Source organism: Gavia stellata, chromosome 3 (genome assembly GCF_030936135.1).
Source record: "Gavia stellata isolate bGavSte3 chromosome 3, bGavSte3.hap2, whole genome shotgun sequence".
Taxonomy (NCBI): Eukaryota; Metazoa; Chordata; class Aves; order Gaviiformes; family Gaviidae; genus Gavia; species Gavia stellata.
The window spans coordinates 35,643,368-35,931,725 of record NC_082596.1 but is presented as its reverse complement, the minus strand read 5'-3'; the positions used below and the strand labels follow the sequence as shown (position 1 = coordinate 35,931,725).

The 288,358-nt window shown below is 39.8% G+C and overlaps 3 protein-coding genes across 5 annotated transcripts; 1 reads left to right on the top strand and 2 right to left on the bottom strand.

The window, feature by feature from the left end:
- Positions 1–25,172: 25,172 nt before the first annotated feature.
- RPL7 (ribosomal protein L7) lies at positions 25,173–32,305 on the bottom strand. 2 transcript variants are annotated; one of them, XM_059836210.1, is made up of 7 exons: positions 32,253–32,305; positions 31,210–31,312; positions 30,538–30,704; positions 29,743–29,880; positions 29,249–29,358; positions 27,892–28,107; positions 25,173–25,240 (listed from the first exon to the last, which is right to left on the bottom strand). In XM_059836210.1, exons 1-6 carry the CDS (start codon positions 32,264–32,266, stop codon positions 27,899–27,901), a joined length of 741 nt encoding a protein of 246 aa, XP_059692193.1. In that variant the 5' UTR covers positions 32,267–32,305; the 3' UTR covers positions 25,173–25,240; positions 27,892–27,898. The 2 variants fall into 2 exon arrangements, with proteins under 2 accessions (XP_059692193.1, XP_059692192.1); XM_059836209.1 differs by having other exon boundaries at positions 27,897–28,107.
- A 2,800-nt stretch (positions 32,306–35,105) lies between these two features.
- On the top strand, positions 35,106–61,880 carry RDH10 (retinol dehydrogenase 10). Its single transcript, XM_059836238.1, has 6 exons — positions 35,106–35,418; positions 35,945–36,183; positions 56,423–56,521; positions 57,916–58,061; positions 58,420–58,551; positions 60,477–61,880. The coding sequence occupies exons 1-6, from the start codon at positions 35,130–35,132 to the stop codon at positions 60,598–60,600; spliced, it is 1,029 nt and encodes a 342-aa protein (XP_059692221.1). The 5' UTR covers positions 35,106–35,129; the 3' UTR covers positions 60,601–61,880.
- Positions 61,881–101,882: 40,002 nt separating this feature from the next.
- On the bottom strand, positions 101,883–273,890 carry STAU2 (staufen double-stranded RNA binding protein 2). Of its 2 annotated transcripts, XM_059815184.1 has the most exons (15): positions 273,850–273,890; positions 254,812–255,019; positions 253,585–253,715; positions 249,003–249,162; positions 246,583–246,718; positions 220,141–220,300; positions 214,928–215,035; positions 208,865–209,077; positions 205,170–205,307; positions 201,767–201,898; positions 197,674–197,734; positions 183,383–183,690; positions 164,436–164,549; positions 103,838–103,926; positions 101,883–102,988 (listed from the first exon to the last, which is right to left on the bottom strand). In XM_059815184.1, the coding sequence occupies exons 2-15, from the start codon at positions 255,008–255,010 to the stop codon at positions 102,895–102,897; spliced, it is 2,043 nt and encodes a 680-aa protein (XP_059671167.1). In that variant the 5' UTR covers positions 255,011–255,019; positions 273,850–273,890; the 3' UTR covers positions 101,883–102,894. The 2 variants fall into 2 exon arrangements, with proteins under 2 accessions (XP_059671167.1, XP_059671168.1); XM_059815185.1 differs by lacking the exon at positions 164,436–164,549.
- Positions 273,891–288,358: the final 14,468 nt, after the last annotated feature.

Below are 288,358 nucleotides of genomic sequence, written 5' to 3'. Positions count from 1 at the left end.
ATCCATTAAAGGAACAAAATAAAGTTCCAGGTCATACTGATGAGAAATAATTATTTTGCAAAGTACTTGATTTTGTATGATGTAATAAATAGTTCCTAGTTTGGAGCTTTCCCTTTTAGATAACCACGATTACACAGATCCTTTAAAAGAAACCTCACCTGAATAGCTGTGAAGGCTTTCTGGAACGGCTTCATTAGAATGTGGAACTGTGTGTGAGGAAAGAAACAAAACGATTACAAAAGAAAAAGAAGAGAGAAATGTGTGCAAGCTGGCAGAAAGGAAACAAGTTCTTCAGAATGTTACTTCAGGAACTAAGAGTTTCTTGCAATTGAAATCCAAAAATTACCTTCCTATGCAGTATGATACTCAATATTTTTTCCTTAAAACTCTACCAATGCAAGTAATTAATAAATATAATAATTTGGTATTACATATATTTATATTTATGTAGATTTTGTACTTTTATATATGTTATATTTTTATACCAATATTTTGTGTTTGTATGAGTATTTTATATCTATGTAAACTGTTCTTTTTAGCAAACCATATTGGATATGTCTGGTGGCCCTGGATGTGCCTGTGTCCCACTGGGTCTGGACTTGCTTTAAACCTCTACCTTGATTCTGTGTTGTGTAATGAACCAGACTCACTTAGTACTCTCTCTCTCTACCCACCAGTAATTTCCTTGGAAGAGAAACCCCAAGCTAATAGATGCCGCACCATATTCCAGCAGGTCTGCTCATGGCAGACTGAACTTCAAACAAAGTTCCGGTTAGATGTCTTTAGGAAATCTTAATTAACATGAAGATTTTTTTGTCTGGTGTCAATGAAAATCAGCTGTGAGTATCATAGTAGTTTCCTCATATAATTTTTTTATCTTTTGCTGGTAAATTGTTCATGAGTTTCATTTCTGAATTTGAAATATCAGGGAAATCTTTTCCCCCCGCTTCTCCTCCAGCGCTTTTTCTTCTTTAATTTTAAACTTCCACTGGGTGGCACAGTTTCTTCTATATAAAATCCAGTACATGTGATTCTGCAGTAAATTTGGAGCTTTGAGCTTCCCTACCTCTTGCACAGCTATGGTTATCGCACTGATGGCATAGATGGTAAGAGAATGCTCCCTCTGTAGTAGTTCCTTCTGTCTATTTATGGCAGTCTGCAGATGGTCTGTGCCTTGAGTTTTTCAAGACTGTGCAGAGAAGAAGAATTGCTAGGTAGGTTTCTTTTGTTTTCTCCTTTTATATCCCAGATATCTGGGGAAGCCAGAACAACTCCACATAACTTTATCTGTGTAAGACAGATTATATTTATGAGGCTTTCTCTGGAGATGACAGTATTAGTGAAAATGGAAACAAAGAAATCTTGGGGGAAAAAATGTAAGAATTGTATTGTACAAGAACCAGACAACAGACATTTGACTCTCTAATAGAATCGCAGATCACAGCTGGTTGCAGAATGCAATAAAAAAACCTTGCAGCCATGCTGGAAGAATTCTTAGAATCTCAAATGGGAAGTCAAGTCTTTAATCATCACAAAAAAAGAATATTCACAAAAAATAATTTCAATTGAACTAAGGGGGTAGCAAGGGTCTTCTGCCTTGAATTGTCTGTTGAACTTGAAACTAAATTCTGCAAATGTGTCTGTCTCTTCATCAATTAGAGCCTAAATCTAGCTTTTGTGAATACTCTTAAAAATGATTATGCCTATATGCCTAACTTTCTACAAAGTAACTAGGCAATCTTTTTGACATGAAGTTCCTACTTAGGCACAAAAATGTTGGTGAGAGGGAACTGAAGTTTTTAAGTCCCCTGTTAGCATCTGCCAGTGCAGTGTGCTGTCTGTCATGGGACATGTACTGTCCTAGCCTTCTTCAAACGCCACCAAATGTCTAAAAGTTGTTTGAGTGTCAAATGTTCCTCTGAATTCATCAGTGAAAACTAGTGAAGTGATACTTGACATTGTGCACAACTAGGTATCTGATATTTCCTGGTTTGCTTCCAGGTCTTTGGATGTCTCAATTGCCAAAGTCTTTTAACACATAAAAACCCCAATTCCTGGCATGTAGTTTTTGAGTGGCATCCATCATCTAATTTCTTATTATTAATTATTCTGATTAATTAATTCTCCATACTTTCTGGTTAGTAGTGGCATGCTCTGCTCCTGCTCCCACTCTTCCCCCTGGTGTTTCCAGTGTTTTACCCAAATCTATTGTAAGTGCAACAGTCTAATTCTCCAAACCAAGAGATGTAAATATTCAGACAATGTAAAAAAAAACCAAAACCCAAACCTCTTGTGAATTTTCTTTATTATGTATAGCACGATTCAGCCTGAAAATCAGGAGGAACTGAGTTTTAATGTGATATATACTTCCCTATTGATACACCCTTTAGATTGTAGCTGTTTATGGTTCAAGATGGTATTTCAGATGAGATGGGTAGAAAAACAATGAACTAATACCTTTGTTAAATATTCACTATCTGTGGATAGCTGCTTGGAAACTAAATTAGTCCTTAAGAGTTGCACACTGATGATGTCAAATAACCATTTTATTGCCAAATAATTGGATTGTATCTTTGATTTGAAAACTTCTTAAGAAACTTTCTGTTTAGTGAATAACTTCTTTATCTATCTCCTACAATTAAGCAGAAGATGCTGCAGGATTTGCAGAAAAATGCCACAATATGCAAACCAATTCTGAAACTTGACAAAATGTGATAGTTGCCTTGAAAACCATTCAGACCTTTTAAGAACTGTCAAAGATTTCACCCTAAATTTAGTTGGTTTAGGAAGATAATGCTTTCATCTCCTTTAACATGCAGTGCCAAATTGTGGGGAAACAAATATGCCAAGTTTCACTGTGTGGATGTCGGTCTTTGGAGGAAAAAAAAATGAAGCTTGCATCTGATTTCTGAAGAAGTCTGTAGGAGCTGCAGGTGCTTGGCATTTTTAAAATTCGGACAAGTCTACGTAACAAATCAGTGGATGATAAACATGTTTGCTAAGCCTTTTTATTAATATAAATGAATTATTTAAAAATGTGGTGGTATTTCTGAGGACAGTAAAACATTATTATATTATAGAACCCAGGAAGGAGCATCAATGTGATACATAAAGAATATGAAAAACATTGTAAATTAGTCTAATTTTCATTCATGTATAGTATTACAGTGATAAAATGTTAGAAGACGACATCACACCACAAAATACCTAGATTATTTTAACACAGTACAAAATTAAATACTTAATTTGTGGAATGGAGATCTGAAAGGACATCCTTAATTTAGGCACAGGCTGAATTTTTAAAGTGACTGGATGATGTGCTGCCTAAAAAGGCCTGTAGCTAGGTAATTTAATGTTGAGGAGATAAATTTTTCCTTCTCCCTGAAGTACTAGATGTCAACTATTATCAAAAGAAGGTCTTGCCCAGCACGGAAGTTACATTTTGCTTGCTAAATAGTTGCTCTATTGTAAAATCAGAAAGTATATGTTTATTCCATTTCAGGTCATCACCTATGGGTCATGGAAGTGAATGGAACTGGTAAAACTATGTAAATTAAGCTGATCATACATAAATGATGCTGTGATACCTTGCCAACTGTTATATAAATGTCCATACGATCTGTTCTTTGCATCTCATTATTACAATGAAACATATTCAGGAATCAGGCTATGAACTTTCTATCCTTCTCTGGGAGAGTATCTTCATGATTCAGCTATTAAAGTTGTGGGGTTTTTTTCTTTTTATGTATTTTTCTTGCAATATAGCTAAATGGGATACTTATGGATGACTTTCAAAATTAGCCTTAGGAAAGTTCTGCCAATGAAGGGAATTGACTGGCTAACCAGGCCTGGGTTTTATAATTTGAAAAACCTGTATTGTATTGTTTTAATTTTTTATCAACTGCCTCATGTATCTCAAGGTTTTAATGTACTTTCAGCTGGTTTTGTTTCAAAGAGGGTGCATCTTCCAAGTGGATATGGTCATTCTCTAACATGTTGAATTTTACTCGTATCAGTCTTTGACAAGATTTTTTTCCTACTTGCCTAGATTGCTGTAAGTTTTCATGACATTTTAGTTTTGATGTCTTGCCAATGTTTTGTGTACATAATGAACTCTATTCTGTTTTCTCAGAGTTATTTCCTCAACAACTAATTGTTCTGTCTAGTTAAGTTAAAATGAGAAAACCACTTGTTTTGTGACAGTTCATCACAACTTTATCTGATCAGGACTCTGTTTTCAGAGGCCTTACCAAAAATTTTTTTAGCTTGTACACTTGTAGTTGAAGAACATGTCTGTCTGAATCCAGGGACTTGAATAGAGTTGCTGAACTGGTGCTCAAAGGATCTTAAAATTGAAAGACATATTCTTCTCTCTTTCTTGTTTTCATAAGGAATGCTTTCTTGCATTTAACTGAGTTTAACTAGCTCTCTCTGTCAGCTAAAATCCAAAACACCAATTGAAATATAGATAGTTGCATTAGGCTATGCTCCAGTCCAAGTCAAATATATTCTGTTTAATGTTTTCTACTAATGTTTCTTTGGGATTTGAATGCACAACTTTGCAGATCTTCACAGAATGAACCTTCGCAGGTTCAGAAAATTCTTGAATATGTAACCAATCTTTGAACATATGGCCCATGATATCATATTGCTGCAGCAATAAAAGGATGCTCCTTCTCATATGTTTCATTCAGAGAGGTAGAACTCTTCTTTCCTGTAGTTGAATTATTTATGATTTCACCCTGGCTTTTCCAAATTTTAGGTATTTATCTAGTCATACTCACCCTCATCATGCTGTTCAACTGCAATATCCTGCAGTCTTCTCAGGAATTTGAACCACAGTCGGGTCATCTTATGGATACTGAGGACAGTCTCCTTCCTGAAAAACTTTCTTGCCATTTGACGTGGCCAACTTTATCAAACAGAGGTGCAGAAATCATTTATCCTTAATGCTATTCCTGATCTCCAGTGCATTAAGTCTAAATCTGAAGTAAGACAACCAGGCAGGATGTCAGTGCTCCCCCGCTTCTGCACTCTCTTCAGCCTGTTAGACTGTTTGCTGCACTTGCGTGTCTTCACTTTGTTTTACAATATCAGTCCAGCAGTTCTGACATCTGTGGCAGAGCTCCCTGAAGCAGGGAATGCAGCTGGACGCTTCAGCTGTTTCCCTATGAGAAAGAAGAACTTTTTTCTAGGAATTCTTCCTAGGATTTCTAGGTTATAAATATCCAGGTACTATTGTATAACTATCCCTAAACTATCTTTAAAATCCTGAATACCCAGGAACATATTTATCTCTTTAGCGTGTTAGCTGAGATAAGCTGGAAAGCTCTTGTTGGTTCCATCGCTAAAAGCTCCAAAGCCTTTACCAAGTCCTGAACACCTGGAACTTTTTCTTGGTTATTTAAGCAGAACCAATTTAGTGTTATTATTGTAAAAGTCTTTTCTGTAATTAATTGTATTAGTCTTTGTAGAGTTTGGTTTTGACTTATAGATTGCATTTGATTCATAAAATGGTGTTTTTAATGCTACCAGTTGGGTGGTTTGGAATAATTAAAATCTGCTGGCTTTTTAATTTAAGTAGTTGCTATTCTGTAATCATTATAGACAATATGGGGAAAAAAAAAAAAAAGATAATTTTGGTCCTACCTTTCTTACTGGAGTCCGGAAAATTGTGGAGTAGAATTCTGAACAGCTGGTTCTGAATGTGCCAAGTTTTGATTGATTGATTACCACTAAATAATATTGAAATAAATGGCTTATCTCAAAGAAACTAAGCAATCTGATGCCTTATTTGGTAAACAGTCTTGAGTCTCTGAAAGCAAGAATTAGATTCAGCCTTAAAATAAATATTTAAGACTCGAGCAACATTTTTAATGATTTTAGTTTTAGAATATGCTCAGAGCTCTCATGCTGATTCTTTTGTTTAGAGTACTAGCTCTAGCTTCATGCATAAGTGCTGTGGCACGTCTCCTCTGTTTTTTGCTAAACAAGGACAATCTAGAATTGATAGACAATACATTAATATCCAAAAATAACTTTTCTTTGTTATTACATGAGCTTTTGTATTGACCTATATTAGGCAAAAATTTTTTTATGTTTTAAGAAGCTTAATACATTTTAACTGATAAAAATCTGATCACGTTCAGCCTATAAGTTTTCCTGAATCTGTGCCAGCTGCATGAGCTGAATCATTCTGTTTTGAGTTATTCCCAAATAAATAACTGGCAACAGCATTTAGATTTAGCTGGGTAAGACAGACAGTGAAAGTGCTTTAGAAAGGCACCAATACATAGCTCTTCAAAGCTCCTTTTAAGACTTCTGTTTTATCTCACTAAAGAAAGAGCAGCGTGTGAAAGGAGGAAAGGTAGGAAAAGATACCAAAAAAGATACTTGGAATTTTTCACTCCTAAGTTTAGAATGTGAGGGAGGGAATACCCGAGATGGAGGATCTTTGGGGGAAATATATTTAGATTACTATCTATCTCGTGACAAACCACCCTGAACTGCTTTGGTTTGGTCTTCATGGGTGTGGGGAAGGACATCAGTTTGTTGACCCTAATAAGGGTTTTCTGTTAAAGATTACAGCAGTTCAATTGGCTTTAAATGAAAATTATTTCATTTGTAAAAAAGGCTTTAACTTTTTTTTTTTTAAAGAACTGTTGGCCTTCCATTTGAATCAAACATTACTTGAAATATTTTTGAATCCTATAGGGAAAAGGCCTTAAAAAATGTGAAGTTTCTTTCTCATTGCTTCACAGTTTCTTCCCTCCCACCCTTTAAAAAAAAATAAGAAAAATAACATACGTCTACCTGGTTATCCTTTGCTGCCTGTCTTTTACTTTCTTCCATCATAACTGTTTTCTGTCAGGATCATTTTTTCCCTCTCCATCTACTGATACGTATTTTTCACATAAAATAGCTAGGTAAAGTCTGTCTTTATAAGCTCTTCTTAAAAGATGCTTCTTGCAAAGAATAGTATGTGGCAATAGCAGGATATTTTCTGTGGGTCTTTGGAGCTCCAGGGATTAACCTGTTGAAAACCTGACCTAGCAGCAGTGAACCATGCTAGTACAGTTCTGTCCTTAGTTAATAAATCCTGATAGTTTCAGACAGTCTGGCACTTGTTTATGGTATAGTTAATCTACAACCCAGAGAGACTACTCAAAAATAATTAAGAGGTGACTTGACATATATATTCATTCTTGCCACATCTGTATAAAGCTGACCTCACTGCGTCTTGCTTTTGCATATGACACTTGCTGATCTCTCCTAGAACATGCAAGTCTTGAGTTCTTTTGGCTTTGTAGCTTTTACATGCATGAACTTCAGTGAAACATCAGTAATATTTTAAAGCTCATGAAAATATGCAATACTCATCACTGAATTCAGCCTTCAGTTGCCGAGGTTATTTGTGGTACAGATTTTAACCATGTCCCAAATGCGGAGGTGGTGTCATTAAGAGCCAGCCTGTTTCCGGCTGTGCTTACTGCTGCAGCACTCACATGAACCAATACAGTTGTTTGGCTTTCAGCACCAACATGGTCACAGATTTAGCCTAGCTGTCCCTTGAGCTGGTTCCATACACAGACAGAGAAGGATACTGCAGAGGTAGGCTTCATCAGTGCAGAAGGGTTCTGCATGAGTCCAGTTTGGTTGCATTGGGCTCTACCACGTCAGTCTCAGTATCAACTCTGCGGGACTTTCAGGTGAAAGTCATTCTGCAAGAGACCTCTGTGCCCATCTCCCTTGGTCTTTAGGTCCCCAGAAGGCTTATTTACTCGTGACCTCCATTGTGTGAATTTCTAAGCCAGCCCTGGTCTGGGACTCTGCATAAGCTAATAAATATTCCCTGGAGTACTGGGGAGCACAAGGAAGAGCCAGCAGGGCTTCTGTACAACATCTACTTCCAAGTAGCAATGTTAAGCCAGAGCTAACACTAAAAAGATCAGCTAAGCTTGAACCACCTCCATGCAGAGCTACTCAGAGGCATCTGTGTGGTGCTATCCATAACCTTTCTCTTGGATACCATGTTTTCAAAGTTTTTCTCTTCATAATTTGAAGTAATGGAGCCCTTATTACTCTAGATAGTCAGATATCATTGTATGTCTCAGTACAAAAATGTCAAATTTGCCATTTTTTAGGAGTCTTTTGTAAATATTGAAGATTTCCTGTGTAAAGTAATGCAGTTTTTAAAAGAAAACACTGAACAAGCAAAAGGACTTAACCTGATTCCACTCAGGGAGAATCCGCCTGTGAGAAATCTCTACAGCAGGCTGAAACCTAGCTGCTGTTAGTTTATTTGCTGGAAGAAAACCAGACCATCATTTTGCCCACTTCCCAGAAGAGACTGTCTGTGGGTGTTCTCTTTTCTTTCTCACCAGTAACAGATGAAATCTTGCAATAAGACCTGACTGCTAGAAAGACTACCTCAAGCAAACTATTGTCATGGAAAACACTGACATCAGCCCAAGATCTCTGTTGTTACTCTTGCACCCTTCCTGCGGTGCAACATCAGTAAAGAATCAGTTGCTTATTTCTTGGAACAAGAAATACAGCAAGAATTACTTAAGCTAGTTCTAATGCTTTGCTGGATTGTTTTGCTTGTTTACAGCCTTCTTTATCCTAACCTCTAATTACATTTCTCCTATGTAAATATGGATAGGAGGAAAAAATGTTTACAAATACTGAGTTCTCCAGGAACATGTGGTGTGAAGATGATGGGAAGTGGCTTCTCCTACTTGTACTTGTGTGTCCTAAAATAAAGTATTCCTCTGTTTTGGAAAGGGACATTTGCAATGTATATTATTCCTTTATCTCATCGGACAGGGAGCCAGCAGAGACCCCACAGCACTGTGATCTCCAGTGCTAAAGGAAATCTAAATTCATGAGTCTTTGTAACACTCATTATAGCAGCTGGATACCTGACATTAGCAGGTAAATGCATTCAGTTCCTGTCTGTGGACTGTTATGCATCCATTAGGAAAAAGCACACAATCTAAACTGGGTTTCTATTCCCTCCATAGTTTATTCTGCTTCCTACCAGTAGAAAAGGCAGACTTCAAAGGTTCATTGCTATAAACCCTTAGGAAGTTCTCCACTGTCAGCTCTAGTGGTATGGCCCTTAGTTGGTTATCACTGCCCACCATCTGGAGGTTACTACCTCTACAGGTTCCTGCAAAAGTATGTGTAAGAGTGCTCCTTACTCTGCTGGCAGAGTCAAGCAGGTTAGCTGAATGCACCTTCACTGATGGGTTAAACTGAACTTGTCCAATGTGCCTGAAGTGATAAAGGATTACTTACTTCCTTGTATCAGCAGACTTAGGAGGCTGGTAACAAAAATTAGTGTAATGCTATTTTCATCTACCCCAACGTCACAAAGCAGTTATCCTTCTGGGTACTTTGATACAACCTTACCCCTCCATCTGTGAAGGCTGTGCTCCTAAAAAGTGCCGTGATTAGCAAGTCAGCAGACAGCAAAGCCATTTTTCCCGTAAGATTGAATGTAATACAAGGGAGATGCATACAGGAACTTAAGTACAATTTAAATACACGAGGACAGCATATATGATGTGGAAGGTGAAGAGTCAGAAGCAGGATCATCAGCTGGAGTAGATCTGGCTCTCTGGCAGCTGAGATGTTTCGGTATGATCTGTCATAAATTGCTAACTGTCATCATTACCTCCTTTTTGCATCCTTCATCCTTGATAGACAGCTCAAATTCACTCAAGTTAAAGAAAGATGATGACAATAATGAAAATGTAACCATTCAGAAATAGGCAGCAGGAAGGCAGAAAAGATTAAGGTCAGGCTTTCAGCCTCATAAAAGTGACCCATTTTGACAGACACAAAGCCACAAATGCTAGCCCCCAGAAAGCCAACACCTCCTTCAGCTGACAAACCTGATGATCTTACTGCCTCCTTTTGAATAGTTATGCTTTCATCACTGTCATTATCTTCCTCAGATGAATTAAGGTCATTAAAGCATGAAAGATGGAAAAACAAATGGGGAAATGGTGGTGAGGAGGGAAAGCTGTTAAACAATTAGTGATGTAATTCTGAAATGACAGCTAAAAAAGTGACAGTAGAGGGAGTTGCTGTGCTCTATTTTGAGGAAGTGGTATGAGACATTCTGGGGTTGGTCTGCATTCAGCAAAAAGGCAAAAACATTCCTGTTTATAACTGTGGTGGGAAGTTTATGTCTAGCTTAAGCTTTTCATAATATACTAATACTAGAGTTTATATCATGGAAAATATGTTCTTCCTTCACAGACCCTTAGAATAAGCTGTAGCGTCATTATACAGTCACAGGCTTTTTATTCAGCAGCACTCCCGCCTCCTTTGGTGCATCAGATGAACGATGCTTACTTAATGAACAACAATTCAGTACTGTTTTCCCTTTGTTACTCAGTGTGTGGCCCTCAAACTGATTTATTACATATTGTTCTGAAGACAGAGCTATGAATTCTCTTAGGAGTTTTCCTTACTACGGTGCATGTGTCTCACACAGCACATTATTTTACTGTTGTTGTAGATTAGGGGCTGCTCCACACAGAGAGTATATTTCAAAACACCTGCTGATTTTGGTTTCCTAATTTGAGGCATTCTGGATCTGTTTTGTTCAAAGTACTTGCAATCGATAGCCCTTCATATGCAAAAATGCAGATCCCATTGTCCTTACGGTAAGTTCTCAAGGCTTTTGCAAGTAATAGCCTGAGATGTCTGGCCCAGCACATAGAAAATTAGGAAACACACAGTTACAACCATTTAAATGCAGTGGGATTCAATTCTTGACGATAGTATGAACTGAGACCTCTTTTCTATCCCAGCATCCCCATATCTCACTCACGGTCATTAAACCTGCAGTAAAACACACAGTGATTCTGAAAACAAAAGTGTCCTTGACTACACGAACTTGGTTCATTCCTGGAGGCAAGGGCTAAGAACAGACTAGAGGGATGAGAAGAGAAGACACAGGGAAAAGGGGCAGGAAATCTGAGGTCCCTTTGACACACGATGGCAAGCCACTGCATGTTGTCATGTAATGAAGACCAACACAATTCAAAAGGGGTTGCAATCAAGCTGTGTTTGTGAGGTGTATTTGTGAGGTCTACAGTCATGTGCATAACATGTGACCTGTCTCCCTAGCATAGGAAGTTGAAGCTACAAGATGCATTTGTGAGACAGCCACCTCAGGACAGAACTTGGGAGGAGGATGCAGCCATACAAGTCCCAGGCTGCAAAGAGTGTAGGTGCTCCTCCATGAGAACACAGTTGGGGCTACAGCAATGTCACCTGCTGTAAGTGGGCCCTGGTCAAGTCACCAGGTGAGCAACCAGTTGAAGAAACAACAGAGGAGCTGAGTGTACAGTAGCATCAGAGAGGATGAACAGAAGATAGGACTTTTGCAAAGAGAGACAAGAGCCCAAGTTCCACATTGTGCAGAAGGAGGAATAGTAAGACCAGTTGTTCTCCGGGTTCCCCCTGAGCTGGAAGACAGGGACAGGGAGCAGAATGAAGCTCCCATAATCCAAGGGGAAATGGTTAGCGACCTGCCACACCACTTAGACACGCACAAGTTTATGGGGCCAGATGGGATCCACCCAATGGTACTGAGGGAGCTGGCAGAAGTGCTCACCAGCCACTTCCCATCATCTACCAGCAGTCCTGGCTAACCGGGGAGGTCCCAGGGGACTGGAGGTTAGCAAATGTGACACCCATCTACAAGAAGGGCTGTAAGGAGAATCTGGGGAACTACAGGCCTGTCAGTCTGGTCTTGGTGCCAGGGCAGGTTATGGAGCAGATCATCTTGAGTGCCATCACATGGCACGTACAGGACAACCAGGTGATCAGGCCCAGCCAGCATGGGTTTATGAAAGGCAGGTCGTGCCTGACTAACCTGATTTCCTTCTATGACAAGGTAACCTGCTTAGTGGATGAGGGGAAGGCTGTGGATGTTGTCTACCTAGACTTTAGTCCAGCATTCTCCTGGAGAAACTGACTGCTCATGGCTTGGACGGGCGCACTCTTTGCTGGGTAAAAAACTGTCTGGATGGCCAAGCCCAAAGGGTTGTGGTGAATGGAGTTAAATCCAGCTGGTGGCCGGTCACAAGTGGTGTTCCCCAGGGCTCAGTATGGGGGCCAGTTTTGTTTAATATCTTTATCAGTGATCTGAATGAGGGGATCGAGTGCACCCTCACTAAGTTTGCAGACCACACCAAGTTGGGTTGGAATGTTGATCTGCTTGAGGGCAGAAAGGCTCTTCAGAGGGATTTGGACAGGCAGGATCAATGGGCCGAGGCCAAATGTTTGCAGTTCAACAAGACTAAGTGCCAGCTTCTGCACTTGGGTCACAACAACCCCATGCAATGCTCTAGACTTGGGGATGAGTGGCTGGAAAGCTGCCTGGAGGAAAAGGACCTGGGGGTGTTGGTCAACAGCCAGCTGAATATGAGCCAGCAGTGTGCCCAGGTGGCCAAGAAGGCCAATGGCATCCTGGCCTGTATCAGAAATAGTGGGGCCAGCGGCAGTAGGGAGGTGATTGTGCCCCTGTACTCAGCACTGGTGAGGTTGCACCTCGAATACTGTGTACCATTTTGGGCCCCTCACTACAAGAAGGACATTGAGGTGCTGGAGTGTGTCCAGAGAAGGGCAATAAAGCTGGTGAGGGGTCTGGAGCACAAGTCTTATGGGGAGTGGCTGAGGGAATTGGGATTGTTTAGCCTGGAGAAGAGGAGACTCAAGGGAGACCTTATTGCTCTCTACAACTACCTGAAAGGAGGCTGTGGCAAGGTGGGTGTTGGTCTCTTCTCCCAGGTAACAAGCAATAGGACAAGAGGAAATGGCCTCAAGTTGTGCCAGGGGAGGTTTAGATTGCATATCAGGAAAAATTTCTTTACCAAAAGGGTTGTCAAGCACTGGAACAGGCTGTCCAGGGAGGTGGCTGAGTCCCCATCCCTGGAGGTATTTAAAAGATGTGTGGATGTGGCGCTTAAGGACATGGTTTAGTGGTGGACTTGGCAGTGTTAGGTTAACAGTTGGACTTGATGATCCTATGATCATCAAGTTTCTATGATTTTATGATAAGCCATGCTTCTGGTAGAAGATGGGATAGATACTGGTGACTGGATAGAGCTCTTTTTCCAACTGTAGCTGTTCAGCTGGAAAGCAATGACAGGGCACTGACAAGAGAAGGAGCAAGCTCTGACAGAATAGGCGTCTGGGCCAGCCATGCCTGACTGACAGATGGGAACAAGGGCTAAAAAGGGAAGCAATGGATGATTAGAGGTTGCCTTCTGTAGGAGGCAGAAGCACCCATCTGTTGCATGGAGCTGCTGTCTCAAGAGGCCTGCTGCTTGCCCAGGGCCTGGACTTGGGACACTGTGGATAAATTGCTGAGTAATTTGGTTTTTGGAATATTACGCTTTGCTGCTTTTCCACATGGGCACTAATGGTACTATGCTACTAGTGCGGACCTTGAGGAGACTGCAGCAGTCCTCTGGGGACAAGTGTGAAGGGTATGGAGCTCCAGATGGCATTCCTCTCAACCCTGCTCATCAAGGGGAACAGTCCAGGAATGAGTGGAAATGCAATTCAGTATCTGTCTGTTTGGTCGGTGTCATCAGAAGGGTTTTGGCCTCTGATCATGGGAGTCTGAAGAATGAGAAATGCCAAGGAAAGACAGGATCCATCTGAAAAAGTGAGGCAAGGGCATATTTGCCAACAGACCTGCTAACCTAGTGAGGAGGGCCTTAAACTAGATTTAAGAAGCATTTCTTCAGAAAAAGATGTGAGAGTCCTGGTGGACATGAGTTCACCAATGTGTCCTTGATGAAGGCTAACTGCATACTGACCTATGTTAGCTAGAGCATGGCAAGTAGACAGAAGAAAGGGATTATTTCCCCCTACCTAGCAGTGGTGAAGCTACATCTGGAGTACTGTGTCCAGTTTTGGGCCTCCCAAGAGATATGTCAACAAAATGGAAAATCTAGAGGGCTGCTACAATATGCAGGGGGATGGCACATACATGATGAGAGACTGAAGGAACCAGGTTTGTTTAGCCCAGATAAAAGAAGGCTAAGGGAGAAGAGAGAGGGGACTCTAATTGCAGTGTTGAAGTACCTAAATGGAGGTTACAGAGAATGGAACCAGACTGCATCATCATGGAGGCGCACAGCAAAAGGAACAAGAGGCACCTACATAAGCTGCAAGAAGGAAAATGACTTACATGAGAGTAACTGGGTATCATGGAGAAAGACTGTAGCATCTCCATCCCTGGAGAATTTCAAAACTCAAGAGACAAGGCTCTGAGCAACCTGACCTAACTTTGAAGTTACTGTACTTTGAGCAGGTGATTGACTTCAAGAGCTTCCTTCCAACCTATTTTTTTCATGATTCATCTCTATTAGTTATCCAAGTTCTCATTTACTTTAAACTTAGCTCCTTGTCACTACAGAGCACACTTTTCTGTTCACATAAATCACATTTCATTGTTGCTCTGAGGCTAGAGATAAAGTTCTACTATTTGACGTTTCACTATGAATGTTTATCTGGCTCTTGGTGCTTTGCCAGGGATCACAGAGGAATACCATGGTAGAACTAGAGCTGCCATATCACCTAGTGCAGTTATCTACATTCAACAGCAGATAATGGCAAAGACAGTCTGTGCATACATTAACCAGATCTACCTCATTCTCTATTTGCAGGTCACTACGATAGGAATAAATCGCTGAAACAGAGTGTGGTTTTATTACCTTTACAAAGTTCCCATAATTGCTTTCATATATTGTGTCTAATGGACACCTTTCATCAGCAACAGACTGTCCTGCCCTGCAACTGAGTATGCAGAGAGACGGACATACTTGCAGCTCTTCCGTCAGTCACATTTTATGAGTAAGGATCATCTGCTAATTGGGGTAAAAAGTTTCTGGGTCACTCAGCATGTGAGTGTTGCTGTCTGAAAAGAGGAGTTATCTCATGCAATGAAGTCAGAAATAAAATGAGATGGTGTGGGACTTTGACTGAGCAACTAAGGGTTACTTGTAGTCTCTGCAAGAGCCCTTGCCAAAGATCCGTTGCAACATCACAGGAGCAGTTACCATGAATTAGTGCCAGCTGGGTTCCATGCAAGGCAATGCTCATGGTTCTCAACTTGCTTCACTGGGTGTTCTGCAGTATCTGTGAGCACAGTCACAGCTGGGATCTTATCTTTTTGCCAACGTAGAAAGCAATTGCGAAGCTGGGAGCATCCACCGAAGATCATGCGGTCTAAGCAGTTGTTCAGGGACGGTGTAGAAAGCTGCATTTTTGAGAGCTGTAGTTTTCTTTTAGTCTTAACACAATATGGCACAAACTCACTGTGTTTTGTTGCAGGATTGGCTGGAAAGGTGCTGTCCCATACTGCAGCTACCTTCAGGTCCAGTGAGACAGCAGGATAGAGGAGGTTCTGTGCCAAAAAGGACCTTGATAGCTTGTAAAGTTGGTTTTAATTTGGTCAGTTTTAACATAGATGCTTTCCTACTCTTCCAAATACAGCAGTTACCATTGTGAGTCTGTGAAACCATGTGTTTCTATAAAGTTGTATGAGGGAAAAATGAAAGCAAAAGCAACTTCAAACAGTCTCTTTATTATGATATGGTCTACATTATGGAAATAATTAAGAATAACATATAAAATTGATCAAGGGTTATTTTTCCTCAGTGTTATATTTGCACTCTGCAATTTCTTTTCTCAAGGAAAAGAAGGGTTTCAAGCATTGGTCTGTCCTAAACTATCATTAGGCACTTCAGGCAACAACAGTGTTGGGATTCTTAAGCCTGTACATATAACATAGCTGGTAAATGCTTTTCTAAAACCATGGGCAAGTAAATGACTGGCAAACCAGACATCACACCATAAACACAGCACCAAAAGGGAACATACAATGACTGGCACTTATCAATGCTAACAATTCAGAAAATTATTAACATGCAGGCAGATATTGGAGGATGCACCATGAGATTGTCATACTGGTTTTGCATAGGTAGTGGATGCACAGGTGCAGATTTACTGTGAGATAAGGAATTCTAGCATTACTTTAGCCAGTAATGTGTAGTAAAATGCCCTGATGTGTAATTGTTTAGACTATGAACACTGCTATTCTTTAGGCTTTAAACCCTAAAAAAATCAGTAAGGAACCTCAGTAGTTTTCAGGTGGATATAAAGATCTGTTAGGGAATTAGATCTCTCATAGCTGTAGGCCTTCAGTAGAAAATCTTAAGGTCATTTCTTTGTCTGCAAAACTCATACATTAGATCTGTTTTGGCTCCATCTAGAGACTCATTTACAAATTGTCTGTGGTATAGTCACCTGCCATGTCCCTACAGGCTTTGTGTAAGAGACCAAAAGGTATGCGGAGTTGAGTACCTACAGCTATTTTTAAAGCTTAGACTACTATTGGTTCTAAACCACATGCCCTGTCTTTCCCAGCCATTCCTAGAATGTAGACCCCATGAAACATGCATGCTTAAAAGGGTCTCTTTTTGTCTAAGTGAACTTTCAGAAAGTGACCAAAACTTTCTGCAGAGGTTATAGCTCGACATGTGCTCTGATACACCCTACTTCATAGCTATTCAGCAGCATCCAAAACCACAAATTGACTCACTTGTGAAGGCTCCAGCTGGATAATGGGCAGCTTTTGGACTGGGGGCTTTTTTCTCTTCCCAACCAAAGCCTGCCCTGGATGCAATTTTAATGAAATTTCTTGTAACTAACAGTAGTAATGTTGGATCTCAGTCTAAGCACAATTGCTTGAAATAAAATAGTTTCAACACACTAGAGCAATTGCCTCTTTGTAGCCTTCAGTGACGTGTATCTTTGTACAGGGAATGTTACCAGGAGAAGCATTTCCATGGCATGTTACTGCAGAAGGAGCCTTTCTGTCTGATAGAGCTGTCAGCACCATTAACTCTGGCATCTTGATAGGATCCTGAAGGTCTTAAAGACGCAGGAGCTACTCATGGTACTTTTGTACTACGAATACAAAGGTTTAAGTTCAGCACTTCAAGAGGAGACGTTGCAGATAGTTAAGTAACAGGAGTCCTTGGGAAAAATAATCTGTGGAAGGAGAACTTCATCACCCTGATTCCCAGCTGGAGAAAAGTCCTGCTTTTCTTCAGGGATACCCAGACTTTTCCTACAGATCTCCTTCCATTTCCCATGTAGCACAACTGCTACCCACACACATATATCTATGCTGTTAAAACACGTCATATAAAAAATAAGAAGAAAAATTTAATATCTTTAGTATTTTCAGAAGTGACAGTTTATCATTGAAAAAGAATTTATATTCACTTCAAAAGCTCAGCTTCTGAGCAAAAGTTAAGAGAAGTTTATTCCCATTGCAAAATCTTGGTTCAGGAACACTCAGATTGAAAACATGGTAAGAAACTAAATACTGGAATCAAGATTTGCATTCTGAAAAGCATAATTCAGGCAGAAATAAGCCATTTTGCTCAAGCACGCATGTTTTGTGAAAGAAGAAAAGAAAGCGACAAGGGAACGAACAAAACCAATAATAGTCTAGGCATTTAACAAAAAGTGCATTAAAATCTAACCACATATCAATGTTTTTAATGTAGCACAATTCAGTAAGATTATACTTTAAAGATCACATGTATGTGCCATCACTTGATTTACAAGGTCCATTCATTTTAGTTTGTAGTTTCCTCAGTACAACAACAGTCTTCCAGAAAGTGCTAGTACAGCATCCAGATCAAAAAATCTGCAAATTTATCTCAGGTCTTGGCTTGCTACTCCAACCCAACTGATTGCTAATCTAGATTTCTTGTATAGTGGAGAATCAAAGGGCTTGGTGAAAAGAAGCATGTTAAGGTAAAGGATAGAATTTAAAGTGTTATTGCATTCCTATTCCCTGTTTTTTCACGGTTCAAGTCTCCACAGAACCCAGGGGTAAAACCAGCAAGGAAAAAAGCTGATTTAAATACAAAGAAGCAAGTAGTGAGTGACTTTCAAAAGAGGGCCTTGTTCATTTGATTATATGAAAAAGAGCAGGCCTAAGAGGGAGTAGTCCAAGGATATCACCCCTCTGCTAGTCCAGCACAACACTCACTCCAGCTGAAAACTCTGCTGGCTCAGAGCTGGCTCTGGACCCAGATCCCTTTGCAGATAGGTACTTAAACTGGTATTTAAAGCGCACCTACAAGCTTAGTCCTGCAAGACTACAGGAGCCGAAATTGTGTCCTAAAATTCTCCTACTGTTCCTGTCCGGAGTAATGAACATTTTGGCAGGGCAAAGAATCTCTGTATTTATATCAAGTCTAAATCTATTTAACATCCACGATAGATGTCTATAGACCAAAAGATACTTGAGCCAGGAGGATAACTCAGACCATATGTAATGCCGAGTTCAAAAGAAAGCGTAGCCATTACTCAGAAAAACTCAGTTTCTAAGAAGTGTAGGTCATTTTTGCTGCAGACTGATATATGTGAATTTGAACACATCTCAGTCACAGAAAATTACTGAGTACACACAGACAACCTCTTCCCAGGTAGGTGTGCTAGACTAATCTGCTAAAAAGAGCACAGACTATTACCACCTTTCCAGGTACCTCTGAAAACCTGAGTCAGGGATTCATGTTCAAGAAGACTAAATCCAGGACAGGATTTTGGATGGTGAGTCCCAACCCTGCCTGCAAGGATAGCTCAGCTGGGGAGTTGTGGGGGAGGGACACAGCAATCACAGTTTTATAATGGTAGTTTCTCAGGTGCATCTCCCCCCATTTGTCATCAGAGTGACTTGGCTTCAGGGCCCTCCCTGATCACAGTACACCGGCCGGCACAAAACCCATTCCCAGCCACAGCCACTGGCTCCCGGCCACTGCTCAGAGGCTTCCTGCCAGGCTGTAGATTCCCCTCCCATTCCTGTCGGCTGAGTCTTGGCTCGGCTACCAGTCTGCCAGGTAAACCTTGGCAAGTCCTGTTGTCTGCCTAGGTCTGTTCTCCCAGCAGAAAGAAAAGTGTAGCACTGATGTCAGTGGTGAAGTACTTCAAGGTCTGCTAAGAGTGCTGTCACACAAAGGCTTTAGAAATGGAAGCTGTAGAACAGTAGTTAGAATCATTTACCCTTCATTTGGAAAAGCCAGGGATTGCAATCCAACAGAGTAGAAATGAACACTGTGACAGCAGAACGCCAGATGTTAGGGCAGAGAGGCTAGAAGGCCATTAACTCAGCCCTTCTTCCTAAGGTATTGGAAACAAGCTAGCCTGGAAGTACTGTTCAAAATACATATTCTCCAGAGTCTGTCACTTCATTCTACATTGAGCCAGCTAATTTTTAGTTTTACACAGTAAGTGAAAAGCAAATAAAAGGATTAAAGGAGTGTTGTGGGGGTTTTTCCGGACTTTTGTCTACCAAGTTTCATGTCCTTAAAACATTTACTTGAAAGCCATAGTTGCAGAGCTGGTCATGAGAAGTAAAACAGCAAAGAACATGCAGAAGATTCAAAGAACCACCAGGCTCTAAACTGACAAAGCAATCATTAAACCTAAACCATAATAATAATAAAAGTAACATCATCTACCAGTTAACACTGTAGTCAAGCCAGAGCTAAACCCCCCTCACCTTCAACACTTGGGGTTATAAATAAATGCAACATTCACATCCTGACTCCTTTAGTCTTCTAGAGTAAAGAATGTTACTAGACACTACTACATAATTAGTTTAATTTCTTCTTAACACATGATTAACACTTCCTATGCCTAGCAAAAACCAACTGAACTGTCACCCACTATTTATGCTGCTTTCAATCCTGATGGCTTCTCCCACAAAGGAGGTGTGTATGTATATTAGTAGACCACTTGCATAAAGAAAACCTCACCCAGTTTTTCTTTCTCCTTTCACAAAAATGTATTTCAGTAGTAGGAGGGAAGAGAAAAAAAAAATCAGGTTAAAAAAATGTAGTTAAAATTATAAAATTAGATTTGGCACAAAAAAGTGACAGTATTACAATCTACTAGTTAAACTTGTTCTCTTACAGTTCAATTGTGTTAAATAATACCTGGCGAAAGAAGTTAAAGGAAAAAAAAAAGAAGTCTACCTGTTTTTCAAACTAAAACTAGAGATACTTAGAGCCTTTCTTGAATCCCATTTTCCTACTTGTCTTGGCTCACTATATCTTATTTCTTTCTGTCTTGGAGGCCTTGTTATAATGATGTGTGATATACAGTATTAGTATCAAAAATCTAAACATGCATTGTGTTGAAATTATTAGGTATTACTGTGGTATTCTATACATGAGATATTCAGAGTGATCAGGACTCGAAAATTTCAATTGGGTTTTATTGTGCAATAAAAAAAGAGCATAACATTGTGGATAACAGATGCCATCAGATATGGCAGAGTGCGGTAATCCTTGCATAGCTCCTAACAAAGTGCAGTAGGAGTGGAAACGTGCCACGGGCAGAGCTTCACAACACCGCTGCAGGGCCTGGGCAGCACGCGTTCACCACGGACGGCCAGTGCTCCGCGCCGGGCAGACTCCAAAGGCTGGTTAAGCTGTACAAAATGCCCCTGGCTGCCAGAGAAACTCAGGAAGGGAAGCATGTAAAGCATGTGGCATGCTGGCTAGTTAAACTGGATTTACAGCCTCTCTGCACTGCCAAAAGAGTGCTAAGCAAGCAAAGAGTAATACTGCTGCTTACACCTCCCTCTGCTCCCTTTTCCTCCTCTACCCCAGATTTTACTTTGCATGTGGCTTCTGCCCCATATACACCCCATGGCCCTATGACTGTACACTCCCTTATTTCTCATTGTTTTCCCCCAACCAAGTACCTACTTATTTCATAATGAAAGATATTTGGTGCAATGAGTAGTTTATATGAAGTAATACTTAGCAGATAAAAAACTGCTTTTGTGGAGTTTTTTATCTTTAGAAAAATAATTCAGGGAAAATTGCTTACAGCTCTGAACCTTGAAAATTTGTTCTTATTTGCAATATGACCATGGCCACAAGTACTTTTTGTTTTCATGGATCAGGCTAGAAATGGCTGATGTGATCCCCTACAGACAGACTGAAAAATGGTGGAAGCTTTGTGTAGAAAATTGTTTCTGAACATCCTTGTTCTTTCTTAGCACTTGCAATTCATGAGCTCAGTACTTGATTTTTCAGGCTTTTCAGTCATGAAAAACTGCACCATGTAAGAGCCTATTTACATCTAGACGTGTATTTAGGCAGGGCAAAGATATTTTTGGGATCCTAGATGCCTGGAGTAGTCTGGTATGGTACAAAAGCCTTTAGAAAAAACAAGTATGTCAAGAATGGGAACTTCACAAAAGAGAACTGGCACAATCACATTAAAGATCCCTGAAGACAAAGAAATTCCCACTACAACTTACATCTAATGAAACTGGTTGAGCAGAACATTTCACCTGGGATTTGGTAGACTAAAATTTTGTTCCCTTCTAAGCGCAACTGCTTTCAGATTCGTATCTCTGTCTGCTCTGCAGTTTCATAATCTAAGCTAAAATCGAGATCATCTCCCCGCCTTAGACTTTGGCGCAGCTTCAATAAGGAGCAACGTGCATAGATTTTCTCACCTACAGTTCTGTGGAAGGGGCAGTCTTCTAGAAACTAGGAGACGGAAGGAATGGTATGAACAAAACCCATGCAACTAGTTTTCTAAGTGTGAGCAAACCTGTTGTTTATGAAGCAGGGACACCGCTTTGCTTGCTGGGGACTCAGAACTGACAGTAAGCCCTGCTTAATTCTCGAAAAACCACATGGGTCCCAGTCCTCAGGGAAGAGCTGCGGGATCGGGATTCCAAATGGGCAGAAGCAGCAAAGCCCACAAAAGGTATGTGAACTCCTACCATCCCTCTCCTGAGCACTGTTTATGGTAAGGTTTAGGTGACTTGCCACTCTGTGTGCTGCATTAGTCCAAGTTCCCTTGTGAAGCATGTAACACCCACCACAGCCATTCTGAATTTCACTCTGGGTGGCCAGACATCTTAAAACAAGGCTCTAACTTGTATCCCTTGAGTACCTCAAGAGCCTACATTTAGTAACTTCTGCTGAGTAACAGAGGCTCTGGGACTGCCCTCAAGAAATCTCTTAGAAGTATAGCATATGCTTTAAAGCAAGAAAAAACCCCAAACTGCAATTTAGAAATGACCACTGACAAAGAACCTGGCACACCACTGGTTAAGTGTTCCAGTGTCTAATTATGTTCCATTAAAATTGTTTGCTTAAAGCCAAAATTTATCTGGCTTCAATTTCAAGACATTTCATCCTATTATAACTTTGTTAGATCAAAGAATTCTCTATTATCAGACTACTTTTCTCCATGGAGGTCATTATAGGTAGATACTCATTTTGTAACCATGCCTGCCTTTAAAGTAAGCTCTGCGAGTATTATAAGGCATGTGCTTGATTTTTGGCACAGGACCTGGATACTGCATTTGGCACTAGTGTAAGCACTACTGGAACAAAAGTAGTATTACCTCCCCCATACCATTTGATATTCCCTTTTTAATGCATCCAAGAATTGCATTTGGCCAAGTGGGAGCTTACGTTCAGCTGACTATCCATCACATCTCCCAACTTTCTCTCAAACACTGATTCTTGGGATGGGCTCCCATTCTGTTTCCAGATGGATGACTTTACATTTGGTGATAGTGAAACAGGCTGCATGAGCTGGACACCAGCAAAGAAAGGAATACCAATTAACTGTAAAACCTATAAACCTTAGCATGCCTGAAAAATTGGTGAGTTGTTAGTGTTTCAGTCAGTCTCCTGTTGCTTCTCCAATAGCTATTAGGTAAAGCTTCTGGCTTCAGTTCTGAGGGAAAAAAGGAAGATGTTGGTCATTCTGAAAGAGGGTAAGAGTTCATAGAAATTTTATTCCAGAATGTGTCAGCAGCTGGCAGTTATGGACAGTGAGAAAACCACAGCATGTTTGCAAGATCATAGATGTTGACAAAGGATCTGCATTATTTATTGTTTAGGGACCAAGTGATTGTCTTCATCAGCTACATTTTTAACTCAAATTACTTCATAAATCCTTCAAAATATACTATTCATACATTGAGTAAGTGGATCATGCCTCAGTTCCAGTGCAAATTCTGACCTTAACTATCAGATCATGAGCTGTTTCTGTAATTGCCTATTATGGGACATGCCTGAAGAGCAGTACTAAAAATCCTGAAAGCTATGCTAGTATAAAAGGTGACCAACTATGCAGGATTACCAGCTTGAACACAGCTACGCTTATTAATATTAGTTCCCACGCTTTTTATTAGCATTTTGCAGCTGTTATCTGAAAGTGCATTTCAGAGACAGGTTAAAAAAAATTAGTTGCTCGAGTACCATGAAAACCAAATTAACTTTCTCCTCACTAACCCTTTAGTGCATGTATTCCTTTAAATTAAATTTGGGACCTACAGGGCAGTCTCATCACACAAATAAGGTCCTACAGCACTGATTAACTTTATCAGTTAATCTTTTATTCTCTCTACCTATCACACAAAGTTTCCTATCCATTTGCACAGCTTCACGATATCCATGAAATGCTTTTCTATTAATATACTAGAAAATGTGTATGAGTCAAAGGGTAACCTTGTTAGCAACGTAATGGCAGAACTACCCATTGAAATAAACAAGGATACTGAAGTCAACAGTCCGGGGTACATCCCCCCCACCTGAATTTCATTGCCCATTGGTACCATTTTAAGCTGAGTCAGATTGTTCTACAAGATCAAGACGAGAATTGACATTTTCCTATTATTCGTGCAAAGTGATTATTGTAATTTTCACCGTAAGATTTTTTTCCCCTTTATCCAGCAACTTTATTAGCTCATCACTTTACAAAGATGACTAACAAATGAAGTACTTTTATGGTTTTCACCTCATTCACTCATTAAACCCTTTTCAAATGTGTCAGTAGTCTACTTACATGCACTGAACAGCTGCAAGGAACAGCTAAGTTCTTCTGATTTAGTGTAGTTATTAGCTTAAATGGACAAAGGTGTTGGTACTTTCATATATAGACATAAGAAGCTGTGTTACTAGATTTTGGAGCTCGACTCACAACAGGGGAATTGTCACTTTAGGCTTTAGAACTCAGTTGTTCAAGTATCTGGAAACACTGACCCATTGGACAGTCAGCTCTTCTATCATGCCCTAACACAGTAACAAACAAAAGCACACAACTGTTTCCAGTTAAGCCACTATCATAATCTCTTGAGTTATTTAAAAACAAAACTAGCTTTTAACAAGCTTTAATAAACTAGCATTGCTGTTAAAAAAGTTTTATTTAAAGTGCAGAAATAAGCTTTTGCACAAATTGGAGGAAAAAAAAAAAAAGAATCAATGCCAGTGACTTTTAAATGGACATCCTTCATTGGTGAAGTATGTAAATACAGCTTGCCTGCAACAGAGAAAAGTATTTCAGTCAGAGCAGACGCGACTCGATTGGTTGTACCAAATGTCTTGCCAGGCTCCTTCTGTGAAGTGCTCCCAAGATGAGAAGTCAGTCTGAATGCAAGCCCAGTTACACATTTTGCCAGTCCCTGAGTTTCTAATCTGTACTCTGCTAGACCTACACATCGTCAACAACTGTTCATAACCTCATGAATCCTGTCTCCACTTCTATAGTATCTGAAATAAAACACTGCTAACAAATTATGTAAAGCTGAGTAATTATCTAGAATGTGGAAAATAATTTGCTATTTTCTAGGTATTTCATGCTTCCTTTGGTAAAAAATACCTGAATATGTTCAGAGCTGGAAGTAATTATGATGATCTTAAAATCAGCATCTTAACATATTTAAGAACCGATTTACCCTTGCCTCTTCTTTACATTCAAAAATCTTCTCATGCAGCTTTCTGATGCACTACAACTAAGTGGGAATCCTGTCCGCTCAACAGCATACAGCTCAGTTTGTCATTTACTGTACTTTTAATCAGAACAAAAATTAATTGTTGCCACTCAAAAACTAATCTGTTACCTGCATGAATCCTTCCAAATTTTCTTCCTCCAACTGAAGGTGAAACAGTGTTATCTATATAGTGCTAATTCAAATTATACATCGCTCTGAAACAGGTTACTCCAAAGTTAACTTAGCAACCACCACCACTAGAGAAGAGGATTACAAAAAGAGACCGATTGAGATGACACACTGTTTTGTGCAAGATAGTTTTATTAACAGACCAGAGTTTGAAAGATTGCAGCTGGGCATCTGAACCTGGAAGGGAAAAAAAATTATCATTAGACATGTGTAGATCTGAAACTACTCTGGCCACCTGAAGAATTAATGCATTTCTACAGTTTAGAATTTGGGCTGAAAATACTAATTTTATTTCATTGGATTTAAGACTTCAGTAGTCTTGCACACAATAACTAACTTCAATATTAACATCCCTGCACTCAACACACAAATTTCAAGTGCCAGAACAGGATAAACATTTCTAACTTGGAACTATTGGTACCTACTTTTCTATTTGTCTAAAAGCATAGCAGGAGGGACCCTGATATTTAAAGAAATTAAGACAAATAGCAGGAAACCATCAACATATAGGGAAGAGGAATAAATACTCATCTTCAGACACATGCCCCTTCAGAATGACAGTACTTAAAGAGTACTGCCAATATCTCATCTGAACCTACTGCTCTAGCTGTCCATTACCTCAGTAGAAATGGTAACATTCTTCTGTTTTCTACATGTAGGTTACTTTATTTTAAACATGCACTCTATTCAGAACAGTAAGAAAACAGCGGGAATAGGAAATGCAGGAGACGAGAACAGTTATCCTAGCTTTACACCAGAGGTATGTTTGTTTGCAGTCCAAGCAGAGCAACTGATTGCTTGTAAGCCAGAAATAAGAAATGACAAGGTCACTTCTTAAATTGCAAGATGGAGTAAAGCCTTGATGTCTGCTACTTACATGGGATGCTGAGCTAGAAGTCCAATGAAAAACACTAGCAACCAGCTGAATATCGCCAGTTTCTCTGCCAATATACTACTCCTCACAGGCATTTATAGCCACTGCAATAGTGAACTAGAAGCTTCCCTCCTGTAGGAAGGCTCCTGAGAACTCAAGACCACCAGTATACTTCCGATGTTTGTCAGTGAAGATGGAGGAGAAACAATCTACACTGACAGAAAAGCTGCAGGGTTTCAATTAAAAATAGCAGTTTCCATCTTATGCTCAGAAATCAGACAGGAGCATAAAGTGAAAGTAGTTTTGCTCAAGCTTGGTTATGAAGCCTCACACACTAGCTTTAGGGAAACATCTCCCAGTACTGAAACTGTAACAGTTTGGGCCAGCAGCAAAATTTCTACAAGAATGCTAGTGTACGTAATGTAACATTACCCCAGGCACCAAACATTACAGCAATATAGCTTTACAAGAACACCGTTCCCAGTAAGTAACTATTTTCCTAAAGTGCAAGTTTCCATGTGCCATGTAACCAGTGCTTTAAAACTCTGCTGCTTCACAGATGGAGACAACAAAGCAACACACAAAAAGCTTGGGGGAGTGGAAACTGAGGAAGAACAGCCTGCAAAAAAGCTTCAAGAAAAAAAAGCTGACAGTCAAATGGAAAGATATTTCATAGGTCTCATTTAGCTCCTTGAACAGCTCCTCAATGAGCTCAACTTGCTATGCCTTGTTGGCTATAAAAACATTTTTTAGAAGGCTTAAAACAAACAAAAAAACCAACTTCCCTCCCTTAAGAAAATTAGTTTCCGAGAACTCATCCAAACAGCAACTACACCTGTTTTAAGCAGTAAAGTCACATCACTACCCACTATTTATTAACCAACCCTCTGGAAGTTAGGAATTCCTAAGCCCATCTGATTTCTAAAAAAAGCCAAACCAAACAAAACCCAAAACAAAAACAAACAAAACAACGAAAAAACCTTCTTGCCTTTGGAGGAATCAGTTTAGGAAAAATTGGGTCTTTGCCTGTTATTCTTTCCAAGCATCCTAACACAACTAAATATTCTTAAATCCCAGCATATCTGTCATACCAAAAAGGCATTTATCCTTGACTGAAAGTAAGATACGGGCAACACCAAACCTAGTTTAGTGTGTAAAAACAGTGGAAAAAGCAAGGGGAAGTACGAGAACTCTGAAAAAAGTTTTGGCTTTGAATGGCAGAGACATCTCATCAAAGCAGGAACAGTGGAGTGACAATAGATAAGACAGATTGTTTGAACTAGATACTAACTTCAGCACTCAGCTGCCACTGTCAAACTGCTTTAAGTGTTAACAAACCTTCCCATTTCTAAATGATAGACTATTCAAATGGGCAAATTAGTCTTTCAAAATTACCATCTTGGTCATGTTAACATGTTAACATGAAAGCTTAAATTGAATTGTTTTGAAGCTTGAACAAGCTGAGAATTTAGACCATTAAAATGCTGTAAATTGGTAATTTAATTGATAATTTAAATTTCTCCTAGTCCTAAACAGGCTTTTATAGCAGAAATCAGACAATCTGAAAAAACACTGTACTTGCAATCACAAGACTTTGATCATATTAAGAATTCATTAATGAGGGCTGAAAATTTCAGCCAAGATCTCAAGGCTTCCCATCATAAAACCCAAATAAGGTTTTAAACCAAGTTTTTGGTAAATGAAAAACAAGGTATTGGTAATGTTTATAATTCCTAAACATATCAGCTATAATGAACATTTCGTTTCTTCACAAATGTTTAAGCTTTAGCAAGACTTTAAAAATAAAATCAGAACACTGTATTGTCCAAGTAGCTTTGTACTGTAGATACCACCCAAGCATAAGTAAATACATATTAAACCTGAATGCTCAACCAATAATGGCAGCAGCCTACATAGAAATGGAACAGTGGATAGTATTAACCATTGGTAATACCTCACCATTAGTTCATTCTCCTTATGAGTCTGTTGATCTGATCTTCTCTATTACCAGCATCCCCACCTTCCACGAAGTGGATAGTTTTCTTCTTCATTCCACCCCGAGGAGAGGATAACTTGAAGGGCCAAAGGAAGTTGTTCACAACTTTGAAGTTCTTGCCAACAGTGTAAATTTCATGGATCACATCTTCCATGCAAATGATGCCAAGCTTTCCTAAAATTCAGAAACGTTTTTCTCAGAAGCTAAAAGTTATCAAGTTATTATTGTCATAACTACTTATTTTAATAAATTTCAGGAAGTCAGAAAGCACCCACTCTGTCACGACGCCCAATGACTGACTTTTCCAATTAAAATGGAATGCATTTGAGTTGGCTGCAGCCAACTCTATGTTAACTTAGTTGTTACATTTGGCAAGAGGCATCAGTTTCAACTGTTGAGTATTTCTAGCCAGGAATGAGGAACAACAAAAAACAAACCCCACTTAGTGAATCTTAGGAAAACAGACTGTGTTCTTTGAACAAAAGCTAGATTAAGTACGCTTAAACCTTAGTTAAGTGTAGCTCAGGGAAATTCACTGAACTACTTATGCTGTTGAATAATGCAACAGCATGTTTCCTTAATGCCTTTCCAGAGTCTTCAGTGACATGTTACTAGTTAACTGCTCATAAAACGCGCTGATAAAAAAGAAAGTGATTACAGCATAATACTTGTACCTTTAGAATCTGATTATCTATTGCACTGGAAAAGGAACAACCATGACACAATTTAATTTGAAGTGATACACAAATCAAGTGCCAAAAATGGGACAGACATCAGTGTTTGCTTTCATTCCTGGCATGACTGGAAAAGCAGCAGCCTCCTAGAGCAGTCTATTTCCTGAAAACTGACCACCACGCTTTGTTTTTACTGAATACACTAATCACTTTTACTACCTAGTTCTTCTGATAGGAAGTTTAAAAAGTCTGTTTACCAGATCATGAAGGTCTAAGACACAAACAACATCTAGTATTAAGTTTGAAACTTCAAAGCTATGTATGATAAGCTTCTTTCCTGCTGCAGCACCTTTTCATTACTGCGGGATCTACTGGCTTATTAAAGGTCAAGGAGTTTACATTTAAAATTACAAATTTAAAATGCTATAATTTGATTCTTTACACTGGTTTTCAACACTTTATAAGTGTTGAAAAAAGCTACTTCCAGCTTGCTTTGCATTAAGCTATTAAGACAGAAGTAGAGATTATTAACCAATCACTACTATTCTCCAGAGACAAATAAGGAAAGGTGTCCAGCTTCGCATCAATCATCCAAATGCAACAAGTTGGTTTCTTGTTTTGTTAAGTGAAGCAGTATTTACCAAGGCGTTTCTGAATCAGGGAATTATCAGTAAGAGCAATGCGCTGCTTGTTGATCTTGCCATAACCACGCTTGTAGATCAATTCATGCACAGACTTCAGATTGGGATAACTGAAACAGTCAAGAAAAAAAAAAAGAGAGAATTTTAAGTCTTTGCAAGCCACATTCCAAGTTAACATCCCCAAATTAAACTCCCATAACAAACAATTTAACATCATTTCAGCATGCCCCAAACGTAAACACAAAAGCAACAGAGAAGCAAATCTTACTCACACCAAGTTCCCAAGACCACCAGTATGACAGTGTAATCATATCTAGAAAGCATTACCTTTTAAAGCACTACTGTAATCGTGTTTTCAATTCAAAGCAGGGAAAGCGCACAGAAGCTGTAAGAAGATTTTGAACACAAGGGAAACCTGCAAGTCTACTGTAGCAAAATGCAAAAGATGCTCAACATTTACACCCTGATTTGATAAGACTAGCCATTTCACTCACCCCCATGCAATATAGGGTTCAACAATCCGCAACATGTTGATAGAAGCTTTGTTGAGTTTTACAAATGTGCCATTAAAAATCTGACGCAGGCGAAGAAGCTGCAACACCTTGCGGACCTTAGGGCTGACACCATTGGTACTAGAGAACACAGGAAAAAAGCCTCAATTATCTGCATCCCAGAAAACACTATCAGGATAAAAACCCCACAATAGTATTGTTCCCATATGAAGTGCATCACTATTTTACTAATTACAGAAAACAAGCTTACTAAATTATTTACTGTCAATATATATTTCAGCATTAAGTTAAAACAAATCTATTCCCATGAAAATAATTTAAATAAGCACTATACTGAAATGGTTTATAACTGTCCTTGTGCTCTCCTCAACATAATTCTTCCAATCACATCTTTCATTAGTTTTCTATAACACTTTACCAAAGGAGAGTTAAACAAACACTTCAAATAAAGCTTAGCAGAATGTTAGGGAATACTGGCATGTAATTTCATCACGATTAAGGTGAAACAGAACAACTGTCTGGATGCATTTGTAGCCTTGCTGCCTTCTTAAAAATCAGGGATTCCTAAAGACAGAAGACACAGCCAGCATAATGATTGTTCACTTAATTAAATAAGCCTCTGGTGCATGTACAACATACTGCCAACAACTTTCCAAGCCACCAATGGAAGGCTTGATTTTTATTTACGTATTTAAGCCCTCAAAACAGACAGATAATAGGAAAGCCAATTTCAGTGCTTCTGAACATAAAATTTTTGACATCTATATTCAATCTCACCCCCTTATCCTGATCACAAATGCCAGTTTCGGTTCCGCTGGAACGTAGTAATTGCCAGCTTTTCGGGCCATCCTGGCCATACGGATCTCCTGCCTATACATGTGCCTGTACTCCTTGTGGTAAGCTTGGGCTCTTGCATAGATGAGTTTTCTTTGTGTCTTACGGAGCTGAAATAAATTGAAAATTACTTAAGATTAAATAATGCCTTTAAACACACGAAAATCACCTTCAAATACTGTAGCATATTCCAAAACCTCCCACAAATAACACAGATTAAAAGAACATCTGCCCATATCATGGAGTTCAGAATCACCCTCGGTAGAAAAACTGGAAAACTGTTACACAGCAGTGCTGCTTTACCTTGAACAATGTTATCATGCATCAAACTTATCCTGACAAAGGCTATAACCTCTTGCCTTGCAGAAGACTAGCTTTAATCTTATAGACAACTGTATGCTTTGCCCTTAGTCTGCCCAGAACTGGTTTGTTACTGACAAAAAAAAAAAAAATTAATACAAATAAAGCATATTTTAGTCCAAAATATTAAGAAAATATCAACATGCTAGACCCAACTACTGTAAACTGTAAACTTCTGTACTGTGTTATATCAGCAGTAGTAGCTGATATTCCAACAGAAAAGCAATTCAAGTTACGGAGTAGTGAAATATTCACCTTTTTTATAGCCAACATCCTCTTCTGACGTTTGGCTTTTAGAGCTGCATAAGCCTGCCGCTTTTTCAGCAGGCTTTCCGGTACAGATGGCACCTTCTTTGCTCTAAATGAAAAGAGAAAAAACCCTACTTTTAGCTGATATGAAAAACTGGGCTTTAAATTACACATGACAAACAATGTAAACTCTTAACACAATGTGTATGCAGGCCTCACTGCCTCGAGCCAGTTCGCTGTGGCATCTTCCTTGTTCCACTGCTACCAGGCCTCGATGCAGCTAAAACACGCCACCTTTTATACTAGGCAAGGCAAACTAACAGACTAGCTGTTGAGCAGCACACAACCTATATACACAACTGTAAAAACTAAGACCACTTGAGTGACAAGAAGTTTTTATCCTACTTTGCTACAATCCAATTTGTAACAGAACAAAGTCTGTTTCAAGCACATCTCTTTCAGATTAATAAACATTTCAAGGGGTGCTTTAAGAGAAAAACTAGTTTAGCAGTATTCTGAAATTTAATTGACAGGACTTTACTCAGATTCTAAACTCTTAGATGTGACAAAACTCGCAAGACCAGTGTATGCAGAACCGTAATTACCTGAGCGAGCTCCTAGCCTAAACGTACCCTATGATTCCCTACTCAGGCCGCACACCGTTCCGCGCACCCCAGTGTAGCACTGACCGCCCGCCCGCCCGCCAAGCCAGGAGAAACTCTGCCGCCCCGGGTCCCTCACCCACGAGCGGCGCATGGGGGCCAGTTCTCCCTCCCCACCTCACCGAGGGCCGGCGGGGTAGCAACCGCCGTCTGCGTAACAGACAGGGCCGGCGGCGGCTGCATCCCTGCCGCGCTGGGCCCTATCCTCCCGCCGCGCCTATCCTGTCGCCACTCCCGGCACCAGACCACTAGTGCCCCCTCCCGGGTCGCCGGCGGAGGCCTGGCGACCAGGGGCGGTGGGCTGCGTCCCGGTGGTGGGGGCAGGGAGCAGGCACCGCCACAGCTGCCGATGGCGGCGGATTATCCCGAGGCGGGACGGCCACTTACTCCTTCTCCGCCATGATCAGCGCCGGAAGAGAGAGGGCGAGCGCATGCGCAAGGCCGACTTAACCCGTCTGCCTGCGCAGGCAGGGCCCTGGGCTCCGCAGGACCCCGGATTTGTGCGTCCGCGCCGGTGCCTGACCGCGGCGCGGGCGCCGGGGTGGCCGGCGAGTGCCTGAGGTAAGAGGGACCGGGAGCCGCCCTCCGCCCGGCGGGGCAGGGACCGGCTGTATTCCGGGCCGGGCGGGAGCCGCTGCGCCGTCAAACCCAGTCTTCACCGCAGGAGGCTGAAAACGTGCAGTGCGGTGGTGGGGCTGCCAGGCATCTCGTGTAACGCAGGATTTCCCCTGTTGCAGCCTTAAAACCTGTACCGACAGCCTTCGGGACGCCACCTCCCGCCCCGCGCTTTCAGCACCGAGGCGGGGATGGAGGCCGAGATCGGGGAAGTGCCGCCCCGCCGCCCCCCTGCTCAGCTGCATTCGCAGCGACAGCCTGGCAGCCCGGAGGGTGAGGGAAGCGGGAGGAAGACCGAAGCAAGGCCGAGCCCCGCGAGCGGTTCGTAGCCGTGCTCCTCGGGCTCAGCCCCGCGGGCCGAAGCGCTTCCAGCAGGAGAGCCCGGGCTCCCGCGCTGTCTTTCCCCCTCTGCAGCTGGACGGAGCCCCGCGTGAGGAGCCCGGCTCTCAGCGGACTTTGAGGGCTGCCGCCCCGCTCACCTCCGCCCAGGCCCGGGTCATCCCGTCCGTCGTGCCGGCGGGATCGTTCACCAGGACGCATGGGGAGATGGAAACTGCGGGCTGTGTTTCTGTCGGGCTACGTTTCTATGAGGTTGGGTTTCTTTTCAGCTCAGCATACAAAAATAATAATTGCGTAGATGGAGAAGGGAGGACAGGCGTGCCCGTCACGGCACAGCGGCTTTTTATTTGGAAGGCTGCTTAAGGCTACTGGCTGTGGCTCTTAGGCCCGATCCCGTGAACGCCTGCCAGTGCTCTGAAAATCACCCACGGGGGCACCAGCCCTGGCACCTCATTACCTATGCAGAGGAAGAAGGGAAATCAGTGGAACTTGGAGCAGCAAAGAATTATCCAGTGTAAAATAAGTGTAGGCAGCTGGGCTGGGGATAACGAACGCCAAGCTCTGCGTTTGCTGGTTTTATTTGTTGCCTGTTGACAGCACGCAGAGGTGCTAGCTGGCACTGAAGAACGGCACTGAGGATGCTTTGGGTTTGAGTTGCAGCTGTATCAACGTTGATTTTTGTAAAATAGCATTACTTCATCCTAATACAGAAGGTTGTATCGCTTGATCTCATTAAAACTGGTGTAAAAGGGGGTATTTAAAATCAGCACGCAAATGTGCAATAAGACACCTACAATATCTGCCGAAGGACAAGGCTGTCTGCACTTTCTCCCAAAACTTTTAAACTCGGATTTCTGCTAAATCCGAGAGGCAGCGTTCACAAATACCACGTTCCGACAACTTTTCTAAAAACTGGTGGCTGCACAGGGAAGAAAGCGCAGCGTGGTGCTCTTTGGCACGTGGCTGCAGAGGGGCATCGGCAGAGGCAGCGGGATGAGCCCTGCCCGCCCGCACGTGGGAAATGGCAAGGGCACGCTCTGCCCCTCGCCCTCTGGAGCGGGCAGGTGCCCGGGAGCGGGATGGTCCCAGCACTGGGTGTGAGGTGGCCGCGGGGTGCCCATCTACAGGAAGCGGCACTTGTTACCTCACAAAGAAAATACTTTCCACGTGCTGGTACTTCTGAGTTCCCACTCAGTCGGCGGTCGGTTGGATATTAATGGCCTCTGTATTTGCTTGACAGACCCAAAAAAACATCGGGGTGTTGTTCAGCAGCTTCTCACAGCCCAGCAGAGGAACCCCAGGCACGCAGGCCTTGGGGAACCCGTGGGGACCCCGGCAGCTCCTGGCAGCTCGCCCCTTCCGTGCGTCTCTAGCCGTGAGCGCGAACCGCTAACGCTCGTTCGTGCTCTTTTAACCCACGGTCCGGCATCGTCAGGGCGGCCGCAGGCCTGCCCTGACACGCCGCTCCTCTCCGGCCAGCAAAGCCCGCCTGCACCGCCCCGCAGCCGCCCGCGCCCGGCCTCTGCCGAGCCGCCCCGCGCCGCGGCCGCTGCCTCAAGATGGCGCTCTGGCGAGAGGCGCTGCGCACCCTGGGACATGTAGTCCGTACGCCCCCCGCCGGCAGGCGGGTTTCTGCCGAGCCCCGGCCGCGGGGAGCCGCCGTGGCGCCCGCCCCTGAGCAGCGCGGAGCACCGGCCGCCCCCCGCCCCACCTCGTCGGGCGAGGCCTGGCGCGGCCGTGGGACCCTCCCCCGGCGGCGGGGCGGAGCGGGGCGGCCCCGGCGAGCCGGGCGAGGAGGGGCCGCGGCGGGGGCGGGGGATCCCGGGAATGCGGGGCGGGCTGGGCCGGCCCGGGGAGGGGCCCGGCCGCCCGGCCCGCCCTATATAGGGGGCCGAGCGAGCAAGATGCTCACTGCCAGTAGTGGGGCCGCGGGCGTGCGGGAACGGGGCGGTGGTGGCGGCGGCGGCGGGCGGGCAGCCAGCGCCGTGTCCGGGCTCTTTCCTTGGCGTGTGTGACTGAGGCAGGGCGCGGGGCCGTGGCGGCGCCCGCCTCCGAGCGCAAGCGGCGCGGAGAGGGGGAGCCCGGCCCCGGGCGGCGCAGCGGGACCCTCAGCAGAGGGAGCGGAGTCTCCCTGCCTGCCTGCAGCGGGAGGTCCCGGGCAGGGGCGGCCCCAGGTGGGGGAGCCAGGCGGCGAGGAGGAGCCGCCTCCGCCGCGGGGAGGTCCTGCGCCGCCGGCGTCCGTCCCCTCCGGCTCCGCGGGCGGCCGTGCCTGGACGCGCGCGTCCCCCTGCGCGGTCGGGGTCCGGCAGCATGAACATCCTGCTGGAGCTCTTCGTGGTGACTTTCAGAGTGCTGTGGGCTTTCGTGCTGGCCGCGGCCAAGTGGCTGGTGCGGCCCAAGGAGAAGAGCGTGGCGGGGCAGGTGTGCCTGATCACCGGGGCGGGCAGCGGCCTGGGCCGCCTCTTCGCTCTGGAGTTTGCCCGGCGCCGGGCGCTGCTGGTGCTGTGGGACATCAACACGCAGAGCAACGAGGAGACGGCGGGCATGGTGCGCCACATCTACCGGGAGATGGCCGAGGCGGCCGCCGCCGCCCCCAGAGGTAAGCGGCGGCCTGCCGGGGCGGGCTCCCCGGGCTCTCCCCGCCGCCCGGCCCGGGCCCGGGCGCTGCCCCTCGCCTCTCACTTGCCCCGGCCCGGGGAAGAGTTAGCCGGGGCTGCGTTCCCGGCGGTCTCCAGCCCGGAGCCGCTCTCACCTGCGGCGGGCAGGTGAGCGCGGCTCCGGGCTGGAGACCGCCGGGCGCGGGGACGTCAAACGCCCGGTCGGTGCCTCTGCCCGCCGGGGCCGGCCCTGTGCCCGGGCTCCGCGGTGGGGAGCGGAGACCTGCTTCGAGTAGCCTTGGGCTCCAACAGCGCCTTTAAAACCTGCAGCTTTTTTAAAGCGCTCTGGCAGCAATAGTAAATAGGCGAGTCCTCGTGTACTGTGGTGACACCAAAGTAAATAGAAGTTTTACTGTAATGGAAATACATCTGCTGTTACCGCTCGACTGCTTGATTGAATGTCAAAATACAAGTAAGAACTTTATTCCCCCCCCCCCCCCCCCCCGTTCTCTTGTCTGTATTCCTTAGTACCTGGAGATGGAGAAAAAGATGTGCTGCTCCATTGCAACTTGCAGGTTTACACATACACCTGTGATGTGGGCAAAAGAGAAAATGTCTACTTGACAGCTGAGAGGGTCCGCAAAGAGGTTGGCGAGGTGTCTGTCCTGGTTAACAATGCTGGTGTGGTCTCTGGGCACCATCTTCTGGAGTGTCCTGATGAGCTTATTGAGAGGACCATGATGGTCAACTGTCACGCACACTTCTGGGTAACTATAAACTCCTTTCTGCTGCCTTTTTTGTCGGTTAATTTGGGGAAATTAACTGCCGTTGCTTAATTCCTGTCTCCTTGAGTTTTGCACTTGTTCCCTTTCATTTGCAAGCTCACCACTTTGTGGGTTTCTTATTTTTAACTTACTGTTCTGTTTAACAGGAATGGTGGGTATTAAAATTATTAACAAGTAGTTTTAAATCAACTATATCCTCCTAGAATCCAGAGTTCTAAGTCTTGTGCCCTTTTCTGTAGCCCTGGATATAAAATTCTTTGCAAGTGTAACCTCTGAATTTGCTTAAAGGCTGTTACTGTTAATGAATGACCCCTCACCCTTCATCCCATAGTCTTCTGCCAGCAACTTAGCAGCTTTAAGATGCTGTTTTAATGATGGTTACAAAAGCAAACTTGCACATTTCTGGAAAAAATACTTAAAACCCCTGCTGGAAACGTTGTTTGAATTGCCTTAGAGGCAAATTGTTCCTTTTGAAGGCTGGGAGGAAAGGCGAAAAAGATTTCTCAAGAAATCAAGCCAAGAACACTTTTTCAGGAATCCTGCGTGTTTGTCCTCTTAGCTTTCTCTGGAGGCTGCCAGTAGAAGTAACAAAATCTTTAATATGGTTTCTGGGGTGGTATTGTCTCCATAACTAGCAGATACTAATCAAGGAGAACAAGCTATGTGATCTTACTCTTTTTGTCTATTAAACCTTGTTTTCCTATGTGGTTTATTTTTAAACCCATGGTAGTGTGGAGTTACATAAATTGGAGTGTCAAAGGAGGGTATGATGCACACATGGGTTAACATTAGCTGTCAGACTGAGCCCATTGTTAGTATTAAAACTGTTCTTTGGTCCTTCAAATAAGGTTATGAAATACACTTGCATAACAATCAAAGGATTAAGCAATCTGAAATATACTTCAACTTAAGCCTTCTTTGGCTGTTCTTACCTTTTCATAATAAAATTCTGTAAAATGCCTCATCTTCAAAACTTAGAAGGCCCTCCCAAACCTAACTTTTTTAACATGGAAGTGAAATGCTGTTTCATAACCCTAAAGGAGCCCCTTCAAATCTGCGCTGTGAAACACTTAGTGGCAGAGCAGTCTTTTTCCAATGTATTGTAAAGCTTGCAGAGAGAGTGCTTAAACTTCATTGCACATGAGATAGTGTATTTAGAAATTCTTTTAAACTCTGAAAGTATGTTTTAAAGCAATTTGAAAAGTTCTGAGAAAGCTTATGTGGCTTCTTACAACTAAGCCCTTTGCATGTTTGCCTTCATAAAAGTTAAATTGATGCTTAAGCAAACAGAGATGTGCACTAGATTTAATGACTGTTATTGATGTGGTTTAAACGCCGAATTGACAAAGCTTCCAAGAACTCTAAATTATGACATCACCATGAATTAAAATATGGGAGGATCCTAAATTCTCCAGCTGTTCTTCCTTCAGGCCTAAGTCATATGCTTATAACATTGTTTCAGAAACTTTTTTTAAAGCACCCTCTGTGTGTTCAGAGTCTCTTACAGTAATAGAAAACTAAACTTAGAGTCTAGTATTGCTATGATTGGGTTTCCATAAGTTTCATTCATCTCTAGATGTTAGTGTGAAGTGACTTTACCTTCTTGGAGTTTTTTTTTTAATTTTCTAGTTAGATCTGAACTGTGGAACTTGAGAACTTGGCTTAAGCTTCTAAGGAGCAGTCAACACCCTTTATATTTAATTGAGGATCTGTTCATATGTACACTTCCTGTAGATCCTGTGTCCTGCATTGCTTTTCCTTTTATTTTTTGCCGTTGGCAAAGCTTTTTTCTTGTCTTCCCCTTCATGTCCCAGAAAAGGTTGGCTTGACCAACAGTGGGTGGACTTCTATTAAAAGTAATATACTTAATTCATAAGATACCATCTGAATCAGCTGATTTGAAGCCAACTTTTTTGATGCAAGTCAATGCTGACTTAAATAGAACAATGTGTCTAGATGTGTGAAGTCTTATACAGCTAGTCTTTTCCATGTCAGCTAAACTGGTGGTCCAAAAGCAAAGCTAATACTCTGGAGCATTATGTAGGCTTTTAACTATTCTTGGAGGGTGTTTCATCCAAAAAGCTGTAAATGGATTTTATGAAGACATGGATCTTCCATGTAATATTGCTTCAGTAGTTAAGTGTCTGTACTTTCTGGGTTTTCGTTGGGGTTTTGTTTTTTCAGTGTGTGACAGGGGAAATTCTTCTTCTTCCCTTGATCATTAGTGAAGCCTCAGTGTGCTTCTCTATAAAAACCTAAAATGGGGCTCTGGTACTGTCCCCTTGAAACATCTGAAATAAGATTGGTTGCCTGCTTTCTGTGCAGAATGCAGGTGATCTGAGCTTGCTTTACATTAGCAGCTATGGTCTGAAGGCTGTCCAACTTCTGCAGTAGGCAGTGACATGGAAGTCTGTCACTGGTTTGCTGTTGTGACTCCAACCGGGCTGTGTACCATAGCACAAACTGTCAGTCAAGAGAGCCTTAGCAGCATGCCACAGCCTAAACAGATGCTTTCCATTTTGCTGACATTCATGATTTATATAATCTTTCCTATGAGTGTTCTATATAAACATGTCACCACTGCATCATGTAGCAATTTCCACAGCATAAAATCCCCTGCAGTATTAAAAACCTGTTATTTCATGCTGTGATAACTTGAATGCTTCTGATATTGAAAACACAGGGTCAAAATCCATTCCCGGTTTGAAACAAGCCGGCTCTGGTTTACTATAATCTGCAGATGCATAAAACTGTAGCAGGAGTGTAACACTATCTTTCTTGCCAGTCTGTTGCAAGAATAATAACTTACTTGGCTGCACTTGTCAGTTAATGGAACTGAACTTCTGCAGACTAAAATTTAGTTCCTGTGATATGTCAGGATTCAGATTTGAAAAATGTTAAATCACAGTATAAGAAAGCTATTTCTTAATCAGTTTTAAGCAAATATAGGAATAACAGTTTCTCTATCTTGTGGTTTTACAATAAAGCTTAAGTTGAAGTATCAAAATACTGTGTTTTAGATCGTGGAACTATTTAATAAAATACTGTACAAACTCTTATTTCAGGACAATTTGAGATTCTTGTACCTACTCTAACATTTTTTTCTGGAAGAATGTTATTGCTGGATAAGTGGGTATTAGTATTGTACATCAGCACAGTAACTGGGAAATCCTTCTAGATTTGGTTGTTGAATGGGACTCATGGAGGGGCAGGGGCAAGGTGATGATCAGGGTCTGTGAAGTTCTGTGACAGAAGGTTCTTCTGTACAGCAGATCTTCAGTGTTCAGCTCTTGAGAGAACAGTGATCTGCGTTTCCCTGTCATGTGGATCCTCCGAAATGTTCAGCTTCAAGCTCTCCTTCGAGAGGAGTTCTCTTCAACTTACCAAAAGGGGGAAGCAAAAGCATTCAGCTTCAGCTCTGTCACATTTATAAAAAAAAAATCCACATAGTGATAGTCTAGGGCCCAGAGTTTGAAGACTTGTGTACTGCTGTCTTAATCAGAGTAGTTATGTTCATTCACTTACAAACGACTTGATTTTTGAAGTTATGCAGGTATATTTGTCTCTGTAGGAATTGAACAAATCTTTTAGGTGGCCTGACATTGATAGAGGAAGAGATAAATACTGAGTGAAGTGGGAAATACTACTCAAGTAATTAGGGCATTCATAAAGAGTCTAAAACTTGAATGTATGTTGGAAAGAAAGTTAATGCAGTTACTAAATCATATACCTATTTATGGAGCTGCTGTAGTTGTCAGTCTAATTAGACTGACAGGATCGCTAAGCCTTGGAAAACAACAGTAGTTTAGTTACCTACAATATATCAATACTTACATATTGATATTCTAGTATCTCCAAGCTCCCTGGTATTAAATAAAGCTCACTTATTGCCTATAGTTTGTTTAGTTTAAATATGGAAGTATTGCACTTAGTGTGCACCCTGAATCTTCTACAGAAGGAAAGACAGCTTAAGTTATGTTAAGTGAAACTATACCATGCTGAGTCTTGTGGCCTGTTGGCATAGCAGTTTAATTTTTGTCTTCATCTTTAGGATTCTAGTATCTATGATCAAATATAGACACAATATTCCACTGACAGGCCAGCTAGCTATATTTAGCATTTTGGATTAGTAGAATTAACTGCTTTTATTTCTTATTTCATGATAACGTATCCCAAGATGCATAAGCTTACTTACAAAGTTTAATGTCCAAGTTCTTGACTTTTTTATTTGAAAAATGAGTTGGATCAAGTTCAAGCAAAACATGTGCATGTGATCCAAAAAGTGTCATCAAAACTAACTCTTCCCTTGCAAAATGATTCCAACTACATGCCACCAGTAAATTACCCTGGACAGCACATGTGTTTCATATACTGTGGTAGCATGCTGGGTAGTGAATATGAAGGAAAAAGCAGTCATACTCTTAGCTACAGAAATAGTCATATTAGTTGTACTTAAAACTTATAAATGCTTTGGTATGGTTCTGCAGTTCATATGTTCTTGGGTTCATTTCTCAAGAAAATAGAGGGAATCTATCAAATGAGAAAATACTATCTTCCAGATGCATGCTCTAGAAAACTGCACTTTCCCATTTTATAAAGGAATATACTTAACACAAGTTTTAGAAAATAAATGGGTAGATATATATTTCTAGAGCTTGAGTGGGCACAAGACTACTGGCTCAGAGCTTTCCTCACAGATTTATTTTATGGTCTACCAAGAGCTTGCCTAGCATTGTGTCAAGCACAGTTGTCACCAGCATGCAATCTTTACATCATTGAAAGTTTTTCAGTTTTCTGATCCTTTTTGAGGGGGACACCAACCCAAACCATTTAGTTAGGTACCTGGATGACTAGGCTTTGTCTGTAGAAGTGATCTTGTATCAGTTTCAGAGTAGACATGCATGAGGATAAAAATGATTCTTCAGACAATGTACTCATCTGAAGAGTCAGCCAGCATAACTAAGCACGTTGGGATGGGTCTTGGTTTTATGCAAAATGGCCCTTCATTTGCCTTGTGTAGGAATCATATGAATTCAAGCACCTATAACTGGGATTCCAGAGTGCTACCCACTGCACTGTAGTTGTTCCACAAGTTACTCAACTCTAGTCTCTGAGGTCTATTGAGGCTGTTCAGTCATGGTTCTCCATTGTCTACTGTATCTTGGTGATAAATGAGTAGTTACATATCAAGCAGTCTGAACAAAACAGCTTATAGCACACTTGTTTAATTAGCAACACTTCCATCAGGGCAGTGGGAAAATCATATCAAAGATCCTTCGAATGTGTGACAACACCAACCTTCCTATATATACTTTCTGTGCTACAGCATCTTCCTTGTGTGGTGGAGAATGCTGACTTCTTTTGTTCAAACAGCAGCTGAATTCATTCATTTTCCTTCCTTCTCTTTTATGACGTAAAGTATTTGATTTTCATCCTAGTTGGTTAACAAGTCTGAAATGACTATTCAGAATGTTTTCCTTAAACTGCTTCAGTTACGCTTGAGCTTTTGTGACAGCTTCTCTCAGGAATACTTTGGAAATTAATTTGCTGCGCCATTTGAAAGGTGTATGGATCTTAAACTCTCCAACAACAGAAAATAGATGTTCTCAGATTGTGACCTGTGGATTGTTTGTTGCCTGTAGATCAGTGTCCAAGATGGCAGTATAATGTGTGATCAGCCAGTTACTTCCATGCACTAAACTATATGAAGCTTGATGAGTTTAGGTGAAAACAGCAATATATTTCACAGAAAAACAATGTGAAAGTTCCGTTAAGGAAAGGGAAAGTTGTTCTGAAGAGACCATGCCAAGACTTCTCAAAACTATTTGAAACATATTTGAAGTATTAATCAGTTATTAGTGGTTTGCAATTCTACAGCCATCTAAAATAAAGCTGGAGTTGCAGTATAGCTTGCAGAGGTAAGGCACTTGGGATAATCACAGAATAATTAAGGCTGGAAAAGACCTGTAAGATCATCAAGTCCAACCATCAACCCAACACCACCATGCCCACTAAACCATGTCCCGCAATGCCACGTCCACATGTTCCTTGAACACCTCCAGTGAGGGTGACACCACCATCTCCCTGGGCAGCCTGTTCCAATGCTTCACCACTCTCTCCGTAAAGAAATTTTTCCTAATATCCAGCCTGAACCTCCCCTGGCGCAACTTGAGGCCATTTCCTCTTGTCCCATCATTTGTCACTTGGGAGAAGAGACCAACACCCACCTGTCTGCAACCTCCTTTCAGGTAATTGTAGAGAGCGATGAGGTCTCCCCTGAGTCTTCCTCTTCTGCAGACTGAACAACCCCAGTTCCCTCAGCCGCTCCTCATAAGACTTGTGCTCCAGACCCCTCACCAGCTTCGTTGCCCTTCTCTGGACATGCTCCAGCAACTCTTCAGTCTCCTGTGATTTTCTCTGAGGGTTGGAGACTTGTCAGCAAACCATATGAATGCTTTCAAGATTGCTAATCTACTCTGAAGAAATGGTCCTGGATGAGCAATCAGTGCGATGATTAAATTCCTGCTTCTTGTGGAATGAGGTAGGTTGGCTGAATAAGCAAAAACTTCTGCACTGACTTTGGTCTGATATTGTGCTGTTACTTGTGAAGGATTTGGGGAGATAGGAAAACCTTGAATGGAATGATAGCCTTTGCCAGTGTGGTGCGTAACGTCACTAGAAGTGGAGAGAGTGGCTCTTCATTGTTTCACTGAAATACTTGGTCTAAAAGATTGTGTGTGTGCCTTTCTTGTCCTGTGGAGGTTAGGACAGCAATGGAGTTTAAAGTTCAGAATTCTTCTATCTGCAAGTAACATCCAATTTTATTTTATGAAAAGCAGTTAAGTTAACGAGTTCTCATTACGTTATTAACTTTCTGTAATAACCAAGTGACTATAGCAGACTTCTAGAAGACAGGTGTGTTCATGTGCTCAACTGTGAAGAAAAGCAATCCTAATTATGATGTGGCTAAGTGTCCTGCTAAGCCAGCATTTGCATCGCTGCCTAAGCCTGCCTTAACTGATCTGAGTGGGTCAGTAATCCTTTCCTGTAGCTCTCAGTGTCATCAATTACTCTGACTAGACAGGTTGAGGAAAGATGAATGTTATGTTTTCTAGCACCATCCCTGCCATTTTAGCACTGCATTTTTAAAATCTTTTCTACTTTTATCTTTATCAGCTGTGAAGTAGTATTCTTTCCCAATCCTTCTCATGCTTTGATTTCACTTCTGGGTTTTTTCTGGGAGGAGGGAAGGTTTTTGTTATGTATCTCTAGCACTAAACCTTTCCACAGTCCTCTGTATGTAGAAGCCAGAGCATCACTCTCTTGATAAACCTTGCTCCCTTGACCTTTAAGGTTTTCTGGCTATTTGCACTGATGGTAAAACTGAGTTACTGATACCTGTCTGTCTGTTGTAAAAAATGGTAGAGGTTTTTGCAAAGGCAAACTGAAGCTGATTTATGTGTGATGCTATATGCTTTTACCTGGGGTCTTAGGCTTCTTAGTCTGTTAGAAAAAGTCTTTTAAAATTCAGTTACAATGTAGGTGAGTAGGCATAGACTTTGAGATTGGTAGAATCTCAGTTTCTGAGGGTTTAATTTGAAAGAAGATATGTCACAAATGGGGGAGAGATTTGCATCTGTGCTTACACTTCTGAATGAATGCTTTGTTCTTGTAAATAATTATATTAGTATAATGATTTATATGTCAGTCAAATTAACACTTGACACGAGTGAGTTATCACAACTGGGACGGGAGGGCATGGTAGGCTGAGGAATGCCGGAAGAGCTGCGGAGCCGAGGTGGCTGATTTGGTGTGAGCCTTTTGAAATTCAAGTTTGTTTGGCTGTTGAATTCTGCACCTAAATGTGCCCTGGTGCTGGTCACTTCTGCCATCTGTTTGAACTTGTGTGACAACTTCTTGAGTACTCCAATTTCAGCATTGGTTTGGAAAAGCACTTGAGCGTATGCTTAAAAGTAACTTGTCCTAAACTTCTGTTGACTTGGGATGAAACTATGAGGCAGCTTAGTGTTGGCAAGCTGTCACGTGGGACCACCCTTTGAATCTGCATCTTACCTTGCACTAGTTTTGGTATTCATCTGATCCTTGGGTGAGCCTCTTCAGCTCACTAACTTGTCCGGAGGGCAGGGAGGAAATCTGTTAATTTTCTTGGCCAAGTTGGTTAATTTCTCTATTTAGAGACTAGAATCACCTCATCAACGTTTCAGACTTACATTAGCCAGTGTGTGGGGTGTGTGTGTTGGGGAAAGAGCAAGGAGGAATAGGATAAAACCACGTAGCTGTGAACAGGACTCTGCGGCTGTCTCATGAAACCTCATTCTTGGAGAGATTTTCTGGAATAGGATTTACAGGCTCTAAATAGATAGTCATAAATGGTTCCAAGCTATAGCAAATCCTCCACTGGCATAACAGTCTAGCATCTAACAACTCGACTTCTAAAGAGATTGAAGTATTTTAATTCCGCACTATTAAAGAGCCTTAGATAAAAGTAAGTTAGTTTCCTGAACACATCAAATAATGTTGTGTTAACAACTCTAGCTTATTTGGCTTGCATCGATACTATGATTGCTGTTGTGTACCGTCGAGAGCAATGACCTCTGTGCCTACTGCACTGTTTGACTTCTCTGGAAATCAGTTGTACTAACACTGTTTGAATGTGGAAAAAACAGGCCAGAGCTGTGTTTCAGCTTGTGGGAAATGAGCATAGTTTCCACAGGCAGGCAAAGGAAGGAAGTATCTCTGTCTTTGAAAACTCATCCCCAAGAAAGTGAGTAGTTTAGTGTTTGGTTAAAACGCCTGTGCAAGTAGAATCTTTGAAAATTGTATTAGCCACTGTTTTTTGGTCACTGTATTGGCTGGAGCTTTTTGTCATTTTAGCCTTTGTTGGCTTATGAAGTGAAAGTTTACCTGCTAAGACTATTTTCTGCAGACACTTTTTTTTGGAGGGTAGAAGTATGAAACAAGAACATGTTCTGTTTTTTAAAATCCTCTAATTGTGCATGCATCTTAAAAATGTTACTTCTCATTCAGTGAGTTACTTTGTAGTAAGTTGGAGCTTTCTAGGGTTTTACTGTTTCCTCAACAAGCTTTGAAGCTAAATTTCCATTAAACTATAATATTTTCTTTATTTTTCTTTTTCCACTAAGTAAGACTGTTAAGTGAAAAGGGAAGCTTTCCTTCTAATCTTGTTCCTCCTGTGAGATACTCAGTTATGGCGTAATCACTTTCCTTTTTATAAAGAAATTGATTCAAAACAATGACTTAGTGACTGAGTTGGAGAGGATGAGTAAAGTGACTCAGCTTTCATCGGCATGCTTGTGCTATAGCAATTGCAGTTCTTCGGAGGTACTGGCCTTAAGGTATCTGTAAAATGTGAGACAGTCTTTTTCTGTTTAGCCACTTCTTGAAAAGTCTGTTACATAAATTGTAAAATATGAATGATGACTTCATATTTTCTGTAAGTAGTTCTGACAGTGCTGTTCTCTAGTAATTTTTTGGAAACATGCAGACTAAAATACCAAGTTTTACTAAATATTCCAGAGGATGACTAAGCTTATGGCAAGCTGGAGAAAAATGTGTATTTAAAAGCTGGATTCTGTTCTTGTTCACTGAACAGAATATTCTGAGCTCTTATCTAATAGTTGTTGTAAAATGAATTTGTTATGTACATTTTTCACTGACTCATAGGGGCATGTTTTCATTTTTGTCAAGTTTATCAAATAGCTGGCAATAAATAACTGCTCTCCAAATGGTTGGACATTTGCTGCAAACTTGTGCTAATGAAGGTGCGGGACTAATGTGTTTGTTACACTAATGTCAACATAGCTCTGAAACACTACAAATCCTTTGACGCAGCCATTTGTCAGTATATAAACAAAGTAGAATTTCTAGTCGCTTGACTTCAACAGAGCTTGAACCAGCTTTTATGGAAAGGAGTAGCCAAGTGTTAACTTCTTGTATCACTTGACCAGCAAACACTAAAGTAACTTCAAATTTGACATTTGAAAAAATGCAAGTTAGGTCATCTTTACTGACAGATCTGCCTGCGGAGGAATATGAGGTTGGTGGTGCTACCTATTGGGTTTGTAACTTAAGTTCCTGAATTTACAGGAGCATAACTGGGCTGTCACAGCCATGTTGGAGCTCTCTGTTAGTCTTGGGTATATGGAAAGCTCAAATGCTGACATGGTAGATCCGAGCAGAAGGATTCACTTTCTTTAAACTGCATGTTACTTTCCAGTGGCTGCTGCCAACTGTGTAATACTTGTTTTAAAATTGAATAGTAATTGTGGTTTGGTAGCTAGGATAGTCTGAGAGTATAATGAGATTAGTATTTGTGGAGAGTAAATATCAACTTGTCTAAGATGCCTTTGGGCGGGAGGGAAGAGGTCAGCTTTTGAGCATGAGTACTTTGAAAGCTTCAGTTCTCATGCTTGGTTATGCCTTAAATTTGTGCTGGCTGGAGAAGTCTGAATGTATACATTTGTTCCCAAGTTCCACCTCAGTCTAGACTTGTATCTTGCTTGTTTTGCAGTGTAAGGCAGACTAAACACATAGCTGGGCCTCCAACAGCCCTCTTACCATGCCATCTTACCTACTACTAATCCTTCTCAGCTTTTAGATTAGTTTCGCATTTGAAATCCACAACAAATGTCATTGACAATTTATGTTCTGCACTTTTACACTCCTTAAGCAGAGATACGGTCTTTTCTCCCTGTTCATTGCTAGCTGTCGAGAATCCAATATGATTGCTCTGTCCAAGCTTTAAAAGCCATTAAAATTCAAAGCAGGCAGAATTGTCTGTGAGGGCTCAGAGTACCCTTAAGAAGCTGGGAAGGGAGTGTAGTTACTGGAGGGCATCTAATAGCCAGGGGGACATCATTAGTTTTTGAAAACAGTATGGTATGTGTATGTTCTGGATTCAGCTGAAAATATGTTAATTCCACAAGAAATTCATCTAGGTGCTCTGCACTGCTTCATTGGACCCTCTCTCCAGCTGAAAGGACACGAGACCAAAGGAGAAATGGAAGTAGAACAGACACTGTTTCAGACAGAGCAGGATCATTTATTACAGGCAAGAGCTCCTGTAGGAGAGAGATGGCAGAGGAATCAGCATCCTTTCCCGTTGGTTAAGATCCTGTGTTGATAAATTTGCAGTTAACATGGGGACAAAGAGTGCAAGGTCTCAGCTGGCTTATGAACTTCTTTCTCTGTGAAAGGAAGAGGAATGGGCTGTTGAGCAGGGAGTTGGTATACTTGACTTAAGTGGAGAATCACAGCATGGTTGAGGTGGAAAGGGACCTCTGGAGATCATGAGGTCTAACCCACCTGCTCAAGCAGGGCCACCTAGAGCCGGTGGCCCAGGACCATGTCCAAATGGCTTTTGAATATCTCTAAGGATGGAGATTTTCACAGCCTCTTTAGGCAACTTGTGAGAATGTGCTTCATTTTTCATAGCTATATGAAATCAAAGATTTGCAAAAATTGGAGGGAAGAGGTATAAATATACAATTAGTGATTTAAACAATGGTATATACTGCTGCATATATATGAAGCAGTTATATGTCAACAAAGCGATATCTGCAAGTACAGATGAAAGTAGGCAGTTGGTGTGCATGTATGGTAGTATATATATGAGCATGTCCATTAAAGGCAGCTGGATGCTTCCACAGAAATGATTGGTGGCATAGAGTCATTAGAAAGATCAGACACTTTACAGGACAGGCCTGACATCTGAGGGTGGAAATAGTTTAAAAAACATGTAAATCTAAAATCTGTTTCCTCTTAGGAAGAAAGAATATAAAAGTTCTCAGGAGCAGGAAGATGGAGACTGAATACCAATAACATAAAGGCTCTAACTTCCACTTGGTGGTATAGAAATAACAAGGGTAGTTCAGCTTGAATACCTGACCTTCTGAATGCCCAGAAAGCATATAAAGTAGTGGCCTTTCTAAACAGAAGGGAATTGTTCTTAAGGAGAAATCAGGGCCACCTTTGGCTGTGTTATAGGTACCTAAACCCCTGCCCTGGGTAAAGGTGCACTCAAAATCTGGAGTGATGCAGAAAAGCTTTATGTAAGAGAGCTGGGAGTTCGATTAGCAGCAGACCACTGTAAACCTTAAGTAATGATACCTTTTCCACCTTGACTCTCAAGAAGAAAGTTTCTGAAGTAGGAATTATATTAGTTAGGTAGGGTTTTGAGTACTTAACCTACACTTCAGACAACAGGGAGAACAAAGGTGTTTTCTACTCCAGTCTTAGTTACCCAATCTGGGGTAAGATCGCAGGAAATGAAGCCCTTAAAAGAAAGAGGAGGGGGAGACAATGTAGTGACATGATAAGGCAACAGTAACAAAAGTTTCTGTTGCAATGTGGTTCCCTAAGTACTTTTCATATCCCACCCTCTGTAGACACAACCCTTTTTCATCTAAGCCTTGTTAACAAACTATACAAAAGACAATTTAGCCAGGCAATGTTCAGTCGCCCTAGGCATGGCATAATTAGTTCTAGTAGTAAAGAGTGGAAATCAATGATTAATGTTTAAGAGATAACTAGTGGTATTAGTTTCCTGTGGTTTTTTTTTTTTTTTTGAATAGTATTTCTTATCTTATCTTTACTGTCTACCCATTGTAAACAGCTTTGTGGCACTAAGTTCTGATTAAGGAAACTACTTAATTCAGTTTCAGCTTTCTTCTGATATACTCAACATGAGTTAACTCCATGTAAGAGGAACCACTACAATAACTGAACCATTCACAGGAAACAGTGGTAGCTATTGGCTTTGAAAGTTGAAGAAATTTTGTAACTGGACCCTAAATACTACAAATGCTACACAAGGTAGTAACGTGAATATGGACTATAGCATACTTGTTCTTTAGCAAATGGCATGACAGATGTTTGATACTACTAACAAACCCACTTACAAGCTTCAGTAAATAAAATTTAACCTAGTTTTGTACATCTTTGATGCCTTCTCAGCTGATTAAATATGTCTGTTGAGAAGCAGGGGATTTTACATGTATGGATCAGTCATAAGGGTGAAGAAAACAGGAATGTTAATTTACTAACATGAATAAATAATAAATTAAAAATAAGTGATACAGGTAATAGCTTATGTTTTTACTAAGCTAAGAGTTCATGTACTTCAAAGCAGTATTTCATGCAGAATTGGAGAGAGGAAAAAAGATGCTTATTTCTCTGTAAATCAAATACAGTTTTATATTAACTGATGTTGCTTTTCTTTGTGACTTAATTCTTCAGGGTATTTACTTTATTCTGTTACCTTCAGCTCTTAACTTGGCTAGATCTTATCTGTAGTTTCACTCTGTCTGCAAATGTTGGATATCCACAATATTGGGGTGTGTGCCTGTGTGGCTTTGCTTCCTTGTTACTCGTCATCATTATAGACTCCTGTTTAAGTCTATCTCACTCTTTCATGAGCTTCTGGTTGCAAGGCAACTGTAACATTATTACTGTGCATGTATGTTAAGCATTAACTGCTGTTGCAGTTCAATATTAAAGGAATCCCTGTGGCCCCAAAACAGTGGGTTTTTATGTGAAGGACAAATAAAGCTTTAGTGAGAAATTGGAGGTTGTGCTGCCTGCCAGGAGCTAAATAACTAAGGGACTCCTTTTGAAACGAAATATTGGAAAATCTAGCTTTTTTGTTTTGAACACAGTGCGTGTTCAAGGCACACATGAGGGCAATCCTTGAATAGTTTCCTTTCATGCTTTTAATACAGCTGTCTATGGAAGCTTGGCTTGAGGACGTCTTGTGTATCTCCTGATCCTTTTTGCTCCAAAAGGATCTGGGTAGACCCATCAGCAATCCAGAGAAATCTATGACTTTCTTTTTGAAATCATTACTTCAGGAAGACTGGGTAATTTTGGCGTATTTTTCATTATTGTTTCTTGAGAATAGAAACTGAAGATCAAAAATAGCATTAATTTCCACAGCTATTCAAATATTTACTTAGACAGTGGCTAATTATCCAGAAGGGGCCCAGCACTTCTTGAAAACAGTCAGCAGAGACATCTGAGCTTCTTTAAAGCACAGCTTTTGTCCCTTATGTTAGCAAGGTCAACAGTAGTTGTAGACTTCTGTCTACCTTCTGTATTCAGCCTGTTACTGGCGGAGCCATGTCCTTTGTGCTGTGCCGTCTTTCTAGTGTTCAACTCGGGACTTGGTATTTTCATGTAGTCTTAGCACAGTTACTAACCTCACCTTAACCTAATATTTCAGAGATTTTTGTATAATGAGAAATAAAAATAAGAAGGATGTGGAGATAATATGGGAAAGATAACTGAGATGATAGTGCAAATGACAAGTAATTACTCTCAGTTCTCATTGGAACCAAATAAAAAAGCTGTAAGGAAAACAAATGGTTAAATCCAGGCTTGTAACTGTGTGCTTTGGTGCGTGAGAAGGCGTTTTGGATATTACAGCCTCTAACTTGAATAAATTCTCCTTTGAGGATTACACAGTTCTAGGTTATACTTTCAAGGCCTCTTCTAAAACTATTTGGCGATGGCTTTCACTGTAATCCTGTAAGTGAAGTTTTACCCTGTGTTTATAAAATGTATTTAAAGTGGCGATCTTCTGAAATAAGCTGGACTATATGGCTGTAGCTGAAAATAACTTCAGTATATTTGCTGATAAGCTTGCCGTGGGGTTTTTCTGCCTTTCAGGCACCTTTCTTTCTCTTTTAGCATACAGTAGTGCATTAGTGCTACACTACCTGGTTTGGATAAACCTACTTTAAGGCAAGGCTGCCACAGCCTGTCTGCAGGAGAGTTAGAGGTGCTATTTTGTCAGACTTCCATGCATTCTTTCTCAGTTACTGGAATGGAAAGAGAAACTGGGGCACGTGGAAATCTCTGGATTTCGTTCTGTGGTGGAGTGAGTGGCCATGTGCTGTCCTGCATGGGAGTAGGAGAACCTGCAGTGTGTCCTGCTGTGGTCCATGAAGAAGAATGGGAAGAAAAGAAAGCTGAATGTCAGTGCTGAGGGGGAGAGAGGATGTCATGTGTATTTTAGATGAAAACTTGGAACAACATTTTCTTGTCACCGGCTCTGTTGCTTCATGATAGTGGTTATAGGATTAGCTAACATGCATGGCAGTAGTCTTTTATGATCTCTGGTACCTTAGTTCCCAGAGTTGTCTGGATCAGTCCTTGACTAATCACACCAATTTTGCTTCTTGAGTATGGCCAAATAGTGTTTAACATGAAGATGAAACAATGTTTACCCAAATGTTGCACTTACTTGCACTGTTATGCAGCTGTCCTGGCAGTCAGAAATAGCTGTGGCTAGGGAGGAAACATCTTATCTGTTGTACCAGCACACCACTGTTGTGGATAACAATAGCGGTGTAAAAACTCACCTGTTTTGATCAGCCCCAGAAAAATAACCATGCTTCATCCTCCTTACCTGGAGGGACTTTATGGAAAATGAGCTATTCCTTTGGCATAAAGGAATTTCTGCCTTACAGTAAAGCAGCTTGTTTATGCCATCAAAATAGTTTAAAAGGGCTGTTGAACATTGACAGAAGGCAGGAAGTATGAAAAAAATTACTGTATTGAAAAATAGAAACTTAAAGGACCTTACATGTTGGTACCTGCTTTATTTCTTTCTTTGATATAACGACAACTCTCTAAATACGAGGTAGCACATACTTTTCTACTTTGGTCTGCTTTCTGCATTCAGTATCCATTGTCTTGAGCTGCATACAGCTCACATTGTTTTCTGTCGATACTTGCTTTCTGCTTTAAGAATAATTAATCCAAAATTTAATTAAAAAAATCACTTTCCCAAACACAGTATTTCTTCATATTCTCATTTGCTGTATTTAGACTAATTTGTCTTGACATTGCAGCTGTGGTGTTCTTTGTGTTGCACAATCTTTTGAGTTTTGTTTCATTAAGAATGGAACTAAAGAATTTGGGGAAGGGGAGGGAAGAAGTGCTAGACTGTTAGAAGTTAATTTGCCGTAAACCAAAATGTTGAGAACAGATTACGAAAGCTATGAAGTGACATGTAAATGCTTGTTTAGTTTCACACTTGTGAGAAGTAAGTCATTAAAGCTGTGTGCACATGAAATAGATGTTTGGTTACAACTACTGGGAATAGTTTGTTCTTACTGGTATTTTCAGAAGCATAGAGGAAAGTGCTTAGAAGATGAGGAATTGATCTCTAGGCTCCAAAAAACTTAAAGATTAAACTAGCTCAAAAAACTAGCTCTACTCTCTGTTCAGAACAGCTTCATATGTTCTATCTATCCTATCTAGCTGCTGTATCTAAACTATACTGCAGGTTAGAAAATGCATGTTAGCACTATGATTTTGGGGTTTTTAATTTTTTCTGAAAAAAAAAAAAAAACCCAAACTAATTCTGAGTGAAGAGGATGCTTAACTTAAATTTCTTCATGTCGAACACTGTGTAACTTCCCTGTTTCCTCACCCTGATGCATCACAACACAATTCCTTTCATCTACTATATTCTACTTACTGGTTTCTCCTCAGTGTTGAAAAGTGTTTTATGTTTGTCATTCATAAAAGACCCAGCTCTGACTTTAAGTACTTAAATGTTTTGGTTAAATGTCTTCCTCTGCAGCTGTGAGAGGTAAAACTGAAACCTAAAGGATCAAACCAGAAGGCAGATAGTTTGATTAAATCACTTGAGTTGATTTGAATTATTTTGGGGGTCTGGTTCATGACCTCTAATGTCATGGACAATACCACATGTCTTTCTTGGTATCTTCTAATACTATTTTTAATGTAGGATTAGCATGTCCATGCATCACCTCAGAAGAGTAATGTGGGCTGTGCTACCTGTTCAGACAAACTCCAGATGGGAAGGCCACCCAGGAGGCATCTTGCCTCTGAACCGGTCAAACTCTTAACTAGTTTCTCAGCAGCACAAGGACACAGAAGACTTCAGGTCTGGTAGGCAGATGTAGCTGAAGCTGAAAGAAACTAGAAACAAGAAATGGGGTTGATCTGGTTTATGTAACAAGCAGAAAAACTGGGGACCAGTATGGAGGAAGCTGCTTTGATCAAGGAAGTGGGCTGTGCCAGAAGCTCAGTAAGAACACTGATTTATTTGGGGTTGCTTATACCACGAAAGAGAATAACTTCACTTTGGGATTGTTTTTCTCAGCAAGAGGAGGCTGGGAGGAGCAGTGGGCAAGCCTTTACTCTGAGACTGGAAATGTGTCCCCTTATAGGGTGTGTCTGCCTCTGACAGTGCTTGTTTTCAAGTACTGACTCCCAGCTGTGGCAGATGGCTGGAGGATGGCAGCAACTGAGATGACTTTCTCTTCATCCGTTTAGCTGAGACTTTGATAGTCGACTGCTAAGTTTTGTACATATGATAGTTGTGCTATCTTTATAGACTGCCTCAGCTTCAGGTTTTAAATGGGTTTGTGGGATAATGTCCCATGACAAAAGTACAGGAGCCTGCTATGAACAGGCTGTTTCAGAACACTGAGGTCTCATGCAAAGATTTACAAAAATTGCTGATTTCCAAAGTTGCTAATTGTCTTCAGAGCAGAGTAGCTGTGTTTTTTCCTATGTGGCCGTAAATGGCCTTTTAAGAGATGGCTTATGTGAAGTGACTGTAGTTCTGCTGCTGGGAGTTGTTCGGTCTGCACTTGAATTGCTGAAGACGTCACCCAAAAGTGTGCTAAACAGGGTTTATTCGTCATGTGCCAATTTCCTCTTCAGTGAAAAAGGGTTACTTTAGCAACAAGCTCTGAAAACTCAGTCTTTGTAATCTTTATGCTTTGAAGGAGTGTAGCATGGTTAAGACTGGGCTTTCTAAAATTTACTGCTCTGCAGTTGCTCTGGTTGTTTCCCGTGTCTATATATATGCTTGTGAAAATTCTCTTTTCTTCAGCCATAGATAAATATAGACATTTATGGATACCTACTTATAGTTCATCATACTCAAAACAAAACAGTGTTATGGTGAAGCCAATATAAAAGCCAGTCCAGCTAAGCTTGGTGCACTTGCCTGTTGTTTAGCTCTTGGAAGAAAACATCGATTCATGCCTTGAAAGTCTTAGGAAAAAAATCTATTACGACTTCTTTCCTTTCTTTCTCTCCCCCAAGACAAACTCTAAGGTGACGGCCCCTTCATTTCTGTAGTTGCTGTGGTTTTCAGCTAGAGCTTCAGTCTGCATTATCAAGCTTTCTGGCAATGCGAGGTGGCAATCAGTCATTCCGATGTGATGTGGACAGATAACTGAGGCGTAAGTGGAAACTGCTGATGGAGCTGACTAATGCTCTGGAGAGGAGTAAATTGTTAGCAGGAGTGAGTTGGGAGCATGGATATCTTACAGGGATGGCGTGGAGGATCAGGGCTAATGTACACACCGTCTGTGTTGGGGTGTGTAAGGCAGGCTGCAGATAAATAACACACTGTAAAACTTCAGTGCTGTCCAAGTGAAGCCTCTTACCTTTTCAGACAGCGCTGCCCTGTGATGACTGGGCTTTGTTGCCATGCAACATGGGAAGAGAGGCTGAAACTTTGTGTGCCTGGCACAGATTAGTTTAACAGAGAACTAAATTCTTGTCCAAGGCTCTATATAAGAGGTTTAGTGATCCCTGCCATGAGGAAAGAAACACATGCAAGGCAGCTTGCTCTCAGATTATTTTTTATAATTAGCTTTGTTATGCAGTTATGACAGAATCTAGGAGTTGTATGAATCAACAGTAGAAAAGGCAAGGAGTCAGGAGGTCTGTTAATCTTCTATCATCTGCCAGCTGTCCAGTGAAAACACTCTTTTGTGTGGTGTTAGGAGGTCTGGATTAGTCATTTAACACCTGCAGGCAAAAATGTTGTACAAGAACATGTGAAAATCATTAGAGCAAAACTGTCCTGACGTCTGTGATTGGAAAATGCAGACAGCATAAGAATGGAATTAGATGGATTCAGCTGTAGCTTGCATGCCTTTTTAAGAATGCAGGGACTCAGACCAACAATTAAGCAAGTAGTGAATACTTAAGGGGCATTTGCATGTTCTGTGTTAGTATCCAAATTACATGGGGAGACCAGGTTTCTGGGAGGATTAGGCATTCATGGTACTGAGTGAATTAGGATAGAATAATAGCTCTGTCATAAATAGATTTATATATTAACTAGGCATGTTTGTGATTAAAAAGCATTGTCTGAAGTTCTTTGGCAATTTAAGAGTGATCTCATATAGTACACTGACAACCTAGAAGCTGAAGTAAATCATAACTACACATACCATTTTACTACTTCATTGATTTTTTTTTTTAGCATATATAGTGCTCTGCTTAATACTTAATTAAAAAAGGAAAGTGTTGAGTCAGTTTCAAAAAACAGATATAACAAAGGTAGGTATTCTAGCAGAGGTGATCTTCTAGCAAATGCCTTCAATTTATTGCTTAAAACTTAATTTTTTTAAATGTGTTAACTCTGACTTGCATTTTTAAACAGAAATAAACTTTGTTGTAATCAAAGCATAAAAATTGGAGGTTAAAATCAAAGCTTCATCTTGAGACTTGCTTTGTTTTATTTATTTTGTTTTATTTTAAAACACTTAAAATGAGGAATTGATAATAGAAATGTATATAATTTTTAGAGCATTACTTATGAATACTAATAAAGATGGAAAGTAATTTAGACTAGTAGATGCTTACTGTATTTTATATGTAAAAAGTAACATCAGCAAAAACTGTCTCCAATATTTCTTTTAATGTAAAACGCCCAAGATAAGTTAATTGGATAAAACTAACCATATCTAACTTCCAAAACATGCTGTCAATAATTAGAACTGATAATCGGCACTGGTCTTAACACAGATGTGCTGGGTGGCGTAATTAAACACTTTGCATTCCTTTTTCTGTCTTAAAAAAAAATGTGACTTCCATTTTAGGGTCAAATTATCTCCTTCTGATAACTAGTCTCTTGCAGAAAAATAAACATGTCTGAGCTCAATTGATCCTTTAACCTTAGGATTTCTGGAGATGTAATCCTTGCTGTCTGAATTCACAAACAAGCTGTAGATTTTCTGTTGGCATGTTTGACGAACTCAGAAGTTCAAAACCTGTACAGTGATCTTACTTCTACATTCTTGATAATAAACTGAGATAGAGGTTTTGAACACTTATCACTAATGTAGTATGTTCATGCTGTGGGGTTTTTTTGTTTTTGTTTTTTTTTTCTCCTTTGTAGACCACTAAAGCATTCCTTCCCAAGATGCTGGAAGTGAATCATGGACACATTGTGACAGTTGCAAGTTCCTTGGGATTGTTCAGTACTGCTGGAGTGGAGGTTTGTTAGACTATAATTAACAACAAATTTAGCACTTCTTGCTTAGGATAACCTTTTTTGTATTATCAGCCAGAGAAAACAAAGTCAAATCTTCAAAGATACTTGGAAGGTATGGTGCCGAGTACCATATCAACACATGGCTCCCTGTAAGTGGGATCTGCAGGACTTGGGCAGCCACCGTATTCACCTACTTTGCAGGTGGACTTTTCACTCAAAGTGAAAGCCTAGGATGGCTCAGGATTTCAGAATGCTAAATGATCTTTGAATTATCTGATAAATTAGGAACCTGAAAGGTGCCCACCTACCTACTCCTGTCAAGATCTTCAGTGCTAAGCTTGAAGCCAAAGGCAAGGATTTTCAAAAGTAATGTTTTCTGTTTCCTGTTTCTGTGAGGAAATGGCTGCCAGCCTTCCCTCCAGAATATACGTCTCACCTGGTTTACTAAGCTCCCAGTTATAAACATTAGGTTGTCTAGTTGCTAGCAGCTGTTTGAGAACACGTTTGTGAGACTTGTTTGGTACATAAAACTAGGTTAGGATTAGAGCCTATTAATTTACTTTTTGGGTCATTAGCACAAACGCAAGTGTGAACAAAAAGCATTCAGTTAGTGAAAATGAATTAATGTATCTTAATGGAATAATGGTCATATTACCCCATAAGCACAGGCTTCTTTGCATATAGGTAAGGCTCAATTCAGGACCTTAAACTGCAGTGTTTTGTAACAGAAATTAATGAAGCTGGTGTAGCTTAAGGCTTTTTAGAGTATTTGTTGTCTTGAGAAAACTACAAAGAAATTCCTGTACTGTGGGTGTGACCACCAGCAGAGGTGGGCACATCCAACAGAAAAGTTGAATGCTACTGCTGTCTATGCAATTATTTTTTAATGTTGCTGAACTTAGTATTTTTATGAGATATACAAGCTATATCCCCTTCTGAAATTTAAATAGCACACTCAAATCTCCATTATACCTTCTGTTGAAACTAACCTTAAAAATAAAGCATTTAAGATTTTTACATCTATGCCCTGCCAACTCTGCAAGCTTTTTCAAATCTGACCCAAGGTAGTATTAGTTATCTCAGTCCTTTGTTGTAACATTTAATGTTAAGCAAACTGGTAATTGGAGTAACTTGCCATGTTAGCCTGCCTGATTCAAAGACTTGAATCCAAGGTAACATCTTCCTACATTCAGATTTCCCGCTTTCATGATTCTGTGCTAATTGCCTCAAAAGTAAAGTGATAAATGAGTTGATGTGATGCTCTATTCAGTGGGTGTCTTTTGTTGTTACTTTGAAAATCTGTGCAGTATCACCTCAGATATACCTTGGCCTTGAACATGATTCATATCTGTCCTTTTTAAATTGCCTTTTTTTTGCCTTGTGTGTTGCCAACACAGGATTATTGTGCCAGCAAATTTGGAGCTGTAGGTTTCCATGAGTCTTTGAGCCATGAACTGAAGGCTGCTGAAAAGGACGGAATCAAAACAACTTTAGTCTGCCCTTATCTTGTAGATACAGGAATGTTCAGAGGGTGCAGGATCAGGTGAGTAAAATTCTTTTACTGCCCTGTGTTTGTGGCATCATAAAAGTACTTGAATGTAGGTAAACTGCCACCATAAAAATATTAAAATAAATATTATCTCTGCTTTAATATATGTTGGCGTAATCTGTAATCCTGACTCAAAAAAGGGACTTTCTGAATTCAGTGAGTATCTTCTGTCCATCTGTACTTAGGCAACGCAAGTTTTGAGCTATAGTCTTTGTAACTGAACAGTGACTATACAAAAATTTAAGTCTTAGTCCCTCCTGAGACATTCTAAAGAAAGTGAGTTAATGAACTCTTCACTGAGGTCTGCAGTCCTTTGTGTATCTTATTAACCTGTCTTAATCAAATATTTCAGAAAAGAAATTGAGCCTTTCCTTCCACCCTTGAAACCAGAATACTGTGTGAAGCAGGCTATGAGAGCTATCCTTACAGACCAGCCAATGATCTGCACACCTCGCCTCATGTATATGGTCACCTTCATGAAAAGGTAAGAGCTGAAATGCCAGTTCACTGGCAGTAAAATCTACAGAATAATAGTAAAATACATGAGCATGTCCGCTTTCTGGATATAAACACTCTCCCACCCACACAGGCCGTAGATGCTGTTTTGTTAGAATTCATAAGTATCCATTGGCTTGCAAGAGTGTGGGTTGTTTGCTTGGGAAGCTCCATAAAACTGAGGTCCTGTGTAGTATGCATCCTTGTTTTACCCTTCTGGTATCTTCCATTCTCCTTAGATTCCTATTTTCTTTTCAACAGACTTTTCTTTCTGTAGTTTGAGTTCCTCTTTAGGCATAGGGCATGAGGCAGCTTCCAGCAAAGGAACCTCTAGCTGTTTGTCTCTAGGACCAGTGTGTAGAAGGCCCTGCCTGCAGATTCTCTAGGACTTGCACAAATATGGTAGATAAACTGAAAATCTGCACATTCAGAACCTATTTTCAGAGTCTGAGTTTGGAGGAAGGGCTATTTAAAGGAATTACCTCCTTTGTTCTGTCTAACGCATTACAGGTTTTGGATGGGAACTCCGTTTAATCTGTAACCAAGCTGATATTTCAATGATGCAGGGTAATACAACAGTTGGCTCAATTCCACTGATGCAACATCACTTGCATTCTAGTTTATAAAGAACAACTCCACAGCTGTCTGTGGTTTTTTTTTTTTTTTGTCTGTAGTGTGTAGGAGGAACCTTTATAATATAGCATTGTCTTATTTCCTTCTGCAAGGGGTGGTTGAAGCTGAGAACGTTGGTGATTTTTATTCCACTTACAAGGCAGTGGTTCTCCTCTGTCTCAAGTCTCTCATGGTGGACAGGATCACCAAAGACTAGAGGAGCCTTCAACGCTTGCCTCTTCCCTGGAAGAGAGTATGTACTTGTCTGTTCTGCCAACAAATCAAGGCCACTGTCAGCATCTTTAAGAACTAGCTTCTTCAACCAGAAGCTCAGAGGGTGCTTCAGTGCTTTCTGCACAAGCAGTGCCTTATGCAGCAACAGTCACATCAAAGGCTCTTTGGGTTGTCTTGCGTTCAACACTTTAGCTCCCAACAGGGAGATCAAAGCTTCTGCATAATCCATGCCCCAGGCAGCAGCACTTAGATCAAAGGCCCTCCAGTAGCTACTGCACAAGCAGTACTACTGGCAGCAAGGACACCTGTACCAATGACATCTACTTCTCAGTGCTTCAGTGGCCGTTACTCCTAATGGCTAGATTCTGTGCATTGCTTTCCACTGAATAAGTGTCTGCCACTATTTCCAGGGGCTGAGGAAATCCCATCTTAGTCCTTCACTATAGCCCCTGAACTTGAAATAAAAGTAATATTTTGTGGATGTGGGAAGCAGGGCAGGGTCTGTAGCCAGGTATCCATCACATAGTCACCTCTTGGAATTTTATCTGGAGGGGGGAAAAGGAAAATGCTCTCTTTATGTCGCACCTCTCTTTTTGAGGATGGATGATTGAGTTTAGAATGTAAGTCAAGGTTGTTAGACATCTGGTGATCAAAGAATGGCATTAACTAACACTAATCCCACATTAAAGAATACCTTAAATGTCTGATGACCTCTGCTGGCTTTGAGCAGATGCTTTGCTTTTAGTAGGCCTTCTGTGATGCCCTTGCCCCCCCTGCCCCCTTTAAAGCAAGCTATCGCACTGCCTGTGAAGAAGCAGCCGGAAATATGGTCTAAGCTGGAGGCATGTGAATAAGTAGCTTCTTCCTCCTTTCTGCTTGCCTGTGTGGTTAGGACTCTAGAATTTCAATTTTCTCTGTAAGTATCCCTGTGAAATAAAAATCCTTTAAATCTGTTAGGAAGCCTCTCCAATAGCTATTATGTTGCTTTTAAGGAGACCAAGTACATAGTGTAAGCAGAGGTTTTGTTTTATGCTGTCTTCTAACAGTTTTATAACCTCTTTTTCACAGTATTCTGCCCTTTGAAGCAGTTGTATGCATGTACCGGTTTTTAGGAGCAGACAAGTGTATGTACCCTTTCATTGCTCAAAGGAAACAGGCTACAAACAACAATGAAGCAAAAAATGGAATTTAACACTGTTTTGGATGGACTAACATTTAGAGGTGAATATGATAAAGTTACATGACTGAATTGCAAAGTGCACTTGCATCTAACAGATGCAAACGTCAACATCTTACTGTGGCATTCTCTTGGGTCCTAAACCTGTGTATTGAACTCTAAAAATCAGTGGTTTTTATATACTGTAAATAAAACTGACTAGAGTACTTGGAAAATGTGATAGGTAAGGAAAGTGAATTTGCAATGTAGCTGCCACCATTGTCCTTTAGAAGATCACTGTATGTACAGTAAACTAGTCATACTACTTCTTGTAGGGATGCACTGTGTGATATCTCTTCCTCAGCCTGCCAAGGTTTATAAGAGCTGTCTCCAACTAGAAGATGCAATGTTTCAGAAATTGTTTGCCTTTCCCTATCTTATTTGGGAAGGGGGAGGGAGGGAAATCTTGAGATTTAAGCTACTGCTCATGACCTTTTAGCAAATTCAAGGACAGTTTCTGAATGCATCTCTTCACTTGTTCACCCAAGCTCTCTAAAGGACACATGGCCAAATTGTGGTGTAATTCTCTTTTGTAGCGATTGTGTGTGTTCTATTTAAACAAAGATAAAAAGAAATTTGTAAATCTCTGCTGATTCAAAGGCAAGTGAATGTCTCAAATACTCTCAGAGCAAACTTGTAATGGGCATCTGGTTTTCTAGGAATGCAGTCAGTGATTTAAACTGACTTTTTTCAAGTCACTTGATTTGAAATATGCTCTGTTCTGTTTCCTTCTATATGTCAGAGTCCAATCTAATATTATGGACTATATGTTTCGTTTCTTCCTCCTCATTCTTACTTCCGACAGAGTTCTCCCACCCCCCGAAGAAGCTGTTGTATTAAATTTCTGTAACTGGACTTGTGCCTAAAAGACAAAGCAACTCAGCTGAGATACAAACTGTTTATGTAAGTGCTGGTCATGTGGCAATTATTAGCAAAGGAAAAACAGAATAACGCCTGATGCCACTCTACATGCGGAATACGGAAGGGTGTAAAGATTTTTTTAATTGTACTCACATTGTAGAACAGCAAATGACATTTTTACAGTATTTTTTGTAAAGCGAACAATTTTGTGCCTTGAATAATTTCGTAATCTGTATTAGTGAAGCATTGTAAAAGTGAACTTCTACCTCTGTATCTTAATGTATACCATCCACTTGTAAACTACTATCGGACAAATTGTGATTACTTTTTTAGAATGTCGTGTTAAATAGTGACCAATGCCTGTGGTTATTAAAGTGAGCCACCTTTTCCTTAAAACAGTGATTGCAATGCTTTCTTGAAAGACTAAATGCAAACTACTTGTGCCTGTTCTGTAGCTCTTTAGTATCAACACAGTTCAAATATTTATTGCTCGGTTCCTGTATCCACTTTGTCAGCTGCACGGTTTACAATGTAATCTCTTAAGTCTATCAGTAAGTACCGTGTAATTAGGCTTTAGGAGCTGACAGTTTTCTCTAGTTTCTAAACTGATCGTTGAAGTAACTGGTTAAAGAGCTTTTGAAGAATATTAATTTTGGTTTTCCATGGAGCCTCATTTATAGCTACATAAAAATGACCCAGTGTGGATGCAGTTGTAATGAATTAAAAATTAAATGTAGTTTCACTACAGCTGCAGATATTACTACATATGTATATATCATACATACAAAAAAATTGGTATCTGTGTGGAGAATCGTGTTGTTAACTAAGCCTGTTTAGAAATTAAAGTAGAAGAAACTTATTTACATTAACCCTTACTCCAAATTCAGTGCTCTTTTGAAAAAGCCTCTTAATGACTTCCCCAGGGCCAAATTAACTCCCATGTTCTTACAGCAAAGTCACTAAGAGCAGGTACAGCAAATTTCATTCTATTACAGAGCATCATTTTAATGCACATTAGTTTTTTTAAGATGTCTCAATCTATATTGCTGTCTTGGACTAAGAAGCCACTTCTAAAGTTTGATATATTGATACTCAAGACACTTATTAGCCTGACAGAAAAGGAAGAATAAGCAGCTGATCAGTAATATCAAGTTGCTATAAAGCATCATGCCAATTCACAATGGTTATAGACTTATTTAAAAAACAAGTTTCAGGGCTTGTAGAGTTCTGCTTTAATTATCAGATACAGTGTCATCCTTGTTTCTCCGAATTTACTACCAATCCAGAAATACCATGGTCCATCTCAGTTCTTGAACTGTGACTGAGGGGGGTGGCTTGTGACTGGTGTGCTCTGTGAGCATGTTTCAGACTCTTGTTCAGACCCTTAACTTTTAATCTCCTATTCAAAAGTCAATTTAGATACGTTTAGAGAAAGGGGATACCAGATACCTTGTAGATCTGGTGAGAATTCCTTAAGTGCTTGTGGGGGGGATCTTTGAGGCTAATTTTATGTTATTCTAGTTTGTCTAGTAATATCAAAGTTATTGCACACAACATCCCTGGAGACAAGCCATGGCTCCAAACTTAACGAAATGGATAGTGCTTGTCTTGCAGAATATGAGACTGAGCTTAAATTCAGTTCAAGCCTCCAGAGAAACAAATTCAAAGTGTTAGTTTTTCCTGATACAGACAAGCTGTTTTAGAAACAATCCTGAAACTTCTGTCACCTCTAGTCACACCTTAAAAGAACAGCACATAAAGAAGCTGGTCACCTGTCCAAGAGGGTTTTTTGTTGACTTGATGGCTTCCCAGTTGCATGGGTGACTACTACAAAGCAGGAAGAGAAGACTTGTGACTGAGGATGGAGTGGGAACTGGGGTTTCCCCTGTGTAGATTCCCCTGAACTGCTGCAAATACCATGTGATGCTGAGAGTTTTCTTTAACGCTATGATCAGAAACTACAAGAATTACTGTGTCTCTTCAGGGTTGTGGCTACACACCAATTAACTGATAGACTGCATTATTTCAGCACAAAGCCAGTGCAGCTTAAGTAGCTCAGGTAAAAGTTTTAAATTAATTCTTTAAACTAGTAACTTGGTGGAGGAATGTTTTCCTTCGTTCTGTAGGACAATGCCACAAAAGTTCAGTGTTACACCCAGATGAGCCAATATGGGTGCACCTCTTGGTATCTTCCTGTCTTCGTCTTGCTGTAACAACCAGCTGATGGAAGTTTTCTCAGAAAGCTGCTATCTTAATGGTGCGAAGTTTATAGTGGTGTAAACAAGGTGTTTGAAGATCATTCTATAGCACTGTACTTTCCAGTAAGCAGGACAAATCACACCCTTATCTTGGCACATCCACAGTGGTGCTCTAGGGTTAACAGTCAGGGGAGGGAACAGAGGGTTGTCCAAGAGAGGGATTTGGGGGTTTTTGGCTTGTTTTAGTTGTGTTCCTATCTGATGATTAGATACTTTCACAAGAGAGTTGGCTGAGAGTTTTCACAAGAGCTGGCTGCTTTCTCACTACAGAAGATGTCTGGATGACTAGTTCAGACATTATTATTTGTGCTTGGTCAGAGGAATGGTACCTTAAGGGTTTGTGTGTGTTCTGTTTAAACCAAAGCTCAGAAGGTGTGAGAGAACTTCTCCCTCTCTGAGAAATAAACTTCCTCACATTTGCCCAGTGGTAAGTATATGTGCATAGACAGTTGCTGCAATATAACTGGTATGTCAGAAGTGTGTTCACGACCAGGCTTACCTTGTGGTAGCTTACTCCTGGGCTTACATTTTGAGAATTTCTGTGTAGCTCCCACGTAAATGTCTACACAAATAGTTCTTTAGCACCATGCTCTTTCCAGTGGTGCCCAGAGAACAGGGCAAGAGGCAGTGGGCACAAACTGAAACACAGGAGGTTCCTTCTGAACATTGGGAAACACTTTTTCAATGTGAGGGTGATCAAGCACTGGCACAGGTTGCCCAGAGAGGTTGTGGAGTCTCCATGCAGATATTCAAAAGTCACCTGGACATGGTCCTGGGCAACCAGTTCTGCGTGGCCCTGCTTGAGCAGCGGGGTTGGACCAGGTGACCTCTGGAGGTCCCTTCCCACCTCAGCCATTCTGTGATTCTTCTAGAAAAACAGGGAGCCTCGTTTCTCGTTAGTAGGCATGCTATGAATGTGAATTAGCATTTCTTATGAGCCTGACCATGTAGGAAGGAAATACAGAGTCATCTGAATTCACATCTCCTATACCCACCTCCTATATGGAATGTCCCAATGGGCAGTAGAGCCGGGATTAATCTCGTTAACTTTATATAGCCAAATAGGAGCCTGTAAACCTAGACTTTATCTGTATGACAAAGGTGTCTTGGGGAGCAAACTTATCCCTGTAAAATCTGAGCTGTTCTCAAAGTGAGTCTTCCTTCTCTTCCATTCCCTAGTCTTTAAAAGGAATCTGGGGCCACCAGGTTTCTAAACTGGGTGTACCCATTAAGTAATTGGAGTGAGATAAGACAAGTTTGGCCTTCAAGTATCTTTGCTTTTGGTGTTAGTAGTTTCTCATACCATGTATTTATTGGTTATTTTATGTATTAATTTAGTTGCAGCTTGGAGCATGTAAGCTAGATGCCCAATATAGTAAATTGTTCTTTCCCCCACACCCAATTAGGCCTGTTCGGGTGGTCTGTGTAGAGTTGTTAACGCACGCTGAGTGCGTATTTTAACTTACATCATACTGACTTGTGCAGAAGACCACTAAGTGAGGTAAGCTAATCAGGAACAATATCCTTTTACTTCATAATGAATAAATTATTCAGGAGCAATCATTATTCTTTACATTCAAACACCATCATCGTCTGTCATAACTTTTGTGTGTAGACAAAATCTGACAAGCCTTGTCTTCGGGAGCAGCTTGGGAAAATTCAGAGGAATCAAAGCTGTGTAGTGAATGCACATAAAGGATTAAGTTACGGACCACTGTGGTTCTAAAAGTGTGCATCTGCACAAGAGTTTAACACGTATAAAAGCATTAATTTAACCTCTGAATTTGATTCCTAATTTTTCTCCGTGTCTCTGAGTAGACAAGTCCTAAGCATCTGTTCAACAAAACCAGATGATCATAACACAAATGGTAATCCGGTAAGTATTTAGCCTCAGAGTCTGTTTCTGTCCATTAATGCTTTACAACCCAAGTTTTCCAAGTACAGGAACTTTGGAGCTCTGCTCAGTTTTCCATTGCTGCCAAGTTCATACCCACGAACAGGAAATAAAACTGTCTATCACAGAGATAAGGTCTTCTAACAGCCCCCGAAACAGAGGGTTAGGCAGAACTGGTTGATGAGGGCACCTAATTTAAGGCTGACTTTGTCATGAAGCTCCTAACCCTAAATTCCAGGTGTTTAGTCACACAGCTGCTCCCCTCCCTTGCAAAAAAAGCTGGGAAGTCTAGGGACAGTCCCCAACAAAGTGTATGTTTTATGTAGTTAAATAAAACCCAAAAACCTGGTATCATAATTAGTCTGTTATGTTTCAGCCTCGCCATTAAATGCTGATATATGTAATGATAGAAAGTAGGGCTTTATGGTGCCATCAAAGAAATGAAGAAATTCATACTATCTTTATTTAAACATAATTTAAGTGGACAACCCAAATATTTAAAATAACTTTAGAAGTAACATTCCAGCTAACATACTTATCTATCTGCTTAACGCTGACAATACACAAAAAAATCATTTCTTCCACAAAAAAAAGCTTTTGAGCTAAATGATGAATGTGCAGAACTCAGGATCAAGTGTTTGTGTGTATGTGTTTGTGCGTAAGTTAAATTGGCAGGACATTTGTTTCCTTTTTCCTAAACAGGGCAATTGTAGCACTTAGCCAAGGAGCCACAATGTATTTTGAAAAAATGAAACCTTTAAACGCATCCCTGTCCCTACAGGCTGACCAAACTGCCATGAAGATATTAGCCTGTTCTGATTGAAAACATTTCGGCAAACAATGTGCCTGGGCCAGTGTCTATGGCACTGGGATAACTGGAGCCGTTCTTTCCTAATCCAATTACTGACAAAAGCTGCTGTGGCAGTGAGACATAGGGAATAGCTAGAGCTGAGTCACTAGGAAAGCTAGTAGCTGTATCCAGGGACAGGTTTATAGCAGGAGAGGAAGAATGGGGTGCTAAGATGGCTCTAGGGATCTCCCCTCCATTCCCTGTGCTAACAGCTTCTGTTGCAGAGTGTGTGCATGCACAGCGTCCCGCTCGTGTGCTGACATCCAGGCCTCTTTTTTCATCACAGCTGCAGGCAGCCATAGTCCTGAGCTCATCTACCAGTCCTCATCTACACACATCCCTGCTCCGAAGTTATTCTGGAATAACTATGCTTAAATGTGTGCTTGTGTGTGTACCGTTATGTTCTGCAATAAGCATAAACTGTTCCAGCCTAACTTCTTAAACAAGAACAATGCTCTGGAGTAAGAAGTTCTGTGCTCTGGGACTTATTCAGGACTAGCCAGTGTGTTGTGAATCCCTGTTGTACTCTCATCGACATCAACTGTCATGTCTAAACAAGCCCTTAGAAGATAATTGCAAACTTTCATTGGGACGTATCCACTTAAGCTACGGATAAGCAAAGTTAGCTTAAACTTGTTCTATTTTCTTAGCAGGCAAGAACATTTTGATCCACTGTTTAGAACAAACTTTACTTGACAGAGGTTAGGTCTTTCTGTATGTCAGTAGTTAATGGGCAGGCGGAAGCATGCCAGGGTGGTTAGGATGTTAGGAAGGCTGAGAGCCAGGAATATTGACCTTTCCAGCTGTTTTAGAAAGGAGCTCCTGGCTAGTTAAACCTCTGGCATGTAAGGTGAGGAGTTTCATGTCAACAGCAGGATCAGAGGAGAGGGTGGAATTGAGGTCTCCCAAGTATCCCAAAATCAAGCTAGTGTTAGTGCTCATAATGTTATGGGTGTCTGCACAGAGGTTTCATCACCAGTTCTTGTCTAGTTACTCCTACTAGTTCAACCTCGCTTTTGGTAGCAACAGTGGGAGCCCTAATGCAGATACAGCTCCACGAGACCAGTGTTTCCTCAAGGCCTCCGCTTTCCCAGGGCTTGCCTATGAACTGCAATGCTTGAAATGCTGAGGATTGCCAGCTTCTTGTCCAGCAAGTGCTCACAGTGGTGGGAAATAAGCATGAGGCGGATGAGACCAAGGCTTCCAGTGGAGGGATCATAAACTAGAACAGTCCAGCAAAAATATTGATACATGGATTTTCTCATTTCTTGCTTGCATCCACAATCCAAACAACCTGATAAGAAACACCAGCTTTTCTCTGCTTGCAGTGAATCAAAATAAAAATCATTTAAACAATTGCTCTCTGTATTTTAATTCTGAACTTACAGAAGTGACCACTTCTCTGGTTGTTTAACTAACAATTTTGACATTTAAAAATAACGTGTAGCTCACATAATAAATCATCTGTTAGCACGTGCAAAATAAGGCATTTTGTTAGTTCCAGGGCTAAACTGGAAATTTCTGAGGAATACTAGGGGGCTTCTGAAAAGGCAGGTTGTTGAAGCAATAGTTCAGTCTTGTCCAGCATTCTTTCACTTCTTTATTTTGTGTAGCAAACTAGAACAAAGGGAGCAATTAGAAGATGTGTAAGTGTCCTTACTAGACAGGGGAACAAACTAAGCTATCTGCAGTAATGTTAGGTCCATGAAGAGGTTATAAGCTTTGGGAGTAAGTTTTTAAAAATAATTTGAACTATATTTTAATATGGAAACCTTATTTATAGGCAGACCACTTCTGAGCCACAGCTGTTGGTGAGATGGTGTTTTCTCAGGGGAATAACTCATTTCTCCTTTACTGAAAGAGGACAGTAGTAACTTTCACCAAGCCACTGTCCGACTCAGGTTGGGGCTCGGACTGGGACAGGGACTGGAGGAAAAGTTGTGCCCAAGTTCTCCATTCCTGGAAAAGACGCAAGATTTTAGCTGAAATTAACAAGTACGATAGACTTGGAGGTAACTGTTCCCAGAGTCTCCAACAAGCAGCTTTTAACTTTCTCTGGCTTTTTGGTATAATAAATATTTGCAGTCCCCTGTGAAGGTTCTCCTCTGAAGACCTAGTGCATCTAATAAGAATGCTCAGGTTAGCCAAGGCAGCGGCTTTTTATTGAAGGGGCAAAATTGCACATGAAATTCCATGACCTTTGAGCTTGTGGGACCCAAGTCTCTTGTTTTCTCAAAAAAATGCATATTATCATTTTTGCCTTCCTCCTGATGCTTGAATGATCAGATGTGGAGATGCTGTCAGTGTTCCTGGGATTCACCTTGGGAAGCTGAGCCTTTGTTACTAAATATTTGGAATCGGACCTAAAATTATTCTCTCACTGGGGACTCATAACACAATCTGCTGTCTTGAAATTTCTTACACGAAACAGCTTGTGGGACCGGGATGGCTGGGAAGTGGAGAAACTAATACGGCACTCTGGGCCAGAGGGAGCAAGGCAGAGCAAAAGCTAAAGCCCCACTGGGAAATTCATTAACCGCAGCTCCTACAGCTGCTGTAACTTCCTGTTCTGTCACTGTCTGGAGTTTTTCCTCGAGTCCCACTCCCTGAAGACAATTCCAGTGTCATGGTCAGGACTCTGAGGTTTCTCACCTGCCGAGGTGCTGTGTCCTCGCCTCCTCTCCCTGCTGGGGGTGACGGGTCCGACCCCAGGGGGGCCAGGAACCAAACTGCATGGACAATGCGAGAGCTCCCCATCTGTCGTGCCGTTCTCACGAGGGGAAAAGGGAAGTTATTTCCCATCATCTTCAGGCTTTTGCATCTCTCCCAGCCTACACTGGGAAGTTTCAAGTGCCCACAATGAAACGGGAGAGATGATAGTTACCACTTGCAGGCTGGCCCACGCATGGAGGTGATTTTTCTAGCCCAATCTTCTGGGCTGGAGAAGTTGCCCCTTGAGCCGTTGTGCTGCATTGTCTGCCTACAGCGCTATGAAAGCATCTCTAGCCCCGGAAAAATAAAACACAAGGCCATAGGCAGAGAGCACATATCCTAACACCCATTTCACCAGACAGAAAAAAAAGAGTGTGAGAATATATGTGCGTGAACAGGAGTGTACATAGATGGTTAGGAACCTCTGACCCCTCGGGCAGAGCGGTGTCTGCAGGTAGCTCCAGTGCCCCCATAGGCAGTCATTTTCTGTCAGACACCTTTGACTTCTCCCCAGCTTTTTCAAACAGAAAGGCACCACACATGGGGGAACCTCACCCCCTAGAAAGGACAAAGCAATGCATCAGTTGCTGAAACATGGAGACAAGCCCTTCCTGGCCTCACCAGTACCCTGGTCTCTGAACAGCACATCATGCCCACCGGTGCTATCAGCCACGTGCATCAGTACCCTTGAGGAATGGCTCCAGATCAAGTTAAGCCATTCCACATGGCACCCATGGTTCAACTGCTTACTTTTCAAGGGTCAAGTTTGTTAGGCCAGATCTAGATGGCCTGGCAACACTCTAGACTAGACAAATTATTGACTTTCCACCTGCTGTCCAGTGAAAGGGTCCTACTGCCATTCTGTTGTATGGCTTTGCCTGTCCTGTGCCAGGGCTGAAGTCCCTGGCTCACGGCAACCCAGCTGTGAGCTCAGGCTGCAGCTCTCCAGCCGAGCAGAAGAGCTGGAGAAGGACAACTGACATGCAAAGGGGAGGAAGGCATAAAGGCTTGCAGGAGACCCTTCTCAAACAGCACTGTGTAGCGGTACTGTGTCTCCAGTCATTAAATCACTGCCCGCTGTGCCCCTGAGCATTCCACTGGATTGTTCAGGCTACAAATTACTGGTAAAAATTGTTATTTGGATCTCACACATTACTAAAAAAAATGGTTTGCATGTCATCTTCACTACTGGATCGTCTCACTTCTTTGCAAATCCTTGCTGCACGAGTACCTCTGCCTTCTTCCCTAGATAGTCATGCTGTGTTAGATCAAACCACAGATTTTCATCCTGGTCCAAGTCTTTGAGTTTGCAGTTTACCTCAGTTGGACACTTCATTTAACTACTAAATCTGCTTCACATGTCAGATCTGCAGACGTCTAAGCAGTGAGTTCGCTTGCAAAGAGCAGTTGTTATTAGCAAGCGCACAAGCAAGGCAGAGTGGCATTTGAAAACAAAGCTCAAACACAGAGAAACAGAATTTTATAGCTGTCTACCACGCATGAAAAGCAGATCCAGCACATGAAAATAGCCCCCTAGTTCTTAAATCTGTATTTTGAACTGACTTTCAACCAGGTGTTTCCACTTTAATTTGATCCCAGGCATTCCTAGAGGTGATGTAAGATCCAGATCCACAAGGTAATAATGAAGTCAAGAGTTGAAAAATTATCAAGGCCTAATCTGGCAATTTAGTCCCTTGTAAATCATTGCGGTTAGTTATTGCAGGGCCATTCTTACCAACCAAGTTCTCTTGAGACTTAGCATTAACTTCGCCACCTGTTTGACTGTCAAAGAGATAAATTTCCTTGAAGGGAATCTTCCATTCCTGACTTTATTTATGACTGGGGGCAGGAGGATGGATTGACTGGGAAACTTCAACGGCAAGGGTCTGCATATGCTGAATCAGAGAGTGATGCAATTAATTTAATCTGTTTGATATTACACATAAGGTCCCAAAATGAAACATATAGGATTAAGAAATTCTTCTGGCCTGTTTGCTGGACAGAAAGCTCTAATGAAATGTAGTCAATTGCTGCTTTTTCTTCTTTTTTTTTTTTTTTAAACAATCAGACCCAAAAGTCAAAAGATCACATCAGAGCTATTCTGTAACGTAATACTGCACGTTTTTCAGAGCACCTGTGCGCTCAGCATCCCAGTGGCTAATACCCAAAAAGTGTATTGATGAGTTTGAAAAAGCTCTTCTACTGGGACATAAACAAAACCCCCCGATAATAAAAATAGTTCAGTGGGATGGATCCTTCAGCTAACTGCCTGGGTTACAGGAGCAAACCATGTGAGAACTTGTAGGCGCTGAGCTGTGTTAGTGAATTGAGCAGCTTGTGTCTTGAATCAAAGATAAATCAAAATACTTTCACAAGCTCGAGCTTGAGACTTCTACACAAAGCATAAGCTCAAATTGCTGCTCAGGCTCTTTTTCTTTTCTTTTCCTTTTTTTTTTTCAGGAAAGTCCTTTGAAACAACTGAAATTTGAGTGGACTAGAAGTAAAGAATAAAAAAGAGGTTTTAGGGTTTAAATCTGTTATTTCCTGCACACACCAGTTGCTTCTGACAATATTTTCTTGAGTTTCTTCAGTTTGAAATGATACAGCTTATAATGTGAGGTTTGTCGAGAGAGGTACTGGGTATGGACACACACTTGCACACCACAAAACTCTCAGCCTCGCCTCCTCTCATTCAGTACCCTGAATCTGCATTCAAACCACTTGGTTTATTCTGTGTATCATCTGTCCGTGTGGCAAGCAATTTTCTACTGCTTGCAGCAGTTTTGCATATATTTGTCATAAGTGGTACTATATCAAACCCAGCCAATTGATGCTGCCTCTGCCGAAAGGCAAGAAAATGGCTTCCACGGCTTCTTCACCCCATCAGTGTTCCTGACCACACAAAGCAACTAGTGTAAAGAAACCTTTTACCTGAATTTACACAGAGTGTCTCATTTCCTAGGCTTTGTAGAAGTACTTGTTTTGTTGTTCTGTACTCTTGGAGACGGCTGGCAGTGGTGGAGGGGAGGCTGTGCCTCCATTGGCACGAGGGCAGAAAGATCTTTGTTCCTCCAGGCTGATTTACCTGCCAACGCAGTGGAATAACCAACAAGCTGCTCTTTATCATCAGGGTTTTTTTCAAAGATTTATGAGAAGGTGTGGGGTTGGGGGGGGAGGGGACATCCTTTCAGCCAAGGAGAGTATCTGTATTGAGAGATGTAAACTAAGGAACAGATTGATGGAGAGGAACGCACAGAGCTCTGGAAGATGCTGTGAGCAAAGCTGGGAATAAAAATGCATCTTAAGGAACTGGACAAAGTAAGATGATATAAAGTTAAGGGAATACTCAGGATACGATTCAGAGATGTTTCTTTTCAGGGTGTGAATCCTGCATGCTCTTTATATTCAGCTGTACAGTAGGCAATGCCAGGACCGTGGTCTTCAGCACTGGTCCCAAGCTTCCTGGTGGGAAACAGGGAACCAGAGCCGAAGCCATCAAGCACTTTTAAAGGCACTAGAAATATCTCCTAGTGGGTGGGAGCCTTTCCAGGCTCCCTGGGAGCACAGGGTCAATCAAGCTGTCGGTGCGGATATAGTCAATATCCTTTCTAATGCCCGCTGGCATTTCTGGAAAAGACTGACAAGTTTCAGGTCCAGAATCCCAGCAGTCCACAGCCCAAAAGACCTTGGGCTGTTTAGAAACCATTCACTCAGTTAAATTCATTACATTACTTTTGATTATATTAATGTTACCCTTTTTTTGACCCAAACTTTAGAGAAATTTGTGAAGCTGCAGGTGTTGCTCAGGAAACTGAAGATGGAGTCAGCTGTCTCTCTGAGGCAATCCTGTTTACTTACAAAAAAATTCGGAAACTATGCTTTCCCTGGAGGTCTCAAGCTGCAGGTGACAGTCCTTTTGCTCCCTGTTTCACGTCGCTGTCAGCCAGCGCTCTGCGCGGAATACTGCCTCTCCCCAGACTTTTCTCAGAATCACATTACACAAATTCAGCAATGCGGAATGGCCCAGGCAGCATAGGAAGCGGCATGACACCGCAGCCTGTTTTTGGGGAGCCTTGGTAATGCGTTTTTTGAAACTGGCTGGTCAGTGAGTTAAAAAAGAAAATACAGAAGAAGAGACCAGAATTCAGTTGCTTTCCAGACGAGTCCCACAACGTTCAGCTGTGGAGCCATGGTCCTGTCCGTGCTGCCTTGCTGTCCTGAACGCCTTGCTGGCTTCTGGCCCAGCTTCGGCCAAGGAAGGCTCTGGGAAGCTGCGTGGTGGAAAAGGTTCTTTCTCATGCAGGGATGGCATAGCTTTGACTACTGCTTCCTTCTTCAGTCAAAATGTTTCAGGTTTGTTTCCTAGAAGAAAGACCCGATGATCTTACAGGTCTTTTCCAACCTTAGGGATTCTGTGACCCACCCTTTGTCAGGGACCCAGTTTTCTTCTTTCTTTTCTTGGCCTATGGCCCAAATGAACATTCAAAGCAAGCTGGGAGGGGACAAGTACATCCTGATGACCCACTAATGAAGTGACAGGGGAGAGCAGCTTGCAGATTTGATTTCTTGCCTTTTGTCTAAGTCAGGCCAGCCAGACCTGTAAGCCTCTTCCTCCGTGCGACCAGAGATCTTCCAATTTCCAAATTCAAGCAGCTCAGGCAACCAGATGTCCACAGCTCCCTGACAAATGGTTTCTGCAGCACATCAGCCCCACTCACTGCACATGAGCAGTCAGGTCTGTGTGTGCATAGGGTGTCCTATGTGTCCAGGCTGCTCAGCTCAAGCAAATGTCTTATACAGGTTGGCTTTAAACTCTCTCTCATCTTTTGCCTTTAGTGCCTATGGCCTTCCTTTGCCATCTGCAAACTGGGGCTATTTGTATGCTCTACTGAACTGGGCAGACTGCAGGCAAAGCATAAGGGAGACTTGCTGATAGAAGGCATATATGTGTACGTGCAAGATACTTGCATGACCTACAGCCAATTTCCCTCCACCGTGATAATGCCAGAGTCTTCAGTGAGAACCACACTTTGATAGGAGAGCTGGGAGATGGCTCTGGCTTTTGTGGACCAGGAGCTTAGGAGCAGGGTGGAAAAACAGGGTAAGGGAGGTAAGAGGCTGTGATCTGATGAGCGCTTTGGAGGACTGGGCTTGGCTGGCCAAGGTGACAGGGACCCGGGAAGACAGGGAGGGCAGAGTGAGCTGATAAGGGCAAGAACCAGAGTGAACAGGGATTGACCCAAAGTGGAAGCCATCTCCCTGTATGCAAGTGTAAGAGAAGCGAATGGGCTTGTGCAAGCAATTTATTCTGGCATTTCTGATTGTTGAGTCCTTGGATCACTTAATTACAGTATTTTTCACTGTGTTCATGAGAACATATAAAACACACACATGCTTAAGATATATTAAAAAGAAAAAAATACCCCAATGCTTCCAAAATAACATTGGTCCTCTAGAAAACTAATTAATCCTTTCTCAATCCCTCTTTCTAAGTGTTGTCTTTTGAAAAATGAGCAAGAAAGGCTATAAAAGATAAAGCTGAAAAAGGAAGAGCCAATATAATCAGGGCTGTGCAGAAATTTGGGGTTAAGTCCCACCGGCTATTTTTAAAATATCGCCGTATAGAGAGAAGAGTTTGTGTGTTCAAAGGTATGAATTAAGGCTATGTGAGTCCGAACTCTGAACTTCCTGGCTTGTGTCAGTCTAAGCCATTATAAAAATGTGTGTATAGGCATGTGGGTACTTATAATTCATGCTTTTCAGCTATCTGGGATACACTTTGTGTTGTTTGTGTATGAAATTTAACAAAGAGCTTGGAAGAACAAAGCCTGAAGAAGGAAATCTTCGATTATAATTTGAATACACACTCTTAATTATAAAAAACCTGCTAAATTGGTCATTAATTTTCCAAACATGTGAGTTGAAGATGATTTACTGGCAACTGGGTGTGTACACGTGTATACACACAAACACACAGTTCCTTGCCTCCAGCTTTACAAGAAATCTCGGAAAATATCCCAGTCTGCTTTACAGAATTACAGTAAGAAGAATGTGACACCCTTTGCCATTATGTTTGCTGCCAATGATTCAGACGGGGGTGGCGGGGGAAGGGGGAAGCTTTTGGCAGAACAGCTCAAGGTCCCCCTACACTTTGACTTTGAATAAGCAGTGACTGTATCTTCAGGAGAACTGTGGGTGTTAGAGCAGGACAGTGAGATAGAGTGAGAGTAAAAATATCTCAGCAGGGGTTTTCCTTCTGCGTTATGGAAAATGATGCAAAACCATTTATGAGTTCCTTGCAATGGGAGTGAAAAGGGACACAGGATTTATTTCTTTTTGATTAAGGCAGATGGCGGTTTTGCGAGGTCATAGTTCTTAGTCACAGCTATCTCACGGCAGCTGAGCAGCTTTTCTGTCTTCACCTGGCTGCATTGCTCACCCAGCGCCCTGGAAGGCTCTTCCCGACCAGGTTTGAGAGCACTGTTTGAATGAGAGGAGCTTTTAAAAACAAAGTGTACTTCCTTGTGACTAATCCCTTTCTGATTTCTTTTCGGTGATGCAGAGCTAGCTCCGGTCAAAACTGTGGCTGATACTGCATCTACCGACCACTCCAGGGACTTGCCCATTTGTCTTTGTCCTGGAGGAACAGCTCAAGAAATGTCTGAGAGGGTTGGAGCCTTTCCCATCGCCCTCACATGTGCGGGACTACTGGAAAGTGAAGGTTAAAGAGCAGCATGACCCTGGCGTAATTCCAGGATCCCAGCCCTTGCAATGTCAGCGGGGCTGGGAGACGTGAGCCCAGCCCTCCTGGGGTTTTGCTGAGGGCAGAGCCCCCTGCTCAGTCTGCCCGTCCACACAGTTGGGGGGCTTCACAGCATCTGGGGCCCTTAGTGGTGTTTCCCCCTAGCCAAGCCCTTGGGAGGGGGTAGTGAGCAGCTGAACACCATCACCATCCCTCGTGGGTACCGTGCTTGCCTCTACCCGTCTCTAGGGCACATGGGTGGGAGTCCAGAAGACCCCGTTATTGCAGTCCCCCAGGTGTCTGAAATGAAGGATGAGGAACCCCAGTGCAAAAGAAGAAACATTCACATCTCAAAAATCAGAGAGAAAGCTGCTTTGCAGTCAACAGCCTGTGAGAAAGGCACGTTGCCCAGTGAAAAACCATAAATGAATTTACCTGCGTGCACACAGATACCCCCTATTTAGTCAACCAGCACCCGCTGGGCTCTCCCGCTTCCTGCCTGAACTTAACTAAAAACATAAACTTATTTTCCACATAGATTTTTGTAAAGATGTAGGCACTTCAAGCATATCTATCTCAGGTATTATGATGAAAACCCATGTTAGACCAAGCCATACAAGCAGCTTAAGTCTTTCCTCTCGCTTCAGTGGTCATTGGATCAGACCTGCAACTAGCATCTAAGAGCTTCCGGACTGCTTATAATTAAACTGTATCCCTAAAAATATCACTAAATCCTATCAAATTCTTCTCATATTTCCTTGCAAAGCAACTTTACCCTTATGAGTTGAGAATTACGTACTATGCCTCATGGCAGGTTTTTAAATAACATACCAGAACTGTGTTTGCCACTTGCTAGCCCTAGTAAATTTGATATTTACATTGTCATCAGCTAAAGTGTGTTGGGCTCCTGTTGTGTGACTTTGGGGATTTGCTGGGGTTTCTATAAAACACAGGCCAGCTGCAACAGTGAAGGCAGTTCGGTTTAATAAGCTAATAAATACATTTAATGACCCTCATTATGTCTCACAGTGATATCTGGTATTAAAGTGTAAGTGTTAGCCCGAGTAGAATGTAAAATAAAGTCCCCTGCTGAAATGGTGCAGTCTGCGTGTGCGTGTGTACGTACATAAACACTCACACATATGCATATAAACGCATTGGAAGGTTCCTACAGAAGAATGCTATGGCATTTATTTTTCATTAATTCTTGAGAGATTTCAGCTGCCTTTGCAGCTCAAAGGAAGAAATAATTTTAAGTTGCAAGAGAGCAGGGTAGATAGGAGTCCTGGGATAGATGGGCCCCAATATGAAGGTAAATGGCCACTCGCTGGCTAGCAGACACGCTGTACCCAGGCTGTGCCAGTGGTGGGTAGCCAAAATAATCCTGCATGGAGCTCCTTGTGTTTTCTAACGGATTGGGGGGGGGAGGTCTGAAACCCCCACAACTTTGAGCTGCAGTGGTAAAACTGGTCACAAAGCCCGCATTGAGTGTGCGCTCAATTGTGGGAGGCTCCCCTTGGGGCTGACAGACGGGAAAACAAATCCGTTACCTTCATTAACACAGCTCGGAGATAATGCAGGCAGTGGAGTCACCGAGTCCCTGTACCCCTGCGGAGCTGTGGGCTTTCTGGGCGCTCTCCTAAGATGACACCATAGGTAATCCCCCGGGCCGAGGTCCTGGGGCAACCCTCCAGCTGCCCGTGAAACTCTTCTGCTTCGACGTGAGGGACGGGGCCACGCTAAGGAGGTTCATGTATCAGCCTGCTTAGCCAAACGTGTATTTGCAGCAGAAAAAGCCAAGCAGGGGCCATGATCGTGAGGAAAGGCAAAAGCTTGCATGTGCCTGCACGTCGTACGGTGAACACCATGCAAGTCAGAGCACACCAGGAGGTACCCAAGCCAACCAAGACACCGTTATCCCCGAGGGATGTCTCCACTGCTTAGACTGCTCTGGACTCTGTCTGGGCTCAGGCACAGCACCAGGACTGCTGTCGGGAGGGCACAGAGGTTTGACATTTCAGACTAAGTGGAGACTATAGGATGTTTTTAAAAATCTTCTCCCTGATCACGTTCATGAGTTTGGATGGGCAAAATGAAAGGGAAATGCTGTATGGGGAAAAAAAATGTGAAGTAATTAAGTCAAAAAAGACAAATTTGTATTTAAAAATAAATCTTCTGGTAAACTATTCAGCATGTAGTTGCTGAATCAAAACATGCCAATCACTAGATCATCTGGGCGCAAATGTCAGCATGTGCTCTAGGCATAGACATATCTTTTTTATGCACAACATAGATAAACTCATGAATTAACTGGCTAGTACAAATTTGAGTGCTACAGAAAGCAGAGGAGAGAGGCGTGAGTGGTTTCTATTGTCACCAGGAAAACGAGATTATCCTAGAATTCCAAATATGTCCAATCTTTATTTTCAGTTAATATGTTAATCCGCTTAACAAAATCTCCCTCTCTTGCAATGCCCCTCTGATTTCCTGCTTGCGGGATAGAAAATGATCTTGATTATAAAAGAATCCTCTCAGGACTTGCTTTTGGTCATTTTACCATAAACAGAGAAACTTTTCTTTGCCGGTCAAGCAATGCACTAGCACTGTGACTTCCAGGCAATGTTTCTGCCGTCTGCGCACTGTAAGGGGACCGGCGGGAGCACCGTGTGTGTGCCCACGTGATCTCTCTGCTCTGGGCTCTTCTCAGAGGCTTCAGAAGTGCTGGGGTCAGCTCTGCGTTCATTCACTCTCCATGCAAGGTCAGTCTTTTGCCCCCATAAAGACCCCAACTAACCTGCTAGTCCCAGCCAAGCCCTTTTTTTGGAGACTGTGCAGCTAATCACGATTCCAGTTAGCTCAGCTGCCATGAAGATGGGTGCTCACATCAGATACACAGTGGGGTTCTCTGATTCTGACAAGTACAACAAGCCACATTTTTGCTTTGATGAATTACTCTGATCAGGAACAAACTGGTGAATGATATCTTTTGGAGAGAGATCTTGTAGCAGGTCAGGGAGATGTGGGACAGGCTGTAGAGCACTGGATCACAGGGTGTCAGAGACAAGGAGAGCATTCGGACAACAGGCTGCAAGCGGGAGAGCCAGAGACGAGGCTGGGACCTGTAAAACAAGATTGTCTGCCTCCGAGTTCAGTAACACTGTTAGTCACCATGAAAATATTGGAAAATGTAAACTATGGGTGAACTTCTCATGGACTAGAAAGCTAAACTGACTTCCAGAGCATCCCCTCTGAACTGGAAATGGGAACAGCATGCAACTGCAGGCTCTGAAGTCAGCGACCCACGTTCAGTGACATGGCCTGAGCTCCTGTGTCCCCAAGCAGAGGTGGAGGGTTGGAGTTAACTGTCTCTAATCAGTGTTGCTGTGTTTTCCTTCGTCTCACCACAGAAGTCAGTGTGGCCGCATGCTGGGACTCATCCTGGGAGATCCAGTACCATTTTTCCTAGAAGCTCTTGGGGCAGAGAGAAGCTGTGAGAAGCACAAGCCTTGGAGGATCACAACCTCAGAAGGCAACAGAGGAAGAGACCATTATAACAGTTTGAATCTCAGGGGTTTTTTTGAAGTGTGATTTTGTGAGCCTCACAAAGGCAGTAGGCTCGCCAACCCTGTTGCTTGTTTCCATGGTGGACCTTCCTGTAGATGGACATGGATAACTTACAAACAGCTTATTTTCTCATTTCCAAATGCCATGTGTATGCCCCCACAGTACAATGATGGCATTTGGGGGGCTGTTGCTGAGGCAGTCTGGCCACTCTTTGGCAGAGCGTTGGGTGACTGGTTACATGTTAATAGACAAACCTTGAAAGCAAGGGCAGCCAGGGAGCAACAACCCCGCCTTAGATTTTTCCTTTCACCTAATACCAGGTAATAGTCGAAAATCTTGCAGACTGCACGACGGCACTGACAATTCATCACCGCTTCAGAGAGTTCTGTGCTGAGCTGTGTATAAACTTGTCCCCAGTGTTACGATACCCGCAATACCGCTGTGATTCATGCGATAGCTGTTGTGTTCCTTAAACACCCTGGCTGCTGCAGCACATGACTCTGTTACTCTTGCTATTTGGTTTTGTTGCCTTTTTTTTTTTTAAGGGCGAATTTCCCTTCCTAATGGACCATTGCAAGATAAGGAGGGGTGTGGAAGAGCGCTGAAATGTGACCTGGTGATGTTAGCATCAGCAGACCTGCCAGCTCACTGCCTTCTATAGTGGGTGTTTCAGATTGTTTAAGGACTTCCCAGACCACCATAGCCACACCGCTAATGACAGGAGAGCCTAGTACAGCCCCAGGGGCCACAGGCTGGCAAAAAGGTAAAAACTCACTGTCTTTGTTGGACAGATAGGATCAACGCAGAGACTTTCCTTCATGCACCACAAGGGGTTCACTTGCATTTTCCCCGAACAGAAATGTGCTCCCAGTGAGTCCTGGGGGCACGCGACATACCTCCAAAGGAGAGACCTGCATTTAAAGAGATCTGGAAGGTGCTGCAACCTGCAAGAGCACAGCAAAGCCACTGTGCCCCTTATAGCCTGAGGAGAAAGCAGATGCGCGTCGGTGAACTCACCCGGGCTGGTGTGGCCTGCCAGTGCCCTTTAGTAGGAAAATCACAAACCAACCTCGTATTCCACAGAAACTTTGAGGTCTTTCTACTCTTCTGTGAGTTTGTGGAAAAGTATAATACCTTTTTTTTTAATAAATCTTCTTGTTCCAGATTGTGACGATGACAGTCCAAAAGTCTGAACCGCTGTCTGGCTTCTGTAGTCCCCACTAGCTTTACTTTGGCGATAGGTGCTCATTTGCTTTGACAAAACCAGACGACTCTTGCTGTGGCACTTCCAAATGTTTTGAAACCGAAATGTGCTTTTCCAAGCACTTTGTACGACAGAAGTCCTGCACCTGCCAAGGGAGGTAGAAAGGAGCTGAGTAGGCAGCTGGCTGGGCGGGCAGGCAGAAATGGAGGCAGAACTGGTACATTTTCATTTAGCATTTCAATTTTTTCAGCAGAAATCAGTTTCAGTATATTCTTATTTTCATCAGAAAGAAAAAAACCACTTACCTAGCAAACCCTTAACTAGCTGTGGTGGCAGGGATGGTGCCACTCACTGGGCCATAGGAACCAGAGAAAATATTTCCCTTTTCCTCAATCAATCAACTCTGAAAGAAGCTCTTGTATATCATGAGGAGGAGGACATGCAATTCCTTATACAGTCACTAAATTGCCCCTTCCAGACTCACTACGCATTGCACCATTGGCAGTGGTTTGGCCTGAATGATCTAGTCTTTAAAATGAGGTGTCTGGTGTTTCTGGTGACTAAGAACTGAAGAAGAAAAGAGCTTTTCATTACCACTGCTCACAATGCCTTCCCCAATTTTTATTCATCTTGACAACCTCAGCCATTCTCTGCTCCCGGGTGAAAAAGAGTTGGGCGAGTCTGGTCAAAACCGCACTCTTCCGCCTGGACAAAGAGCTGCACCACACCATTACAGTGATGAGAATATTCAGGCTGGGGATATGTCAAGGGCCAAGAGCCCATTCTTTCATGTGAAATGGAAGAGAGGTATTTCATTTCTTTGTATTCCTTTGAAAATGCCCACTGAGATGACACAGACACAAAACAGGCTCAGCCTACACAACCCTGACTGACAAGTCCCGGTGTGGGATAGGTAGTGAAACCTTCCCGCTTAGTGAAACCCAGATTATTTGAGAAGCATCTCCGGAAAGAAAACTGGATGCTGTGCCAGGCAGGAAAATCAAGGTGTATGATTTATTGGTGTCTGGCCTGCCTCTCCAGTGCTCTTACCCCACCTTAATTCTTCCTTGTATGCTTTCTGTCTTAGGCTTGTAAGCCCAAGGTGTTGAGGGAGAAGAAGGCTGACTGAACGTTCATTTCCTGCAAGGGTTTCCTGTATGATGTAAGAGCGAGAGTGGGAGCAGCAAACAGCTCCTCAAACATTAACTGTGTTGGGATGTTTGAGATTGTGTGAAGCAAATGGTACTCAGAGGCTTGAAGGAAAGTTTTTTTCATTGGTAAGTTTAATCATTAGGGGACTTTTTTTTTTAAGTTTTCCTTCTCCCCAGCTCTCATAGGAATTTGAAGGTTAAGAAGGGGCCCAACAAGCTGAAAGGAAGTGTCCCCTCTCTTCAAGTTTATTATTGAAAGTGGCCAGATGTCATTTGTTTGTGACTGGAAAAGGGAAGTTATATTACAGAATGTGACACTTCAAACCCCATGGTAAAAACAAAAGCGAAAATGGAAAAGCATTCAGCTGCACTCATTTACATTTGTGATGCACAGCCTGGGGCCCTTTGACATGGAGATAAGAACTGAATTTTATCACATTTAGGTACATTGTGAGCGTTGCATGTCCCATACATTCAATCAGGTGTTGATGAGATGAATCCGAAGCCAGCTGGGATGGTGGGTGGTGGAGAGCTAGTGGAGGAAATGCTCTACGTGAACTGGTTTGAAGTAATCTAATGTTAATGCTTTTTTCTTTCCCAGACCCAGCTGGAATGCCCTCTTGTACTTCCAGTCGGAGCTGCGAATCAGTGCCTTGTATGGGATATGAGATTTGCTAAGAAAAGCAACATGAAGTTCTTCAGCAATTATTTTAGCGCTAGATCCTGAGAAATAATCGGAGTGGGGGAGATGATAGAAACACCATAGCTTGTAGATATACTATGAACTTTAATAAAGAAAAGGCACCAGGCAAAACCTCTGCTGCCATTCATGGATTTGTATTAGCATTGAGGACCTTCTGCCATTGCCAAAGAATGAGATAGCTTATACTACCCTGTAGTGCTTACACCGGCAAGGCTTCAACATGCCCACTTGAAATCAATTAAGCTGTTTTTCTTTTTCAAGGCACATGAAAGAGATAAATCCACTAGTAAACTCATAGGTTACAGCAGAAATTATATAGGCAGTATGACATCAGATTCAGGCTGCCTAGACTAAACCTGTTGCTATGAACTTCTCTGGTGAAAGAACATCCTGGAATAAAAGACACATTCACACTACAAGTATGATTCACCCTACCTTCTCCATGAGTCTGCCAACAGCCAGTCACAATTTCTATGCTGTGAATAGCCAAAGAGTATGAAAAAGAGGCAAGACCAGCATTTCCTGTCCCATAGACTTCCAAACATGAGCAGAATGTCATGACTTCCAGCCATATCACCAAGTGCTGGATGTGCCCTGGAAAACAAAAATCCCTGTGCTGTCACTCAAATTATCTGCAAATTCTTTCTCACATTTGGTCACTTTCTGTGCCTCTGCATGAGACCAGGTGTTACTAACACAAATCACAGAATCACAGAATCACTAAGGTTGGAAAAGACCTGTAAGATCATCAAGTCCCACCTAAAAAAAAAAATACCCACAGAAGTGCTGTCCAGAAGTATTTACATCTTGAATCAAGGAGTTCTTAGACTGGGAAGGGGGTAAAAAGTGCTCAAGTTTCTTTGAGTAATATAATGGAAAGAATAAAATGAGATCTATTCTGGACATGCGGGCTATTCCTCTGTTAGTAAATTAAATGCACCAAAGAACGTCCCCAGGCAGCAAAACGTGTTTATGTTGTTAAATTGTATGCCACGTGGCACTCTCCAAAAATCTTCCCAGGCTTTGTCAGGAGATGGCACAGGCCATGGGCTAGATCCATTAGGTAGAGCGAATGTGCCTATCCCATGCTTTGGTGGGCAACAAAGTTCAGGAGTATGGATGCACCTAGAACATGTCTCTAGGTCTCAGGGTTGGCAGAGTTTGAGGTACTGGTACAGACATAGCTACTGGTGACAGAAAAAGTGACATTATTTTTGCTAATTCCACTCCCACTTCATTAGTCATACAACCAGCATGTTTTGGAAGACTACAGGAGACACACCAGAAAACTACTGGAGACAAACTCCATACTTTCTGGGGAAAAAAACAAGGAATGGGGACAAAAAGCATGCTCAAGCACTCAACAGAGAAAGTAGCCTGCCTGGGATGGATGAAGATTGCTCTGAGCCTGAGGGTCCCTAGGTGTGCTTTCTCAGGTGCCACCACGGAGCAACTGCTAGCTGTGTGCCAGGCCACGCGGAGGCAGAAGCATTCAGCTGTTCAGGCTGTATTTGTGTACCACTTTGACTACTGCTAGTGACACCCGTGACACAGGATAGGGCTCCTCCCACTCCAAGGTAATGCTCCATAAAGAGGAGCTACCTGAGAGAAGAAGAGACGAGGACTCAGAAGGTCACCTAATGGGTACATTTCTGGTTATACTGTCATCAAGAAATGGGATTTTATCAGGATTTCGGTAAAGCATCTTGGGTAGCAAGAAGAGAAAGGCTTGATAAACCATCGGCAAAGGGATATACATCAGCATTCACAAACTGATTAATGGGATGCCCTTTGAGAAAGAAGCAATTGTTCATTCTCAAAGAGATCTGCAAAGTAACAGTGAAGGAGCTGGGTGCTCCCCTCAGTATCAGAGTGAACAACACTGCCTGGGCTAAAGGAACAAGGCACACTCCTTACGGTACCCACGCGTGATTGTCCAGGCACTGCAACTGGCTTGAAGAGTCACTCAAAGAGCCACACAAACTGATCACCTGTGTAATCAGCACCTACCTACTCACAGCAATCAGAGGTCTACAGACAGTCAATGTGGATGCAAACTAAACTGTTTTTCATCAGAGTAAAACTAGGGTGGGATCATTCAAAGCCTCCGGAACAACACGACACCTGTTAGTTATGCTGAGTGCTGTTACTGCCTCTATGAGATACAACTATTGGCTCTGCCTCGTGTGTGTCAGCATTATCCATCCCAGCTGGTTGAAATAGTCTGGATTGCTTCACAGATCTGGTACAGATAGGCTGTCTCTGAGTCAGTGAACTGCCAGGTCACAGTGAAAACATGTTTTTCCTCCGTGCTGTCTTTCTTCACTAGTAATAGCCTAATTGCCTTGGAATTTGACATATACAGGTTATGAGTGATTTTGTACATTTTAATCTGATCAATTGCTCACAGTAATTCATCATTTTCCAAAAGTGAAGAAATAAAGGTATTTCAAAATGGAATTCCGATTCTTAAGTCTTCTGTTTAGGCTGCACAATGTAGGAACTAAAGCCTTGCCTTAAATGTGCAATCACAGAACAAATGTGAGTGCTGGACCTGACACAAATCAAAGCAGACTTGATCTAGTTTGAGCATTGAAAGATTTTTTTTATCATTTGCCATGCAGCCTAAGGTCAGATTGCCCCAGCTGCAGATAACACAAAACCCTACTATATATGAGGGGTTAAACTTTGATAGGTTCATTTGGCTTATTTTGCTAAAATAACAATATCAAACAAATGGCTGACACAGGACTCAGAGGGCATCATCCAGCAGGCAATCTCTAGGACCAGCTCCAACTGAGGTGCAGAGTTCAACTCCTCTCCCCTCCCAAGCATGATTTATGCCTAGATGGAGCAAATCTTTGATATGCTGTGTGGAGCAGTCATCAGTCTTAGCTGGCCAGGACAAAGCCAAAAGGTAAACGAAGTAAGTGAGAAGAAGCCATTTCAGTTGAAAAGAGGATGTCAGAGATTTGTGTTCCTGGCATATTCCTATATTCAGTGGGGCTTTCCAGCACAAATTAGCAATGGCCCAATTTATATGTGCTCAGTGGATTTGGGCTCACTGACTGAGATCAGCCAGAAGATTCCAAGAACATTCCTAGAGGAGCAGTATTTGCCCTGGAACTGGACGCTGTCCATCCAGAAATATACCAGATGAAGAAGCAGCTGCTAGAAGGGAGGCAGAAAGCTGGCTGCCATGAACCCTGTACATACTGCTCTGTGTCTAATATCCATGAGGAAAGGGGGATTCTGTTCTGGCTCATGGATTTACTAAACAGCAAGGACAGAGGATGAGTTTATGCTGCAAAATAAGGGCCAACAGCATCCTGGCCTGTATCAGAAACAGTGGGGCCAGCAGCAGTAGGGAGGTGATCATGCCCCTGTACTCGGCACTGGTGAGGCCGCACCTCGAATACTGTGTTCAGTTTTGGGCCCCTCACTACAAGAAGGACATTGAGGTGCTGGAGCGTGTCCAGAGAAGGGCGACGAAGCTGGTGAGGGGTCTGGAGCACAAGTCTTCTGAGGAGTGGCTGAGGGAACTGGGGTTGTTCAGCCTGGAGAAGAGGAGGCTGAGGGGAGACCTCATCGCTCTCTACAATTACCTGAAAGGGGGTTGCAGAGAGGTGGATGTTGGTCTCTTCTCCCAAGTGACAAATGATGGGACAAGAGGAAATGGCCTCAAGTTGTGCCAGGGGAGGTTCAGGCTGGATATTAGGAAAAATGTCTTTACTGAGAGAGTGGTGAAACACTGGAACAGGCTGCTCAGGGAAGTGGTGGAGTCACGATCCCTGGAGGTGTTCAAGGAACATGTGGACGAGGCATTGTGGGACATGGTTTAGTGGGCATGGTGGTGTTGGGTGATGGTTGGATTTGGTGATCTTACAGGTCTTTTCCAACCTTAGTGATTCTGTGATTCTGTGATAATACGGGTGAAATGTCAACCATGTGGTAAAAAATCAGTGATACAAAGGACTGCTATGAATACAAGGTTGAACATCGCAGAAGGAGCATCATCAGTTCAGTGTCTTCTAGCACAGGACATGAAAGGAAGGTGTAAAGACTGGAAATGAGGATCAAGTCTATGAGTGAACAGCACTTGAGATTGAATGACAGAAGACAGGAAAGGCACATGGCTATACTGATCCAGGTCAAACATAAGAAATGTTAAGATTATGGAACAGAGTCCAAATCTGGAGCAGCCTGTAGCTCATCTAACAGAGGGAGTGATGAGGGGGTATGGGTTCATTTGCGCAGCATTTTTGAAAATGGGATGAAGTGGGCATCTGAGTTAGTGCAGTCAGTGTGTGGCTATTTGTGTAACAGGGCTGTGGGAGATGGAGCAGCAGAAGGTGGGTTCAGAAGGAGTCCTGAAGAGACACTTCAGTGGGTGCACAGAGCCAGCCCAGCTCCCATCCCAGTACAATGGTGTCAGCTGGGATGGGACCCTCTTGAGCCTCTGTGTAGGGGTCTCCATGCTGTCATCTCCTTCAGTCTGGGGACATGATGCAGTGCCACCTGGCCTAGGCCTGAAGGCAGCCAGCTCAGGCTCAGCAGGGCGTGTCTGTTCAGGCTCCATACTACACAAAAACAGCTAACCCATTTTCAGTCCCAGGCTGACTGACACCACAGTGGCCTCCTGATTTCACTAATCTACAATCATCCATAGATGATGGAGAAGACCTGAGTGAAGTGGGTCTTATTACAGCTGGATAACTATGGGTAATGGCAGCTGAATGTATGTTTATGCCCCAAAAAATTGATTCCACAAGACTTAAGCTGATTATTACCTGGAGACCTCTACATGCCAGTTGTAAAGCCAGTTGAGATTTAAAGCAGGTCTCACTCACGGTTCATTTCCTAAACAGCACAAAGCTATTAGGGTCACGATAGTGAGGCATCAGTGATGAATATGCATATAACTGAGAAAGTTGTGATGTACCTGCAACAAGGATATATTCTGATGAACTTGAACATGTGTCATGTAGCCACTAATCACAGCTGTGTCAGAGAGGTGCTGACTGCTGGAAGTGAAGGTTCAGGCTTGTCGTGTTCCCTTTTCTGAAGCATAATACAAGCTGCCTGGCTGGGTGGTGGATTAGTCTTGAAGACTTCCGTTAGCTCTAAGCTGGGGTGTAGAGCTCCACAAGTCCTTATTCTCCTTAGCACATCTATTAAGTTAAACATTTGGGACGATCATCTTTGTGAATTCATAGGAAACTGCTGCTAGTATACGAGCTTGTCATCATAGCTTGTCATCATCTAAGTGTTAAACCACTTAGAGACAGCGATGGCCAGGAAGAAAGTTTTCTTTCACAGTGGGCAGAATTGTCTAAGCCTGAAAAGGTGCGAGAAAGGTTTGCTTAGATGGTTTCTAAACAAACACTCACATAAGACAAGGCTAGGAAAATATAAGCCATGATGGTGAATTTTTCAGAATTACATGCACAGGTTATAATGGAAAATGTGTTGCTCCTTTGGCTCAGAAACTGGGTGCAATTTAGAGAAACGCCAGAGTTTGGTTTGCTTCCTGCTGAATGAGGTGGGGGTCCCACTTCCCTGAAGTGTTTTGAAATCCCTACCTCCTCTGTTCATGATCTGTAATGCAGCGTGTCTGTGTGGACTTGAAACACTTTCTAACAATGCCTTTCTTGCATGTAGCCTCACTGAAGAGATCTGACCGTTCTGCTGAGCATGCGCTACCCAGGTTGGTTCAATAAGGCAAGACACTGTTAAATTCTGACACTGTCAAACAACATGTTGAATTTTCTTCAGTGGTCTTGAATCTCTGCGATTACATCTTTAACACATCAATAACTTAGCCTCTGGTTAGCAAGGATCGCTGAAGCATGACTAATCAGCAGATGAAAGTGTCTTTGTGGGGATTAGCTTTAATGAAAAGAAAAGGGATAGTTATTTTGGTAGTTTGAAATCTTCCATAAATCAAAGCAAATACTGACAAAGCAGGTTCATACGGTAAGAATGAAGCTATTGTGAATAAAATTAAGGGAACAGCTACTTTTATATAAATCACAGGCCAGGACAGCATTTGTAAGAGAGTTCATGGGAACAAGATCATTTAACTTCTTCAGGTGTAAATAAGTGATATTCAGCTAATGTTAAAGCATCCCTAAAGAAAAACAGATGGATGAGGGTCCTTCGTAGGGAGTTTCTTTTTTTGGGGGTTTCATTTTCTTTTCTTTTTTTTGCGTGCAAAGAATACCCAGCTAGTTTATCTTGGCCACTTTGTTCTTTGCAGGGACAAACAGCCAACATATAACTTGCTTTTTACCACTGCCAGAGAGGAGGTCACAGCCAGAGAAACTTCAGTCTGGATCACTGATAGCAGCTGTTTCTGGCTGATGTAAATTAGAAAGTTTCTTGGTCTTCTATAATGTGGCTTGGAGAAGCTCACAGGGGCCATGGGGATAGTGGCAAATAGAAAGAAATGCAAACTCCACACCTTCTGGGGAGTATTCATGTTCAGCTCCTGAACTTTAGACCTCCTGTATATTCCGGTGTGGTTAATGTGCTGTATAAATAATCACCCCTTGAGCTCCTCTGGGCAGTGACTCAGAGCACCCATGCTGAAAGCTTAACCCTCTCTGGTGACTGTATGGGAAGCTTGAAGTTAGATTGTACGTGTTGATGTACCTAACAGCTCTCTTCCCTTTATGCTCTCCTGTTGGTTTATGCTGTGCCTTCTCCATTGCTTTGTTGCAACTTTTAAATTTATTCCTTGTGGATGTGAGAATGAACCCCAAACTCATAATTATAATATTGGAGTGGGTCTCTCTGCCTCTGACTTAACTGAACATCCTTTCAGGTAGCCTGAGGCAAATGGAAAAACCACTCAGATCCAGGTTCCCTTGTTTTCAACTATTCTTTCCTCAGGTACTGCTATCATATGTACTTTTTGAAAAAAGCTATTAAAACGCTTGGTCTGCATGTTGCAGGAACTGTTGCTAAATGGTTGATTGGAAATCACAAATGCTTGCTCATCACTCTGAAGAAATGTGGCATTAAAAGTAAGGCTCTACATAGAAATATCAGCTTACAGTAGTGCTCGGTTACCATATTGGAGGGCTTCCCATGCTCTGGACTCTTTCAGTTTGGGGCATTTTTTTTCTTGTATGCCCACTTTTTCTTGTGTACTCACAGCACAAGCTTTCAAGGAACTCCTAAGCGAGTGACAGAACTCTGCTGAAGAGTCTGTGAATTAGGGTGTCACTCTGATCTGTTTAGAATGCAGCTTGTTGTCACATTTTTAAGACAATTTCCACATTAACTGATATAGATCATTAGTCTAACCATTGCCAATTTTTCCTTCTTCCTATACAAATGTACTTTCTATTCAAAGTCAGTGGGAATGCGTGTGTGAGCACGTGCGCGCATGTGTATCTGGGTTTTAAAATCATAGTTCAGTTATTGCAAGTTTTCTAGGGAAATTGAAGCAAATGACTGTGTGGTTACATAACGACAAGAGTAGGATTAAAAAATAATTTTCATGGAAGAATTCACCATACTGCCTGTTATAATTACTCTTCCATTATGTAGTCTTTAGGGTCAGGGTGAAAAAATAAAAACCCCAGACCAACAAAACTCTGTAATTCATGATGTTTACGTGATTCATAATTTACAATGGGAAGGAAAAGGAACGTTATGTGAAAAAATGCTATGCACATTTTTGCACAACATTCTACCGGTATATGAATCATGCTTGTCTTTGGTTAACTCAAGGGAAATAATCCCAGTAATGTATGTAAGGCAGTCATGCCCACATGTCTGGGGTTTTTTATATCCAGATTTCAGTGGAAAGAGAGATACTTTTTAAACAGATGGCAAACAAGCCCCTTTCCCCCCCAACTACTTAGCAAATTTAATAACATAACTAATTATAGGACCGTGTATGTTAATCCATTCATGTGCTTGCTCCATATATTTAATGTCACAAGTCAAAGGGATTTATGGATTTGCTGGGCAATGGAAGCTAAATTACATCCAGACAATATTCCCTCTTTAAGTATACTTTTGAGACCAAATCTCTTGGGATTTGTGTTGGCAATTCAGTACAAAAGCTAGTGTAAAATTCTGTACCTGCAGTCTGACGGTGATGTTAGGAGAAGTTGAAACGCGCTCAGAGGCTGCATCTGCCTGGTCTAGGGTGATGTCCCATGTCACCTTTATTCTCAAGGGTCAGAAGGAAGAAGGTGAGGGCAGTCGTTCCCTGGGAATTTTTCCCTTGGCTGCTGGCTGTGTCATGGGGCCGTGATGCTCCCAGGGCTGTTGGCAGGAGCGCCACAGCCATCTGTTGAGTTGGAAGGGCCATTCTCTTCCTCACTCAGAGCTACTGCATCTCTTTTAATCTTTCTGGACACTCCACTCCACTACAGAGGACCTGGTCACAATTGATGAAATACTAGACTGGGTCAGCATTGATTCAAGCGTGTCAAGCATCTACATACTATTGAGAGCTGCCTGTTGAGGGTCAGCAAGGACTAGGAGCCACCACTTAGACCTGTGAAGCATCAGCCCTATCTTTGTAAGTAGGAGAGAGCGTGAGTGCTTCTTGGTGGTGCATCTAATATTATTTTGCATGCGTTACAGCTAAAGTATGTGTGACGCCATTCATGCTGGAGGTTAGAAGCAACTTTGAAAACATGCCTCTACGAGGGGAGAGGCATGCTAATTATCTGTGAAGACAATGGCGCATTTTGCTGTGACTGACAGTCTGGAGTACCTTGTACCAATAAAAGCCTGATCTCAAGTGTCAGATGCATTGGGTAAATATATACGGGGTTCTTACATCAAAAGCTGTCTGTACGGTAAGGAGAACAAGCTCAGAACCAGACCACCTCTTGGTTATTTTTATATTTGTCATATGTAAAAGATTTGTCAGTCAGGAAGATCTGGCTGTTTACATCACCAGTTCTTTTTATGTAGAATTCAAAGCATATTACTAATAAAGTATAAAAGTTCAGGTTAAAAATGTGAAACTTGTAAAAGAAAACAGTAATACTGTCTGGAACAGGTTAAACACCAAAAAAGGCAGAGAAAAATTAGAGTATCCAAGTTCCATAATCTACGGATCTGCCTACACGTATCTGTTTGCTTCAAGTGCTCTTTGTGATCTGTCAGAATTATTTAAAAACTTTAAAAAATGTATGGAAACTAATTTAGTCACGTATCACAGACTAGCTCAGGAAAGAGAAGACTCTCACAAATCACAGAGGGATTAAGTTGTGGGGGGGAATTCAGAAAAGCAAGGCTTGGTGACCTGCAAATGCCATCCTCACCCTCCAAGTGTAGGGGTGAGGTGTCTCTCAGTTCATTTAACCATTGTGGCACCCATTCGGTTCCCACAAAATGCTGAAAACCGAAAATATTCATGCTGCAGAAAGTGGCTGAAAGCTAATCTCCCGTTTGAGTTTCCCTGTTAATTTCCGTCATTTTGTTATTTCCATAATTAAAATAATTTTCTCCCAGATTTTAACTCTTGGAGCTGTCAGAAAAGCAAAACTGCAGTGAGTTTACAGGCTCCTACACTACCCCCACAAAGGCAGGGTCTTTCTCCAGCCACTTGGTCCATTCGTACAGCCCTTGGTGGGGTGGAGCTGCTGATGCTCCAGTCTGCCGCTCTCCCCATTTCTGCTGCGGGCTTGTGCCCACAGAGCGACAGTCCCACACTTCTGTGCAAAAGTCTTCACCTGAAAAAGCCTCCCAGGAAAGATTTCCACTGAGACCAGGCAAGCAACTCAGCCCTCTCTGCTACCGCTGGCTTTCTCTGGGGCCTCATCCCAACCCCATAGCTAGTCTGTGCCTTTACTCCGAAGGCAGCATCCCTTTCCCATGGATGTATTTCTCTGAAGTGCCTTGCAACCCTTGAACAACCCCTCCCCTGCCCCCCAAATCCTATATTCTTCCTAAAGTGTGTAGGTTGCTTTTAAAAATAGAGCATGCCCTGGCTGCGTGTCTCACTGGGCAGAGGGCCTACTGCCTGTCAGCCTTGATGTCTCTCTTACTACTTGTTTCAGCTGGTTGTTTTCTCGGTATTTAAAGGCTCTGTTGTGTTCCACACTTTCAATTAAGGAGGAAAAATGCTCTCTGTGTTTTAAGAGTGAAACTGGCAGTTGTGCGCATTGGTTTGTAGCATAAACAGTTGCACAAGGATTCATTGGCAACCTTCCCTTCACTAAGGAGGCTATCAGCTAAAAGTCACAGATGTGTCTGGGTCTTGCCAAGAGCTGGAAATGTACTGGGAAACTTCTGAAAATGCCCTCAATTAAAAAAAAAAAAAAGCTCTCAAGGATGTGGTGGACATGTGCTAGCTGCAGCAGAGGATGGAGACTCTCCGAGCATATGGTCAGCCTCTCTTCTTGCACATTCCTCCTTACCTCTGGAGTCCTCTTCCTCACGTAATGGGCTGTGCCGCTTCCCCTGCTTGAAGCGAGTTTTCCTCCTCAGCAGCTCACTTCTTCCGTGTGGCCTATAAAGCTGAGCTTTTCCTTCTTGGTAACAGGATCACAAATAACATAAAACATTAAAAATGCCCTAACCCCTTGACACCTTCGTTATAACTAAAGCAACAGCATGATCTTATCGCTGGAACGCTTGCCCTCCCTTCCCTCATCACCCATGATCACTTCATGGTTTAACTACAGCCTAATCCTGCAAACACTTCCTACCCAGCAGAGCACTTACCAGTGCCTAAGTAGCCCACTGGCATTGGTGGATTATTCCAGGTAGAACGTCCTAGGAAAGCTGAAGAAGTGTTTGTACCACTGGGCCATTTGGTTTGCAAGCTCTTGGGGGATATTATCTTTTGTCTGTAAAGAATCATGCACACGCATGGTGCTGTGTAAATAATTAATAATAACAGAACTCACATCAAACTAACACATATGGGAATTCATACCACTGGCTTTCCTGGCTGCTAGAAGAAAAATCACAGAATTTTGGAGTTTGGAGAAAGCCTCCTGATAGCATATCTGGGTTTGTGGAGTTCACCTCACTTTGGGAAAGTGTTTTCTCTTCCTCTGCACCAGAGGAAACATTGGAGGACCTTCACCTGGCAAGAAACGCACAGGAAGCATATTTTAAGTTATTCCAAAAACTGATTAATATCTCCCAAAGGTAAATTAAAGCTCTTATCACCCTGTCTAACCTTTAATTGCATAACACAGGAGGTCTGGGTTTTATCAAACTATTGACTCTTTTTGTGCTAAGATTTCTCTGGCTTTCAGCAACGTTGCACAAATTGTTCCTCAGTGAAGGCCTTAAGCAATAGGATAAAACTGCTAATTTTATTTCCAACGCACTCACCCTTTTTATTCTCAAATTTTGTTGTACTCTTTTCTCTCCAAAATACGACAAAATGAATCTGAATGGGTCCAAGTTATCAAAAAAACAAACAAAAAAAAGATTAAACTAGGGAAAGCAAATATGCAAGCAAAAACAGAGCTGAGAGGCCAAAGAAGCTTGGAGCTCTATGTGATGTCATAATACAACTTCTGGATTAAAGAGAAAAGCAAAAGTCTCCCTTGTATTTGATACGATTAAGAAGGAAAATAAACCTAAGGTACTTGATAGAACATAGTTCCCTCTTGACTTCAGATGCAATAGATGGTTTCTGATTCCAAGAATCTATCAGAATGAGCCTTTCTGGAAAGACACTGAGTATGTCATGGTCATACATGTCTCGGGCTTACATCACCTGTTGCTCAGAGGGAAGTTCATCGCTCAAGTGCAGTAGTCATGAAGGAAGATAGTTTCTTTCTGTTTCCCTATGGGGAGGGTGGCACATGTACATCATATTCAACTGCTGTACTTTCCACGTGCTTTTGCGGACCAAACTGAATTTTAAGATGCACAGGGTGAGATTAGTATGAATTTTTGTTGCACTGACAATGTCTTTGATTAGCAGGTAGAATATACTTTTCCACCTTCAAAGAATGCTTTAGCCACCAAAACATGGAAGTCACTGGGCTACTGTCCATCTCCATGGAAACCATTCCATTTTGTACAGAATAATTTAATATTCATTGGTTCAGAGAGTACAAAACTGAACATGAATAACTGCCTCTTGATTAGCTAATGTTGATATTTCCTGATTTTAAGGAAACAATTTGGAGCACCAGGCTCCTTCTATCCTACTCTGCAAGTACCCTAAGCACCAGGTAATAGGAATACTTTTCCTTTCTCACTGATTTAGTGAATGCTGAATAGATCCGTCCAAAGTGAAGAGATGGATGACACCCTGCTTCAGCAGAGACTACAGCCTGGTGGCTCAGGGCATTCTCTAAAGCAAGGTGCAAAGGAAGAAGTTAATCTCCAGTCTTAGCTACTGAGTAAAAAAGCAGATTTTTGTTGGCAGGAGTTCCTCCTTCACCGGTGCTTTGTATCTTGTCCAAACTGGTAAGAATCCCTGAATGTCTACAGGATAGGGTATCCTCTCCTTGGGAGAAAGGGAGCATCCAGCTTCAGAGCCCCAAAGTGTCTGGAGTAGGAAAAAGTTCACGTGGCTAAGATCAAAGTGCTTCTGAACATGCCCAGAAATGGAGATTTACATGGGCAATCTTCTGCTTTGAGAAGCTGCCTGTCTGTGGACTTTCAGATGTTTTGTGTTAGATCTGGGGTGCACAGAGATTTTTCCATACCTAGCTTGCCCCCAAATAAGGCACTTAAGCATTTATGTGTCTAGAATGTAGGTGCTTCTTAAAACAGCGTTCTGTTTTCAAATTGGCAGCTAGATTATTTGTATACGTATATTTAAATGCACAGAGACACAGACACAAATATATGTAGTTTGAATCCATTCACACACACAGAAACACACAAGTATATATATAATATTTAAGCATAGCATGCATATATAATGACATAACATATAAAATGTATTACATATATAAAAAAATGTTTAACTCCATTCAAAAAAGCCAGTACTGTCCCTTTTCCCAGATTTTGCAAAACTGCTATTTTGTGTTTATTCTTCAACTGAAACAAAATGTGAAGGACTTCTGTTTGTAGAAAGAAAGCAAACCATGATTTATTTGGGAAGGATTTGTTAGGGTTTTTTGGCAAACCAAAATTTAATAGAAAATAGCAAAAAAAAGTCATGGAAGTTATTAAGTCTCTGATTTCTCACGAACTTTTGTTTCATGAAAATGTTCTCACAATCCTTTTGAAATCTGTGTGGAAACTTTTGCATCAGCTCTAGTGCAAACGCAGCAGTTAGGAGTGTCACTGATGCAGAGGGAAGGGACAGAAGTCTCCTGCACTTACCTTCGGATGCCTGCAAAACTTGCGCAAAATTTTGTACATAAGGGTGTCAAGGCCTTGACAGTGTCCTTCCTCCTCAACAAGCTGCTTACTTTTGTAGGTCTTCACAGTAGGCTGCTAGATCTGCTGGTATTTCAAAAGCAGTTTCAGAATGACTCCAAAGGTGATATTCAAGATAATTGTGCCCAGCTGGGATCAGATCTTCAGAAGGCATCAGAAAATCTCACCCTTTCTGGTATATTTTAACCAGGTCAGTGCTATTAACATTCTGGCCCTGGGTTGTTTTGTCTATGAGTTAGAAGAAACATTGAAATAGTAGCAACATCTTTCTCTGCGCTGTGTTGATCACATGCAACAAATATTTCACAATAATAAGAGTAGCTTTGTTGAAGTGAGCTGCATAAATTGACTGCACAGCCTTAGGCCTGGTGACTCTTCTAAGGAATTATTCCTTTTCTGTGTTCATTTAATTGTTTACTCCTACCATGTATTCTACATGGGAACTAGTCTCTGCTTACCAGATACCTGCCTACACTGTTTCTAGTGCACCTGTAAACAATTCCCAACTTTACGAGTTATCATTGGGGTTGAATTTTCAATCACCAATAAGCCTAGTGAGATGACAGCTGGGGACTTGGTTAATAAGACTGTAAGTAAAAGCTGGTCAGAGTATGGTTACCATGCTGCCCTCTGGACTGATACGTCTTCCCTGACAAGAAAAAATTTCTGCACCTCTTTTACTTTATATTTTGTTTGTATATATATTTTGTATAGGAGGAAGTCAAGTCTGGTTTGCAATAAGTTGTCATTTTATGATAATGCAAGGCAAGAAAGTTCAGTTTAAGTACTTGGGTTATCACACTTATATGTTATCTAGCTAGCTACATGGCTTGGGGGTACAATATTGGATTAAATTCAGGTTCTGTTGAAGTCAATGGACAAACATCTACTGTCTTCAGCAGAGCCTGAATGGAGCTCAGTCTTTCAGTTTCAAAAAAATCAGGCATATTTTAGGCAATAGGTAATTAAATTTTTGTACCACAGACAGATGTCACATTTTGATTTCTTTTTCCCTACCATATTTAAATATGTCTTCTTTGCTTTGAACCACAGGTGAAGACCTACTATCTTTAAACCTAAATAAATATAAAAACCCCAAATCTATCTCCAGCCCAGTTCAACTACAGTGAATTGGGGGTGGGGCGGTGGGTGGAAACAGGCCATTTTAAAACAGGGAATTAGACTACATTGACTTTATTATTATTGCCCTCGAACACTTTTAACAGGTACCAGTGGCTTATAAAAAAGAAAATCTATGCTGTACATATAATGACAAACAAAAGTAAGTAAGCAGGTTTAGGTGATCTGTCTTAATGCACAAAGATATTTTTAATATATTGTGAGAGACATAAACTGTTTTATCCAGGTTAATTTTCCTCTCATTTATTGTGTGCTGTCGGATAAAACTTCACGGGTATTCAGGCTCCCCTAGATCATAGCTATCATAAATAAAAGAAAGTTTGGCCCTTAAATAAGTTATATTTTCAGGTTAGCAACCATTCTGTTTTGCTTTCCCTCTTTTCATAAATCAATTATTGAGGTCTATTTAATTAAGAACAGATTAGAAACATTTTCAGTGTTGTTTTTTAAATTTCCTTTGTACTGAAGTGCTACAGAGTTAAAACACCAAGCACAAAAGTGCACAGCCAACCGTGACTAACTGCATAAAGCAAATAACAAGCTGTATGATCAAAAACGAAAGCCAGTGCCGTTCATGTGGAATAATAGAAATCATACCACCAAAATACTTCATACATGTCTCATCTACCGACGTACACACTTGCTCAGCTCGTATCACGCCTCAGGAATGCCGTTGCAAACAGAAAGGGACCTGCATGAGAGGTAAATACCCGGAGGGGGAGCCGCATTTCCCTATGCCTCATCCTGATGGTACCTTACCCCTTCAGCTTGAGGTTCATCGGCTGTGGGAAGGGAAAGGCAGAGCAAGCAGTTACTCAGGACATGCTTCTCTCCTTCCAGCTCTTCTGGAGATGTCCTCAGGGAGCCACGCCAAATATATGCGCCGAACACTATTGCTCAGTGCAGATAACTTGCCATGTTTGAGCTGGAAGGCTGGTGAAGGACGGTCACTATCCATTCCCACTGGTCACAGGATGATGTCCTCCAAAGCACACAAAATCATCATGCAATGTTGTATTCAAGGCTATAACATAGTCCCTGTCTTCACCATGATTAAAAATAACCTTCCACCCTCCGCTGATTTTTCTCAGGGGCTGCAAAGGACATTCTTATTTGAGCAAAGAAAATTTTACCTGCTTATGGCATGCAACTGAGAGTGGGCAAATGCTGGTTGTTTCTGGGAGAGGATAAAGAGATTTTACCAAGTGTATTTTTTTACATAGTGTTTCGAAACAAACAAACAAAAAACCCAACCCTCTGCCTATTAACTGGAAAACAAATCCGCTTAAAATTTTTGCTCAACTCTCGCTGCAGGAAATAGGAAACTTTCTGCTGTTTCGTGGGGAATTGGAGCAGGCCAGAGAGACAAGAACAACAACAAGCAGCCACCCACCAATAAAATGCATGTAGTAAAGTACTGTCAGAAAGATCAAGGGCTTTGCATGCACTTTAGGAAGGATTCGATTTCATTGTCACTTCAGGCCAAGGAGGAGGAGATTCCATATTCCTGCAGTCATTCATCCCGACTACTCCCTTACTGATTTTTAAAATCCATTGTGGCTCAGCCCTTTCCTCATGCTTCAGAGGGGAGAGATGGCAGAGGGAGCAAGAACTCTTGAGGTTCCTTTCTACTCATTATCCAAAGACCCTTTAAAAATGCTGCTGATGAGTGCTTAATCTTTTAAATCCTGTGACTATGACTTTGATCAGAGGAAATCATACGCCAGCATAATTCTCTCTTGAATTCAGTGGGGACTCTAGCTGAGGGGTAAATTCAGCTCCACTGTAAATGGAAGGTGAATGCTGGGATGGCTGGGGACAGAAATCTCCACACTCTTCTCCATCTCTATGACCCAATGCTGCTGCATTTTGCATTTGTAGGAAGCAGCTGCATTTTGCATTTGTAGGAAGCAGCACATCTGTCCCTTTGGAAAACAGTGCTACATGTGTCAGTGCAAGAACAGAAATGTCCAGACTGTGTTGAATTGTTGACAAGCCAGTCTGCAATTGGAGATCATAACTCAGATATAAAATTAACCATGCAAATTCTCATCCTTTGATTCATAGCAGATACCCCCATTCGCTCAGTGATGAGCCTTTTCCTGTGCAAGTTCTTAGTTCACTGACCCCCAGAAGGTGACGAGAAGATTCTCTGAGAGGATACCTGAGGGTTCTATTTTCTCTTTAGCATAATTCCTTCCAATTAATGATTGTTATAGGTCCAGAACTGATGACAATTTGGGTTCTGAGTCCTTAAAGAGTTGAACACAGTGTTCACCACAGTGCCCTCAGCAGTCTACTAGGTAGGCAGACTGCCTATCCTAAGCCTTGTTCCTTATTCCTGCCTTATTCCGAACCACCAGTTTGCACCTCAGATCCACATCTGTAAAACATGGCATTTGCTCATCTTTGACGGTGCTCTGAGATCCAGGGTAAGAGGTGTGGGATGCGTGCTAAAGAGGGAACTAAACTATTCTCGGTGCTTTGCAAACAGAAGTTTGACAAAGTCTCTACTTCAAAGGAGGTATAATCTAAAAAATAAAAATAAGAATAAATATTAACTGCTGTCAGAAAAGTAAACTCAACCCTTTTAGAAGTAAGAACAACATTCAAACATATTGATACTCTTCCAGTGTCCATCATTAGCTAATTATTAAACAAAACTAAATATAAAGTTTTCTCTGTTCCACATGCTCCTATTTACAAACGCCTATCTAATTTCAGCAAGCAAAATCAGAAAAAAAAAATCAGGTTACTGAAGGAAAATAAAATGGTTTTAGATCACCGGAATTAAGCCCTCCTCAGCAGCTTTTAGATGCTGCCAGTTCAGGAACTAAGAGGAACAGCTGTGAACCAACAAGACTGAAGATCGGAGACAAGTCCACTGGCTGCTGCAACATCTGTGGTGCAAGTTTTCCTCGGGCTCTTGGGAGGTTGCTAGTGATAATGCCAAACTCCATTTAAAGTGCATTTCTGTATATGTGCATGTGAATACTGCAGGATTTTCTTTGAGAAACTTCCATGAGTGATATGCAGGTGGACAGACTGAAACCTCTTCATTGAGACAGGAGACTTGGAGTGCCTTAGTGACACCAAAATGATGTCACGGAGTTCAGGTGTGGTATCTTGATAAGCTCCTTACTGAGGTGTCTGTGATCCCATCCATACCCGTGGGGAGCAGGAACTCTTGCTTCAGATTTATGCCAGGAAAAGCTCTTTAGTGAGGCTTTTAACGTGTGGCTTGGGAGGTGCTTTAAAACTGCCATCTGTGTGTGCTTTACCTCAGGCTGCACAGAACTTTCTGACTTGTGATTACAACAATTATTAGTCAACCCTGCATTTGGAAAATAGAAATCCTGCTACTGTATGACCCTCCTCCCCCAACCTGCTCCACGTTTCTACAGTTTTGAGAAAAAAGAGTGAGCCCCCCAACTCAGTTGCTTGCCTTGTTTCTTGTCAGAGTCAGAATCAAGCATGCTTCTGACCAGCAAGAGGACCGGAGATGATAACAGTTTCCTAGAGATGATATTTCTCTACTGTTGTCTTGATTGGAGGGGCTGAATGAGCCATCTTGGGCCTAGACAGCTGGTTGCATGCATTTGGTTGCAATTAGCTCATTTAGAGTGAGGCGAGCATCACTGCTGTTCTCCACATGCACTGGAGCAAGGCTGGCACTCAATGCAGAGGCCACGTACAACAAAGCAACTAATCTGAAGTTTACTGGGCACGTGTTCGTGGCTGTGCCTAGAGAATGGCACCAAGTATCAAGCTGTACCTTGAGCTTCTGAGCAAACCAGTACAAAGGGTTTCTCTGAGTGATGGGACGGGGAACACACCATAAAGATTCTGTTAATGCCAGGGAGGCCATACTGCCAGTCTCCTTGTCACATTCCCCCTAGCAAGCTCAGCCTCTTGCCCTTAGGACAGTTGTTAAGGAATCGGTTTGCCTCTTCCTTTTGTTCTTGTTCTCCATGGGAGGATACAGTAATGCCATTTGTATTCTACGTATAGGCAGGTACTGCTAAAGCACAGACTGAGCCTGTTTCTGAGCTCTCTGAGCTGGCTGCTGAGGTGAAGGAGCAGTAGAATTTCTGCCCCAGTTGCCAGTTAGGCGGTAACACATCCCTGAGAAAGATGGTGTGCAAGAGCTAATTATTTTTGTATGCTGCTGCCTGAATAACTTGAGCCTGCCAGGTGCCAAATGCCTCTGGAAATCTCCCAGTTCTGTGGGAACTGAAAGGTTCAGCTCGTTCCTGACTCTTTTATGGAGTCAGACCCTAGAAAACTGCAAACTTTTAGCACAAAGGCTCCTCATCTGCTGGGGGGAGAGTGAATCATACCCATGAGAAACATGAAGTAGAAAAAAGGACTCCAAATTCTTAGTAACCACTGATTCTGCAAGAGCATGATGCATGCTATCCTGAAAGCCTGTCCCAGAGGTGAATCAATCCCACTGTACCTTGCACCATTTCCTTACATTGCTGGTTGTCTGCTTTCCTGCGTGAGTCACTTGGGTTGTGATTCCCGGTTTACATGCTTCTAAAATCTTGTGCAATGTTGTCATGACTGTTATGCAGTTGGTAGAAGCTTTATGTGTTTATTGCATTAGGTTTACCTAAAATAAAATATCAGTATTTTGGATAAACAGATTTCTTAAATGCCAGGATGAGTGGTCTAACACAGTAAGTTTTTAAATGTGGTCACATGGGGAAAGGTATGTTGAACCCTGACTTTGGCACGGTAGCCAGTCATTCGTTAGTTTGTAATTGTTTTTCTTTCACTTCATTCTCTTAGTTGCCTACCTGTGCATGATAAAGAAAGAGACGACACTGTCCTTGTACACATGAACTGATGTGGTTTTACTGCATTTGGCCACACACTTAAAAGAAATATGCTGGTACAGAGCAGCCACAGGTCTTATCTCTGCTGCCACTCCTTTCACAAAAGAATGATCTTTACATCAACAGTTTTCCATCCTTGGCTTGATAATGTTGCAAGTCCTACCCTTTGCTCTTGGTCCGAATGCAGAGATTAAAAACACTCAGTTGATGCAAACGGTGGGTTGTTACAACACACAGAATGGGGTGTAGATGTGCTTCACACAACAGAGAGCAGAATTGAAGGGGAAAATGTTGCTTGGAGGCAAGACGCCTCTTTAATTGATTATGGCAAGAAAAATCAAATACCATATCTGCTTTTTTCCTGGAGTATATCAAGACTGATCATAACTAACATCTGTTCATGTTAAGCAAATACTTGTCATGATTTAAACTTCTGTTTGCATACAACTCTGAGTAGTGCATCTTAAAGTCATACATATTCATATAGAATGAAGAATGCATAATGTCTGCATAAAAAGGTAAGCTGTATGACTATATATGAAGACAACAACTACAATTCTCACAGCACTGTCATTGGTTAATTTTAAAATATTCAAGCATTATTTAAAAAACAGTAAGCTGAACTTAAAACTACACTACGAGAAAATTGTATAACTGAACCAATGCTGACTTGTTTTCCTCAATATTGATCAATTTTAAAGTTTCCCTTTTTTTTAACACTTTTTGTTAATTAGCTGTTATTTTAACCTCCAGTAACATGATCAGACTTCTTCTGCCTCTGGGCAATTGAGTTATGCTCTGATCTTGAGTTCTAAGGGAAATGTGCAATTTTATTTTTTTCCACAGTTGAATAAACAGTACCATGTATACTATCTCTTGTGTTAGAATAGTGTTGTCTTCACATAAGACTCAAATAATGGTATTAGTCATTCATTTCCTTGTACACATACACCCTATTGCGTGTTGACAGGTTTATAAGGATGCAGTGGCAGCCGTGGGTGCTGGGAAGCTCCTAGACGACAGCCTTTGAATCCTTGCAGTCCTGAGCAATGGTGCCTGAGTTAGTCTGTTTATTGTCTGCTTTCTCTCCCAGATGCTTGACTTGTCTGAAAGATTAATACATTAACAAGAGTGGTAAGGTCCAGGGTTGCACATCTTTAAGACATGTTTATTAGCAGATGGCACATGAGATTCAAAGGTCACTGTGGAAGGTAACATTTTAAAGTGAAACAACAATATTTATGTTCAAATACTATGCTGATGAGATCATATGGAAAAATGTTTCTGATTAAAATAGTTTATAAATAGCCACAATATATCTATTGAAAATTCCAAATGCCACTTTTAGTCTTCTTTCTTTTATTCTATTACTTCCTAATTTATATAGTAACACAAGACTACCTTCTTACGTAAACAGACTAGCAGTTGGAAAAATAATCTATACTGGACAGACAGTCCCACTTTCTTAAATAATTGAAAGTCCAGTGTGAAACCTGGTTCTATTGTCTACTACTTAAAGCTAATATTCCATATAAGAGTTTTTTAAGACCTGAAAGAAATTTTAACTTTTAAATTCTCTAGGGTAAAATTCATCTTGCAGACATAAGGACTTATGGGCAGATAGCTATCCTTATTTGCAGGCAGTACCATGTGCTACAACACATTTGACAAAAATCATGTTATGCTACTTACACAGAATGCATACAATGAAAAGAAAATCCTTTTCTTTAGGACTTCCATAGGAGGACTGACTGTCTCATAGCTCATTCGTAAATATTATCAGTAACGCTAAACCTGAAATCTTGTTTATCCTCTCAAATTGTCACAAACTGTACATAAATTCCAGATGAAATAGTTTTGCACAGGTTTGAAAGAGCAACTAAGCTCTTAATTAACATTTCTTATCTACCACGCCACACAAGCATTAAAATGCAGAGGATTTAAATGGTACTTACTTTTCATGTGATCCGTTTTCAACTTTCATAGCCCCTTCCACTGGATCCAGTCCTTGTTCTGAAAACTGTTTCAAGGCACTTAACGCTGCCTAAAGAGAAAACAAGTTGTCAAAAAACCCACTGACACAGCTGTATTAACACCAAATGAAGGAAGGTGTGTATTTTGATATTCTAGATTTAAACAATTTCCTGTATATTGAAGTTATTTAGGCTACAGAACTAACAGCGTGGGTACATAACAGCTCCATGAGAAACAGCTGGGCTTGTGCATGGGTTTGAGGATATCTTCTTCCTGGGTATATGAGTGACTTCCATTTGCGTTAATGCAAGCTTCATCACCTACACGAAGAACATGATATACTTTTAGGATTCTTGCCTCTCTGGCCTGTAAAGTCTCTCCAGCTTCCCCATGTGCTTTCCTAGAGCCCACGCTTTCCGGAGCTCCTATGGACAAACTCTTGTCTTGTAGATGATTGCAGAAGGTGTGAGCAACAGGAAGAGCATCAGCAGGACATTACCGACACTCCAAGGCTGGATCTTGAACAACACAGCAGACTGATGTCTTATACATGGGTAGTGAAGTGTGCTAAACAGGGTGAGCCAATATGGGATGATTATGAAGCATCAGCAATAGAAGAATGATCCATTTTCAGCAGACATTTTTCTGCGCAAATGCATTCTTTATTGACCAGCTTCTCTCTCGTCTTCATGAGTCCTGCTTTAGGACTCAAAATTGTTCTTCTTTCCACCCTAACTGCTTTGGTAAAAGACAAATTATTTTTTGTAATTAGTTTAGCAAAGGTTGATTATGAAACTCTCAGACACCGTGTAGCTGACTTTGAAAACACACCCAGCACAATAAAACAGTTGAGGTCAGTTCTGTCTTGAAGGTGAAATGTAAAGCAGAACTGAAAAACTGATTTTTCTCTTTAATCAGTCCCACATAGGATGCATTCAGAACTAATCACAGGGGAAAAAAAAAAGGTAACTTTTCGCAGACACTGTCAACTAAGGTAACACCTCAAACACTGGAACTGACTGCAGGCTCTACGGCACTGTTCTTCACAGTGAGGCAACAACTGCTGTTTGGAAAAATTGGAAGTTGCTCTCTTCTAAATTGTTGGGACAGAAAGAATCCATGTTTCTACCTTCATTTCCCATTCATTTTGGAGAGCAGGGACTCTGTCCAGAACAGGAGCTGCCATTGTAATGAAGTACTAGATTTGCTTTCGTACTAATTCTTTGCCTGGATTCTGTCAACAGCTCCTTCCCTTGAAAGGTATGTTTATATGACTTAAATATTATTAGACAATGTGTATTTTGGTGAGATGAATAACAGCACAGAAATTGCCAGGCTGCTCTAAAGTAAAAGACCAGGTATCCCCGATTTGTCTATAGTAATGACTAGCTGCTAAAGCTTCAGGAGGCTGAACAAGGTACTCCCACCCATAATGCATGAAGGTGGAATCTTTGTAGTCTGTGAAGTTTTATGGTTTTTGACCTAGCAAACAAATAAAAAGCTAAACATTTTATAAAGTGCCTTTGTAAACCTCAGATTATCACTGTTACTTACCCATTCACTCTACCTTTACCGTGTGTTCTGGGCCCCCTGTATCTGACAGCTAATCTGCTCTCTACTTGCTCCTTCTTCCCATCCATTGACATACTTTTCCCCTTCATCTTAAAATCTCTGCTGCCTGCATCTTTCTTTTTATCCTTTTTCCATGCCATGGCTAAGAGCTGAGCCTCAGCTTCAGCTCAATAACAACTTCTCCCATTACAGGATCTTTCACTTTTATCACCCATTGAGTTCCACAATGAATGAATTCTCCCTTTTCTCATTTCTTCTGGTTTTCTTGACATTTTTATATATTTGCATTTTTTTATAAGACAGCTCTTTCTTTACCACCTCATACTATCCCTTGTAGTTTTAGACGTGCATTCTCAACTCCTATAAGCTCTAATCACCATCTGCCTTTCCATCCTCGATCTTGACTGCACAGCAAAATCACTGTTTGTTCTACTCAAATAATTTCTCCCGGTGGCAACAAGGGTTTTCATCTACTCTCCTCTCAAACTTCTCTGTTCCAGTAACCTGACACATTTCTTCATCCTAGTTTCTCTCTTCTCATCTCCCTGGGGTCCTTTTCATCACAATGCAAGCACTACTTATCATGTGAGGAAGGGGAGTGATTTGGGCTCCTGTGCTTCCTTGCACAGGACTGCTTCTCTATTGTACTTTAGTTGGTCATGGGTTAGCAACTATGAGAACCAAACAATTCAATGGGTAGGGACCAGCACACAAGAATCTCCTGTCTTCTCATATTTTTCCTGATGCACATTAGCAAAAAATTCAGGATCTCCTTTCTTCTTATGTATGGTCATCCAAAAATCATTACCAGGTAGCACTGCAAGGAGAGAAGGAAGCTGAGACATCTGCTGCTCCTACCCAGTTTAACTGCTACCTCATCTGTTTTTGAACCCACCTTGTTTACTTTTTTATATCCATTCTTAGCTTCCAGGTCTGATGTGTGAATTGTAAACTTGTTGTGGAAGAACTATTTATTCAGATTATTTATTTGTACAGTGGCTTGGATGAAAAGGCCCTGATCATAGATGGTAAGAAGTAGAGCCAAGTAATGTTTCATTCAAGATTAGATCACAGGTTGATCATATGATATGCAGAACAGTCTGATCTTGATTAGTTGTCAGTGAAATCCCTAAATCATCCAGAGATTAATTAGACCAACCCAAACTTCCTAATTCCTTTCTAGAATTGCTCTGAATATGAGTACATCTGTTACTTACTACTGTTTTACTCATAGAACTGGCTATTGCAAGGCATACCACATGAATTACAGAGCAGCTTTCAGGTTTGCTTTCCAGAAAAACTGCTTTGGAACTTCCTGGAGGAATATTAGCCACTGTGTCAATAGAAATAGATCACGAGGGCATCTCTTCTAACAGCAAGGGAAGAAGTACTACAATATCAAATAATGAACTCTCTGCCTGTAAGCATGGATCATGACCATATGGGTGTCAAGGAAATAAATATGGAACAATCAGAGGAAACATACAAAATTAAGATATGGTTCAAGGTGTTTAATGATAAGCATGTTTAATACCAACACAACATCCAAATCCTAATGCGTGTAACGTGGTGCAGTCTCATTTCTCCATCTCACCCTTCTTCAAGCCATGCCCTTCCCAAACTGAAATGTGATATAAAAGATAAGATCTCAGATATATGGTATTTCTGAAACCAAATATCAGAGCGGGGGAAGCGGCAGGAAAGCAGTCCTGTACCTGTATCCTTGATCTTCCAAGTAGAGGTGTCAGGGTGTCTGTGTGAGCACTGTTGAAGAGCCAGCCCTTTACACTGTCCCTCATTGCTAGGCTTCTCACCTTTGCTGCTCTGGAAGCTGACGACCTCTTCAAAAGCTCATGTTTCTCACTATCAAGTCTCCACTCCCCACATCTTCTGCCTCAGTCCCACATCTTTCCCAAGCCACTTCAGGGCCCCTGGTTTTCCCTTCCCTACTCTCCACCCCAGACCTCTGACTTCTTTTACAGCAGAGGCGATCACCTCTACTTCTTCACAAATCTCCCCCTGCCCAGGCCCCTACTTCTTCCTGCTCCTAAATGCTCCCCCACCCAGGACCCCCAGCTACTCCCAGCTCCCAGAGCTCAACTTTTCTTCCCCAAGTCCTCCCAACCTCCTACATCTCACAGTCCCTCTTCATCTTCCAGTTTCCTAACGTGTTCCAACTTTATATGAGGTCTGATTTCTTTTTCATGGAACCATGTCTCTCTCCATTTGATACGTGTGGGGGAAGCCTAACTACTTATATCCCAACTTTTGCAAAAACATCTGAATTTTGGGAAAGTTTCTTTCCTTTTTAAAAAGTCCATTCATGGGATGTGACTGAAGGGCAGTAGATGAATGGTAGAGAGAGCCTTGCAGTATCTTAAAAACGCCCCCTTTTCTTTCCCCCCTAGCCTGCTTACATTTGGAAGGATCAGCAAAGCTGAGAGAAGCTGGTAAGTAAACAATACTTTGGACCTTAATAGATGTCCTTAATGTTTCTCCTCTCCCCATCGTGCCCCTAGACAGGCATGAGGATGCTGGATTCAGGAAGGAAGCTGGTAGCTGAGAGGCTGTGACCTGAATAGTCAGCAGAGTGACAGAAAGCCCAAGTAATCTGCAGCGAAGAAGAGTTACAAGCAGACACCAGGCTAATTTAATCCATGATTCAATTCTATTAGTCCCAACAGATTTACACCACTTGGCTTAAATATAACTTGTGAACGGCAGAAAACTTAGGTTAAATGAAAAGGAAAGAAAAGAATGGAACATTTGACAGTGAATCTGGTGAACAATTTCCTCTTTTAAAGGCTCAACACTTCCTTCCATTGATATTTTTCTTACAATAGAGCATCTGCACAGATACAGAGAAATTTTTTTCTCCCCCAGAAGATTTTACAACTGTTTTGTGAGTGAAGCCCCATAGGTTACAGAACAGATGTCCTTACACATTTCTTGTATCACTTGTGTTCTGTGTAGCTACAACAGTGCCAAAAATATGATGCCAACAGGATGCACCGCACTGCTAGCTGTTTGTCTTGGCTGCCATTTCCATTATTAATATGTGTGTGTATCAGGATGGGGATAGATGTTTCCAGTCATTTTTTAGCTTTCCTCGAGTCAATTGGCAATTAGTAAATAGCATTGAAAGTTGTGAATATTCTTCCTGTTTCTTACTCTGGGGATTAAGCATCTTATAATGACAATTTAGTAACATTAGATCATTCTTTTAGCAAGAACAGCAGACAGGCACTACACTAGCCCATGTGCATTTAAGACCACAGCCTCATGATAAAATTTTCACGTTTGCTTTAGCACAGTATGTGGTTTGTGTTTTTCCTCTTAAATCTGTATTACATTTCAGATTATTCCATGAAGCTGAAAATTGTAAAAGTTTGTTGATCTCTGTGGCCCTTCCAGTTGACTTTACCAAGGAGGTCTGAAACAATCCTAATAAACACACTGCTTGATACTGTTAGTTTACTGGTGATATGTCTCCTAACATCAGTTTCCTAAGTACATAAAAAAAAATATTCAGCTTGGCATTAATCAGTGCTTTCTGAAGACATAAATTTATGTGCAGAAATAGTTACGCTGCAAAACTGAATTAAACCAGTGTCCAGAGGACAAGATTTTACTGTCTTTAGTAGCTGGGTCTTAGTTCAAGGTTGAGTTTGCAGAGTCAAAGGACTCATTGTGGTCATACCGCCTGTAGCCACATGCCATATACATGAACAAGTCTCAGGCTGTGGCCGAGTTTAGGCTTGAGAAAATGCTTGCATGTCAGGTGAAAATGATAGAGAGATCTAACTCTAGTCCTCGATTTTGCTTGCAAGCCAGAAACCTAGAGTTAATGCATGAACAAAACTGGTAGCAAGTATATTTACAAACCATCAATGTTCATTGGTTTTCTAATCCAAGAGAAAAAATGCCCCCCAAATCAGGGAGATTCTTCCCCTCTCCCTCATAAGTGAGGCCACAAAAGGCAGTATCATCTGTGCAGTAACATTGCAGCAAAGCTGTCTGCATCAGCAATGAGATGCACTTCGTGACTTTTTAATATGTGGATTTAAATTTCACATTTAAGGGCTATTGAAAAAACCCCAACAATATCACAGCTGTAGAGGTGAGTTTGAGGACTTAGTGTCCCAAAGCTGAGCAACTATTTAAATTTGTATGTATTCAAAATTATTATTCTTGGTGATTGCTTTTGCTTTCTCTTGATGAAGAAATTTTTGACCAAGCTTCCACCTGGCTTTAACTTGTCCACACCCAAAACTGCATGCATATGGAAAAGCACAAAGGGAAGATATATTTGCTTGTGTAGATTTACATACATACACACAAAGTACCTAAAATTTGAATCCTTAACATATTAATTTAATTCTCTTGGATACTATGTTGGCTACATACAAGCTAAACAAAAACTAGGTGATGGGTATTGCAAACAAATCCCTTTTCCCCACAGCTTCTGTTGTAAATGAATATACTCTATCACAAGCAATAACTTCTGCTAGGAGTTTTCGCCACTTTCCTCACAATGTGCCGTTCTCCCCAGTTGATTAGGTTTCATGTGAACCAATGTTAACATCTGTTTAAAAATTAAAATCAGAAAGTCTTTTCACACTGCACAATGTAAACCTTAATTAAATGACTTTAAGCCCTTTCCTCCCACAGTTTATGATATGCATGAAAAACACAGGGTTATAATCTGATTAACTCATGTAGTTTACATGGAAATAGCATTTTCCAAACTGATTAATCTCTGCACAAAGGCATAGTCACCTGATAGACACTACAATTAAGGCTACTGATTGCACCTGTCAAGAGAAGGAGCTTGGAGGATAGGAGTCCACTATCTTCAAACAAAGAACGATGATTCACAGATGTAGCTTAGAACAAGTACTACATAGTAGTTAATACTACCCCCAGGCAACTCATGCAGCCAGAATTTAAATAATGACACACAATCCACGTACAGCCTGACCTTGCCAGCTTTCTGGGGGTAATCCTAAAGTAAGGATTAACTGTTCTTGAACAATTTTTCCAATATATTAAGCAGAGCTTCTATCAACAACAGCATGCATGTCACCTTCTTCTACCTAGTTTTATCAGACACGGGTACTCATTCCTCCATACTTCTCAATATTCCAAGAAGTGGATGGAGTGAAAGACACTATTCAACATGGAATTTTATTTCTATAGGTTTTTGTCTTCAATAATCTACTTAAGCAAAGGGACTGCTTGAGTTAACAGTAGAGAGAGTCAGTTAGGCATGGCTTATTTTCGCATGTGAACCACCACACTAGAAATCTGACCACCATTCTTGGGACTATGCAATAATTCCAGGACTAATGAATGGCAAAGCATTCTCTCACAGCCCAAGAAAGAGCTGCATGATCACCTGGAGTGAGACAGTTCTATTGCATTAATGGTGATACAAGATTTTCTAGTCACCAAGAGACAAAACCATGCTGAAAAGCACCTAATTTTTAAAAAAATTAAAAGGTATGCTTTTGTATGAAGGGTATTTGATAAATAATGCTGAAAGTAAAAATTAATTAATTTAACACTAATTAAGAGATTAATCCATCATGGAGAGGCTAGACTGGTTGCCAAGTTTAGGTTGCATTCCTACTTGTGGGTGGGAATAAGAGAGGAAAGGATCGCTAGCGGATCTGTACGGGACTCAGACTGTATGGGAGTGTTCTTAAATAGGTATCTTCTCAGACTCCTCCTTCTTCACATATTCTCAACTGCGAGGAGCAACATTTTCAAGTACTACCAAAATGCCAACTTTTGCCTCCTTGGCAATCTATGCTGGAAACCAGTAAGTTGGCACTTCTTCATGAACATCTTGAAAGAGCTTTCAGGTTCAATGCCAGGATCTACTGAGGTGTGTCTACGTCGGCCCCACTGTCAGCAGTTAAAATAAATCCTAATCAAGCCTCTTTTGTCAGATAATTTCAGTACCTTTTCAATGTATATTCTTCAGTTATGGTCTAGAAATCTGGAAGTTCTTTTAAAGTAAATTTATTTCTAAATTCAAAACTTCAAATTTTTTCTTCAGTTGTTACAATTGAAAGACCAAAGACAGAAAGGCTCGTGCATCATCACAGCTTACTTATGAGCATGAAGAAAAATATTTTAAAACTAAATTTCCAAGTGTTTCCACTACATATATACAAAAGAATTTCACCAGACAGCAATTAATCTTAAATTAATCTTGCTTCTAATTTTGTATCCTCAGACAAAAGCTATTTAAACACTAACTTTCAGAAGGAGGTAGACATCTAAGTAATATAGGTGCTCTCAATAATTAAAGACTTCCAAATGAGAGCATTTAGATAGCCAATTATTGTATGGGTAGGTAGAGGTTTAAATCATGCAATTGAGACAACATTCAAGCATGGTTGAGAAGCTGCAGACAAAAATTATAGGAGATTTCTAAGAAACATGGCTTTAAACCTAAAACTGAAAACAGCAGAATGTATATCCTCAGGCAAAATCCTGCACCAGCAGGGAAGAAAGGCCATGAATCACTGTCTCTTTCATCACTGATGGCTGGAAAATATCCTTGTCAGCTGTGTTCTCAGAACAATTTGGTTTATTTAATTATTTATTTATAGTAATTTCTCCACATCACTGCCATAGATTTGCAAGTCCACTGTCATTAACCCTATTTGTATTGCAGGAGATTTTGACCTCTTGATTTTAAATAAGTAGATTGAGGTTCTCAGCTGTGTGAGAGTTCACCGTGACTGCAATAGACAATCTTCTTCACCTGTCTGACCTCCACAGTTCCATCCTGGTTTTGACATCACTACCAGAGCCTTCACTACATAGCTAGCAGTACATAAGTGAGGCAAAGACCATGTCACTCCCCACCAGGGAACGGGCCCTGACCCATATTAGTAGTGCAGATGTAGCCAGAACTGTTTTAACAAAAAGAATGAGCTCTAAACTGAGACCTATTTAAATAAGATATAAGCATTTATTCTGTTATTTAAGTGGTTTTCTTAGGCAACTGCTTGTGCAGAATGGCCAAAAAAGATTTTTATGAATTCTCAAAGATCCACACCAAAATTAGTATACAACAAAGTTCAAACTATCAAATATTACTCAATGCTTACTTCAACATGGTTACACTTCCACTTAGTAAACTGAACTTGTAAAATACACTCACTAGTGTTTAAATACTTTTTACCTCTCCTTGCAGCTATCCTCTTCTTCATGAGACAAAATGGCACTAAGGACCAAGGGTAGTTTTATTACTCCTGTTTTTAAATAGAGGGAAACGGAAGTGAAGAGAGAGGGCTGGCCCAGCTCAAGGTCAGGCAATAAAAGTAAGAATCAGTTTTACTAGTTTACGTGCATTTTATCATAGCCCAAGATAGACAGAGAATGATTCTGAAAAAAGGTATTTAATGATAGAAAATAAAAGAACAGTCTACATTGCAGCCACAATTTTAATTCAAATGCCTCATTCCTGTCACTATCACTCAGCAAGCTATAATCTTCCCATTAATGCTAAACACTTTCCCTGACACAGTGGAGAAAGAGATTCCCTTTTAGGAGAAGAGGACAGGTGAGAGCCTCTAACAAATTTGTTTTGCTGAAATATTCTAAAGACTACTTTTTTTCAGCCAATGTTTTACAAAAATACAATTTTTTTTCTTTAAAGCTTGACATGTTTCTATTTCTAAAGACCATACACTTTGCTTTAGACATGGGAGTAATTTCCTAAATATCAGATTCCTTGGTTTTAGCAATTTTAAAATGAAAGAATGTTTGTTCTCTCATACCAAGACCATTACCTTAGATTTTAAGTGCATGTCAGTCTAAACATGACTAGAAACTTTGGTTTGAAGACAAAAGCAATAGATTACACTTAATGCAAAGGACTGCCCATTGGCTTCTTCAAGCAGCACATTATAGCTGGAACAATGGGGGAGTTTAGGGCTGTAGATTCTTGCATTACAACATCTGTAATGAAGCCCACGTACTAAATTGTATCATATCTCTGCTTCTGTGTAACTCTACTCCTGTGGCCTGCATATTGGCATTTGGAGAAGAATACTTCCACCCTCAGAGCACTAACGACCAATCCCCCTCTTCATTCTCCAAGTCTCATTTTACAAGTGTGCATGTATGTCCAACAAAGTACCAAAGCTAGATTGACAGCTAAAATCATTATATTTAGCGTATATGGCATGTAATTAGAAATTTGAGTGTTTCCAAAAGGCAAAGGTTTTTGATTCTGATCTCAGAGTATTTTTACACTGCATTAAATGGTACTTTTCTCCTAATTGAAGTTGATTTAAGTGAGATCAGAGTCAGGCCCAAGAGCTACAGGCCGAACTTCTCATCTGAAGTAGTTTGTAATGTAATTTTGTCCTTGCTAACTGTTGATGGCTTGTCCTCATCCCATTTTAACCTACAAACATCAACTCCTTTAATGGAAGTGTCTATAAAGATCTTCTCTAAAATATGCTTTTCCAGCACACTTAATGTCTTTTAATGTCTTTCCAATTAAATCCAGATGTGAAAAGCTTAAGGAACAGTTCTCAGGACTGAAAAAGATGACATAAATCTTGCAGCTGACAGAGATCCCACTGAGCTCAGTTGGGGAAACTCACAGAGGACTTCTTGTGGGCCAGAAAAGCTGCTGGGTATAAAGACAGATGTGTATACTCCTATTAAAAAAATTTAAATAAAAACTGACTCCTACAATGAGGTATCCACAATTATCAGGGACATTACTAACTCAATCCCTCAATGTGCTGAGCACATCCTGTGCGGTACAGATTTCCCTCATCTTTTCGGGAAGTTTATCAGAGTTGAAGGGGGTCACATCTGTTTGGGAAAGAGCCCTTCACCTTTCAGGATTGCAGCTCTTAAACCAGTGTACAGGCTGATTCTGGAAAATGCTGTCTGTCTTGGTCTCGTACTGCTATCAACAGGGAAATAATGTATTCGGCAAAGCGAGACTGAATTTCTGCCCTCACTCCCTTACCTCCTCCATAATCAGGTTAGCAGATTAAATTGTGGTTTCATTACGGAAGAGTCCCCAAATGTGCTATTAAATATAAAGTCTTACCAATCTGATGGGAAACTGGGCATTCCTAGTAGCTGACTACCACTGCTGGGCAAGTGCTGTTTGTGCAGCTGTCAATTTGGGGTCTGTTTTGCTGTAATCACTTGTACACTCTCAGGATTTTTTTATTTTTTATTTTAACAACAGTAGATCATCTTATTTTGCGCCTCCTGAACTGTAAATGTCGGCTCAGCTCAAGCCACATCTTTCAGAGGAACAGAAAACAACACCCCCCCCCCCCCCTTGTATTAAAGAAAGTCTCTAGAAAACTGCCCAACGCTAACATCTTTAATATTTTCCTACACTCCTGCTACCTAGCTACCTACTTACTTAGTTTTGAAATTGGTAAATTATCCAGACAGATCAATCATTTTTAAAGAGCTGCACCCTCATGAGACACCAGAAAGACAAAAAGGAAAAATATTCCAGGATAGAAGAAAACCCCATTTTTAACTGAAGATTAAGTTAGAGTCCATGTTCATTAGTGACAGGAGCTTCAGTAGAGACATTTTGGATAGTCTTACTTAATTTCATTGCGTTTTTCTAATGCCCACAGAAAGGTTTTAGCACAGTTTGGTGTCACGAGTGAGTGTATGGAAACAGGAAACTAGATACCTGAACTGAAGAACAATCTTACATACTCAAGTACAACAATAAGTGATCAAATACGGGATCTGGACAATAACACAGACCTAACACTGACAAGCGGTAGGCTCCTAAACACACGCACAAGAGCTCTTGAAGATAAAAATCCTCTGGTTCGCAACTTGCTTTATTTTCAACAATGGCCAGCACTTTTCAGACTAGCACTCTGCAGGGGTGAATGCTAGATCTGACTCCCACCAAAATCAGTGCTTCATGACCATCACTCAGGAGACACGAGGAATGCCCTTCCCTTGGAATGAGCCGCTGCCTCCATGAGGATCCCACTCTTGGCTAGCTCAGGGAATGAGCTCAAATCTCCTGCGCTTTGCTGCCAGGGACCACCAGGCCAGCTCTGATTTATGGCTTTTTCTTTGCAGTTTTATGATACAAGAATGTTCACTTGTAATTACAACAGCATTTTGTTGGCTCCCTGCCTTCACTTGGGTATGCACAACACCATATCCTTCATTCCAGCCTTTTTATGTCAAGACCCAAAATTTGAGAAGAAAAGTACATCAGAAGTATTATGAAAATGCTACAGATCTGGCTACTCCTCAAAGAGGGGACTCGTACGTATTTGCTGGGGGGGGACATGACCGTCTGGATAGGACACTGAACTAGGGAGTCAGGAGGAGAACAGGTCAAAATTCTTTCTCAGAAAAACACTAAATCACAAAACAAGCCTTTTTATGAGAAAATGTCAGTTTTGAGAAAAGGTTTTCTAGGTCCAGGATAGACTCTCCAGTCAAAATATCACAGACAAGAGCCATACATAACCACTGGGCTAATGACTATGCTTGGTGTGGCACATTCATATACTTGTTGGTTCTTCTGTGTGAAAAAATTTCAAGAGGTCTCTAGTTCATTTCAAAGTGAATAAAAATACTTGAACTCTTGATGTGTTTTGTGGGATAAAAAATCTGTTTCATTCAAAAGGCATTGACTCCGCCACTAATCTGCTGTGGGACCTTGGAGAACTACTTTAGCTCCATTTTTTTCAGACATATACTTAGCTCCTGACTTGGAGATCATCAAGCAGTACATTTCCATCACTTGTGGTGTAAATTTGATTTTGTAACTTTCAGCAGAGGCATACACTTCTTCAGAGGAAATTCCAGGTATTTTAGATAGCATTTAATAGTTAACTGTCAAACAATTTCCAAGTCTTTTAAACAAAGTATACTTCTGTGCTAGCTTAATTTATAGAGCCATATATGTCCCATTTAAAGTGGCTGTGATTAAGAAGAAACACTAAGCTTAGATTTTTCTACTAAATGAGAAAAGTTGAAAGCCAATAAACTGTATCTAGGATTTTAGCTGGGAGATGAAATAAAGGGCACATTTGTTCCCGGTCACTGAATTTTTAACCTGGGTCTGTTGCTCCTGCTGTTAAGCTCCTATACATTCCTTACTAGCCCGTAGCGTCCAGCAATCCCAGCTCTCAGTGTTTGGAATTAGAGGTGGGCTGAAAAATAAAACCACTTTTTGGGGAGAGCTAGTGTATGGTGAGTGCCACATATTCTGACAGAAGGCAGCAGCTGAAAAGGTTATTTTTTAAAAAGAGGACTTCTTCCACATATTTTTTAAAATTTTGGATTAGATGTATAAATTCCAACTTACCATTTGGATCCTGAGGATTCTGACAATATCTGGAAAACCTGCAAGATGCTGCTGAATCTGCTGGATAAAATGCAAGCTGTACTCTGTCTAGCCCCTTAGTACAGGAGAGGAGAGGTTGAGCCTTACGCTTGGACTCAGCTTTCTATCTCAGGTATGAGAATACCTTTCAAGTGCCCCAAAGTTTGCCTTTATTATACAGCAAGGAGAGAAGAAAAAAACCTGGTTTTCTAGCAACAAAACAAAGCTATACTATCTCTGTCCTCCCTATCCTTTTTCAAACTTATATTCATATTTTTAATAATATTTTTTAAAAATAAATTATTTTAACCTGCCTTTTTGCGATACAGGAGCGGTATCATGACCTCATTGCTTCTCCTTTTACCTCAAAATCCTGTGAGAGTATTTGCGTATTTCCTAAAGGTGAAATAAAAAACTAATCTGCCTTCAGTGACTCATCACTCCAGTCAACAAGTTATATGACAACATTGCAGAAAACTCTCATTATACCTATTTTTCCCCCGCCTAGTCCAGTGCTGCTATTTTGCACACAAATGCAACCATTTCTTTAGCAAATGCCTCTTGAGGTGAAGGATTAGTCTTCACTTAAAATCAGCAGCAGCTACCTTCCTATTCATTTCGTGAAGTTGCAGATGTACTTTTTAATGGATTATTTTATATTTTCTACTGCTTGCAGCTCCAGTTTTTAATGGAAAGGCCAAATCTACCCTCAGATTTAGCTTCTACTGCCATTTGTATGTTGATTTAAGTCAGAGCTGGCTGCGTGCACCCGGATTTGCTCTACAGTCATTAACTCCTGCTTCTGGCTGCTACTGCAACACAGGTAGAAAGATAAAAAGAGTACTAATGATGTGGGATGGATCAGGCACTTTCAGTCATCTCCATGAATGCTGTCCTACATGCTTCTCTGGTAAGAATGGTATACATCGGGTACTATGTAGCTCAAAAAGTGCTTCAGGAGAGACATTAACAAGCAGGAACCAGATTTCCTCAAGAATTCTGACTTCTTAAATTCAGGAACCTCTCCAACTGGCAGCTCAGCAATGCAGATTAGACACTCCTTGACTCTGATTAACCGAGCTCTGCAACTACGGACCTGCTTTTCCTCCATTTACAGTTACAGTCAAAAATATATGTCCAACAACTTTATTCAACAGCTGGCTTTTAGTCTGGAAGATCTGCTAACGGCTATTTTATCATTTCATCCTAGCATCTATTACTAAAATCCATTAACCACAGCTGTCAGAGAGAGCTTATTCAAAATCTTGATAGTTACAAAACAACCTGTCAGGATTAGAGTCAATAAAAAATTCAGGTGCTTACAAATTAGGCACTGTAAAAGTGAAGTTTTAAATAGCATATCTCTGGAATAAAGTCAAAGGTCTAAAGTTAAGTACTCAGTTTCTGTATTCGGTGTTAAGAGGAGAGCCAGGTTTCTCCAAAGAACAACCCGAGAAAGCTACATGCTGAGTGTGAAGCTACCTGCAGGCAATGAGGTAGTCCAAGCCCAAAGGTGAACTCCTGCTCCTCTCTGGAGTTCAGCTGCAAAGACAGGACCACACACAGAGGACCTGGCAGCTTGGTCAGCTAGTCTCTACAGATGCACAATCCTCTCCTCAAGACAGCTGACTCTTCCACCTCTTTGGCAGGCCTGAGCAGAGCTCACCATTTTCACTGAGATGACCACCAGATTTTAGATTTCTTAGCTTTAGGTCAACAAACCACACATTCCACCCCCTGGGTGACAATCTAAGCTCCAGGATCAGTGATAGGGAAGATTCAGCTGTTGCGGAAAAAAATAACTCAACAATCATGGGTCAAAGAAAAGATAGTGCAAGGAAGAGCCTGACTCCATAGGCTAATGATCACAGCAGTTACTGAGCTATCCTGAAGATCACCCCATGCTCGCTAGATAATTTCTGTTCTTTATCTCATTGATACTTTAACACTAAGTTCAGAAGCGATGAAAGCAGGAACTGCAATCCAGGTCTTCTGCTTTTCAGTGGCTTCTTTAACCAGTAGGATGCAATAATATTCCTTCTCACGCTTTCTCTGTGCAGTCCTGAGTACTTTAAGGTTTTGTTATACAGTGGCCCTGATTATCTGAGAAGGTAGAATAGCTGTACTTGCATTAGACAGTCTCCTGTGACATGTTATTACAAATACCTTAAGGCTGTGGAAGGAACAGAGTCTGAGTTCACGTTTCCTGAGTAAGTCTATGTTACCATGTAAAGCATGGAAACCACTAGCAACTGCTCCAACCACAGCTAAGAAGAAAAGCCTTCAGGATGCTGTTTTATCTAATATCTTTCCATATGAGGCATGTTAATTAATATACAGATCTCTCTTAATAAAATATTTTATTAAGATAAATAATAATAATCCTTCACTACTCAAGCTCTCTTTATGCAAATGATTCCGATAAGCTTGCTCATGTATGCATGCCCTATCAGAGGGTTTCCAGGATCAGGCTACAAGCAGTTTTACTCTGCTGTGATAGAGTAAAATTAAGTTACTTAAAATCAACACACTCACAATAAAAGCAGAAATACTAATGTAACTTAAATGGCAGTAGAGACTAAAACATTATGCCTAGTCTCAGTTAGGTCTAAGAATTTAATACTTTTATCTGTCACATAAACAACACAATCATAGCATGAAGGAAACACTAGCTTTTTAAGGCTGCTACCAGAAGCAGAGAAAATACACTCATAACCATGCATATTATACAGTAATATTCTTCAAGCACAAATAAGACCCAACTGAAACCATGCTTGAGATAACTGTCACACTATCAAGTTACAATAAAGGGAAGACGAGATCAGACTTATTCTTTTCTTCACTCTGAAATCAGTATAAACAAATCATATAATGTTTGGACACCAAACTCCTGAAACAAAGAAACCTAGAAAATCTCTTAAAGCCACCCACAGACTCTGCATGCTGGTCTGTGATTATACAACTGGAGAAGATCATCCAAACTGCGATGTAAACCAATGTCAGTCTGCAAATGATAGTACTACAATGGTTCAAATAAAAAATAAAGCAAGTCTCTGGAACACCCATCAGTAAGGAATACTTTCATGTTTGTCTAACCATTTTCCCCATAAATGGGGAATACTTTTTCAAAACTTAGAGAAAGAAGACAACTTAATCCCCATACTGAGGATAATAGCTCTCTTGTGTGTCTTTACTAAACTGCAACACACATCCAGCTAAACAAAAAGGAGCCTGGGACCAACAGTAAAAGAGAAGGCTTCCTAATGCACCCCAGTGCCTATTGCATTTCAGTCAGCTCCACTATGAAACCCAATTTGTCCTCATTATTTGTTAGGTGGGAATATTCAACCTCATTTTTAGAAATATATATGCCAAACAGCATATCTCTTTCTCTTATGGACTACACACAAAGAGAGAAGATCAAATGCTGAAAACCTTTCAGTTCTTTCAGGAAAATGCAGTGTTTCTGTAGACCATATTTCTGCCTCAGAACTGTAGTTCTTCCCCTTGCCTGGCAGCCAGAGGCAAATTATTCTAGATCTGAAAAAATATGTGCCTGTCTAGAAGAGATGTGAAAGAGTATGGCCAGTTCTCCAGCCTTGATATCGCCTTGATATTGCCTTGAAAGTGTAAACCTTCACGCGATGCAAAACACACAATATTAAGGATGCTAAAGCAGTGGACTAACCCAGTTGCCCTGAAGGTAGGGTCTATGGTCTATCCATTTTTTGGCCTGTTTCTACTCAATTTAAGATCCTATAAGGCTTAAAAAATGTTTTACTCCAATAAGAAGTTGATGATATGATACAAGCACGTTCCCTTTTGCAAATGCTGTGAAAAGCAGTGGCATTTCTTTCTTTCTAGCTATGCCATAGAGGAATTTGATCATTCAAACATGTATTTAGCAAAGAAACTCGCTCCATTAAAATCAACCACCCCTGCAAATTAGTTAATAATTTGTGTTTCCCTAACATTAATCTCATTCTTGTCTTTAAGCCACAATTGACTGAACTGTAACTTGGTATCAACAATGAGTATTAATCATACAGAAGAAAACAAAAGAAGCAGTAATAAACTGACAAAGCTTGTTAGTCTTCTCTGGTAAGGGTGCAACAATTAACAATACAGTGAATGAATATCAATCATTCAGATGCAGTAAAAAGATCTCTCTATATTAATAAAAGAAATTAAGAATGGTAGCTGACAAAAACTCAACAATCTTGGAGAAAAAAACCCTAATCATTATTACAATTAACAGACTGTGAAAGAACACTTTATTAAGAAGATGACAACACAAATTTGTACTAAAATGAATAAACTGTCATTCTTAAGCAAGTATCTTCTGCAGTATTTACACAAAGTTTATTCCCTCATATAGTCATATATGCTTCTTATATTGATATATTGCTATTTGCTAGGTCTTATTTAAGATACCATGCCTAGATAAAAGCTGTGCTACCGGCATCAGTGTTACCAGCAGTTACACATTGACTTAACAATGCACTTGTACATGAGCAGTACTTTTCAAGAAAGATTAAAAAAAAAAAGTTTCTGGCTGCTCTTCGTGATCACTAGCTCTCCTGTGTTTTAACTATTGCAGTGATTTCATCAAAACTGGTCATATATGAAGAGCTAAAGTCAAATAATTTTCCCCAACATTTTGATAGGGTTTTCAATATGCAATTTTAACTTATAATGTTTATAATTGAATATAAATTATTACGAATTCTAAAGGTAAGACATAAAATTAAAGAAAAAAATATTAAGTTACATGTTCAATCAAAATGTAATTCCCACCCTTCACTGGGGTAGGGGCGAAGGAGTTTTCAATAAACTGCGAGAATCATATGCTGGTATTTTTTGTATCGCAGTTACAAGTTCACAATGTACACTACATATTTTAATAAACAACATGCTTACTTTGCTAACAATTTCTAAAAAGAGCAAACCCCTCCTTATAACAGCTGCAGTGGCCCAGATGTCACAAAAGCAGAATGCCTTTGCTATGCAGGGGAGGGGCAGGCCTTCCCTTTGTGCAGGCACGTGGAGGTTCCAGCCAGCGCCAGCCTTTCACAAGCACATCATGCTGGATGGGGTTTGGCCATGGGAGAGGGCAGGAGCATGTGCAGAACTGGTTTAATGAATAAAACATGGAATGAATTTATTTGTTGCTGTACATATGGCAAAGGAGTTTCAGACCTGGTTTGCTGAGCGGAAAACAGCAGCTCCAGCCCCATGCCTCAGTCTCCCTGTTGCACCACAGTGCAACTGCCCAGTTTTTCTGATTTGGCAACAGGATCAAGCTCCAGCCTTGAAAAATTGACTCCATAAAGAATACGATGTGCACATGCTGAATAACAGCTTACCAAGTAGTCAGAGTGGATCGTTTCTGTTGAACAGCAAAGTTTGACAGGCAGAGGAGCTGCCTGCGCTGTTTGGCTTGTAGGAAGATAACATTTTCTACTGTTGCCTCTACAAAGCTCTTAATACACTGTTAGACTAAAAAGAGCAAGCAACAAAAGCACTGATTTCTCCTGGAAAACAGCGAAGCTTCTTCCTTGTAAAGCATTGTGGAAGGTCCTACCTCGTAGCGCTAGAAACTCCAGCCCTCCGCTTTCCCAGGAAAGCAGCAGCACAGACCTCCTAGCCTCCTCCCAGGTTTATTACTCTCTCTGTCCCTCATTCATGTTTTTCACCAGTTCCCCTCAGCAGTGAAAAATCCGTCATGCCCATTTCACTGTTGCGCTGTTTCAATCCCCAGGTTGCCTTGGCTGACAGGGTGGATGCTGTCCCTGGGCATCCAAAAAGCTAAGAACGGAGTCTAACGGACGTGGAAGAAAGAGGTTTTTGCCTTCAACATCCCGTAACAAGAAAAGGGTAAGCAGAGGGTGAGGTGAGGCTTGAGATCCGACAGAAACTGATCTGTGATCCTCACCATGCAAATGAAGGACTTAGTCATGCAGTTTTCTCTTTGGAGAATGCTACCAGGCAGGAGTAACTTGACAGCTGCACTCTCATAATAGCCAGTTTGGATTCCTGTATACTCTTCAGTCCTGTACATTGTTTTATCACTTTGCATTTAGATGTGGAAAACTCCATGCACCTGCACTACACAGCATTAAACCCTGTATCTACTAAATCTGCCAACACAGAAGCCAGTTCAGGCAGTGGAATTATTTGATGTGGTCACTCACTACAAAGCACAAACTTCTCTCAAGCCCACCACTGCGGAAACAACTGGAGCATTTTACTGATGTGGGCAGAACCCAAGCGAGTAAGGGCAATTTGCGGCACACTTGAAAAATGAGTTATTTTTGAAACAAAGAAACAAAGTTCCTTTGTTCAGTTTTAACACGTTTCTTAACTTGTATTACCCACTTCTCCCTTTCCCATTCCCAAGGAAGGTTCCATTAATCATCTCTCTAATGGAAACACTTGTGTCTGATCACTGAGCAGTGGACACCGGCATAGTCTTGGGCATGCACTGAACAAGAAGCCCAAGGGAAGAAGCCTAGCTGAAAAGTTTGGGAAAGCAAGGATGCCTTTTTAAAATAAACTTTGGAGAGGTCAGCAGGACAGCAAGGGGTCAGCACCAGGCAGCCAGTGAGTGGATGGCACAGGAGAAAGACAACAACACTTGTCATTAATTATATCTGTTGGAATGCTACACATTTTCCCCCCCAAGTGGTAGTACTCCAGACATCCAAGCACAATCTCTCCCACGTCCTACTCGACCCCAGGCAGGGCACATGCCAAGAAGCTTTCATACACTAGAAGCCAAGAAGTAGCTAATACAAGCAGAGGTTAAAGAATTTAAATTGTCCCTCCACTTTGAAACATTTTTTCTCTAGTTTAAAGCCATCCTTTCATAACTGTCTCCTCTACCAGTGAAATACATATTCTCTTAAAGCTAAATATGGCTAGATTTCTGTGCCCAGCCTCAAACTAACAAAACTCTGGCTTTCTTTGGAGGGGAATAACTACTGGGAACTGGACTGCTCACGACAAAAACTCCACTCCTAAAACTGATCCTGCAAGATCTTAACACCATGTACCACTTACCTGGGTCTAGATGTATCTGATCTGCAAAGGTGTTTTCTCCTATAAACATTTTTTGAAAAATGTCTGCAAATGCCAGAGTGCACCACTACAGATGATGCTCTCGCAAAACTTTGAACTATCCCTCTTTCTAGAGCTAATTGTTTCATAACCAGTAGTATCTTTTATTTTAATAAAATCCCCAATAAATTGTTGATTGGAGAAGAAATGGCAGGCTAGTAATTCATGGATGGATCCATTCTCACTTAATCCTGAACTTGCCAAGGACATAGTCAAAGTTCATTGTCTATTGTGAGCAGAAGGAGACAGGTACCTCTGGAGCACAATTTATCCTATCCTAAATAGACAGGTGGGAGGAATCATCCTCTGGAAATGCTTCTCTCTGTACTTTCTCTATAGAAAAACCCATAAAACTAGTCCAACCTAGAAATGTTGTAGATGTCTGAAAGGTATCCAAGATGTTTTAGTGACTATATAGTTTATGAGGAAGCTTTGGGTATTAGAACTCCAGCATAGTAGTTATAAATCATAGTAGTTATAAATTGTGGAACAATATTATCTGTCCATGCTGTGAAAATTTCTGCCCATTTCTGCCGAGTGGCCTGAGATGTCTTAAAATCAGCTTGTGGGGCTCTTCAGTGTATATGGAACAAAAAAACCAGGGTCTGGGGGGGAATCCTGCCAGAGGAGAGTGGGGTGTCCCCTGCACACTGCAGAACCCTGTTTTGCACAAATGGAACTAGACAGAGAAAACAACTTGAGCAAGATTGATCTGGATATGCTAAGCCTTGCTGATGCGTTCTGATTATTAAGTGGGGAAGAAAAGAAAAGCTTGTGCTGGGGCCACTGAAAAACACCGCACTACTCTGTGGCTTAAGGAGAAATTCCTCTACGATGCAGGGAAACCCCCTATCCTAAATTAATCTCTTTAAGATTGCAATAGAAAATAATATATCTTTCTGTAGAGAACAAGGAGATCTTTAGAAAGAGAGAACTCCTCCAGTAGATAAAAAAACAGACCGTGGCTGTGTTTTCATTTGAATGATGCATTCAACAGGGAATATTCAAACTGAGTGTTACTGTCTGCTAGTTCAAGATCCAATATGGGCTTTGAATCCGCAGCTTCAGAACCCAAGTTAAGTCACCAAATGTTTTTGAGAGCTTTTATTTAACTTTTTCTCTGTAGTTTTCAAGCTTTCATACACTCATAAAACAGGGGCAAAAATAGGCTCACTCTAGAAACAGAAAAATATTGTTGAAGGAAACATACGCTGTGGTAAGGCACAGTATCCACGGGAAAGTATTAATCATTTTTTTAGTGAAAAAAGGAAAAACTACCCAATACTGAAAAAGTAGGAGCAGTGTAAAAGTAACTTGTTAGATGGATAAAGAACTCCAGAGTGACCCACAGTGTTTGGCACTTGGAAGTCCGTTCTTCAGTCCCAGCATTGAACAAGAGATGTAAGAATAGAGACTAGGTTACACATAAGAATTTAAAAAGCAACCCTTCCTGCCTTCCCCTCAGCAAATAACAGCACACAAGCCAAATAATGAGCCTGGTTGTGTTGATTTAAACCATTTGCAAAACTGCAGTTCTGAGTTGTGCTTGTATTAACCAGAGACCGGATGCCAGGCTTCCTTTCCTATTTTGAGAAATTCATCACAGCTAGAAACTGCTTCTGCAGCAGATGGAGAGACAGGCCTGAAACACAATGCAAACACAATGAATTTGCTACAAAAAAACCCAAAGAGAAGTGAAAAAGAGACCTGACCGAATCATCAGTTTCAAAAAGAAGCACCCTCAGGTAGCAGAATTCATTCCTCAGATTTCATCTCAGACCTCACTATGAAAGCAAGCTGGCACCACACCCCAGTACACTTCCTTCATTTTAGCTCCTCTCCCTCTCTGAAAATGTGCATTGGTTTTCCTGGTCTGTGTTACTTGGACCAGTGATGAAAGTTACAGGTTATTGAGATTTCTGTTCCATAGTTATAAACCACATAGATTCATCAATTCATAAAGCCAAAAGGGAAACTGAATTGGTCTAGTCTGTCCTCCTGTATGTCCTACTATGATAGTGCTGTCGTCGTGTGTTGACCAGAGAAATCCTATCCTGCTCCACAGAATGTTAGAGACATTTAGCACCTTCTTTCCATGGGTAAGCATTTTTCTGCTCAGAACTCATTCTTTGTCATCTGTATTTGTGTACCTTCAGATTTTTGCTACTGGTTCTTACTATGTCCTTCTCTGCTAGATTAGAGTCCCTTAGGAACTAACATTTTTTTTCTTTGTAAGTATTTTGACAGAGTCGAGTCAGCTCCCAGTTTTTTCCTTTAGACATTACAGCAAACAAGCTTTCAAGTCTCTCACCAGAAGGCATTTCCCCCCACTTCCTCCAGCAAATACTTTTTTGTGGCTGTTTTCTGAACTTACCTCAATGTTTCCATATCCCTTTAAAAATGCTGACTTCAGGAGCAGACAAATTCTTCCAGCATCAGCTTGACCAATGCCATATACAAGGATATACCTTGTAACTCATACTTACTATTACCCGTGACATTCATGGGCAAGTACTGTAATGGGAACTCTTATTCAGTTGCCCATCTTGTATGACCCCTGATCAGTTACTTACTTTTAGGCTAAAATTCTCCATTCTGTCAGTATGGCTTTGATCCCTTGTTCCTTGATGAATAATTGTGCAGTTAGCTGTGTCAAGATGAACTTTTTTGAATCAGCTAGGCTTACCACATTGTATTCTACAACTTACCACCATTTAACACTCTGCTGGTCTTTGTGCTATCAGCAAATGTTACCAAGAGATGATTTGATGCTTACTTCGAGACCACTAATGAACATACTGCATATAACCCAAGACTGAAAATTAAAACTGAATTTTGAAGTGTTTATTTCTGTATAGTGTAGAGAAAGAGCAATAGAGTCTATCATGTACTGGAACAGATTTCTCAGGATAACTCAGGAAATGTTGTATATATAATAAAAATAAAAGGTCAGGTCACATTTTCTGTCCTAGTCTCCAGTTTTGTGTAAACTAATGATAGGACTGAAATGGAGATATTTCTATGTGCCAAGAAGACACTGCAGGTCAAGCTTTCTTATTTATGTGCAGATTAGGTATGTGGACCCTTCTTTTTGAGCCTAGCACATGGCATGCTCAAAATCCAGGGCCATCTACACTTCTTTGGCAGATTAGGCTTAAGGAATATAGGCGAGATCGAAGTCTTGAACTATGTGTATTAGTCTGCTGCATTCTCAACAGAGTTAACAAAGGAGAAAGGAAAAAAAAAGGGATACCTAGCCCACCCCTTTGTTATAATGTGAGAATAAAGTTGAATATTGCCAGCAGTGTAAACTATCAAACTTGAAGCTGGGAGCTTTCAGTACTCTACACCTTGTTAAGGCAGAATACTGTATTCTGCTGAACTGAAATGTTTGAATGTGTCCAAAGAGGTCTTGCCTACTTGTGATGGGTTGACTCTGGCTGGCAGCTAGGCCCGCATCCAGCTGCTCGCTCACTCCTCCCCAGCGGGATCAGGGAGACAATTGGAATGGCAAAAGTGAGAAAAACTCACGGGTTGATAAAGACATTTTCATAAGTGAAGAAAAAGGGGATAAAACCAGGTGATGCAAAGGCAATCGTTCACCACCTCCCACCAGCAGACCGATGCTCAGCCACTCTCCAGGTGATGGTTTCCTTGGAAAAACTCCCCTTCCTATTTTATTGCTGAACACGATGTTTGTTATATGGCATGGAATATTCCCTGGCCAGTTAAGGTCAGCTGTCCCAGCTGTGTCCCCTCCCAACCTCTTGCCCACCCCAGCCTGTTTGCATTGGGACAGAGTGAGAAACAGAGAAGGCCTTGACCCTGTGCAAGCACTATTCAGCAACAGCTAAAACAGTGGTAGGTTATCAACACTGGTTTTGTCACAGATCTAAACTGTAGCATCATGCAGGCTGCTATGAAGAAAATTAACTCCATCCCAGCCAGACCTAGTATACTACTGGGCAACAATGGAGCGATAACAGGTACTGAATTCAGATTATGAAAGCAAGCGGTCAGATTGCTAACAGCTCTGCTCTAGCCCAAGTGGGTGTTTACCTTAGTTGGATATAGAGTATATAAAGTTGTAAACAGCTGTATATCCTGAATTCAACAGACTGAGACTGTAGATTGTTACAACCAACAGAGCTATGAATGCCCACCTTCTCTAAACAATACTGTGTTTCTTTCAAGAAAATAAAAGATATCTGTGTAATAAATGATAGGACTCTTTCCACATGAGACAAACAAAGGCTTTCTTAAAACATGAGTTGTGCTTCACTGAACTTGTACTGCTTCTTTAAAAAATAGGTGTTTATACGAAACCAATTTGGCTTTATTGTCTTGCAGTCTTAAACTTCATGCTCTGCTTGCTTCAGTATTTGGAAATCAATTATTTTGAAGTATTAATGTTATGAAGAGTTAGTTGCACAGATTACCCTAAAAAAGATTGTTCAAACTGCTTGAAATTTTTTAGGGTGGCCTTACTTAGATGCAAAAACAATGACTATCCTTACATCTTACTCTTTTATTAGCTTACCAGCTCATTTTAATTCTCAAAACTCACATACTTATATACTACTCACTGTATAGTAGCAGCCTGCACTGTCTCAATGACAGGATATTAAATACCCTGCACTCTGTTTCCATTTAGTGTAGAAAGGAATCTTGGTCTGTTGCATCCAGAAATGGAATTAAGTTATCAGAGAATATTGATATCAACATTGAGAAATGTTGTGTTTTTGATGAAAAATTTAATTGTAAAATAAAGTTAAAATAAAAATAAGATAGAATGTCATCTATTAATTTCAAATATAGTATTAGAAATACAAGACAAAATTAAGTTCTGAAAATTCAGGTTTCTGCATCATCCTCACTCAACTGTGATGTTATTACTGGCTAAAACCACTTGGTTTTGTTCCCATAGCTTAGCTAAAAGTTTATTTGTTGATATATGATCCCAGAAAAGTCATTCTCTGAGTTGGGATAGGAAAACAGCTTAGGCATCCAGCCCTTCCTCTGGAAAGGTTTTCTAAAGGCTCCATTGCTTTGGTCAGACTTTTGTGTCTGGGCTCATAATCTGGGAAGAGCAAAGCCATGAATCCCCCAAAGTTATTATTTTATATAAAGTGACCTGTTCTCAGGCTGTTTTTCCAACCAGGGAGGCTGGCAAGAGAGATGAGGGTTATACCTACCTAGAGTATAATAGGCTCTTCCCACTAAGCTCCTGAAAGCTGAAACACTGTGGATTTTCTATCTATCTTAGAAATATCCAATTTAAGAAGAAAAAAGGATCAGGTAATCCATGAATTTAAGTGATACTGGGATCCTATTACGAGCAGAAACCTTTAGACCTTTGTAAGTTTTACATTCCATTGCCTGAAGTGTTTTCTTGAATTATTTCTTGCAGGATTCAGCGTATTGAACAATGGCATTTGAAGTTTGGAGGAGGAAGATTTGGATACACTAGAATTATTTGAGACATGAACGTCAGGTGGGAGAACAGCCACAGTCCACAGACTTTCAGCGCTCTTCAGGGCCAGACCCAGCATATTTCACTCACCTTAGTGACTACTCCCAGCGTCTGCATCGGAGCAGTTCCTGGGTGCATATGCTGAACACCACAGGAGCAAGTACCCACTGCCTGCTCCAGGGGCCTCACTGCAATGCCTCCCCCAACCCATGCGCTTGGATTATGTCCAGGGAAAGTCAGGGTGGTGGGAAGGAAGGAAGGAGGGCTGCTGGGCACCTGCTTCTTGTCCCTCTATGAGGCAGGGACATAGCCAAAGTGTGTACCAGCCTCAGGAGCTCAAAAGCTCAGAAGTTATTTTCTAAATAGTGAGCTTATACATTTTTGCCAGCAAAAAAATTTTTTTCTGATCAAATGGATCAGAAAGTTGGAGAAAGTAGGTGGTAGGGCATCTTATTCATCTAACCATACAGACTGAAAATTACATTATTCTGAATTTTGCTCTTTTCTAGACCTGCCAGAAACAGGATATCCTGAATCCAAGGTTTCCACACATGAAAAAAACATCAAATCACATTACGAATATTGAGGCAAAGCAGCTCTGTCTTATTCAAGTCATATTCAATTCTCATTATTATTTATCAACAGTGTCCACGGTCAATGAGAAGTTTTTAATTCCTTGTTAAGTTTGAAGGAAGTACACAGGATGGTTTTGAAAAGTGGCTTTGTGTTCTTCCATTTAATATTAAAATCTGGTTGTCTTTTTTTTTTCCCTGAGGAAAGAAGCACCACTTCTTTACCTTCTCTTGAAATAATTTTTTCTCACTAGTTCTGATTAAGCTTCACTACTTCTTATGAAGGAGGAAGTGGAGATGCCAACATTTGATCCTGATTCAGAGGCACCCACCACATGTCGTAAGAGCTGCTGCCTAAAAGGGATTATGTGTTCCTTGAACTATTATATGCTTAAGAAGATATGAATAAACTTCCAAATTCCAAAATGATTAAAAAAATAGAAATACTCTCATGGAGAAGAAAAAAAAGAGAACCAAAAAGAAAGTTGACACAATGGAACCAATTAATGCCAAATTTTGCCAACACATTTTATATGAATAAGATGTCAGATGTCCAGGAGTTATTTATACAACTAGTCTATAAACAAGAACTGTCAGTACCAGAAAAAATGGGTTTCATCTGCTTATTTTTTAGTTGCAGAACATTTACAAACCTGTAGCAAAGAATAATCCAAAAAGACTGCTGTGTTCAGTAGATTATACAATGAAGAATCAGAAGACTAGTTTATTCTGCTCTAATTTAGAGCAGCATTGAGGCTGATTAAGTCATGCTAGAGACTGTACAGACCATACATGATGTGCAGTCTTCTTTGACCTCATCCTCTAGATCCTAATTCAGAGGGTGAAAAACATCTGAAAGGAGACCAACTTTTAAGAGCTTTCTTAGTCAGATATGGTCTGTTACATAGGTGTGATGGTTCCTTTTCGCTGAGGCTAGTTTCATTGTCACTATTCTCAATCATCTCTTTGAAATACATTTAATAGCTTCAGGTCACTATTCAGTTTTTGGCAAGTGTAAATTATTATCTCCTTCTTGCTTTGAAAGGTTCAGACAGAAAGAAAAGTTAGACCCTTAACTTCACTAGTCCTTGGTATTTATCAGAGGATTTTTTTTTAATCAACAAAGAAGCATAGTGGCTGAAAAACTGAATGTAACAATCCAGGAATTACTGAACCAAACTATTTCATAATATATTGCAGTTCAGTTTCAGTATAACCCTAAGCTTTATTGCATTCTTCTCTTTAGAAGCAAATCTGCCTTAGGCATACTATTTTTGACAGTCTAGAGTACATCCTCCATAAACCTAAATTCATATGGTAAGCTTTTATTCTTAAATCCAATTTTATCCTTATTTTAGGGGAAAAAAATAAAGATAAGGATCAGTTTCTATACTGGCCCTTAGCTGCTTCAGAAAAAGGAATGCAAACTGACAAAGCTTCTTTATTTCTACTTATTATTCTAATTACTTATCTGCAGTTTGGATCATGATTGCTTCTATTTATACTGGGAGCCTACACATTGCACTATTTCTGCATGACTGCTTGTCAAACAGACACCTCAAACAATGATAAACAGCTCCCTCTCACAATTAGAAATACAGAATTTTTCAGGGGAAACAAGTGAAACATATTTTTTAGATAGAAGGTGACTGAGCTGTGAATTGAAGCTGTATACCTCAAATTTAGTAATAGAGACAGCTATAAGTAAAACAAAGTCCTAAAATAAAGATCAGAGCTCACAGTACTTAAAGTAAACTTCTAGTAATAAAGCATACTTACACACATGAAATATTAAAAGTTTTTAACATGTTATGCAGTATGCAGCTATACTCTGTAGGCATACTTTAGAAGTGCTTCAAATGATCCTGTTCTGACTAAAAGGTTACCCACAATTAGCACGAAATGAATGGGGTTTTTTACTAGGGAGAACAACAAAATTGTATATAGGTAGCTCTGCCTCTGTTTTGAAGGGTCATAAGAAAGAGGATGAATGTGAAATACCAGCTTTCATTTACAAACAAGCCAACATCTTAGGTCTTGTTATAAAGCCTTTACACATGGTACAGTTAGGAAAACAAAACCTGCACATCACTGCATGTTAGGAAAAGATGCACTTAAGTCAAAGTGACAGTCAAGTTTCCATCTGAAAATTCGGGCGGCTAATGGGGAGCGTTGACACAAACTGTTTTTAGCCTCCGCATAAGAACCTGACGTGCCAGTGACATGACCTACAGGTCTGACTCACAGGCTGCTCTGCGTGACAAACTTCCTCCTTCACACACTGCGGAGCAAAGTAGCGCTAAGGAATTACTTGAGAGAAAGTTTGTCATCCCCTACGAATTTTGGCAGAAAGAAAGGCGCAAACGATTTTAAGAGAGCAGTACTTGGTTTCCTTCCGAGGAAGCTAACGTAATGCAGTCCACTTGTTAAGAGCCTGTTGTGTCGAGGTGTTGAGAGCACTCCAGTTCAATGGGCTGCAGTCAGCGTGGGATGCTGAGCACATTTCAAGTTGCGTCCCAAATCCTGCAAGCATCCAATATGCTCACAACAGTTCTAGCAGTCATCCCGAAGATTTGCACATAACCCACGGCCACTCAAAAAGAAGGTTGGAGCATATGGCAAGATTTTTAATTGCTCCAAAAACCATCAGAGAACTTTACATGCAACCGCAAAATATTACCTATCCAAAAGCTTCAAAGCTGTTTGTAAAATATCACTATCATGCTGCGGGCCTGATCCTGCCGTCATTCTCCTTCTGCTTCAGTAATCCCTGCTGAGAATCTGAGAGTGCATTGGCCCTGCAGCTTTTCATGCGATGGCATTTGTTAAAAAATACCGGCAGAGAAAACACAGAGCTGTAGTTAGAAGATGCTGATGTAAGCATAACTCCTTCAGACACTAACAAAGGTATATGTATACAATTACAATATTTTGCAGGTTCAGATTTGTCCTGTCATCTACCCAGTCTGTCTGTTCCAGTTTAGCAGTTTCAGTAAGGTGAGCATGCTCCCGAGCAGGTGATGTGACACCTGCGAAATTCCCCTCTTGTCCCCAGCACCTTCCTCCCCCATTCATCCTGCATGAACAACCAGCCCTGAATACGCTGTCTAATCCTAGAAGCTCTTTCTAGGACTAACGTACTACCAGTTTTGGTCAGACAGCTGCTTTATCTTACCTTATACTCAGGGCTCAGAGTCGCACCCACTTTGACTGACAACAAGAAGCAAATTACATTACCCTGTTAATCTTTGAGATTGTCACAATGATTCACAGTGTGGCATGTTGGCAGTATGGTTAAATTCAGACCTTCTGCTCCAAAAGCAAATGTCCCTTACGCTTGAGATAACGGAAAGCCTTTGTTAAACCCTTACTACAGCAATGGTTATACAGATATTTCTTTTGGTGCCACTACCTGCTTACACAGTTCTTCTCTGCTCCTTTTCTCTTCTCTCCCCCATCACCATTACAGCCCTTTTGTTGCTCCACTAATTGTGCTGCTACAACTGTCTATCAGGACATATCAGTGACTTGTCTACAATTAATTTGCCAGGAAAAGAGAAGTTATATTTAATGTCAGTTTTCTCATCTCTTTCATCCTACAGGCCTGAAAAGTTGCACCAAGACAAGGGGTGGCATGTCAGGCATACATGTTAGTGTCACCACTAACAGATGGTCTGTGCAACCATGCCCAATGAACTACATTAGAAACATGACTCATTGGGAAAGTTAATTCAGTTATACAGGCTGACTCACAACAGGAACCACAGGTTTATTGTGGAATAGTGCAATTATGCTATTCTCTACAGAATACCAAGGCTAGTTTGGCAAGACAGCTAAGCCAATCTAACACCGTGTCACTGCTAAAATTAGCTGTCCAGTCTCTCCCCTCCCACCCCAGGAACATGCTCCTGCCCCTGGTCTTCTGCCACCATGGGCACCTGATCAACCCCCAAGTGGAGCCGTATATCTGTTCACATATTTTCACAGGGTTCATTTTTTCTAGGTCTAGACCTCTGAACCCAGCCCCCGTGGGGCCAGGAGCCTACACAAAGGAGACAGGGTGACCATGCAGTTGGGAGTGAGATGGCAGGAGGGATGAGACCGCCTCTTTTGGTAGCAGCTAGCAATTAAGTTGGTTTAGCTTTAGTGTCAAACTACACAATGACTAATGAAACACAAGGAAGTACTACCTGTCTGTCAGTCAATCCTCCAGTGAGCATAAAAGGGTAGGAAGGTTCATTCTCCTGGCTTAACCTGGTGGCATGTGTTAGAACTGGGCAAAGAAAGTGGATTAATTTCTGCTGAGCCGAGAGTTTTGGGAGGATAAGAGGCATGGCTCATTAGCTCCACTAGGTGCAGGGGAGGGGAAGGCAGCTTTTCACCTAGGGTCTTAGGTAAACACTGAAATTTGCAGGAAAGTGCTTTAAGCAGTCAAGCTTGAGAGGAAACATCAGATTAAAGTTTGCATCTTAGCTGTCTTTTTAACTAACAGTGAAGATACATTCTATGGAAATTACACATATAGGATTCATTCTGCTTAGTCTCTATCCCGTGCAGGTTGTCATTTTTTATAGCCTTTTAGCAATTCTTTGGATGAAACCAATGGTGGTTTGACAATACAGAGACTTTGGCAGTAAATACCAACTATAGAGTAAGAAGGGTTCATTCGGCATCCCCCTTAGTCTGAGATTTCGCACTTCTTTTAAGTGCCTATGCACTAAATGACAGAAGCTAGGCTGTACAGGTGAAGAAAGTCTTGTAATAAAATATTATGGTGCTTGGAAGCATGCTCTTCTGCTCTGAATACCCAGATCTAGTGGAAGGTGTCCCTCCCCATGGCAGGGGGGTTGGAACTAGATGATCTTTAAGGTCCATTCCAACCCAAACCATTCTATGATTCTACGATGATACTATGATTCTATGAATACAGACACAGGAACAACAACAACAAAAAAGAATTAGAGTAAAGTGAGGGGGGAAAAAAAGATTTTATGCCCCCAGATTATTTCTCTATCTCACCTTGCCCACATCACAGCCTCAGCTGGGAGTGTGCTCTGCTCCTCCCACCGAGGCTGCGGCACTGTGCAGGCAACAGCTCAAGGTTCCCAACAAGAGAGGAGACAGCTGCCTGACCCTATAGGTGGTCATCTGGGAGAAGAAAGACCTGGATTTCATTTTCTGCTATTAATATTTGTTGTCTATTTTATTTAAAGTTTTATTTTCTAAATACATAAAAAGTTTTAGGTAATTTTAAGGTATAACAGTAAGGTGTATTTGGAGTAAGCTACCATTAATATGATAGGAGCCTAAGTGTTTATAGTGTGAGGTATAGACCCACAGCTCTTGCATTTTACAGTTAATCCCAGCATTGGAGGTTTTATTAGCACATATTTTTAAGTAGTTAACTCTTTGACTAGCTATAACTCTAAAGACCTGTTCAAAGTCAAAAGATCCAGTGAATTTAGTACCAACCTTTGAGGATGCCACAGAATGTGGCAGGAACTCAGGCATGGGTAACACTCTGCATAGCCAGTGCTACCTCTATGGACATACAGCAATAAGCTTGATGGATATAACCTGAGAGGTCATTAAGAGCCTGAGCAGACCTCAGTGTGATAGGGGGAGCAATTTGTTTAGCTTTTGTAGCCTGCATATAGGTTTAGCAATACACTGACCGCCCTAGTTAGCAGCTTACAGCACTGCAAGTGGACTCAAAGCTAAGTGCTTCTTCAGTGGTGACATGTTTTCTCCCGAACAAGGTCTGTCAAGCCAGTTTTTCTTTTTAATTCTTCTAATCAAAGATCTGGGGCTAAACTACTACCATTATAAACGCAATGAAACTGTGACTTCTCTGTTGTGGAATCCAGCCCTTCAAAGTTTAGGTGGTAATTCCAGGTTGTTTTCTTATCCAGTATTGCTTATTCACCTGTTACCAGCCCCACAATGTTTTCATTCAACAGAGGAAAATTTGCTTGATTCCTACCTCTCAACAAACAGAAATTAACTGGCTTGCTTGCAACCATGCATGAAGATATTAGACCCAGCTGCTGTGCATCTACAGCAGGCCTCAAGTTAAGATTAAAGCGGTGTACAGTGCCAAGAAAATTGACCTAACCAGCAGTTTTCTCTGGAAAGAATACTGAACAGAACTGTAATATACCTCCTCTAATTTTCTTGCGTCAGCACTAAAGATAACATTAGGTATTTGCTTCACATCATTTACAAGGGGAAAAAAGCATGCATGGGAAAGCGTAGCAAGGAGCTGAACTGGTAAGAGAAAAGACTGGTGAAATGCAGGTTTGTGGGAAGGAATCTGGGACAGAAATAGGAAAGGGCATTAAACCCTTTCCTTTGGCATTTGCTTTCTCCAGGGCTACACCACACAGTAATGCTCCTACTTAAAGAGAATAGCCTGCACAAAGCGGTTCGGGACAGGCTCCTGCTTCACTTGCACAACCTTACCCCAGGAGAGAGCTTGTACGGGGTGCGGATTTCACGCCGCTTTCCCGTGCAAGCACAGCACCGGCAGCAGAAAGCCCCCACGCCCCACCGACGTCCCCACCTGCCACCCTGAGGCTGGGTTTCCACGGGTCCCGGCTCCAGCAGCCGGCACCGCACCGCCGGCAGAGATGACGAATTAGGGCAGTGTGGGTCTGTAGCGCTGACACCTGCCTACCCAGACCAAAACTTGCAACTTCCTTCACAGGGGCCTCCTCCAGACATCACATTTGAACAGCTGTCAATCACCTGTGCCCCAGGCCAGATTTGTGCAGGTGACCTGCAAGTAAAATATTTCCCCCTACTAATCCCTAAGTAGCCATCGAGGGCTCTCTTTAACAACGTGAGATGTCACTGTGTCAAACAAAAATGGTACTAATTTCTGGTTATGAGGCGAAAGTTAAATTTTGTTTCCTAATAATTATTTATATCAAAGAAGAAGACGACCGAATCAGTGACCCGTCCTTTACCTTTAGCTTTCTTTGAGCCTTCTGTTCCTTGGGACAGCAATAGCCATGGGAATCACAGCTCTCTAGGGCCCGGGAGCTCCACCGCCCGTCAAATCTGCGGTCTCACTTTGCCTGCGGTTATGCTCTAGTGAACAAAGAGCAGCAAGAAAGCTGAGCATTGAACGGCCAAGGGGACCAAGGACTAAAGGACACTCCATCTCCCCTCTTTGGAGGGGTGATAACAGGACAGGCAAAATCTGTCTGCTAAATATGGTCTGGAGACGGCATCATCAATGGGGACTTCTTAACCAACACTGATGACACTTGTAAGGCAGAAAACCAAACCAAAACATGAGCTTGGAAGTGGATTAATGTTTAGATATTCATAGCCCAGCTGATATGTCAAACCATGTACTTGCTCCCTCTGCCAATAATATTAGAAGGATCTAGATACTTGGGATTACATATGAGAGAGAAATCTTAATGTATTCAATATGGCACCTTTATGTTGCTTATTTTATATGACTTCTCAAATACATATATTTTAAAAACACAAATTTATTCCTTCTGTGGGGAGACAAAAATATGGCTATTGTCCCTCTGCTGAAAGATCTGCTTATGTGGCAATTTTTAGCTAGATTTCGTTTAAAAATGAACTACGCATAAAGAAAAAAATACATCTTTTTCTAAAGAGAGCCTTTCAAAGGGCCTTATGAAAATTAGCTATGCATCAGAGCCAAATATTTTACAAAAAGAACCTGGAAACAAAATACTGGTATTCTTTCTTGGATTACTCTCAAACGGAGGCTTCTGACTATAATAGTGTGCAGCACTTGCATGATATGGACAATTGCCTTGGCACTGAGAAATCAATTCTGCAAAGCACTAAAAATGTTGAAGATCAGCACTTTGCAGGATACCGGTGATACTCTTTCTGGGACCAGTTAGTTGCTGAGACACCCAAACTGACTTAGTGCTACTGATATATTTCAAATGTTAAACATGATCTGCAGATCTGAATACTACTTTATTAAATGATGGTTCCTTCAAGCATCTACAGATAAATCCTTTTAAGTCCCTCTTGCAACAGACCAGTGTTTGTGAGTATACAAAAGTTCTTCAAGAAAAGCTGTGAATTAACTTTGTAGGTCAAGGTATATGCACCATGCAAAACTGTGTTTTACTGGAGACAGTTAAATCTATTGTTTGGGAATTGATTAATTAATTTTATAGATAAAATACTTAGGAAAAAATAACCAGGTGGATGTTCGTGGCTTAAGAAGATCTAATGGTAAATAAAGGATCTATTTCACAAGGCATATATGGACTACAGCCATTTTAAAATGTCTTAGATTGTTTAATTATTCAGAACAACTTAATCACCAGTTTTTCCTATTCAGCTGCAATACTTCTGAAACAAGCTAATACTTACAGATTAAAGCAGTCTTCCAGATGAGTAACTGGAGTCCAAAAACTTTATGGTGAAGATTTTGAAAAGGATTAGCAAGAGTAGCTGTGTCAGTGCTGGTTGACTTTCAAATACCTGGCCATGGCTTGATTTTGCAGAAAATATTTGTTCAGTTCTAAAAAATCAGTTTCTCTGATGATTTTTTTTTAAACCGAAGCATCTACAATCACAGGTCACTTGAAAATCTATTCTCTCTTCCTACTAACACTTTTTGATAACTACACATTTTACACTTCTAACTACCAGTACTGAAACAGCGAAGAGATAGTTTCTAAAACTCAATCTTGTCAGCAAATAAATCATTGTTATGCCACTTAAATAGCTTCACTCTTGGCATGCTAAATTTTCATGCTCTGATAAGATTTTGGCATGATCCTTTAATTATTCTTGCAAAGAACATAAATAATTAAATCATGAAGCACTCAGTTTTCTTGGTATTGTTCCCAATCAAAGGCAATATGACTATATGCAAAACATCACTACTGCTATTACAATGTAAATAAGGCAGTAAAACCCTAATAAAGAGATAAAAAGTAAATCACTACAGTGTATGAACTCTGCAAAAACTACGTGGTCAGCTTCGTCATTCCCTGAAAATTGGGAATAATAAAAACTGCTTTAAAATGCTTATATAAAGGCTGAAGAAGTAAGTGGCTTTCCTTATGGAGTTTCTCAAACTCTTTTCTACAGCACAGTTGGCTTTGTGTGTGTTTGGGGAAAAGGGGTCCAAAAGCTTTGTGAATTATTCAAGAAATCTAGAAGTATTACAGAGGACATGTCCCAGAACACTTTGTCCCTAGCTCAGAGCCTCTGCTCGGCAGCACAGACTAAAGGAAAGCATATTCTGAGGCTCTATAGTTGGTGCCTACTGGTGATTATTTTCTTTGCACAGATCTCCAGAACCCACTCGCTTTCCTCCCCTAAGTGCCAGTGTAGGTGCAGAGGAGCAGTCTTCTCCACACTCCTCCTCTTTCGCCATGCTCTCTTTTCCCGTTCTGATGTCTCTGGACACATGGATTAGGCAGAAAAGGCAAATGCTCCAGGCCACAAACTGCTTTGTTCCTGCCTGTAAGTGGGATGCACTCATGGAAAATTCTGGGTTATGACTGGAAGTCACCACCTACCTGTTGCTCTGATACCGTCGTATAAATTCTGAACAGGGACTATGGTACAGAAACAGATATAAACGCTTAGTGCGTCCTCGGAGCCAGCTCTGGGCAGCTCCTTTTTCAGCTTCAAATTTATCTCAGTTACGTGTCTGAGATAACTAACTCTATCTGCTGCCATGCCATCTATCTGCTGCCAAGATAGCCACAGCCTGTGGAAAGGAACTGAGAACTGGGGCTAGCAACCTAATATACAAGTATAGCCTATTTCATAGAGCTTCAAGCGCTTGACTAAGCATAGTCCATAAAAATGTGAAACTGAAGACTGAAAAACATAGAGGCATTGGCTATGAGATTGCCTACACAACCTTGGCATGGTCTTTTATGTATGTGCAGTATGGCACAATCTTTAAATACATGCTCATTCCATTCCTGCCCAATGCCACTCACAAGATGGGCATATTCAAAAGAGTAGCTCTTTTCCAAACTTGTCCCATCACAAACCCAAAGTTTCATGATAAAGAAAGTGGCAAATTGAAAGGGTGCTCTGGTATAAGGGAAAGCAGCAGAGCCCACTAAGTAGAGCACTGTACCAGGGTTTATACTTCCAGATTTGTCACCACGTTTGCTGACTTTTAGCAAGATGCTGAGCATCCTCGTGCCAGATTTCCCTATCTGTAACATAAGCAGAACGCTATCAGCTTTCTTGGTAAAGTATTTGAGATACACCAGCGAAAAGTGCTGTGCAATAAGCAGGTCTCTCTTTTGAGAGACAGGAGTTACACACCTCATACAACCCTCCCTTGTCAGTGGAAAGATTGAAAAAACTCCACACTTTCAGTTTAAACAAATCGAAAACATTCCTAGTCCTTGGATCGCACCTGGAACTATTTATTACCAAGATCTGATCCTGTGATGGGATTAGTTCAGCCTCAGTGTTACAGTAACTCCACTGTGGTTTCACTCTTGTAACAGGGAATAAAAATACATACTTCTGGAGTTATGTTTCATATTAGATGGTGAGCATAGTTGTATGAGCCCTCATTTTCCCATTCAGCTTCAGAGGATCCCATTACAGAGTTTTGTATGGTTATTTTCTACTTCTGCATTGGGTCAAGCTTTCCCCAGGGTACACTTCTTATTCATGGTCTTCTACATTATTATTACCCTTTTGACCTAAATGATTAGCCAAAGTTTGAGGCCCTGAGGGCTGTTTCTATTAGGAGGAGAAAATTATGAAGTCAAGCATCATTTAGGCATATCTAGTTAAAAAAACACCTCCAAAGTCACCCGCCTCCAGCTTCACTCTCGTTACCTTGAATGCAGGAGATACACAACAACAAAAAAATCTCTGCCATTCCTTCTTGAAGCCTTTTCAGCCAGCACTCAGACCTTTGTGGGACTGTCATAGTGCTTATCTAATTCTTTTTTTTTCACTTTCTTTTCCTCCTTTGAGTCTTTTGCTACACTTTTTCTCCTGCTTTATCTGTTTTTCTTTCTTTTCCTTTTGTCCTTCTCTTTCAGATATACCCAATTTCCATAGCGATTAATTTAATATCTAGTCAGACCCTTCTTCCACCTAGTTCAAATGCCTGAGTGTCCCCACATATGCTTTTGTTTCAGGAGGTGAAATGTGCCTGAGATTAGGGCGGAGGTTGCTATTGTTCGAACTGCTGCTAGCATGAGCTTACCTGTTCCTTAAAGGAAGGATGTAACATTCACCAAGTTCCACAGTATTTCACCCAAAGATGCATGCCAAAAGTTTGCATTTTTTGAATGCTGTGGAGACCCTTTTGGTTCGCCTGCGTACCCCACTCAGCTGGCTCCAGAGCCTGCAGCCAAACCAACACTTCTGCTGGTTGTGCCAGTGGTGTGAGTGAAGGAAGCAGTCCTGTCCTCCCCCAGCCTTGTCTCCCTCACTGCTTGCAGGATTAACAGCTGCAATAGCTCAAAGGAAAGCGTGGTAGAGGGTCAGGAATGAGAAGCCAAGAGTGGGGGGAAGGCAGGACAGCGCTTTTGGCATTGGTGTCAGCACACCTGGCTTGAAGTATTCATCAAACTAGCCTCATCCATTGAAATCTCCCTGAGCCTTGCGCAAGCAGAAATGCTTGTAAAGTAGACACCAGTAGCTGCCAGTTTTAATCTGAGAACTTGGATAGAAACTATCCAAATTCTGTATCACTATAAGGAAAAGCGGTGAATTTTAAAATTATGACACTATGAGCATAAAGGGTCTCAACACTTTCTACCTGACATATTTAAATATCTATGCAAATGAATTGGAGAACATAACAGGAAACATGCTCATGATGAACTCTACCTCGATCCTGCACTGACACAAGGGGGTTTTGGTATTTCCATAGCCTTAGTAGCTGGAACCCTTAAAAAATTTAAGAATGTAGGAATCTCCAAAAGACCACTATGAAAGAGGAGTACGATTTAAAGAGTGACTTGCCCAATGTTGTGGCAAAGCACCCTTGTGCCCACATCCCCATCTCCTAGCCCATCTGATCACAGTGCTTTCCTCACAACGGGAGTCCCAACTATTATCTTCAAAGGGGAAAACGCTGTGTGAGTAAGCTGTAAAAATAGCTAGAGAGAAGCACATCAGAGAATGCCCTGCTATTATTTCCTCCTGCAGATGCACATTTTCAAATAAATCTCCATCATCAGTTCTTGAGGCAATACACGCAGCATTCTCTCTGCTACTTAAGCAGTTGTGCTATACCTATAACCCCAATCTGTAACACAAATATTAAAGCGGAAATAGCGTGCATAAAATCTATATTACCACATTAATCTCAAAAGGACATTTGGCTAATACAAAATTCAGCATCATCTTCATTGATGGTTCAAGGAAATAAAGTTGTAATAAATTGCTGCAAGGCAAAGTACTAATGATTGAATGAGGCTATGCAATTAAGATGTAACTTTTAAAATCACCTTTGAGGTTAAACGTAGAAGAATTATGAGTAAAAGGGCAATTAAATGCCAGACTTTGCAATCTAAGGTCTCCTCATCAAAGATTCAGTTACCTAAATTGTTTTTCACTATTTCAGAGGAAGAGCTGGGTGTAACAATATTTCATCCCCCACAAGAGGAAGTAAAGAATACTCTTTCAAACAAAAGCAGTACCAGGCTATCAAAATCTTTACAAAGAAAAATAAACTAATCAAGATTGATCTACTAGGGCTCTCAAGTTCCCAAATTCCTAAATGTTAACATTAGGTTATAAAAGGGAAAAGAAGTGTAAAATGTAGCCATTATCATCTTCATATCACAGCCTTGAGTATTATATATCTTAATGAAAAGTGAGTTGCATGAGCAGTGTACTTGGTATTTCTATGATCTGTAACTTTTTATATAAATTTACATGCTGTGTTTAAAAACACTTTCCTTCTGAAATCCTTAAGATTTATTTTTGAGGAGAAACATGGAACTACTTATGCTCTGATCCTGCAGACCCTTACGTATCTGACTGACTTTATATAACGTCTCTATTGAGTAAAGCTATTCAAATTTAAGTGTTTTCAAGACTGTGAAGCCAATTCAAGTTTTCTTCAAGGGACACATGAAAAATCTAATACTTACTGACTGAGAAATTAAACTAGCTGCGAGCTACAGTTGTACATGAAAATTATAAAAATATGCTTTGCATAGTATTTAAAATAGTAACCTTTTTTCTACATTTCCTTTCTCTTTCCAAGTAACAATGTGCTAGTACATTGGTATAAATCAATATCAGAATTTTGTATAGTCACATCATATTCCATCCAAAGTTTCCAAGGCATGTTAAGATGCAGCAATTTAATAACCTCACTTGTTTTGTGAGGTTTTGTGCCTCTATTTCTAGCAAAAAAAAATGGGGAAAAAGGAATATAATAAAACAGGTTTCCCGTCCAAGATCAGTAATATTTTGATTACTGAGCTGTAAGATTTAGACTACTATTTCTGCATCATATAAACAAATAAGGACCACATGCAATTTTCCCTTGGGTAGAATGAAGAAGGGAGAAAAGAAAGAAAGAAGAACATTTGACAGATGCTAGTCACATCACTTACTGCATGTCTGGAAAGACCTTAGAAGGCATATCTATTCCAAAATAACTAAATAAATTCAAAATTCACACCCGTTTGTTGCAAGAGTTCACAGTTTTTATTTTAAACTAGGAATGTGCTATTTTGCCCTAACTTAAAATAGCCATGCACAAGCCTTTAAAAAAATACCACACTGAAAAATGTTCCCTTAAGATACACAAGACAAAACTGATTCTCTTCCTGATCGAAGTTAAACCAAAGGATCTCTAATTAAAAACTTACTTCCAGAGTGGATAAAAGAAGAGTTTAGGAAGATAGGAGAAAAAGAAGTATATTAAAATGTGGTGCTTTTTACCTTCTGCAAAATGTACATCTTTATCTTCTCTTCATTTAGACCATTAACCCTGCAGCGACTGTTGCAATGGTACTGTATGAGTTTAATTGTACATCAGTTTAAAACAAGTTATATTTTAACATGTTACTTACTGCTGCCATTTGCATCAGAATAAAAATTCAGTTCTCTGATTTTCAAAAAACTTACAAGCCTCCTCACAGAGCTGTTTACAATGGCCTTTCCAGCTTAACATTTCTGAGACACGTAGGCAGCTTTCCTGACACATGGAAAAGAGTGCAAATTACTTGAGTATTCAGCATCATAAAACACAGTCACTGATATAAAAGCTGAAAATGTGCATACCAGCTTTTTATTGTGCGTTTACAGCCCAATTGAAGTTTATGAATAAAGTTTCATTAAAAGTTGAATTATTACATATTGGGTATGCTGGCATTATAATAGCTCTAAACTAAAAAACAGTCAACTGCATTTCTACTTGCTGTATGCAGTCGAACTTCTCTACGTACATCTGTAATTTTTAAAAATTCCTCCTGCTTCTACAACAACCTTCTGCTAATTTTCTTCAATTTTCTGCTCCACTAACTTAAAAGTCATTTCCTTAAGAAAACAGATGACAGACAACCTGAGTGACTGATTATATTGTGCCATCACTTTGTTTTTTCTCTGAGGCCTTGGTTTAAGAGGATGGATGTTAGTGTAAATGACAGAGAGGGGAGCTTCGCATAGGATTTCACTTCTGTTCAAAGACAAGCTAATGCAACCTCGCTGAGGTGCAATCAACTTGACAAATGGATGCTGTGCAGCCCTGTGCCTCCCACTGAAACCCGAGAGTCTGATTTACACAATATTCTCCCTGTAAACGGAGGGAAGCCGAAATTCCAATCAGACTTAACGCTGCTTGGCTGTATAATGGGTTGATCTGATAATTCCTCACATATAATGAAATCTGATAATAGTGGGAAAAAATACATCAGGGAGAATGGAATACATTAATGAACTTGTAAAAATACACTTAAGTCTTAACAGATTTAATAAACAGAGGAGGGATGGCTCAAACCGGGAGTCTTCATATGTGGTCAGCAGTTCTCGGGTTTAACAATGAAGCTGACTGAAAATACAGAGTTTCTATTTACAATTGACTACATTCACCACACCTTTTTTCAGATGGCCAGGAAAAGAAAAAAAAGCATTTAAATATCAAAGTAACCTTTGTAATATGTTTACATGTCTTGCCTTGTTCTGTTTCCCCTTCAAACTAAACTAATTCTATGATACAAGCTGTTTTCTCAGGGAAATATGAGTCAGATAAAAATGTTTTCCTATGCGAGAAACAGCGTTTCATTTACTAACTGGAAAAAATAGGAAACATTTGCTTTTAGACTTTTAAGATTTTTTTGGAATTGAAAAACAAAGGCAATTCCATTTCAAAATGCTTTTTACATAAGTTCGACAGCTGGCACAAAAATTAACTGAATATTTACACTGGGAAAATGTCACAGAAATGTCTATTAAAATCAGTATTTTTTGTGTATCATAATAAACTACTCTACTCTGATTGGCATTGTTCTCTACAAATAAACATTTTGCCTTAGCAGCTACAATTGTGACCAGAAGCTGTTCTCACACTTATATGAGTTGAGTAGTGCAGGATTTTTAGGGTTTTATTTACTTTGCTGTTGTCACAAATAAAAGAAAAAAAGAAAAAAACTTATGCAAACATTTCATGCTGAAGTGAATGGATTTCAACAGCTGCTGATTTGGTGACATCGAGAACCCCAGCGGAGATGTCCTGCTGAATTAACGTCTTGGAAATGTTAAAAAGAAACTTCAAACAGCCCTTGTTTAGCAGGCGGTCGAGGCTCGCTCTCGGTGGGGATCATGTGAAGACTAGCAGAGCAGTCACTCAGTCATGAATCAGACTTGTCAATAGTTGCCTATTTTCTCAACAGGTGTCTCAATCACATGCCATAATCCTTCCCCCCATAGGCTTCTGTTTAACAGAAATCGCTATTGCACAAGACACTGGTTTTGCCTATACGAGACATATATCGATTTCTTAATAACCAACTCCCTCCTACAGTCTCTACTGAACTTTATACTTGGTATAAACACGTCTCTCTTGCCTATGTGAGCTAGCAAGGAAAGTATGAGAACCGTAACACGGGAGCGAGGAAGCATTTAATCCTTTGTTATTGCTGCAGATAAGCATGGCAAACACCAAACGATCATCTGCTGTTTTGTCAGATAATTATGAAATGCTCTTATATTGAGGTACCCTTTGTGAATCACTGTGCAGTAACCACTTGGTACTTGGAGAGAAAAAGGCATCACTGACACAAAGATCTTACTGTAGGGAGATGTTTCATGCTAATTAAATGAAAAATAAAAAGTTCAAATCAAAAACACAGGAAGCCATTTTCAAAAAGATTTTTTTTTATAACTAACTTTCAATCATGAGTTTTTACAGCATTTTTTGTAATTGAATTAATTTTGTTAAGTTTTGAAATCCTCATTTCTTTTATATAACTCATACATACATGTAACTACAAAAGTAAGTTAAGTCCTATGGGTCACAGCTATCAGAATCCTGAAGAAATAGAAGCATTCACAGAAAATTTTAAATTACATACAGTTTTTACCTTATAAAAAAGTGATTATCTCTGTGCTTACAGCTATGCTCTTTGAGCCACATCAGTATTAAGCAACACAATGAACAGATTTAGAGAAATTTTTCTCAGCTTTTCTGTCAAAAAGCAACAAACCAGTAAATAATCTACAACGCTTACTAAGCTTGCACAAATTATATCATTTATGATGTGAATTAGAACCAACTTTGTATCACCAAACTACTCTGGGCTTCCTGTTGTTACCTTTGTTTTCCAGTTTTACCTATTATATGTACACAAAATACTGATGATCTGAAGTTATCTTGTGTATTTTCAGGCCAGTCTCTTCCTGTATCAGTGGAATAAGTACGTTTGTAAAATAATGTGGGCAGGTTGGTAGCAGCGTGCTTCACTTTTATAGTAACAGCTCCTGTAGAAACTACAGTTTCTGCATAACTCGCAAATTAAACATAAAAGGAGATTTACCAAAAAATATATCAGCTTTATGCAATGTTTTGATATCATAAGCCCCCACGTATCAGACTTTATAAAATAGTTCCCTAAGGAAGGTAAACTCTCCAAATGTAGCATACAATTTAATAATTTCCAAATACCTTTGAAATTCATGTCAAATGAAGTTAGACAGTACAACTGGTGCAGTTTGATCATTCCAGCTGTATGTCAAAATTCTTCCACATTGTTGGATAACATGAAAGTGCAGCACCAGTTCCTGTCACCCTCAATTTAAAAACTTTTGATATACTACCTCTGAGCATGGAGTTGTTTAAATATTATCTCTAACATCAGTAAACTGCATGTACCACCTGCACCGTGACTTGAATTACTGAAACACAACACTACACAATTAAAGAGATCATCTCAGATTTCAGCAGAAAAAACATTGTACTGAAGAAATTTATATCAAAAGAAAATATTTTAAATATATTTCAAATGTGAAATATAATTTGATTGCGTACCTGATGTATACACAGATTATTAATTCATACAGGATACACCATAGTGACAAGTTGGTTTAAGTATGTCAATAGAAGCATATAGTCTGGGCCAGATCTTGAAAATGCTATGTAACTGAGTGACTTTACGTACAAGTAATCGCTGCGAATTAATTTTAACTACTCGCATAAGTGTTTTGTATTTTGACATATAAGTTCCTGTAATTTTTGTAAGAATGAACACAAAATATATACCTTACTTCCTATGTTGTACAGACAGCATGTGAGTATTTTTTTTTTTGCCCTGAGGTAATTTGTAAGAATTTTGTTCCTACTCATAGCCTTAATTTTATTTTATTCAACTTTGTATAAGTATTTTGACATAAGACTGGATTGATCAATTGGGTTCAACAGGACTGCTCAGATGTACACTGCTTCCTGTGCATTTGTAGACAGAAGACTTGCATTTTTTAAGATTTATTTTGTCTGTAATTCTTGACACTATGTGAGGATATTACACAGAGAATACGCCAGATGATTATTTAGAGAACACAAATACATTCTCAGCAAAGGCAACCTTTAATGACATTTACTTACGAAACTTGCTGGGCACTGATTGATTGATTCTGAACGGGAGCCCAGTCTCATACAGACCACATTCATCAAAAGCATCCTAATCATACCAGCATATTAACATTTTGAACTTTACTCCCAGTACTCGAGGAATGCAACTCACAAAATAATGAAATTTAGGGGAAATTGAATCTTGTTTTCTATATGTAAAAATCTACTTTCAACACAGATAATGCATTCTTGGTGCATTCACTGCTTTCTCCCCAGCAAAGAGCAAGAATTAATAAAAAAGCAGCTATTTTGGAGCAAACCCCTAATGCTGACATGTAATCATTGTAAAAATGGAACTTTCAACAGGCAATCTGCAATGATGCAAGTTCCATCTCATTCAGATGCAGGTAATTTATTCCAGAAAAAAGGACAAAATTAAAAAATGGAACAAACTACACTAGCAAAAGTAATGCAAAGGCTACAACAGCAAACTCTTAGACAGATAGTCAGAATGATATCAAGAAACAGGAAAGTGTTATTACCAGTAGAGATAGCATTGATATTCTAGAACTTGACCATGCTTAGCTCTGAGCTCCAAAGTTTAAAAGGTATATTGACAGATTCTGAAAAAGAGTTAGAAGAATAAGATGAGTATGTAGAATCTTCCCTGTACTTCAAGACTAAAGAAGCTTAAGTTATTCTGCTTATGAGAGAAGGTGTCGGTAACCTAACAGTCGACCTGCAGTAAGTCCAATGAGAGAGATTTGCAGGGAGATATCTCAAAAGTAACAGACAAAGACAAAAACACGATCTTGTAAAAGGTAGAAGAAGATCAGGCAAAAAGAAAGGCACACAAGTTCTCTCAGACTACAATAGGGTAAGAGTGATATTGAGCCTTTTCTTTCTTTTGCCAGACAAGGAAGGTAATGGAAACTTCAGGTGCAAACTCTGAAACATTGTCATTAGGAAGTTTCCAGTGCCAATCCACTACACCAGCATACTCGCACTATCCATTTCAAGACCTGAAAGGACTTTTCTGGCTTCTTTGTATAATAGAAACCAAGGCATGTCATCGGGTTATACCGCTCTTAGCTGGCAACTTGGCTTGCTTACCTTCTAATTGAAATGGAGAATGTGATTGGGAATGCAGAAGTACATAACATACACCCTAGGGTCTTCTTTCATCTGATAAAGACCATCCTTGTCAAAATTGCACTCCTGCTCAAACCATCAGTCAAATACCAGTCTTTGATACTCTGGGCTGCTGCCCTCTCAATTGTGAAATGATTTGTGGTTTTAGAAGGGAGGTCTAGGAGAGAAGTCAGAGGCATTACCCAAAAAGAGACCTGTGAGATACTGTGGGTCTTCAAGATACAACCCAGCACACGTATCTGTTCTCAGGACGAGGGCTATGAATTCCTGTGATTCCAACAACGAGCCTTTACTTTTCTATCCTTCCCCCCACTGCTTTTTCTAAAACCATGAAAAAATTTTCCCCTTCAGTCACGTTTTGCCAGCACGAGGCAATGGGCATACAAGTACCAGCTACAATGACTTGTAAAAGAAAATGGAAAGAGCAAAAGGGAGTTCAAAATACAAATTATTCATTCTACTATAAAAAATTTTGATATGGCTGGAAACTGCACCTTTCATGCAGTTTGGATATTAAAACCTAACTGTGGGAACATCAGTTCTTAGTATGACTGTTCAGAGATGCCGCATTTTACTCTCATGCACTTAGACAAGATCCCAGCCAAAACAAAGATGGGATACTAAACCCAGGCAATGTAGCTACATTTGGTATTTCACCTCAGATCAACCTCCACTCACATCAGCTGAACTTCCATTTCTGACTGTCTGTACATTTGCACAGATCGATCTTCAGGTAGTCTAATGGGACACCTCATACGCAGACCTACATGTTTACATGGTCAGAATTTCTTAATGAACTTGTGGTGTGGCTACTCATTTGGTATCATTATAAACTGAACGGGTAAAGCTCCTGCAAAAGATAAAGCATACATCCGTTTAAAAGCTGTGGGTTGTCTTTGTTTCTGAATACCATAGTTTAAGGTATCCCACATCAGAATTCCAGAATTAAAGGTTATATTTGAAATGTGGCTTTAATTTTTCTCTCAGGGCTTTCATTTGTACTTTAGACTTTGGATCACGGTCTATATTATTGTTGAAGCTTCATGATTAACCTTTAGCTTCACTAAAACTGTTCAGATATCATGAGTGCTAGTATCCTGCTACACATGGCACTGTCCTTAGGCTGCTGATGGAACACATCTTGCCTAAATATCTCAGCAAGTGATAACCTTTGAAACAAGCTCTGGTGGGCTGCTACATCAAACTGCTTCATACCTTCTCATGCTTCCTTTCATTAAAAAAGTCTTTCAAACAAATAAGAATATATTCCTTCTTTTTTAATTTTACATTTTACTTTAAAATGCTACATTTTTTATTGAATCAAAACAGTCTTCAGTACCTTTTAATCACTTAGCTTTTTTGTCTAAAGTTGAATGTTTATTGAAAATAGCTAGTTTACTCTTCATAGCTTTTCTCACTGTTTAGTCATGATCAGAAACAAGATGTTCCTTAAGATATTTCATAATTTCATCAAATTCTATACTTCCTGTTTTTCCAACTGGTTTCAGTACTGTTCTCTTCATTCCACTGCTTATTTTGTCACATTTCCCAAGTCTTACTATAACTCAGTGCTTGTTATATTGCTGTGTGTTCTAGAGGCTATTTAGATATGAAGCGCTTGTTATCCTAAAAGGCATATCTTATACACAGAAAATAATCTGCTTCTGAAGTTAACACTTAGCTTGCTACTCTTCCTTTCAGTGACATTCATTGATATAAAGTGTAACTGTGACAATTTTATTTGGTCATTGGCTTAATGCAAGTTATTTTTGGTTTTGACAGGGAAATAAAATCCTGCTCTTTTCTCATGACTTGCCAACACTTTTAAGATCGGAAGATGTATGTCTAAACATATTAAAACACAGATTCATAAGGCAGACGCAGTATGACCTAAAAAGTGTATTAAAGTAGCCGTTTCTCTAGCTGAAGAGCTAAGACATATTGCACTGAAAAGGAGTGTGGTGAGGGGAAAGCGTGGACATTCATTGCCACGCTGCTCAGCTGACTCTTCAAGAAACTCCTTTGCTGCTAAAAATGTATTCATGAACTTTCCTCAACAATGGAAGTTACTTTCACAGAGCAGCGTCAGCCATATTAAAGCTGTCAGCTTTTGCTTTTATTTTTCACATTTCATTATGTCTCCGATAAAACATTCGTTAAAGAGCAGAACTGAGAGCCCAAATTGCAAAGTTTCTTTAAAATCCCAAATACTGTTCTTTTTACTGAATGTTGGTCTTGTATCACTTAACCCTCAGAAACTTTGACCTGAAGAGAGTCACAAAGCCATCAGAAATAGGAAAGATGCAGCCAAAATGTTTATTTTTCAGTACACTATACATACTACTTTTACTCCGATTAAAAGTGGCAGCAAAACAGAGTCTTTCAGAAAAGAGGATGAATTTTGACTCTTTCCATCTACATTTGTCTCAGATGTTACCTTTTCTAAATGCAAAATGATTCATTTGAAAGTATAACTTTCTCTTTTAAATGAAAATATATATTGTCCCAAACATGATTTTCTTACACTCTACTAAACACAGACAGGGATGGCTAGAGGCTACAAATCTTTAGGTTCTCCACTGATGCATTAACTAAACAAAAAAGACAACCTTACTTGTTTCAGAAAGCTTTATTAGAATAGGAACCTTTGAAGACAAACACAAAAGATTCTAATATGTTTAGATTTTATAATGTAAACAACTAATTTAATGCATCACTAGCAATATATAATAGTGGCCATCTTGCAACATGAATGCAAGTAAGAAACTGATGTAAGCTGTGAGATATTTCAAAATAATTAATTTGAGAATAAAAAAAGAACTTTTATTGTGTAAACTCTCCCTGTTTGCCTTTTTTAAAAGGATCAGAAAACTGCAGCAGTTGAACATTTGCTAAATGAAGGTAACAAACAAGCTTTTGAACTGGCCTCTAAATTAAGAACATGTAATTGCCTAGAGACGGTATTTGATCAAAAGGGTTTTAAGTGTTACTTCTCAGGAGAGTTCCAAAAAACTCCACAAGATCCAATTTATTTAAATGAGGGCCAAAAAACTTTCATATTTTTGCAAATTTTCCAAATGTCTAAATTGTGTATTTGCCAGCATGTCAGACTTCTTCTGTGCTAATATTTTTGTTCTGTAAGGGCAAATGGGGCTTTAAGCATTTTTGGGTCAAGCCAATGTTTGATGCCTCCTTTTAATTTCTTTAACTCCCTCTCAAACTCATCTATTCTTGCTTAACCATTTTGCAGCTTAGAAAATTTTACCTGATATTCCTTTCCAATTTTTTCCTTTTCTATTATTTTCCTCACAGGCACAGACAGACACATGATGACAAAAAAAGTTCTACACACTGATCCTTGTTTATTTTTTACTTAATTTGAAAGAATGATCCTGTTTTCTGGCACACTCCAAAATCAAGCCCCGGGTCCTGCAGTATTATCTGCACTGATGAACTGAGGCACCCTGGGAAGCCCCTCTCACATGAACAAAGCTTCATGTATATCCAGCTGTCCCCTAAATGACTGACAGTGTATTATTGTACCACTTTGCATAAATGACAATGGGGTATTGAATCAAATATGACAACACAGAAATCTCCTCAATTCATAATTTCATACAGCATGCTGTGCTAGAAAAAAATTACCCCAATTATTCAAAACAACATTAAATTATGAAATGTCTAGGGAGTAGTCTGAAATAGGACTGAGTTGTTGAACAGCCTGCTGTTTTGAAGTAATGGCTAAACAGGCTTTTTTATGATCTCACAAACCAGATAAAATCTTTATGTTACTGGGATGAGCCTTGTAGCCAGTATCAGCAAAAGGTGTGCTTTTTATGTAAATAGCTGTGGCATGATGGGTACAGAGACTGGGACTGCTCGGAGCCCCATTGCTATTAGCACACAGAGAATCCAGCCTTCGGCACTCCTCTTACTTTATCAAGCTGCCAATATGAGAGATGCATCAACCGTAGAGGTATAAACATATGCCAAGATGTCCTTTATGAATGCACGCCACGTAAGCAAGTTTTAAAAATCCTGAAGCAAATTTAAAGCTTTTTTACAGGCAGCTGGAGAGCTGAACGCTGAGGAAGGGAAACTTTCATTTTCTCTGCAGGTTATGCTTAGAGGAACTACGCAAGGGAGGAAGAAGACAACTTTCCAGGTATTGCTGGGGAACACAGTGACTCCAGCTGAACATGTCTTACTACCTTAAAATGCCTTTGTAGCCTGACCTAGCAGTCCCTGCTTGGGGTCCATGTGGCAACTCCAACCATGAGGAGCACATGGCTGGGAGGTTTGAACAATGCCGCCACCAGCTGGATATGTTCTGGTGGCAGGGATGGGGTTGGCTGTAGAGCAAGGTAAGCATAGTCTTCCTGAAAAATATATATACATTGGAAAAAGCAGGTCTGTATTGGCTAAATCTGCTCCCAGACTTGGGACAGGTATTCTGCAATTTCAACTGTAATAACTTCAGAAACTTTGAAGTTATCTGTTATGGTTTGCTTAGTTTTGGCCATTTGTGGTGAAAACCAAAGGGCAAGATTCACTTGATGGTCGATACTGGACTGCAGAAAATCCTCTTTGACTTCCAGGAGGATCTGAATCCTTCTTTTCACCTTTCAGAACAGCTCCCTAAGTGCCGTCTTGTGGGGTATTACAAAATGAGAATTCCCCCAAACTCTTCTGCTCACGCAGCTCTACTGAGCACACTAAACAGTGAGTCAAAGAAGACGACTACTCTGTGGTTGTCACTTTGTGTTCCTGTGACTGCCCAGCTGTGCTGCTCTGTAGCACGAGGAGCGTTCCTACAGACGATTCATGCTGCTGTGGGGACAGGCATATAATAAAATGTACATCATCTTCTGCATCTTGCATGAATGCGTGAACCACTGAGCTTGTAGGTAAAATAATTCATCATCTTTCCCACCAGTTTTGTGAATCTTAGCCATTTTCCTAGTTTCACTACAAATTCCCAAGTACAAAATGAATTATTTTTTTTGGCTAGAAGCATTTTTTTCTTTATTTTGGACCAATTTGAACTGTTTTTTTGAGGGGATGAAGGATGAGAGAGGAGAGTTTGGACTGTAAAATCAATTATTTGTACAGCCATAAGGATCTGTGGAAAACTAGGTCTCACAGTCTCTCTAATGATGGGAAAGATAAAGAATGAATATGAAAGAATACGTATAAAATTTAAAGTTTAACTTAAGAGTTCACTGTTTTGGTTTTGCTTGATACCTCCATTTTAGTGTTTATTATCTCAAGTCCTGGATCCTTGAGAGAGCGAATTACTTGGAAGCAGTCTTATACTTAGCATATGTGAAGGATCTTGCTGGAATGAAGCATTAGTATTGGAACACAGATGGTCTGTAAGGGCTATGAAATGGAGGACCCAAATACCTATGGAGCTTCTGGGGGTGCAGGAACTCTTGTATCAAGTGAGGATATTGCACATTTGATGCTTTGAAGAGAAGGTTTGTTGGTGACTCCTTCCTGTCTCAAACAGTGGGATGTTCTGACTCAATGATCTGAGAAATCCAGTGTGACTGCAAAAACCTGTATGTGAAATGAGTTTGGGAGACATAAGAGGGACTCAGATGCTATGTTAAATGAGTTATAGGAAGGAATATAAACACTTTTTGTCCCTGGAGATGTCCTGACACCTTCCATCAGGGCATCAATGGCAATCACATAAAAAAGGAAAGTGAAATAATTTTCTCAGGCAAACTATTAGTGATCAAGCAAGGGTAAGTCTTCATCTCTTTCTTGATGGGGTATTTAAAAAAACATCCAAGGAAGAAAGCAGGATGTTGTTGTACAATGGATGTCTAGGAACTGAGTTTAATCTTAGTGCTTCTAAACATAGCTCCACAATTTCCTCCTGTTCCGCAGAGATCCAGACCTTTAATGTACCAATCCATGTTACAGGTAGCATAGCTAAGAGAATAACTTTAGAACTGAACTTTAAATTGGACAGAAACTTGCCACAATTTGCCCTGAGCATGCATGCATGACTACTTTTATACTCTTCCCATTACTTGACAAAACTATTCCTTGGTTCTTCTGGTAAGCCTACCTCTGCCCAGAATATACACGAGTTGTCTGCCTACAACAGGCTGAGAAAAGTGCTTCAGTACTAAAAACATGGGCCAAACTACATACAGATGAGTGTGTAAATTATGTAGACACAACAGATGACAGGAGCTTGCTGTGGGAACATGGTGCTGGAAGACAGTCCAAGTTTACAGAAGTACTTAGACTAGATCACCAGCAGGGCTGGTTAAGTTGTGTAGACCTATCTCAAAACGAAGAAGGAAAAGTTGTTTAAACTCTCAGCAGATAGTCAGAGGAAAATTGTACCAAATTAATGAAACTAAAGTGGTGACAGAGAGGAGCGCTCAGTTTTGTTATCCCACTGTATTTCACAGTACATAAGCTTGGCTATTCCTCTGTAATTACTTATAAAACCCAACCTCCTTCATTTCGCTTTAAGTCTATTGTCGGAACATTTATTATGAGATCCTGGCTTCTTGAAATGAATCCTTGAAATGAAGGGGTGTAGGATGTCAAATTTAGTTTCTACTTGCAATATGTAGATCCAGGGGTTGTATGACGATTATGCAAACAAAAACTATGAAACTTCATTAGTACTAGGTGAATGCATAATGCCAGCCATGGGATATTATTTCAAGAGAAATGGAAAAATGAGGTGGCAAACACAATTTTGGCAAAAGCACAGTTCTTCAGATGCAACATGTGCAAATCATTATTTTGTCTTGTAGAATGGTTAAGGAAATGTATTTTGAAATGGCAATTATATAATTAGTGTGTTAAGGAACTTCATTGAATGACAAGTGATTAAACATGTATCAACAAACAGACATAGCATTACTTTGATTACTGTGTGGAAAATGCCACAGAATAACTCTGGCAAGTACAGGGTGGGCAACAAAGTTGAGTGTGTGTTTTGCTAATACCTTTCTTTGTCTAAAATGGAGGTGCCTACAAAATAGGCAACTGGGTTTTGACTGAGTGTTAGTTTTAATTCGTAAGGTTTGAAAGGCTTTACCAGTCCTAGAAATGAAAATGTGAACATAGCTATTAAAATGAAAATGCTGCCCATCAGGAGTCAAGATAAAAAATCCAGATCCTTGCCAATCCCAACTGCAAGACAAACTACTAGGGGGGGTCTCCTTCCACTTCATTTTCGCCTCCGTCTCTGTCACCAATTTTTGTCTAGTAGGTGTATGCCTATCCATTTTTAACTGTTGAGTAGGAGAACTTACTTCTGTTGTCTTCCCTCTGTTTTTTCTTGCCAGGGAAAAAGCTGTTAGATTTCTTGATACTGCAAGTGGGCTGAATCTCCTGCTGCAGTGTGACAAGGCAGAAAACTAACTGACACTTTTAGCTTTTCCAAACTTCTCCAATACCTTTCCCTTTTAAGCTTCTTCTCTTCCCTAACAGCCACAGCAGCAAGAAAAGTAAAGATTTTTACATTTCACCATTGGCCAGCTGAGCCTACAGTAACAGCAAAACAAATCAAACCAGAAACAGATTGGAAACCAAGGATAGTGAAAAACTGGCCTGTGGTCCGTGGAAGGTTGGCTCATTGCATGTTGTTAATGCCTTTCTTTTCACTTCCACATGCTACACTGCACTGAAAGCCTGCTAAGGTATTTTAATGCAAGCAGCTGCTAAAGGTGCAGTTCCAAAGCAGCTAAACTTCTCTAGGTCAGGGCTGCTATGATCCTGCTCTTCCGCCCTCCTTCTGCGTGCATTCTTGTTCTCTTCTTTATGCCAGATCATGCTACTGCACAGTGAACAGGTTTAAGGGTATTAAACAAGACAAACATTTCTACAAGAAAATCACTTTTCTGTACAGTTAATTTTTGCCTCATCCTCTCTAAATAACATTTGACAAGGTGGGTAAGCTGATCTAATAGCTTGCTGCAGTGGAAGGGGATGGCTCCCCCTCCTCTTTTCTTGGCTGGGCAGTCCTGATGTCTCCCTTGTTTCAGCTCTGATACTCATCTAAGCCCCAGTGGGCCAGTTCAACTCACTTAGCTGGCTAAAAGCTTTAGTTTCTGCCAGCTCTGTGGTTTAGGAAGCAGCCAGGACTGGAGATGAAGTCAATGGGAAGGAACAACCAAGGTAGAGTCTCCCACCTTGAAGATATTCAAAAGCTGCCTGGACACAGTCCTAGGAAGACTGGTCTGGGTGGCCCTGCTTGAGCAGGAGGGTTGGACCAGATGACCTCCAGAGGTCCCTTCCCACCTCAGACATTCTGTGATTCTGTGAACCTCACCAGACTTTTGAAAACTAACCTATAGTTGTCACCAGGATATTTCACCCTTTTTTTTTTCCAACAGAGGAGGAAACAGTCCCTAAAACATATATGGTCTTTGTCATCATTTACATGCCAAGCATGTAAAATACCCAGAGACTGCAACAGCAGCATTTTATACCCTGCTGACATTACTGTGTAAAAAACATGCATGCACAGAGCACTGACAAATCCTATTCTGCATCTTCAGCAAGAGGCAGTCACATTAGGAAGCTACTTGGGAAGCCCTGAATGAGAGCACTGAAAGGATCTGGCAGGGAGACAGCCGTGCCTTGGTTTACATTCTGTTCTCATTCGGCAGTTAATTACTAACTTACTTTTTGAAAATGAAAGATTACACATCCTGAACAAATACAAACGTTTGATCTCGGGCTCATCAAGGAAAACTTCAGCAGCTGCCAGGGAAAAGCAAATGTTCTGTCACGTACATCCAGACTGAGATAATGCGAAACAGAAGATGAAGAATACAGAGAGAATGTACCAACACTTCCACACACAGACGTGGGGAGCACAGCAGATGAGGAAAAAGTACGTAATAGCAGACAAGAACCTAGTAAGCCTAACTAAAACCTGATGGGATGACTTCTGACTGCAATGTCAACGTCGGAGGTGCACCTTTCCCGACGCAACAACACAAGTGTGAAGCGCAGTGCTATATATCAAAAGCAGTTTGTATTTCTGTCCCATGTGAACTGCCTCTTTCGGAGCACCAGGCACTCAGCTGTGGCCATGCCTGACCCACCCTGAACATTATGGAGTCGTCAAGGAGAAGGCAGCAGCCAGCCAGATCACATTGGCAGACGATGGAGACTTAGTTGCATGAGCTGTTTTTATGAGACCAAGTAGGAGTCCTGATGCTGAAGGGGCTGTGAATGAATCGCCAACCTTTGGGAAAATGGCTAGAAGATTTTTACTGAGTCAAACTAAAGTTTTCTCATTTTATTGAAGAAACCACCCCAAAGAAATGAGAACTGCATTTACAATAATTAAAGCAGAAATGAGCTGACAAGGTAAGCACATAACACCAGCCAAAAAAGGAATACATGTATTTTTTAAAGAAAATACTAGCATTTTCTCATTTTTTGGCTATGTCCAGGACACAAACACCTACTAATTTTACCTTAGAACAAAATTCATTTTAAACAGGAATTAATGTAGTGTCCCATAAGGAATCTTTTTTTCTGATGTGCAAAGGTATCTTAATAAAAAACGCAATCCCAGTAATCTTTTTTTGGTTACAGCTTTGGACAAATTCTCATCCTCTGCATATTCACTGACTGCACCATTACGTTTTTGGACTTTTGTTTTTCTTATAGATATGTCAGTTAGCAACTCCGGCTGGCATAAATTCCCTAGATACTGCCTCCCAAGCATGCTCTGCAAACAGTTCCCAGACCATAACAAATACAGAGATGTGGACCTTCATATGTATTATGTATTTGCTGTTACAAGGTAAAATTCTTCTTAAACCTTAAGTTTCGATGCTCCAAGCACCTTCCCTCGAGCCTGTCACCCATCTCTGAGGTCTTTTACCCCTAGAGAACTATTTTCACCTTTACTGTATTCAAGTGACATCAGGGGCTGCTCACCTCTGGGCACACACAATCTCTTAAACCTGCCCAGAAACACCTGTTTGCAGGCCAACAATGACGGTTTGCTACATACCACATTTCAGTTTGTTTTTCACTGCTGTCTGTCAAGCTTTCCATCAGTGATTTCTGAAACTGCTGAGTGTGGCACCTTCCTTTCAGTACAGCCCCTCCCTGTTGGACTCTCTTATCAAGTCTGTCTATCTCATCAGTAGCTCTTCCACTTCTACAATTTCTGCCCCTGCTTATTCTCTTTCCAGCTATTTTTATACTTGAAAATAAAAGTGACAATAGTGGTAGATTATATATACCTTACACAACTGTTATCTGTCCTAGAAAAAAAAGAAGTATTCTATTTGATGCATTGTAAAGTGTAGGAGAGTTCTAAAAACATGGTCTAATATACAACACAAATACAATGTATGGGATTAAGAAAGCATGGACTAAAAATATGAGCATAAAAGATTCATTGTCGTCACTTTAACAGCACATCTCATTGAGACTATTGGGTGAAGTAAACAGCAGAAGTCAGGAATAAACAAATGGGCAGTATTGCCAGCTCCAAAAACCACGCGTATGTTAAAACCTCCAAAATCATCAAAAACTGTTAAAGTAATGAGACTTTAAGAAAATGCACCGGTCTTTGATCTGTCTCCTGAAATTTAAGAAGAGAACTGGTCACCCCTCAATGAACATCAAGTTACTGGGGGTTAACAGTTCATTTGTACAGGCACAGTGCTCTATGGCAAACATTCAAAAATCTCAAAACGGGCCCAATCTGTTCTTCCTCATCACCAGGACTGACTTTAAAGTAATTTTATTAAAAAATGGATGTTCATACTTTCAATTTGCCTGCTGTTCAGCAAGCCTTAACAATGCACCCAAGATGTTTTTTCCAGGGTTTTCTTCACAGCTATGAGAACCACAGGTTCTCTCTCTGAAGCAGAGCTCTACAGTCACTTAGAGATGAAGCATTCAGAAAACCAGCAATTACTACAAAGCCACTAAAGATGGTAGCATTGCAATTTCCCAAATTATACATGCAAACATGGAAGCAGAGTTTGACACTGGCTTGTTCAAGACATAGCAGAAATAGAAGTGCCACTTCTTAGATTGAAACTATGTCACAGGCTGTCCTGTATGACACAGGCAGTCAAGCTTAACCTAGCTACCATTATAGTGAGTCCAACAAGCTGTGTTAAGTGAAGTACGTATCTTAACAACTTTATGGTATTGACTGGAAGTCTTTAGGGGAAACCGAAAGCTATTTCCTACAATAGTTTGCTCTGATAGTATTACACCTTCTAACTAAAAGTCCTGGGTACATCTGTGCTCAAGAATTCAAAGAGCTCTTCATATAACCCAGTTCACTAAAGCTGAAAGTTATTTATTTGTATTGGTAACAAGAAATTCAGTGTTCAATACTTTGAGAAGCTAAGCAGGCAGAACTTTTTAAGTCTTTCAGACTAAGCAGTAGAGAAGATGTCTTTATTCATTTTGGTGGGGTTTTTGAGCACCCTCTTCCACTTAGCTCTAACTTCCTCTCTTTATCCCACTTCTGTGGCCTTTAGACATTCACTGCCCATTTCCCCCCCACTTCCTTAGTTTTCTGCTCCATTCTACCTATGTTTGCTTATACAGCCTCCTTCCTATCTTTGAATTTTTCCCTTTTCTGTCTCCCACTCCTCATACCTTGAATTTTCTTAGTAACAGAAATAAAACAACTACCTGGACTTCCTTTCTGTTTCTTTGTATCACCCACATTCAATTCATTCCACAGCTTCACACTGTATGCCTAAAGTCCATCATAAGCCCTGAGAATAGGTTGTCTCCAGTCCCACAGGAAGGTAAAAAATACCAGGATTCATTACCAGTAAGGACAAACTCAGGTTTGCTTGAGAAAGCCACTAGAAAGTGGTGACCATTTTAACTAAAAGCTGCTTGTAGCTAAATTCTACTGAAAAAAACCAAAGAATAGTGGCCATTAAGGACAGGTAAATTTACAGTTATAGTCAGATACTGGGAAAGAGAAAACAGAAAAAGAAATAATTCAGGAAAAAAATATTCGAAAAGCCATTAAATTTCTACTAAACTGGCTGGCATACCCGAATGCAAAACCCAACAAAACATATGGCAGGCTAGATTGCAGTGGTAATTTAGGAATGTTTCCCTTTTTTACTGTTTGCCAAAATAAAAATGAAAGACCGGCAATTGCTTGCACAATACTGCTTCATGACCAAATGAGATATACCTTGTCAGTTAGACATTTGAAATACACACTAATTAGTGTACCAGTATGAAACGTTTGTATTAACCTGAAATTGCTCAAATGAAGTATATGGGAAAAAAATTTAAACTCATTAAAATGACAAGGTAAACCAATCTAAAGAATGAAAACTCCCTACAGAGTATAGGACAAAAGCAAGCAACTTGAAAAACTGCTGTGTTAAGTCTTGGCATATTTGAAAAGGCAAGGTAATATACTTATGTAGGATTGTAACCACACTGGTATCCGCTGGGTAACAAATCTCCCACTGGATGTGAGTGGAGAGATACATTACAAAAGACAAGTCCAATCTAAAAGGTAGACCATAGTGCTGGAGATGCCATTGGGAACCTGCTTTTCTTTTTTTTTTTTCATTTCTGTTTTTTGTTTTGATCAAGGTATGCGGCCAGCTGTGGTTCTTTTGCCACAATATAGTGACAAATCTGGCATACAACTTTTTTATTAGATATTCTCACACAACAGATTCCACCACTTTCCCACAAAGAAACTATTCCAGAGTCTCATTCAGACAGTTTTCCATTAAAAAACCCAGACATTATAAATTCTATATTTTAGAATGATCGTGAGGAAAATTATCTTCATAAACACAGAAGTGGACAGATCGTGAAAGTCAAACTATGTCGGGCCTCATAGCTGACACAAATCAACATGGCTCCACTGAAATCACAGGCTTTCAGGTGACTAGTCCATCCTAATTACCATACCAATGCAAAAGAGATGATTTAAAAGTAACGTATGACTAGAATTTAAGTTTTATAGCATATGGCTATCTTGCACTTATTTAATTTGAAACTTTAAAATGTGGATAATTCAACTTAACAAAGGTACAGCAGTTCTGTCTCCTATTTTTATAAGAAGAATAATGGTATGAAATAAACCTGCTGTGAGGGAAATTGTAGAAAAACAAGCAAAATCATACCAATCACACAGGAACAAGAAAGAAAAGGGGATTTTTTTTTTTTTAGTTAGTTCATTAAGAGCTTTCATTTTCTCATGAATTAATTAATTCCAGTGCCTGACAAACGCTTGATGTGCTTTCTGTTTGTTTGCTAATGATTCAGTTTTCTCTATTGAAAGCAAATAATGCTTCAGTCCAGTCCTGCCACCCCCCCTTATCAGACACAAGCAGTCAGTAGCATCTCTCTTCCCCAGAAAGTAGAATTCCTTTGATATTAAGGAAGGGATGAGCAGAAATTTGTGAATCCTGTCCAGTATGTGGATCTATTTTGTGACCCACTGGTTGGCACTTGGCTTTTAGGTGATTATTTTCTTTTGCTCTCAGCTCAGATGAAATCTTTGCACAAGTGATGTGTGTTCAATATGCAACAACCACCCCATCATGCAGTGACAAAACATTTTTCTTTCCTTTTTGAGAACCCCATGGAAAATTATATAACTAAACCCAATGATGAACACTTTTTAAACTTCAAATTGAAGCAAGATTAGGAAATTCTAGCTACATAAAGGCCCAAGCAAACTTAGTTCTACCCATTTGTGCACATGCTATATGCAATCTCTATCTATGTGATTTTATGCATTTTTTTTTTTCCTGCCAGAAGAATGTCCTGTTTGGAGCACCGTATGGGTACACTTGGGATCAGACTAATGCTGCACATAATCTGGAATTTCCTAATTCCTAGGTGCTTGACTTTGCAGGCCCAATAACACTTTTTCATTTAGATGTCTTAAATATATAATAATTCAGATGGCTTCAATGTGCTTTTTGCTTACAAAGTCTTTTTTCTGTTTACATATCATACTCTAGCCTAAATAAATGCTAAGACAAAGGTCAAGCTGGCTGGTAGCCCAGAATGTAGTTGTTACCAAATTGACAGGGACCACCTTAAATTCATGGAAATGTCTAAATATTGTATTTGAGTTATAACTAAATTTTAAAAGGTGATCTTTACTGAAAGAAAAACGTAGCGACTTTAGAACAGCATAAACAAGTTGCTGGATGAAATGAGAACTGAATGGATTACGTCTGTCGAAGTATGTTCTGACTTACCACAGCTCTCCATTACTGTAAAACACCAAACACTTAAGGACAGGAAGTATCCTCATGTTACCATGTAAATAACTAATGGGCTTAGGTTATGTTAACAACTAACTTAGAAACTTCCAATAAAAAAACCCACCAAGCAAAAATATGGCTAAGAGTGCCTGAACCTTTTCCCCAAAAGTAACTAATTCTGATAATTCTTAAGGTGACTTTTCCTTTTTCCTTAGAGAATCTTACATAGAGTCTGATAAAATGTACGGTAAATGTGAACACACTACAATTTAAAGATGGCCTGCGAAGGCAAATAAAAACGGTACTTTTTCCAGTCTACTGAAGATCTGAAAGGTGCAAGGTTTGGTTTAAAGTTTCCTTCTACTTGTTTCCTTTTTGCTTTTAAAACTTTTGGAGTATCAAAGTCTTGTCTTGCCTTATACATAAGAGTGTTGGAGGACAAGAAGACTAGAATGAAAGTCCGCCTCAGTTCCCATCTGAAGCAGCAGGGTGATGAGTGATTAACATCACTGAGATTAATTTTTTTCTCCTGGCTTTTCACCAGAAGCTTGAATTAAGTGTTTTAAGAACAGCCAAACAAAATGGGAGTTTTACACAGTCTGATTAAAAATCCCTTTGCCCTCTCAAATGCCAGTTTCTTGTGACAGATGATGGCTAGAGATGATGGCTTCATCTCTCTGCTTTTCCAGCTACCCATCATCTTCTAGTAAAAATAGGATAGACAAGACCTGATACATACATAAAATTAAACAAAACCTTTGCAGAAACCTTATATCTGACTTCAAAACCAAAGCAAGCTCTTCAGGCTTTCCTACTATGCCTTAAAAATATATAAAAGGCAGAACAGTTCTGTCTCCTTTTTGGGTCACTCTTTAGATCTAACCAGGATTTTACTATGGCAAGATAGGCAAATCCCAGTGACAAGAACATGCCATATGAAAATCACAAGATGTGTCGAAACTTAAAATTTACTAATGCTGACATTCTGGCCTTACTAGATATTAATAAAATTACAAGAGTGTGGGGTGAAGGTATTATACCTGGTCATGGCTGGCTTCAATGGAGCTTCCGATACCTTGGAAAGTCATCTGCACAGGAGACAGTGTCAAACAGGTCATACACTCTTTGCCATTTTGTCTATCACTGTAGTGTACCTATAACAGAATAACATACGTAATCTGCTAAACACCAGGTTTGTACAAGGGAATCATGCTAAAATACTGTCCCCTTTCAACAAGTTTGTAAGAAGAATTCCAAACATTTACATTGAATTCATCTTTAATATAAAACAAGGAGTGTGTAAAATATTCTAGGTAGTCACATATTGAACTGAGGCCAAATTTTCTGTGATATGTCTGTTGGAGAGTGTTTAAAGTGCTGTGTTATTCTGTTTCTGAGACCTTTGAGACTGAATTCAAGACGTTGTATCTATACAATTATAAGAATCTAGTTTCAAGTTACAGTTTCCAGCCTAGATGTAATTTTTAACAGCATTTTGTAGCTTAGTTATAAAACATCCACGTAAATCATTATACCTCCAAAAACTTGGCAATAATAGTTTTAATTTTTCAATTGTAAAGCCATTTCTACTAAAATCCCCTAACTATTTGACATGGCTATGTAATATTGTATATTTGAATTTGATTTTGTAATTAAATCAAAATGACAGATAAAATGGAGAAGAATTAACATTCTTCTTGAGATGTCTAGGCTATCCTTTTCTAAGAGTAACTCATTCCCTACTGATGTCAAGAAGTGCATGTTGAACTTGAAACTTGCATGAAATACAGAGGAAGGTAGTGCTTCTACTTGAATTATTCTCCTTGTCTTCAAGTTCCATTCAGATAGTTCTTAAATCCCCTAAAGAAAGGATGGATTTTAATAAGTTGAGACAAAATGAAGTTAAATGTTGCCAGTGTTCCATTATTAAGAACAGGTTGCCACTCATGCTGAATTGTTGAAATATTACAGTTCTGTGCGTATCTCCTGGCTTCTAGACAGGCAGCTCAAGCACTTTGTTCTACAGGAGAGGTGGAATTTAGTTTATGGTGGTAATTTACATTGGCTATGTGACCCCTGTCAGAAATGGAGAGAGAGATCAGCTCTGCTGGAGACAGACCTTTTATGTTAGTATCTATTTACAGCTGTATAGCTTTCAGGCAAAAGTTACATGATAAAGGCTCATCTTGACATTTAGGCTACAAAATTAAACTTTATTATTTCTGAAGACAACTAGGAACCATATTAGAGTTATTCCTGTGAAAATGATTTAGTGACATATACAATACTTAATTGTACACCGTGCGTATTAAATCCCCCGTGCCTAACTCTTCTTTGCCACAGGTGCAAATTGGGAATACCTTAGCTGAAGCAATCAAAACCAGTGCAAAACTGGCTGAGTGAGAGGAAAACCAAGTCAGTGCTATATTTCAGAATTATTTTACTGACACCACATCAAAACAGTTCTGCTGTGGCCGAAAGTAAGATACGGAATGCAAAATTCTTGTACTGTGTATAGAAATATTGATTTCACTCAGCCCTTCTTAAAGCTTTCTGGATTATCCCTGTCTCTCTTCCTCCCCCACAATATGTGCCTACTAAATTGCTTGTGGCTGTCTGCCAGAAGAGCCATACTACTTACTTAGAAACCACAAGAGGCCCCTTCACATATACAATGGTTTAACTTTGATTAATCGACAGAGGTATGAAGGTATGAAATTTGGCTTGCAAATATAAACTGAAGTTCTTTAAATGTCAGAGACTACTGTTATGACAAGGACTTATCAAGCTTCCACAACTGTTGTATCTGGTTGCAAGCTAGATATTCTGCTGAGTATGTGTTGTGGGAATGCGATGTGGAGAAATGGGGCAGAAAAGCTCAAGAGGATGATTCTATACTGCAAATATGACCTAGAAAAAGGGGCAAAATCTGGTGACCAAGAAAAGTAGGTGTCTTAGAGCACCTATGGAGAAATGGAAAAATGGCACTTTTTGAACAGCATAGCATGTTTGTAGGCTTATTTTTAATGAGAATAATATGAATAAGGTTACACTTTACTAATGTCTGCTGGAATAAAGCAAGGTTAACAAGCTGAAAGAACAGGAGATATCCAGAGGAAAAATTATGATCAGTATTACATGACACTATTATCTGCAATAGCAGACTTAATCCACACCCCCTTTAGAGTCTCACATTGAAATTGCAATAAATTCAGATTTTTGGTATCTTTCTATGCTTAACTTTCCTGAAGGAATTTCATGATGCACTTTTGGCCTCATCTGAATGTATCAATGCCATTACTTCGTAATTTCTTAGACAACAGTCCCACTAATTATCTCTTGCCCTGTTGAAGTTCTTCAGCTGAACCAAAATAAACACTTTCTATTTAATGATATGAATAGTGATATAAAAGACAAAAGACTGGACTTTGAATGGGAGACAGAATAAAACTTTTGTCCTTTCATCAAATCTCTCTAGTCTACAGATTTGTGCAGTCAGCAGAAACTTTCAGATTTCTTACACGTTTGGCATGCGTATGCGCAATTTCCCAGTAATCCTGTTTTGTTACTTATCAGTCCAGCTGCTACTTTCTCAAACTCTCTGTTTTATTCCTTTCTTCTTCAAATTTGATGTATGATCCAAAGTTTGGGTCTTTTTGTCAACCAAGAGTGCTAGGTATTTACCTGTTTGAGGAGAATGTCCAAAATAGGCACTCCGCAAGAAATGGTAGTAGTTGAATAGTTATCAAAGAGTCTGAATAGCAGCAGATGCTTCTAGGTTTTAGGCCAGCAGTATGTTGCAAATATTTCAGTTTCTACGTCCATGCTAATATGACTAAGCATGGGAGAAACCTGAACATCTATAAAACTGGTTTAAGAATATCATTATCACCTAAAGCAGGGGAACATGAAGGTACAGCAGATACTTGATTCAGTATCTGCAATCAAGGAGTGGCGATTGAAGGCTGGCCAAGTGCTCCACCGGTGATTAGGTGGCCATTATTGAGATTCACAACGACAATAATACTTTTCTAAGTTCCTTGGTGCCTTAAGAGTCAAGAGCTTAACTACTGCTCATCTCTGCAATAACTCTGTTAGGCAGGTAAGGACACTTTGTGGACAGACATCAAATGACTCATCCAAATTCACTCAGCACGGGCAGGAATGAATGGCAGCGCTGAGACTATAACCCATCATTAAGGCCTCTGGCCTAACCACAATTGGTCATTTTTCCTTTCCATATATTACAGAGGTAAAAATAAAAGAGGTATGAAAATAATTTCTATCTATGTCCAGACGTAATTTTCAGGCTTCCATTTTTTGTAATTAAGGGACACTCACAAGTTAGCTCCATGCATTTTAGGGATTAAACAGCAATGAAATTTCACTCATTAAAATTCAGAATGTTTCATTTGGATAACATATAAGCAGAGATTTTATAGAACAGCATTAGGATCTGGTTAGAAAATAATGGCCAGCATACTAATGTCTGTAGTAAGGGTTGTGCAAGTTTCTGAGTAAAATGCAAGACTCTAGCCTCACACTGTTAAGAGTGATTTACATGTAATTCTCCTCCAAGGTACATCTACACAGCTCAAAGCAGTGCCACAACAACAAGATCCTGCCAATAACTCTAAATGAGCCTGCTCATTTATTGGAAGAAGCATGAAGCTCTGCTAGCTTTTCTCCTGGGTAACTACATACATGGAGTACCTGAGATAAATCATGTATAACCAGCTCAGGAATGCCAAACACAGCACTACGTTGTACTGTGTGGGCAGGGCACGAAACCTCCGTGCGTAAAATGCAAAGTGCATCCTGGGCATCAAAATAATTAAATAAATTCTAGAAATAATTTTTTCCACAAGCACATACCATGGATTTACTCATACATGTATGCTTTCATGTTTGATATTCTCACGAGATGCAACTGTATACCCTTTTCACAGATTGCTTCAGACAGGAACAAGCTGTATGGAGTGAGAATGTATGGAGGCGTACTACTAACTGGCGCATGTATATAGAAATGTATGCAAAGGTCTGAAACCATTTGACAACTATGTTGAAATTTGGCCCTTGTTTTTAATATTTTAAATTACTGAAGAGATGTGAATATTTTGATGGACATTTATAGCTTCACATAAAGGAAGATATAAGATGAATGTTTACAATGTTACAACTGAATGTGGAATGGCATAGCTGAAATTCTCAACCTTATGTTATTTTATAAAGGAAAAACTAAATTACACTGCATAAAACTGCATAAGAAATTACATTTAAGGTTACTTCTATCATCACGCTGCTCCAAAAGGAGGAAATTTCCCATTTCTTTCATTTTTATATAAAGATGACTCTTGAATCTAGCTTTACTATAATACCCTTCCCTGTGTGCAAGTGTTCGAATAGAAACTGTAAAAATATTGCAGGATTTGTCTTGCAATAAGTTACTTTAACACACTGGATCAATACGCAATTTCAGATAATGGCCACAGTTAATCTGCATAAATTATTCTGTAAATACAGTGTCCCTAACCTCAGGAGCTGCTGGTCTTCGGTGGGCACTTCTGAATTTGAACATCCATCCTTTTGGATGAACAAGAACTATGGTTTACCGATTCACAACTGAGGAAGGTGAGAGACCTGTTATACTACTACATAGTAGTTAAGCTTAACTACAATATACCAAACTACTGTTAGAAATGAGCTAACTGTGCATTAACAAGAGACTAAGGGGAGCAAAAATAAAGGCTACTATTTTCACACACTGCTGCTTAGATGTTCACAGTTTGAAACACAACTTCTGTCTGGCCAAACACTTTCTTTCTTGAACATTTATTAACTTAAAAAAATAATATGAATTACCAAAAGAAAGAAGTCATCTGTGACACTGGAGTTCATGTTTCCAAACCAAAAACTACTCTGAGTCAAAGCATCAGCAGGAGTCTTAGAATGCTAGACAGAAATAAACTAGGTAATAAAATGCCATTATGTTCAGCAACGCACAAATCTTCTGGATTGACAAGCCCGGACTATTTTGTTAGAACAAAGGATGGTATTCCTTTAAATCTGCCCTTTAAAGGGAAAGCAGCCAATTTAGTCCTGAATTTACAGAATAATTTCCAAGATCTTATATATGTTGCTCTGGATTTACTGTGACAAGCAAGCCAGAATGGGCTCAAAAATCCGATGTTAAAAAAGTAATTTTGACTTGGACAACAGTCTCACGAAACTTTCTTCCTTTAGCTTCCCGGTGGAATGATCGTCTTTTCCATATTGGTCTTTTATCTTCCTCTTTCTGTTGCTTATCTACTGTTAGTCATGTCATCTACTAAAAAAAATTAAACAATCCTGTTTGTTTGAGCTCAAACTCTGCTTCATGCATATTTATTGGTGAAGAAATACTCCTGGCACGAAAATAAATTAAATATACTTGCTCATTTCACCATTTTCTCAAAGCCGATATTAGGAGCTTTCAAATATAGTATTCTAGGACTTAAAAGCGTGAAACCTTGTATTATCCATAGAGCTTTCCTAACAAATAATAGATTAGTCTCTTCAGACATGAAGCAGCATGAGAGAGATTCCGAATAACACTTCGCATTCTTACTACCTGCTTTACAATTCCATATATTTTATTTGTGAGAGGAGAACAGGAGTACAGTAAAACAAAAAAATAAAATTGGGGGAAAAATCCCATTGTATGAACAAAGTCTTTTATGAAAAGTTGAAGCATAGATACCAAAAAGAAGACCGCGATGAAAAAAATTGTCCCAGATGAAAAATTAAGACATGCAATAAAAAAAATTTCAAAAAATCAGAAAAAAAGTGTTGAATCAAACTGTTTCCTGCAACGCTGGAGTTCCTTGATGTAGTGCGATTACTAAATATAGTATTTTACTAATCTCAGCAGGGAGCTGGCTAACTGCATGCCCGTCAGATGTTTTTAATGGTCACCCCCTGTGGAACAAATCTAAGGAGTGCATGAAAAACACCCACATTTAAAAAAGCCCCCTTGCTAGATCATTAAGGAAAGATAAAGGCCTGTACATTCGGATGTGATATATAACACAATCATTGTGTCAAGAAAACATATGTTTGATTAGCATGCCTCAGGTTCATTAATCGCTGTGTCTGCTTCACAGCAGTGGGCAAAGTTTCCACCGTAGCTACTGCACGGAAGGGTAAAGACACTCGGTAGCTTAAAGACTGACAGTTCAGCAGTAAATCTTGAGCTATTCCAACATGCTCCTCTCTTACAGAGTTTGAACAGCAGCTGTATCACAGTCTTAAATCTCCATTAAAATACAGTCCTAGGGTTTGAACTAAGAAATGAGCCATTACTGTACCAGAAATAGGTAACAACAAGCAGATTAAAGGCATTGTCGCAGGTTACTGCAGTAGTAATTTATGTTCCTGACTATACTAAGGCAGACACTTGACATCTATAAAAACACGTGAAGTACAAATAGGAGTGAAAAAACTTACTTGATACAGTTTCCAAAGAGAATATATAAAATATCTGCTAAATGCAAAACAAGTTTATCACCTGAGCCAAAGAAGCTTGTACATCCTTTTTCTCATGCTATTTAGATATCCTCTGAATTCAGAGCTCCTGTTTCAGTGATGCAGGAGATCTAGAAAGTTTGGCCATGTGTGATGTTTGGTTCTAGTTAAGAGAAAATCAGCTAAAACCACTGCTGTTGCAGCAGCGTACAGGGTAATCAGTACCGTAATGTGCTTCCTGTTTACCTTCCATCTGTTAAACCTTAACCCAGGTATGTATTCATAAAGACAATGTCCCTGTGGAGCAAAGCAAGCAACCACATTTTCAATGGCTGGTATTCAAGGGTGCAAAGAGACCTGTTTGTCTGATAGGGAAGCTGAAATCAGGAGATGGGACATGGCTTTCTATAAAAAAACACACTTATGTTGAAGAGTACCTTGCTACCCTGTTTAGTTGCTCTATTCTATAACTAAGATATGTATTATTTCATAGACATAGTAGAGAGCAGTTTAACTACAGTGATCTAAAACACTGAATATAATCTTCCCCCAAAAAAATGAATACAAAAAACATGATTAAAAATAATAATTTAATTATTCCGAAATTAAAACACTGCAAAGCACTACAAAATAATGTAAGTTATACCTGACGTGGTTTTTGCAGAAACAACTTGTCTGCTTCTGATCCATCCACCCATAATTATTCAGGTAAACACTGTATTTTCAGGGAGAGGCATAGAAATTAATTTTATAATTCACAGTCAAAGGAAAGATGAAAAACTGGCAACCCTGGGATCTCCTGTTTTCATCACATGGCCTAAAAATAGGAGGGAGGTGAGGGAGTTTGTGTTCTGCTAATAAAGTACACAGAGGACAAGCATGGTATGGAGCATTTGTGGAGGAGCCTGTGTCTTGGGAATCATCCTGAACAACTGATGAAAGGCAGAGAGGAACTTGGTAAGTTTGGAGAGAGAAAAGAGTTTGGTTTTAAAATGACTTTCTAGCAAAAGCATAAATGGAAATACGTTTTCATGTACACTCTTTTTCATTATGAAGGTTGTCACTGGAGTGAAGAGTGAAGCAAGCATTAATTATTCTCTGTTTATAAACTGCATGTGAAAGCCCCAAATGCTGCATTAATGAAGAAGAAACGGGATCACTGGGAAATTGTGAGTACAAAACGGGCTGCCTGAGTTTGCTGAAAAGTCTGATGCTGATACAGACACTGGTTTTGTGTACTAACCTGGACATAGGGCAGTGTGCAGAAAGAACCACCCTTCTTTAATTAAAACAAGAAACAATCATTTAACTTCTGAATATTATCCTTCTTCATTTTGCTCCCAATTCTGAATGAGACTGAAGGAGATGACAGTCAAAAAACCTCTGAAAGCCTCAGCTTCAAGTCACAGTGAGAGGAAAAAACTGTAACTAACTCATCTCTTTTCTCCTTCTTCACCTTTTCTTGTCACTTCTCTTTTTAAGGATTTTTGCTTGAGAGCCGAGTTCACTTATTACAATTAAAGCTAAACCCCAGTCTGCTATGAATTCACCATCGCACCTTCACATTTTTGCCAGCTGGAACTTCCAGTCTTTCAAAGTTTTGGCTGTATTCCAAGCCAAGGTCCATAGCTAAGTTATCAAGTCATGTTAGGATTTACTCAGAAAGATTTTGGCAGGGAATGTAGCCTGGTGCATTTAGTGCTGGCTGCAGTATTTTGAAAGATCCTGACAGCTTTTAAACTTTCTCATACGTAAACCCCCTAAATTCTAAAATTGGTTATGAAAATATAATTCACATTTTTTCCATGGACCAAGTCACATGCAGGGAAATGTGGGACGATTTTAAAGGTTATTTGCAAGATGCCGAGGAGAAAAACTAAAATGTTACCAAGGTGACATCCACACCACACCTGGGGACCCACACAATGCCATTAGCCACTTATTCTCCATTTACCTTCTTTCCTTTTAGAAACTGAAACAAAAAAGAAGCACCTGGCTGTTTCTGGAGGCAAGCAGAGCAAAACTTCAGAAGCACTTGAATAAAGGGCTTTCTTCCTTGTAAGCGGGACAGAGGTAACGATGGACAGAAAAGAAGAAAGCTATTTTAGACAGATTTCTGCCCCGAAGCCAGGTAGTTGGAGACCTTGTGTCAGAAAATATACTGCCCTTTGTAGCTAGATTTGCATTTGTTTTCCTAATTCTGCATGCTCTTAAATTAATTCAGAAACATCCTTCCTGCAGCAAATATTACCTCCTGCACTACGCTCCGTGAATGGATATGCTCGGTTTCCAAACTTACCTATCTTTCCTTATAGAAACTGATATGAGAACAATTCTTATGGTTATTTTTTTGCAGAATGACTACCACTGTTTTGACTTCCTTTAAGGTCAAAAATAGGGTAATATGGGCTAGATGGTCTATAGTCAGCAAAAACATTTCTGAAATAAATGGAAACTAATAAAACCACTTCTTGTAGATCTACTCTGGGTCACTGCCATCAACTGTGGTACTGCCTACCTTCTCTCTGAAGTTAGTCGATTAAAAACCTTATAAACCAGAACACAATGAAGTCCAGGTGCTTTGATTTTTACATGAAGCTCTCTCAAGAACAATTTTTGCTATCAGCTTGTTCTGTTTTCTCTCTCCCTCTATTTCACATTCCCACCATGTTTTCTTACTCTTGGCTAGTCCATGTATAAATTAGGGTTTGGAGACCTTGAAGCCCTTACCTACATAACATAGCCATTTGATTTCAAGTTGATTTTCAGTGTAGCAGGACACCTGCAACTTTCTGAGAGCCAGGCAAGGACTCTCAGTTAACAGGTTGCCTGGTGTTGTGCAAATCTCAGATGCCACCAAAATTATCAATAGAATCCTGACTGACCCTCTGCCTTGCTTGGAGGAAACCTCTTTCCCTGTTAATCTGTATTACCTTTACAATAAAAATAGCAGCTGTCTTGAATAAATGGTGAGCTTTGTAGCAAATAACTTGATAAAAAAGTGTAAGTTTTCTTCAGAGCACAAAGACAGTAAAAGTAGTTCTCCTATATCCTGACTTCTGGCCAGTGGTACACAATTATAAAGACGCCAGTGAAGCGTAGAAAGCTGTACTGGTTTTGGCTGGGATGGAGCTAATTCTCTTCACAGAAGCTTGTATGGTGCTATGTTTTGGATTTTTCACCAAAACAGTGTTGTTAACAGTGCTCATACAGCATCAAGGCCTTTTCTGCTTCTCATGCTGCCCCACCAGTGAGCAGGCTGGGGGTAGGCAAGAATCTGGGAGGGGACACAGCTGGGACAGCGGACCGCAGCTGACCAAAGGGATATCCTACACCATATGATGTCATGCTCAGCAATAAAAGCTGGGGGAAGATGGAGGAAGGGGGACGTTCGGAGTGATGGCATTTGTCTTCCCAAGTAACCATTATGCGTGATGGAGCCCTGCTTTCCTGGAGATGGCTGAACACCTGCCTGCTGATGGGAAGCAGTGAATGAATCCCTTATTTTGCTTTGTTCGCGCACACAGCTTTCCTTTACTTATTAAACTATCTTTATCTCAACCCTAGAGTTTTCACACTTTTACCCTTCCTGTTCTCTCCTCCATCCCACTGGGCAGGGTGAGCAAGCAGCTGGGTGGGGCTGAGCTGCCTGCTGGGGATAACCCGTAACAGTCCTTTCTGGCACCCAATGTGGGATATGAGGGGTTCAAGATAACAACAGATTTGATCAGAGTATGCTAGACCAAATTTATAGCTGTTTAGCTACTAATTGTCAGGCTCCTGTGCTTGCCATGGGGCTTGCTTGCTTTGCTGTATATTAGAGTCTAGTACTTGTTACTGGCTGCTTTTTGCTTCTGCTGTTTCCTGCACTCCTTATCATCCTATTCTGCTCTGCCTGGGAACATACTGATAACAGCAATGGGCTGGCAGATGGCCAGGGCATTGCTGCTGCTCCTGTGCTGCTGTACTGGACAGGCTGGAACTCAAGTCCAGGGGGCTGTGGATATGTCCACGCTGGAGCAGGCACATTCAGAAGCATATGTGGCCGTGGAGTAGTCCATGCCAGAGCAGGTATACCCTTGAAGGAACTGTGGCCCATGGGTATGGTCACACTGGAGCGGATACACCCCTAAGGGACGGTGGCCTGTGGATAAGCCCATGCTGGAGAAGGGGCAAGGGGAGGAGTTTGCTGTAATGTTAAACCCTATGGCCTAGTCCAAAGGGACAAGAAGAGGAGATTGTAATGGATATACCCCTTAATTGTTGTAACCCATCATTTTATAGGAAGTACTATAAGCAGGAACCACCTAAACCAACAAGAAGTAATGGAAGCGCAGTAGTGACCCAGCCTGAGCTGACTTTGGTGCCAAGTAACTCCACACAACACACCACATCTCCTGTCCTGAGCAACTACCATAACAGGTGGAGCCCAAGTCATGGGCTAAATGAACTCAATGGACATTTGTGGACTTTTTAAAGGGGTGGCCCATAGACTAAGGGAATGATATTCATGTTTATATCAAAGGACGGCAAGGGCAGGGTAGTTAATGAGGATCTATTGGACAGTGTGGCACCTGAGCATGGTGTAAATGTTACAGAATAAGGGGTGGAGAATTTACTGGTTTTGCCTGGGATGGAGTTAATTTTCTTCAAAGCAGCTTGTATGGTGCTACGTTTTAGATTTGTGACCAAAACAGTGTTGTTAGCACACCCATGTTTTAGCTATTGCTGAGCAGTGCTTACACAGCGTCAAGGCCTTTTATGCTTCTCATGCTGCCCCGCCAGCGAGCAGGCTGGGGGTGGGCAAGAAATTGAGAGGGAACACAGCTGGGACAGCTGACCCAACTGACCAAAGGGATATCCTACACCATATGACATCCTGCTCAGCAATAAAAGCAGAGGAAAAGAAGGAGGAAGGGAGGATGTTCAGAGTTATGGTGTCTGTCTTCCCAAGTAACCATTATGCGTGATGAAGCCCTGCTTTCCTGGAGGTGGCTGAACACCTGCCTGCCGATGGGAAGCAGTGAATGAATCCCTTACTCTGCTTTGCTTGCACACACAGCTTTTGTCTTTATCTCAACCCATGAGTTTTCTCACTCTTGCCCTTCTGATTCTTTCCCTCATCCCACTAGGGGGGAGTGACCAAGCAGCTGTGTGGGGCTTAAGCTGCCCACTGGGGTTAACCCACAACAAAAATCTGTAGTAATTTGAACATCAGGCAATAGTTTGGTAATTGGTGGAAGTGCAAACTTCACATTAGGAAAAAAAAAAAGTATCCAGAAGAGACAGAAACTGAGATAATGAGGACTTTGTCAACCATTTCTACAGGTGTTTATACTCCCTGTGGGTAAGAGACAAACATTGCTGTTGAGATTATTGTACTGGCCACTGAGCATGGCATAGTACAAACACACAGGAAAATAACACACTTCTGCAAAAGGCCAGATTTCAATACTTTCAGTGATGACAGAGCACATCATTCCACACGTCATTTTACAGAAACCGATGTGACCAATGAGCAGGTACAGTGCTAGTGAACTTGACTATGACCCAAGGCATCAGGACAGGAACCAACAGCCCCGTTTCACAGCTTGTTTTGCAGAAGCAGGTATTGATAATACATGGCAACACAGGCACTCTTGAGCTACTTCAAGGGGTTTCAAGAATACTTATTTTTAAATATAAATTCCCACTGCCCTTTGACTGTTAGCATTAAGGTGAATCAGCTGATCACAGTTCCCTCTGGGCCTGACTGTACACTACTATTTTAGAATGATTTCACTCTGGTCAATCCTGCTGGGAAAGAAGTCTCCAACGCCTTGGGGGGGTGGAGCCGGATGCACAGTTATAGACATAGAGTTATAGGGGGGGTTGACCCCAAATGTGGATGAAGCAATATTTGCTTTAACAGCCTTATTTCAAAAGTATTCTCTAACATTATTCTACAAACACTTTCATTTTTTGATATCCTAATTTTTCCTGATTTTTTTGAGATAAGATCTTCAAAGAAGCATTTATATAAAAACAGTTTGCTGACATAACCTTCAAATCCATTTTACATTAATGATGCCAGGAAGCCTGATGTTATAATTTCAAATGCTTCCTTTAATTATTGTTTGGTTTTTCTAATTTGAACGAGTGATGAGACTTTTGTACTCCTCAGAACTAGCCCATTTGCTGGAATTCGAGTCCCAAGCTGACAGTGGCCACAAATCTTTCTGCAGCTGACGCATTCAAGGACAGAACAGTATCATCTGGGTTTACATTCTAGTTTTTAGCACTTGCTACACTCTCCCTCATTGGCTTTAGCTGGAGACTTGCTGAAACATACCTTTTGATTCATTCATCTGCAGGGAACTTGGGGAACTTTGAAAATACACTCTAACAACTAACACTATAATTACAACTATACTCATTATAATAGTTTCAGTACATAGAACCCTTCCCCCAAAACACAGTAAAATTTTACTTTTTTTTTTTGTTCTGAAAAGTGATTTGAGGGAATCTGAGGAACATAACATCAGCCATTCATGACTCATAAGAGATGGTTTGGTTCTTGTCCAGTTTACCACAGCTCAGCTCCATTTCACCCCTAAATAAACGATCACTTGAACACAATCACCACAAAACGATAAAACTTCTAACTACAACTTTTGTAGTGTAGGCTCAGTAGATAACTACTGAGGAAGAGTGGAGGTGAATGACATAGTGGGGGGCCACTTTGCGTAAAGCCACAAGAAAGGCTGAAAGAAGCAAAGAGAAGCTGCTGCTTTCTATCCTGAGAGAGGAACTGAAATGAAAACAACAACAAAAAAATGAAGATCGTCTGTTGTAAAAACTGAGACAGGACACTTGGGATGGGAAGGTAGTCTATAGTCCGTCAGAGACCCAGAGACAGGAAATGCCCACTGATTTTCTGGGAAACCACAGAAACTTCATTTTAACGTGCTGCTTCAAAGCCCTCTATTGAAGCTTTCACCTCCATCACAGCATTTTTGTTAGTCTGTTTTCATTTCTTCCCATCGGCCTCCTCAGCAGGGAGATTCTGCTGAGAATGAGATGTGATACTGAGCATTTTTCAGAATGCTTTCACCTTACTTCTACTCACCAGAACAATAAAAAAAGTCTTATAATTCCCTTTACTGTAGCTATGTGAATCTGGAGTCAATGGGGAATGCCTGGGTTTTTTTTCCTGCTTGTTTTTGTCCCTAACCTTGCAATCCATACCAACGAATTCTTGCAATTTCCAAAACTAATTCAGAGATCTCTGTTCTGCAAGAGCTCAAAAGACTGGTAAATGCCTTGCTGTAGCCTTCGTCTCCTTCTTATTTATCATGACTTTTTTTGTGAATGTGACAAGTTTATGGAAAATTCTGAAACACAGTCCTATTGCCCAAATCCATAACTGGTCTGTCACTCTGTTGCATTCAGGGATACAAAAATTTGTACAAGTAAACCATCTGGCCTTAGTTTTCCAGTCCTAAGTTATACTGAAGATCATCAAAAAGAAATATCCTGGTGTACTGGCAAAGACTGATGAAACTTCAGTTGAAAAAAGTCCTGCTTGCTGTGGGAAGAGAAAAAGATAGACTGAAAAGGCATAAGATGTTGCTTTTACTGAGGTAGAAAACAGCTTCAGAGGTAAGAAAGAAGAAGGAACATAGCTAATGTCAAGACTCCCAGGGAGCTCTTGCAAATTAAGCATGCATATTTCACTGGGTCATGTAATGAGTAAGAACTAACGAAAGGAAGCTGCTTCCATCTACTGAAGTCCAATGAATTTTAATTTAACTAAGTAAGCACCATTTCTATATTGCGACCTGCTTTGGAAAAGAACTTTTGAATTGAAATTGTTATTTCAGGCACCATCAATGAGTTGGCATACTTGGACACAAAATGTTAATGAAGGAAGATAAAGGCAATTGCATCAAATTTCAAGATGCGGAAGTCGTGATGATAATTTATATTTCAATTATTTTCTTCAGGCTTAACCCTGAATCAGTCACTCATTCCTTTTGTATTAAAAATTTCCACGGAACTCAAACCCGATTTCACGACTGTGTCTAGAAGATTTGCTGGAGAAAGTGTTTCAGGCCCAAACTCTTCATCATGAAAAAGATCAAGAACTCTAACTATCATGAACACTGTTAACAAGTTCTGACAGCAAATTTAATATTGGTCAAAGGGAAAGAGATCTCAGGTAAAAGCAGGGTTGGGATTCACAAACCTTCGCAAACTCAGACGGGATGGATGTGAAGGTCACCCACCATCCTTTACTTGGGAAGCCAGGCACCAGTTCTGTGGTGGTGCACTCCTTAGCAGCCACAGCTAAATCTGAGAGAGACCAGGAAGCGGTCACAGCACGGCCTAAGCTACGACCGACGGCTGTTTCACATGCTGCGCTGAGTCTGAAGAAGCCAGACTGGCCCCTTTTTCCTCTTCTGGTCAGTGACTACATCCTTCAGCAAAAGGGGTGAGCAGACACTGAGGAAAGTACCCTTATAAATCACACCAGAATGACAACCCACAGCACGTGAGGACGTGTCTGCCTCAGACAACACAGTATGGGACAGAAGTCTCAGAGGTATCACTGACTTCAGGCAATGAGTTCACAGCACAGGGCAACAGCCCACATTTGCAAACACCGTGTAGGGTGGCCAGGCTTACAAGTGAAATGGAAGTCAGGTACCTAATCTGCACAGGTGTTTATGAAAATCCCAAGAAGCATCTACCTTTTTAGATGATTTTACACCTCTAAAAGACTTGCTTTTAACATCCATAGTTCCTGTGACAATTTTGAAAATGGTATTTAGGTGCTTTTTAAAGTTTGACCTGATCCAAGAAATCTGCAATTACATACAGATCAGACCAAAACTATAGCTCTTTCCTTGAAAAGAGCTAATACTGAGGGTTGAATTTCCCTGAAATTTTCCTCACCTCAGTAGTGAAAAATTTTCCTCACCTCAGTAGTGAAAAATTTTCCTCATCTCAGTAGAAATTTTCCTCATCTCAGTAGTGAGATCCAAGCACTCCTAGACTGATTTCCAAATCCAGCCAACAACAAAGCAAAACGAGTGTTTGCTTTGTTTAAAGTCACTGTAGGAAAGGTTTGAGCTCAGTGTCAATGCTCGTACAAAGCGTGGAAATTTAGTTTAGTCCCACCTCTGCCGACACTTCAAAACCACGCGCTGAAATGTAGGAGCTGCAAGTAAACCTGTGGACTCTCGAGCGTCCAGCAGGACGTGTGTGCAGGCACTCAGAAACGTATGCCTTCGCTACTGGTTGGGGAAATGAGAAACGTTTAGAAATTCCAACAATAAAACAGTTAAATCTATCAATATATAAAATGGAACAGTTGACCACTAAACAAATGCAGAGGGGGGAAAAAAAAAAGGTATAAATTGTGTAACCATTGCAATCAAAGGAATACATCACGTAGAAACTATATCCTGTGTGAGGTTTTATTATGTAGCCACTACGGAGAAAAAGTTAAGATCTCTAAGTCCTGCCAATGCAGCAAGCCAAGTATGGCTGCAGCCGCGCACAGGGACTAACTGTGGGCACTCAGTCATGGCTTTTTAAATTTTATGATCTTTGCTCCATGGAAACTCCCAGGGGAATTTCCTACTGGACTACCTGCAACTTGTGTTTTGCCTCAGTAAAAACTGGAGGCTCAAATTATTCATATGTAAACAGCTTCTCTAAATGTTTCCATTTAAACAAACTCTGAATAATTTACTGCACTTAAACGGTCAGCAAAAATAACTGTAACTTTCCTAATCTAGTTACAAAACAATGTCCAAAACACCACATAGTCACTTCAAAATAACAATTTTACCAAAGCTGAATTTTCCTTTAAACAATCTCCGGGCAAAGTCTGCAAAACAATTAACTGGTAGGTTGTATTCACAGATATGAAGCAAGCACTAAAAATGCTTTATTCAGAGTTTGTAAAGGCTTGCTTTAAGTATTTGTGTTTAATTATCACTAGTAATTTGAAGCCTGAGCCTTGAAAGTATCCAAGCCAAACACCTGTTTTTCAGTGACACTGAGCTGCTGCTTATCAATTACAAATATATTTAGAATAATAAGCCATAAAACATAAAAATGTAATTTTTTAGTACTTTTCCATACATTGGTCCCAATAACTCTTAGTATTAAAGGCTTACAATAGAACATGGCTGAGATCATATACAAACAGTTTAGAAGAACTTAAATTAAATAACCACATTTTAAAGACGTGTCCCCTGAAGCTAAAGAAGTTCAAAAAAACCATTCAAATAAGCAAATAACATTTTTTTACATTTACAAATGAAACAGCATATGAGTATTTATTGATTTTTTAAAAAATTCAAAAATACATTGTAACAGAACAGAATGTATACGTTCTTCAATGAAAGACAAAACTATGGTTATCATCCGGACCAGAATACAAATACATGCTAACAATTTAAAAATCATTTTGGGTCATTCAGGAAACATGAAACAAGCTAGCTGTTTGCAAATGCAGTAGTTTTGTACTTAGTAAATATGCCTGAGAAAGTTAACCTGCAAAGAAATTGGCTTTTAATCTCTTAAACACAAAGAGCTTTCTAGGTTGAAATGGTCAAGAGACCTGTGATATGCACCTGACAGGCCACTGAGCCATTTCCCACAGAGATTCTGTTCACTGCTCCACCTCGGCTCAGCCACCCAGCAGTGGCAGAGTTTCACATCGGTACCAGGCTTATTCAAGCGAGGTGTTAAAAAGCATGCTAAGATGATGTAAAACTATCAGTTACATAGACAGCGGATAGATGTTAATAATCGAGGTTCTCTACCAAACTCCTTGGTTTGTATCAGGGCCAAGTAAAAAGTAGTAGTCTAGTTTACGGATGAAATGGATTATATTTTTTGGCTCAAGGTTAAGACCCTTTAAAAACAATTTCTACATACGCATCTAGAATCAAAGCATGAAAAAACCAGGACAAACACAGCTAATCATTTTACAGTAACCACATAACGTAGGCAAGTAGGAATCAAAAGAGTAACATAAATTGTGCATCGGTTCTATGAAAATAAAGTGTTACTAGTAGACACAAGCAATCTGACAAGATGTGAAAGCAAGCAGTGAAAACTTCACGGATTGAATTTCTTTTCATCAGAATTCATCTGTTTCTACTGCAGGCAGGTAACAAATGGAACTCAGGAAAACTGAATTCCTATTAGCAGCTTAACTCTACTACGGTGAGGCTTAGGCTTTTACCGTTTCTTGCATTAAGAGACATTCAAACCAATGAATCAAAAATGACATTTTAAAAATGAAAACCAAAAGAAAGCTGAATGTACATTTTGGACAGAAACAACGTTAGGTCAAATCCACAACTGGTGATATCTGATCCACGCAAATGTAATTTAACTACGCTGCTTATGCCAACAGAACATCTGACACTATTTCTCGAATTCTAGCAGCCTCTTTTAAATCACTTCCAACAACGGCATACTTTGTAAATTACATGGGCTTTGATGAAAAAAATCATTATCAGGCATGCAAAAATTCTAACAGAAACCTCCCATTTCCAGAATTTAGTTACATGATCAAATAACACATGCTAGAACATATGAAGCCAACTTTTCAAATGAAACAAATTCACGACTCTGAAAAGGAAAAAAACAAAACAAAAACCTATGACAGGAAAAAGAATATTTCTACATAGCTGGTCCTATCCTCTGATGGTACAACACAGTAAAATGAGCTACTATCCATATACGCGTGTAATTTTGCATGTAATGGTGATTGGGAAGAGGCTTCCTTTTCCCATCTTCCACTGCAGAAATGACTGGATGTACTACAGAGGCTGTCACTGTCCTAATGAAATGTAGGGTATTCACCATTGCTGGATACAGGTCATCAGTGCTGACCCAGCGCAGTACATCTTACATTCTCTAGTATTGACTGCGATGTCAAAAACATTCTGCATTGTTCTGACACCAGGTCTGCTCCGAGGCTGCACCTTCTGATCAAAATGTTGTTCTACAGGTTAAAACTAAGAGGTGCAGGGTGGGAAGCAGAGTAACGGCTTTAATGACCCAGCCCAGAAGACAAACGCAAAGTTAAGGTGGTGCGTCAGTACCTTCTGGATCAGAGTCGAAGAGAGAAACCAATGCCAGAGCAGTATGTATAGCTTCTAATGCCAAGATGTGAAGACTCTCAAAGAAGTGCAAGTAAGAAGCATAATTTAAGCCTGTAATTATTCAAGGAGAATAAACAAAGGAGACAAAGATGGTCTGCAGTAAGGTGAATGGAAGGAAGGAACAAAAAAAGAGAAGGAGGGACATGTATATTGGTGCAGGGTTGTATCTCCTGGACCCAGAAACTGCCTTGGACACCAGCTAATTTTACAAGATAAGTTACATGCATGCCCTCATTCAAGAGGGCAAGAGTGAAACCTTGATGGCAATGCTATGATTCTGGCTGAAGAGCTTCATTTTCCCCCTCCCATACCTGAAAGCCTTGAATCCTTGCCAAATACTCCAGCTGTTTTGAAGGCTGCACTGCAGAACAGGGGGAAGCAGGAGATATTCCTTTTAGACCTATGGCTTCAGCAGTTGGGGATGTTCCATTCATGAGAAGTTCCCTGGCAATCGTAGCTGTGCTATTTGTTGTAGGAGATATGCTGAAGAAAGAGCTAGAAGTCTGGCTCATTTCTTTGGACGACAAATAGCTTACAGTGGTACCAGGGGCTGATTTGTTGCGGCTTGCTTCCATCTCTTGATAAACATCTGGAGAGAGATGGAGTATTCCCTTTGGTGCTGAAAGTAAAAGCAAAGATAATTCTCATTACTCTAGAATGGGTTTGACATGTAGAGTATTTTCATTAACATATTTTGCAGTGGAAAACAAAGTAAGCATTTAAAAGCAGTACCTTTTTTCCACAGTAACTGCAAATGAAATTGCATAATTTATTTAGAAACAAAGCAGATCTGAAGTGCCCCTCTTCTTCCTCTTCCCCCACTCTTTTTAAGAAGGTACAAATCTGGACTTTAAAACTGTGGCTAGCACAGAATACACAATGTGAACAAATAAGGTTTGGAGATCTACAAACCATGAGGAACAGCTGCTACTTCAAAACAGTAGCACGACTGTTATTTCACTACAATCTTCTGCCTCCTACCTGATAGAGTAACTTAGGCTGTTATTTCACAAATAATTTAAACTAGCCTATGTCAGCACTGTCATGACCAGAAGTAGTTCTTTTCTCCCCCACCTACAGCTGCTGTTTGTACTCTCCAGCTGCTTTATTGCTCGTGCCAGCACCAGCACCTATAGGACCATACGTGATGCTCAGGAGAATGAGCTGTTGGAGGCAAAAGAAGGGCAGGACGGCTTCTTTCCGTAGCAGCACTGCCTCAAGTGCTGGCTTAAAGTGTTTGCTGAATTACAATGGTAGCCTGTGCTTAAATAATCTTAAATAGCCCTGCAGCCACATCATTACTGTGCTAATGACTCTTATGTGACTGACTGCTCTTCAATGAGGAGGAATTTATTTATTTAGTTACTTAGCTGCATATATGGCATCCTACAGTTTGCAAATAGCTACCTGCCTTGGACAACATTTATACTGAAGAAGGAAAGCGTGTATGTGTCATCATTAATATCAGTAGGAGTTAGGGTAAACATTACAAAGATCTAAATCAATTTATGTGAATTAATTTTAAATATTTCCAGTGACATGTAAATTAGGGATCATTTGTCTATATTTCAAAATTTTTAATATAATTTTAGAAGACATCTCAACCCTAAACTTGCTTGAAAACAGGAGTACATACTTGATCAGTTTTGCTGATATTCCTGTGCATGGAAATGTGCAGAATTAAGGGTGAAGTTTGCTAGTTTTCATATACGATGAAGCATTTGTTGTAAACATGAGTACCCAGTTTGCTGATATAAGAGGAAAACTTCTTTCTTATTATTAATAAATTGAAAAGTGAGCTTGAAATGCATTTCATATTAATAGCATACTTTAATCTTCTAGCATTTATCTGAAAATAACCTGGGTGAACCTGAGCCATAGGGCATTTCATTCTAGGGATGATATACATGTTTGTTAACCGATTTAGTAATCCCAAGAGAAATCAAAGGGTTCAGTGCTTAATTCATTTGCAGTACATATTAAATTCATCTCAGAATGTAGAATAAATTCAAAGAAGAGAAGAAAATTAATTTCCAGTTACTTAGAAAGGATTCCTCTAATCCTAGTAGTGCAAGCAGTATTTTTAAATAAAATGTCTACCACAAGAAGACTCAAAAAATTTTACCAGTAATTAATATCCTTATTTTCAATGAGATGGTGAAAATTGACCTTCCTCAATGCTGACTCAGCAAACTGCTTACAGGTGAATCTTTTAATTGATTTACTCACACATTTTGCTTTTAAATTAATATTGCTTTGAGAAAGCTGGAACATCAGCTTATACAATTCACTAAGACATATCTGTCATTCACCTGATTGCTCTCCCTACCTACCTTCGTGGGGCTGGGGAGCTTGGTTGGACCCTGAACGCTAACTTTAAAGGTGTTTTACCCAGTCTTACAACTGGCTCCAAAGCCAGTGGACCCTGCACTGAACTCTAGAGCTAAGCACAAATTCAAGACAATGCTACTGGGAAAGATGAAGGACAGGGTCCCTAGAATGTCTTCTCCATTTAGGACAATCTGGAATATAACCTTACAGATAACAATAACTGTGTAAACATGCAGCTTTATTTTACAGATTATAATCACTATATGATAGAGTGATTCTATACCCTCTTTCTGAGGCTATAATCTCCATGGCCTATCACTGCTAATATTTTTAAATAGTCTGGTACAAGAGGTAACATGAATGAAAATTAAAATAGATAACACAGATATTGATATTTGACGTTAGGTTACAAAACCAAACAGCAACAATAATATTGAGTGGCAGGTGTTCACCACCTCCTAAGACCTGCCCACTGTAAATCTGATTTCCTACAAGTATTTGAGAAACAGAAATGAAAATTGAACAAAAGGTAAAACAATATACTTGTTTAGAAATAATATGATATTAGCCTCCCCCAAATCAATTTTAGAAAAACACAGTACAATGTTAACTCAAAAAAAGTTTAAAGAAGTCTAAAACCAAGTCCAGTGCTGCAGATGTCTGTTCCATTGATGTAATATTACTTAAAACAAACATTTTACATGCTTTCTCAGCCATTTCACTGTTTTTACATGATCCACCCAAATATCTAACTGCTGTCTGGAACAATGGTTTGGAATACTTCCAGATTACTAAGCTTTCTAAATGTTAAAATAACTAATATGCAGCATATGATGAATAAAAAGATATTGAGCAGAGTATAGCAAATGCTCCTAAAGTACTGACTTTAATGGTGATGTTAAATTAATAATAGTACTTTTACACTTATGCAACACCTTTCTGCTAAAGACTTCAAAGTGCTTTATAAGCAATCATTCATTTAAATCATACATTGGCTCTGAGAGACAGATATTATATTACCATCATTGATTATCTCTGGAAACAAAGTAATGTAATATTCCAGACATTACATTAATATAGTTGCAAGCTATTAACTTTTTATATTCAGGGCCTATGTTTCATGAAGCTTCTTACAAACTTGTTTTAAAAAGCCAAGAAAAACTTGGTCTCTTTGAAAACTTCTATCAAGCTTATATTAATTGTAATTCATTATCTATTTTTAATCTATTATTGAGGATCTTTTTTAGTATCATTCCTCACTGTTGTCTACTTACTTCAACTCTGTTGAACTGTAGAAGAGTGTGTGTGTATATATATATATAAAACAGTTTAGTTACAGTAGTAAAGATGTTACCACAAGACAAGGCGCATGACATCAACAGAGGAGTAAGTGTAAGAACAAAAGAACTCTTCAGAAATTATCTCAATTAGTCTTCAAACAAGCACTTTAATAAAAAACATGGAAGAAATATTATCGTCTAACACCTTTTTGCATTGCAGGAGAACATCTCTAGGTGAATATTTTCATGTTTTTGTTAGTCTTTCAGCTAAAAAAAAAATCTGGAGTTTTGCGTCTGCTAAAATATTTATCCCAGACTAACTTCACCATACTCCAAAGGTAGCATCATAATTATTAGGAGTCACAGGATCTATAATACTACCATTTAGACCAACAACATTGCACCTTCTGCTGGACATAACTTAAAGGTACATTCATGAAACATGTTAAAATAATTTCCATTTATATTATTTAAACCTGTAGGCAAATGTGCTATGAAAATATGCAGGCTAGCTATGCAATGTAATCATTAACATTTGAAAAACATGTCTTATTCATCCTTGGCGGTAATTGTTAGCAGTCTCTCACAATCTTCTGAAGTCTCCGAAAACCCCACTCCAAAGACCCCTCTTACCTAAGAATAAATTTCTTGATCTTCCATTGTCTGCTTCTGCTGTCACATACTAGATAACTGCAGAACAGTTTAGACTCCAAGGCAAATGTACGATTAAGATACAAAATGGCCCAGCTATCCTTCACAAGCTTTCCCCTTGTAGTATAATCTTGGTACTTTGATTCCACTTCTTTTCATAGCAGCAGTAGTAAAGGCAGTCTCCAAAAATCTGTTGGAGTGGTGTTATTTTTATCCCTAACTCTTTCTCTACAGGATCCCCTGGGCCAGGAAGACACGAGGACATTTCTACAAAAAGGTCCCCCACTGTCTGGACCTTCACTCCCTTCTGGAGTTCAGAGAAGACAAAACTAACCATCGGAGGGACTTTCTGCCTGGGGAATGGGGTGAGGAAGGAGAACGACTGACAATATCACCAAATGAGCCTCAATGTAATAAGACTCCGCAAAAATGGAATTTGCTGATACAAGGACAGTGACAAGTTACCCCACAGCAGTGGGCTACTAGGTTAAGAAAAGTTCAGAGTGATGACAGTGTTGCCTGCACTCTCACAGGTATTAGTGTCTACACTGGTACCACTGGTGTCCCATTTTCAATTTTCTACTTCCGTCAGGAAGACCAGAAAACATGAAAAGCTGAGATTTCAATTTTATCATTCAAGCCCAAAAGATGACCTAGAGAATCATGCTTGTATTGTCAATGCACATATATATCAGTGCTAATTTTCTCTCTTTTCTACACGACCAGCACTGCAGGGATACTCTTCCTCTGCCTTCACTCAATGACTTCTCCTGGTTCAAGGTCACTCATTGACTTTTCATGTTTCAAGGACACTCAGTATACTTGGTCTAAACCACAACTTTATTATTTCTTGAAAAATTACAATTTTCTCCCTGGGCTCTCACCTGTCCTACAGGAAAGCTATACTTGTTGGTGCACCAGAAGCAGTGTCAGCTAGCGTATGACTTCCCCTGACACCCCTGAAGAGCACATGCTCTTCCCTGCACTACAACCAGTGATATGGGGCACCAGGATGAAGGAGTACTTTCATGACTTGTGTAATGGCGCAAGGTAAACCATGATTTAATTCTGTGTATGACATGCACATAAATTAACACCCTGATATTTGAAATAACCCATCACTGGACGAAGAAAAATATTGTTCCTAAAGAGATAATCAGTATTTTTGGAACTGAATAAAATACTTGATAGATAATCATCAAAAAGCTTTCTTTCAGATTATGCTAGCTGTATTCCCATTGAATAAAGCCTTCTTATATTGTGCTGCTTAAAATACGTGGCAAAATCTTGTAGTAAGGCATTAAGCAGGAAAAGTTAGACCCAGATCTAACCCTGATTTCACTATTATGTAAAATGGACAAAACCTTAAGAGGCATGGAGGACTTGTACATGCAACAATTCCTCCATAGAACTGGCAGGTTTTCAACATGCCCTAGAATATGGCCCATTACAAATCCACTGAGAGCAAAAAAGAGAATTTACAAAACCAAATAACTATTTCAATAACAAGACTGAAAAATGTAAATATTATAAAAAGAAATTATCACTTTATACTCCACTCACTGTAAAAGCCTATTTATATAGTAGAATATTTTCAAATTTTGTTTTATTACCTCAGTAGGAACTCAGAAAACATCAGTCAAATAATTGAATAGGCAAATAGTATGGCCATTATGTTCTCAGTAATAGTCTACTCACAATCTTGGCTTGAAATACCAAGATGCAATCATTACCTACTTAACACAGCTATCTGTGGTATTTCTAAGTCACCAGCTACTGCAATATTCAGACATGAAAAAATGTTTTGTCATTACACAATGTCCTTCAATCAAAAGATCTCGTCTACATGACCTTAAACAAACTGATGTTATATAAAGTCACTCATTAAAATACTAGTTTATTTAACCTTAAGATAACCATGACACTGAAGTAAATACTATTTAGTTTTTCACGAAGTCAGGTCTTGAGATCCTTAATTTCACTGGAACATTTTCTGTACAGCCAAAAAGGAAACTGCAGTATCGCAGGAGACTTAAATTGTATACATTTTCTGTAACATTTGGTGATTAATTCATGTAAGGAAAGTCCTTTGAAATCTCCCACAGCTTTACTCCTGCTTGGGAACATAAGATTTTGGTAAAAATGAGACTTAGCGTTTGCAGTGGGGAATTTCTACAGGATATTCTATGAAATATTCCAATAGACAGACAAAGCACCTACACCATTACTTTTACATGATAATTTCTGCATCATAAGTTTCCAACAATATATCAGTGTACCAGATAACCTAAGATTAAGATGAAGCGGGTTCTGCAAAGAAACAATCTAAGTGCAGAAGAAAGGACGGTATTCTTATCAGTAAAGAGGATCAGCAAATTTGGAGCAGGAGCAAATCAAGCTAGTGAACTGGCAGATCAAGGTGCTTGTAAAAGCTGCAAGAAAGTGATTTTTGAGGGGGTAAAGCAATTAGGAGTGTGCCTAAGTGCAACTGGAGGTGACCTGTGCAGGCAAGACTATTCATTAACAGATTAAGAGGGGAATGAGAATTGTGATGATGAAAACAAAGGCATGACCCACACGTAGAAGAGATGAAAGAATGAGCAAGTCTACTAGACAAGGATAGAGAGGTTGCTGAAGCTAAGAAGGTCAAGGGGGACATCAACAAACACAGCATAGGTAAGAGTGAAGATGAAATCAGAAGAGGAGAAAGCGGTGGGGGAGTGGAAGTCATAGGGATAAGATGTTTGATGTAACAGAAAGGGGATGGAGGAGACAATGGAGAATTCATTCTGACAGCAATAAAGTCTTAGTTCAAGTCATTCAATTCTTCAAGGACTTTATTATCCTAGGCTAAGGGTGAGGTACATGGTAGGTTCCAGGTTGGGGGGAAGGGAGCAGGAAAAGGAGAAAAGACTTCAGAAAAGTGAATGTATTTAGAGAAACACATTATTGAGGTTAATTGTGTGATACTGCTTCATTTGCTTGACTGAAGACAGAAATCCAAACACAGAAAATTTGCAGAATTACATTATTAAATCTGAATTTGAGAGTTAACATCAAAAAAGAGCTCTGCATTGCTATTTCACATGCAGTTTTTTTCACAGGAATAGACTAGCAAACTTGAACAGATCTAATTCATATAGGAATTTTAGGGGACCAGGAAAAGCAAAAGGAGAATTTCTCTGGAATTATCTCTACCCACAGAGCTGCCTATCTACTGTCATGGTGGCTGTTCCCTCTTTATACATTTTATGCATCAAGAGCTTAATAGTTAAGCAGTCTCCTAGAAAGCTAAGACTTGGGTTCCTTCTCAGCCTGAGGCCATCCAAACCACAACCCTCACAGTCCAAGTGTACGTTTCTTGCATATGCACAATCCATACTACTCAAGAACCAGGCAGCAGGTTGCGTGCAATGCTTTTTTTTTTAACCTGTATCTAAACCACGCAGTATATAATATGTGTAAACCAGCCAGGGAACACCAGAATATATATCTGCACCTTCACTCACAAGTGCTTTAATCAATAGACAGACCACAAAGTCATCATTCCTTTAGATCACTCCTTCTCTGTGGATTTCTTGCATTTTGACAGCATCTGATTTTTTATTTTCTGTCTGCAAATCATAATGATATTAGATGCACATGTCCAAAAGATGATTATCCAGATTACTCTGCACCCCACGAGTACTCTCCTTCTGGTGAAGAAGAAAACTAAATCTAAGTCTCCCAACTTTCTGGGCATGAGTTTAAAACACTAGGTACTTTAGAAATACACATTGTACTCTACACTCAGCAAAGAAAGCATCACATCTGAAGTCAGGAAACCTGCAGTACTTTAAGCACTTAATCAAGCATCTCAAAAGGGGAAACATGTGGGGAAAGGAGGAGGACCAATTGCTGTTGTGGTCTTACACACCTGAGTTGTGCCCAAGTCCCACTTACACACAAAAATGATAATTCGGATCTTGCCACTAGTTTTCAAAACAGCAAGGAAAAAATAACCACATTCCCTTCCCTGTTCTGCTAATATTAGGTGTTCTAGAAGTTTTTTTCAACTATTTAAAAAATACATGCAAATTGTATTTAATTGGTATTACTCTGGATAAATTATTATCTCATTCTCATTGCTAGATGAAACTGAAAAATAACACATTAGTTATTAATAATGACAAATACAGCATAGATTTCCTAGCTTCAATAACTCAGGGAAGAAACAAAATTGGACAAACCTCCTCTGCTTCTAAATTTAATTTTCCTGTGTCTTCAGTTAGAAAGAAAATCTAGTTTTCTCAGACCCTTGCTAGAAGATGGGAAGAATCTTTTTCTTTTTTTTTTTGAAAATTAGCACATCAGCTCAGCAGCTACAGAGGCAAGGTGTTACTTAAACATAACCAAATACTATAAGAGACTCTAGCCAAGGTCGTGAGACATACAGAGTGTAGACAAGTGGCTCAGCTGATGGAACTGTTCCCTGAAACACACAGTGATGGTATAATGTTCACCTGACAGTGTATTTGCTAAAAAAACCCACAAAACAAACAAAAAACCCCCAACCCAAACCAAACAGATGGGAAACTACTCTTCTGTGGCTTGTACTTTATCAAATAAGTGGTGTTGTCAGCCCCTCTTACTGTGGTTTCTTTTCAGAATGACAAATAATTCAACAAATGTTTAGCGACGTATCAATCTAACTCCTCGCAAGACTGTATTATAATTGACAGAGTTTAGTAAGTTTGGAAGCAATTCAAAAGTGAAGCCCAATGAAACAGCAGTACTTAGTGAGCAAAAATGCATACAATCCACCGCAAATCACCTTTGAAATACACCCAGAAGAATTAAATATTTCAGCAAAATATAACACACACAAATTCCAATTAAAAATGTCTGAAATACACAAAAACCCATTTATTCCCAAACCGTAGACTTCACTTACTCTTCATGGAAATACAGAGGTATTAAATTATCTACTGGAAGTCTTCACCAAAATCCCCAGTTGAAAAATAAACATGTAGAGGACTATAAAAAAAAAGTCCTTATAAAACTAGTGAGGGCTAGAACTATAAAGTTCACATAATTTTTGTTTCCTCCAAAGTGAAGATGTAGTAGTATGCAAAATTTCATAAATACATGATTTACTTTGCATTTATTTTCTCCCAAAAAACTGGTTAAGTAACATCTAAGTAAGAATTTTAATGTAACCATACAGTTAGGGCTTATAGTAACACCATATGTTTTAAAATTTTTTATTTTTCTTATATTCTTAAGCTCTTATTATTTAAGTAGATTTTTAAAAATACTAAAATACATATTATTTATGGAAAAATGCTCAAATTCCCTCATCACAGATTTAAGAAACTCTTCTGAGTATCTATTTGCTTTTTTCTCATTGCTTTTTTTTTTACTGAGAACAATTGCATGAGATCAAGTATCTTTGTTCCTTAGGAGATCATCTGCTCCTGCTGCTCATTTACCATCTGAAATCATAATCATCTGTTGGTGACAATCTAATCATCTTCACAGTAACTAATTGTGATGTCACAAACAAATGATTATGATTTCAGGTGGTGAACAAACAGCAGGAGCAGATGTACTCTGAAGAACAAAGACTGTAAAGTCATGCACGAATCCCTAGTAATAAAATGTTAGGCAAGAAAAACAAAGAGCCTGTCCTTTACAGAGAGGTACGATTGCTCTGAACATAATTTCTTTTATTATTAGTTTTCCAATACTTATTTTATGACTCCCAAAATTGCTGGAAATAGATAAAGGAAAACTATACTATGGAAAATTGAGGGTGGGGAACATATAAAAACAGTTAGGGTCATTTTTATCTTGTTAGAATTATAATCTATAAAAATAGGGGGTTTTTTAATTTTATTTTTATATATTTTTGTTCTTCATAGCTCATCTACAGTTTTTCCTAGAACATACTGTATGATGTTTGTGATTACCTCATCCAGAAGTATAAAACCAAAATATGTTCCCAAGAAAATGCACTTTGCATTAGGATTGTTTATTTGTTTCATGGCTTGTTTTTGTTGATAACTGTTTAAATCAAATCCAGAGAGATAAATGAGCATTCTGGTGACAGTAAACATCTCCTATATGGGCTGCAAATGCTTGTGGTCTGCCCATAGTGTCTCAGTGTCTCTTCCAGAAGCATCAGGGAAAAAACTCACTCAACATTTGTGTTAAAAATGTCTAAGATATCCCAAACCAAGAAACAAATAGCTTCTTGTTTCATCTTTAAGATTGTGAAATGAAGAGGAAAGGTAAAGAAGTAACCTGTGGGAAGGAGCTTTGCCAGTGAGGAGGAGGAACAGAAATGAAGTTTGCTGCAAGGATAGCTGCAAAAGTAACAATATAGAGGGGAACAGTAGAAGTTAATTTTCAAGGGTATTTAATAAGGAATACTAAAAATGCATTGAGTGAGAACGTAGGAGGATACAGACTGAAGAGCATTTCCCAGCAAAAACGAACTACATAATAAGGGTACAATGAAATCTGTTCTTCAACTGTGCTAAAATACGTAACTGTTATGATTTTTAGTTTTGTTGTACTAAAGGATGCAACTTCACTTTACTATTCCAGTTTCATTTCACACAGTTTCACATGAAGACATAGTGCATTACGCACACAAAGAAAGAGCATCTGCCTGAAAAAGGAAACTGATGCACAGTACATTGTCCTAACAGGACACAATTGTTTTCCTGGAATAAAATTACTGGAAATCTGAGTAAGAGCTGTCAAATGGTAGATGTAGCAATCTCAGAGCCTACCTTAGATTTTCAAGACCACTGAAAGTTACGTTTTAGGGTCACAACAAATGCAAACTGTACACTTCTCTTATAAGCAAGGATATAGAAGGGAGTAAGCGTCTCCATCTGCGCTCTTTAAAACTTCTCATAATAATGCTGACACTGCAAGAATAGATACATCTACCGATAACTGTTGTTCTGAAATATAAACTAGCATATTCCTATCTGAAAGGATGTGACATTTTTGATCTCAAGCATTGGAACTTGCTTAGAGCTGCCCTGAAAAAATCTGCACTTCACAGATCATGCATGCAAATGATCTCTTCTTTCATTCAAAAGGAGAAGACAGTTCAAACTTCCTCAGTTCTCCTTGACTACAAAGCTCTGAGTTTATCTTGGACTCTGAGGCTGAGGGGAAGATCAACGGGTGTGCACAGGGAAAACTATATACTACTCATTCTTCTTCAGGGTTTTTTATGCATTCCCTGGGTGGGAAACTAGCAGATAATATTCTAGCAGAAGAAGAGTAGGGAAAGTGCTCATAGCTAAACATGTACTGGCAGACCATCCCCCTACCACATATTAGCACAGCATTCCAACAAGTAATCATGCCTATAGAAAACTGGTGACAAACATCGAGTGATACTGCATAGATCTTCTCCAAATGCCACAAGCCCCTGACCTCAGTCACATCCTGAAAAACAGGCCTCTTCATAGAGCCATTCAGTAGGAAGGCATCAACTGAACTCACTGGTTACCTAAATAACACACAAAAAATGTTCACCATATTTTCTACCTGGGAATCTGTGGTTCCTTCCTACACATTACAAATAATTGCTGTATTTTCAGAATGGCATGATACTTATACATTGAAAGATCTACAATATAGAAACTACTACTGTGGTTTTCTATATATAAGTATACTTTAATAGAGTGCCAATTGATACAGCAGATTGATCACAGAATCACTAAGGTTGGAAAAGGCCTGTAAGATCATCAAGTCCAACCATCAACTAACACCACCATGCCCATTAAACCATGTCCCACAATGCCTCGCCCACACGTTCCTTGCTATATTCTGATAATTCTATCAGAAAGGCCATTTCAGTTTAGAAATGCCAAGAGAAGTTTCAACGAGAAACTCAAAAAGATCATCTATTAGCAATTCATTAAGCAAGGGCTGGTATCACACTAACACATTTAGAGAAGAAAAATGCATTTCTATGTCTTCTATGAATCCTGGAGACTGTAAGGTGAAGAAAGACTAATCTGTCCTCTACATAACTGTAACAGATTCATTCTCCTCCTATGCCTTTATATGGAAATCACAGTTAAGCTGTAAATTTTAAATAAAGTACTCTAGAAAAGAAATGCCCTTTATGAGGTGAAGAGTTAAAAAAATCACTGAAAAAAAAAAATATATGCCTGTTGATAGCATTTTGGATTCAAACCCTTCCTATTTTAAAAAAAGATGGCACAATCTCTCTGAAATAAAAAATGAGACATTTTAATCAGCTGATCATCATTCGTGTTGCCTCTTGATTGGAACCCTCAAAAAAAGGAGTTAAGGGACTAAGCACAGTGGTCTCTGAACAGCACTGTCAGAAATAAATGCTCTATGGTTATTGACATGTTAGCTACATCTCCTTTGATTTCCAATTTACTTGGATATCAGAAGAATGGAAACGAGGGCATCTAGGAATGTCTTTCGTCCATTAGAAAAGCATCCCAGACTGAAAACCTGTTTCTGTACTGTGGCCTGTGGTGGCTGCAAAAAGGTCTGTGGGCAGGTGAATCTGTGAAAAACACAGTCCTTTTGGACAGCACAAGTTTAAAATACAATTTTTGTTGATCTTGTCTCCTGTTGAGTGATTTTGCCTTTGTGTTCTTCTTCTAGATTTGGATTTACATGTATGACTGCAGAAATTTTCTTGCCAGATGAAGCCTGGGAAAGGGATTGTTTTTTCTTGTTGGTGTAGTAGATGGTTGTGATGTCGTGATGTCGCCTATTAAATATCTTTGCTACAAGACACTGCAAGGACAGGAGAGAAAAGCTTGAGGTCTTATTCTGCTGTCCCAAACTCCAATATGTTAACATTTGAAGATGTTAACATTTGCAGATGTTTCACGAGCCATGTCCTTAGAGATTTTGACAATGCAAACAGAAATCACCTAGAAGTATTGATGGGGATTGACAATAGGGCTGGACGGAAGCAATTGATAAGAAGTCCTAGATCCAGTAGAATCCTTCCTTTCAGGGAAAAACAATGTGTGTGTTTCTGAAGCTCAAGTGTGGCTGTCTGTAGTACAATCCTTAGCTGAGGATTACTCTAAACAGTAATTCCAAGGCCAGCAAAAATCTAGTTATAAAGTAACAAAGGCCTGTCCTATTTATTACCTATTACAGTGAAACTCAATTCAGCCTTCACCAACAAGGTCTCCCAGACCTTTGTGTCTATAGACAGGACTCAAGGAAGAGAGAAACTACCAGTAGCAGAAGCCAATCAGAGTCAGGGGTCTCTTGAGTAATTTTCAGCCCATACAGGTCCATAGGACCAAATGGAATACATTTCTGCTTGCTGAGTCAACTGGCTTATGTCATTGGGAGGCCACTCTCTAGTACCTTCAAAAAGTCATGGACGTCAGGAGAGGTCTCCAATGCCTGGAGAAAGGCATCATCATCAACAAAAAAGGCCTGCTGGTCAGCCTTACTTTAGCCTCTGGGAAAATCATGCAGTAAGTCCTCTTAAAACCATTTGTGGGCACACAAAGGAGAAAAAGCCATTGGGAACAATAAGCATGAATTTACCAAGGATAAGAAAAAGCCTCAACAACCTGATTGCCTTTTATGATGAAATGACTGGATTTATGAATGAAAGGAGAGCAGTGGATGTCATTTACCCTGGCTTTAGCAAAGTTTTTGACATCATGTCTCCTACAGCATCCTTGTATCCAGGCTGTGATGTGATATTAAAGTCTAGGTAGATGAATTACTAGATGATGAAAAACTGTTTGGATGATCAGGCTTAGAGGACAATGGTAGACTTTGGGGGACCTAATAGCAGCCTTCCAATACCTAAGAAGAGGTTGCCAAAAAGATGGAGCCAGGCACATTACTAAGGCATGTAGCAGAAGAACAGGACATGTTAGTCATAAACAAACAGGAGATGTTCTGCCTGGGATAAAAGGGAAAAAAAAAAAATCAGTGTAAAGATAATTAAGCATTGGAACAGGCTGCCCAGAGAAGCTATGGAATCTCCATCCTTGGAGAACTGGAAAAAGACATAAGGAAACTTGTCTAACCTCTGTACTAACCGTGCTTTGAGCAGGCAGTTTAGTTGACCTCCTAAAATCCCTTACAACCTGAAGAATTCAATGATTCAATAAGTAAATAAAAATCTTCTTGTTCCTGTACTCATTCATGTCTATACTCCCACAAAGGACACTCAAGAGTTAATTCATCTAATTGCAATTAAAACCCTAAAATATTTACAGAAAGCATTTCAATTGTCTCAAATAATCCAAATCCTACAGAGACCAGGAAAAGTAATTATAAATATAAATTTAGAAAGCAATACTTACTGTTACTTGTTGGCTCAGGAAACCCAACATTCTGGCCATTCCAACTCTTGTTTTCTCCAAGCTGAAACAGGTAGAAAAAGACAAATAAGCGAAGGGCCAATTACTCCTTAAACAGAATATTCATGTTTATAAATTTAGTTGAAACATTCTAAAAAGGATGACTTGGGATTGCCACATCTGCTCACAAAACTTTGCTAACACATCTTAATTTTTGTCTAAAATAGGTTATTTGAGGAATGCACTCTTCATGAATAAACATTAACAACTATTGCCTAACACTGAAATATAAATGTTTCCCCAAGGATTAGGCTCAACTCAATATGTTACCAAATCAGACTTAAAATCAAATGTTTTAAGCAGCTCTCAACTGAAAACATACACAGACAACAGAGAAATTACATTCTAAAAAAAGAAGATTCTAATATCTGCCTATGAAAGAATGCATAAACACTAGAAAGTACTTTGAGTGTAATTTAAAAATATTTATTTGCTAGGAATCCATTTAGTTACTGAAGTGGAAGCAAAAAAAGATTGCAATTTTCCATTATTTTAATACATAGACTTTTTTGAGGAAGCTAATTATCTTCAAATTAATTTTATTATGTTTAACACTAGCTATTACTCTGACACAGAAAAGGGAAGCAATTAACACAGAAGTTCAAAATAAGGCTATTCCTGAAGTCTACACAGTAAATAAGATGGCAGTGTTCTAGATTTACATGTAAATGTGGATAAACAAGTCCAAGCTTCCTCATGAACCAAGAGCTATTGACAACCAGTTCGACAAATGTGAAACAAATGATCCTTTCCAGATTTCACTGGGATTTTCTATGCAAACAGAAAACCTTGCAAAGCAGTCTATATGCCATGACAAAGTTGTGATCATTTGCTCTTGTTGACAGCGGAAGAGACGCAAAGGAGGATCAGCCGGCTGAAATCTGCCTCTGCATCTCAGAGGTTGCTTAGATTACAATCACATTGTAATGCAGACTACTAGATGATATGTTTTCCTTGGGAAAGAGGACGGAAGAGCACACTATGCAAAGCAGCTATTCCAATGATTGTTTCTCTGCCTTTCCTCATCATATACATCCCAATGTGCTTAAAGCCTAGGCAACCTCCAATAAAAATGGGAGACATTTAATGGAAAGGGAGGATAGGTATTAGAGCTAGCTCTCAAATTGGCCAACCACCTCCATACAGTTTAATTTCACATAACTCCTTTTATTCATATTATGAAGCAGACAATATGTACATTGGAAAACATGGAAGATGACAGTTCTCCAAATGAATAAGCAATATGAAATAGATAAATATGTTTGTATTTACTGCTGTCTGTTACAACAGCATGGTTTTGTCATGAATCCGTACTGTGCATCCATAACATGATAGGAAAATCAGCACGAGCATGCTGCTACAATATAAGAACATTTCCAACTCTTCTCATTCCTCTCTTTTTACTGTTTATTAACTTGATCATGATGGGGAATTTAACAATTCATCTACCAGTAAGTTATCCTTAGTGCTGCTGTCTCACATGAATGCAATCTACTCTGGCTTTTTTCCCTCTAAGAGAATAAAAGTGGCAAGAAGAATGGAAAAGATGGAAACATGAAAAAATGAAGACATTACAACTCTCCATTCTGATCCATAGAGCTAAAATTCCGATAGCTGCAAAAAGTCTCCCAGGGCACTTTCACATTGCTCTCCTCAGGGCTCTGCACAACCATTACTGATTTCTTCCAGGAATTGGGTTACCTCAGAAAAGAGCAGAGCCTTTACTTTTTTACATTACCTCGATTACCTCTTTACCTGTGCTGCCACCAGCACCATGCGTGGCTCTTGTAACACTCTCAGGTCTTCATTAAAACAATGAATACAGTCACATTTTATGCACCGCGGTTAAGGAAAAAACACTGAATTTGGTTTTGCCTTTTTTTTAAGGGAGGAGGAAGGGGATGAAAGGACTCAGGGAAGGGAGGGGGAGGGGAAAGAGAAGTTTCCTTTTTAAAAGCATCAAAAACAACACAAGTGAAAATTGTCCATTTAGATGCCAACCTGATACGTCAGCTAATCTACATTGGGCCCCATTTTGGATTTGAAGAGAGAAACAAGTATCTTCTAATGGTACTTCTTTATTGTGTAATTTATATGGAAGGAATTTTGCAATGCTCAAATTGGTAGAGATCTAAGGGCTATTTTCCCTCTTCTCCAGCACAGTTTAGTTCGAGAATTAAAATGCTTTCATCTACACAAACTAACTTGTCTATCTGCTTTAAATATGTTCAGTCTGTTATATACAGAAGATAAAGCCAGATGTTCTGGATATTTTATGTCCTTAACCCCAACAAAGCTATAAAAATTTGTTCTATGATCTTGAATACTCCCAGTACATAAAATTTGAGTAGTTCACATTTTTTTGATACAGTACCATGTTTGCTGATTGTGTTCTGAATAATACTAGGCCATTGTATGCTATTCTATCAATTCTAAGATACCGACGTCTGCAAGTACGTAATGAAACCTGTTTTTTTAAAGACAATGCACTTGTAAGCAATAGTTTAATAAACATAGAGAAATGAAGCAGCAGTGCCTCTTTTTAGCCACTTTTTTTTTTTTTTTTTTTTAAGGGTTTCAGTGTAACCACAAGTTTCCACTGTGTAGAGCTCTCCAAAGCAACTACATTGTGGGCTGAATTTTTTCAGGCTTTATCTCTGAAAATCACTGAGTAAAAATAATTCAGCCAATTTGAAATCATAGAACGAAAACCTATGTTTTCCTATTAAAAAAAAAAAGTTGACTTTTCTGGTTTGCTTTGTTTTTCAAAAAGCCCTTTGGTCAAATTGGCAGTGAAGAAAAAGTTGAAACTGGCAGAAAGCACCTTCTACAGCTGAAAAGTCTCAGCATTCTGGTGAAAATGAATTATGATTTGACTCTGTCACAAGCCTTTTCTAAAATGGCTATGACTGCACAGTGTGTTCTCACTAGGAACACCATCTAACATCCAAATACTCTGTTCAGAGTATTGCACACTTGTATATGACTAAGATACATAGTAAAGAACATAGTGAAGGCGAGTGTGAATAGCATACATGGAGCTGCTCCTCTCAAAGGAGAGGGAGACAGGAGGTGGAGCCAAGTAACCAGTATAGCATTTATTTTTTCCTGACTAGGAGTATAGAATGTACAGAAAAGAGTACCTTCCTATATATATATTTTTTTTAAAGAAAACAAAGAGTTTTTCAGAAGATATATATAGATACATACTATATTCAGATTTATCATGTGGTCCTCAGAAAAGCCCAGCAGAACATTCTGTTGACCTGAGCTAGCTGGTGCAGCCACAGCAAACATTTAAGTCATGATCAAAATATATACATGCAGTGACTCTGCCTAAGCAGAAGCTGTTCAGAGTCCACAGCTTAGCCAAATACCTTACCAAATACCTTTTCAGGATACAAAAGGCAAAACCTTAACACCCAATTTTGGTTACAAAACCTTCCATCAATAAACTCAAGACAGGAGACGAGTGCTAAGCTGCATATCACTAACACGGAAATACATACCTGCAACACATACAAATTTAAAATGTAATTCCTTCTCCACAAAAAAACCCCAAACATTTTCCTTCTCAGTCATGAAACCTTAAAAGGTCATTATTTTTCTGGAATGCTTTTAGTGCATATGCAACAGGAAGACAAACATTGACTACGATGACTACTTCATGTATGAAAATTAGTATCGTCATTCCTCTTAGTCCTCTCATGGATGTCCAAAATGGAATAAACGCAAGAGGCACGTTCATCCTGATTTGTAAGCAGAAATAGGCACACATTGCATGTACGCTTTTGAGCACACACTATCCTCTGGAACTACATTTCTGTTCTTAATTACTCTTGCAGCAGGAGAGGCTGCATCTACTACTAACTGTAGCTACAGAGCTGTAGCTAAACGAAGGCTGATCTCTGACAAGCAAACTCCTAAAACAGGGGGTGCACAAGTTTAAACTTCTGTTCTTACTAAGTGATTAGCTGAAATAGCTAAGAAATCTAGACAATGGTAAAATGTGGGCATCATAACAATTGGTTCTCACCTTTTCTGGCTGGTCTTGAAGAGGAGTAGAGGCTTTGTAACCCAGTTGTAGCAACATTGCTTCTGCTGCATTTCTTTTAGCTATTTTCTTGTTTGGGCCTGTTCCAGTAGTAATGTCGTTGCCTACTTTTACCTTAAAAAGAAAACACTGATCATAATCACGATAAATGCAAGACTCCTTAATATCACCATGTAATAATCTTGCTGACCTACCAACAACTGTCAGCTCTTTTGATGAAGATGCAATCTTGGAAAAGTAAGACTAGAGCAGAAGAGGACTACGATACCGCTTCACACAGAGGTGCTTGTTTAGATTTTTCAGAAGGTCCCCAAACTCGTACCAAAGAGCTATATTTTTCTGTATTTCAGTGCACACACAGGCATCCCTCTCTTCCACCAGCCTCTGTGCCAACCCCATTCTCCCTGCTGAATATCCTCCCCACTATTACTCCCCCCTCTTTCCTAACACGGGAAGCACTACAGGATCTGGACTTCCTCGTCCTTGTAGGAGTGTTGCCTGCAGCAGCTCCCCAGCATCATCAGGACAGTATCCAGAACAACGGAGAGACAAACAATGACCTGAAGATTTAAATAAGACTGGTTTCTAAAGAAAGATGAAAACCATGTTCACATTCCTCCCACTTTGTTGCACTGCAAGGAACATGGGGGCTGGGACTGTGTTCTTCTTCCGCACTTACACCTGACAAGCTTTTATCAAAATAGTCTTTGGAAGGAAGACTCCTTGTTGGCCCTGAGGTCTGTACTGCACAAAGGGTTTCTGACAAACAAGACGCCTTTCATAAAACTAGGAGAAATTAAAACCTCAAAATAAAGACTAATTATAGACAATGGATATCCACAAAGAGTGAGGCTCTAACTTATTCCTTGGCTTTAGTACCATTCTTAAACTCCTGAAGCTGTACGTGTCTGGTCTGTGATATCAGCACTGTCACTGCTATTCGCTTATGCAATATTCGTAGCTCTCTGATAGCTGTTTTTCACTCTGTCCATTAAGCCATTTTATTTGCCAAATTTTCTCTTAAAATAGTGTATGGTTTCAAAAGTGTAAAAAAAGGAAACCAAAGTAAAATAAAAATAATAAAATAGCTGAAGTGATCTGAATAAAAGAAACGTTAGAGGTCAAAGACCTGAAACAGTTTTGAAGGAGCTTTAAAAAAATTGTAAAAACAAGCATACGATTGTTAAATAAATAATAAATGTTATTTAGTAATTTATGTTATTCAATAATTATTCACTTTCCTCAAATTATCATGTATATATTTTCCTAGAAGTTTCAATTTTTCTTTACTCAAATACCTATTACTTCTAAATACAAAGAAGAGGTTGCAAATGAATAATAACGATCATGAATATCCCTTAAAAGTACATATATAATTAAACAAAAAGATTTGGCTACCTAAGACAGAAATATTAATAATCTCGAAGTAAAAACCTTATCTTGTATGCAGTTCCGCAATCACAATTAGAAAATAGCCAATCTGCCACAAGTTTATATGCAATAAAATTGAAGGACTTTAATGGGACAAGACAAAATGATAATTTATAACATAGCTCCCAATAAATCAATGTGCTGCTATTTCTCAGACCTGTAAAACTGGTTTAGCTATTATTATAACCTCTATCAAGGATTAAAGGTCTGACTACAAAGAGAAAGAGCTTTCTGAAATTAACTTTGGGAACAGAACACCAACTAATGTCATCAGAGGTTTTCTTCTGTTTATCTGGTGGTCAAGGCACGTAATTGGATCCATTTCATCACATCTAAACTTGCTCTTTGTGTGACAGATAAAAATGAACATATTATCTCTGGATATTTTACTTCCACATTCAATCAAATTAAATGAAAACATTGTTTAAGTAGTTTATACAAAGGCTTTTTATTCTGATAAGGTTTTTTGAATGTCATAATGAATCCACTGAGACTTCCTGAAGGCGGGAGAAACAGCACTATGATTTTTATGTGAAAATATCACTAAAGGGTAAAAATGCGGCTACAGTGTTTAAAAGTATACATAATAAAGCAACTGATCTATGGCATTTCTTTGACTTTCTTTCACAAGTCATCTTAGATAAGGGAATCTTCTACGTATTCACTGCTTTTAATTTTTTTTTTTATTCAAACCAAAGATTTTGCCATTATTGAGAACCCTCCAATGGAAAACCAAATTCTCAGCCCACCCTTCTAATACTGGACTGCATTACACAGTTCTCTTCTGACACCTCACACAACCATCTCTAACCATGAACACTCCCACAGGGGTCTGAGCAAGGGAAAAGGGATGGTCTGTGATAGGATCACTCTTTTTCAAATACTTTCATGTAGCATAAAAAGTTGGAAATTGGAAGTTTATACTCATAAATCAGATTCTGCAGCAAAAGGAACCTAATATATTCTTTTGCTTCAGAGAGAAAAATAATAAATCACCAAGAAAGACTGCTGAGGTCCAAGGAAATGAAGATTGTTAGCCTATCTTAACTGACATAAAGGAGGAACTTCAACCTTTAAGTGAAAATATAACTAATTTTCTGGATAAGGAGGTGCTGGAACATCAGAAATTCTGCTTGTGGTCAGAAGGGACATTTTGGGGTGGTTTGTTGACAACAAGTCAAAACATGTTCAGGTATGCTGTTCTGAATTGTTCTGGCACAATATTACCCCTGAGTGAAAAAACAAGAGAAAATAATTCCTTCCTGTTCCTAATCTTTCTTAACCTGCTGTTGTGATATCTAACAAAATATCACAGTTATATCAAATCTTTGTGAATGTTCTTAATTTAAAAATTAAAGAAACATTAATGATCTACTGTTTCTGTATTAGGTCCAGAGCCTTTAACTAGACAGGCTAAAACATGTGACGGAAGGCTTTTTTTTGTGGTATTTCAGATATGAACAAAGCCACAAAGAAACTGAAAATCTGAAAAGAGTTCTTACAAGATTTACAACACTATTTTTTTAAACCAAAATTCTTGGTAGTATGGAGATATTCATATCCATATTTCAGAATACTTGTTTGTATTGCAATCCTCTGACCAACAACAGTAAAAAAAATATTTTCAAAAAGACAAGTAAAAGTAAATAAATCATGAACTATCAAGGACAAAGACAGAAACCATCAGGTGAAATAAAATAAGAAAGACTATAAAAAATGTAAAACCACTACAAGAAAAGCATTTAGAAGGCACATAATTGCCATTTGTTTCACCAAGAGAAAGAAGAAAGTTTAAACAGGCTTTCTGATACTGTATTTCATATTCTTCTTGTATAACTGCCCGTAAAGCAAAGAGCTAAACACAGAGGGATCCGCTTCATATTATGCCACCATTTTGCTTGAGTTGAACATAACATAGCAAGGGCTTTATCTCTAACGTGACAGCAGATGATACCTGCATAACAAACTCTCGACGGCGAGGCATTCCTCTCTCTGAAAGAAGAACATACTCTGGCTCCTTCTCCTTTTTAGCCTGTTGTATCTGAGCCAGACGACTGATGGGATTCATTCCTTGACCATATTCTGGTCCAGTCTAAAACAGGTTTAAAAGAAAGAACCATTATTTCAGCATATTTCAGCATACAACTATTATGCTGCTTCAATAAATCATTTACTAGGGTTACCTCTTCTTTAATATTCCCTTTGAGAGAATAAGAAGTAAATTTCTTCCCATCTTCTGATCATAAGACAGAAGATAAGAATCCTCAAGCTCAAAGCTGTGTCAAATAATATGCACCTATTGTCTGCCACTGTTGCAGGTAGTGTGCATACCTAGCATCTGCAAGCTACTAATACCCTCATCTATGTATGGAGATAGGGGATGGATTAAAATTAGCAGATTCATCAATCACTTATATCTCATTGCCCTATTTCTATGACCCTTCCTCCTAGCCCCTTAAAATAGGTTGCTACTATGCTGGAACAAGCAGTATGCTAAGAAGAGGTGGGATTTACATGGGGACAAAAAAGATTTGCCATAAAACAAAGAAGCTGCCTCCCGGCCTTCCTTCTCAGCACTCCTGCCTTCCATACTACAATGCAACTAAGGGTGTGGAAGGTTTACTCTGTTTGCGTGTCATAGGAATTCAGCCTCAAAACACTTTTATGTTGTGAAGCTAGGAAAGACAGAGAGAAATATCTCCAATAGCTAGAAGCGTTGTGAATTGTGAGCCACCCACAAAGTATTTCAAATGCTTAACAGACAATAATCCTCACAATAACATGTCAAAATGTATGGTTGGTGGGGGAATTGATCTGATGGGTGAAAACAAAAGGACTAGGAGACTGGTCTGTCCAAGATTACACAGACAGATGAAAACCTACAGTCCTTACAAACTATCTATTTCTGAAATCCTTTTAATATGTTATTACTCACATGGCAAATGCTCTCTCAAAGCAAATAGCTATGAAAATATTTGTTTGTTGATCTTAAGGAGAAGAAATTAAGACGCAAAAATATTTATCTGAAGTCATATTTAACTGATTTATATACCATAACACAAAGAATGAACTTGCAAATGTAAATGGCATTTGAATGTAGAATTGGTTTTATGTTATTGAGATACTTCCTTTTCATGAAGCCGTTTGCAGGATAAGAGCAGATCAGTAGTCCTGCTTGTTTGAGCTTCTCAAGTAAGAACAAACAAGTGGTTAAGAACCTAAAGAGATGATCAGCAACTGAAGGCAAAGACCAGAGACGGAGATTATGTTAAGAAAGCTGTGCAGCGAAGCCTACATAGCATAACTGCTGAATTTGTTAGAGAAGATGTAGGTGAAAGAATTAAGGCAATGTCATGCACAAGGGCAGCTGTGTGGGCAGGGAGCCAGGCAGAGACAAAATGCAGAGCAGGCTAAATAAAGTGCAGGCCATAAGACATAGCCTCATAAATATATATACAAATAAATAGAAGTTATTGTTGTCACTTTCTTTGGTGCCTAAAACATGTGCAGGTTAAATTAAAAGAAATGGGCACACTGAAAGCATTTCAGAAGTTTGGATATTCAAAAAATAAAAACCTTCAACATATCCAGGTTATTTTGACTATTAACGTCTCTTTCTAACATGGCCAACTTTGGACAATTCAAGATTGTAATGTAAATGGTATATGGTAATATAAGAGATTTTTACATTATTATACCCTTAGCATCGAAAGAAAAACTTCCCAAAATGAGACAGCCAGAGCCAATAGCCTTTTCAGATCTTGCAGCTTTAAAGCAGCATTAATGCTGATGGTTTTCCATGAAATAATTTTTTTATGCTCATTTTTTCCTAGAAGTTTTTGAGAATTACATCCTCAGAATTCCAGTAGAAGCTGGGTATATAATTAACCTAGGGTTTTTTGAAAAATCACTCATTCTGTTTTGAAGGCAAATTAAAAGAGGAAGATGACGAAGTAAGTCCTTCGTACATTTTCCAAACCCAGTTTTGCACTCTCCAAAGTATTTGCTTATTTTAAATGGCTTTTCTGTTGGCTGCTCCTACAGAACTCTGCACTCAGTGTACTGAGTATACAGATTTCTAATGGTCATACTTTTAGTAAAGTAAGTACTAACTTACTTATTTTACAACTTATGAATGTAACACTTGATGAGTATTAAATTCAAGCCATACTGATATAATGCTATCCAGCCTAACATAATACAAGCCGTGGACATAACATAATTCAGAAAAATTGAAGACTTTTTTTCTGACAAGAGGCAAATACAGAAAAAGAGATGAAATTTAGGTCCTAAAACTATATTCTGAAGCACAGGTTTCAGACATGAAGGTTTCTTGGTTCTTCCTGTGATTCTAGTCTCAAGGTTCCTGATCTGCATAGTATGGGGCAAAAGTGACTCTGTAACACCAGACAGAACATGAGCGACTCTCCACTGTTATATACACACCAGCGTAAAATCAGTATGAAAAGCTATTAATGTGTCCTTACATATACCTAAATGGCTATCCAACATGCCAGACAATAGAAAATCATGTACAAAGAGTTTAACTACTTCCTCACAAAATAGTACTTCCTCAAATAAAATGAAATGTAGCAGATTTTGGCCACTTCCAAAGCTTCATCTTCTGCACTGAACAGATGACAAGTTAATCTGATTAGGTGTTCAGTGCTGAGACTGGGTAGTGGTGCTTCATGAATATATGGACACTATGTGGCTTTTGTTAGATCATTTGAAAGACTAATTGCTTCAGATGACCCTTTGGTTTTGTATGAATCTAGGATGAGTAGACAAACCAGGGCTAATCATCATAAACTGACTGAATTGTTGAAGTAGCAATAAATCTACTGCCACCAAGAATAAAACCACCATTTAAGAAGCTTGACCTCACAAGAATCCAGAACCTCTAAAGGAAGCCTCATCAGGGCAGCAAGAAGCATATTAATATCCGCTGAGATAGGGCATGTTTTAATGGAGGGATGGTTCGAAGTCCACAAGTCCTCCAAGGGCTGGTCTCCAGTCAATTCTCTATCTGTATTTGAGAGCTAAAGTGCATTATCAAACACAGGCACATGATACAAAAAAAGTATTGTCCTTTGGCGCTTGACAAGTGACACACTAGGCTGAGATGTCAACATACTCTTGGTCTTCTTTCAAAAATCAAACCAAATTGAAGCTGAAGCCACAAAACTCCTGAATCTAGCTCCACGAAGGGAGGAAGCTGGACTGTGCACTATTTCCCCATATATCTACTATTTCATATATCTCTCCCTCTTCAAACTGCGGAGGGGGGAAAGACCAGGGAGAGAACCACCACATATGCTAGTAGGGCCGCCCAGAGGAGATGATGCTAAAAATTCACATTGCTGTACAGAGCTGCTTGGACGGTTTGATCCCCCACGAGACTTGAATCAAACCCCTGAAGACCTCAGTGATGCAAGCTTGGTTCTTAAGCTGAGCACTTTAGAAGCCATTATGTTTGAGCATTTCACAGCATTCTCAGAATTTAAAAAAGCATAGGTGTATTAGCATAGGCAAACAAGTAACAATATTGACAGAAGATTACAAATAAGCCTTTACTGATTTTAAATCTGAGTAACTCTGTTACTTCCTGAGCAAACATTCTTAACTCTGTCAAAGGTGGACACATACCTTTAATATTGTTTTTGGACGTTTTTTAAAGTAAAGTTTTGGCTTTTCAATCACAGGAAGAGGAGGAAGTTTCTTAAGTTCTTGTAGGACAGACATTGCAGCACGTTTCTTTGAGAGTTTCTTACTGTTGCCTTCTCCTTCTGCAGTGAATTCTCCTACTGTAACTCGCGTAACAAAGCTCTTCATGTGAGGAGGTCCACTTTCTTTAATCACCTTTTAAGTGAAAGTAACATTGAGTCAAATCACCCTAATATTTGTATCTCTGCAATGTACTAATGCAGTTTTCCTGGTAATTGAAGGCATTAGTTGGGTTTTCATAAAATCCGGACAAGTATTAATGACAGTACCAGGTTTGAGGACAGAAAATTAAGGTTAATTAGATAAAGCAAATCTAACCATCATTTTCAGTGTTTCACAGAAAATACAGTAGACCTATATTTTCAAAAAGATTTACTCAATAACACAATACACAACAATAATGCATATTTAAACCAAGGCTGCTGATTTTTTCCTTGCAAGGTGCTTCACATACTGAAGAAATTCAACTCACGAAGGTCCACCAGGCTTTGGCTATTTCTTTACATAAAGCATATTCAAAACTACATTTATATGGCATCACTTCAACTCATTTGTAATTTTTTTCTAGTATCATTAAAACATAGGATGTTCATGCATGGTCCCAAACTTCAGTCTTAATTAAAGGTCCATATTTTTATGCTGTCCTAGCTGCAGGCAACATGCCTGCTCTCAACTCTTACCTTGCCAGAGCACACAACTCAGAGCAATATCCTGTCCATTTGAAAGGCTTCCACAGTCTTGCCTCCACAACTCTCAGCTGTCCCTCCCAACAGTACCAAAATTATCAAAAGAGCCACCACACAAAAGCCAATCAGTTCTGAAAAGTTTCATTTATTTATTCCCTTCCAAACATATTCAGGATGACAATGAGAAAACCCATTTGAAGTACTTCTCCACTATTAAAAGTTACAATAATATGGCAAAAAATGAAGTTCTGAATACTGTACCTTCCTTTAGCTCATTTTCTGTCTTCATTGTTCCACACACACATGTCCCCTTTTAGGAGGCTATACTGTTGGGATGCACTCACCAACAAACCACAGCACTGCAAGTGCTAAGATAGCCATCTCTTCATGTGTGCATCTCTTCATGTGTGCACCATTTACTGGTCTGGATAATGTCTATGACAAATTAGAGACCTCATTTGGGAAAAGGTTCAGTCATTTTGTTTGATGGGCGGAAGCAGCTACCTAATTTAATCTTTGTTACACATAATGTGTATAAGGAGACATTAGAGCATCTGACAGGTGCCTCTTTGTATTATCTGCAAAATCAATATAAATATATATTTTTTCACTAGGTGCAATTACACCAAACCATTTGTTGAAGTATAATGCCTGAGTGCAACGGAACTGAGGTAAAGGTGCTAGGGCCTTCTTGGTGTAATAACTGTATTTTTAATGGGCTGAAAGCTTCAACCTTAATATTATTACAACATGTTTTGTATTAAAGTTCTTTTTATCAAGGTCATGTCCCTTACATTATTTAGTTTTGCTGTTACACTGTAATGAGGTCTCCTTAGGCTTGTATTTCTTTTTTAAGCTCTCTTTTGTGGCAACTTCACCCAGCAGATACAATTATCACAGCACATATCAATAAAAAGACACAAAATGAAAATTAACAGACAACTTTGTCTGCATTTTCCCAGAATGAGACAACATCTGTGCCAGCATGGGATTTTACTGTTGTAGTCCAGGAGTGTTCCCACTCTAAGATTCCAGGTAGTAATTTCAGAAGTGTTTTCAAGATTGCCTTACTTGAAAGTTGCCCACTTGTGCTTCACCGTGCGAGAAGGCAGTGGTACTTTCGTGGCACTGACCCACACTAAGCCACAGGAAGCTGTGGTCCCTGCACCAGAGCTGGGATGAGCTCAGCGCCAGGATCTCCTGCTCTCAGGCACAGTCGGGCTTCATGTCAGTGCTGAACACCTTCGTCGCACTGCAATGTTTCCCACTCTGTTTTAAAGGCGTATCTTAATCCATCCCTGTACATTGCTATCCAAATATTACAACATGTTGGCTGTAAAACATGGTTAAATTAACCTTACTAAGGTCCTTAATCTTTATGTGGTCTTACTAATACCATTATATAGGTGTTTCTACTTACGTGCAATATAATGTATTAATAAAATATACAAGAATGTCTACACTGACCAGATGAAAAAGGACAAAGTAACGTGCTTAAGAAATATAATTGCTGAGTTCCTAAAATATTAGTTTTATATAAGTTTTATATATATAAATGCACACAAATATATATATGAAAAAGAATGTTAATACAAAACCAGATTATATTTCCATATACATGAAAATATATTTCTTAATATAAAATTAATGTGTGTTTTTCATCTTTTAAACTTTTAAGTATGTGACTCAAGGTAAATAATTGCCTTGAAAACGTTCAAAACTGTTTTTTTGTTAGTGTGCAAATCAAAAAAAGTCTGTGTTGTCAATGGAATGAAACCCATAGGATTCAGATGGGATCCGGATCAAGCTAAACATCCAAATTTTGTAATTTAGCAAAAAAGATATTTACCTAACAACATTTTTGGTTAACCCCAGATTTTAGATCTTTTTACTCCACATGATTTCAAACAGTTGTCCTATAAGCCTACGGACAGAAAACACTAAAAAGAAATTCAGCCTTTGCTTTCCAAGAACACTATATGCATTAGTACATTAAACTATTTCCTCAGTTGAAAGATACAACCCGTGGACCAAATCATGCCTAATTTAAACCTGAGAATTTGATTAAGGGTGACAGTTCAATACACTTTTCTTTTTCTGTTCCACTGATTTAAAGAATAACTCCAGCAAGAGAAAACACATGGGGCCAAAACACATCTAAGGTCAAGTTACATCAAGAGTGAATTTGGCTCAACTTGATGAATCATGCTGACAAATGAAAAACAGCAGTACGATTACAATGAAAGAGCAACACTGCTTCAATTTTTAATGAGACTCCAGGTAGAAAATTCAAAAGATTACAACAAGATTAAATGGACATAAAAAAAAAATAACAGAGGAGACAAAAAGCAGGTCAACAAAAATATGCCACCTACATCCATAATTATTTAGAGGTATTAAAATACCAATACATTTCCATGTGCTTGTGTGGGCAGACATACCAGATTTTCCCAGTTTAAAAAAAAAGTCTGGATGTTTTATTAAAACTGGAATGAGGAGGGTGACCATCATGCACAACCCGAGTGACAGCTACTCAGTATGTTAATCATCCAATCTGAAAGCTTTAATTCCCAGGAGAGCAGGAGCCAGACAGGTGTGAAACTTCCCACTGAGAACTTGCTCAGTCTCCCAGAGTCAGCAATTTGGTCTGTTCCTGGTTCAAAATACAGAATCTCTGCCTCACTGTGATGAGACTGGGACACAAGAAACTGCAACTCTTTCCGAGCAGAACACTGGAAGGGGGCGGAGGGGCAGAAAATTTGCCTGTTGTTCAGGCACTCTATCTCCTCATTCCTGATATTGAGAACAAAAAAAAAAAAAATTATTGTATTTGCTATTCTAAAGAAAGAACACTGCAATCCAAAGAAAAATACTGAAAATAAAGTGACAATCTGAAACACCCTGACATATTCTAATACCTGAAACTGTTGACCTCAGTCACGTCTTCTAGACTCACCCAACTCCTTACTGACAAGTTGGAAATAAAAAACATGTATGTTGCAAAACAACTGAAAAAAGCAAGATTTTACCCTACTGTCAAGGAGGGAATAAGAAGCAAAACGACCATTTTACAGCTATTCTAACAATTCCTACAGCAATCAGTTTTGTATCCCTCTTTAAAAATTGTTCATTGAGAGTCCCACAAACACCTCAGAGGAGTTGCATTTTGACTTAAAAGTTGATGAATAACAGTTAGCTAAGGATGCACCAGTGAGAAGTATGGATATAAATGCCTTAAAACTTGTCCTAAAGCTCCTAGGCCATGAAAACTAGCCATATTACACAAAACAGGATAGACAGAAGAAAACCACAGGGTTCTGCATGCTCTCCCTATTTTCCACCCCTTGTGCAATTCTGAGGACATGTTTACATAGAACTTTAGGTATCTTTATCACCATTAGTTAGTTGCATAACACAGCTCTGTTGGAACACTGGCTAAAGCTTCATCAGATGAAGAAAAGGCAGATCATTTTATAGCTATTGAACAAAAAAAAGCTAGAGAAAACTTTGATGCCTGCCTGGACTAACACAAAACCATTTGTAAATAAAATCCTATTAGAAACATCAGATCCTGGGGATTACCCATAATTGCTTAGCAGTTTTATTGAAATATAAGCCAGTACCAAGTTCAATCAAAACTCTATTTAAGAATGTCACCTATACTTAGAATTAAAGGCAGGAAATAACACAAAACCTGTCAGGAGAGCAAGAAACTGTCTTTTTTCAATGTTGTTAACATTCTTTGGCAAGTGACACATTGCACTTTTCCTGTACTAAGTATCTCTGCCTTCATTCTCTCCTTACCAAATGCTCTCCCTTGAATAAGCTGAAATACAGGAAAGAAGTTAAGAAGACATTCAAAGCACTGTACCTCTTTTCTTTCCAACCTCCAAGCTATTCTGTCATCCACGACCGTTCATCTCCTTGTATTTTAATGTATTGATTTGTATGGAACTATTCCAAATACTTTAAAATACTTAAGGTAGAAAATGATGTGTGAAAACTGAGACATTAATTATGAGCTTCCTTTTTGAAACACGGGCATGTGTTTCCATTATGTCTGGTATCTTACGTAAGAGTTATGTTCTTTCCATGTAGTTGCAAACTGATACACCAACACCCCCAGACACCCCAGTTTTATCCTCAAGATTTCACACTCTTAACTTTCTAATTAGTCCATATTACATAGACCATATATATGAAGCACACATGCGTTTGTTATACTGTGGAATTCCTTAGTCAAAACCAATATTCTTTGTCTTTGGCTCTCTCACCTACCTTCTGAGAGATTTCTCAGATTTCTAAGAAGGTCCACATAGCTTATTTGACATTGGCCAATTCATGGATATAGGCCAAACACATCAGTAAACTGCATACAGCACACTGTAAGGCATGCCACAGCATAATTTATTTTTTTGGCATGTAAATATGTGCCTATACTTCAAAAGAAAAAAGCACTGGAGAAAATAACCATCACCAGTATAGACACTACCCACGTCCTTCGTATATACTCAGTTTAAATGTCAAACAAAAAGCAGAAAAAAAAAACTTTAAAGAGCCACTTACATTAGCATTTTCTGCATTAAAAAAAAAAAAAAAAGAAAAAAAACCAGCTTGAAAATCTGGTGGTTCCTACCACAACAACAGTAGATTTTTACAACCAGTTTGTGTAAGACTTTCTCATCGGAAAAATTTTCCTGTTAACTATCACTCATTCTCCTGTAGTTAGTTCACTGATAGCATTGGAGCTATTCCAAATATTCTTTATTACTTAAGGTAAACAAAGGTGTCAGAAGCAGGTTCATAGATAAAATCATATGAAATGAGGAAAAAAAATCATGAAGGCTGAAACAGAAATAGATAAGGAGTCAAACAGTGTGGAAGATAAAAAGATACTCGTGACTTTCTGGGAAGAGCACATCGGATGCAAAGTGTCTCAGTGGGAACTTTCGTAGTGTATGAATGCCTACAGTTAAACCTTAGACTTTGGCTGACTGTTTTGAAGATTATTTCGAATCAGATTAAGTATGGCTACTGATTTTAATCCCACAGAAGATACATGAACTGTCTTTCTGCCATCCACTTGTTTGCAATGGGATATTAGAACTCCAATACTTCTGAAAGAGCTTCTAATTTAACAGTAGAAACTCAGTGTCTTAGACGCTGATAATTTTTATTTATAATTTGCATGAATTTAAATGTCATATTCATAGTCTATTAACATTTTTAACTGTATTGAGTTTTAGTGGCATGGTTTTTTAATACTTTCCTGGCAAACAGATAAATATGTAACACATACCTCAAAACTGACAGGTATATTGCGCTTCAAAGCAATTTCAAACACTACACTGATCTCAGACTTGTTTGCATCTTTGTCTTCTTCTGATTCTTTTCCTGTTTCTCCATTCTGCAAATGAAGAACACATAATCATATTACAATTTCTAGAAGATAAAAAAATACAATATGCTTCTCCCACAATTTCTCAAAGACTTTTTTCTCCTGTCATGCTGTAAATCAGTGTTTGTACATCTGCCTCAGCACCCCCTTATCACACACCCGCTGACCGTAAAGCCATATAAAAGGCACTTATACTTCATAATAAAGGAACACATACACATTAATTTATAAATTAATGATAGATGGCAAAATAACTTCTGTGGATTTTATTCTTACTAATGACATGGACAATAACCGTTTGAATACACACTTTGTCAAACATGAGGATCAAAGAGATCTTTTGACCTGTTTCTCAGTCTCTCTGTGGATACCCCTTCGAAGCAAGGAAGAAGTCTTCTGTACTTCTTGGAAAGTACAGAAGACTCTACTTCTCTCAGAAGAAATTCAGTGAATTGCTCCCATACTTTGACTGGGTCACCAGGTTACAGGTGTCCTCAGCAGGTCCAGCTGGTTAGCGGCCCCTCCATTGACTTCCCTCTGGGAGTTATGACCAGTGTGAAAAGGTAGTGACAGAGAACAGCTTGCTCAACACAGAACATTATTTATTTATCCATAGGAACATAACAAACAGAGAGGCTAAGAGATAAAATAACAAAAGGCACATGCAAACATTATCTTGCCTAAAATTCAGCTTTGCTTTGCGCTTTAGGTAAGTCTTATTTTTCTCAGACAACCACCAGCATGGGGATCAGTCAAAGAGTTATCGCCTTCTGCAACCACTACCTTTTGGTGTTTGTCCCCCAGGCCACACCTTCCTTAGTTCTCAGAGGCTTCACTTTCAGCTATTTTCAAACTGCAAAGCCCTGAATGTTTCAAACTGTGATCCCTCAACAACCATGTAACCTTGGCCAGGCTCCTAATTTTTTATTGGTAGAGGTAAATATCAAAGAAACTTGGGCTGAATTAGGTGGATTCCTGCAGAGTTCCCGTCTTACATAACAAAGTCTGATCTAAATCTTCAGCCACTAGCACAGCTAAAAAATCCAGATACCCAAGTTATAAAATAACATTAAAATAGCATTAGGTTCTTCACATTAACAATGAAATTTATCAAGCTTTTATCTACCATTTGTTAATTCTTAATGTATTAATCTTTAAGATAATGCGGGACCAAAAATGCAGCAGTCAGCTACAGCAAGCAGACTCGGAGCACTTTTTGTCTCATTAAATGGCTGCAAAATTTTGAGTCTGAAAAAGCAAATTACATCCCTGACATTGATCTAGAGCTAAATGCAAAACAAAAATTTATAAAGTTTATAGAATCTGCTGAAAATAAAGGGTGCAGTGCAAAGCAGTAACAAGCGTAGATAAAATGTAATTATATAGGACCTCTAGCTCATTTCATATAATGAAATATAAAGTACCACTGAAATCAAGAATGTAGTCCATTATTTAAAGGACAGGCAAAGCATTGCTTCAGTGAAGCACTTAGGTTCACTGAGAAAGATCAACTGGACAGAGTTAAAAGGACAATATTTAAAAGTAAAAATATATTTTGGGGACATAAAGAATATCAAACATAAAGAGTGGGGTACTACTATTCTGTAAAAAACCTTAGTGAGACTCTTACTCAGTATTGTATTCAATTAAGTTTGTGTTTTATAAAGGACACTGTTAATCTGAAAAGCTGACAAAAAAAGCCACAAGGATGAATTACTGGTTAGAAAAAACAGCTTTACACTGAGACACTGTGGAAACAATCAGTTCTATAAAGATTCAAAATTACTTAAGCATAACCTGTAAATGTATATGGAGGAGAAATTTTTGATATCTGTTGTTACGTTTAGCAAAGATAAGAAAATACCAATTCGATAGAAAATGCAGCTAAGTGAATTTAGAAGCAATACCTTGCAAATTATCTTTGAAATGGGGAATAATCAATCACTGGCATAATTTACATAAAATTATACACAGCCCACTGGACTGTCACCAAGCCTTTAAGTCAAGAATTTTTAGGTTTTCTAGCTATACTCTAGCTTAACCAGATATGTAGAGTCTAATGTAGAAATTACTGTTTAAAATTTCATGACTAATACGAACATATCAGTCCAGAAAATCCCCGATTATCCCTTCTGCCCTTGCAATTTCACTCCTTGCATATTTTTCCACCAAACACAGTAGAGACCCTTACCGTGAATGGAGACTAGGAAGGATCATAGACTTTAAGGCTTAGACCTTAGTACTGAGCAATAAAGTTTCAAGCCTTAGTCATATGACTTCCCCGAGGAAGATAAAATATGTTCAGGAGTGTCTCAAGTACTTTGGATTTAAATTTGATCCTCGTTCCACAACTGACACTTTAATTGTAAGGCTCTTCTTAGCCTCACATCTATGAGACAGCAGAGGTGCTTTGGCAGACACACAATAGCTCTTTTATGAAAGCAGTTTCACATTCATCTATAACCCTGCCCTGTTTGCTGATTGCTTCTCGTTTCTGCTCACCTTAGGCTCTTCTACACATTTGCACAATGAAGTATTAAGATGGCAATATTCTTCTTCAATGGTTTAATATGGATGTAAGTATCTAAAAGTAACTAAATTTAAAAAAAGAAAAAGGAGAAAAAGGGTATCTCGAAATGAAAGCAGAATATGCAGAAGCCTGCAGCAAGCAAACACACTTATGAAGGCCAAAAGGCAAAGCCATATATTTACTGCGCTATATTCCATGGATCCCATTCCAGTGAATTTCACTGAGTTACTAATGGGATGCCAGGCTAGATCAGTACCAGCAGGTCTGTCCTCGCTCCCCTCCCTGCTCTCATTGGAAGCACAGTGGCAGTGACTGGGGGAGAAAGAAGATCAATCAGTCATGTAATTGAGGCCAGCCAGACTCTAATGCGTACTGGCTCTGATCCACGCATGACATTTGAGGAATGGTTAATCAATCATCTTCCATGGCAGACCCAAGCAGGTCAGTTCTGCCGAAGAAAGCAGAGTTTTGCTGAGCTGGACCATGTCCTGTGGTGAGGGCACATCCCACCACTGTGTAGCAGCCTTGCAGGCACTTCACACAACCAGCAGCAGGGAGGAGCCTGAACCTTGGCACCACGAAGCATCCTTAAACTCTACTTCAACCAACCTCCAGTTCTCTGGAGAGCTACACTCAGCTCCACACGATACAGCTCTTTGTACTCCATCATGACCTAGGCATAGTGTCACCTCCAGCCTTCTCCAGTCACCCACAACACTAACCCATGCAGTGACAGAAATGTTTCTTCATGACTAGTCCGCAACCAGCTCCCTTTACCCTCAGCATGACCAAGCCACAGAGGTTTTCCTGACCGAGGACTTGATTTAGTCTCCTACTCACAGACACCTGCTACTGCGATCCTACAGTATCCCAAGTGGTCTTCAACTGCTGCACCAGAAAGTCGCAGTACTCCCACAGGTCTTGCGAGTACTATGTGAATATCTCAGCTAATCTACAGTATCATCTCCTGATAAGTCTTCCTTATTTTTCTCATAGCTAACTGTGGATTTGATTCGGTTTACATATATAACTTACGGTGGTAACGAGAAGAATGAAGTTACTTCATTAGCTCATGAGAGAGACAATGCTACAGCATGCTAGAAGAATTTAGGAAACTCAATTTGCCATGACTACATCTTCTAAAAGCCTGCACATCCTAACAGACACAGATGCAAATAGACACTAAATAGACCCAATTAGGCAAGAACGTTAATTAAATATTTTATTACTTTTGCTAGGTAAATTACATATGTACACGGGCTATGAAAACTCAGTATATAAACTAGGTACATATCCATGTTACTTAATATGTATTATTTACTTCCGTCTACTAGTTACTATGCTATGCACTTAGTGGTTTAATTTCCATTCTGATTAATGGATAACTTGAATTCAAAGATTCTTTTGATAAAATATAAAATTAAACACATAATTTTAAAAAACTAAGAATATGCTGAGCGAAAAATATGTTTCAATAATATGAAATTCCCAGTCAGGTTTGTGCTAAGGATTCATTATCAACCAATACATTTGTCTGGAAACCAAAAGAGAAAGGAAGGGAATTAACAATGAGAAAGGAAACACTGATTCCTTCTAAGACTTTACATATTCTTTTTTAAGAGTTTTCCTGTTTTTAAAAAAAATAAATTAATTATAGTAAGTGATTTTGAAGGTAATTTCCTGATCCAGAAAAATAATATAGCAAAACAAAAGGGTGAGTCAAACGCTGTTTGGATCAAAAGGAGGACGTAGACACAGAGTGAGGCAGAAAGAACAAAGATTTTTTTTTTAATACAGAAAATCATTTCCATTCTCAAAAAGCAGCTCAAAACTACCACAAAAGACACTGAAGGTACTATTAGTAACACTTTGTACTGTGCACAGGAGCTCGACAGGCATCATCAGAAAGAGCGTACAAAATAAACAGATTGTCTCCTCATGCATTTATTTTGGCTTATTTGACTGGGCAATTGTATTATATTTGTCCTTAAATCTTCAATGATTATTCTGAGAATAATTTTTCTGTTAAATATTTTTTAAATATGACACAATGTTTTAATTTTTAAGTAGCAATATACACCACTTACAAACATATCAGTGAGAAAGCTAGCTATGTAAAAAGGTACTAAGTGGCTAAAAGCCTAAAACCATCAGACAGGAGACCAGTAGCTGTCAGTGAGCTCCATCAGGTTCTTAGGTACACTGGGGACAAGTCATTTCAACTGTAAAGATCACATTCATAGCACAACACACCTTCAAGATTAATAATTCATTCTCCACAAAGCCACTGATTAAATGGACATTCCTCCCGTTTTGATATTATCTCAAATATTTTATTTTTTATTTCATCACTGTTGACAATCCCATCTTTTAAAATGTCCACTTTTTTTGTCATTTAGGTCTAGTTTCATGTCAGGTGTGCTATTATAAAGAAATAACACTGACAATTTGTTAGTATTGCTTCTCTAACTCCTGAGGCTAATATGAAAAAGCACTAAAAATTAAACATTGAAAAACTAGCAATTAAATTGTTTGATTTGGTACTTTAACGTGAAGATTAGGAACAGTTTTCTGAAACACAAACCTGAGGTAATTTTTCTGGAATAGGCTCATTCTGGAGAGCTTGAAGGGCCTTCATTGCAGCATTATGTCTAGCAGCTTGACGAGTCTTTCCTTCACCAAAAAACTCACTGTTGCCAACAGTTAACTGGACATAGAAAATTTTAGGCACTGGGCAGTGATATCTGGAAAGAAGTCATGAAAAGAAAACAGCAACACAAGTTATGAATTTTAACCATCAATTTTATGTAATATAAAGCAGTTGTTAGGGATACAACATTATCTTTTCTCACAGAGTAAGAACTAACCCTCAAACACATGACTTCCTCAGCAAGACCGTCAGTAACTCTGACAGCAGCTCCTACATGCAAAGGAGCTCTTCAACGAGCTCTGCTATACTTCAGGCCAACAGCCCAGTTCTGTTCTCTTCTCAGTTTGACTCTTGAGAAGATTGAACCTAAGGAGATCCAAAAGCTCCACTGGAAGCCATGCCTGGGAGACAATTCCTGTTCCACAGGGAAGTGGCATGGAAGAAGGAGGATTGTCAGGTCTCTCATCTGAAACGTGCCAGCACAGCTGAGCTCTTGGGGACAACAAGAACTCAGATGGCAGAGAGTGAGGCAATGTACTTCTAGCCTCTTTTTAAAGTTCAAGTATTGAAATCGTTGTAGAGAATAAGAAGGAGTTCTCTTCCGAAGCATAACAAAGGGTAGGGAGAAGCCCTCCTCCAACACTGTAACAGTCAAAAATTTTCTGTGCACTGAAAGAAAAGCAGCAATCATGACCACATTGTTTTCCTTTGTTTTCCTTCCTACAGAAAAATTTCCAAATATAATGGCAGGGTTTGTTTTTCTGAATATGTCTGAAAGGCACCGAAAGAAAGATAAAAGCAAAAAAATTGAACATTTTCCTACGAACCAGCACAGCTATTATTCCTCAAAGAAAGCAGTATCTTCATTCATATCATCAACTCCACATCTCTATTTTCAGTAATAAAAATAGCTAACCCAGCCCATACTCCCTACCCTGAAACCTGTCTCTCGCTAGCAGCGAATGAAGAAAGAGACGTAATGCCATTCTTGGGTTTGGGAAGTCCTGTCGCAGCACTGTGACAACTAAATGTAAGTGCTTGTCCACATAAGCAATTTCTACAGAAAAGATGTATTTCCCCCCCCCCAGACTCAGAAAAAGCAGTTTGGCACAGATAATTAGTTCTAGTCGCTGTTAAAATTATAAATTTTCCAAAAAGTCCTCTAATTATATTCTACGTAGGTGAGGGAATTTGCTTCATATGCTTCACTCTGTGGTCTGGTCTGCCTGTGCTCCTTCCTCAAACAAAGGCTTTTCTAACACACTGGAGATTTAGTCTGTGGAAAAATATATACCTATCAGAAATGGTTTCTCTTTTATGACAAATAACTTGTACATATTTTACAGCAGTGTAAAAAAGCCCAGGATTCCAAAAGGATGGCCAAAAGCTAGGTCCATCACAACAAAACGAGAATCACTCCAAAGCACAGCAAAGTACTACATTTTCCTTCTTCCTCTTAAAAGACCCTTATTAAAGCATGCTCTCTTCATTTTCATCTGTTGACATGGATGGTGATTTTTTTTTTTGTATGAAGACTTTCTGACTTTTCATTAATAATTGTAACAGACTTGTTTCAACTATAAAACAAAATAAATTTTTCAGATAGCAGCACTCTTCAAACCCAAACAAGCGTGAATAAGCACTCCAGTCTCAGTGTCCCTGGACTTTGTGCCTAATTCTAAAAATACGTTTATATGGAAAGAGCAAAATCATAATACTGGCTCCAACAAGCCTCTGGCTATAGGGCCTTGGAGAGGTGAGCTAAGTTGCCTTTACGACATGCAGAAAGTGGGTATTTACTTTGCTTTCCTGTTTACAGTTTAACACAGTTATAGGGAATTATTAAGGCCTGGAAATGCATTTGCGTATGTAACATTTTCATAAAATTATAGAATAACTCAGGTTGGAAAGGCTCCTGGAGGTTATCTGGTCCAATGCAGTGCCCAAAGCAGGGACAAGCTCTGAAGTTACACCGTCTTGTTCAGGCATTCTCCAGGGTATTGTGGTTATCTCCAAGGATGAAGATTCCATATCTCTGGGCAACCCATCCCAGTGTTTTGACCACTCTTTCTTGAAGAACATCACAAAGCTCCTACATGCTAATGAAACTCAAACACCACAGTGCCATTTGTTAACAAAGCAGCTGTCAAACCAAAGAAACAGATAGTTCAAGAACATTAATTTCTATCCCACTCCACTGTGTCCTTCATTGCTTCTGACATACAGCATTCACCTTCTGCCTCCCTCTGCTTCTAAAAGGTACGAACACAATACCAAGACACTATCAATGCGACAAAATCTACAATAAAAAAAGTAGAGTGGCTTCAGACTGAGATTTACCTCAAAAAGAATGGTAGTTTTTCAAGTGAAAGGGATAATTTCACCCTTTCCCTTCACTAATGAGTTTACATGAAATACTTCCTATAACAACATTTTCCTTAGATGTATTAGTTTTATTTGGTTTGCAATATTGTTTTAGGGAATATTAAAAATACATTTAGGGAATATGCAGCAATAGATGTAAATAATACCTTGAAAGAATTTAAATCTAAGAATCAGGAACATGCCTTTGACACCAAACATATGTCAAACTATATTTCCAAAGTGAAAAATATTACACTTATTTAAAATCAAATGAAAAATAATTAAAAGCTTCATCAGTATAGTCACCATCAACTTCACTTCTTCCACAGCTGGCTTAGAGCTGTCTGTCCCTGGCTCCTCTACACCGCTGTATGTGATTCCTCTGAAAGTTCCTTAGTTTACCACAGAAACACAGAATTGTTGAGGTGGGAAGTGACCTCTGGGGATCCCCTAGTCCAAACCCCTGCTCAAAGCAGGTCAGTTAGAACAGACTGCTCAGGGGCACTTCCCATTGGGTTTTGAGTATCTCCAAGGGTGGTTGATTCAACAACCTGTCTGGCAATCTGCTCTGGTGTTTGTCCAGCGCACAGTAAAAAAGACTTTTCTTTTCTTATGATTAAATGGAATTTCTTGTATTACAGTTTGTGCCTCTTTTTCACTGTATACCACTAAAAAGAGCCTGGCTCCACCTTCCTTACTCATGCCCTTCACGTATTTCATACACATTGGCAAGATTCCCCTGAGCCTTCTCTTCTCTTGGCTAGCCAGTTCCAGCTTTCTCACTCTCTCCTCAGATAAGAGATGCTCCAGTCCCTTAATGACCTTAGTGACACTTCACCAAATTTGCACTGGTATGTCCATGTCTCTGTTGTATCGGGGAGCCCAAAACTGGACCCAGCACTCCAGATGTAGCCCCTCACCAGGGCTGAGTAGAGGCAAAGGATGACCTCCCTCAACCTGTTAACAGTCTGCAGCCCAGGATGCTGTTGGCCACCTTTGTTGCAAGAGCACATTACTAGCTCATGTTTAACGTGGTGTCCACCAGGACCCCCAGATCATTTTCTGCAAAGCTGTTTTCCAGACAGTTGGCATCCATTGTGTATGGGGTTATTCCTGCCCACACGCAGGGATTTGCATCTCCCTCGTTGAACTTTATGAAGATACTGTCTGCCCACTTCACCTGCCTGTTGAGGTCCCTCTGGATGGCAGAGGAACCCTCTGGTGCATCAGCCACCACTCCCAGGTTTGTATCATCTGCAAACTTGCTAAGGGTACACTCTGCAACATCATTCAGATCATTAATGAAGATATTAAACAGTACTGGCCCCACTACTGACTAGTGACTAGCCTCCAGCTACACTTTGTGCCACTGATCACGACCCTTTTGAGTCTGGCAGTTCAGCCAGTTTTCAAACTGCCTCACTGTCCATTTTTCTAGGCTATACTTCACAAGTTCATCAATGAGGATGTTATAAGAGACAGTGTCAGAAGCCCTGATAAAGTCAAGATAAATGACATCCGCTCCTCTCCTCTCACCCACCGAGCTAGTGATCTCACTGTATAAGGCTATCAGATTGGTCAGGCACAATCTTACCTTCTTAAATCCATGCTGACTACTTACAGTCACCTGTCATTCTTAATATGCTCAGAAATGGTTTCAAGATGATTTCCCCCATCATCTTCTCAGGGACTGACGTGAGGCTGACTAACTTAATATTTTCCCAGATCCTTCTTCTTGCCCTTCATGAAAATAGGAGTGAAATTTGCTTTCTTCCAGTCCTCAGAAACCTCCCCTATCACAGCAATCTTTCAAACATAATCAAGACTGGCATCACTACGACATCACTCAGCTCCCTCAGCACTCCTGGGTGCATCCCATCAGGCCCCATGGACCTGTCCTGTCTGTTTAAATGTTCCCCAAACTGATCCTCCTCCACTGAGGGTAACTCTTACGTGCTCCAGACTATCCCACTGATCTCAGGGACCTGGGACTCCTGAAGGCCAGTCTTATCAGTAAAGACTGAGATGAAGGCATTTTGAGTACCTCCATCTTTTCCACATCCTTTGTCACCAGGTCCCCCACCCCACTCAACAGTGGGCCCCTAGTCTTCCTTTTGCTGCTGTAGAAGCCCATCTTGTTACCCTTCACATCCCTTTCCATATTCAACTCCAGATAGATTTCAGTTTTCCTAACCCCATACTTGCACACTTGTACAGTGTCTCTATATTCATCCTGGGTCACCTCACCTGGGTCACAAAACCTGTTTGAGTTTAGTCAGAAGTTCCTTGTTCATCCATGCAGGCTCCCCGCTGCCTTTGCTTGACTACCTGCACGTCAAGATGGACAGTTAAACTGTTCTTGAACTTGGAGGAGGTGAACCTTGACAAACTCCTCTGGATTCCTCCTCTCTTCAGGACTGTATCCCCTGGGATACTTCCAAGCAGGTCTCTGAAGAGACCCAAGTCTGCTATCCTGAAGTCCAGTTTGTGATCTGTGATATTTGTCTTGTTCTCTCCTCTCAAGATCCTGTCACTATCTCATGGTCACTGCACTGACCCCAACCTTCACATCCCTAACCAGTTGTTCTTTGTTTGAAAGTGTGAGCTCCAGAAGGAGTGCCTCTCCTCACTGATTCCTCAATCGCCTATGCCAGAAAGTTGTCATTGATTGACTCCAGAAACCTCCTGGATTGCTTGTGCCTTGCTGTGATGTCCCTCCAACACATACTGGGGTGGTTAAAGTCCCCCATGAGGGCCAGGGCCTGTGGCCATGAACCTTCTTCCAGTTACCTGAAAAAGAAAAGACTTCATCTACTTCTTGATCATTCAGTCTGTAGGAGACATCCATCACAATATCACCCGCATTGGTATGCCCTCCAGTCCTGACCCATAAACTATCAGTTGTCTCATCACTCATCCCCAGGCAGAGCTCCATGCACTCCCACCACTCTTTCACATAAAGGACAACACCCTGTCCTTGCCATCCTGGCCCAGCCTTCCTAAAGACCCTGTACGCATCAATTGCAGTACTCCATTTGTGTGAGCTATACCACTATGCCTCTGTGATTCCAGTGAGGTTGTAGCCCTGCAGCAACTGCACACAGACCTCTCATTCCTCCTGTTCATTCTCTGTGCTAAGTGTGCTAGTGCACTGGCACTTCAGATAGGAACCCAAGTGTACTGATTTCCCAGAAAGGGTATAAGGACTTCCTCCATCATGCTGTCCTGTCAGCTTTTCCTTATTTGTGTGCATATACTTGGGGTGGGACCCCTTCAGCCCTTTTTTGTTGGTTTTAGGGTCTTTCCCGTCAACTCCACCCTTAAGTCTTTGTTTACTGAATTGGTCCATCACTCCCTCACTTGGTTACAGGTCAACTCCACTCTCCATCATTTTAAAGCTCTCTTGACCAGGTTGGCCAAACTGTTGATAAAGATGCTTGCCCTACTTGGTCAGGTGGATCCTGTCTCTTTCAAGCATTGATCCTCAAAGAGCGTGCCACAGTTGTAAAAATCAAATCTCTGTAGTCATGCTTGTTATGCTCCACGTGTCCCCTTGCACTATCATTGGTGCCCAAAATGAAAAGCAGCAGTAGGTAATAGTCTGAGGAACAGACAACCCTTGGCAGTCTCCCCACAATGTCCCAATCCAAGCCCTCAGAGAGAAGCAAACCTCCCTGCACAGCAGGTGGGGTTCACAGATGGTGGTCTCCATCCCCTGCGGCAGGAAGTTGCCCACTATTATCACTTGCTGCTTACTTCTGGTGCTGCCACAGGACTCTGGCTTGGCTGGATTAGATACTTCAAGAGCTCCTAGGCCCTCATCTGATGCCATGGCACTGAACCTGTAGTTGCAGATCTGCAGGTGGAGCAGAAACCTTCCTCCTGGTGCCTTCCAACCTTTGCCATCACAGGACTCCCCATTTCCCAGCCCAATACACACTGGTTCTCCCTACTCCTCTGGTATGGTTGGGAGTTCAGGCTCTTGTACCTGCAGGCTCTCAGAGAAGATCCAGCTGATCACTCATCAGCTCTAGTGATGTCAGCACAGTTTGCTGAGATCTTCCTGGGTCTCCTTTACTTGGTAATACAGATCCTCTGACAGTGCACACCTCCTGCAGACAAGACCACTCTCTTCCCATCCCAGCTTCCAGCACTCCCTGCAGCTGAAGGTCTGGAGAGCTGCATCCTCCCTCTGGAGCTAGATCTGACTCGAGGTCTCTGATGTACCAGGCATAGCTGCTCCAGATGGTGCTAGCAACTGTGCCATATAGTGCATTACCACCACTGCTGAGCACACACACACTGTCCTCAGCAGAGTTTCTGGCTCCCTTCTGCACGAATTGCTGTGAAAACTGCTGTATCTGCCGGCTGTCTCTGGGAGCGGTGCTCTAGGCCCTGCACTTATATGGGCTTCTCCCTAGTACCTGCTGAAAGAGTGCTTGATTCTCTCTAATCAGGAGACAGCTGGAAGAGAAGCTCAATGCAGCTTTTGATCAGGAGTAGCTGACGGAGCTTGTTGGCAGCTGCTAGAGCTTCCTAGAAGCCACAGCCTTCTGTAGCTATCCTTTCCCTGCAGCAACAGGTACCCCTCAAGTTCCTCAAAGAGTTCCCAGGAATCCTCCTACCATCCCAGAAGTTCTTGGAAGATCTAGAACTAGAGCCTGAAAACTGCTGCACTTGTTGGCTGCCTGTTAGCTGCAGCTTAGCACAGGATAAGCTCTGTCACGCAAAAGCAGTAGGCACCTTGATAGCACATCCAACTCATTACTTCACAATCCTTTTAAACAAAAACAAATGTGGTAGTGCTGTTAGCAGCTACCTAGATTTAGGGAAAATACAACATCCATCAGAAGTTCCTGTTTCTTGCTGAGTTACTAGACCTACCTTTCTCTCCATTACATGCAAAGGAGGAAAGCACATGAACCTTACTCCACTTTATAAATTCAGATCCTACAACAGGCCCTCTCTTTTTCCCTCCCCCCTCCCCACCTTTTCTTTTAAAGAGTGTTTAGGGAGCTATTTATGTGATAATATGGAAAAATGATATTCAGCCTGTGGCTCTAGAGCCTCATGCAGCTCTTTGGCATCAGCAGAATGATTAGGCTTTTATATGGTTTTGATTAAACTTTTCTTGCTCTGCTTGGCCTCAAGCAGAGTTAACAGAGCAGTGATAATAAGAACATTGCCAGGAAAGTGCAAAGGAGCACCTGAAATCCTCAGAAAATGGACTAAATCTGTGAGGATATTGGCTTCTCTGCAACATGGAGTGTGTCAAATAGAAACAAAACATCCTCCTCTTTTCAGCGGTGAGGACAGAGACTGTATTAAACAAAAGCCTTAAAACTAATCATAATATTACAATCCGAAAGTACAGTGCCACAATTAAACTGCGTTTTAATATGGAATGATTCTGCATCCTGAAGAAGCACACTCATGTAAGGAACAACCCCATGTGAAGTTAAGATATCATATCTGCCACTGATCATTAACAAACCTTCCCAATATATTACATTTGAGTTACTAAAAAGGACTGAAAACATTAACAAACTTGGGAATATTTATATAGAATTTGCTGATTATCATGCAATAACATACCAGAACAATATTTTCCATCACAAGAACATCTAAACATCAGTCCTACACTCCTTAGCCCTCTGTTGCTCTGTTCAGCCACAGAACTGAAACAGTCAGGATTTCCAATAGCAACGCTTCACGTACAGACTCATCAGGTTTCTGAAAGTTTTAAAACTACCTACATTTCAAGAATATGCACCTCCCTGCATTCTACATCATGGTTGCAAAGGCTAGGATTTTCCTTCAGATAAAATTCTTATATAAAAAAGATTCTCAGGTGATACTGGCACACTCCTCAGAACATGAGCTGACAGACACATCCAAATGACAGACGATTGCAAGACCAGAAGACACAAAAGGGTATGTGAAATCACACATTCAATTGGAAAAAAAAATGTGATACAGATAATACTTTAACAACCAGTCACATATGACCTATTAAAACAAGTTAATTTTCATCTGGCTTTTCTGGACATTTGAGATTCTTAAGAAGATCCCTCAAATAAGAGGTCTGGAAAGCAGGTTCTCTTTATTCCCTCTAAGTTTCATAGTATCAGAAATATACTTCTTAGCTAATGCGATTGGTATCACTTTAGAATAGCCAACCTGAAAAAGGATATTTGTTCTACGACTGTGACCTTGAATGCCAAGTTTCAGCAATGAGCAAATATTTACAACTAGTTATAAACCCCTAAAAATAGGGGTTCATAACAGAAATGCTGACAGACCTTAACTAAGTTGGTGTGAGCGGGCGCCACTATAATTAAATAAATCACCAAGGTCTGCTGACAATTAGAAAACTCATTTTGGTTTGCCACAGAGACAAACAAAAATTCTGTTCATTATAATTTTACTGGAATATGATGTCATAACATATAAGCATACTGAAACAATCTGCTGCTTTTCTAGCCAAAATATTAATTGCATACTAAGGAGCCCTTGGGGCCTCTTCCTTTTTGGCCATCAAATACACACACACAAAGACAAATAAAGTATTAGTACATACGTTATGTGTTCAAACTGCATTTCCTGCATTTCTCCAGATTCCTCACTGGCCTAAATGTTTCTGATCAATATTGTTACTTTATTCTTAGAAGGGGAAAAAAAAACAAGTGCAAGCTGCAGTTCAAGGAAACCAGGAAGCTTATTTAGATGTAGATTTAGCCTCCTTTTCACTATTAAAAACTCCAGTGAGGTTTTCTCTAAATTCTAATGGCCAATGTACTCTTCACCTATGTAAAAAAGAACAAACAAACCCAATTACTTCCCCACTACACGAGTGTTAGAGGAAGTATTACCCTCTCCCCATTTCATATTGCAAAATGAAGAGGAACAGGGACCAGTTTGGGCAAGATGAGGGCCACTAAAAGACGAGATACAACATGGTATGGGAAAGTTGCTCTTCAGATGCCACCTCCATGCTGAAAGGGTCATTCTCTGCACTTTTTCCCTCTGGCTCCTTTTCCATACCAACTCAATCAAGCTGGCAGCCCTGCTGACACTGCTTAACCAGGAAAATGCTGTGAGCTTTGCGAGTGGAGGGATAGAGAGCCACAGCCCATGCAGGGGAGTAGGAAACAGCATTCGCTGTGAACAACTTCTTCTCCATAACATTTGAAATTTCTCTAGGGGAGCAAGTTACTTAGTGCAGCTGTTCCCTGGCCATGTCCTATTTTTCTAAGCAGTCCATTAGCCACGTGCATTTCTTACAGATGTGAGTTCTATGTTTTGAAGAAGGAAACATCCAGTATAGCCACTCTTGTCTTCATACAGTCCACCCTCTGGTTCTTTCAGCAGGTCCACAACACCACCTGGGAACAAAAAGGCTCTCTTTTCCAAGTACTCCTTTTGAGAGCTACAGTCCATTATCCCTGAATCAGTCTAGCTGTCCTCTTCTAGATTACCTCCACATCCTCCAAAAACATTATTAATGTAAAGCGAGCAAGACAAGGTACTACAGATCACTTTTAGCCAAACACATCCCTTATTAAATGGAAGGATAATTTTCTGAAATTTCTGTTCAGCTGATCTATTTATATGGCCTATTACTGTTTTCCCTTTTCCTAATGTTGACCTCTCCTCAGATACATAGACAAGATTTTAAAAAAAAAACCATGTATACTTGCTCCAGATTATCCTTCATTCAAAAGATGGTTTTAAACTATAATGTGAATCTTTAAAACTTTAAAATTAATTTAAGTAATTCTAGATGATTCAATATTTTTTTCTCTGTATAATATTTGCTATGATCAGTTTATGAAACCAATTTTGACCTAGTTGTAGAAACCCCCTAAGCAACAGAATGTTTGATTGACTATGTAAGAATTGTAAAGAATAACCATGTGATGGAAACATATTAACAGAAAGATATTCAAAAGCAACTGTTAATTTTTTTAAAAAATAATGACAAAATGTAACAAAGATGCTTCACATTTTAAGACATAGAAACCTCAAACCTTCTCTATTTCAAATGTAAGAATTTAAGCAAATCCTGCATTATACAGTCAAGATCCATGAGCTGCAGGCAACTGCATAATGTAGTCCTCTTTATCTTTTAAGGTCTATCAGAAAACAGATTATTTGCTTCCAGTGCTTCTGCTGGGAGGATGATCTAGAAGCTGAGTTGATACTTAGGAATCTCCTAATGTTCAGCTTAGCTATACTTTTACATTTTGTTCTGTGCCAATACTATCCTCTAACTTCTACAGCTCATTTACTTTTTTTGTTATGTTTACCCTCCAAGGCAAGCTTTCCCATTCCCTCTCAGCCTTTGTTTTGCAAGGGAACAAGTCAAGGTATTTTAGAAGCCTTCTTATATAGAAGGCTACCCACTACCCTGATAATCCTTCACAGCCCTTCCCTATACTTGCTCCTGTTCTTAAATATAACAGTCAAGAATGGTAGACAATATACCATATGAAAGGCTAACAATGTTCTATATAACAGCAGTATTTACATATCTCTACCAAAAATACCTTGCTCAACACATCTTAAAAATCACATTTGCCTCTCCTCTGGTTCAATCACATCAGTTGTTCTTAGTTTATCTTGCAAATTAATAACATCAGATAACACTCCTGTTCTGTGATTTCCAACTGAATAACACTCAGGTGACAACAGAGTTAGTACTACTAGTGCCTATGGTCTTAATCTTACATTTTATACTGGAAAGTCTAGTCTCATCCCATTTCTAATGTGTCAGTCCTCACAATCATCCAACTCTTCCTGCATATCTTGATCTTCCTGTGTAGCTATGACGCTATGTAGCTACATCCCATGAACATTTTCCTACTTTTTGTGCAATCACCTTTAACAAAAATAATTAGAAAGGTTGGTTCTAAAACTGGAAGAACTGCACTTAATAATCTTCCTCCAAGTTTGACTTTTAATACTGCTGATTATTTTTCTTCTCCTTTCCCACCTTGCACTTCTTATACAAATCCCCATCTCCTTCAGTTTAATGAAAACAGTATCCTTATCTAATGCTATAAAATGCTTAACTGAATCCCACAAATATTAGATTTACTTGAGTCTCTTTGCCTAACAAATGAGTTAACACACAACATGCAAGGTTAACACATTAGTCAGACACAATACACCTTTAGTATACAATAACTTCGTGTTGAGTTGGATCCTTTTTTACTTCCATGTCTTTATTTATACTTTCTTTTAAACTTTGTGCTGAGTCTGTGAATATGTCATGACGTTAATAACGATTCCCTTTTCTTTTTTCCTTCTTTTCCTGGACTACAGACTATGCAGTACCTTCAAGCAGTATGACTAACTTAATAAAAAAAAATGACTCATGTTTTCACAATCAGAGTATTGAAACATTCCTGAGTAAAGAACAAAAGGAAGGGGAATTCAGTTTAACATAACGTTATCTAATATAGAAACTTCCAAGGAGAATTTGTGATGACAAGACGATAATACTGCCACATAACTGTATCTCTGAATTCTAAGTTGCTCAATACAGATATTTGACTGAAATAAATTCTTCAATATTTACTTTCTGCAGGTAGCACTACTTTGTTTACCATTTGCCGTACATCAACAAGTAAAAGACAGTTGGTCATCAAAAGTAATTAGAAGAAACCAACAGAAAGCTACAGACATTATAAGTTAAATACTTTGTCACAGATTAAGCTAACAAGTAATACAGCAAACATACTGAGCCAGCTATGTAGCACTAGTTACAGAGAGATGCTTCCATGCACAGTAAGTTCAGATCTCTGCTTCCACTTTTATTACTCTCTCCTTCAGTCTAAAGCCTAAAAGTCTAGAAGAAGCACTTTTCAAAGTGCCAGAAGGGTCTCAAAACCAGCCCAAGTATCTTTTTTTTAAAAACAAAGAAAAAACAGTGCAAGAGATATGAGAGGAAAAAAAGAAAAAGGCTAAGAAGAAGTAAAAGGAAAAAAACTAGGGGGAAAAAAAGATGGTGAGATGAACCTTCCAAAGTACTGTACATTGGAGACTAAAGTAGAAAGAACAAGTGCAAAACAACAATCAAAATCAAGAAAAGCATGGAACAAAATGTTATGTGTCTCTGAAGAAGTATTTTTATCTATCAACTGAATAACTAAGTAATGAAAATGGTCAACACAACTTCAACTTATTCTTGACTGCAAAAATAGCATAAATAATATAAGAACATAACAAGAATACTGCCTCCAGAGTTTAAGGCACTGGAAAATGTCAAGTGGACAATGCTGAAATGGAGATGGGGGCTGGGGGGAGGAAAAGATAAATACAGGGAAAAAGAAAATGTTCTTTTCTGTGACATAAAAACAAGTACAATAAGAATAAAAGGGAAAACATAATGAAGCTGTGATGTACACTGTATACTTAGAGGTTAAAGCAGACATCCAGAAGACAAACATCTCAAACTCTTATCTACTTCACCTCATAAAATTTCCCACGAACTGTATTACTCACTAATCTTTACAAGCATGCAGAGTGGTTACTGAGAATGCCGTCCAAATACCCATTACAGTAAAAGAACATAAACAATGTTGCATATCTGACTACAATATCATTTTCTTTCTACATAAGAAACTCATGTCAAAAAAAATCACGTCACTTGCCAGCCTAGAGACTAAGCAAATGAGAAAATTAAGTACCTTACCCATTTAATTTTATCCTATATTTATACTGGTAATATAATGCTAATAAAAATGTTACTAACAAAATCATCTCAGGCCTAGGACTTCATAGGAATTAATTAACCTAAAAGTCCACGGAGGAAGACAGCCCAAGAAAGCTCACAGAGTGATTCCCACCATCCAAATTAACTTAAACGGAAGTAACTAGTGTATACTGGGCTATATTCTGTTCCCACTTGGAGGAATGTAAACACACAGATGCTAAATTGCATTATCCTAAGTAAAAAAGTTAACCTATCATTTTAAACTTGGCAATTAGAGGTTTTAAAGTAAGAACAAACTGAAAAACCACTTAATTCTGGCTTAACAAGTCTCCTCTCAGCAACTGAGTGCAGTTACACACTCTCCTACCTCGCTAGTTATCATCTCTGTATCCTCTGAAAATGTACTATCATGGCCAGCTACAGCTTCTGTCCAGAAATCTTCCCATCTGTGCCATCAGACTTGCAAAGAAATGAAATGTGAGATAGAGAAAGCTTGGTCAGTTGGAAAGGGAGGACATTTTGTGTTGCCCTGCACTGATACTATCAGGATGCTGAAAACAACTTTACGAAGGAAGCTTTATCTACACCTGGGAGGAGAAGGGAAGGGGTCTGTTAGCCAATCATAGTGAACTTTGGAAGGGGCAAAAAGATTGGAAAGCAAAAAATGAGTGGTGAAGTCTTTCAGTGCTTTGATTCCTTTCTACATAAGAACATAAAAAAAGCAGATTTCCTAGGGAAGCTTATTCATTAATAGCAGACATAATATTCTTTCAATTTTCAAACTTTAATGGGCATAATGGATTTACACCAATGACTGACAAGTATATAAATTCATTGCTAATAAAAATGTATAAGTGATGCAATGAGGGTGGAGTAGCAGGCATCACCAATGCACAGCAACTTGCCTTAGTTGGTCCACTGAATACAATTTAGTACTGAATATTAATACAGAAAAAAAGTTAGATCATGTTAGATCAATATACTAAAATATGAAGTTGCAGACATGCTAAAGGTAGGAAATGTAGGAAATTTTTATAAGATAGTATGGAATTGTATTTTAGAAAGCAGGGACTCCAAAAAAGACTTGGAGGATAGAGATACCAAGGACTGTTGATCATATGTCTATCTGAAATGGTTATTATGACCTTTGACTTAGTAAACAAGGTCAGTATAGAGATTACCTTCACTGAACTGAACTAAGGCTCAGCTGCTGATGTCCATCTCTCTAAGAATTCCCACTTCTGTTGCACTGACACTAATGTCAGACTTGAATCTAAATCAGTAAGGTGATCAGACTCCACTTTCTCTTCTTTTGCCATGGGAAAGAGCCTGAAAGCTAAGAGAGTTGATTTTTTTTCCAGAGATTATTTCCCTTTTGATCACAACACTGGGGGATTCAGCCCCATTTCAGTGAAACAAATCATCCAAACAAATCGTGGTGCCAAAGTACCTGATGCTGTGAGTGCAGCTATCCTTTCTGTGACAAAAAACAATTTAAACTGGCATTCCTCTTTAAAAACATCCTAAAAAGACAAGCAGATCTTCAGAAGGTCCTGGGAATTAGCATTTCAGAAGAGATGTTAACTGTACTTTCTTTCACAGAACACAAGCGGTCACCAAAATCACTGCTGTCGACAAGACCCGAAGAGAAACTATAACACAGTGGTTGCTGGTGAGAAGTTCTGCATTTAGACTCCATATATTCTATCATAAAAGATACTTGAAAACCTTTCTTGAGAAAATTTTGTGCTTCCTCAAAATGTGGCAGAACTTTCAGTTCAAAAGGGACAAAGACCTTGAACTAGGAGAGAGTACAATTCCAGTCAGATCTTACTGAGTTATAATCTGTTAAAAATTAGCCACTAACCTTCTTTCTGCTTGCTTCCCTCAGGAAACTTATGACAGCCTCTCAAACTAATATTTGAGCTGTAACAGCAGTTCACCTATGTCATTACCAAAAAAGCAAGCAGAGAACGTATTTACCAGTAACCAATGTTCAGGTTCTGGACACAGCAGCAAGGCCCTAACAAGAAGGGATACCAACTGGTCTTGGTTCCATTGAACCCAGTATCTCACAGGTCTCTCAAGTGAAATATCCACAGCTCAGCAGAAGTACAGGAAAAAGATGAGGGTGAATAAAAAGCTAACCGTGGACAAAAGAACACACCCAAAATGTTCCTACTCCTGGAAAAGCATTCTGAATCAGTGCTTTTTTTTATACACACCAACAATGTTAGTCTTCTGTCCGTATCCTGAAAGTAAAGCTGCCTTAAAACAATCAGGTCTAGAGAAAGGAATGGAGGACACCCAGCGAGTTGCAAAGCCAACAGACTGAAGAGATTCACAAGGTGCTGGGGCTGTTGGCTCTGAAGATCTTTGAACCAGAAGGTTTACAGGAACTCTCTCAAGTGGAAAAGCAATGTTGACAGACAGACATTAGGCAACCAAAGATGAGGAGGATCTGTATTTCACCTCTTTATGCTTTTCAGCCTAAGTGAGAACAAGAAAAGTCATGGCTGAAACTTGAGATGCAGATCTGGGGCCAAATGTACCTTCTCCAGAGCAGAGAAAGATCGAGGAAGTTGAAAACCCAAAGAAAAGAATCTACCAAAACCTTGTCCCATAGAGGGAAGCTTCAGGAGAAATATCGAAATGTGAGACAAGGACCACAAAAAGACAGGACAGTTCTCTTACCAGACAGAGTAAGAAAGTAAGTGGTTTGAGGAGCTCACTATATCCTGAAAGAAAATGAAGAAAAATATTAAGAGAAGAATAAAGTATTGGGGCTCAGGAGCTCCTCTGTACATAGGGCCAAGAGATCATTGACAAAACTACTTAATTTTGAGTGAAGATAGTTTAGAACACAATGGTGCAAAATGTCATGTCTTACATAACACATTTTGGGCATGAAGAGTGATGAAGCATCTAGATGTTCTACAGCTAAGGCTATAAAGGTTTTAAGGATACCAGGTAAGTGCATTGATTTGGAGAACGAAGAGACACTGTACTGGGAATACTACCCGCAAAGTTTGCTCTATATTCTGATTTTTAGCCTACATAACATTATTTTAACAGCTGTCAATGTAATATTGTAAATATAGTTAAAAGTATTCATATTGATCCCTCATAGGTTAAATGCACCCTTTAACACAGTGGATGGTAGTGATAGGATGCATTTGTCAGAAGGATTACATGCACGCTGTGCCAGGACACGTCACCTAACACAATTTTGTGAGCACTGTGAAACTTCACTGTAACAGGGTGAGGGGACTGCAGAAAAATCACTTTCGAACAGAATTTAATGGAGACTGTGGATTCCACAGCAGGATCTGGATTTTCTGATCCCAGATACTCGATGTATTTTTATGACTTAAAACACTGTAGAAATTAAATATTAGCTGTCAAAAAATTTATTGCAGGAATAAATATCCTGTGTCGTTTTAGGAATTTTTATATTTTTTAAGCCAACCATACTAATCACTATTGTCTAAACTGATAGCTACTGGCAATGGCAAAGCTCATCACCTGCAAGCTCCCTTGCCACTGTTCTTTTGGGAAAACTATCTTAAGACAAACAGATGTTTCTGCTGTTTTAAACCAACAGGAAATGGACTGACTTTCTCCCTTTTCCTTTCCTAGAAACAAATACTAGCAAAGAAAAATCCTAGCACAGCTGTACTCAACACTTTCCTTATAACAATATGTCTGTGTGGGAGGCAGGCAATGAGTGGGAAAAAACAGACCAGGGGAAGTGAAATGTAGCATGCAGAAGATGAACACAAAGAATTCATTTAAAAGTCTGAGTGGATTATTACACCATAATATTGATACACTACCAGGGTAGTAACAGTGTGATGTACAAGACTTTGCTTTAAGATATGATCTGGATCCGATCTCAACTGGTAATGTGCAAAACTGAATCAATTATCAGCTGGCAATCTCAATCCCTTCCAAGTGAATAGATGTTCAAATTGTCACAAAGCTTCATTAGTATGAACAGACTGAAGGTTTGGTGGCCAAGCTACAGCCTTATCTTTAAGGAAATGTCTTTAGTTTAAGCCTGAGAAATTAAATAATATGGTAAAATGCAGAATTCTTGCTGTCTTTGTGTGGATAAACCAAACACTTCAATTTTCACTGCCGACAAACTGGCACCTTTTACTCGCACTAGATTTACACAAAAAGGGGAAAATGCCATTGAAGTTATTGCATTACAGCTTCAATCATTATAGGAGAAGAAAACTTGAAGAAAACAATACAACAAATCATTGCAGCAAACTTGGTTTTAATTGTTTTATGCTGGAATTACAACATTTTTAAGTCATGAAAAGCTTCAGAATAGAAAAAGGCAACTTTTGAAAGAGTGCTTCTGCTGTGAAATTCTTGCACCAAAACACAAATTCATGCTGCCATCTAATGGTCTAAATCAGCTGTTTCCAGCTGAACAATCAAATTGCTGATCTGAACAATCACTTGCATTACTCTTAGAATTATTCTTTCTTTCCCTAAATTTTAACTTTCTTAAATCCATATCTGTTCTTCAGAATGAAATTACAGTGTATTTAAGGAGATATAACCTATTCTAACCAAACTCTTAATTTCTATTTCCAAGTAGTTTTTAATATTTCTTCCAAAAGGGTTTTTGTCCATTTGTCCAAAAGGTTGGGCGGAGGGCAAGGAACGCAGAAAGGAGTTTTCACAAAGTCAGTCAGTAAACATCTTTATCATCACACCTCTTAATCCATAAAAAGCAAATTTTAAGGACAAAACTTTGCAACACTGACTGGAAATACAGGCAAAGCACCTCCGACTCCTTCTGGCCTTTTTAGGGGAGGGATGTTGTACCCTGTGGCTGAAGTCTGAAGCTGACAACTGTAGCAAGGTAAAAATCCCAGTGCCACCCCACACTGCTCCTGACCAAGGGATTTACTCTGTTGTGACTAACTCAGCTTAATGCAACAGGCTTCAGAACTGAGCGGCCACTTCACCTGGAGAGCAAGGGCACTGCTGTCCACAGCCTAACAGCTTTTTGCAGCAAAATACTACTTTGTTCAATCAAAAGCATTTCAGAACTTACATGCCTGCCTCTCCTTAGAACTGTTATTACCCAGATACGTCCCTAAAGAGTTTGTTCTTCTGATACTTTTCTTTCCCTTTTCTCTCTGGGCAGGTATATTTATCTTTTTCCAGTCCTTCCACTGCAATAGTCAGATGACTCCCACTAGAGCACTCATAAAATTATTACAAATCAACATTCTTAGGATTATTTCTCAGAGTAGGATTCAGCTCTAGATTCAGATGCCTAAATTTAGGTATTTAGTTAACGTGTAGAAACTAAGTTGCTATTACAGTGAAGCTCTGGAGAGATCCATACGAAATGTAGACATCCTAGTTTATGGCATGACAAACAGTACTCTAGACTCGCGACTGCTCTGACTAGACCTTCTGCTGGTTATAATGGGAGACTGGGTTTCTATAGTGCACAGGCAGAGACTGTTTGAGAGGCATCTGAGCTTGGATCTGAATCCCACCAGCACTGTGAAGAACAGCATCTAGCTGCCTTAACACAAGCACACAGTACAATTTGAGATGCAGTCGTGTACCTAAGCCATCCGCATGATGTGACACAGGACTGATCCATGAAAAGCACAAGTTTCCCATGAATAGCTGGAGTCCTGGTGGATTATATGAAATGGCATGATGACTGAACCCCACTTTTAGGGATTCCTTCAATTGCCTAAACTTCGCTACGCGGGGCCATTTGAAATGCCCTAGGGTATATTGCCTGGCCTTCTGCTGCCACTCTTGTAAAGGTCTCCTCTAGGTCTTCTACCAAATCCACCGGTCCCATGTGGATGTCTCAAACACCCTACAATGTCTCAATTGGCACTAGAGGCCTATGTTTAGGTAACTTACTGTCCTCACATCTGCCATGTTACATACACTTGGGAAAAAAATATCTGCTTTCTACACAGCTGTGCATAAAATCCTTCTCTGTTGCAAAAATCCTGAATAACTGGAATTCAGCAACAGATAATAGGCTAATCACATGCCTAGAGTCATGAAAAGATTCCACAGAGTAATCTGAATTTTACCTTTTCCAGGCTACTGGCTGATCTAATCAATACTAGTTCGAAGTCTGTCACATCCAACAACCCTTTACATTATGCACTGGACTATTTGTGCCTCAAATGGATGAGGCTCTCTGTGCAGAGAGAGGTCTCCTGCTAGAAGGTAAACAGGGTGCTCAGGCAACACTTATAAAGGCCAGGAGAATTTCAGACTTCATTCTCTTTCTGTAAATTAAATACCTGGGTTGTATAAATGTAGGTGTACTTATGGAGATAGTCTCAACAGATTTTACATTGCCTCCTGCAGTGCAACCCACTCACTTCAAAATTTGGCTTCTACAGCTGGTCTTCTGGCTAGATTTTCTTTTTTTTCCCATAGGACTATGTAACTTTTGTAAAACAAATGAAGTTGGGTGAGGATTTAGATTGCATTGCTAAGCACACATGTCAAGTAACACTAGCGTCAAATCTGTTCCCTTTGATGCACATATTTAATTTTTAACTCAGCATTCATAGAAGAAACAAACTTTTCATTTTATTCTTTCACCATACAATCTTTTATTAACCTGATCTGACAATTTTAGTAATTTATCCAATAATCGCACAGTCTATTCTCTTTTCGATCATTAGACTGGAGAACATGTTAGTCCATTATGAAGCTAGCAGTTGCAGATGTAGTTGACCAGTCCTCAATCTTCCTTTTACTATACCTCATTTTTAAAGTGCTGATTCAGTATTTAGAGCACTGGTCCACTGGGCTGATATACATAATTTCAGGAGCAACTAAGCCTAAGCAAACAGTCCCATGCAGCAACTCAGTACCCAGCAGGGGAGCTACCTAGCCAGTAGGCAGGAACTACATGCTCACATCAGGTGATGCCCTGTGCTTTGTGGCCAGGAAGCTTGCCTCCAGAAGAGGCAAGAATATGCTGCTTCTCTATTTCTCTGAGTTTGGTCTTGCAAACAGCCCTGTAAAGAAACATTTGCTAACATCAAAGAAATATGCATTCAGAATGACAGGACTGTGAAGAAAACGAAAAGGAGGAATGGTCTGTGCACTCTCCCCCATGCACTAAGGAGAAAGGTGATAGTCTTCTCCTTAGTCTGTAGTATACTATATATGCAGGAAGAAGCAAACATATACAAAATTAACATGAAGGGTCACTGAAGCAGAAACTGTCAAAGTGCACAGAAGCTGTAGTTTATCCCAGGGACACCACCACTTTGCATGACATGCTTATAGAACTATCACACTATCCAAATTTCTCAAAACCAAGCAAGGAACTGCCTTAATTACTTTATTTCCATTCTTTAGCTTGTCATTGTTTTGGATTTTCTTTGTTCCTATACTTCACAAGTGTTTTTAATTTTGAAAGGGGTTTTTTAATAAAGGTTTTTCAAGCTCTCCAGATTGTGGTGAGACACATTTTAAGGAATTTTATATAATAAGCAAATAACTTCTGACTTCTCCCAAAAAACAAGGGTTGAGTTTTGTGATCTCTTTAACACTACTTTCCATACTAAAACATCAAAAGCTGCTGTTCAGTTTCTAGTGGTTTTATTTCTTGGCTAAAAACACTTAGTTTACATAAGTCTGTAAGATATAATTTCTGTTTTGTCACTTACAGACATTCTATAATTGAAAATACTGCAGGACAATTAAATGTCAGGAATTACTCTCTTCAGTTCTAACTGAAGAAAAAATAACTTATAATAAAACAAAACAGCATTTAATGGCAACAAGGCAAGCTAGATGACCCTGTAGTCAGAACTGATATCTTATTTTATTGTTTAATTGCTCTAATTTGAATAGCCATGTTTTTAATTTTTTTTTACATGGTTTAAGCCAACTACATACTCAGGGATGTGAGGGAGTACGGGTTCCAGCACTGGCTACAGATATGAGTAGTATGCACACGTTTCATCCTCAGCTCTGCCAGTATTTCTCAAACCTGACTCGCTGTTTCAAGGCTCATCCTCTTCTAAGTAGCGTGCGAGTTCTACTGAATCCTGCCAAATGGCGTGCTGACAAATGCGCAGCCTAAATCAGTTAGCAAACAGCCCCTGAAAGTATCAGCACCTCCCTCCCCAGAGTCAGTTTGTAAAGCTCTTAGATAAAAGAAGCCATACAAAATGCAATGTTCACCATTTTTAGCAGTTCTGTAATGTATATTGTTTGAACGGAAAGGTGCTCACATGCCTTTGTTGAAAAATTGCTGAAAACTCCAACTTGTGAGGTTTTAAATAGGTAGTATACAACCCGTAAATTTTGAGTGCCGGAACAGTTTTTTCCTTTATTATAATCTCTGTTAGTAATATAGAAACCTTTGTTAAATAATAAGGTGTCTAACACAGCTGCATTCAGGGTTGACAGCTTTTTTAAAAGCTCTGCCTTATCACAGGCCATCAAGCTTCCTAGTACCAAACTTGCATGGATATTACTTGAATAAAGAAAATCCAGAGAGGACTCCCAAGCTCTCTCATCAGAGTGAGACAAAAAAAGTTTGAAGTTCTTACCTATATTGTGAAATGAACTGCAGTGTACAGATACCCAACCTACCAGAGACCTAAGCTGATGACTTCACATGATCCAGCTCAGCATCACACAGACTTTATCAGCGCAGGCTGAGATGCTGTGCAATGGCAATGGCCCAATGCTGTTAACAATTAGCGAGTATTGCATTCACCAGCTTGAGTGAAGAGCCAGGTTAATATAGTCATACCTCATCCACTCCCAAGCTGGACTGTATTTTATCTACTTAACTACCCCTAAGAGGGGAGCAGGCTTGCCCTGCACTTCCTAACTTAGCACAGGAAGAGACTTACAAGGCTAACACCTTACCCTGGTGTTACACACTGCCTTAAATGCTTTACCCTCTGCTGTACTAAGAGTTTTGCATTTGCAGTTCGGTAGCCTTCCTCCCACTTGCAGCTCTGTCACCCTTCACCCAAGCCATGTGGCCAGTGTTTTCCAGAGTTTCTCTAGCTGTATTTTTCCCTTGCTCTTCTCCCCGTGCTGTTATTTTCAAGGCCCTTCACCTAAAAATACCAATACGTTGACAGTATTGTACCTATACTGTTACTGTAACCCTTCTCTCCTCTGCCCTTTTCCTATCCCTTGGCAGTAGCTTTTGGTATACATTACAGAGCCCAATAATATGCATGCACAAAGCTCAATAAGCAGTCAGCGTTCAACACCTGCCCTGATGCAGCACTACCAGCATCATAAGCAGGAACAAGCAACAGGGGGCTTGAGCAGGTCCTGATGAAAACCACAGAATTACTATGGGAAAGTGTTATAGGGAACACTTGCTGCATGGGAAAGGACACCCAGAGGATGATGCTCATCTGGGAGACACCACCACTTCCCTTACAAGCTGGGCATTGGTAAAACTTTCCCCGTTCTCTTTTTTTTCTCTCATTTGTCCACTTTCCTTTTTTCCATGAAAGTAACTTCCACCTTCATTATCAATTTACGCCATCAGCTACAGACCTTGCAAATGGATCTTTGCATCTTGCATGTAAAACTGTTTCAACATCTTCTGTGCAACAGACTGTCCATATAAATATTCTCTACTGAATGTGAGGGTGTAGTTCTTCACATGCTTAAATCAACCTGAGCTGCCTTTAACTTCCAAACACACATTCCTGCCCTGTCTCCGGTGAGGGCACAAGCTTCTATGTGACTAGGTGAGGAGGTGTTTAAGGACAGTTGTAAGTCTAGGAGTAACGTCTCCCTTCCTCTCCCCCCCAAAACTGATTCATTTCCGAGCAGCTCAACTACCAGTACTGGAGCCAGGAAACTTGCAGGGACACAAAGGCTGGGGACAAAGAAAGGAGGAGGAATCACTGCCACCTCAACATAAATCATCTTAGCCTGACATGGAAGCTAGCCCTCAACTTTGCATACAAATAGCAGCTCTTAGACCGCATTCCCATGAGTTACTGAAAAGGATCTTTTGTGCCACTTGAAACACTAGACTTAACTGGTCTAAAGATATGCCCTGGGATGAACTTAATATTGATTTTTTCCTCAAGTCACTCATCTTGCCAGAATCAAAGTTCCCTAACACTATCTCCTAACCTTAATCTGTATCTTCACCTATTTGAAAAGCACATTTTTTTAAACAGAGATCAGTAAAGGGTATTTAGTCTCAGTATAAAAGACAAAAACAGCTTCCAACTTACTTAGCATATTTTGTATCTGTTTTAATAACAGATAATAATTTACAGTCAGAAACTGACAAAAATGAAAAATACTGATTACAGCACAATGCAATCATAACGCTAAAAATCAGCAAACAAATGCTAAATACAACATGGCAAGTTACTTTAGAAGGTAAGAAATGTAACACATCATACCACAGGAACATAATATGGTACTACAGCATGTGCTTCATATTTGGGACTTCACTCGCTATTACAAGAGGTCTAGAATCTGTCTCCAGACTTCCCTCTGGTGAGGGTGGGTAGAAGGTGTGCAGCGATCCTGATGGGCAGAGGAGCAGGATCCTGCGCACTAAGGAGCCCGTGGCCCACAGCGCGGACTGTGCCGTGCTGCAGGGCTCCTGCCCAGCGTGGCTCACAGGACAGGGCTGTGCTGCACAAAGCCTCCGCAGGACACTCGCTGTAATAGAGGGGCCCACGGGCAGCTCCCCCTCGGTACCACCTGTGTGGCCTTGCCTTTATCTAACAGCGCAGCAAGAAGTTCTCACGTGAGCATCATTTCTGTTTGACTATAGCAATGGCAGAGTTGCTTCCTTGTAAGAAGATCCTGCAAGAGTGGGAATGACTGAGAAGGGGAGGATCTCTGCTGCAGCCGAGGTCTGCGCGGCATGCTGCGCGTGGGTCACATGCATGTTCGATGCTACACTGCTTGGGGCTCCCAACATCTAAAGGTGTGGAAGATTATCTGCGCTATTCTCTTCTTACACCGTCAGCTCAAATAAATAGCATTTTAAATGATACCTTACAGAGTCTAAGTGCCTTTCTTACCAGGATCATAACAGACCAGCACCTCCCAGTGCAAAACAAGGCGAGAAACAATTATTTCCAACGCAGGAGTAGTCCCAAAACAGTACTATATGGCAACATTCTTCTATTTCCTCTTTACTCTGGTATTTGTGTGTGAGCTGGTGTATGCACAGGGGGTATGTATTTATGCAGATAGACAGATCTAGTTATTTACTACTTAGTTTTACTTATTTATCAGTTTACTAGCCACAGTATTATTAGCCACCCTGTGTGGGCAACTGCACTCAAATAAGCACAGTGAAGCAGGCAAACAGAGATTCTGGCCTTTTGTCCCACCCTGCCTGTTTGTTCTGTGATCAGAAAAATCAAATGCCCTTGGCTACCTAATGCACCCAGAGAGATAAAGCTAATACACCATTTTACCCTAAAGACAGTTCCCAAAGAAGCAAACTTAGAGATTGCACTAGATGTACGAATCATTTTCTATGAAAAGAAATAAAATCTTAAAAGTTGGCAACTGTTAAGTGTTTTGGGGTTCTGCTTCCACAAATCTGTTTCAGTAACTAAGTTCAGGTTCCAGAATTCCCCATTTTATGGTTTTTACTGGCTTGCATTTTTTCCAGCCTAGCCTTTTTATCTGTTAGTCAAACTAATCTGATTATAAAAGTAATTAAAATAAATGTAGGATTTCTAAATATTAACAAAACTCATTTCAGGCACCATAGTTAGCTTTTTAAACCATGACATATGTAATTGGAGACTCAGGTCAGCAGTGGCTAGAAATACAACTCAAGTAATACAATAATCAGGCACTGTTCTGTAGAGTAATGAAAGTTTTCTTCCAGGTTATTTTTGTCTGTTTGTCTTTTACAGTTCTAGGTATTGTTGCTATTTAAAAAAAAAAAAAAAAAAAAACCAAAAACAAACCAGAATGAAATGTTAAAACCCTAGTTATCACGATTTAAAAATCTGGGGAAAAGTAAAATAACATTAAGTCAACTGAAATACTTTTCTTAGACAATTCTGAAACGTTGCATTTTCATTTCAAACTCCTTAATTTTTAAACATTGCTGTAAATTCAATTTCTAATAAAAGAGTAATTTTGAACCAAAACACTTCTTCAAAGTTCATAACCTCGTTCTTTTCAATAATTATGAGATGCATAAAAATTAATAGGAAATCCATTAAGAAAACCTTTGTGAGAAAGGCAATATTTTTCACTGATAAAACATGCTACTAGAAATTCCTGACCTGTTTGGTTTTTTCTTATTTTACAGATTACACTTGCTGTCACTTTTGGAGCTCCAAAAGACCTAATCTAATATAGTTCCTCTGCAGAAAAATAAGGAAAAATGGGAAGAAAACCTATCTCAGAGAAAGAAGTTCTTGGGATTGCAAATTAATACATATATTACCTTAAGTTTCTCTCAGACTACTGCATTAGATGCAAATTACATTTAAATCAGTATGAGCCAGAACGGTTTTTCCTATGTGTACTAAAATTGTACAAATACCAAAGATGAAGATGTTTCAAAAATTTAGAACATATTGAAGAATAAAATATTTGGATGGTCAGTTAAGGAAACTGCTCCATCCACTTAAATTTTTTTAAACTTTAAGAATTTGATAGTTTAAAACCAAAATTTTGAATACCGTCTTCTCAATGATTACTCCAACTTACTACAGTAAGGACAGCACTAATGGAGGGCTCTGAATATAGGTTTCTAAACTGTGAAATAAAGGATTTTTCCTAACCAAACACTGAGGATTAAAGAACTGAAATAGCTGACCAGGCAGAATGGTTAAAAAAATGGAAGCCTGAGAATGGTTTCAAGCCAAATTTCAAAATGCAGCCCTCCTAGTTTTATATCCAATTTCTAAGAAAAGAGTGCTTCATTTTTGATGATACAGATTCTAATCACATGACACAACAGCAAAGAAAAGAAAAACCTCTCTCTGAAGTTGCTCTGCCTCCTCATTGCCATGGCTGTAGACTATAACTCCAGTATGCATGTTAAAAAAATAGAAACAGTTGGTTTACATGTCTTTATTCCTTTTGACATGCTTAGGGCACCTGTCTACTTTTAGAAAGAGATTATGCGTGTCTCTAAATAAGGCTGCACAGACTCTCCTTAGTAAAAATCTTAGTTTTATTCTTCTCTAAAATAACCTACGAAGTTCATAAAGATTTAGAACACACTGACAAGCAAAGGATAAAAAACATCAAATAATAGAAAAAGTACAAACCTCTGATTATACATGCCCCGGAAATTATAATTTGCTCTGTAATTGGGAATTGGCTTTGGATCTAATGGCCTGTAGATGGCAGGCTCTCCTCTTTTCATAGCCAGACCATTCAGCTCCACTGTTGGAGTTATACTGCCTGCAAAAAAATAAAGAATACACATAAGGCACTTAAACCACAAATACCGCAAACCACACAAGCAGGACTGAGATGAGCAGCAGAGAGAGATCTGCATGATATTTTTTTGCTCTTAAATTAAAAAAGAAGCAACTACCATAACATTTCAGTTTCTCTAAAAGACGTTAATATAGATACCAACTTAATTTGTCACAGTGCATTCTCTATCCAGCTTCAGTAGATTAATGTTCACATACAAATGAGAAAGTCAGTGCTATAATCAACCTGGTTATTAATCTTTCCAATGTGCTTATCTACATTATGACACTTTCTGAAACTATAAAGATAAAAGAATAATACCTCTTCCTGATGAATACCATTAAATAAAACCACAAATAGAGCAAAGAGGGTTGAAACAAGCAAGCAGTAATATGCATTACTGCAGTCATTTGGTAATCTTACAAGTTAGAAAAAATGTTTTATTTGCAAGACTTGAAAACTTCAGACTATGACTAAAAACTAATGCTCTAACAAACTGAAAATACAACTACTGGAAATCAGTGTCACTACAGCCATCTACTGGTGACAGAATACAAAAATAGAAAGCAGCCAGCACTTGTCCACTTCCATGGTCTCCAAAATGCCAAATAAAAAGCTACACTGTGACTCCATTTTTATATGTTTTTTTTTTTTAATAAAATGTTCAGCTGTAGTATTCCTCACTTCCGCTATTTTAAGAAAATCCTAAATGAGCTAAATGTACATTCCAATAAAAATGAGTTAATATTTTCTCAAAATATTTTCATAAGAGGTTCAAATGAGCCTAGCCTTAAAACAGCTATGATGAATTTGCCAGTCTGCCATTGAGGCTTTACATGCCAAATGATGAAAATTTTTACACAATCCTTATTCAAAAACTTCTATCAACAACAATTTTTGTATTTTCCAGAGCAAGGAATGACTATGAATTCAACTATACAATAAAAATGCGAAATGCCATTTTGATGGGAAGACACCTGTGCATACATAATACACTTAAGGAAAATTACAGTGTTAAATGATACAATTTTTTAATGAATTCTCTTAAAGCCTATTTCTTTTGTTATCAGCTTCTCCCTTTAAGAATATGATCAAAGCCAAAAAAAATCTAGAAGCTGAGTGATAATCTGCAATGTTAAGAATTAAACCCAGGATCCCTTTTTATAGAGGTGTGAGCCTCCTGCTTTCTAAACAGCAAAATTCACAGTGACTGGGTCTGAAGCAGCAATGCATTCATCTCCAAAGGAGCAAGAGAATACTATTGCATCACTCTCAAACAATCCTTAATGGCTAATCCTCAGGATAATATTCACAAGCTCTAAAGGAAACTTACTCCTGCTTTCTTTCCAACATAGAGAAGAATAACTGCAAAATTACTCCATTTTTAAAAAGTAGCTGAAGAAGACTTTTTTTTTGAAAGGGCGAGGGGCAGCAGAGAGAAATAAAAAGGGAAGAAGAGAAAAGGGGAAAAAGGGTGGGGGGAAAGGAGTGTAAAAAAAAAGAAAAAAATAAAAGGAAAAGGTGACTTTTTTCCCCTCACCATTTGCTCTCTTTTATGTTAGTGTGAAATAAAGTTAGGACTATTTTTTTTTAATTTATTTTGTCGAACAAGACGGAACAGATCACTGAGCATATGGCTGAGATATGTACCTCAAAAGGTGTTGCATGCATAGACGGCAACTAACAGGTGATGCCTCGAAATGAAGGATGCAAGACACCAATATACATGCTTTCCATTGCTCAAATAACAGTTTCTAAAGCCATTTGAAAGCTTTTTGAAAGCACAGGTTGCTGTGAAGGAAAACCTACTATGCAGGGATTATCTGTCGAAGTTTTCATGCCACATCCTGCCCTTTTATTTACACCACAGATGCAATTTCACAGGATTGGACTGAGTAAAATTTGGCCCTTTCATTGGAAAATTAGCTAAAATAACTCCTCAGAAAAAATGTTTTACTATGGTAATAATGGTCAGTTCAGTCTGGTTTCGTCCTGTCTCTCTACTGTTGATCACGAACAACCACTTTGCATACATCTGAGCCTTATCTAAATAATCATATTAACTTACAGTTCAACCATTTTAGGTATGGGCATTAAAAATTCTCCTGCGCAAACTCACAGGAGGTTCTTCATCATACTATTGTACCTATAAGACAGCTATGTTGATTCTCATCGTCCAACTTAACTGATATCTCAATTAACTTAATTAGTGGTATAATATTCCAACAATTCAACAAGATTTATTTCACAGAGGAAAATACCATACCTGGATTATTGTTAACATTATTTTTGGGTGGTCTAGGCGTTGGTTTGGGAAGGGTAGTTTCATTCAATGCTTTGCTAGCAGCAGCATGTTGGGCCTTTTTAATACTGCTTCCTTCGGCTTCCCAGGTCTGTTCTCCGAGAGTCAGCTGCACTGTGAACATCTTCAAAGACAAAGAAGAGGTAAACACTGGCAAGATTATCACTGTGGATTAGACCAATCTGTATAAAAACTTCCAGTGTTGAAGAGAAACCGTGCTCTCTTTTCATTATATTCAACTCCCAGATAACACATCCGATACTTACAGAGATCAGTGAATCCTTATCAGTGGGCAACATTTGGCCTTTCAAATGACAAAGTAAAATAGCGTAATGTTAATGTCAACTATCAAAGAACAGAATAATATTTAAACCAAGTAATAATAACTGCAAACTGATCCTCTGCTTTTAGAAGACTATACACAGGTCAGTTAAGACCACATTTCTTCACACATACGAATGCATTTAGTCACTTTACCTGTAGAAAACAGGTAAAGAATACTACTAAAAAAAAAAAAGTAATTTTGTAATAATTCTGAATGGATATAAACGACTGCACACTCTTCAAGGCAGTGGAGAATTTGGCCCAAATAGTTTTACCCAGTGAAAGAATTTCTCACACAACCTGATTTCTGAAAATAATGTGTATTGTTAGGGCAGAGTCACAACTCAAATATATTCAAAAATATAAAGTAAGAAAGAAAAGAAGTATTATCTTTTTGAATGAAACTGCAGTTTTTTTAATGTGGACTCTATAGTGAAGACAGGAACTGTAAAAATTCAGAGTTCAGAAACAGACTACTGATAAAAACCATATATATTTTAAAATCTGCAATGAAGGATTATTTCAAGCAGTATCTGTGCTGTGCAAGTCGTGAAGATAAAACTCAATGCATATTTAAGATAATAGATAAAGTCTATCTTATGTATGTTCTGTACATGTTCTGTTTAAATTTGAGCATCTAAGAACAAGAGGAGAAAGGGTAAGAACCTAATGTCTTTTCCATATCAATTCCATACATATAAGGCAGGATTTAATAATCAGATACACACGGTAGACTAAGCTATACCTACCTCAGAAAACAGACTCACCTACTTGAGGCAACATAAAGAAATCTACATATTAGTGTGAGGAGCATATAAAGTGAAATTTTCATTTCAATAGTTTGCTCTACAATTTTTTAAAGTATTTAAACTTGCCAGATCCAGGATCAGGTATCTAGAGATGGGCATGATGGGCAACCTTTAAATTTGCCTTTACATACATTTTCATTTAGCATGTACTTGCAAACAAGCATTTGAACACAAGTATGTATGTGCCTCCCAACTCAGCCCTATACACATGCACACAGTGCGTATGAACTGAATGCTGTAACTACATACTTGTGTTCTAATTACAGGCTTGAGTTTTGGCATAATGTAATTTTCAGAAGCACAGTGCAAATACCCATATCACAGTTCCTATCACCATGTTGTTTTTTCTGCAGCAGTCACAACAATTTACTCAGACAAGGGGGAAGAGAGAAACAGTCTCTTAATTTTGCACTCTGTCAAACCCTACCCCCACCTGAAAGCTAAGCTGGGTATTACAGCTAAATACCCATAATTATATAAATTATCTATAAACATTCTTCCTTATTACTAAAAGAACGGAAATTTGATTTCTGGATCTGGAGTTTATATATTTTATATTTTGCAAGGAAGTATCAGTGTAGTATTTTTATAGGAGGAGAAAAATCTTGAATTTCAATAAAAACATGATTAATAATGGATACTTATCTACCTATAACTCTCCTCTTAGTGCTTAGAGCAATAAACAGGAATTCGAGATAATAAAGGGCTTGCTCAGTAAATTCCTATAGCCAGAGCACTAACCTTCTCACTTAGCCCATCTGACAAAAGAAAACCTCCTGCAAAAAAACACACACAGTAGTAGGTGGGAATTTAATTAAAGGAATGAAACTGACCAAACCCAAAATCTGGAGCAGCCAATGAAGTACTCAAGTTCTGCAAGACCTCTGCAAGAGGCAGTTCTCACCCATTTTCTGAGGAAGTCTGTATTCCTTATGTCCAACCTACTTTACCTGATGGCTAGAGAGTGGAAATGCAAAGGCCACCACGTTTTGTGCTTGTTTTCGCTCTGCTGTGCTTGTAAGGTCAGTCTCCCTTAGCTCTGGCAATTCTTTCCTCCTCACTTTTTCTGCATGTAGAACTTTCTCTCCTCCCTGACCTTTTGAGGTGCTACATTCCTTACCCCTTTCCCTCTTCTCAGTACCACCACACACTTTCTTTTGCCACTGTTTCTTTTAAATTTGTCTCCTGAGATGCCACTGACAGAGAAGCACAGAATAAATGATCAATCTGATTAATGTACTCAAAAATGTTGTTTATGCTAACAAAGACTTTCTGGTTTTTCTTATGATGAAGAATCTACCTGGAGGGCAGACTCCTAGAAACCCTAACTTCACGATCAAGAAGCGCTACTTCTCTCCCAGCTCCAGTGTTTCTAGTTTCCCATTTCACCCCAATAGTCAAAACTTACTTTCCAGAGACAACTAGAAAAAGGGATATAAAAATTTACTAGCATTTGTAGTCATGACACAAGCAGCTGTCTTGTAGAGCATGTCTCTGAAAATCATGAAAACCACTAGTGGACAGGAACAGAGTATGTGTATGAGGAAAGCAATGTGAGATGCTCCTTAAATGGCAAACAGCAGCAGCAGCATTACATCCTTCAGGTCATGCTTTCTAGGACACACACAGATCTGTTTCATATATTCTATCAGGTATATATCATCATATTACTAGCAAGACATTTTACTAAACTGCTAACACAGTCATAATAATTTCTATGTGTCTGTTTTTCATAGGTCAAAGGTAAACAAGTCTGCATAATCTTACTAATATCACCCTTGCTCTTCATCCCCTTCCCTCCTTTGTTTTTCCCATTTGCTGCACAGGTCAAAATCAGACTTAATATTCTTCTGAGTCTACAGAGCACATATCTTTTTTTTGACCACTATGGGTGTAAATAAAAATAATAAAAGGTAAATTGAAAAACTGAAAAATTAAGAAATCCATTGAAAATCTGGCTTTCAAAGCGCAGCTAATGCAGGCTCAAGTCATTTCAATGATATTAGTTCCTTTAAAAGTAATAACGAATATATGCGAACTATTTCTTATCCTGCTAAAATTTAAAGTATAGTATGAATGTAATGTAACTCAACTCTTTTTACTGCTGAGGAATATGAACAGCCAAAACCACACCTTTTGCTACAACAAAAACACTTCTTATTTCACAATAACAGAAAAAAGGTAACAAAATAAATATACAACACAACAGTGAAAAGTTACATAAAGTGCAAAAGATTTAACATGCTGCAACCTAAAACCAGTGTATCCTGTGGTGCCAAACGCCTCCAGGAAGGTGAAGAGCACTTCCATTTCCATTCGCAATGAGGAATCCTAAAAGGTTGCTGATTCTCAACAGCCGTGCACCTGCTGACATCATTTCCACCACCATGAAGGATGCATGAACACCAGCCAAACCAGAAGGTCAGTGATTTGCATCAAGTCTCCGCTAGCTGACAACATAATGTGCAACTGAGAAACAAGGGGCAACAGCACAGAGACAGCCCACAACTAGCTGAAAGTGTTACTGATCTGCAGTGTGACCCCACTGTCTTACGCAGTTTTGCCGCTCTAGAAATACTGAGTACAAAGCAGCTATTAATTATGCTATTGTCTCTCTCAGAGTTTTTCAGGCTTTTTTCCCTCCCCCAGATTGCTCCTAACTAGGGAGGAAATTAAAAATCATGTCTGAAAATTATTATCTTCAGAATATCCCTCTGTGTTCCCCATCAACCAAAAACATCCTAACTTGTACTTTGAAATGAAGTTGGATATCCAAATTGCTGTGAGAACTGACCAGAATAAACTGTCAGTTCACTAGTAACTTTAATGCTATAATCATATTAGGAGTCTTAATATCACTGTAAATCAAGTTGCACAGAATTTAGAGGAAAGAACAGTAATAAAGTTTGTGCCCTATAATGCAAGATCCAAAGATACGGTATCAATGCAATCAACTTTATGGACACAGAATTGTATCAATAAGCACTTTAAATAATGACACAAACTAGCTTTGTCGTCATCTGCACTACCATGAAGCAAATGCAGAGGTAGTTATCAGAGACACGCCGACTGGGGAGAAGGATTCATGCAGCTTAAAAAGCAAACGCTCCATAATTATTAAGGAAGTGTGATGATACCCTGGAAAGACCTTCACAAGGTCTTTACAGAGACCAACAAATATAAACTCAAAGGTGGAAGTCAAAATAAGGTACGAAATGATCTACAGAGTTTCAACAGAAATACAGACATACTTTCTGAAAGTGTAAAAAAAAAAAGAGAAAGCAAAATAAAGAACAGTAAGAAACCCCTTACACTAGAAACGTGACTGTGTTTGACAAGTGCACTCATCCAGACCATGACATTATCTGTTCAGCATTTAAGGTATGGCTCATCACCTGGAACTGTGACCTTACCTTGGCATGAGCAGGCCCTCTTTCATTCAGAAGCTTATACTGGGGTTGAATTCTATTGAAACGGGCTAACTCATTTACCAGACACATTGGAGTTTTCTCTTTGGGGTTTGCCATGTTATCTTGGAGAGGAGCTGTAAATAAAGAGTCTGTAAAATTTTTGTGGAGAAATGTATTCTTCACAACTTCGCAAAGCTTTGCAAAAGCAGCAGCATGCTTAGAAAAGAAAATACTTTGGCTAAAAAATAATTTTTGCACATATGCTAAATACAATGTTTAAATGCCATTTAAACAATAATCATATGAGAATATGAATTTTACAATAACCATTTTGATTACATGCAATTTAAAAAAATAAAACTATCTCTTTCGAAACTGTCTCTATAAAAGATGACAGCATAGGAGGACATATACATATGGTACATTTTCTACATCACCAAAGTTTACTGTGAGGAGTATACTGGTTCCAGGAATTGACTACTCTTTCAGAATGGTTTCTCAACACTTTGAAGCAGAAGCGGATAGCATAAGAGTTGCAAGACAAATATAGCAGATGAAACCCTGTGGTCCACACTTGCTTCTCCCCGCTTCTTCCCAGTGTTTTAGACTTTTCTCACAATAATGAAGTCAGTCTCAGAGCACTCCCAAAGAATACCTTGCCTCCCCCTTTCAGGATTTTGTTCTGTTTTTCTAGACTACTTATTTCATGTATACTGCCTTATTATTTTTTAACTTTCTGCTATTTCTTTTTCAATTTACTTGTATTTATCTCTAACACACACTGTCATTTCTTGCTTAATTTTTTAGGATAACATTTCTGTATTTTATACCCAGTTCAGCATAGGAACTACAGCATTTATTAGGCTACAAAGGAAACACCAAATACTGCCAAACAGTCTGAAGACATTCTGTTCTAGGGAAGAGAAATACACTTGGAGACCTTCCTGCACCACTAAAACTTCCCTGTAAAAGATATGTTCAGGATTTGACAATAGACATGTTCTTTGCTGAGCTTTTATATCATTGATCAACACTTCACTGTAAGTCTGAGCTCAGTTAAAGAAACTTAACTTAGTAAACAGTCTGTTTAGCCAAAATATTTTTCTATGGGATTTTTTTTTTCTTTATTTTAATCCTCTTTAAGACCTTTTTTTTTTTTTTTTTTTTAAATTAACAAGTCACCAAAAAGATTCATTTGAACACCAAAGAAATATACCCGGACCAACTTACCTGGTGAGTTGCTAGAAGGCGCAGGATCCACAAGGCCGGCAGTAGGACTGCTACAGCTGGTAGCTGATTCCGAAATGGATCCGTTCATTGAGGATGGCAGACCCAGCGTATTTGTAGCTGTAACTGGTAGGGGTAGCACCATAGGGGACATGGTAGGTCCGGACAGGTTTGCTGTAGTCTGCATCTTAACTTGTGCCATTGCCTATCACTGCAATAAACAAATTATTATGAGCAGGGCACTTTGCATTTTGAATGTCAAATTACAGTAGTGGTATTAACACCACTTCTTTTTTGCTCCTGGACCTGGGCCACAAAACTATCCACAAAAGTCATGGCTCTACACACATTACTTCCAAACTGATGCACAGAGAAACAGAGCTCACAGCCAAAGACAATCACCAGAGCAGAACCCACACACCCTGACTCCAGGTTCTGTTGCTCAACTGTGGGGTGACCCTGCCTGAAATACAGCAGGAAGAATGATTATTCTAGAATAAAATTCCATATAATTATTCTGCGGATGAGATTAGTACCTGCCAATTTCTTCAAGAGAGGATATCTTTGCAACAAACTGCCATAGTTTTTCCAGTAAAGTGCACACAAAATACCAAATCAGGCCACATGAGAAAAACACGTATTTTTTCTGCCTTTTCCAAACTAAAAAGGAGAAAAATTAAGAAGAGAAAACAAACAACCAACGAACCAACAAAACCACCAAAGCAGCAAGTTCTGAAAAATCACTGCTAATCCCGTCAACAGATGGAGCACTTCAATCCTTGTATAAATTACTAGCACAGGTACCAGGATTTCCTAAACTTGCCTTTAACCCAGTGCCTAAAGCATTTACCTGGAATATGCCAGGTACTAATTACCTCTCTCCAACTGCCCAACTGAGTTTCTTTTTTACCAATACCTGTTCTCTGGCTAAGTCTACACTCATAAACAAACCAGAGTCAGTGCACAGCTCCTTCATACTATTCACTGAGAGTATGCTCCTTGGCAAAATTTTGGCTACTGACAAAAAACTCTTGCAAAAACCACATGGAAGCAGCTCAGAGGCCAGCAGTCGCCCCAGGCAATCCACCCAAATAAGCGAGGAGGCAGTCATTCTCAGTCCTTCAGGGAAAAGTCTTGGGCTTCTCCTTTTGGCATCAGAAGTAAACAGGATGATGTATTTTATTCAGTAGCATGGACACAAGACTGTATTTTTTTAGGGTTCATACACATGATATGAACTGTATAGAGCGGATAAAAAGACAAACCCCCTAACACCCAACAAATAGCCTGGGGACCTGGGATCTCTCCCAGCAGCAGCTCTGGTTCCTCTGGCTAAGGCAGAGGAGGACAGGAGCCCAGTTTTCCTTGTCACGGGCAGGACACTTACCACTAAGCTCTTTGCTGCTTCTGCTGGGGTAATCTTCTTTTCCTAAACAAAAATTCTATCCAACACCTGAAAAACTTTCTAACTAAGGTCTTACTGAAATGAGTACCACTATATAAAAAATGTTGATTACATCAGTAATTTTGCTCCCCTGTCAAATCCGCTAAAAACATCCAAGTATCTCTACTCAGAGAGACAGTATTGTTGGATTAAGATCCCAAATCACTTGATACACCACAGAGTGCAACTACTGTAGCACAGTTGTACTAGTATACGAAAATAATAAATCTTTTCACCGTGACTCTGTGCTTTGGAGAAAAGGTTCAGACTGGAATGCTTTTTTATTACTGAGGAAAGACAGACGACTGATTTAAATCTCTGAAAAGGCGAAAGTAAAAAAAATTAAAAATGAAGCCGAGCTGCAATCACTTGCCCTTTTCATAAATATTGTAAGTAAAACGCTAATAGTGACAGATTTTAAAAATACATAGAGTCAGCTGAGATATATTCAAATACTTCATGTGTTCAAAAATATGAACTAAATTCAGACTGTAGAAATCCTACTGTCACTTAACAGCAAGTGTCATACAATACAGCAGTATTGTTAGAAGGGCCTAACTTAAAGACTGAGGATGTGTATAACTATAGAATTCTTTGGTATACTATGTGTTTAATTCTGATTTTAAATATATTAGTATAGATCAGAATGAATTCAAAAAGCTTCTTAATTGTAAACATCACAGTCAATGATGGCAGAATCAGGCCATATTTATTAAACATCTTTAAAATGAAACCAACATGATAGGAAATATCATCGCAATAATTAAAGTTTAAGAAACTCCTTAAGAGTATTTACAGCATTTTAGCTTATAAACATGAGTACGAGAAAGTCATCACTCACATAGTACTGTATGAGATACCAATGAACACCTATTCTCAAGCCCTGCTAGTTGTGAATTATCCTTTCAGCTTCCATTATTTTGGAAGTTTATTATTCTTTTCAAGAAAGCAGAACTTACTAATAACCAAATAAAATCATGTGGTTTATGAAGTATATTTATAGCTCCTATAGTATTGTTGGGATATTTTGTAGGATTGATCCTTTTCCATTAAGGATAAAAAATCAGTTTGATAACAGTATCAAGAAAATGTAAAAATGAACAAGACAAAGTTTAGGAGAAAAAAGACATTCTTTATCCTACAGTAAATTACAAAGGAAATTAAACTGTGAAATCAGAACAAAATCACAACATGTTATGTGTTGTGGTTTGCTTATTTTATTAGTTTTCTTATATATCTAAAGCTGAAGAACTCCTTCAAGAAACTATAACTATGCTGTAAATTAATCTGCATAAACAAAGATGCCCAGGAGGTAAATATAATTGTAGGGACTAACTCTTAAGTACATGAGATATGAAGATAGTCAATTTGTAATCAATTCTAAAAATCCCCTAATAGAGAGACAACAGAAAGAATATAGTTGATACAGTGCAGTCATGTAATTTTCATATTACCAAGCAAATAATCTTTGATGTCACCACAAAAAGGGAAGAAAACTTACATGCTCCATCTTTTCCTTACATATTTTACATATATACCAGTGACATACTATTTTATAAACAGTGAAGCAAAAACATTCTGAGGCCTTCCAGCCATGAGCACAGATCAGTTTGCTACTGCAGAACAAAATGTAGGACTCGAGGGAGAGAGATTTCACTAAGTTCGTCAAAGAGAAAATGCAGTTATATAATCAAAACAATTTTAAGTCTTCTACATAGATATTTCTGAAAAATCTGTCATATACAAAAAGGACAATTTCTTGGGATATTATGGATACGATTAGAAAGCTCACACATCTCATTTCAGGTGGCTAACCCAACTCATGTCTAAGAAACTGCTACACCCAAGCATCTCCAGAGGAGACCCTCCATGCTCGGCAGCGGTTACAGACGCCTGGATCTCTGTGAGAAAGCTGGACTGCACAACTTTGTGTCTTTACTGAGCTGCCAGCTGCCACACCAAGACATCACAGCAATGATATTTCTTGCAGTCTCAATCATATACACGTCTACCCAGTCAAAGTCCACAAGTCGCAGTGCTGCAAGTTTCGTAAAGTTATATTCCAGAGCTTATGGTGCCTTCTGAAGTGCTGCAATGTTTTTTCCTCTCTTATTCAAACCGGCACAGCTGTATTAGAAATGCGACAGCAGACATTTGGAGGGATGTAAATACACTATAATTGCATTTTACTTCATGTCTGCTTTTGGAAGCACTTTATACATAGACAATTACACAGGTTTCAATAAACAGTTGGTATTAACTTTCCTGTCAAACTATGTATAAACTGTGAATTTTCCTCTTAAACAAAACCAAACAAACTCACATTAAAAGTACAAAACAAAACCCCCTCATATTTTAAAGTGAAAATACTGTTGTCAAATATTCCATTCATTTTTCTTGTAAGTTAGGAAACACAACATTAATTTAGTTATATTCACAGATGCAGAATATTTTTAACAACTGTGAATACACTCATGTCGTGCTAAAAAGCATCACACAGCATAAAGAATTACTTCTATTTTTTCTGATGATTATAATTTCTTGTACTTTTCTGGATCATGAATCACTTTATATCCTTAGATCTTAGGGCATAAGATATGAATTAAATGCTCAGGTGAAATGATTCTTAGAATATGTCACACTAATTGAATAAATAAAGACAGACAAAGTAGATGAGACAGCACAGAAGGTGGAGAAGACGAACAATGAGTTTTCGAGTTAAACACACTTTCACAGCGTGGAAAAATTGAAAAAGCAGTGCTTGACTTGAGACACAGGTTGTTGTATGAAAAACCAACAGTTGGAGAAACTCATGACCTGAACAGCCGAAATGGAAGAGTGGACTTCATCTGTGCAGAAAGTGAAAATGCATATATGCAGTAGGGTGCTACCATGCTTTCACACTACTCTGTCATACAACCCAACATACCAAATCTAATCAGTGTACAAGTATGTAACACATGGCACATACCACATATTTGTGAAGTGCTTTACAAAGGTCACCACTGAAGGCCAGCCACTGCTGAGTAAGAAAAATTACTTGATATATCAAGTATCTCATATACCCAAAACTTCTGCTTATACATTCTGATTGGTGCCAATTTTTCACAGCAGTATCACATTAATGATGCCAAGCCCTTGTATGCAGACTTGCTACCCAGCAAGTTCTAGCCTGTGCTCTGTTTGTGAATCTGACTGTTCTGCAGTCAATGAGACTTTGTTTTTATCCTCCTTGAATTCCCTTATTTAAAAAAAAAGAAAGAAAAGAAAAAGAAAAAACAATAATTTCAATTTTTTAAGATCACATTGAATTCTAATTCTAGTTCTACAATGTTTGCAGGCTCCTCCAAGCCTGCTTTATAGCATCTACAAATTTAATAAGTGTACTGTTTCATCCACATCATCAATGAAAATATTAAAAGGTACAGGAACAGCACTACAATAGACTATGGGCAGTGTCTACGCAACCAGCATCTCAGTGTTCAAAAAACATGTAGGCGTGGCACTGCGGGACATGGTTTAGTGCGCATGGTGGTGTCGGGTTGATGGTTGGACTTGATGATCTTACAGGTCTTTTCCAACCTTAATGATTCTGGCATTATGTGAATGTTTTTTTCCAGACCAACCCCTGCTTTGGTTAGCAGCTTGTTAATGGGATTCTTCTGTAAAAGTCGCAAGTCGTAGTACTCTAATAGACCTAACAGCTTCCTAAACTAAGGAGAGCTTGGTTTTAGTTTTAGCCTTAAAAGTCCACTAAACTCTCCATTCTCCTTCTATTCTCCTGATATTACTTCACTCACTCAGTTACATAAAAGCACACAAAACTGCCAAAAGGTAAAGTGTATTTCTTGCATGCCATTTCTCACATTTACAGTAAATATTTATACATATGTGTACATCAATATAAAAAGTACTACAGAAGTCCTAAGCTTTATGAAAACTCTTTTTACTGTGTTATATCTAGCAGCTTATTTGGGGATGACAGAAAACACACAGCTCTGCATTACCTTCAGAGCAGCTGTTAATTCAATCTTTTCTGTTCTATAAAATCAAATAACGAGATAGCTGCACAGTAGCAGTTTAGCAAGAGCATGACTTAAAGCAACAGACAGCAGACAGTTATGTAGACTTACTAACAATATTTATCTTATTTATACATTTTAAAAAGGCAAAATTCACAAACTACGCATGAAATCGCAAAGGGTCTATATATACTATATATTACTGCTGGTCCCCACTGTTTGTCCTCCCCATTTGCTCCTCCATCAATTGGTTGCTTTTTGCCTTTCTAGGGGTAGTTTGCCAACAGCCAAACTGATCTAATGACTTGCTGCCATAGCAGGGAACAATCCCATGTCCTCTCTCCCCTACAGCAAAAAGCTAATACTTTTCTGTCCATCTACCACACTGAACCAGCACACACATGGGTGAGGAGGAAGATCAGAGGAGCGTCTCTGTCTGTACAGGGAGGGCCATAAACTCCTGACCTGGAGTGGGTGCAAGGAATTAGCCTTTTCAACTCCGGCTAATCAGCTTAGCTTCACTGTTAAACCGTACCCCAAAGTTCAGCTCCTTTACACTGTTCCACACAAAACCCACAATCTCATCCCCAATGATTTAATCTTCAGAAACCTGTGGCCTGTAATTTTTTTTTTTTTTTTTTACATTGTCTTACACTAGAGAAACTTAATTTCAGTGGAAATCTGGACATAGCTACCGGCTAATTAACAACTAAGTAATACATGACAGCAAGTGAAGTTAGGCCTTAATAGCATTTTACTTCCCTGAAGGGGAGGTGGGGAGGGAAATCACCAACTCTTTTATTTTGGTTATTTTGAAAAATAATTTAAAACTGAAGACAAAAACACACACAAAAAGGAAGGTGAATTGACACAGAATATTAGGGACTAATACTCAAATTCCAAGGAGCTGCAAGGCTTACAAAAAGAGGCCCCTACTTGCTCAGCACTAAACCCAGACCCTGAGGACTGACTAAATACTATAGTTACTTACAAGCAGCTTCCTTTACTGTCGAACTGGAGCAGAAGAGCATTGCAGATAAACCCCTGGGAAGGCAAGGCAGGGCTAGGTGACTGCAGCGAATGCCAGGTCAGAACACTAAATGCCATCATACTTTCAGAAAACCCAGAAGCTGCTTTTGTAAGGATATTATCATCTACACAGGAATATCCTTTGCAAACTCCTATATATGATCATTAAGAAGATTTCTAAGGAAAGGCAGGAAGGTATTTTTTTAAAAAAAAAAAAAGTAGGAAATCGAACAGATTCAAAATCTGCACCGATAACCATTTTCAGTCACTTCTTCAAACAGCATTCTCTTTTGAATTACTACATAGGACAAGCACATTAAAACAAACAAAGAAAAAGACTTAAGAAGGGGACTAGAACAGAAAAGGCTTACTCTGCAATCGAGATAGTATATGTCACAGAGCAAACCAACATAATAAGCAAACATTTTGGATGTAGTAGATTGTTTAAGCCACTACAGCAAAAGACAAGTAACTAATACGAAAAATGTGCGATCTACAAGGCCATCTACACGCAGAGTGTATCTCACACCAAAACAGTTATTCTTACTGCATGGCACTGCTGTACAGTGAGATATAAGGATTTAGGTAGGGATTAAAGACATCTATAATTTAAGTTTCCAAATATAAGCAAGGTGTCTAAGGACGATATAAGCAAGGAGTCAAAGGAAATACAGTATGGAAGTCAGTAGTCCACCCATGGAGCCATTTGAGATGTCCTAAGATATCACATCTGGATACCTGCATATTTCATCAGCTGCTACTTTAAGAAGCAAAAGTCCTCTCCCAGAAGACCCATGCCACATTTGACACTGCACGTGGCAGATGGTTCAGATAAACCCTGACATGAAAAGGCAATGAAATGGCAATAATGTATGTGTTTAAACGAATGTGTTACACCACTAGTCAATACAACCTGTGGACCCAGGGAGTTATTCAAGGTGATCAAAAAGTAGTGGAAGCTGAACACTAGACAGGATAACTTAGTGTCTCAAACTGCACTAGATGCCGAAATACAGGCAACTGAAGGCTATCCAAAGTCTACTGCCAAACTTGTCTTTGACAAATAAGCAATCATGGACCTTATTAAAGCTAACAGACACAATTACAGAAGCAAATAAAATCCCTTGCAGAGAAGTTGCCCACCTAATATATTTGCCTAAGACAGGTCTTTTTGTAAGGAATGATGGAAAACGCAGGGGTTAGGGCACTGACTGTAATTGTGCACATTTGCATGTGCAAGAGCCTAAAAACTTGTAACAAGAGGAACTTAACAGAAAGTGGAGCATATTGACAGGCAGGAATGCAACTCTTCCCTTGCTTCCCTGGCAACAGTGAAGCTGACATGAAAAAGCTGAGAAAGGAGCAACTCAGGCCACGGTGTATCTTACTGCGTACAGCAAAACTGAACAACCCCAGCCTGTACGCACAGCTAATTTTCTCTTCTAACAGAGAAATTATAGTCATGTCCTGTGTATACCGAACAGCCACTTGACTTCTCAAGTGGAGACTTCACAGGCAGACATGAAACAGAGATCCCAAGTAGAGAAACTTTATAATACTAATTTTGAACCATGATGGAAAAAATTATCGCTATTCTCACAAAACAACTTCACTGATACCAAAGATCACTGAAGCAAAGGCTGAAACAAAACAAAAAACCCAAACATCCAGAAATCCTTTAGAGAAGACAGTCTGCAACCAGAGAAAACACTTCATGGGGACAGCTGCTTGGCATCAGGGAAGTTCAGGAATCATAATTACAAAACTCCCACTTGAAATAACATGGGACATCAATCAGATTATTAACGCAAAGATTTCAATGCCAGAAGAAAACTAAAAGATAAGGAAAGTCAATCTGTTGCATCAGAAACTGAGCCAGGTGAGCATCTCAACGCTTTTCAACCTGTTTATAACCCAAAGCTCAAGGGGGAAAGATTAGGCTGTTTCATATAAATGCCCACTACTTCACAAAGATAAACTCATCAGAAAGTTTATTTGTCTCAATTTATTGTTGCTGTCCAGAAAACAGAGAAGATGATCAAAAAGCCATGGAAATTTCCAACAGCCAATATGAGCTAACCCAGTTCTCACACTGCCACAAACTTTATGCCCAGAAAAGACAGCCAGCCAGAATATTGCTTCATGGTTCAAATATGGTTTGACCCAGCCAGGATACCCTGAATTATCACAAAGAAAATGTGAAACTCCTCCATGAAAACACCAAGGTGATCATCAGAGACTTCTTTATGGAAGGCCTTCCACATCCAAAATCCATCATGTTTGAGGTATATCCAAAAAACTAGCTTACAGATGCCTATACAGTCTTACAGATCAGAGGCAGGACATCACACAAGCTCCCCAACACTAGAGGTTAATATCCTTCTTTGTATTCACCTACTGCAACTGGGAGCAACCATTAATGCAAAGGACAAAAGCTGGCTGTCCAGTATTGTAACTCCTTAGATGTCTTCCTTGCTGTGACTGTAAACTACCTATGACTTCTTGAAAACTGAAAACTTGTACCTTCCCAGACACTCTGCAAGACACAGTCATATCTGTAATGTTTTTGAAAAGATGACCTCACCTGGCCCCACAATCCTTGGATAAGGGAGAGTAGTCAATCAAGAGAGACTCCAGGCAACACTGACACAAATTAAGCTGAATTTCCAGGGCTAACTCAAAATTCACCCACACAAAACATATCAAAAGGTTCAAGGAGACAACTAATCAACTTAGTGACTCCAGAAATTGTGAACACAGAAGCTGAGACTAAAAAAATATGGAACGAATGACTGGAAATATTTTTATTTGGCTTTTTTTTTTAACTTTCTGGGATAAGTCATTCAAGTGCAACGATTTAAATATTCCACTGAGACTCAAAGACTATACAGAAATGGTTATTAGTTGCCATCGTATACAGAGGCCATCATAACCATCTTACTGCAGATGATGGGCAGGTAAACCACAGTTGCCTTAGGTTAAACAAAAATTAGTTTCTAAGCTTTTTCATTAAGAAAAATAGCTGAAAAGAAGGGAAGCCTAAGCCACTAGTTTAACAATCAATCATCAGCTTAAAAGTGCAGAAGGGGATTAAGTAAGTAAATGAAAAACCATGACTCAGACTTGACATATTGCCGCTACAGACTCGTTTGCATCACAGCTGTAATTGGTTCCTTATTTGTGATATTGGAGTCTAATCAGAGCTCCTTCCAAGAGTCCAGTTTCTTATTTAATTAGTATTTTTTAATTTCTCTCATTTATAATTCTAAAAGCTGTATTTTTTCAGATTGCACTAGCAACTAGTGGTTATATTCCTAACATCTCAAATAAGCTTTGACTGACTTTAAATTACAAAATTACAAAATACTCTTATTCTAAGTAAAACATCCCTCTAATTGTTATTTTGTTCTGAAGCAGGCAAAAATTACTTCTTGACTAAAAGTTTATTCCTTAACTACAAATTGCATATTATTAATGGAATTCAGGAAATTATCTCGTTTTTCCTTGACTGCCTGTAACAAATCACTTCTCAGATCACTTCAAGTAACAAAGCTTAGTGGAGTAGCAGAAACATGCCTTTTTCTTTGCAAAAAGTTACAGCTCTTACTACCAGCCCTCCTCACACCATAATCATTCCCCTATCATTAACAGCTACAAGATCCCCAGGGAAGGAGATTTCAGTGGACAAAGCGGTGGGTGTTGTGCTCTGTTGTTAGAAGTAGATAAAATTCTGGTTTGTGTGCCTTTTTTTGTTTTTCATGAGTGTACTTAAACACAAACAGTATTTCACAGCTAGAGTGATGAATGCCCACCTTGAAGTCTCATACAGCTTCCAAGAAGTTGCAGCTCCTAGACACAGCTGGGGTCAAATTGCCATCTCCTGTTCATGAATCACTCCTGGAGTTCCCCCTTCTCTCAGCTCTCCCATAGACACGTTTTGTAATGCTTAGATATAAGATTATTTCAACATACAGCTCATCAAACTAGCTCCCTGTTCACTGGGGGAAAGAACGGGACCTCTGCCCACAGGCATAGAGTACCTTGTCAGATCAGGAGTTCTACAATGAGTTCAAAGAGCCTCCTCCCTATTTTAAGTGCAGCTCTCCTCAGTCAATGAATAAAGGTAAAATAATTACTAAGTATTGGATTGGGTGTACCAAGTTCTCTGACTGAAGAAAAGCATAAAATCTAAGTTTTCAGCTGGAGAAAATTAACAGTTTAGAGAGGCTACGTTTGAGGGCAAGGTCATGAACTGTTGCACAATTGATGACACAAGCCTGGCTCAACAACAATGAAAACAAAGAGTCCAAAAATTAAGCAAGTAGACAGATCATATGTAGCCAGTGGCCACTAACATTGGACTCCAACAAACAAGACTGGAAGAGACATGAGCCTGGAAGAGTTTAAGAGAAAGCCAAAGGGAACAGAGCTAACCGATCCAGCCACATGCAGCAAGCAGCTATCAATGCAGACTCCTCAAGCATCCTGAGAATGAAAAGAATCATCAACAACCCAGCAAAGTACACAAGGACAGCAATGGCCTATTGATTCCTTGTAGCAAACCCATGCTTTGGACAGAAGTTATGAAGTTGTGCGATGTAACGTAGTCAAATAAATTATTTATTTTGGGAAGAAACTACAGATTATAGATTTTGACAATCCGGGAAGAGGAAAAAATCCAGGAAAAAATGCCATACTTACAGATCCTTTCAGAGTTAGCAAAGGCAGAAAACACTGAAGAAAAACTGTTGGATATATGATCAGTGCTAAACATTAGCTAAACACTGTAAACTTGCCGCACATTGAGCACACATTCTGCTGCAGCACAGAGACTACACGCATCTGGCAGGATGGCAAAAGGTTAATCTCTGGAGTTGAATCAGTGAGGAGGATACTAAACTAACAACCAACAACAGAAAGGAAGAGTGTTGGTAAAAAAGAGATTTGGTTCAAATTGAGCAAGCACACTGTGAGTGCACAGAACCAGCATGACAAAACCAGACTTTTTCCTCCAACTCCTTATGTACTAGCGGTTAGGAGTACCAAGTAGGATATATCATAAAATAGCAAATAAAAGGTCTCCATCCATATAGTTGATGATTCAGAATAACTTGTTTCCCCAGACCAAAGGAAGTTATAAGCATAAGTACTACAGGAAAAAATGTAAACAAACTGTGAATTAAAATTTGGAATTCAGTCAAGTATTTTTACACAGATAAAGAGTCAGAAATAAAATAAAGGACAAGTCTGGCTAAAAGTGCAACCTGATTCGATGGTAACATGAAACGATCCAAAATAAAAGGAAACAGCACCTAGAAATGAGTGAAAGTGAAACAGAAGTTTGCATATATGAGGAATGACAACACTGTTGACAACAGCATAGGCTCACGACTACCTGGAGACAGAATGGATGGACAGATGATGCTCTGAGCTGCCCTTTAAAGGAATACCTTTCTCATCTCTTACTGTACTTTCAGAACTGCAGGGCCATTAGCTTCAGCAGGGTAAAGTTAGCTTTTTTGACTCTGGAACCACCCTAAACCAAAGTGAAAGAACAAACTTGCTTTTCAACTTGCAGGGAGCTAATGCTTCTGTTCACTACTGAGCTAAGACTCCCATTCCTTACCTTCAAAACAAAAATCAAATACACAAAAAGCACTTCAAAAGGGAAGGACCCCGTTTTCTAGGATCTCCAACAGAACACGCACTATTTGGCTACATGTATAGGCCTAATACAGTCTCACCTCCTGCAAAAAAGGATGCTTCTTGTTAAGAAAGGGAAGAAGTGCTCTTAGCCCAGAGGCCATCCAACGTTTAGGCTGCGATGACACGCAACAGAATTTTAGGTAGAAGTGCCGACCCCAGAGTTGTGGAGCAGAGGTCTGCAATCCAGCACAATAGCAAAGACACACACTTTTGCAAAACAGAATCAGCCCCGGAACTTGAACTGCCTTGGCTAACCCTGTTCACCTGCAGTACTCTGTCCTGCCCTATCTTGGGGATATATTAGGTATATTAGCTTGATAGTAACTATGTCTCCCTTGCTCCTGTCAGCTATGAGGTGCCTGAGCACAGGTGAACAGTACCAGACAGTATTTGCAATGATAGCAAATAAAACTGCTTCTTTTTTGGTGCTAGATGTCAAAATTCCTAGTGAGCACAGAATTGGCTTAAAAGCCTTGAAAAGGTTCAAAGTACTACCGTGACCAAAAAGAAAAAAAAAAGTCAAATCCAGAATGGGTAAGTTGCTGCTTGCATCTCTTTTAAGATACTTAAAGTATGGCATTAAAGATCTGTTGTGTTAAAAGATCCATTTCACCAGCTACAGCAGCAGTTTGCTCTCATACCTGCCTGTAATGAAGGTGAATGTTACAAAGTATCAAGGGGCTCTGACCATAGCAGGATTTAAAGCAAACCAGAAAAAGAGAGTCAAAGTTTTACATATAGTTTAATGGTCATGTGAAAAAGGACCTCCAAAGCCACATCCTCTGGTGAGTTGCCACTGACAGTAATTTGTGGAATGGCCAGTTTCAGAAGAGTCCTGTAACATAACAGCTGAAGAATAATGCTTTATTAATTCTTCTCCTGGGACCTGGCAAATACCTATGGTTGCCTGCAAGTCCACATCAAGAATGTCCTCATGAATGACAACTCCATCAAGTCCATGGAAATGGGATCCAGTCCCGGCATCTTCAATGACTTTTTACTGTTTAAGGCTCTAAGTGATAAAGACTGGCCAGTTGAAGAGGGGTGAAGAAAAGATGATGTGGATCATTCTCCCTTCTGAAGAGGTCAAATCCCATATCTAACACTGTGGATTCAGCTAAGAGAGAATGTTGAGAGATGCCTCTGAGAAACCAGAGTGAGCTTTACCTGCCTCCTGATCCAGGACAAGCTTCCCATCCCCTTGCATGAATGACAGACAGCCTTAGTCGCTGTGCAGAAGCTGAAAGGACACCTATTTCATACAAGACCAGTAAGTGTGTTGCACTGAATTATAAGATGGTCAGAAGGGTTTTCAACAAAATTCCTCTGGAGTCATTAATTAAGATTCCCAGGCCTTCAGCAGGTACAAAAGGAATGTCTCTCGAGTGTATACTCTTAAGCAAAATACCTTCTGGCAATGTCACCACAGATGGAACACAGTTTGAGGCAGGCAGGTAGGTTTAAGTACTATCATCAGGTACACAAGACTCGAACAAAAAGCAGAGAAAACATTTTCCACAGTCTGGAGAGGAAAAAGCCCTGCAACCTAGTATCCAGGACTGAAGAAGGATCAGAAGGGGGGGAAAAAAATAAAACAACAACAACAAAAAAGAGCACACGACTTTTCAACAAGAAATTTTAGATTATTTCTTGTTCCTATCTCGACTAACAAAGCCAAAGCTCCCACAGACTTTGTTATTTCATTTCTTTATTTGTATCAATACAACTGGATATGCAACAAATTGACCAAACACTGCTCTGTATCAGCTCTGCACTTTCACCTTGGGAACAGTGTATCTTGATTTCTTCCCTTCAAAATGTATCCATTGTATGGGTGACATGAAAGAAGCGCTCTGTCACTTCCATCCAGTTACTCATCCGGACAACTTCAGTTACTGACATCAATCTGCACATTTAGTATATTGAAATTTCCTTATATTTGTATAACGCTACTTTTTTTAACTGGGTTTACTGTATAAGAAACTGGAAACTACAAATACATAATGGCTGCCAAAAATAAGAAACTAAGACTAGCAACAGCAATAAAAATTAGGTTCCTCATCTCTTAAATAACTCTTCTTGTTCCAACAGGTGACCATTTCCATTGCAAGAAACTTCCCCAGAAAATCTGGTCTCTTACACTCAAAAACGTCTCCTTCAGCCTGGAGGCAAACAGCCTCCTCAGATCTGGCAAGCAGCGAAAGTGGAAGTGTGACCACTGCCGATACGATCCTTTGGAAGTTTTCCAAAGATGAGACTCTAAACATACCCTTCGAGTGTGGTACTATGGTAAACATCTTAGCAAGCTGTCTTTTCCCAGAAACTAAGGATAGCAGGTTAACCCATACTCACCATAGTACTTAGCTGCTGGCTATCACAGGGGACATCCCCAAACACCAACGGGAATCTGTGCGCAAATATTGATTTCTAATTAGTCTAAAAAGAGCCCCCACCATAATTTTAATGGCAACTAAATTAGAAGATTATGGGGATACAGTAATATACTGAAGTCACAAAATCAAATACCTTAATATGCAAAAAAAGGTGTCATTTACCAGGGGAAAAAAAAAATCAATTTTCATAGTTCGATTTTATTTGGTTAAGTATCAATAAATTTGTAATGTACTAGTGATGTACTACACACAAGTGTATTTGACTAAAGCAAAAGAAAAGATGCGGTACGAGGCAGGTGAGCACACTGTGACCCTGTACTACAGATTTCACTATGGGGAAACTTTCCAAGCACTACCAGTTTAAAAAGAAAAACCACAAAACAGTTGCTGTTGAGATGAAGTATGAACAAACTTTAGCAGCTACAGACATGCATGTGACTTTAGTGTTACACTACCACAGATGGTTTTTCAAAATTCATTTTTAGATTAGGAGTTGTGACAAGCAATTTTTTTATTCTAAATAGTTTCCAGAACAATGCCTGACAAGACATCTCTCAGATTTTTACTGAACTCTTGATCTTTTAATGCAGACATACTTTGGATAATGCTGATCATGACTGGTTGCTGACAATGAGCAGACGCCTTAAATGCAAAGCCCTTGACTCTTTTTATATATATATATATATATATATAAATATAAAAACTATATTATACACGGGTTCCGTTTCCTCTCTTCCCAGAGCTTGTCACATGCTCCTACCAACTCTGTTCCCACCCTTGCACCATATATCCTCTCCCCTCTGAGCTAAACTGCCAGCCCCATTCCCTGACCTGCCTTCGCAGGACCCCAGCCTCGTGCTTTATATGCCCCTCAACCAAATCGAAAACCCTGCCTTATCCTGACCTGCTGGTTTCAGAGACTGCGTATATGGTACCTGTCAGCGAAGAGCAAGCAGATGAAAGAGGGGTGGTGGGGTGAGAGGCCCAGGCAGGGCCTCTGGCAGCTCGATCCTCACACGTGTGTATTCGCAAGTGTTAACGCGCTGAAACCAGCAACAGGAAGGGCCAAGAAGCATGAAGGCAGAAAGGGGTAGCAGGGATTCCTAGTTTCCCATGTGGATTTTGACATCAGTACCCACAGCAGCTTTAAGAGAGCCATTCTCTGCCTCTGTTTCTCTTCCTCTTTTTGGAAGAGACAGAAAAATTCAAGAACTATTGTGAAAAATACAGGCTATGCATGACACAAAGATTAGAAAAGCAAAATAATTGGTTCTAGCAAAAGACAGGCCTAACTCTTATCTTATAGATCTTGCTGTTGCTGATAGGAAATCAATGCAAGCAGGGGAAGGAAAAGTGAAGCTTTGGAGGCTTATTAACAGAAGTTACGTTGTTACAGTTATCCTGAAAAGAGATAGAGTTAGGTCCTTCCCTACCACATCAGTGTGACCCATGTGAGGAAGTAGGCACTTGACTCTCCCAATGGGAAAAAATCTGTGCGCATGTTATGTATACATGTGTTTATGAAGTATACACCAAAAAAATTGGCATTAATAACTGCACACTTTATAAGGCCTGCTCTCCAATGGTATGATATTATAAGATTATGTATTTCGGGCTGAAGGACTGGACGTAATTGATAAGAGTTTTTTCAGTCTTTTCAAAGACTGACAAATCAATAGTCACGTATTTCGTGCAGGTCAAAACAAACTGTCTAGATAGAGCATGACAGGTGCAGCTTTCCTAATGGTTGGAGAAGCAGTCTTGGAACCGGAGGATCTGCTTCACTACAGCCTGTTGCCTAACCTTCCCAAGGTCACTTTTCACGACACTAGTATTTGATTCACTTCCCGCATTCACACCAATGTAAACCAGGATTACAGTGGAGTTATATTTATAAACCTGTGTAGGAAAATCAAGCCAAATATTTGCCCCCAAGGAAGGGGCTGATCGAGTTAAGTGCTTATTTAAACTTGGTCAAGTCAAAGATGGGAATAAACTTTTTAGTAGGGCCTGTAGTGATAGGACAAGGGGTAATGGTTTTAAACTAAAAGAGGGTAGATTTAGACTAGATACAAGAAAAGAAATGTTCTACAATGAGGGTGGTGAAACACTGGTACAGGTTGCCCAGAGAGGCGGTAGATGCCCCATCCCTGGAAACAGTCAAGGTCAGGCTGAACGGGGCTCTGAGCAACCTGATCTAGTTGAAGGTGTCCCTGCTCATTGCAGAGGTGTTGAACTAGATGACCTTTAAAGGTCCCTTCCAATCCAAACTATTCTGTGATTCTATGATTAAAACACCTCTGATCAGGTTTTCCTGCAAGTGAAATTAGGAAGTTCCTTTACAAACTACTTTCACAATTCAGGATATAAAATTGTTCAAATTTACTATTATTTTGACATAATTCTTGGGGGACAAGGTAGCTTAAGCTGGCAACAAGATATATAAAGACTTTGGCCTCCAGACTACAGCCTGAACTGAACCCAAGCTGAATGACTTCTGCTAAAGCTGAGCAACATCGCTGAAAAGTTCTCTGCAAAGCAAAGAAAATCTGAACTGTTCCTTCCCCTCAAAAATTATGAACAAGCAGGCAGTCTCAATCCTGTTCCTAGCTGTCAGCAACAGGAATCTTAGCAAAGACAGGCAAGACCAGAAATCTCTGTTTCCAGGAGTTTTTCTAGGGCAAAGCTAAGATCAGCAGCTTGAAATCAGTACTGGAAAACTGACACTGCTGCTGGCTTTCTAGAAAAAAGATTTCATTCAGAAAACTCTCAGCCTGGCACTGTTTATAGGCAGCAACATCACAACAAAACCTGTACAGAACCTCCCTGTATATATTAAATGGCTTAAATACATTAATACTATTAGACTGGTGTAGTCTGCTAACCTGCAATTACCACACAGCTCAGGAAGACCTTATTCCTGCACAGCTTGATGCCACTAGTAACATAAGCGAGATACAGCAACATACGCTCGCTTACAGAAATGCAACTACACCTAGTTACACCAGGGCAAGTTGTCTTGCTGGTGCTTTGCAACGCCGTGGTCATTCATGCACATTCCTCAGTACTCTTCAAGACAGTATTTCACACAAAGAGAGGGGCTACAACAGCAACACTTCATCTACTCTTTCATACAATACAAACTTTCTTTTAGTACCACGTCAGTTGCACGGGGAGCATTCCAAGCACGCCCGAGAAGCTTACATCCTGGTATTCACAGAAACAGCTTGCTGGCCATAAGGCAACCCCGGGCAGATGCACTGTGGGGAAATGCTTTGCTTGGGTATCACTGGCTTGGGAGGTGGGACCCTGAGCACTACAAGGCAAACAGCTCCACTGCGGGATTCGCCCTCCCAGCGTGCCCCAAGCAGCCCACGCTGCTCCTGTCCCAGGAGGGCACGGCTGTGACTTCCAGGCCTGGCTGCGATCGAGATGAACTTTCTCCCATCAGAGAGACCTGGGAAATGCCACCAGCCCCCTGAGCGGCCTGAGCTAGGCTGTTTAACAGCAATGTCTCCCTGGGTCCCACCCCCACCTCAACGACAGCTCCAAAGCCCTCGTGCTAGGCGAAGGCCGGTAAACTGCCCCTCGCTTCGTGGAAGAGACGCCGACATCCATTTTGGGAGCGGGAGAGCCCAGTCCTGCTGGCAAAGTTTCGGGCCCTGTCCGAAGTTTGGGGGGCAGCGCAAAATGAGCGAAGCAAGGGCGATTTAACACGGCGTAGAAAAACGCGGCGGCCGAGCTGCGGGGTCCGCGCCGCGGACCGGGTGAGGAATGCCCGACGCCCCTCGCGAGCTGCCACCGAGCGCCCCCGAGGCCGCGCACCTCAGCCCGGCGTCGCCGAGCCCGAGAGGGCAGGCAGGCCCGGGGCGGGCCAAAGGACGAGGGGCAAGTTCAGGTCGCACCCAACTACTTCCCGAGGTCTGAGGCAGGGCAGGCCCGGCGCGATCCCCGCCGAGCCCAGCCCCACCGCACGGCCCGGCCCTGCCGGCCGCGGCCCGGCCTTGGCGCAACGGCCGCTGCCAGTAGCCGGACTCGGGGCGAGCTGCGGAGGGGTCTCCTCCACAGCCCCCGGAGGCGGCTGCGCTGGGGCGGCCCACCTGTGCCCCCGCCCGCCCGCCCGCCTCCTCCGCCTTCAGCGGGTGGCTGAGGGCGGGCGGGGGCCCTGGGGCGGATGGCGAGGTCGGTGCCTCCCCCCCCGCCGACGCGGATCGGGCCAGCAGCGCCGTGGCGCAGAAGTGCCTGCCCGGCCCCGGGGAGGTGGGGAGCGCCGAGGGGCCGGCGGAGCCCTCGCCCCGGCGGGAGGAGGGAAGAGACGCAACGGGGACTCGGACATCGTGGCTGAAGCAGCCCCCTCCCCTCCGGCCTGGCCCGGCGCGGCTCCCCCCGTCCCACAGCCTCCCCACCCGGCGGCGGGGCGCGGGGCCGCCGCCGCGGGCCCGGTTACCTGCTTCCCGGGGACACTTTGGAGACGCCTCCAACATCGGCAAACACTAAAGAGAACTGACCCCGCCGCCGCGGCGGCCGCCGCCGGCCCCAACCACTCCGCTCCCCCCCCTCCCGCTGCCGCCCCGCCTCGCCGCCTCAGCGCCGCCCGCCACCCCCCCGCCGGCCTCCCCCGCCTACTCCGCCACCGCCCCCGCCGCGCCCCGCCGCCCGCGGAGGGCTCCCGGCGCCGGGCCGGGCCTCGCTCCCCCCCGCTCCCGCGGCACGAATGGCCCCGTCCGCGTCCCTTTCCCGGCACGGCGAGGCGGCGCCGCAGCGCCCCTAGCGGCGGCGCGGGGCGCTGCTCCCCTCCGCGGCGCCCACCCGCCCTCAGGCCCGGCGGGGCCCGCGGCTGCCCGGGCTCCCCTTCCCCCGCGGGGCCGGGGGAAACGCTGCCTCGGGGGTGCCGCGGGAACCGCGCGTCGGCGAGGCGGAGCGGCCCCGGCACCGCCGGGTAGGTAAGCCCCAACGCGGCCTCGCTCCCCCGGCCGTCGGCTGGGTGCTACGAGAGGAGCAGCAAGGGGGTCATTTCATTTTGTAAATAGCCTCGCAAGATTTTACCTCTGTTTCTCATCTTTTCTGACCCCTACTGGCTGTTTCCTGAAAGCCGCCGTCTGCCCTGCATCTCTCGAAAAGAGATTAAGCTGTAAGGAGCAAAACAGCGAGGCTGAACGCAAGGAAAAAGAAAGTAATGGCTTGCAGTGACAGAGGGAGAGGTGGATAAACGGAATTCAACACGACCGAGGACCGGCTTTATCCCCCCCCCGCCCAGCTGGTGTTACTCTTCTCACTCTACCCTGGACTGCGTAACTCTCAAAGCGTGGTTTCACACTCCACTCCTTTCCCTTCCAAGACAGCAGTTTTCAGAGGAAGGCAAAAACCTCGTAAACACGACTTATGTAAAAAATTTTGTTCTCTGCAGAATGTGTTAGATCGAGTCATGTTTCTCCCAGGATGGCGAAGGGGAGGATAACTGATGTAGCTGCCCTACAGCTACCTGGAGAGAGGCTGCAGAACAGCCCCAGGCAGGCAGGGCGCCCATAGCACAGGGGCCCAGGTTGGCTGCAAAACCTCCCTCCTTACACGTTGCCAGGGCTCAGCTAGATACAGCCATGGCTCACTTGGTGCATTTTTTGGGCAGCCTTATTTCTGTGCCCTTCCAACCAATACCAGGCCTATGGTCCCACCGTCAGAAAGTATTTACCTTGTTGCCTTCTTTCAGGTTTTTGCATGTCCCCTAGAGAAGGCCGAGCTGGACAGAGGAAATAAAAAAAACCAAAGCACTTACCAGTCAGATTTGGGGATATGCAAAATTGAGATTAAAGGCTAAATAGTTTCTTGAAGTCTTCCTTTAAATTAGAAATTAATAGAAGAATAAAAAAGGGGGGGGGGGGTGGAATCAAAGAAATTAATTCCTGACCATCTTTAGCACTTAAAAGATAACATTCAAATTCTTTATCTCAAAGTAATCAAAAGTTTATTGTCCATTAAAAAAAGAAGGCTTCTGAGTGTAATCCACAATCTGCCTGATTTAGTTTCTAAAAATCTGCTTTCTTGACTGGCTCAAGTAATTATTTGCCAAGTAAGACAAACCAGAAATTTTTAAATCCATGACAAAGCCAGGTAGAAGCATCAGAACTTGAAGCTATGAATTTCCTACCTGATTTGCATGACTGCAATAACAAAACTCTTCAGGCTTAGAAACAAAACCAGATTTTTTTGGGGGAAAGCTTCCTATGTCTTTTTTACTAGGCAATTGGATTTTAATGTTCCCTGTGAGAGTTAGAACATTAGATATACCAAATGTAATTTAAAAAACAATAGATACTTAAGTCACGATCAGAACGAATCCAGAGTTCGTATTTCCTCCAGTATCTGTTATTCCATGAGATTATTATTATTTTTTTTAATCATGACTTGAAACAAGTGGTGGATCAGTATGAAAACTGAGCAAAAAAGAAAAATATGTAGCCTGACAGGATTCCCAAGCGCTCATGGTATAGACACACTCTAAGAGCTTATAGCCCAGCTGTATTATGAGTATCTAAGTGATAGCAAGGGTTTATTTATGCTAACAGAAGACTAATATGACATTTGCAACTTGTTTAAACACACTTTGGGAACTCAGCATTTGCTAAGACAGTTCTATACATACCCTGTATTCAGCCGTAGTAGTTTGTCATCCTCCCCTCCTTATTCCTCCGTTGTTTAGTTTGATGTTTCTGAGATTCCTTATCCCTTATGTCATTTCATTTAAGAACTGAGCACAGAAATACACAGTACAATACAATTTCTTATGTATTCTTCTGATATAATTTAGCAATGGATAATAATGCAAGTACTTTTCATAAGGCCACTAAAAGTTTTTGTGTAAGTAAAGTTCATTCAGATGCTGAATCATGATGATGTCTATAAGTTTGTAGGGGGGTTTTGTTTGTTGTTGTTTGTTTTTTATTTATGTAAAATTCTACTTTTTACTTCACTTACTGTTAGTAGTTTGAAGAACAACCCTATAGTATAGCATATACTTAGTATCGGTGTACCCAGCAGAAAAACGCATTCAATGAATGTCAGCATCAGGTTACAAGGGAGGTTTTCTGAACCTTCCGAAACAGATATAATTCCAACAGGCCTCTAAAATCTCCCATCTGTGCTATTATCTCAATACCTAACATTTTTATAATATTACTATTACTACACAGCTAAAAGCTTAGTTTAAAAACATATCTTGAAATATATGTATCAACTCAGAAGAGTCTCATATCTTACATATTCTGTGCTGCAAATGGCATATAGCTGAAAGAAAACAGAATACAAAAGAGCAAATTTTATCCAAAAACTTACCATATATTTTAAATACACTGACTGATGACTTGTGGATTAATTTTGTCCAGGTATAAGACAAAGGATCAAATATTTTATAATAATTTTAAGTCCATGGTAGTATTTTGCTTTTTAATAAGTTTCCTACATGATTGGAGCTTTACATATAACGAACAACTAAGTTGCATTACTAGCCACTCTTTAGATTTACTGTACCTTAATGTTTGGGGTTTTTTCTCCTACTGTTGAGATACAGGATAAATACTAGTCAGTACCTCCAGTAAAAGCAGCTTAATAGAACCTAAAAACTTCTCGATTTTTGAAAATAGGAGATGCATAGATTGCATATACTCATACACTCTACTCCATTAGTACACAATGAGAGTGTCATGACTTGCCCAACAATCTAGTTTCAGTAGGTAAGTTGTTAATAGGAGTGATTAATTCAGTATTTAGTTTAAAAACAAGAGGATGAAATAAAAACCACACAAATGCCTAAATGCCTCCACAAATGCCTAACTGGGGGAAAGAATACAGTGTAATTCCATTTGGTCTGTATACATGAGTGCAGAATGCTTGAAGACGCTTGGCCTTGTCATTTTTAACCTCAGATTCAGAAAACAGTAAATTGGCACTTTCAAGTTGACTTGCAAAAATCAAAGTTTTTTAATTTTTACTGATAAAATTTATTAGTAGAATTGTAATTTAAAAAAAGTCATCAAGAAATTAGTTTCCACACTGGTGTAACAGAACAAAGACAAACAAAAAAATCCCCAAAGAAAACACACAGTGATATATTTAACAAAGAGGAGATTGAAAGAATCACAGAAGCAGGAGCCTGCTTTTCATCAATACATTAGGAACAGAAAAATTAGTTGGAAAGGACCTCTGAAGGTCATCCGTTCCACCACCCTCCCTGCCCCCTCAAACTAGGGCCAACTTTAAAGCTGGATCTGACTTTGGAGTTAGCAGGTTGCTCAGTTTAGTTTTGAAAATCTCCAAGGATGGAGATTTTACAACCTCTTGCAGCAATCTGTTCCAGGGTTTGGTAAAGTTTCTTTTTAGCTGTACTTTTAAAATGTATATTAAAGAACTTAGATGATATTTGGATACTAAAGTTGAACAAGTAATTAAGCTAATACAGAGTGCTCATAATATACCAATAGGAAGAGGATAATGCATTATTTATTTTAGTCATAGTCATTCAACGGAACGAAAGCCTCTAATAGCTTAATACCAGAAGAGTAAGTCAATTTTTTTAATAAAATTTTTCCAACAACTAAAAGCTATTAGAAACGCAAAAACCAGAAGTTTGGGATTATATTTGAGTAAAACTCAGTATTGCTAATAAACCTAAGTCTGATTAGACTGCTGCTCTCCCCAGTTACAGGTGTAGAGCTGTGACTATGAAAGTAGATTTTTGCATGTCCTATAAGTGACTAAAACAATTTATCACCTTATGTAGTACATAGAATGAGAGACATGAACAAATCAAGATACAACAAACTTTGGAGTAAATACTATGCAGTTTTCTCAGATAATGGAAATAATTTATTCTTTATGCTCCAGTGAAGACTCAGGAGCACTGAACTTTAACAACTCACGTAACACATTCTCTTTCATGATTCATGTCTAAAATGCGAGTTCCCTAAATCAGATGAATCACACAATCACTTCAAGAATCTAAATGAAGTCAACTAGAACTTGCGCTTGTCAGCGTATATTCAACTTTTTCCGTCACTTCAAATTACTGTTAGTATAAGGACATTGTACAACCTCTAGGTCCTCATCTCCTTTAGCAAGTAACATTTTTTTAGAACACAACAAAGTGAATCCAACCAAAACGATGTGCTGATTTCGCAACTACAAGCTTACATCTAGATCTCTTGCCATCAAGGTATCAAAGCCAGTTCTTCATTTGTTGGCTCGCTGACCCAAATTCAGATCACTTTGCAGGTAGAATTGTATTTCCCTGTAATTATTTGCTCCTATTGCTCTCATACATCAGTGCTGGAAATAGTAAAGCCTTGTCTAAATAAAAGCTTTATCCTTTTAATAATGCCAGTGAAATTTAAAAATTATATAGGTAAATTGTTTTATAGTATATAGTAGGAGTTGTATCACACATTCAGAAAACTTCACATTATTCATTACCCTAGTTCATGTATTCAAAACTGCAAGAAAGCTAGCCCTAAGTCTCTAGTTTTAATTTGCACATTTAATTTGTTTTGGGTTATAACAACTTCACTGGTTTTGTGTCAGCTATTTCCATAATTTTCCATTTACTTCCAACACAAGGAACTGTAAGAACTTTCTGTACAGTCATCTGCTTCCTTACACCTACAGAAAATGTGATTATGCATATTTATACCTATCTAGTTAGTATGCAGCGTTAACTGTATAAACCTGTGTGTGTATGTGCACAGTTAGTTAATACGCTCAAGTTCATCATCTATGTTGAATGCAGGGAACTTCTCATATTTCCTATGTGTTTTCCAGATTTAGAAAAACCTAGGTTTGGATTACTCCTGTAAAACACATATCACAGAATTTTAGAAGAAAACCCAGATAATTCAGGTCAATCAGGGCTTCAAATCTCACGACTACAGGCAATTCAGAGAAACGTAACTACAATTCAATGAATTAGTGAGAATAATACCAGAACTATCAACCTGAAGATCATGGCGTACCGGTTTTCCATTACAAAGCACACAGTCAGACATTTAGGAATGGCCGACTTCTGCATTACTGGGTTTTGCTACTTCATGAGAATACGGGAGAGAAGTATGGGAAAGCCGAAGTGTAATTACAGGCCAAAGAAGCAATAGATTCTGTAAGATTAAATTCCTGTTTACAAGCCTGGATTGTTCGGTTTGTTTAGGTTTTGCTTTACTGATAGCATTCTGACTACATAAAAAGGCCTTCAAACAAGTCCGGACACGATGCTATTTTCATTGACAGTGTTGTACGAGAGCATCAGGTCCATCTTGAAGTGCTTTGGATTCTCATTAGTGCCTCTCACTGCAGGCACATTACAGCACCGCACTTCAAACACAACCAAAGCTACATCAGTAACAGCACCTATCTGTCTGTAGTCAGTGTCAATACTAGGTACATTCATTGGCATAGTCCTGCTGGTGAGGGATTGTACCTAATTATACCTATTGACACCTTTACAAGTAGCAGACTGTAATGGACTAGGTCACAAAGAAAGCAGAAACAGGCCTTTTGAATCTTGAAGAAAGTTAAGGCCAGTGTTGGACATGAAAATTAAGTATTTTGCTCATCGCCAAACACATTCTTGTACTGACACTGAATTTATTTGGTATAGATAAGCAGATGTGAAAGGACACAACTAGTTTGAAGAGAACTGAATCAGCAGAAAGGTGCTTTGCATTCTGCGTAGTTAATTTGCTTTTCCACCCAGCTATGTAAATTACACTGCTACAAAATGTGTTGCGTATGTACTTCACTGACAGTCTTACATTCCATACCACACCAGGATTGTTAAGGCAAACAAAGCCTAAACCTCCTACAATATTCCTTTTATTGCACGACAGTGGAAAAACTCTGCAACAAGTTGAAAAGGACTTCTACCATTTTGTAGGAGTAAAAAAATTACTTAAGACAATTGGGCAAGATTATAAAATTATACAGGAAGTTAAACCTGTATTAAATTATTAAGTTTTTAAATTATTATTCTCTTGGAACAAGGACTATCTCAGTCATACATGGACTCAAACAATAAGTAGAAAAGCGACAGAAATTCTCTGTACACAGCATTATGCAGACTCTTCATATAGGAAAAGGCTTCCCCCCTCCATGATGTAATACAGTAGGTATTACATCAGTTGAAAATACAGAATCCATGCATCTATACTGACATCAAATGCAATTTAACTACACAGTTACACCTACAAAGTAGCCATTTCTAGGTGAGCTTACCATGCAAAAAGATTGCTGTATGTTTTGTATGTTATATCCACTAGCATTGTAACTTTTCCACAGGACAACAGTGAATTAACAGTATAACAATGTATTTTGAAAGAGACATGAAGCATACTTATGTTAGATTAAGTTGATTAAAGCTGTTTGGCTTCAGAGCATTTAACAATCCTGCGAAAATTAAGTCTCCAACCCTTAGTAAAAGTTTCTGGGAGACTGCTAATAAAATTATAAATTACCGGCAGTAATGAAGCACAAATTGTCATGTACGGAATATGACAAAAATAGCTGGACTAAATTCTATTGCTGTATAAAGGAGTAACACAATTGACAGTAAATTTTGCAGCAGTTCAAACTTCGTAATTTTTTTAAAATGAGCAGTCAGTGCAACATTCTCCCATTAATAATATTTTTTTTAAAAAAATCTTATCCTGCATTGCCACCAAATCATGCAATTATGTGCTAGCTGTGCCAGGGCAATGGGAGTTTGGAGGTTATAGAAGTTGTAGAATATTTTGAGAATTGACACAAGTGCATTAATTGGATGTTTCTGCTAAAATGCTGCTGTATAGCACCTAATTGAGTCAGACCTTTCCCACCCATCCAATAATTTACCAAAAGCATTAGTTTTGTGATGATCAAGCATTGTTGAATTTGACAATTTAAGCGAGAGTAAACCCCCACATAATTTGAGAAGTTCAGTGTTCATTTAACAAGAGAATAGTACCAATCTACTACTGGAACAGCAACTAAACATGCTTAAAAAGGGAATGGCTATGACAGATACGTATATTTTTCAATTTCGCTGAAAGTTTAAACAAGTGCAGTGCCCACATGCCTTCACAGAAGTTAGCAAAACATCCCCCTGCCTGAAAATGTTTTGATCCTTCAAAGCCATATTAAGACAACAAATAAGCAATCTACAAGGCACTGCGTCTTTACAGATAGATGAAAACCATCCCAAGAATTTCAAATCAGTTTCCTCACTACACCTACAGTTCACTATAGAACTCAGTATATTATTGTTTTACATATACATTTGATAGAAGAAAATTAAACAGGAAAAACACCTTAGATAATAAAATCCAAATTTGGAGGGAGGCAGCTTGTAAGTTTCTACTTCAATACACAAATTAGAAAATTCTCACTTCCTTTTCTCCAGATTATTTTTAAGGCATTATCTTCACTTTTAAGAAAACAAAGAATGAAAATGTAGAAGTTGATGCAAACCTGCACTTTTAAATAAAAAGCTATGAAGTCCTTGATACTGTATCAAGGTAAAATATAAGGTACATATCAGGATGGATATACACTAAAATCAACCCAGGTTAATGCATGGCCTAAGCAAGATTTATTAACCATCTTTAGTGCGTACCTACACATAAGACTACTGTGGAAACCAAACCCAAGAAATAAAGCTCTACGACAGAAAGAAGCAGCGTTCTGGTGCAGCCCATGCAGCAGGACTCCTTTCCAGAAGTCAAATCCTGCAATAATGCTTTGGAAATATAAGAAAGAAAGAATTAAGTAAATGCTTTAGACTCCTAACAGTGACATCACCCTTTACTCACAATCAAGCAAGGTGCACAATAGCTGCCTTGAAACGCAGAGAAAGCCATCTCGCCACAAAGCAGTATGGAATCAGCTTATGCAAAGTTCACCACAAGTTTTCCAATTAGATCTTTGGTTTACTCCAAAGAGAACCCCGAGACATTAAACATGAAGTGCAGGGATGCTCCAGACTGGGCTGGCTGGCACAAGACAACTCTTGTCATACTTACCCAGGTACATCCAATACTGGATAAAACGTTCAGATGGTTTTACATTTCAGAAATCATTCAGGATGACCTAAGCCTTACTACACTGCACGCTACAGTCACTAACATAAGGAAACTTGCCTTCTGGATGAAATGACAATTCATATCAACATCCAAATGGTAAACCTTTATAATGTTCACTTTCAAAAAGTGTTGCACAGAAATGAGTTTAAAAAAACCCAACATTACAAAGTAGCTGATGGGGAAAGTATAGAAGTAGACAACATACTTAGATGAGTGCAAAAACTATTTAGAGAAGTTTTTACAGATAAGAATCACAAGCTTTTTGATATAGCATTCCCTAGTAGTACCTGAGATCCCAGGAAGACATGAATAATGCCTAGACATGATTTAGTCTATTTCTACAGACTAAAGAAAGGAAGCTCACAGAAGGAACTTTCAGAATTATAAAAACACCTAGCAAAGTGCTATACCAGGTCTATTTTTCACCTGCAAGACTTCAGAATCTCGTCAGGCACAATATGAAGTCTACTTGGCTCACAGTTTGCTAGGATTTCTGGAAAAATTATTTCAAAGGCAAAAAGAATTCTATTACCTCAGTTCACAGAGAGGGCTATCCATCCTCTGAGTTGTAAAGTTTGATTAGACCAATGTTTTTTCTTAGTACAGCATATCCCAACAAACTCTGATACTGGTTTTCACACAGGACCTTGATCCTTCAGTTGCATTGTGACCATAGTTGCACTGCATTTGCCCTCTTCCACCTTTGAAGAGCTTTGTAACGTAAGAATTACAGGTTGGTGCAATTACCAATGTCCTTTTAAAAAAACCCAACGCACCACCAGCCACCGACTCTCAGACAATCTTCACAAATCTTTTGAACTTAACCTTCAAGAACTGGTTGTTCCCCCTCTCATTTCTCCCTCCCACCCCACTTTGTGAGCATAGCTTATCTCCATGTGACATCCTCATTGTGTTAGTTAATACAATTTGCAGGAGCATTTGGAATTTCATTCCCAACACAGGGTTGTCTGGACTACTACTTGTTTAAGGAAGCCAAAGTCACCTGTTATGCCAGCATGATGCTGAAGACAGAAATTACTGCTTGGGGCATATGATAATGCACAGATATATAAGAGATTAAAGAAAAAGTTAAGGTCCAAAACTCAGTGTGATACAAACACATTGGGGCAAGGTGATGCCCCCAATTTCTTTTTTTCCCTATAAACTCAAATCCTTATGCAAATCAAGACTTCAGGCTTGATATACTCCAAATCATCTGGAGACTGGGTGTTTTATCAGTCTTTGTGACTTGTTTACTTCATGATGTATACTTCCTATACTGCTACTTTCAGAGTACTAATTTTCAATAAATTGTCTACATCCAATAAATAAAGGTGTACTTTATTTTGGCATGTGAAATATAGCTACCAATGTCTTCAGTAGACGTATGGACAGTTTAGAGAATAAGAGAGATAGTCAAAAGCTATTCACCCTTTGTCACTGGTCAGAATGACAGCTGTCACACACTCTTTACTGACCCAGTATAAATAATAGAGATCAAAACCATCACATTTCAACAGTCTTTTGAAGAAGACCTTTAGAGGAAGGGGTGAGATGAGGAACAGTGTAGTTTTGTCTTGAAAACCTCTTACCACAGCGCAAGAGTCCTGTTCTTCAAGCATACGATAGACAAATGAGATGTTTATCCCAGACTTCTGTCTCAGGTGTTTTCTGTATTAGAAGATGATTTTACCACATTTGGCTTTCCATGTCATCTCAAGAACATTTGATTTGTAACATAATGATTGCCTTCCTCTTGGAAAATAACCGGCCATCTTCTGAGCAGCTTCATTGACTTTGTAACTCTGTATTTTTAAGGTTTGACAATGTTGGTCTCATAAAAACTTAACCAAAAATATCCGTACAGAGCAATGCTAGCAGCCTTGCTATTTCAAAAAAGCAAAACCCACAAACCCAACCAAAAAAATCCTGGGCACAGAAACTCAAGACATCTAAATGGAGAGGTAATAGATCACTCAAAGGCTTTGGAATAACTTCAGCATTTTTACTAGAAAACAGAGTTACAGCATATAGGAGAATGCCCTGCCATAGATTGTCATAGGCAGTCCAGATCTCCAGCTCTCAGGCTTCTCATAGCATTCTCATTCTCTCAGCTTCTGCATAAAACAAGGTTTCTAGTACTTTACATTATGCAAAAAAGTCTAAAGATATGAATCAGATTGCAGCCATCACCTCCCAAACCCTAGCTGCAAAATCCTTTCCATTTCTTGCACTAGCTCTGAAACTCTTGATTATGCAGCAAGCTGATTCAATTTGCTAACAGAGAAGATTTTCACTTTTTCTTCTCAAATCAGTTTCCTACTGGTTTAACATGCTAAATCATCTCAGTGCAGACTCGGACAATAAAACTAGATGCAAGGTAGGAATGTGAATCATGAGGCTGGAAAGGAAGGAGGAAGGGTACAAATCCCTCCTTTTCAGTGACATTAAACAAAGACGACACTGAATAGCAGGAACCCTGCTTGATTTTATCAATGCCCTGGAGAACAGCATTAGCACCATCCAGATACTATTGTAGTCCTGGGAAAAGAAAGGGCCCAAAATGTTCATCTGAACTAATTTAACCCTGACCTACTTGGCAGAGGGCACTCCAAAGGGCTCAGAAAGAATAGGTTCCCACCTGCTGAAGACAAGACAGAAGTTTTAAGGTCTTATCATGGAGATTTTAAATACCAAAAGACAGACGAGCATAAGAGAAGCAGCTGTGGTCAGTGTTAAATGATTTCAGATTGTAACATCTTTCTTTGAAACTGTCATTATGTTTTCAGTTCTTCACTGAATTCCTGTTCTAGAAAAGTAGAGTCTCTTGTAAGCAGCTCTTTCACCAGCTTAAGTCAAGAGAAAAATGACACTTCAAAAGACAAAGTTCCACTTGCAGATAGCATGTATGTAAATGGAAGGGGGTTAAATACAGTCTAACCTACGATCACTGACACACACCTTAAGAGCTCCTATGGAGTATTATACTAAAAAGACTGTGGACAGAGACTTATAAATCTGATCTCTACACTGATACCATACACTGCATGATCAATCGATTTTGCATTTAGTTTTTGTTTTTTAAATACAAAATAATTATCTGAATGAAACCCACACAGGTTTCTAAGAAAGCCACTTCATGACAGCAATTACTTTGGAACTACAAAGTTACTGAAAATGGTCTTGCTTTGTAATTTAAAAACCCCTCACTTTAAGTAGCTCCAGAGAGAATTTCTTAAGTTGAATCTGTTGCTCAAAACCCCTCAAACACTATTTTAAAATGTACTTAAAATCTGGAGAAAAAAATACGGCAAGTGAACAGCATATCCTGCACTGCTATTACCAGTAAAATGAAACGAAAGTATTTCTGAGTTGTATTTTAATATAGTAAAAGAAGGCTCATGGTATTTATACTCTTCCAATTTTATTAAGGTATTTTAAAGCCTGATGGTTTGGAAAGTTCGTAGAAGGCCTGGAAACAATGGCCCAACAAGTACCTGCAACACAAACCAAATCCCAAGTCTCTCTTGCCACTCTGCTGTGTAGCTGCAGCTGAAGATGGAATATCACTAATGCAGCTTAATTCCCCTTATGCAGTTCAACACTCAACTGTTCCAGGTACCACTGCTTATGGGAACAAATCCAAACTGGACTGAGTGATTTGGATTAAAAGTAACTGGTTTTAAAAGCAAGTTTGTTCAAACATACATTTTTAGAATGAGTGTGCAAGTACACCATAAAGCCGAATTGCTTTACCAGAGGAGGCAAAAACTATACTGGCTTCCCCCCAACAAATCTAGAAATTATATAGCTGCACTATCGCAGTGTTTTTAATATCAGCAGGACATCTTCTAAGAAACACGAGTGCCACAGGTGGTTTTCCCCCCCTCTGTTTTTAAAACATCATTCATTTTTATAAATACTTACATATACAAAAGAAAAAAAAACATCACCAAGAACAGAACTGGAAAGTCTTATCAACTATATTTAAACCTTTTCTGACAGATATTTGTTTAATCTGTTCTTTAAAATTTAATTACTGACTTGGGAATCTTACGGTCTCCTTAGACCATACCTTTAAAACCTTCGATGTGAACTTTGTTTTGTCAGACTTCCAAATAAAGTAATAACTAAAAGTCAAACATCCAGAACAGCATTCATAACATACATGAATTAAAAAACTCATTTTTTCACAATAGGTTTTTTAGGCATCAAGAAAGTGCCTTACTTTTTCCAAAATGGAAGCCACCATCTCTTCAATAAAAAATTGCACAAAACTGAAAGCAATTATTGGTATGAGGCAGCAGAAGTTTCATTTAACAGTCCTGACATATGCTAACAAACTAATAGAAATTCTCTTCCCACAACTGCAAGCAAACAAAAATCCAGGATCTCAAACTCCTCATTCAATATTTGAAGTGTTTATCAAATGGCAAAGAACCATGATAAGGAACTATTTGATCACCTATGAGAAATGAAAGCACTACATCTTAGTGATTTTTTGTTTTTTTAAAGAAACTATTTCCTTCAGCTGTTACAACAGACACCCTCCGGAGAAAAGAGGAAACACCTCACTATTATCCAAATTCCTCCCTTGATATCCATCACAACATTTTGGAATTACCAACAGCTTTGTCTCAAGAGTAACTGAACGTAAGGATCAGTGCTTCTGCACTCCACCATGAAAAGGTCCACACATATTTCCATTCAAGGGTAGTAATCTATTTTAAAACAAGAATTTATTGTGTTATAGTATAAAGACACTAAACACAAAACAAAGTGTTTAACAACATGAACATTGACACAAAATAAAAGCAAGATCGTTTCAAGCCAATTCCGTAACCATTTCATGTGAGAAATTCCAAATGAAAGAAAGTTACATACACAGGGTCACCCTACAGAAAGGATGGCACCACCTTCATCTAATTCAAGCCCTGTTTCAGGACATCATAGCATTGTCAGAATAGTTGCATTATTTTGAGGGCTTGAGTGGTATATAGGCTTTATCTTGGCCCTCTGTATATAGGTGAACTTACCCACAGATCTACAAGAGAACCAGTGGAGACATTTCTACTGTAAACTAAAAGACCTGAGGTACATTCTCTTCTAATCTACCTTGCATTTTTTTGATCTAAGTGTATAGAGGGGTTATTAAAGAGCAGCATAAATTTGGTTATTTAACTTCATTGTACTCCAGGTGATAGCATAGGTCAATAAAACGTATAATGCTTTGCACTACAATGCACATCTTCAAAAAAAACACATACAGTACGTCATAAAGCTTCTCTGAAACCACGTATTGTAGTATGGCAAGCCACCATATGAAAAGACACATGAATCTGAGAAGATGTACTTGAACCATTTCTTCAGAGACATTACCTTGTGTCACAATAAGGTTTCTTTCCTGTGGACTATTTGATAGTATCCATTACGTGAACCATTCATACATGAATTTCTCAAAGATGCCTCAATCCTTCCAGTTAGAGCAGTTAACATGAATATACAGATTAAGTATCAGGTTACTGCTCTTTCATATGAACCATTTCCAAAAATAACCAGTTTGATTAACTCACAACAATAAAATTTTGCTAAACAAAAAGTTAGGAGCAGAACTATTTCATTTGCTTAAAATTATTATTTTTGGCTCTTAAAAGAAATTGAATTCTATGTTTTAAAGGCTCATTGTGAAAGTATATACACGCACATCAAATTTAAATCCAAAGCTAAATTTTACCATTGAGTTTTAAAGGCCAAGAGATATTTTCAATACAGTAGAAAAAATAGCAGTTCCTGAAGTATATTGTAGCCTTACTTCACTGGCAATATCCATAATTCAGTTGCTGTACAAAATACTTCTCTGAA

What these genes read in the sequence shown, in the direction of transcription:
- RPL7 (XM_059836210.1), bottom strand. An exon ending in TTTGTGATCAGGATAAGGGG is followed by an intron (nt 29,881 to 30,537) that starts GTGAGATTGAAT and finishes TGTGTTCTCTAG; the next exon opens with TACCAATGGTGTCAGCCCTA. An exon ending in GAACCCTATATTGCATGGGG is followed by an intron (nt 29,359 to 29,742) that starts GTGAGTGAAATG and finishes TGACTGTTTCAG; the next exon opens with TTATCCCAATCTGAAGTCTG.
- RDH10 (XM_059836238.1), top strand. Translation starts at nt 35,130, where the DNA reads ATGAACATCCTGCTGGAGCTCTTCGTGGTGACTTTCAGAGTGCTGTGG. An exon ending in ACTGTCACGCACACTTCTGG is followed by an intron (nt 36,184 to 56,422) that starts GTAACTATAAAC and finishes TCTCCTTTGTAG; the next exon opens with ACCACTAAAGCATTCCTTCC. An exon ending in ATGGTCACCTTCATGAAAAG is followed by an intron (nt 58,552 to 60,476) that starts GTAAGAGCTGAA and finishes TCTTTTTCACAG; the next exon opens with TATTCTGCCCTTTGAAGCAG.
- STAU2 (XM_059815184.1), bottom strand. Translation starts at nt 255,010, where the DNA reads ATGGCACAAGTTAAGATGCAGACTACAGCAAACCTGTCCGGACCTACC. An exon ending in GTCCAAAAACAATATTAAAG is followed by an intron (nt 205,308 to 208,864) that starts GTATGTGTCCAC and finishes AACCTGTTTTAG; the next exon opens with ACTGGACCAGAATATGGTCA. An exon ending in TTGAAGCCAGCCATGACCAG is followed by an intron (nt 103,927 to 164,435) that starts GTATAATACCTT and finishes TTTTCTCTTTAG; the next exon opens with GCAGCGTTAAGTGCCTTGAA.